Source organism: Mustela nivalis, assembly GCF_964662115.1.
Source record: "Mustela nivalis genome assembly, chromosome: 12".
Classification (NCBI taxonomy): domain Eukaryota; kingdom Metazoa; phylum Chordata; class Mammalia; order Carnivora; family Mustelidae; genus Mustela; species Mustela nivalis.
Genome location: NC_139031.1, coordinates 33,275,088 through 33,563,445, shown reverse-complemented (window position 1 = coordinate 33,563,445; position 288,358 = coordinate 33,275,088). Strand labels below are relative to the sequence as shown.

The 288,358-nt window shown below is 37.5% G+C and overlaps 1 protein-coding gene and 1 pseudogene across 2 annotated transcripts; one reads left to right on the top strand and one right to left on the bottom strand.

Moving 5' to 3' along the window:
* Positions 1-175,864: 175,864 nt before the first annotated feature.
* On the bottom strand, positions 175,865-283,311 carry LOC309844977 (hsc70-interacting protein pseudogene; annotated as a pseudogene). The gene is made up of 2 exons (XR_014316542.1): positions 283,306-283,311; positions 175,865-176,913 (listed from the first exon to the last, which is right to left on the bottom strand). The product of XR_014316542.1 is annotated as a hsc70-interacting protein pseudogene (transcript).
* LOC309844857 (uncharacterized protein) lies at positions 234,499-283,549 on the top strand. Its single transcript, XM_082692193.1, has 5 exons — positions 234,499-234,661; positions 248,969-249,080; positions 252,553-252,685; positions 254,705-254,772; positions 283,413-283,549. The coding sequence occupies exons 1-5, from the start codon at positions 234,625-234,627 to the stop codon at positions 283,468-283,470; spliced, it is 408 nt and encodes a 135-aa protein (XP_082548319.1). The 5' UTR covers positions 234,499-234,624; the 3' UTR covers positions 283,471-283,549.
* Positions 283,550-288,358: the final 4,809 nt, after the last annotated feature.

Genomic DNA, 288,358 nt, shown 5'->3' with positions numbered 1-288,358 from the left:
TTCTGAGCCAAGTGAGTCTGGAACCATGATTTGCTTGCCATCTGGAAGAATCCCACAAGTCAAGGAGCAAGCAGATTGAGGCTGAAAGTGGAGATGCTTCTCAGAGTCTAAGGAAATGCCTAGGCAGTGAACATTTTTACTTTTTATCCAAAGTGGTCCAATTTCATTTTAAGTACTAACTTTTTTTGATGCCATTGTTAAGATTTGATTTCTCCAACGCTCAATTTTTTTTTTCCTCTGGTTAATTTCTCTGCCCTTGTAAATGGCTACCCTATCTCTTCAGTTACAGTAATAGCAGGACAATAAGGCAACCAGCATTTAGAGAAGACTTGTCACCTGCCTGGCACTAGCCTAAGACCTTAACCCTGTGGTCACTGCTCTGGCTCTCTCTAATCTCAAGGCTCAGCTGAATGAGGACTTTAAAAGGGCTCTTTATATAACCAATTGCTCTGGCAGAGAAATAGTTTCCAGAGAGAGCAGGTGCATTCTTCAATGCATTCGATATTTGGAAGACTAACACCTTCCTGCTCTCAGGGTTTAGCCTGAAGAATTTCATGTCTCTGATTATGCAGCATGTCTTATGGGGGTTACACAGTCTCAGCGTTGTCAAACATTATGGGCAGGAAAACAGCAAGCTTAGGCTGATTAGTTCTGCTACCCTGAAGCCAGATAGCAGGGTCAGGGCCTGGATGTGGCAGCTGAGTTCTGGGCTGGCATCTGAGAAGTCAGGAGAGCACAGCACTTCATAGTACTTGTGCTGAGAGCCCTACAGACCATGTGTGGCCTTCCCAGGAACCGAGGTCTACCTACTCTATGTGATGGGTCCCTCATGGGTTCTTGCACACTCATTCCTCCTTCCTGTTGTTTCTTAGGGGTCACTCCTCCAGCAGGAAAAGTCTTAGAAGACCTCATTCACGGGGGCATCAGGCACCAAGTCTCTGATCCCCTCATGTTGCCACTTTCCTCCACAGACTGAGAAACAGCCAAGTCACAGAAACCCTAACACCTGTTTACTTGTTGGAGTCACCATGCGACTAGTCTTTTAAGTTCACAGGTGTTGTTGCTTGAACTATCTGGACAGTCTTTGTTGTAACTGTATAGGGGCCCAAAACACGAGACGAAAGGTAGAGGACATGGGGGCAGCCCCAGGAAAAAATGAATGCAAAATACTAGCGCTCTCCTCTAGAGTAGTCACGGTTTTGAGAGTTTTCAATATAACAACTCATTCCACCTTTTTAGTAAACTTATGAAGTAGGTTTCTATTATAAATCTAATTTTATGAATGTGGAAACTGAGGCCTCAACTACCTAAGGTCACAGAGCCACTTGGGGCAGAAGCAGGACTTGAACCTAGGAAATTTGGCTCTTCCAGCTCTGTTCCTAAGTGTTCCTAACACTCTACAGAAAGTCCTATTTAAATATAAGTTATGAATTTCACTTTGTGTTTATGCAGAGTATTTCTCGAGGTGAAGGAGGCGAGGTCTTTCACACAGCCTGCCACTTAGACACAAGATTAATGTGTTGAGGCATCATCAGGGTCAACTACCACGCTGTTTTGTAAATTAACCTTGGTTGTGCTGGAGTCAGACTGCACTGAGAAGTGAAAGGCTTTTCATCTTGGATCTTCCTCATTTACTTACAGGCAATGCCATCTGGGCCCCGCGGTGGCTGGCTTCTTGACTATAATCTAACAAACACTGCTCTAAGACATTTTATTCAGAAGATTGAAATGTGATGGTATAGACTGTGGGATACAAAAATACAACAGGATTTGGTGATGTTTGACAGCATCAATTTAAAGAAAATGCTCGAAAAATATTCAGTGAGACATGAGTCAGGGATATCTAGCAAGCATCTGTAAGGCCTTTGTGCGGTTATTTCCATGAAAATACACGTCGTCTTGGACACAAAGGGATTGTTACTGTTGGTTAAATGCCTGAATACAAGAATCAGGAGCTGCTTCACTTCATTATGTCTCATCCAAGCCAAGGGTGGTTACTTTTAATATTAAAACATTCATTATTTTCTAAGGAGGATCAAGGAAGTCGTTAGCTCATGTACATTAAAGAAGTGCCAATGTAAACACGAGGGCAGATGTAGTGGTATGGAATCCTAGTTTATAAAATGGATGTGAAACAGCTTCATGTACACTTCTGCAAGTAATTCCCATTAGACTCATTGTGGTCTGTCCTTATTGGCATGAAGAAATTTTATATATGTTCATTATACCCATTAGCCTCACTTTGTAACCTATCTCTTTTTGTGGCCAAAGGGTTTTCAATTCATGACTACATCGTATCACCTTTAGAGTGGTTCCAAATGGACTCTTAGGTCCGGTGACTTTTTTTTTTTTTTTTAAACTCATCTTTCACGGGAAACACATCCTTTTACTTGATTATGATGAAATCGTTCTCCATTGGTATCGTTGTGTCCCATGACAACTGGAAATTGTTCGGCAAGGAGAAGCTGAGTTGAAGTAAATAAGATGCTCACACTTCTGCACTATCAAATCTATTATGTCAAGCTACTGGATCTTCATGCTTTTGCCCAACTGGTTTTACCTTAAGTAAATAAGAAATTCATAGCATACATGTCAAGAAAATAGAAAGACACCAACCAATGAAAACAAAAGAACACAGATGGGAAGGATTTTTAGGGTACGGATAGAGATTCATGGTTTAGAAAATAGTTTTTTCCAAGTTAATCCAAGCACTTACTCTTTAAAAAACAGTAATGCAGAGAAACCATCAATCCAGTTTTATCAAAAAATAAGACACACACACAGGGACAATGTTGTAACAATTATGTATAATTTGTCTCAACACTTCCTTTTGGCATTAGCCCTCATTTTCACTTAATGAGCCCCTTCCCCCATATCAGTTCATGAGCTACTAACTACTGGATCCTAGAGACGTCAGTTAAGTTGGACCCAGTCAGCACTGTTTATGGTAACTGGATACCGTAGGACCGCATGGCCGATGCTGGGCCCAGCAGAAGGACTCCAGATGTTTGCTGGTGCAAGTGCTTGTTCTTTTAGCCTTACTTGAAACTGGAAATATCTGTTCTTGGGAGATACTGGTGACCATTTTGTGACACAAGGAAGAGTCAATCTGAGACTGATCAAAACAGAGGCAGTGGCTAAGAAAGGGGGAATTTTTTTTTTTTTTGGTAAAATATTTTAAGCCCCTGTATTAAGCCTCTGTATATTTATATTCATTAAATATAAAAATATTTAAGCCTCTGACATGAGATCTAACTGAATATTTAGCAAAGCAAATCAATGAATTGCCACTTGTGCTTAAGACAAACTCGAGTTCAGTTTTCTGTCCCTCAAAACAAAAACATTCTAAATGAGATGTACATTAAATTAGTCACATATATAGCCATGTACTGGTAAGATGGAGGTGGGGAATAAAATCACAAATTTGGAAGTCTTCTTATACAAAGATGGTATATGTTTGCTGCCATGTAAAAAGGACACTCTCTAATGCTGGGTTGAGTGTGTAGATAGAAGCCCTCTCATTCCAAGTGTGGAGCATATATCCATCCATACAACTTTTCTGAAGGACAATTAAGAACACTGGATTAAGCCCAGAAAAAACATTTTTTGAAATTTCCCCTCCCAAAATATTCAGAGTTGCACAGAAGTCTTCCAGAGAGAAGGATGTATAGCAAGGTGAAATGTTTTTTAAAATTTAGGTCATTAAAATCTAGAGAAACATGCACCAAAACGTAAATGAAAGGACCACAGAATTAACATTTAATTTTCTGTGTTTTCCTCTTTTTTCTACTACTTTTTCTATGGAGTAGGCTTTAAAAAAAAATGCATGTTCAAATGTAAATTTTGGACTTTTGGCTTGCTTTCTTATTTTCTAGCATTTAAAGATAACAGCTATAACTGGAGCATCTCTTTGTAAAATGAACTTACAGAAAAAAATAGACATCTAATAGACAAGTATTCCAAACTGTGGGCACCAAGGCTCTCTCAGGCTGCAGAGGGAGAGCTCTGTGACTGCCATGGTTGAATATTAGCTCCACAGCACAAATCTATCCCTAAAGGAATTTCAATGTCTAGCACATGGATGGAGAGCTCTAAAAGTAAATACAGGCTCTATTTAGACATTTACTGCTTCAGGTAAACTGGTATTTATTCCATTTTTTGCTTCATTTCTTTTTCTTATTTCTTTGCAAGACCCAAAAATGAGAACAACAACAACAACAACAAATCAGCTCCATTTTATAAGATTCCTTTTTTTTTTTAAGATTTTATTTATTTGACAGACAGAGATCACAAGTAGGCAGAGAGGCAGAGAGAGAGAGAGAGAGAGAGAGAGAGGAGGAAGCAGGCTCCCTGCTGAGCAGAGAGCCCGATGTAGGGCTCAATCCTGAAACCCTGGGATCATGTCCTGAGCTAAAGACAGAGGCTTTAACCCACTGAGCCACCCAGGTGCCCCAACATTTCTCTTTCTGAGTGAATAAAGATACTGGCTTTTCATTAGTGGTCTTAACCAAGAACTCAACATGTATTTCTTAGAGTTTAGAAGACTTTCCTCATTCTGTGACTCACCTTCTACCTGCCTATAACTGCTAAGCTTTCCGCTGATGCTCATTTTGTTATTGTTGTTGTTGTTCTTATTGAGGGATATAAAGGTCATTCATTTAGCCAAGGTGTGTTTTTGTACTTTATTTCTCTACATGGATCTTCTTGGGCCTATTATCACACCCCACCACCCCCCTACCCCGCCACCCAAATATGGACTCATTCACCTTTTCCCTTATCCACTCTTTCCTTGCCTCATTCTTAAGGCACTGCTCTTTGGGTTGGACATTTTCATAAGCCATCTGCTGACAAATCTTTTGCTTTGACCTTTAATGTTCAATTAGGATATTATTAGCTGATACGATTTCCTACCCTGAGCCTGAAGCAGATGGATCATTTTATCCTCTTCGCAGAAGAAAAATCTACACAGAACAATGAGGCATTACAATGCCCCAGAAATTGTATTATTCTTTTGATTTTGATAGTTTAGTTTAGTAATTATAAATACTTATTATGCTCTGAGTACTAACATGCAAATTCTCTTAGGGGCAAAGACTTCACCTTTATCACCACTGACATTCACCAAAATCCTACCAACATGAGTGGAAGCTCCATTCGTTATGCACATATGCCTGACTGGATGTCCTGGGCCCTGCATGTCCTTACTGGGCTTACATACTACTGTTACTAACCTGTTCTATGCCTACACCTAATCCATGTGTACAACACCCACCTCCCAATCTTAGTCTTCATGGAAGAAACACAAATATTTTCAATGCATTATTGTATTAGTTTCCAGAAATAAATAGGGTACCCTAGGAGCTCAGAAAAGGGGCACTTAAATTAGTCTGGTAATTCTGATAAAGCTCCTGGGGGAAAATACTTGAGCTGTACCCTGAAAATGGTAGAAGAGTTCAGGAGTAGAAGAAGACAATGGCTGATACCAGAGTGCAAACCCCATCACCACAAGAGACTGGCAGGTCACGGATCTGAATGAGGACTACATCCAGCTACCTAATTTGCAAGGCCCAGGGGAAGTGTATATGCTGCATTCCCATGCCCATGAAGCCGGTCCTGGCAAAGTAGGGATTCAACCAGATTCACACATGTCGACAAACATGTGTGCATGCACACACACAGAGCTTGGGAGATGGGAGTTGTGACAACCTGGAGAAGTCAGCTGCATGTGAAGGGACAGCACAGTCCAGCCTCAGTGGGAAAGCAGGACCTATGCTGCTGGAACTTCTGCTTCTCCAAGAGAAACAGAAACTTAATGACTGAACTTGAAGTATAGTTTTAAAATGTTTCATTCAGTGGCACCTGGGTGGCTCAGGTGGTTGAACATCAGACTCTTGATTTTGGCTCAGGTCATGAGCTACTTGGGGTGCCACACAGCAGGGAATCTGCTTCTCTCCCCCTCTGCTCTGCTCTTCCTCCTCTCTCACGCTTTCTGAAATGCATCTTAAAATCTTTGGTTCGATTAAAAACAAAACCACACAAACCACAACGGCAAGACCACAGGCCCCAGATGGTACCAGGACCATCTGTTTGTCCCTCTGACCCAGAGCATTCTTCCAGCTATGAATTATTGACAAACACTGCTGAATAGAGAATACTGTCCAGGAGAATCATTTTCAAGCTGATTTTGAAGAACTGTTGGATTTGAGAAATAAAGTTTCAGTACGGTATTTAGAAGGATCTCGCATGTTCCCATGACAGAATTCTCAGCAGTGTTCACAGTACTGTAAAAGATGCTTCCTGGGATGCCTGGTTGGCTCAGTCAGGTAAGCATCTGCCTTTGGCTAAGGTCATGATCCCAGGGTCCTGGGATCAAGCCCCACGTCAGGCTCCCGCTCAGCGGGGAGCCTGCTTCTCCTTCTGCCTGCTCTGCCTACTGTTCCCCCTGCTTGTGATCTCTGACAAATAAATAAATAAAATCCTAAAAAAAAAAAAAAAAGCTTCCTATCTACAACGTTAGTCCAAAGGATCTCCAACAGTGACAATGCCACAAAAATCACCTATGAAACAAATACGGGTCTAAGAGAACCACCCTGAGCCTATAGAATGAGAACTTCCAGGGATGTGGACTTGAAATTTGCGCTTAGAAAACATCCATGCGCACCAGCTAAAAATCACTGTAAGATTTGGGGACATTTTCATTGCCTTTTGCTACTAAAATTAGAGATAAATGTAAATATTTCTGTTAAGTTTCTAAAGTAATATAGTGACATTATCTCCATTTTGTAGTTAATAAAACTTTCACATTTACAGAAGACACACCGAAACTAAGGATTTTAAGACTAGAATACTACTTGCAAAAACAGAATGAACTTATTGACAAATACTGACCCACAATTTGACATATATTATACATGAAAATCATGTATTTATCAAGCAGTCCATAAAAAATAAAAATCATCTAAAATATGGATATCACCCTCCACTCAAAACCCGATTAATAGGTCTAAGTGTGGCTGATAAATCATTTATAGACTCCTGCCTAACTAAGTGACTCATACATTTTGTCAATATAAAAGTTTCTAGATATGCATAAATTACTGGAAAATAGATTTAAAAATACTAGATACAGTGAAACCCTAGGAAGATTTGTCTTAAAGTAATCAGTTGGCTTGTTAATTTTTTAAAAGGCTCTGAGGAAGTAATTCTTCTAAAAATTCTTTAGAACATTCTGGGGACAATTGTAATCAAGTAACAATGAGTGCATTTCAAACAGACGGCATTGTTCATGCATGATTACCAAGCTACAGCAACTTTTGAAGAACCAACCTTCTCTTTCATGTTTTGCAACTTTGGTTGCCATAACAACGTAATATTTGTCCTTTACTCCTTAAGAGAAAAAACTGATTTTTCTTTTCCCTGAAGAAACTTCAAGCATGATAGGTGAAATGGTACATTTACTAATACCAAATTTGGTACAATGTAGAGAGATAGTTGGGGCAAAAACAGAGTCTCATTCATCATGTTAATCCCTATTCCCCCTCTGTAGGTACTTCAACATGTTTTGCCAGTATTGCATCATATTTGAAGTTGCAAGATTATTTTGCTTACCCCTATATTTTTAACATTATGATCTTAAGTTCAAGTAACTGTCATGGTAAATTCTACTTAGGAAAGATGTGAATGTGGAAACTGAACTAGAAAAGCTCTAATTAAATAAGGACCAAAGGAATATTAAAATAGATACTATGATCCACACCCAATCCCTTTTTTGGGAAGTCCTCTTTCAGTCCGACTTGAAAAGGTGAATCCTAGTGACCAGGTTGGCATCATGGAATCCTGACCCATGGGATTGGATTTGTATACTGCCACCATCTGTATTCAAATTCTCATTAATATAATCTGTTTCCTCAATGCCTGTACTACAAAGAGAACTTGTCATGTATGTTTTTATGGAATAATGACCACTGCTGAATGGTCAACTAGAGGAGGGTACTGTGACCTCTCTGGGTATTCCCGTCACAGACCAGTATGCCGTTGAGAGCTCCCTGGAAACAAACTTCGCTCTCAAATCACCATCCAGTGACTCAAAACAACACTACCACTACCACATACTAAGTTATTTTCGACTCTTCCATTTTCCCAGTCGAACATGTCATCCATCAACAAGTCTTACAAAACCTATCTCAAATTGCTCTATTTCCTCTGTTCATACCATCAGACTCCTTGTTCAAGCCACATCATCTCCCTAACTTCTGCACTGACCTTCCTGCATTTATGCTGGTTCCTCTCCAAACCATTATTCACACAGCCAACAGAATCATTTTCTTAAATGAGATCATGTCATTCCTTGGCTTTAAGCTTTCAATGATTTCACATTACTTTTAAAATAAAATACAATAGCTTCGAGGTTAACATCATTAAGAGAGAAGGCAAGGATACACCCGATTCTTCCCAGTACCCAGGGAGATAGGCCAAGCCGAGAAGCAATGCTGAGTAGGTAGTTTTGGTTTGTTTTACAATGGAGACATCCTCTTCCCTCAGTTCTCTCTCTTTCAGTAAGTCAGGCATTAGAGCAAAGTTACTCATGGAGCATATCATCCTGCCTGCGTGCCAAAGACTCTAGATATGAGGGGTCAGTTCTTACAGGAATTGAAATTGTCCATGGACTTCCTCTGACAGCATATGGAGATTTTGGGACCCTGGGGAAAGACAGGTTTCTCAAGCTGAGCTCCGAGGCAGACCCTTTATTGGGAGAGGGGTGGGGGTAGGCCTGGTCCCAGCTATCTTGTCCAAATCTAGGCAATTCAGATTGAACATTCAGGCCACTTCCAGAGGATCCTGCTCTTTGTGTAGTATCCAGATATTCTCCTTCTCTTATAATTTCATTTTCTTTAGAACATTTATCAAAATCAATTGTATTTTGTTTCTTTCAAAAATAATTAAAAAGTGCAATTGCTTATGCCTACTATGTGTTATTATTCTAGTACTTACTTACTATTATCAGTATTTTTCACAAAAGGTCAACTCCATGGGCAGGGAGCTTTTCTGTCTCATTGAATACGTTATCCTCAAACAGGCACTACACAAACAATAGTTAAATGAGCTAATGAACGAACTGCTAGTTGCTAACTGGTGTTTAAGCCAAAAACATTTCATTTCAACTTATGAACTAACACTCATTTTTTTTTAAGAATTTATTAATTTATTTGACAGAGATCACAAGTAGGCAGAGAGGCAGGCAGAGAGAGAGAGGAGGAAGTAGGCTCCTTGCTGAGCAGAGAGCCCGATGCGGGGCTCGATCTCAGGACTCTGGGATCATGACCTGAGCCGAAGGCAGAGGCTTAACCCACTGAGCCACCCAGGCACCCCAGCTAACATTCATTTTAAAAAGGTTTGAGCTCTAACCTTAACCACATTCTTCCAATGACAGTTTTGCCCTCTTGGTTTTAGTATATTCTTAACTTTTATCATCTACACTGGCTTACTTGTGAGAGTGAGAGGCTATTAAAAGTATGCCAAGCTCTGAAGAACTGAACAGACATTTTTTCCAAATAAGACATCCAAATGGCCAACAGGTACATGAAAAGATGCTCAACATCGCTAATCAACAAGGGAAAGGCAAATCAAAATGGCAATGAGATCATTATCTCATACTTGTTAGAACGGCTATCATCAAGAAAACAAGAGCGAGCTAACAAGTACTGAAGGGATGAGGAGAAAAGGGCACCCTCCTACACCGTTGGCAGGAATGCTAACTGGTGCAGTCGCTCTGGAGAACAGTATGGAGTTCCTCAAGAAACTGAAAATAGAACTTCTGTGTTATCCCATCATCACCCTCCTGAGTACACATCTAAAGAAAAGGAAAACTGTACTGAAATACATCCACACTCCCTGTTCATTGCAGCATTATTCACAATTGCTAAGGTACTGAAACATGAAGTGTCTGTCAAGGGGTGAATGGATGCAGAAGAGGTGGTCAGTAGATGTACAAGGAATATTCTTTAGCCATAAGAAAGATGAAAATCCTGCCATTTGTGACAATATGGATGGACCCTGAGGGCATTACGCTAAGTGAGATAAATCAGAGAAAGACAAATACTGTCCATCACTTTCGGGTGGAATCTAAAAAAGTGGAACTCATAGAAAAAGTGAGTAGAATGGAGGTGACCAACAGGTGGCAAATGAGGCAATTGGAGAGATGTTTAGGGGGATAAACTTGTAGCTAGTAGATTAGTAAGTTCAGAAGATTTAACACACAGCATAGTGATTATAGTCAACAATACTGTATTATCAACTTCAAAGTACTGAGAAACTAGATCTTAATTACTCTTACCACAAAAAAGACATGACATGACAGAGGTGTTCATTAACACTAGGATGATGATTAAATTGCAATATATAAAAGTATCAGATCAACACAGGTTACACCTTAAACTTACACAATGCTATGTATCAGTTATATCTTAAAAAAAAAAAAAAAAAAAAAAAAGGCAGGCCAGGACAACAAGCATTAACTGAGATTGCCCTAGGTAATCCAAACTGTATGGCCAGCCTACTAAATTATTCTACAGTAACAAAATCTGTTTCAGCTCTCTAAAACAGTTCTCCAACTAACACATGGTATTTCTAATAATCCAATTTGTCATGTAGGCTCTTAGATTTTAAAAGGAAGAATAAGTTATACTTGGATATTTGTTGTCCTGATAAAGATAAAATCTAACACATGGTGCTTACTATGTACCAGGATATACCCAAATGTTTGATTTACTAATCCTCACAACAACCTTATAAAGGTATGCACTGTTACTATTCTCATTAGAGATGAGAAGACCAAGGCACAGAAAAGTTAAATAATTAGCTTAAGGTCACACAGCTGATGAATATTGGAGCTAGGTTTCAGGTGCAACCAGTTTGCCTCCGCAGTCCACAATCGTGTCTGCTGCGGTTTGTGCGTCATGCACAGATTGGCAACATACATTCAGTATCTAGTTGTTCTTCACATGGTAACTGGTATGGGATAGACTGTGCAATAGTTTGAGGAAGGCTTAAGAACTTGACACAGGCAAAGCAATTCACAGGGAATTTCAGACATACTGCTAAGTATGGTTAAACTATCAAGAACATCCATCCTCATTCTGGGTAAGTCTTGGTTAAAAAAGGAAGAAAGAAAAAAGATAACCTGTTTTTCTGTTAGAAACCTATCATTTGTTAATCTTTCAACTAGTAAGCTGAAAATAGGAAATTTCAGGCCAATAAAAAGTAATGTGAGATTAGAATAGTCTTGAATAAATTAATGGAATAAGAATTTGCTTTCAGGCAAATGAAATTAATGTCTCAAACACTTTTAAATATGATACCTCTGACTCAAATATAAAATATTATACCTCATTACAATTTTAAAATCCTAGATGGAAGTTGCAACATGTAGGAAACCAAAAATGTCTCAATGTAGATATTTTATAAAGAAATGCAAGTTTAACCATTTGTAAGGAGAATTCTTTTATAGATCAAAAAATTATTTTACACTGTGGTAACAATTATAATGCTGTCCACTTGTATTTTAATCCTCAATAGTTTTTACTTTTTTTTTTGTTTTGAAATTACTTTAAAAATAACATTGATTTTCATTTCTGCACTCTTAAGAGCTTAGAAATTGCCACTTATTTTAACAAGTAAAAAGCTGAAAAAACTGAAAAGCCAACAACTCTTCTCAGGTTAAGGCAAGGGAGGACTCAAGGCAAATGGCTGCCCCTAAGACGGGAAAGCAACGGGCAAATTCAGGGAGTCACAACTTAACCGGAGCAGAGACTCAAGAGCAGAGCAGATACCTCCGTAGGAATGAGTACGGTGGGAAACCTGAAACATAATGGAGAAATTACTGACGACTCAGCGTGGACAGGTTGAGGACTTAAAAACTCCAGGGAGACCCAGTCATAGAGGGGAAACCCCCACAACATTATGAGATTTACCTCCAGAAGCTTGACTAGGTTCCCATAGTAAATATGGAGAAAAATTGTCTCCTGCTTCCAGCAAGGGGGAGGAGGAAAGCTACCATTTTGAAACACACCAGAGCAGGGCTTTTCTTCTTTATGGAGCTTGCCCTCAGGGGAAACTAACTAACATGGGCCTAACTTGCCCCTGTATTATCAGAGCCTATCTGACCTGAGGGAAGGGAAATACCTAATTCAAGCCAGCTTTATTTAGCCTTCCACCAGGGAGGGGGGAAGTACCCAACTCTAGCCAACAGGAGCCCTCTGATCCCATCCAAAGGGAGGAAAAGAAAAAAACAAAAACTGAGGAACACTTAGAAGTTCCGTCCAGAGGCCTAGGCTCACCGAAAGTCTGAGTCCTAATCCCAGGACTGAGGAACACTTTTTCCCCCTGCCCTGACACCTCACCAACATATTACTAAAAGCCTATTTACAATTGTTCCTTTTATGGGGCACATCATGTTTGGCTATCAAGAAAAAAACTACAAGTCATGCCAAAAGGCAAAAAATGATCTGAAAAGAAAGAGCAAGCATCAGAACCAAACATGTCAGAGATGTTGGAATTACCATACTGGGAATTTAAAACAACTCTATTTAATATGCCAAGGGCGCGAATGGATAAATTAGACTGCATGTAAGAACCAATGGGGAATGTAAGCAGAAATATGGAATCCTAAGAAGAAATCAAAAAGAAACGTTTGAGATAAAAAATACTGCAACAGAAACGAAGAATAACTATAATGGGTCCATTAGTAGATTGGATAGTGATGCCGAGCAAAGAGTCTCTGGGCTTGAGGACCTATCAGTAGAGTCCTGGAAAATCAAAAGCAAAGAGAATAAAATCTTAACAAACAAAACCACACCAGAATATCCAAGAACTGTGGAGCAATTACAAAAGGTGTAAAATATGCTTAATAGGTGAAAGGGTCGGTAGACAAAAAAACGAGACTGATACAAAGTGAAGGTCAAGCAAAGCTTTATTTCACGCCAAGCATCGAGAATCAAACTGACTGGCCAGGGCCGTCTCTTGCAAAGAGGCGACCCCTCCCAGTCTCACAGATTAACTTTCATAGAGTAAAGGCCATGTGGTTGAGCCTGGCCACACACAGGTGGCCAATTGAATTACATTTTACCCCATGATAGTCATCTAATTCAGCCTATGACCTTGGCTAGAATTTGTCTGGAGCCCAAAAAGCAGGGCTCACACTCCTTGGTGGTTAATATGTGTGCTTTCCCTTGATTGGACGTTTCTACCTGGCCAGACACGGCCTTGTATGTGGGCTCCGTTATCAGGGGCTGGTCAGTCATATTTCACCAGTTCTGTTTCTAAGCGCTTTTCTCTTAGGGGGAAGGGGCAGGTTCAATCTAAGTTTACTGCATAAACAACAAAATGGCTCGCTCTGGCTAAGTAGGCCCTTACAACAGGAATAATAGAAGGTAAAGAAAGAGAAAAGAATGGAAGAAATATTTGAAACAAAATGATGGTGAATTTCCCCAATTAATGTCAGACGCCAAATCACATATCCAGGAATTTCAGAGAACATCTAGGAGAAATGTAAACAAAACAAAACAAAACAAACAAAAAACCCAACAACAAAAAAACCAAAACCACCCCAAACAATCAAACAAAAAACACCTAAGCATACGATTTTCAAACTACAGAAAACTAAAGATACAGAACAATTCCTGAAAGCAGCCAGGGGAGAAGAAACACTTTATCTACAGAGGAGCAAAGACAAGAAGTACCTCCAGCTTCTCCGAAACCGCGCAAGGAAGGAAACAGTGGAGTGAAATATTTAAAGTGCTGAGAGAAAGAGACCACCTACACAGAACTCTGCACCCTGCAAAATGATCCTTCAGAAGTGAAAGTCGAAGGTCTCTCAAGCTCGGAAGAGACATTGATGAAAGTTAAATGTATTTACTAAGTGAAAGAAACCAATCTGAAAAGGCTACATACGGTCTGATTCTAATTATATGACATTCTGGAAAAGGCAAAATTATCCAAACAGTAAAAAAAAGATTGGTGGTGGCCAGGGGTTGGGTAGGGGAAGGAATCAATAGGCAGAACATGGAGGCTTTTTCAGACAGTGAAAATACTCTGTGTGATATCCTGCTGATGGGATACGTGTCATTATACATTTGTCCCAACACATACAATGAACACCACCAAGACTGAATTGTAATGTAAACGGTGGCCATTTGGTGATGATGATGTGTCCAAGGCTCATCAGTTGTAACAGATACACCACCTGCTCAGGGATGATAATGGAAGATGTGCACGTGTGTGGACGGAGGATAGACGGAAAATATCGAACCCTCCCCTCAATTTTGCTGTGAACAGGAAACTGCTCTAAAAGATCCTATTAAAATGACACATTTTAATGGTAAACTACTTATTAAAAATAGAAATTAAAAATCCCCACTCAACCCAAATCTAACCATCTGAAGTACTCATTAATAAAACTAAATATAGGAACGCCTGGGTGGCTCAGTTGGTTAAGCAGCTGCCTTCGGCTCAGGTCATGATCCCAGCGTCCTGGGATCGAGTCCCACATCGGGCTCCTTGCTCAGCAGGGAGCCTGCTTCTCCCTCTGCCTCTGCCTGCCTCTCTGTCTGCCTGTGCTCATTCTCTCCCCCTCTCTCTCTCTGATAAATAAATAAAATCTTAAAAAACAAAAAAAAAACCCTAAATATTATTCAATGTGGTGCATATTTGTATGTAAAGGGAGGAGTAGATAGACGATCTTATAACAACACTATGTTATTTTAAAAATAAAAATATCAATTTCAACTTTGAAGACATTTAACAGAATTTAAAAACTGAAACAGAATTGATGGAATTCCTAAACTCTAGATAAAAATTTACCATCACCAGGGATATAATTTTCCGCATGATCTGAGACTGACCAAAAACCGTTGAGTATGAAATAAAATTTTAAACTATGTTTCAATTTCTTTCTCTGTGAGTGTTTTCTGCTGAATGATGGGAAGAAAAAAAAAAAACAAAAAACCCCAAACACTCAAACATGCTCCCATGGTTTCCTCTCCTAATCCAAATTGCTAAAGAACTAGGAGCTACCTATCTCAATAATGCAGCCTCGATGACCTCTAGATAGCAAAGCCTTTTAGAGGACTGGTAAGTGAAAAGTCCTATAACATAAAGTAATTTTCAGGTTAGCTAAAGAGCTATTTTCCAGAGCATCAGTTCCTCCCACACTGTACAACCCACACTGTTATATATACATCATCCAAGTTAATCATGTCAATTTTCGCTGATTTCTACATTTATACCTCTTTGTTTTATATTTTGGTGGATTCAGAACTCACCATTAGTTCTTTTATGTCAATTTCATTGTTTCTCAGTTCCAAACTTGTTAAAAAATACATCTTTTGGGCCAGGATTTCATTAAATAGCTTTTTTGTTTATTTCTTTTGCTTGACCTTGTTTTTGTTTTTCTCCATAAGGCTCATAACCTGCTGCCTTTCCTCACAAATCTGATTCTCTGTTTCCTTTATAGTTGGATGATAACTGGGTTGAGTATACATTTTTGACTCATGCTTTATCTCTCCCCTTTGTTATTATTGCTTTACTATCTTTGGCCACTGACAGATGCTTTTCTTCTTTTATCCCAGCACCTCCAATTAAGCATCTTCAGTTGGTTAGTTTTTTTTTTTTTTTCCTGTGTTGAAAATCTTTTATTTAGTTATTAAGGTATAGCTGACATTCAATATTATATTTGTTTCAGATATACAACATAGTGATTTGACATTTGTATACATTACAAAATGGTCAATATGCTAAATCTAGTTACCATCTGTTATCTTAAAGAATTAATATAATAGACATTTTTTGCACCTGAAAATTTGTATTTTTAAAGTTTCTTTTTTAATTCCAGTTAGTTAACATACAAGGTAATATTAGGTTCAGGTGTATAATGTAGTGATCAACACTTCCATATAACATGTGGTGCTCATCACAATAAATGCACACCTTAATCCCCATCACCTATTTATTTAACCCATCTCCCGCACTTCCCTTATGGATAGTATCAGTTTGTTCTCCATAATCAAGAGTCTGTTTCTTGGTTTGCCTTTCTGTCTCTTATTTTTTTACCCTTGCTTTTTTGTTTTGTTTCTTAAGTTCCACATGAGTAAAATCGTACAGCATTTGTCTTTAACTGACTTACTTCACTTAGCATTATACTCTCTAGCACCATCCATGTTGTTGTAAAGGGCAAGATTTCATCCTTTATGATGGCTGAATAATATTCCATATATGGGGGTGTGTATATATCTCTATCTCTATCTCTATCTATATCTCACATCTTCTTTATTCATCAGCTGATGGACACTTGGGCTGTTTTTATAGTTTGGCTATTATAGATAATGTTGCTATAAACATAGGGGTGCTTGTTTCCCTTTGAATTAGTATTTTTTTTATCCTTTGGGTAAGTACCTAGTAGTGCAACTGCTGGCTCATAGGGTAGTACTATTTTTAACTTCTTGAGGAAACTCCATACTGTTTTCCAGAGGGGCTTCATCAGTTTGCATACCCACCAACAGGGTAAGAAAGTTCCCCTTTCTCCATCCACATCCTCACCAAATAGTTTTTTAGATTTTTAACATCAAGTAATTTCTTTCCTTTTTTTTAGGAGTGGCTCATGAGTAGTATCTTCCCTGAATGCTTTTTGGTTTTTGGTATTTTTTAATTTATAAAATGTTCTTCTATTGCCCAATCATGTTTGTATGCAATCATCATTAGTTACACTCTTTCCCCATGAATGTTGCTAACCTTTTTCCCTTATAGTCTAGTAGCTTCTGGCACTGGACTGGGTTCAGTGGCAGTCTGGGAGCAGTCTGACATGCCACCTCTTATTATTTATACAAACTTATACACAGGCATACACACACACACACACACACACACCCTTTCTTTTTTTTTTTTTTAATAAAAAGTTCCTTACCTCCAAAGTTTGAAACTTCATCAGGATTTTTCTTAGTGAAGACTGCTGTAGAAAATTTCCCTAGTCTATAATGCATCCTTTGGAACTGCAACTCAACTCTTCTTTATTTTGTTTGATTATATTTTGAAGTTTCTCTTTGCTGCCCTTTTGATATCCCTACTTTAAGGACACTCATTAAGGGAAACTGCGGTAAGTCTGCCTAGTCACTCTCCGTTCAAATTTCTCCAGATTGGGATCGGATGTATAATATGAGGGAATAACGTGAGGTATCTGAAAGTTACCTTTTTTCCCCTCAATATTGATTTGCTTATTTCAATGTTCTCTTTTCCAGCATAACTGTATATTTATTTGTCCCATTCTCACTATATTAATTTATGGATGGCATATGATCTTATTTGTTATATAAAATGGTACATGACCAGAGGATGCAATATTACCAGAAATACAAAAATAGATGAACAGAGCAGAAATCTACATATGTGACATCATTTGATACTTCTTAATTTGCGGTGAAGTATACCAAATTAGCTCCAGAATAAGGAGCTAAGTTGGGGCTTTCCCAGAAAAATTCTTTTACCCATATCACTAGAAGTCTAAGAATGCTTTCCAGTTCTTGCTCGTGCTATGCACTGTGATGCGTACTACAGAATAGTAACTTCATGCAGAAAAAATGAACTTTGGAATCCCTTGGCATCTTCAATGATTTTGGTGAACGTTGTGAGGTAGAAAGAAATAAATCTTTGTAAGCAGAAGTACTAATATACTCACACACCTCACTTGGTTCTCATTTGAATGTTTCAAATTACTAAATCTGTGTTATTCAAAACTGCCTTAATTGATTTTCAGATTTCAAGTGTTATCACTGGGATATATTTTTATTTTACTTCTCTGTCTCTGCTTTATTGTTTTGCTCAAAGCTAGCCCATTGAGATCTCCTGATACACGGCATTTTCTTCTTAGCCATATTTTATTGAAATGTCAACTAGTAGTAGAGTTTTCCCTTCCCTGGATTTTTGAAACTCAGAGTGATTTTGGCTTTTACATGATACTTTAATAATGTTGCCAATCCCCTAAGTTGTTCACATCAGCTATTTAGCCCCAATACCTAAAGCTTGGGAATCACAATGATTCTCTTCACGTTTTGCTTCTGCATTCCAAGAGTTATGAATATTAAGTTGTACTTGCCCCAAAGCAAAAGTGTATTCACCAAGATATTTGCTGAGATCAGGAGTCTCTGGGCCTCATTTAAAAACAACAGCATTAATAAGAAAGCCCCACAAAATGTATGACATTTGAAAAGTAAGAGAAACAAGAATTCAGGATTTTTTAATAAAGTTAAAATACATCCATTGGTTGAAAGTTACCCCAAGTAATGCAACAGAATGTCTCACGTGAGGCTGGCATTGAATTCTAATTTTTCAGAACAGTTCGTGGGAGCAAAAGGACTCTTGGATTTTCAACTATAATTACTACCCTTGGATTGCACTTATTTGGACTTCCACAAATTTTCAACCTTGAGACAGTAAACATTTCAGAAACTGCTTCTATATGGTAAGAGACACTTATATTTCATTTCAGTCATACAATAACACTATTTTCAGAGTAAACACTAAACACCAACCTAACCATGAAAGTTACTTAACTCCTGTTGAAACACCTAGCTAATATAATTATAGCATTATACTAAAAATATTATACAATTTTTTTTTTAACAGAGAAAATTCCATTTCAATTCCAGCTAGAGTTTCTTGATCATGGGCTCATTTCCTCGGAGAACATAATGAGATCGCTCATCCAGTAGGCTGAAGGACTCCTGCACTGTAACAGGGCCAGCTTTGACTTTTGCTTGGCTTCTTGGAGCTATTGTGGATTTTTACCTTATTCAACTTCGAAAAGAAAAACTGGACTGTTTTGTAATATTTTTGTCTAGCCTTTGAAATAAAAAAGCAGACTGTTGATTTGGAAGATTCCCCAGACATAGCTGCAGAGAATAAAAGATCTCTAAATTTAAATTCCAAAGCACGCACACCATGCTGGACAGTGCAAGAGCAGTTATAGTAAACGGTGATCAAAACTCCCAAGGCAAGTCCAGAGCATCTGCTCTCAAGAACTCTCGACTCCGTAAACCTCCCCAGTAGCAGAGCTAGAATCCTAGCCTATTCAACAGGAGGCTCTCCCTGGGCACTCAGGCACTAACGTTGTGTTTCATTTTTTCACACTCAGTACAGAGAGATCATTACAGGTACTGTGCTCTTAAACTATTCTAAAGTCTCAGATAAAATCTCTAAGAAGTTCAAAGGACATATAAATTAAGGAAAACAGAAAGAGAAGGCAAAATAAAAGCGGCGGTGGGGGGTGGAGAGAAAGAATACCCAAAATTCAGCCAACTAGACCCACAATTTGGCTCTAGTTCAGTAACAGCAACAAGAAAGGCAAAGGCAAAGCTCCTATCTTACTGAAGACATAAGCAAGAGGGACTTTAAAGGAAGGCAATTAAAACACTCTAAGTCCAATAATTGCATTCCACAGTTGTAGAAGTTTAGTGGTTATGCACTGCCTAGTGAATTGAATCCAACCCCTGATTGGATAGACGTTCAAGGACCGCCAAGATTCGGCAACAATCTGCTTTTCCAGCCTCGTGACACCAGAATGCTTTCTAAAATGTGCAGAATTAATTCCATATCCCCCAGAATGTGCCATCTTCACTGCAGCTCAGCTGATTTTCTAATGCACTGTCTTAGGTACCTGAGGATAGTGACATTCCGGGAAGAGAAGCTGAGAAGTGGAAAGAGCAAAAGTCTTAAGTTCTAGTCCCGGTCTGCCATGAGCGAGTTACACGCCGCCAGCCTGGCTCCTTGTAACTCTCTTGGCCCCAGCTCCCCGGGGGGTAAAATGAAGCCAGACTTGACTACTGTTTTTGTTTTGTTTTTCTGTTTTGTTTGTGGCACTTGTCCATATAGCGGATAAATGGGGAGCTCTTCTGGTAGAAGAGGCCAAGGTGGTCCTCCAGGCAGCTCTGGGTCATAAGGTTGAAAGTCCAGGCTGGATGCTCCGAGTGACCCCAGCCCTTCCTTCTGAGTATACTTTTACAGTATTCATTAGCTTTGCTTTTTTTTTTTACTCTTCTTGAAATATTTGCATTCTCCCTGAAAGCATGACGGTTTCATCATATGTTCATGTTTTCCTACCACCTGGCTTTGGGCTGTATTTGTTTGCACAGAGTGCTCCTTTTTTTTTTTTTTTTTTTTTAAGATTTTATTTATTTGAGATAGAGTGAGAGTGAGCGAGAGAAAGAGAGAAAATACACGCATGACTGGGAGAGAGGGGCAGAGGGAGAAGCAGGCTCCCACTGAGCAGAGAGACCAACGTTGGGCTCTATCCCAGGATACTGGGTTCTTGACCTGAGTGGAAGGCAGATGCTTAACCAACTGAGCCACCCAGAGAGTGCTCTCTTACTTGTTGTTACAAGTGTATCTACTTCTCAATGGCCTGCTTTTTATAGTCTTGTGGAAGACTTCTGTTTCCTCTGCCGGAGGAAATCCCTCTCCCTCAACTTAAAAAAGACTTTGTGCTTCTTCCATTTCACTGTCTTAATTTTCTGATCTGCTAGACTGCAAACTCCTTTATGGACAGAACCACATTTTATTAATCTACAGCAGGAAATTTGAAGTTGCTTTTCCACATCCCTCAGATTGTTGGATCTACCAGAACCTGATGCTGAACATCCCAGAAGACAAAATGACTGTGATTTACAGTCGTCGTAATTGTTTTAATGTAGGTTGGGGTCTGGAATGAGTCATACCCGCCATAGGAAACCAAGTTTCACCTTGGTGAGGTTGGTTTTAGAGTTACCTCTGGGCTAGAGAGTAGAGCCTTTGAACAAATAAAAAAAGAACCCCAGTTGGTGGACCCAGCCCTGTTACAGGGCACCCACTGGAGGAGTCAAGAGAAGCCTGGAACCTTTTCCTGCTCTTTCAGCTGGATGTTTGCACAGAGCACAGCCTGTACACCCTGCACAATTTTGTGTATTGACCCTGTATGTTTCTTAGGTAACTAGTGAGAAATTTCACTTGTAGAGGGAGGGAACTTAAACGGGTACTTGCTCACCTCTGCTACCATCAATTCTTTATCCCAAGAGAACCTTTTAAAGCTCCCAGATAAATCTTTAGTTCCTCCATTTGCAAACTACAATTAGGGTCAGGTGTGATACTGTCATCAATTGTAGGGAAGGGTAAGGAGTGGGGTACTGGATTGTGGGGTATGTCGGGTTAAAAGAGGAGACTAAGTAAGGGAATGGAGGCAAGCAGCCATGAGTGAAGGAGCAAAAGAGTTTGACAGTCTTTTCTAGAAGGTCCTAGTCTTTAGCCTGCAAGACCAAAAATGGCTCCCATATTTGAACTGCTATATTTTACTCTATATTTTACTCTGCCCTAAATAAACAAACTTGTATTCTTCTACTAAATCAGTATCTGATCCTGGAATCTTGGTGAAACAGGCAAGTTAGACATGTCCTCACTCCCTTGACTGCAAGACTCTGTCACCATCGGTTATCTGCATGGATGTGAAGACCCAAAGGCCAAAAATAGCAGAGATGACTCCATTTGACAAAAAAGGCCAGGTATTACCTTGACCATCTTTTGATGAAGGTAAGTATAGACACCCCTCACACTGCCTGATTCAATCAGCTTTTCTTCAATGAATTAATGAGTGTAGGTAAATTAGCTACCCTATGCATTCTTAGTGTTTATAAATTACAGCATAACAGAAGTCTGACTTCTTCCAGGATCGAGTAGACAACTTTAAACTTAAAATTTAAAAACTTAACTTTAAACTTAAACTTAAAACTCAATTACAATATTTTAGAATTAAAAGTTTTCTCAGGATATATTCCTGTTCTAGGTTAGCAGCCCCACCCACTAGGGTATCGGGGCTCCCTAACCAGAAATTTGGTCATAGATACTTACCCTTCTTTTCTCTCCTACTTTAATCCTTGCTTTAAATTCTTCATAGTCTCCTCATTACCCAGCCCAAGGAATCTCAGCCTCAGATTTACAATCACCTCTATCAGAATTACATGGTCACTGTTTTAAAAATAAAGCAATTAAACCCATGGTCCTGCTACTTGGGCACCCCAACTGAGTCTGAGTCTGGGGATTTGGATTAGGACTCTGAGAGCCACTGCTTGCTCTTCCGTCCTTTCAGCCGCCATCTTTCTTTCCTCCCCGGCCTCTATCCCTTTCACATCCTGGCTCCAGTCTTCACTGCCTTAATTTCCTGTTTAGAATTTCTATACATCTCCTCTGTGTCATGTTTTTTGGCATACCCCTACTCATGTTTGAAACTCAGTAAAAATGGTAAAAATGCTTCTACTGCAGGGAAGTCATTAAGTTGACCTCCTCTGACTTCCTACCCATGGGTGTGTTACTTAGCAAGCAGTTCACATACACTCATTGGATGAATAAATGAATGGTGTGAGCCAGTTCCAATGCTTCAGAGCAGCTTATGAAAAACACTCTTAGACGCAGCCTTTCTGATTTTCCAACCTATTTTTTTCTCAAAGTCACAAACAATGCGATTACACTAACCTGATAGAATTAAATGAAGGGATTCTCTTCTAATGCCTTTGTCCCCTTTCCTCTTAGCATGGACCCAGTGAGTCGTCTCTTCTATAATCGAAGGACCTTAGCAATCTGGTAAACTGCTTTCTTCTTTTAATAGGTATGTTGGGTTTGCTAATTTCTTTAAATGTTATAGTTATATTAGTAACTTTCTTATTGCTCCAAATAAATCACCCACTTGTATCACAAGCCAATTACTTTCACTAAGAGCTTGGGACTGACAAATATAAACAAACAATAATAATAATAAAAAACACGAAAAAACTTCAGGACACCAAAAGCAAAAAAAATTATTCGGTAATAATATATGTATATAATTTCTTTAGACAATAGAGGATTTTAAGCAAAACTATTATGCACCTCTGCTATATTCTCTTTTCTAAATGATAAATATTCAACAACATTTTAAGGCTATGACTCCACTGTGACCATGCTTATGAACTTTCTGTTAAATCTTAGATTATCAAAATCTAAATTTGAAGTTGAGCTGTAAACCATGACACCACTTCAACATTTCCTCTGACCTAATCCAGATACCATTCCGATGTCATGAATCACTTTGGCAGTGTTTTGACTGTTGCCTTTTCTCAATTGCATTTGCAGCCGAAAAGTGCTTTTGTTTGACCAATCCGATCTTTTCAACTTTCACTCGCTAACAATAGCTGATTGCTTCTGTCAAAAACTCATGTCACAATAACTATGCACTAAATTCCTAACCAATTGATAGTTGCCTATGAGGAGCTATTGGAATTGAAACAATCCTGCTGTGGAATATAAGTACTTTGAAAATTAGCTTAAAATAGCTGACAACATCTCCTTATTAGCTCTCCTTTCTTTCTCAGAAAGCAGTTTCCTGTTATATTTCTTGGGAGCGGATTAGCAGCAAGGTAATCTGCACTTCCACCAACACTTAACTACCAGTAAACAGCTTCTGACTTCACAAATAAGGTTTTCTGTAAACTAAAGAAGCCCAATAATTGTTTATGTACCTTTGAAGAACATGGAAGACAATCTGTATTCTTAGCAGCAATATTAATTTTTATAAATATAGGCATTACATTTTAGTACCTGCTTCTCTGGGCACCATCCTGGACTCATAACTCCTCTCAATTTACAGACAAGAAAATTCTGTAAAGAAAAAAAATTCTGATTTTCATGCAGTCAACAAATAGACTAAAGATGAAATACTGTGTTTTAACTACTGCTCTTTTCATGACTAGTTTCCATGGTTTTTTGGTTTTCATTTTTTTTTTTCTAAACAGTTCTGGCATTAGAAGTGAAACAGCTCTCTGTTCTCTGACGCAGTAAACATTTTTGCCTAAGGAACAATGACCTATTCTATGACCAAAAGAGTATTTTAAGAAAAATGTTTTCGTTAATTTTGGATTTAATGAGTCTAGCATTAAATACTCTCTCCTACTGCTAGATATTCTCAAGGTACCTCCAATTGTTAGTTTGGAAAATGCAGCTTCGTAATAATGGCCCTGGCATACTCAGAGAATATGTGGAACAGAAGTAAACCCATCTCTACCAGAGATACTTTAGCAGATATTTTGGGATGTGTTTCATGTTGGGTATTTGTAGATCCATAAATTACACTTTGTAGATGTCTATCAACTCTGCTACTTGGTAATCTTGGCCCCAAAGCTATACTTTTTCTGAAAAAATTGAAGAGCTTCTGGAGAGTAGAGAGAGCAGAATTTTGGTTCTTGAAAAGGGAGGGAACCCGAGGAAGAACTCTGTTTACAGGACTATTGCCTAAGTCAGGTAAGAGTGTTTCAAAGCTTTTTGAGGTTCCATGCTTTACTGATATTGTAGTGGTAATTATACTGCAGTGTATAAATGTAACAAATGAACACACTGGACATCTTAAACATATGATGTCAGTTATATCTCAATAAAAATAAAATGAATGAATTAATTTTCAAAGCAAGGATTTATAGGCGTGGGGAAAAGACAGGAATCTGTTTACTGAAGCCAGAGCCCCAAATCACAATAGAATAACCCTGGGCTGAGCTTCTGAGTTATAGTTCAGACCTTAAATACTTGGTCATTTGTGACAAGATTGGTTTCAAGGTCTTTGGTTGAATAGTAATTTTGGAGTTAAGTAATCTTGGTTTAAAACAGAATGGAAAGGCCACTGAGTGACTTGAGTAGGAAAGCCCCCGAACAGTAGCCTGAAGGTGTGCATCTTCTCTGTGTTACTATGGGAAACCTGCCTTCATAGGTTTAGAATCACTTTCTTTGTCCCTTCTCCAAGCTTCTCAGCTCTGTACATATTTCTGAGGTTACTGTTTTAGGAGCAGATCAGATTTAGCTCTTGTCAAGCCCCTTTCCCCCCATCTTTGGATTGTAAGGAAAAGAACAAATGAAAGTTCCGAAGTTTGCATTTGTGTGTGTGTGTGTGTGTGTGTGTGTGTGTGTGTTTGTACACCAGTATGTCAAGCAGAAATAGAATGGATTTGTTCTATTTCCTAAATTTGGCTTTTTTTTAAAGCTCCTTTTTATTTTCACAAATTAAAATTATAAGGTGGATGTTCTGAAATTTTTCCTCATCATAGGCATCGTCATGTTATCATACGTAACAGTGGTTCTCAATCTTAGCTGTGCACTAGAACCACTTAGGGAGGCTTTAATACCCCAGTGCCCAGGATATGACCCAGATCAATTATAAAACTGAGGTTGAACCTTGATATTTTAAAACTTTCCTATGAGTCTGGGGCGTCTGAGTGGCTCATTTGAGTGTCCGACTCTTGATTTCCGCTCAGGTCATGATTTCAGGGTCGTGAGATGGAGCCCTGCATCGGGTTAGAGCTAAGCATGGAGACTGCTTAAGGTTCTCTCTCTCCTGGGATGCCTGAGTGGCTCAGTTGGTTAAATGTCTGCCTGAGCTTAGGTCATGACCCCGGGGTCCTGGGATCGAGTCCCACATTGGGCTCCTTGCTTAGCAGGGAGCCTGCTTTCCCTTTTACCTGCTGCTCCCCCTGCTTGTGCTTTCTCTCTCTAATAAATACATAAAATCTTAAAAAAAAAGATTATCTCTCTCCCTCCCAATGCCCTGCTCATGCATGTGTGCTCTCTCTCTCTCAAAAATAAAAGTAAACTTTCATATGCGTCTGAAGTAAAGCAAAGCCTGAGAAAAATGCTTTATAATAATAATTTTCCATCATCATTAGCACAGTATTTTTATTTGACATTTAATTAGGCAAGGCATCAAGATAGATGCCATCCAAGAAAAAGTCTGTAGCTCCCTGTAATCTAGAATTTTAGCATTCATTTCTTCCTGTATCAAGAATAAATATTCAATAAATATTGACCAAAAGCTAGAAGGTATGCTAGATGCTAACAATACAGTGATAAACATAGTAGAAATAGCTTCTGACCACAGAGAACTTTGGTCTAGCAGAACAGGGAAAAAAAAAAAAAAAAAAACACACACACAACAGAGAGAAGACCAAAGAATATTGCTAGTTAATTTTCAAGACCTGTGAACCAAGACATCTGTTTAAAACCTCCTAGCTATATTTCTGATGTTGGCTGAAACCAACCAGCACAACCACCAACAAAACTCTAATGGCTAATACATTAAATAAATTTGTACCTCCTGGTGAAAATCTGGGGAAGGGAAAGCATGATATAGCCTTATTTGATGCAGTAATAATCATGGGGGAAAGATTAATAAAAACCTGAATCTTTTGTTAGTTGCATGGTTATATAGCCTCCAAAGTATTATACATGGTCATTTAGAGATGTTAAAATAAATATTTCAGATGGAAAATACATTAGATTGATCTATTAGAGATGCACAGAACATAATTAAATTAGCAAAAAAATGTTGAAAGAACTTACAGTGAACATAGATCTTTTCTTTTTTATTATAATGAAATAGTTCTAATTGATTTTTTAAAAAGTTTTGATTATGTTTCCTGGTCAAATATCATTAGCATATAATAAAGGTATCATGTGGCACACATCTGTGTCAAAATTACTGTGGGCTTTGGGGTTCTCTCACTGGGACTAATACATAGTTGAGCTAATTAGTCTTCTATTGTTCTTTTAACAGCAAGGCCAATGAGATATTCTTATTTAGAATGGCAACATAAGAATTCTTTTTTCTCCAGTGGTCATATTTTAGAGGAGGATAGTTTTTGAACATGATATTTTAAAATCAGGTATCTTTTAATATAGTTAATTTGTAGGTAATTATAGGACTGCATATGTACATGGTAAATTATGAATGCTAGAACATTAATGAACAAATTATAACAAGTTTCTCATCCCTTTATTCAGCATGATAGTGCTAAAAAAAATCTGTAACAATTTTGATGGTTATGGCTGATGCCCTTTTGACTGCTGCAATTTTAAAGATAACTTTAGTCAGCTGGAAAGCATATGTTAAAAGGGAATAGCTCAAGTGAAACAAATTCTTCTTGCTTTTGTCTCCAAGTGAACTGCACTGTGAAAGGACACAAAATGCGTATGCTTTGCCTGAGAGAATTGCCGTATGAGATAAGGTGTATCTGTCGTAACTGAAAACCTCTTTCTACTACCAGAAATATTAAAAATTGGAAAAGCTTGTTAGTTTTTTTTGTTTTTGTTTTTGTTTTTTTCCTTAACAAGTGAAACAAGACATTTGGTTTTTGGTGGTGGTTTTTCTGTTTTTGGTTTTTTTTTCCAATAAAAAGTTTCTTTGTAGGAATATACATTTTTCATGTGAGTTGTCCTGGTAGATTTCCTAAAAGCTGATGCTAGAAGGCAAATACTGCTACATGAAGAAATTTATGACTGCTCAGGTGTGTGAAATGAAGTGCAGCTAAAGCACTTTTTTTTTTTTTCTTTTAGAGAGTGTGCACTTCCACCAGCGGAGTTGGGCTGAGGGTAGGGCAGTGACAGAAGAAGATGGAGAATCATAACCAGGCTCCATTCCCCATGCAGAGCTGGATCTCACGACCCTCAGATCATGAGGGTCCTGAGCCAAAGGATCCTGAGCCAAAATCAAAAGTCAGAAACTCAACCGACTGAGCCACCCAGGCGCCCCATGTGCCACATGATACCTTTATTATATGCTAATGATATTTGACCAGGAAACATAATCAAAACTTTTTAAAAAATCAATGTAATCTCTATACTCAACATGGGCCTCAGACTCATAGCCCTGAGAGAAAGAGTTGCACGCTCTACTGACTGAGCCACCCAGGTGCCCTAAAGCACATTTTTAAAGCAAAAACCCATATTTAAGAAATGAATTTTTCATTGTTTTTATCTTATCTACTGAAAGTCTTCATCACAGAATGAGAACGGCTTGTGGCTTCACTCCTGCACTGCTCGTCAGTAGAGCTCCTCTAACAGTATTTGGTGACCCTTTCCCCACCTTTTCCCCTTAGCTTGAAAGATTCTTACTCTCTCTTTATATATTTGAGAGTAGAGACAGGTCACTGCTTTCAATTTGTTAAGGAATGTTTTCATGCAATTGAGATATCAAAATATCTGTACATAATGCCAGCTTTCAGTAAAGGTCACATTTTACAGTCAGATCCTGAGAGGAAATGTACAGAATAACTTCTCCACACATTCACAGTTTTCACAAGGTAGAAAAGGATATTTTATCACTTAGGTAGAGAAACATCTTTGGTTAAAAAAAAAAAAATTGCTTCTGTTTATAATGAAAAATATAGCAGTCCAGGAACTGAGGATCTATCTGTTAATTAGTTTGATGAGCATTAACATATGAACTACTGACTAGTAGGGGGGAAAAATACCTGTTGAATAGTTTGCATATTTAAATTCAAAACCATGCAGTGAAGTGCTCCTCTATGTTTGTGGCAGGTAATGATGCTCTGATTCTGTGCTTTACATTTTTTATACTGATTTCCAACCCTGACAGCTAAATTTCGTGTACCTTTCTCCACTACCTTTCCTTTCGCTATTCATTTACCTCTTCCCCTTGGCCATGAGTTCTCTCTTCTCTTTTTTCCATCCTTTACATTCTTTTCTTTCCTTCCCCCCAACCCCAACTACATAAAGAAAAGCAAGGTTAAAATTGGTTAGGGGAAAGCTTATATCATATTTTTCTACACGACACATACACTTTTCTAAGCAACTAAAATACCCGCGTTGCCTTGAATCCAGAGGTAAACTGGGCCCCTTAAATATTTGGAGTAGAGTACATGATCTCGGTTTATTTTGCTCGACTGGAATACTGAACTAAGAATACCTGAATTTTTTTTAGATAACAAATACATGCCTCAAATGATTGTGGGTGTGGTCATAGTGTCAAACTGAATTTGCAAAATTCACTTTCTATCAGTACTAACAATATTACTCAGAACCATTTTCCTGTTTTGGTGGATCAGTATCACTGCTTTTCTTGTGCAAGATGACGTACAATCATTAAGAAGAGGATACATAGTTATGGTTTTTACCAGTATTTTTCAAATGGCAATCACGTATTATCATTATCTATTAAAATATTTTTAATAGAGGACATGTTTTAGTTTGGTTTTCTAGTTCTTTAAATTCTAAATCATGATTTGTACGATAACATGTTAACATAAAAATTTCTAATTCATTTTTTTCAAGAAAGCAGCCAGAACCACAAAGTAATTTTATAGTTTATAATGATACCTCTTATTAGCTTTCTGTATTTTATCAAAATCAGCCAACTCCTTCAAAAGAAAATATAAGCAGAAAATGTGACATGTCAAATACTAGACATTCAAGCAGAGAACGAATCCTTTTTTAACTTTGAACAAGGAATTACACAATGTCAACTCATAAATTGGAGTTCACCTTTTATTAAAAATAAATCAGCTAGACTCATTTTACAAACTGACATATTTATAATTATAAGGTATGTGTTAAGGTAGGTAGAGATATAAAACTTCACTTTTCTTTGAAGCATTCATGCCCATCTCAAATTTACTCTCATATCTGGTCATCAGCTATTGATATCAACTTCCCATTGCACTCTCACTAAAAAAACACCTGAGCATGTTGCCAAAAAAACAATAAAAATAGTGAGAGTAAGGTCTGATGGGTACCTTAATACCTAAATTTACAAAAGCTTGTGATTAACTATAAGCCACATTGAATCATATCAATCACACCTGTCACCCCAGTTGTCTTGGCCCTCCTGATTGGACCACATTGACTCCATCTGAGGCAGCCAACAAATCACTGCCTTTGGGGGTGCCATACCGTCCCTCTTGGCCTGTTGGATGCAACAAGGCTGACCAGTCTTGCATGCCCAGACTTTTTGGTTAACCCTGCCATTCCTGGACTTGAGGGGAATACACACTTTAGACCATCACATCTGGCATCCTGAACAGTTGCCAGAAGATCCAGATAATGTATCCAGATAATGTATGAGTTACCTCCCTCACGACTAAACTCTGCCCAAGGGGAAGTAAGAGACTGTAAAGAGCATGCAAATAAGTCCCACCTTCCTCCTCTTGCACAGGGACTGCTCTGAGGTTGTTTGTCCATGTAGCTGTCCTGAGACATGCAACATGACCAACAGGGCACCTACTGAAGGATTATTGCTGGTCAGTGAGGTGATGCACGATTTTGCACTGCTTTGCATCTTTTGTTACCTCACTTTCTTTATAACTCCTTTTTGCTGTCCTGGGTTCATGCCCCTCAAATTATCCTTGGGCCCTGATTTCAGGAAAATCAGGAATGAAACACACATGAAGCTAGATAAAAACACATTCAGACATTCCTAATTTGGTACTCCAGCCTTTACTTCATGAAGCTTTCTTTTTTAATAAAAGGTATGTCTGTGTTCAGACTCAAATATTCAGGGAATGTATTAATTAGATGGCTGGGCAATTGTCTTGCTTACATGTAAGCCAACCAGAACTGGTATCTACTCCAACTGCCCATCTTACTGAGGAAGAGAGAGAGAGCAGATCCCTGAAAATATGGTAGGCGTAGGGTAGGCGGGTCAGAAGTACTGACAGTAGCACCTTGGATTAAAAGGGAAATAATCACCACACGTAAAGCTATGAAGATGGAAGGTGAAACATGAATATCTGGAAAACAACATGCTGGCTGGAAACTCTTAAGTTTTCACATACACTTTAAGTTCTGGACGACAGACACCAGGACGGAGGCATGCTAAAAGATTTCACCTTAGAAGACAACTAGTAGAAATCTTTTTGAAAACTGAGAAATAGACTAGAAGCTGAACAATTAAATTTGCCTTTGAGATGTAGCTTAGAGAAGGTTATTTGTCACTGACAAAAAAAGAAGACACAAAACTATCCATATACTGTATCAGATCAGAGATATGGAATTTGAACATAACGTACTATTTTGGAAGCTATCTTAAAAGAAAAAAAAAATTCACTATCAGGGGATTGAACTGAGGGACACAGCAATGAGAATGGTATTTATAAGACTTGGAAGCAAAATCATCATCATCATCATCATCATCTCTGAAGATTTTCTAATAAATGGTCCAGATGGAAATTTCAGTAAAAGGCATGGCATCTACAGCACACATGCTATAAGGAAGCACAACATTGATGAAGCAGGAGTTGAAATTCAAAGAGAAAACTGAGTAATAGTAAAAGGCAGCAGGATGAGGGGGAAAGACAACAAGACTTAAGAAGAAAGGATTGTAAGAAAATTAAAATACAATCACAGTCCTGGGCAGAAGAGAGACTGCAATTTGTGATATAAAAGACACAGTTACAGGTCTTCTGGTCATCAAATAGAAAGAAAAAACACACAAAAAATAATAAGAAACAAAATGATAGATATGTAAAAGAAACACTGGAAAGCCAACATATAGATAATTGCTCTGTCTGAAGAAATATTAGAACAAACGAGAATGAGGCAGTAATTGATGATAAAATATGAGAACAAACCTCTAAGTCCAAGAGAAATTTTAATACAGATCAAAAGAGGGTGACTGCATTCCAGACCAAGCCAACCCAGAGATACTGACACATGTTCTAGTTCGTGCTTTGATCATTAAGAATAAAATAATCACAGTTCCAGAGGAAAATAGATTACCTACAAAGAAACAAAACAATTTAGCATTCAACTCCGTTCCTGAATTTTTAGTAGAAATTTTAGTAGAAAAACAATCACAACCCAAGATTTTTGTAAACAATAAAATTGTCATTTTATTAACAAAGGCAAGACAGTAATATTCTCAAATGCCAAATGCACAAAACGTATAATGTTGAAATTAAATGAAGATTCATTCCAATTGATCAAGAGATGAATCAAAATTAAGAGCTTAAGAACTGTGAGGACTTTGGGTGCCAATTACTAAGCTTGTCTCTCAGCTCCAAACCCAGCTTTCTATAATCCGCTTTGTGATCCTGTGCTGGGATTCTGCAAACTTCTTTTCTTTTTTGTCAGGTGTTTTCTGAGCTGATAATACCAATAGGGGCGCTAGAGGGAGACGGGGAGGTGTGAGCAGAGAGAAGGGACCTGTTCTTCAGTTTTGCTTACCGTTCCCTTCAGAAATATCCCTTCACCTCAGAAAGGGCATCGGGCTCCAGCTGCCAGCTTCTTTTCACACCACACCAGTCACAGTGTGCTACAGACTCTCTTCCGAGGCCTGAACCTGGCTGTGGTGGGATCCCTCCCCTGAGCAAACCGAGATGTGGCAGTGCTCAGGAATGCCATGTCCCCAGAGGTCACGCGCTCACTTTACAGCTTCACATATTTCCAGTATCTTTCTTTTGTCCTCCCAGCTTAGGGTTGGTTGCCATTTCCTGCTGTCACTAACTCGCATTGTCTCAGTGTTTTTATTTTTATTTTTTTTCAGTCTTCCATTTCCGTTGTAACTACTTTCCCTATATTCGTTCTCTCAGTAAAAATAACTCACATGATTTCTAGGATCCTGACGGGACTCGTGCTGATACAGTACTTGGTATAACGTTAGAATGGGATTGGTGTGTTGTGTCCTTGATCTTGAATTCAGTGCTGAGCTCCCTGCCAATTTGACATGATACACGTTTACAGTGTTATCCCAGTTAATCACTTCATCACTTCATCACTTCATCGCCTACTACCAACACTTGCTGAAAAACGTATTTTGGGGGAAGCAAATGGCTCCTGAACTTGATTGTTATGGAAATAATGATGGCTGTTAGATGAAGATGCTCAAGAGCTCATTTTTTTATACTGGATAATCTAGAGAAGGAAATGGCAATCCAGAGCTTTGGATTTTCAATTTTAGCCAAGGTCAGACAACCAGAAGACTGTGGTGGCCCTAAGAAAAGCTTTATTTCTTAGAGTTACAAGATCAACCTTATTGAAAATCAGACTCAAGATCTAACTGGGTATGCTGCGTAATTATAATATAAGAGGAATTCTGACTTGTGAAGCTTTTTCTGTAGAAGTTTGGGCAATGATTGGCAATGAATAAAAACCCTGATATTTGGAATGGGGATATCTGATGGTCTCAGAGGAAGTTGAGGCTGTTGAACTCACTGGGGTCTCTGGTTTTCCCTTATCAGTAGAAGCTATCCGTCTTTCTGAACCTAAGGATACTAGCCTTTTGTTGCTTGAAGACCTAGTAATAAGTTCCTGTGGGGCAGCTGCTTTGCAAGGGAAATCCTAATTTTCTCAAGATCCATTCTATCTTGCTTTGTTGTTTCTAGATATATAACTAGAATCAGATCTTGGTATACTCCAGGGGGATAAATGCAAAGCCTAACCTGGGAGAAAATAGCTTATACTTCAAAAGGATTGAAAGATTTTGCTTATATGTATGTATGTCTCAGTGGAAACATTGGGAATATATATGGGAATGGATTTTAAGGATCTTGGACCAAATGGAGGAAGTAATATATGCTGGATTGAATTGAATTTATTAATATGGGTGCATTTACTGGTGATTTTGAATTTAATGGGTTAGCTTAAGCTGCTGAAAATAGCTTAATAGTTTACTTGTTTAGATGACAAGTCTTGGATTCAGTACTGGTCTAATTAAATGGTCTAATTAAATGAAATTGAGATGAACTTCCCTGGCATAATGTAAAGGGAAGAATCTAAATGCTTAGGGATAAAGGATGTTGGAATAAATTTATCATGTATGACTTGACTACACATCTCTGCCACAGCCACCAAGAGGGCATAGAAGGTACTCCCTTCACTAAGGAATTGAGGAAGATATTGGTATTGGGGGGAGATGGGACTTAGTATCCTTGAAAGTGTGATTTCAAGGGTGATGATGGGCTCTAATAGTAGAGGTCAGGTGGCAGCTAAACTATTAGAAAGAAGGGGGAGTAGGCATGAAGTAGTAATGAGAATATATTAGCTCACATGGATCTTTGGTAGCAGCTAATTGGTTACAGTATCTCTGAGAATGAAATAGATGGAATGAAATAGAATGAAATAGAATGAAATAGAATGAAATAGACACTTTTAAAAAATATTACTTGATCTGAATCTGTAGAAGAAAAAACCCCAGACCTGATAGTTAAAAATCAGATTTAATTTACCACAGGAAGAGTCATAGCTTTTCACCTGGGTTCCAGTGCAAATTATGTTCACAGCACCAGAATCCTGAGACTGGAGAGTGGGCAGGATCTCCAGCAACAGTGCTACAAGCATATGTCACCAGTCTTCCTTTAAGTTGCGCCAGGAGATGGTCAGATGACACATGGCCTAGACAGGGGGAATTGTCTCACTGGCAAGGAATTTTGAACTATAGTTCCTGCCATTTTATTTATTTACTTATTTTTTAAGATTATATATATATACTTTTTATTTGAGACAGAGAGAGCATGAGCAGAGGGAGGGGCAGAGGGAGAGAGAGAGAGTGAAAAGCAGAATCTCCACTGAGCAGGGAGCCTGACATGGGCTCCATCCTAGGACCATCATAACTGGAGCTGAAGGCAGATGCTTAATGAGCTGAACCACCCAGGGGCCCCAAGTTCCTGCCATTTTATGTACCTTGGGAGCTAGGGAAAGGGAAGAAAAGGAAAAGGAATTGAATCGCGAAGGGCAGGAAAGTACTGCATCAGGGTGGAGAAAAGTGCTTTCACTAAGATGCTCTCCCTCCCCCATTTGAAGACTAAATGGTGGCCCCTAGGCTAGGAATGCAAATATACATATAAGCATGGCTGGCCCTGGAGGGCCTGAGGGACCAGCATCTCCTTCCAGAAAACTGTCATTTACTGACTATGCACCAAGTCTGCTGTGTGTAAGTCACCTGTCCCCATGTGATCGGCCGGAAAGAACCTTTGCAATTATCTATGGTTGGGCCTAAAAGATCACACACAGTTTGGGGAGACTGGGCAGCGCAGTTGGTTAAGTGTCCAACTCTTGATATTGGCTCAGGTCTTGATCTTATGAGTCTGAGTTCAAGCCCACGTTGGGCTCTGCACTGAACATGGAGTCTACTTTAAAAAAAAAAAAAATCACACACAGATGTAGGTGTGGAGCTGAACTTCTCAGAGACTAATATTGATCCTCCCACAGAGGTAAGTCAGACACTTACTGTGGGTTGATTACATGGTGCCCCTGCCATCTTGGCTGGGGCAGAGATCTGTCATCATTAGAATACATACTTATTTTGGATGTGGCTTTTTTTCCCTTTGTCCACAAAGCTTCTACAAGCACTATTATCCATGAATTTATGAATGCCTTATTCATTACCATGGCTCAGGCAACATTACTTCTGGCCAAGGAACTCATTTCATAGAAAAATAAATGTGGCAGAGACTGATGTATATGGAATTCACTAGCATTACCATGAGCCCCATAATCCAGAAGTATTTGGCTGGTAAGTATAATGGAATAGTTCCCAAAAATCAAGTTATGGCATTAGTGAGATGATAATAGCCTGATATTTGGGAAGATGGATCTTATAGAATGTAGGATATGCTTAGAAAAAAAGACCAATATCATTGTTTCTCTCAAAGCCATTGACATAGTATGTGAATCTAGGAATCCAGGGTTAGAAGTATAAGTTATTATAACTAATAACACACTTGTAAAATTTTTGCTTCCTTTACTCCAATTTTGAGTTCTGCTGATTAGAGATCTTACTTTGAAATGGAGAAATATTTTTCACCAAGGGACACAGCAATGGTGCTACTGGAGGTTGACAATGGTAATAAGTATTCACAGCAATTAAGTGTTAAAATGATTCGATTATAGAAATCTGGGTTTAAAACTAAATGTAATATGGTAATTATTCTTAAGTGAAAAATCCATATGATTTGAAAATATGTAATACCTATAATCATCAGAAACCAGTAATATCATCAAAGCTCCAGTGGTATAAATATGTGGGGAGTTATTGGGAAGGGAGTAAAATTTTCCTAATTCAAGAAGACTTAGCATATTTTTGATGACATTAATGAAATAAACAAGTTTTAAAATGCTTTGGAGAACTTTGATATCTTCTGGGAGGATTAAAATTGGGACACATTTTCTAAAGCTTTGGGGAAAATTAAAAGAAAAAGAACCCTCAGAAAATGAGAGAAATAATAAGAATTGAGTAGCTTTACAAATTAAAAATATAAACAACAAACCTAAATCAAAGTTTATCCCTCTAAATTATAAATAAAATTGGACTTGACTTACCTAATCTAAGATTCAATTTTAAAAATTAAATTCAACTACATATTGTCTTTGAGACATTCTAAGACACATACACAAAAATCTGAAGTAGTATATTAGTCAAATTATGTAAGGCAAATGTAATCAAAAACAGAACATTTGCTGATACTACATTGAAAGTGTAATATTAAATAGAATAGAGTCACCATATCATCAAAAGAGTATAATTCAAAATTAAGAAAGGACTATTATGAACCATTGTATGTCAAAGAAAATCAATATATATAACATTAATATATATTCATAAAATGGCATATATCATATGTTCATTTACATAATACAAGTATTATAATAGCAACATAATATAAATGTGTTATAATGCAAATATTATGATAGCAACATAATATAAATGTGTTATAATATATTTCATATTTGTTCTGGTCACTTTAGCTGTCTCAAACTCAAATCTCAGCCTCCTCCTCTCAGGAGGATGGCTGCGCCCTGCTTGACCTCCAACTCCCTATGTTGGGAAATTTAGAAATTACCCCTAGGCAGAGAACTGTAACAAACATGTGAGTGGCCTTGTGAATTTCTCTTCTGTCAGAGATTGTGCTACCTACTGTCCAATGCTTAAGAGGTGCTTCATGTATTTTGTCCAATTTCTTTCTTTCTTTCTTTCTTTCTTTTTTTTTGGTATTTTGTTTTTTGTTTTTTCCTGGTGACAGAACAAGTTCAGTAGCAATTCCTCTGTTCTAGCTGGAGCTGATAATTACCATGAATAATTTTTCTTCTCTTTTTTTCTCTTATTGACATTTTATTTTTGAACATTTATAGTATTTGTAACTATATGTTTTAAATTACTTTGAAAGCCATTATCTAAATCAAAAGAAGCAAAGGAACATCCTATTAAATATCACAGAAATTAAAGAACACATTTTCTTAGATAACATCATAGCCTCATTAGGGTATGTTTTCAGCTTTGAATTTTGCTGAACCTGAATAGAAACTTGAAAGATGATTAAAAGGAAAAAATCTTGGGGATACCTGGGTGGCTCAGTCAGTTAAGCATCTGTCTTCTCCTCAAGTCATGATCCTGGGTCAAGTTCTGCTCAGCAGGAATCTGCTTCTACTCTCTCTCTTTGTCCTTCCCTGCCACTTGTGCTCTCTCTCACTATCTCTCTCATTCTTTCTCTCTCTCAAATAAATAAATAAAATCTTAAAAAATTAAAAACAAAAGAAACAAATTGAAAACAAGTAAGGAATATTTCAAATCCCCAGAACAAAACAGACCAAATGTTTAACCAGTAGCTAATCTCTACTACTTATTTTTCTAATACTCTGACTTCTAGGATTATAAATATGAAGAATTTGTACATAATGTTATGTAAACTCTAAAATACTAATAGGGCTAATGATGTTTGAGTTGACCGCCATCATTTGTTGAGTATTTGCCATGTGTCAGGAACCGTGCTGTGTATACTACATGTGTAGTATTTTATTTAATCTTCCTTACAACTATGAAATGTAGGTAAAATTATGCCCATTTTATTCCCATGAGGATTCGAGCTCAGACCAGTTAATAAAGCTATTAAAAATTCTTTCCTTGGGGCGCCTGGGTGGCTCAGTGAGTTAAAGCCTCTGCCTTCGGCTCAGGTCATGATCTCAGGGTTCTGGGATCGAGCCCCACATCGGTCTCTCTGCTCCACGGGTAGTCTGCTTCCTCCTCTCTCTCTCTGCCTGCCTCTCTGCCTACTTGTGATCTCTGTCTGTCAGAAAGATAAATAAAATCTTAAAAAAAAATTCTTTCCTTTGGTCAAGTAACTTTGTCCTCCTGGACAAATACTGGAATTGATATCTTTACGTGCACCTGCGCCTGAAGAGGGGAAGGGGAAAGTTACTTACAATAAGATCTCCAACTCACTCTGAAGGTGGCCCTGTTATTCAATGGATTTCAATCTTCCAAATAATACTGATGGAAGCTTCCCTATTTTTACCCTTGGCGTAAGTACAAAAAGGCTAAAATTGCTTCTAAGACTTGGGCATTAAGGCAGTGATACACCCATTCTTCTATCACTGTATCCTCAGGACACATGACAGGTGGCTTTGATTATTTTATTTGTTACAAGCTATGCAGTATGTGACTCTGCCTTGAGATGAAGAATATGCTTCAGATTCTAAAACTACATTAGAAACAGAACAGAAGTACCAGTCTTCTAAAGTCAATCTGTTGTCCAGACTATCTGGATAAATAGCTCCACATGTGCAAAAGTCCACAAGTATTTGGACCAGGGAAAGATGAAAGAGTTCCAGAGGCAACTGCATAGAGAAGCATGAATGAACAAAACCATCTCAGCCAGTGGGAAACCTTAAATGTCCACTTCCCAGATGAGGAATTATTAAAATTCTTTCTGACTTTGGATGACAGAATGAAAAATAGGGGTCAGAGAAAATAATTTTAAGTATTGTTAGAGCCTATGTTAATTGCACACATTCTCATAACTCTGTGACATACTGTAATAGCCAGTCCCATTTTATTGATGATGAGCCTGAGAATTAGAGGCTATATGATGACGTATTTAGGGTCACACACCCTGCAGGAGATGGAGCTAAAAGCTGGGTCCAGGTAGACTGATTTTCAAGCTTGTACTCTTAACCTCTGTACTGCACTGCCTTGAAGTTCATTATATATAGAAATTTGTTACATTAAAAAAAATCTATTTCTTTTTAGTCACTTATTTATATATCAACTAAGACAAATTCTAACATTGTTGGGTGGCCACTCTGGTTAGAAGGTTTTGAACTTTTGGTAAATGTTTTCTTAGGCAATTATTTGCTAAGCCTTTTTCCCCATTGGTACCTTGCCCTTATTTCTAGCCTCATTTCTTGCTACACTGTCCTACTTTGAGCCCTCTGAGAGCTTCCTGGAACCTGTTCTCCAAAAAGCATAGAGAGGGATTTTATTTAGTCTTGATTTGTTCCTGTTTTAAAACTGTTTTAGGTTTGAAAACTTTCAATTATGTCATGAATGGGGAAACCTCTCTTAGGAGTTGAAGAGAAAAAATACAGTGATTTTAATTTTTTTACCCTTTAAAGCAAGAAAGAAAGAATAAAATTATTTTTCAATTAAAGGCTCTATCTTGGCCTAAGGATTTAAGACGTTCAATCTCTAAAGAATTTGGCTTCCCAGGAGTGGGAATGTCAAATTTAAGCTATAGAATTCACTTGAATTAAAGTAAATTAGTAAAATGTATGATTTTACTGGGCTTACATAATTTTGTTTCAGTAGAAGCTTATTTATAGGTAATTGTGTGTTTTCTTTACACCAGAGCCACACAATCATTTTCATTAAATTAACTGGACAAGCAACTTGTTTTGAATCATGATAGAAGTTATTTCAATTAAATTGATCCAACCAAATCACTGATTCATGTGGGATACAACAGGGTTGCTTCCCAAAGAGAAAACAAAAAGTGGGGGGAACATTACATAATTAACAAAGGCATCAGTATTAGTGTTGTTGTTGTTGTTGTTGTTTTTAAAGAAAGCTGTGTTTGGATATCAGAGTGCATTTGTTTCTCTGTCTGGGTAGGCGGTCTTTGTTCTTTCTTCCTTTTTGCCTCATTCGGCTATAATCTATGCACCTCTGCTGCTTTCTCTTTCTGCTTTCAATCATAGTTTCTAAGCTAATAGTACTGGCAGAGTCAGGGAAAAATAAGCTCATTAGTAATTGGCTTTCTTAGTCTCCAAATCCTGAGACTAGCAGGGTGATCATACCATATATCATGCCACTTGGATATTTTGTCTAGAATAAATGATAACTGGAATGGGAGTTGGATAATGGGCAAAACCAAGAGTATCTCAATTTCAATGACTCAATACTGATGTTGCTTCCAAGACTTGATTTTTTCCAGCTCCACCATATTGGCTTAATCCGTTAACACCTAGTGTTTGCCTTGACCTTTACTCTCAAATTTGATCATTACCCTTTATGTTCATGCCAGAAAACTGTCACGAATTCAGCCTAAAACATTTTGCCTTAAACTCAACAGTCTTTGACTCTTGCGCTAGAACTTTGCATTTAAACACCAATCCAGAAGTTGAGGCCTCTGCCCTCTCACCAGTCATGTGCCTGAGCAACACTAGGCACCCATCCCAGTTTCTGTTGTTAGAGTACTCTATAAGCCAGCTAGAAATCTGCTGTCTCATATAAAATCCATTATGCTGACCGCTTTCTTAAAGTTGGCACATGTTCCCATGCTTCTGATCTTGGCAACTTTTATAGCTTATATTTGTGGAGTAAGACACTGTTGAGATAGTTATTTCCTTGATTCTAACCCATTATTTTTGAGTAAGTTGATGTCTGATATTATATTTTCTCTCATCTCACATATGACCTAGGTAGGCTTGAGAAGATCATCATTCTGTTCAAAAGAGTGACAAATTTTACCGAGGACAGCCTCTATTCACAAAAGTGTGGTAGATGTCATTTGGAGTAAAGAGATAAATTTGGATTTGCTCATGATAAGAGGAATTACAAGAGACTGGATACAGGATTCATAACAATCATATTGCTCCAGTCAAGAGAACCAAAATGATGATAGTGAAAAAAGTTGGGAACTGATTTTACAGAGACATTGTACCAGTTAAATTTCACTGATGGTAAGAAATACAAATTAACCCTGACACTTTCAGTGAAAACCTAATTCATTGGAAGGATATTAGAGTAGTATATATAAAAGAAGGAAGAGCTGTATACTTGTAATCTCCTCGCCTCTGGCTTTTCAGGGCTCTGTCCCTCATTCTTTAGCTCCTGAGTGTTGGAAGCTGACAGTTCTCAACTGACTCCCTCTCTGGGAACTGAACTTGGCAGAAGATACTTAACCTTCCTAGGAGCAAGACTTGAGATTAAGGCTACTCTCCTTAGACAGCTTCAGTTCTCATTTCATGACATCCTGATGGGAGAATATATCTTTGCCTCCTTGCCTCAGTTTGGGACACCTCTGTGTCCAGAGCCATTGTAACTCCAGAGTTCCCTGTACGATTGACTGAAAACTATTGCCATAGCCTTCAATAGCATTGTAGCCCACACCCTCTTCCTTCTTAATCACTTTATTTCACTTCCTTAAAGGTAGTGCTGACCCCAAGAACAATCCTGTGGAGGATATAGTTGATGTACACCCTTATTTAAAAAACCTTATTTTTACCTTGAGTGATACTGAAATGTCTGACTTTGACTCTTGGCCGAGATAAGGGCAGTGGGATTTACCATGCACTGTTAAAAGTTTGAAACTTTCCTGGCAATACTCAGTGTCAGTTTCTTTGCCAAATGGTTTAACTGGTAAAACAGCCTGATTTGATTGCATGACCAGGGGGTGCACCTGGGTGGCTCATTGGGCTAAGCCTCTGCCTTTGGCTCAAGTCATGGTCTCAGGTCCTGGGATTGAGCTCCACATTGGGGGCTCTGCTCAACAGGGAGCCTGCTTCTCGCCACCCCTGCTCTGTCTACTTGTAATCTGTCAAATAAATAAATAAAATCTTAAAAAAAAAAAAAACTTACTGGGAACCTGTGCTTTGAGCACTCCCAAAGACAAGATTTCTCATGTAAGTCTTGATTCAATCTAGATGCAAAGAACAGTCTTTACGTGTATAAGGGTACTTGAGAGGTAGCAACTGGATTTCTTTTTTACCCCAGTACTTCGCTATAGTCTCTCTCATGAGTATCTTTGTCTTTAAATAAAGCCTTATATGAGTATGCTCTGTGGAGTCTGTGAATCCCTTAAATATTCATACATGGACAATCTTTGCAATTCCTCAATAACCTTCCCAGATGCAGATCTTAGGCTCAGAGTCTCTTTCCTGGAAAACCTTCTTGTATGAAAACAACAAACTTTGGGAAGTGTAGTAATCAGATCAACTCTGACATTTTCAATAGGAGGAAAGCAGAGGTTGGCTATTTAAGGTTCTCTAACCTCCTTTGATTTTCAATATCTTTGTTATAGGTTGAATTGTGTTTCCCTGGAATTCATATATTGAAGCCCTAACCCCTGGACCTCAGAATGGAACTTTATTTGAATTAGACTCATTGCAGATGTAATTAGTTAAGATGAGGTCATACTGGAGTAGGGTGGACCCCTAATCCAATATGACTGGTATTCTTAGATAAATGGGAAATTTGGAAACTCTCTCTCTCTGTCTCCCTTCTACTGACATATATACAGAATGTCACGGAAAGATGAAAGCAGAGATCAGGATGATGTAGCAGATGCCAAGGAATACCAAAGATTGACAACAAGTCATCAGAAGCTATGAGTGAGCCAGGGAAGAGATTCTCCCCAATAGTCTTCAGAAGTAGCTAACCCTGCTGTCACCTTGATCTTAGACTTTTAGCTTTCATAACTCTGAGACAACAGATGTCTGCCGTTTAAGTTCCCCAGTCGATGGTATTTTGTCAGAGCAAACCTAGCAAACTCAAGTAATCTTTGCTTAAGATTCAAATTCCCAGGAAGGTAATTCTGATCATCCATGGATCAAACGAAAAGTTAGCTAAACCAGAAAAATGGTAGCAAAAGTGTCAGAAATGACTTTGAGGTTTCAGGCCTAAAATTAGGAGGATAATGATTCTCTTTACTGGAAAATAGGACATTAGAGTCAAAACAATTTTTAGAGATAACACAGTGTTTGATATATTTGAGTATGCAGCAGTGATGAAACATCCATGTGAAGATGCTCATTAGGGGATGAGAAATTTAGGTTTAGAGATTCAGAGAGGGTCTAAAGTTAGAGATGTACATATGAGTATAATTTTTATAGAGGTAACTTATGAAGAAACTGGATTTTTAATCATTAATTGTGGGCTGGACCAGGAGTGAGTTTAACTATAACTTAGAGGTTGCCTCATAGCAGGGTTGTGATGGTTTCTGTAAGCCATGCTTGAGGAGCTGGGAGGAAGCAGCCACTGCTGTCCAGTAGCTAAAGTTTTCAGGCCAGTCAGGGAAGAGAGAAATTCACCCAGAAAGCGTTAAGTGTCAAATTTCATAGCAACAAATAATGTGCCAAAAGCACAATATGATGAAAAAACATTAGGAAAGTCAAAATTATCTGGTGCCCATATTCCATGCTAATGAATTGGAAAATTTAATATTGTTAAAATGCCCACAGTACCTAGAGTAATCTATAGATTTAATGTAATCCCTATCAGAATTCCAATAGTATTTTTCATAGAACTAGAACAAAATATCCTAAAATTTGTAGAGAACCACACAATACCCCCACATAGACAAACCAATCTTGAGAAAGAAGAATAAAACTGAAATTATCACAATCCTGGATTTCAAACTATACTACAAAGCTAAGAAATCAAAACAGTGTGGTACTGGCACAAAAACAGACATATAGATCAATATAGAAGAGTTGAAATCCCAGAAATAATCTCATATATATGGTCAGTTAATCTACAACAACGGAGGCAAGAATATATAATGGGGAAACGGTATTGTGAGAAGTAGACCACTATGTGCAAAAGAATGAAACTGGACCACTTTCTTATACTGTACACAAAAATAAACTCAAATGGATTACATAACTAAATGGGAGATCTGAAACTTACTCCTTAAAGAAAATATAGGCAGCAATCTCTCTGAATATCTACTTTAGCAAAAAAAAAATTTTTGGATCTGTCTCCTCTGGCAAGGGAAACAAAAGCAAAAATAAACAATTGGGACTACTTCAAAATAAAAAGTTTTTTCACAGTGAAGGAAACCATTAACAAAACAAAAAAGGCAACCTACTGAATGGAAGAAGATATTTGCAAATGATGTGTCTGAAAGGATTGCTATCCTAAATATACAAAGAGCTCATACAACTTACCTTCAGAAAAAACCCAGATACTCTGAGTAAAAAATGGGTAGAGGATTTGAATTAGACATTTTTTTAAAGGATTTTATTTACTTATTTGTTAGCAAGAGCGCACAAACAGGCAGAGGGAGAAACAGGTTCCCCACTGAGCGAGGGGCCTGATGTGGCCTCAATCCCAGGACCCTGGGATCATGACCTGAGCCAAAGGCAGACACTTAACTGACTGAGCCACCCAGGCATCTGTGAGTAGACATTTTTCTAAGGAGGATATATAGATAGCCAACAATATACCAAAATATGTTCAACTTCACTCATCATCGGGAAATGCAAACTAAAACCACAGTGAGATATCACTTCATACCAGTCAGAATGGTTAGTATAAAAAAAAATAAGAAATACCAAGTGTTGGCAAGGATGTGGAGAAAAAGAACCTTTATGCACTGTTGGTAGGAATGTAAATTGGTGCAGCCGCTATGTAAAACAGTGTGGAAATTTCTCCAAAAATTAAAAATAGAAGTCCCGCCTGATCCAGTAATTCTACTTCTGGGTATTTATCCCCCCAAAATGAAAACAGTAATTCAAAAGTATATAAGCGCCCCTGATAAGAGGAACATTATTTATGATAGGCAAGATATGGAAGGAATCTAAGTGTCCATCAACAGATGAGCGGATAAAGAAGACATGCCTTTATATATACAATAGAATATTACTCGGCGATAAAAAAGAACGATACCTGGCCATTCATGACAACATGGATGGACCTAGAGGGCATTATATTAAGTGAAATAAGTCACTCAGAGAAAGATAAATGTTATATAATTTCACTTATATATAGAATCTAAGAAATAAAAGAAACAAGTAACAACAACAAGGAGAGAAACAGACTCACAGAGAATGAACTGGTGGTTGCCAAAAAGGAGTGGGTGAGGAGATTGGCAAAACAGATGAAGGGAATTGGGAGGCACAGACTTCCAGTTATAAAATAAATGTTATAAGAATGAAAAATATGGCATAAGGAATATAATCAATAATATTGTAATAACTTTGTATGGTGACAGATGGTAATCTACTTATCATGGTGAGCATCTTGTTTATAATTGTCAAGTTACTATTTTGTACACCTGAAACTAATATAATATTACATGTCAACTATACTTTAATTAAAAATGAATTAGGGACACTTCATTTTAGGGTGGCTCAGTCAGTTAAGTGACTGACTTCAGCTCAGGTCATGACCTCAGCTCAGGTCATGACCTCAGGGTCCTAAGACTGGGTCCCAAGTCAAGCCCCCTGCTCACCAGAATGTCTGCTTGTTCCTCTCCCTCCGCCCCTCTCCCCTGCTCGTGCTCCTTCTCTTTCTCTCAAATAAATAAATAAAATCTAAATAAATAAATAATAAATTAGTTGGTACCAAGATAATTTATTGAGGGAAAGAGTAGTCTTTTCAACAAATGGTTCTGGGACAACTGAATATCTACATCTGAAAGAATACATTTGGACCCATATATCACACAATATATAAACATTAACTCAAATGGATCAAAGACTTAACTATACGGGCTGAAACTATTAACTCTAAGAAGAAAACAAAGACACACATCCTTATAACCTGGATTAAGCAATTAAAAAAAAAACTATGAGAGTAAAAGCATAAGCAAAAACAACAAAAATAGCAAATAGATCAAAATTAAAGACTTTTAATGGTGTAAAAGGTGCCATCAAAAAATGAAAAGACAACCCACAGAATGAGGAAAAAGAAAACCTTTTCAAATAATATATCTGATAAGGAACTTGTATCTAGAACATATAGAAAATGATTACAATTCAATAATGATGAGACAAATAGCTCAATTAAAATATATGCAAAGGCTCTGAATGGACACTGCTACAACAAGGAGATACACATGTACAATAGGCACCTGACAAAAAGATTCATATAAGTAGCCATTAGGGAAATGGAAATCAAAATCATCAGATGCCACTCACATGAACTAGGACTAGGATAAAAAAGACAAATAATAAGCAATTGGTAAGAATGTGGAGAAACTAGAACTCTTAACAGTGAGAGAAGGAAAGTTAAAAACGGTACAGTCACTTTGGAAAAGAGCCTGGCAGGTCCTCAAAAGGTGAAAGACTGAGTGACCACGTGGCCCACAATTCCACTCCCAGGTATAGCGCCAAGAGAAGTGAAAACCCACGTCTGCACAACTTGCACATAAACATTCCTAACAGCATTATTCAGAAAGGCACAAATGTCAATGTTCTGATTAATGAATAAAAAAACCGTGGCATATCCTTACAGTACAGTATCATTTGACAATAAAAAGGAATGAAGTACTGATTCTTGCTACAACATGGATGAACCTTTAAATGTTATAGTAAATGAAAAAGTCAGAAAGATTCACGTACTGTACGATTTCATTTATATAAAATGTTTATAATGGGAAAATCAATAGAGACAGAAAGTACACTGGTGGTTGCTTAGAGCTGGGGGTGGTGATGTGGATTGGTAATTATGAATAAAGAGTATGGCATTTCTCTTTGGGATGATAAAAAATGTTATAAACTCGATTTTGCTGATGGTTGCTCAGCTCTGTGTTATGCTAAGAATCCCTGAATAATATGCGTTGGGTGAATTGTATGATGTGTGAATTATATCCCAGTAAAGCTGCCAAAAAATTCTAGTTCATGGTGGCATTGTAATGGGTGTAGATGCGGAGAACAGGTTTCAGGAATGGGGTCCAGTTATATCTGTGTGAAGCATCAGGATCAAGCAGACACCAAAGGCAGAGTATCATGTTGCTAATTGAGAAGAAAAATGTAAGAAAATACCTCTTCACTAGCAAAGAGACACTGCTTGTCTTAGTCTATGCAGGCTGCTCTAACAAAAGCACTGGAGACTGGATGACTAATAAACAATGTAAATTTATTGCTTACAGCTCCAGAGGCCGGGAAGTCTAAGATTAAGGTGTGGGCTGATTCAAAGTCTGGTGAAGCTTGCTTCCTGGTTGATAGATTCTTACCATCTTCACATGACAGAAGGGGGAGGGAACTCTCTAGAATCTTTTATAAAGGTACTAATTGCATCATGAGGGCCTCTCCTCACGACCTGTTCACCTCTTGAAGCCCTCATCTCCTAATCCCATCACTTTGAGGGATAATCCTCCAAGGATTTCAACACATGAATTTTAGTGGAATACATTCAGTCCGTAGCACTACTTTAAAGAAGACACTCAATAAACATGAAAAAAAATTATCTTTTAAAATAAATGTCAGCTTTTCTATATTGAGTTCCCTCTCTCCTTTCTCTCTTTAACAGCATCGTAGCCAGATTCCATAACTCTTCTGCAATTTTTGGCTATTAGCACAGTCCCAGTTCTGGTGTTCAAGAGTTGGTCCTTTAAGGGGCTCCTGGGTGACTCAGCCAGCGAAGTGTCTGCCTTCTACTCTAGTCATGATCTCAGGGTGCTGGGATCAAGCCCAGAGCCCCAGTCGGGCTCCCAGCTCAGTGGGGAGACTACTTCTCCCTCTCCCTCTGCCTTTTTCCCTGCTGTGCTCTCTCTCTCAAATAAATAAAATCTTAAAAAAAAAAAAAAAGAAGAAGAAGAGGAAGAATTTGTCCTTTAAGTCTAAAACTTAAATCTCGGGATGCTTGGGTGGCTCAGTTGGTTAAGCTGCTGCTTTCGGCTCAGGTCATGATCCCAGGGTCCTGGGATCGAGTCTCACATTGGGCTTTTTGCTCAGTGGGGAGCCTGCTTCTCTCTCTGCCTCTGCCTGCCGCTCTGCCTGCTTGTATTCTCCCACTCTCTCTCTTTCTCTGACAAATAAATAAAATAAAATAAATAAAATCTTAAAAAAAAAAAAAAACAAACAAACCTTAAATCTCACATCCATTGCCAAGCCCTTATCCTCTCTTTGTCCCAGAAGAGGTTAGAGATGTGCAGGAAGGGGCTGTTGCTTTGTTCTCAGACATTTTCTCTGCTTCCTCCCCTTTGACTATGGATGCACGAGTTATCCAATACGCTTGCCCTGAGCACTCTGATCAGGACCTGACCTACAGAAACTTTATGTCATTCCCAGGCCAATGACTGGATTTTGTTTACCTTTTCTCTAGTATCCTCATAAGCCCTGGCACTGGCTTCTTTGCCCAAAGGATCACAGCTCCCCTCTCCTGCTCTCAATGAGTCTTGACCATTATTCTTTATGTTATTTTATTCAAGTCTTTGGGAAAATTTTTTAATGTAAGCAATCTCTGTTCTCCCAATCCTCTGAGGTACAAGTGAACTGGTAGGTGTTACGGGTTGTTAACCCTAGCGATTTATTGTTGGGGTCATTTCAAACAATGTCCTGTACCAGAGGGGTTGACTTTTCCTTTTTCTCATTTATCTTAATTTGGGGGGTGTGGAAACTAAATTGTCAAAGATGTCAGCAAAAATTGTCACCCCATCTCCCATCCTATTCTTTGCTTTTCCTCTGTTTTCTTAATCTGTAGTTTTTCTCCTGTTCTTCCTTGCTTTCTTTAAAATACTACATTCCTTCTGAAATTGTATATAAATCCACTGAACTCACTGGCAGCTGGAACTGTGTGTTTGTGTGTATCTGTGGGTGCCTATGTGTGTTTTATACTTAGCTGCTTCTTTCTATAGAGTTAAACCACTTGATCTGGGTGGAGGCATGTTGAACAGAAAGGCACACTAAGTACTAAATAATCTACTTCTAGCCCTTCCAAACACTGCCATATTCTCTGGTGACTTGGGCAGCAGTGGTGATTATATTTGTAGACTTGTATCCTTTGTCAAAACTGGCAGTGGCTTTTTGACACCACTGAAAGTGACAGTGACAGTACAGAGTCCTTGGGGTGGCCCACATGTGTTTTTTAATTTTTTAAAGAAAATAAATGTCACGGTACTGTGGAGACAATCATATTACTGGCACTTAAAATCATAGCTCACCATGCCATGGTAAAAATAACTTGGGATGACAGATCTGACTTTGATTAAGAATACTGTGAGAAACAGACAAGATCAAAACCATACATTTTTAAGTACTTCTCCCGAGTTCTCTCCTGCTAACTCCATAGGGGACAGCTACTCAGTCTATGAGCTGGACAGGTATAAAATATTCCTGCTTCACTTTATGCCCCCTGTGATTAGGCAGTTTTGGATCTACAATTGGTAACTTCTTCACATTCCAGGCAACACAGATTTTTGGACGACTCTGAGAGCTAAAGTGGGAACCTACTAGTGGGAAGGGACAATTCAATACCATTTGACTTGCGATTTTGAAGTATAACTCTCACTTAACTACCAGCCAAGGAGGGCCATATGTCGGAAGAAGCACACAAATGAGAAGTGAAAAGACATTCACTTACTTGTAGTCCGTATACCTGTGGGCATGAACACTTCATTTCACAATTTTTGAGCTTACTTGACCGTCATATTTATCACGGGAAGGAGCTAGTGAATTTTGTTTCTGTAACCGAGCACTATTTTTATCAATGTAAAACAAGGGGAACGCCAAAGCAGAGGGAGAGATTACACCATGGTACAAAATGTACTGAGCCCTCGAAATGGGGTCCCACTATAAACTAGTAACCATGTTTGCCAACTAACTGCCTCTGCAATTGCATGAGAAGAGCGTGCTTACATGCACTCCGGGGAGGGAGGTTGAGGGTGTGGGCATGGTGACAATAAACCTTTCTAGTTTTTTAGACTGAAGTCATATGTTTTTCTCTTCCTTTGGGATAGAAGAAAGTCTACTATCCTTTACCCCCAACCCTGGCTCATCATGGCTACATTTTCCAATATATTTCTATCTCACCTATCTTCTTCCATTTTCTCCTCTCTCAATCTCCTTTTCCCATTCTATGTATTAATATCAAATAGACTAACTTTCCTAAGTTCCACTTACCTTAACACTCTCACTCTTGAGAATCAAAGAGGACTCAGTGTTGTCCATCAGATCAAGTCCAGCCACTTTAGCTTGGCCCTTTATCTTTCCATGGTTTCCCTATTCACCAGCACCTGTCTTCATTAGCATATCTTCCTCTTATTCTACAAATTTTAAGGTGTTTCCCACTTCTTCGCCATCTTATCTCTTCACCACCTGGAGGACATCCTCATCCATTTTGCTCCCTTCCACAGTATTTCTCAACTGTGTTGCTTCCAGAGATTCTGATATACCCCTCATTCCTTTACCCCATTAAAAATCGTGGTTTCTATCTTATTAGCTAGGGATTTATAAACTTGTACTTCCCTGGATTAATATTATGAAAGCAAATATCATTGATCTTATCAAAAATATAAAATTGTTGTCATATTGAGTATGTATTTTTCAAATAATGTGCTTTCTCCCCATTTCAAAGAAGTTATATTCTCCTTCCTTTGGAAATCCCAAGTAACTATAGTTAAGTTCTATGCTCCTTTCATGTCCGCATAATCTCAACCTTCCTTAAATGTCATCTTTTATTGTTTTTCTTCTTTGAACTCCTATTGATGTACGAAACATGCTGGAATTCAGAGTTGATGGATGAGAAAGAATTCTTGAGATGCCTTTGGTGCAAAAAGGTGGTTTTATTGAAGCACTGGGACAGGATCCATGGGCAGAAAGAGTTGCACTGGGGTTTTGAGAAGTGGCTGATTATATACTCTCAAGTTGGGATCAGGTTAGGGATAGCATTAGTCTCTAAGGAATTTTGGAAGCGAGGCTTCCAGGACTTTGAGGGGCTAGCTGTTCTTAGGAAAATGTCATTTATTACTGCCCAATAAAACTTTAGTCATGAGACCCTGCTGATGTATATCAGTGGATCATATGTTTGGGGTATGATTGCCAACGTATCTTGGGTGTAGAGATAAAAGAAGTTTCCAAAGGAATTTTTATATATTAAAGAAGACTTACAGGATCCTGGGGGTGGGGGGCGCTCTAAAAGACTAAAATTGCCTTTTGCCCTTAGCGAAGTATTAACATCGAGGCAGCTGAGTTCCTAGAGGTCGCTTGGCCTGTTTCAAGGACGTGTCAATGGGCTGTAAGTAGTAAGGAAATTTAATTTTTCTTTTGCCTTTGTTTCCTACATCACTATGGCACTTATAAGTGACACAAATTTACTTATTACTTGTTTCTTGTGTGTTATTTTTAATTCTTCAACATAATGGGTAAGCTTCTTGAAAACATGCCTTGATATTTCTCAATATTTCTCTCTAGCCTAATGCCAGGCATATATAAGTATTTAAGTTTTTATTATCAGTTCATCCTGCTCAATAATTAAAATTTTCTACCATAAAAATGTATCTTTCTGAATTATGTCTGCCTGCTAGTATTTGTAAAAATCAAATACACTGATAATCCATGTATTTAAATCAGGAAAATTATAGTCTCCAGGCTTTGGGCAAATTTTGTACACATGCAAAAATACTCAGAAAAATCATATTAGGGATAATGAACTATATGTTTCTGAGTTGAATGAGATTTGCAAGGTAATCACTACCATATATTTAGTGGCAAGCCCTCTCAGTGCCTAACAGTTTCTGGGAATCTGTGGATGGCTTACTCATTAAAATGTTGCTTACAATCTAGCCCAATTTGTTTTCCTACACTAAGTTATCCTTTCACAAATTATCCCTTGTTCAGGAAAAAATATGTGTATGAGAAATACTTTCCACTCATCTTGCCAAACCTGTTAAGAAATATTCCATTTGTTCTTCCAAAGCTAATGTTTACCTTTTCTAACAGACATGACTTTCATCTGAAGTCTCATATTTTAGAATTTTTCATTTACCACTTGAAGGGGAGAACATGCTACCCTAGAATGTGCCACTTTAAAATGCAAATTATTTTGAACTGAAGACAACTGAGGCCGGACAGACTCAGGAAGAGGTTTTTCATCATCCCCTTACATGAGCTAAAGACTGCCTAAAAGAATTTAGATAAAGGGCCTGGTCCAGGAAGAGAGCTAACACCAGAGCCAACAAAGAGTATAGGCGAGGGATGGTAAGCTGGGGGGAGCTTGGCCTGTTTGCTCAAAATCTTCTCTGTGTCCCATTGTGTCTGCATAGCATAGCAGATGATTGTTTACCAAACGTATGCTCTTTCCATCTTCCTGTGAATGGTCTTCCTTCTCTTTGAAGCCTCAGACCTCTACCCACTCCTCATTAGCTCAGGATGATTCATAAGCCTTCATTGCCTAACTGTCTATGAGCCTCTCAACTCTTTGTTGGGCTCCCAAACATAAGACATTTGTTTTTCTCCTGTAAATCTGTCTTCTGTCAGCTTAATTAATAGACCAATCGAAAGAACCTAGAAAGATAGAGTAAAAAAGTTTCTTCCCCTACACACCTTAGAAGCAATATCTTGCCCATGTTACATAGGTATTCACCACCACTATTTTCACTGATTTCTATAACAAATATGATTATGAATCAAATCAATGGAATATACTAATAAGAAAGAAATTATTTTCAAACTACTGTAGCATGCATCTAAAGTACCAAGCATTATTATAATATGTGGAAAAATCTATACTATTTGAAGAATGCTATTTTTTTTTTTTAAAGAAAACAAGTTTCACCTTCTAAATGCAGCTCAGTAATGTATTTGGAAATGATATTCTCCTAATCTTGGTTTTAAATCATCAAGGAAAAACAAACACCTTCTGGAATTTTATTTACTCATATGAGTTTTGAAATATATTACTTAACAGTAGCTTTTTTTCTTTTAAAGGGAACAAATGTGTTATTTCATTTCTTGATCATTCAAGCAATTATTATACATATACTTGCTCTTTCATAGAACACCAGGCTGACCTCATATATGTGTACTAAATGGTCTTCAAAGATAATGCTTTTAAGCATGTTCTTGATTTATGTTATTGGCTTACCAACTATTTCCAGGAAAAATGAGGTGGAATTCTTCCAAATATACCCTTCTCACCTTCCTCCTCACACCTTCCTGGTCTGCCAAAATCTTGTTTTCACAGTTGTATTTTGTTACTAACGCTCACTCTGTGTGGTCCCTTTCTAATAAGGAAATAAAGAAATACCTTCATTGATTTTCTCTCTTATTGTAATCTCAGACTCTTGGGAAATTGGAGGGCCAGCTATTTGCTCTTTCTTCCCTTACTTCTTTCTTCCGCAGATCTGAGCCCATTGGGTAGAAATGATACTGGTGCCTCATTATGGGATTAGAACAGATGTGCATCTCATGCTTTTCTCTAGGTGTGTCTATACCTGCAGTCCAACCATCATGACTGAACTGTCAGATTAGTCGGTGAAACAGTCTGTTCTTTTTAATGAATTAATTGGATGGTTAGTCAGAGTGGCAAGCTACAGTCCTGAAATGACAGGATGAAATGGTGATTCTTACAAGGATAACCTTAAGTTATTTACAGAAAAATTTAGAGCAGTGTCATGGTCTGTATACATTCTGGAAAATTCAAACCTAAAGTCATCTGACTCTGTCATTTGCACAGATAGGATGTTAATTGGACATTCCTGCTTTTAATTTAGCACTTGGATGTACTATGTGAATAAAGATTTAAATGGAATATTTCTAAAGTATTACTGTGTTGAACTATATTCAAATTTGGAGGAAAATCAATTATTTTAAGAGTAGGGCGATTGAAAATTTAAAACAAGACACTAGAAATCATGAGTTTAGCTTGAAACTCTGTCATTAACACATCCCTTTGGAATAAAACAGAGAACAATGCATTCTCACACCGTTACTGTGCCCTTTGTTCTGCAATCCTAGAGCACTTAACAATGAATACAGTTAAAATTAGCATCAAAGCAATAGATTTCCTAAAGGAATTATTGTAGATAAATGGAAACAAAACAAATCAGTTTAAAGTTTGGATTGAAGAAATTAACCATAGGGACTCTTTATTTCACAATGTCTTCCAAGTCAGAGGCCAGGTGACTATAGATTTAAAACTGAGTTAGAATTTGGCTGGTTTTAACAGCAAACACAACATAACTGATCTCTGTATAATATATTATGTGTAGGTACTAAGTGCATAGATAGATACATTAATTTCTTCTATCCTCACAATAATCCTATAAGGTAGTATATTAGTTTCCTTGCACTGCTGTACCAAACTGCCAAAAAACTGTAGGTTTAAAACAACAGAAATTCATTCTCTCACAAATCTGGAGGCTAGAAGCCCAAAATTCAGCAAAGATGCATTACCTCTGGGGCCTTGTGTGAAGAATCCATTCTCTGGCTCTTTCTGCTTAAGGTGGCTTTCAGCATTCCTTAACTTATAGCTGCATCACTCCGATCTCTGTCTGCATGGTTACATGGCCTCCTCCTCTCCTGCCTTCTGTGTGTTTTCTGTGTGTCTCTTTTAAGGATACTTGTCACTGGGGCGCCTGGGTGGCTCTGTGGGTTAAAGCCTCTGCCTTCGGCTCAGGTCATGATCCCAGGGTCCTGGGATGGAGCCCCACATCAGGCTCTCTGCTCTGCAGGGAGCCTGCTTCCTCCTCTCTCTCTGCCTGCCTCTCTGCCTACTTGTGGTCTCTATCTGTCAAATAAATAAAATAAAATAAAAATCTTAAAAAAAAAAAAAAAAAGGATTCTCGTCACTGATTTAGGGCTTGCCTGAATATTCCAGGAAAATCTCCTCATCTCAAAATCTTTACCTTAATTACATTTACAAAGACCCTTTTCCACATTAAAGTAACATTCACAGGTTCCAGGAATTAAGACATGGACATATCTTCTGGGCCACGATTCAACACACTACTGGTAGATAGTATTATTACATCGATTTTACAAATGAAGAAAATGAAGGACACCAGCTAATGTTTGTTGGACTGTGTCCAACAATCTAAGTCTTTTGTATATACTATACTATCTATTCAATGTTCATAAACATTACATGATGTAGGAATTATTATTGGCATTTTACAAATAATGAAACCGGGGCTCTCTGAGAATTTGCTCAGTATTACAGAGCTAATAAATGGTGAAGCCAGGATTCAAACACAGGACTACATAATTCCAGAGCCTGCAGACTGAAACACTGAGCTGCCCTATTCCTCCAACTTCCATCACCTACATTGGGAGGATCAAAGGTGATGAGAACCTCACAAGATGTTGAGGTAAATTATTAGATATAAAATTACTACTCTGCTACATATTTGCTAGTACCATGACCTTTTGAAGTTAGTTTCCTTATGCATAAAATAGAAATGTTAATTATAATAATTTATCTATTTCAAAAGTTGCCCTTCCCACCCCACAGGTGCTAAATTTTTGTCATGAATGTTACTGAGGAATACTTCAAGTACAAAAGACTTCACCTGCTTAAATTGAACACATTGTTCAAATCAATGTGTTTTGAAAGTTGTATGTACCTATAAAACCACTACCACAATCAAAACACAAAAGATTTTGTTCACTTCAAAAAGATGGTTCCTAGGGTGCCTGGGTGGCTCAGTGGGTTAAAGCTTCTGCCTTTGGCTCAGGTCATGATCCCAGAGTCCTGGGATGGAGCCCCACATTAGACTCTCTGCTCTGTGGGGGAGCCGCTTCCTCCTCTCTCTCTGCCTGCCTCCTTGCCTTGTGATCTCTGTCTGTCCAATTAAATAAATAAATTCTAAAAAAAAAAAAAAAAAGATGGTTCCTGTCCACTTGAAATCTATCTCTTTCTCCAACCCTGGCTCCAACCAGTCACTGTTCTGCTTTGGCATTTTATAAAAATTCAGTCATGCAATATACTCTTCTATATCTGGCTCCTTTCACTAAGCATGTTATCAAGACTCATCCACATTGTTACATGCATCAAAAAGCCATTCCCTTTTTAATTGCCAAGTAGTAGTCCATTGTATGACTATAACACAGTTTGTCCACTCATGTGTTGATGGGCATTTGGGGTTAAAGAAGCTAGCTATAAACATTTATTTATAAGTTTTTGTGAAAACATGTTTTCATTTCTCTTGTATAATTATTTTCACTTCTCTTGTGTTGATTTTTAGGAGTGAAATGTCTGGGTCTTATGAAAGGTATATGTTAAATGTTTAACTAATTGCTAAATACTTTTTCAAATAAGTTATACCAATATACACTCTGACCTAACTTGGTAAACTTGGTTCTGGGGAACAAGAATGGATGAGAAGATATTGAAGTAGTTCAGGTAGAAGGCAGAAAGGACTAAACTAATGGGGTAGTTTTAAGGATGGAGGACTTGTCTTTAAGAACAATCTTCCTTGAAGGAAAATATGCTTAAGACCTGGTAATTTACTGTTTATTAAATGTATGCAGCGAGGAATGAATCAAGAATGACTTCTAGTTTGCTATTAAAGCTGGTGGTCTCAATCTGAGCTTCAACTGTACCTATATTTGGTTTCAAGACAAGCTCATGATTGTCTCACAGACTATAATTCACCAGAAGTCTATCTGTGGGGAAAGCACAGGCACCGCTTGAAAGTTAGAGAGTCATAAAGGAAGTGTATAGTAGTCAGACTCTCTGATTTGATTCACTAACAAAGACTTATTTGTTAGAGGGAGGAATAAAGCTTGTTTTCTATCTCAGACTTATCTTTGGCCCCTTTTACTTTGGACTATTCTGCAAGTTCCAGGGGAAAATATCATTTGAGTAAAAGTTCTACAAAATCTGTTAAGCACTAAAAACCATTACTGTTTGGTACCCTTTACTTTGTGTAGCTGATATTTGTTCCTCTGTTCCTCCTTTCCTACCTTCTCTTGAGTCGATAGACTCTTTTCATATTCAATTTTAATTCCTCTTCTGTCTTTCAGCTATATCTCTATGCATTTTTAAATGGTTGCTCTAGGGATTACATTATGCATCATTAACTTATCACAGTCTATTTAGAATTAATATTCTACTACTTCTCATAAATTATAGGAACTTGGAAAGCATAGTTCCACATACCTTCTGCCCTTTGTGTCAACATATGTGTAAACTTCATAACACAAGTTATGTTCCCTTTAAATAGTTGTATGATGTTTAAATTGAGAGAATAAAAAATACATATAATCTTTTATACTTTCCCACATATATGCCAATTTTGGAGTTCTTTACTTCCTGAAGATTAGAACTTCTCTCCAGTGTCTTCACCCTTCTGCCTGAAGAACTTTACATTTTTCACAGCACAGATCTGCTGGTGTCAGATTCTCTCCATTGTCTTAGATATGATCTTAAAATTATCTCCAAATTTCTTCATTTACTATTTATTTTTTGAGGGATATTTTCACTGGGAATAAAATTCTAAGTTCACATATTTTTACTTTATTTTCATTATTTTAAAGATGTAATTCAATTGCCTTCTGGCCTCTGTTTTGTAGTCATTTGTTTTCTGGGTAAAAGACAGGTATCATCTATAACATTGGTTTCATGTGTGTAATGTGTTTACTTTTCTCTGCATGTTTTCAAAAATTTCTTCTTTAGATTTCAACAGTTTGACTACATGTACTCAGTGTGATTTTCTTGGTGTCTATTCTTCATGAGTCTGTTGAGATTCTTGAATCTAAAAATTGATGTTTCTGATCCAATTGAGGATATTTTTGTCATTATTTCTGTAAACAGTTTTTTCTGCTCTCTCTTCTCCTTCTGGGACTCCAATAACGTATATATTAAACTACTTGATTTTATCCCCCAATTCATTAATATTCTATCAATTTTTCTTCAATTTTTTCCTTTATGTTCTTCATAGTAAATAATTTCTATCTTTAAGTTAACTGACTCTTTCACCTGCCATCATCAAACTGCTGTTGAGTCAAAAAAACTCAAAAAAGTATATATTTTTATCAGTTACTGTACCTTTTCAGTTCTAACTTGGGTTTTTCTTTATAGTTGAATTTTTTTTCTGCTGGGATTTCCCATCACTGCATTTACTATATGTTATAATGTGCTATAATGCTATTTAAGTCCTGGACATAGTTATCCTAATTGCTTGGCTGCTAATTCCAAATATGGGTCATTTTGGGGTCAGTTTCTACTCTCTTCTCTTTTTCCTGAATACAAATCACTTCTTCCTATTTTTTAGATGTTTACTAGTTTTGGGTTGTGTGCTGGACATTTATATTTTATAAAAATACTCGATCTTCTTGTATTTCTCTGAAGTCTGTTCGCTTTGTTTTAGTTGGCAGCTAATTTGGCTGGAGTCAAATTCTGGGCTCCATCTATGCTTCAGTAGGTAATAGCTGAACTATTGTTCAGTTCTTCCAGCTCAAGCTGGTGCCTTCCATCATGCATCTGGGAGTCTCTTTACAAATGTATAGTTCAGAGGTCAAGCATATATCCACAATTTTGTGGATTACTTTCTCTGGGGTTCTTCTTCAGGATTTCCTCTTTCAACTTTCCAGTTGCTCTATCAATCCCAGCCTCTGTATTCTAGAACCTCAGACAGGTAAGACTGAGGCTTACTGAAACTTTTTGCTGCCCCTGGTAATGCATGCTAGTGAGTGCCCTTAGGCAAAAAGTCATGAACTTATAAATCTCAGCAGTTAAGTTAAATCTTACCGTCTCTCACGGATGGACTACCCCTAGCTTTTACCTGATTTTTGGTTATTTTCCAGTGTCTTCAAATGGAATTTCCTTTTTAATATTTTGTCTAAATTTTAAGTTGTTATCTGCAGAAGGAGTAGTTCAACTAAACTACTATACCATTACCTAAAGCTGGTTCATGCATCTGGCACCATTATAACAGTTTATAATTCCCCACGTGCCATAGCAGCCCATGAAATTTTAGTGCATCAGCAACCTTATTTATGCTGGTGCATCGGCAATACCAGCAATGTCATCTCTACAAAATATCTATTAGCATCTCACAGAATATACTTTAGAAGAAAGACGTGCTATATTTTAAGTTGAATATTAAGTTGGTATTTTGGGTTTTGATGTCATCTAATTCTCCATTATATGGTAAGCTTTTCTTTTTCACCTTTTGGCAATGATTAAAGCACCTGACATATAATAAAATAATAAATGATAAATAATAATATAAAATGGTACATAATAAAACAGTAAGAACCTTTTGAGGGAAGAATTAGTGTGCTATAACAGAGACATGATTGAAGAACTAGGAGCCAGGTGATGTAACTCCTTTTGGAGAAGTGGGGAATTTTTCTGAGATGACACTGTGTCTTAAGGAAGAATAGAAGTTAGACAGACAACCTAGGAGGCTTTACCCCATAGATAATGGTGAACCAACAACATCTAGTGACAAGAATAGCTTTGGATTTAGGAAGTTAGGTCTGGCAACTCTGTATAAGACAGAGAGGAGCTAAAGGAAGGAACATGAGAAGTAGATTACTTCAATAGTTGAAGGAATGATTAAGGCAGTGATCACAGGAAGAAAGAATAATGGTGATATCTCAGAATCATTTTTCAGCTATTTTCTATTAGGATTTGATGACTGGTCATATATGGATTTTGAAGGAGAAGAGTCAGGACTGAATTGAGAATTCTAGCTTGGAAGATGAAGGAAATGACTCACTCATTCATTCAACAAACAGTGAGTGAATACTGTATTCTAGACACATCGTCCTTAGTCCTGGGAGTGTAGCAGTGAATAAAATAGACAAAAAACTGGGGTGGCTGGGTAACTCAGTGGGTTAGAGTGTCTGCCTTCGGCTCAGGTCATAATCTCAGGGTCCTGGGATCGAGCCCCGCATTGGGCTCTCTGCTCGGCGGGGAGCCTGCTTCCCCCACCCCCTGCCCCGCCTGCCTCTCTGCCTACTTGTGATCTCTCTCTGTGTCAAAAAATAAATAAATAAAATAGACAAAAATACTTCCTCCCTAGAGAGGAGTTATGTGATAAAAATAAATGATAAGGAAAAATATATATTATACCATGTCAGGTAGTATTAGGAATATTGGGGGAAAAAAAGGAGGGAGGAGGGATGCTCGTAGTGGATTACATTTTTAAATAGGTGGCTAGGAAGGGTCTCACTTAGAAGAGCTCAAAAAAGGAAGAATGAGAGAATAAGCCATGTAGATATCTAGTGGGAGAGCACTCCAGGCAGTAAAACCAGCAAGTATAATGTGTTCAGTTACTGCAATACAGAAAAGAGTCTTAATAGCTGATGTTTGTATGTATATGTATGTGTGTACAATAAGGAGAAATATTGGCTTCTCTTTTAGACAAGCTAGGTGTGAGGTACCCAAATGAATACTCAAATGTAAATAGATTAACATATAAAAGTCTAGATCAGGAGCAAGATCAGTGCAGGACAAACAAACTGGAAGTCATAATCAAATCCAGTACTCCAAATCCAGTACTCATTTCTCCATACCAGGAAGAAGCAATTTAAATAAACAGCACTTTTGCATGAAAAGTGCCTATTTGTGCCTTCTTGACAATTGCATTAAAAAAAAAAAGATTTGAAAAAATAATAAAAAATTTTAAAAAAGAAAGATTTGAAAAAAATTTTTAAAAAAGAAAGATTTGGTTTTTATAAGTATCCCTCATGTTGGTACCTTCAATAAGCTTCACAAAGTGAAAACACATGATCATATAACTATAATGTAAGCTTAAAAAGGCCTTACCCTTACATGCTAAATTCATGGACTCAGAGGTAGATTATACTTATCATGAAAATGTCATTTATTTTTCATCATTAGTGTAGTGGCTGTGAGCCTGCCCTTCAACTATGGTACAGAAACCAGGCCTAAAGCCTGAGGACATCTGGTTCAGCAGTCCATTGGAACTCCAGAAAGTAGACTATGGTTCTGCACAGCTAATACTCTCCTAGAACTGGAAGTGGAGTTTTTTTTTTTTTTTTTTTTTTTCCACTACCATTTTGACATCCAGTAAGACAGGAATTTCCTAAGAGCAGAAACAAGAAAATCTTCTCAATTTATCAGGTTCATCCTTGACAGTTATAATTGTCAGATTATGTCTAATAAACATCCAGGGTAAACAAAACCAAATAGCTGATGAGTATGGGACAGTTTATGCATTCTTTCTGGCCATTCACTGGATGGAGACATTCTTACAGAGAAAATTGTTTCAAGAATAACTGTACTTGAGGCAGTCCAATCATCCCTTCAAAATCCCCTTAAATTTTATTTTTTTATTTATTTTGTAAATATTTATTTGTTTATTTTAGAGAGTGAGAGAGCACATGAGTGGAAGGGACAGAGGGAGAGAGAACCTGAAGCAGACTCCACAACCAGCATGGAGCCTAAAGCAGGGCTCTACCTCAGGTTCGATCCCATGACCCTGAGATCAGGACCTGAACTGAAACCAAGAGCCAGATGCTTAACCAACTGTGTCACTCAGGTGCCCCCAAAATTTCCTTAAATTTTAATACACATGTATTTGAATTTTCTTGCTGCAGGAGGAGGGTGGGGATAGAGTGAAGAGGGGTTAGACTGTTTTGCAATGTCAGCCAAAGGAGTGGGAGAATGGTGTTCAGGGCTGAGTGAAGACAAAAGTCTACCTGAGCAAATCAGCCCTGGGTAGTGGGAAAAGCCAAAATCTAAGCAGGGAAATTGAGACTCAAGCTAACCAACCATTAGGGAATCAGAAAAACTAAAGATGGGACAAGAGCAGATACAAAACTGGGGTACTGAGTCCAGAGTTTGGGTCCTGAAGAGAAGACTGAGTACCAACAGGCTAGGAATCTTGAGGTTGGGCCCCAACAATGATGTAGATATCAGCTGTCACTTGTGATTTGCTCTTGGTGCTTATACTAGACGTGAGGATTGGTTAGTAAATCTGAGCTACTAGTTTGTAAGACACTTTGGGTAGTTATGATCTTTCATATACATTATCCTTCTTTCAGGTTTTGTTTGTTTTGTTTACATTTTAGAACACTTTGCTTTAGGTTTTTCCTTTATCTAGAATGTTCTTAGTACCTAGTTATCCCATAAATGACTGACATTCTTACTTGCCATTCAAATCTCACTTAACATGTCACTTCTAAAAAGAACTTACCCTGACTACATAATCTAAATTCCCTGACTACATAATCCATAATCCGTGGGCCATCTAGGCCCACAGACACATGAAAAGATGCTCAACATCATTCATCATCAGGGAATGCAAATCAAAACCACAATGAGATATCACCTCATACCTGTGAGAATGCCTAAAATCAAAACCAAAGAAACAACTGTTGACAAGGATATGAGGAAGGAACCTCCTTGTACTGTTGGTAGGAATGCAAACTGGTACAGCCACTATGGAAGATATTATGGAGGTTCCTCAAAAGATTAGAAATACAACATCCTTATGATCCAGCCATCACACTACTGGGTATTTATCCCAAGAATAAAAAAACACTAATTCAAAGGGATACATGCACCCCTATATTTATTATAGCATTATTTGTGAAAGCCAAACTATGGAGCAGCCCAACTGCCGATTGACTGGTGAACGCATAAAGATAATGTTATATACAATGGATTATTACTCAACTATACAAAAGAATGAAACCATGCCATTTCAGTGACCTGGATGGATCTAGAGAATATAATACTAAATGACATAAGTCAGTCAGAGAATGAAATATATCATATGATTTTACTCTCAGGTGGAATTTAAGAAACATAGCAAATGAACAATGCAAAAAGAGGGACAAACCAAAAAACAGACTCTTAACTATAGAGAACAAATGTTACCAGAGCGGAGGTGGGCAGCAGAGGGTGAAACAGGTGAAGAGGATTAGGTGTGCACTCGTCTCGATGAGCACTGAGTAATGTATGGAATTGTTGGGTCACTATATTGTATACCCAGAACCAATATAGCACTGTTAATTATAGTGTAATTAAAAAATAAATGAAAAAAAAATAAAGAAGCCATATAAGATCTTCTCTATAATTTTTTATTTTAACTTTTAGCATGGGACCCATCACTGCTGACATCTCTTACCTCCCTCCATGCCTCCTTCATTTCCTTCCCTTAATTCACCTCCCTATACTAGACTGGGAGGTCCATGACAGCATGAACCCTTGGCTGACTCATTCATCATGATAGCTTCAGCACAAAGAAAACTATGTGATTCTAAATATTCCTTAATAATAGTTTAATTAAAGCTTAAATGAATGGATTATTACTGAACTAACTAGTGTTTCTTAATTTTGCTTGTTTGAAGGTTTTCTTTTTTGGTTTTTGCTTTTTTGAACTCATACAAAGGAGCCACCAAAGGAGTCTGCTGCCCCATCCTAGAAGAAGAACGGACCAATATTTATATAATGACCACTATATATTCAGTTATCTCTTAAAGGTATTTATATTATATGCCATTGCAAATATATTGTATTAGTCATTTATTTCTTAGCAGTAAAAGGCTCTATGAAAAACAACTAATGCTTCTCACTGATGACAACCCCCAGCAATGCCTCTAAGATTCTTCTAAGGAAGGCGAAAGCAGACACTAAATAGATGTTCATTCATATAACAGCATTTTCTTCATCCCGAATCTGATATATAAATGGTTGTTAGGAAGAAAAGAAATGTTAGTATTCTTTTTTTTTTTTTTAAAGATTTTATTTATTTATTTGACAGAGAGAGATCAAAAGTAGACGGAGAGAGAGGCAAGCAGAGAGAGAGAGAAAGGGAAGCAGGCTCCCTGCTGAGCAGAGAGCCCGATGCAGGACTCGATCCCAGGACCCTGAGATCATGACCTGAGCCAAAGGCAGCGGCTCAACCCACTGAACCACCCAGGCGCCCGAAATGTTAGTATTCTTATACACAGAAGAGTTTTAACTTTATTTCTAAGTGAAAAAGTTCAAAATCTTGAAAAAAAAAAGTATTATATGTCCCTGACCATTTAAAGAATATAAACTTAAACTCAAAATCAGCCGTCTTTCATAGCTTCTGTTTTACCTAGCTCACAGATCCTGCCCCCTAACCCTAAGATTCTCCTCTAGAATTACCCAGGGGCACGGTGACATGTCACAGATGGTGGCCTACTCAGAGCGTGTACAGATCTCAATGGGGCCAAGGCACTGAAGAGCCCGAAATTGTCATTACTGCTCTTTTTTAGGGTTGGTAATTTAAGTATCATTTTTAACAGGGACAGATGGAAAATGATTAAAATATCCTTTATATGTTTTCACAGCAGAGGTAATGAGACAGAAAAATACTGACAACATAGCGTAGTATGAAAAGCTCAGGTTTACATGAGAGAACAACAAACAAATGGTCGTTCTTCAAGCAGATGTATGAAAGTTTCCATAGCGTGTTTTCAATTTTTCACTCAAAAATAAAGTCAGCCGAATTTGGCATCTCTGTGACTCCTAATGGGTTTTCCTTTGCGGAGTGTGTGTGAATATGAGAGAAAGAGGGGTTTTTAGCAGCAGTGCAACTATCTCGGACTCCAACAAGGATGAATCTGGATGCTACACGTGGAGGCGGCTTACGTTGCCTGCACTCCTAGAGGTGCAGAGCTCTCCGACCTGCTGACTGAGGAGGAAGCGGACAAAGGGAATATGTCACCACAACGTTAGACTCAGGGGCACAAGTCTTTAAATTCCAAAACCCAAAAAGCTGCTAAAAACGCAACAGTTGATAAACTCAGAACACCTTGGGCAGTTTGATCAAAGGAAGAACAAGGTGTGGTTAAATCTGTCAAATAAAACTGCTGGGATTCCCCCTCCCCCCATGTTTAAGAAGGCTGGGGGAGAGAAACGCCCTTCAGGGCTTTTGTCACCATTTCTTGGGCTTCCTGACTCCTCAGGACAAACGGAGCTCTGCTGTGAGCGCTGTGGTGTGTCATTATCTGTGCTTTCAGACTGAACTCAGAGGAAAAAAAAAAATACCACACCTAAAGACTTAGTGATGAATTGCTCTGACTGACCACATTTTAAAGGTGAAGTGGTTTAGGCCCAGGGAAATCCTGTGATCAGATATAGGCTGAGGGCCGGTCCAGTTGAGCCTCCTGGTCGCCAACCGCATTCCCACCTCAAACATGTGTCAGATCAACTGTCTCCTAATTCAATCAAGTCCGAGCAGGGCCAAGTCAAAACACTGAGCAGGGAGGAGCCTGTGAACACAGGACAAACACTATCCTCCAAGTTCTAGAGATTGGGAGTGAGGGGTTCCTTTGTGCCATGCTTTGCTACCTCAAGGATGAGCAAAACATAGACCCAAGACCTGGTTTAGCGTAGCCTACTATGTGCTAAGATTTTTAGGAACCCAGAAAGAAGTTAATCGAAAACACAGAGCCTATGAGGTTCAATTGTAATTGATCTCCAGTAGTATTTACTAAGGACTCAGGATTTTACTATCCCAGTCCTGTCATAATTGATGTAAAGCAAGTATATACAAGAACAGTCAGAGGATACCTGGGTGGCTCAGTCAGTTAAGTGTCTGCTTTCAGCTCAGGTCATGATCCATGGTCCTGGCATCGAGCCCTGCTTTGAGCTCTCCGGTTGGCATGGAGTCTGTTTCTGCCTCTCCCTCTGCCCCTGCGTGCGTTCTCTCTCTCTCTCTCTCTCGCTCACATGTACACAATCTCTCTCATAAATAAATAAAATATTTAAGAAAAAAAAAAGACAGAGTCAGGAGGGTAACGGTTTAAACCTTTCATTAAAAAATAAAGGACATTTATTTATTTAATTTTTTTTTATTTATTTGACAGACAGTGATCACAAGTAGGCAGAGAGGCAGGCAGAGAGAGAGAGGAGAAAGCAGGCTCCCCGCTGAGCAGAGAGCCCGATGTGGGGCTCCATCCCAGGACCCTGGGATCATGACCTGAGCTGAAGGCAGAGGCTTTAACCCACTGAGCCACCCAGGTGCCCCAAAATAAAGGACATTTAAAATAGAGCAAGTCCTCAATACTGGATGGGGGTGGGGTGGTATATGTTGAGAGAGTTTAAACCTCAGAAAGAACTGGAATATATATGAAATAACACAACATCTGCCTTTTCCTTGGAGGAATACATTCAGTAATAAACAGGGTATTTTTATTCTATTCTACTCCTATTCTATTTTATTCTACTCTGTTCTATTAATTTGGTCAAAGTTAACAAAGGCTGAAACTGCAGTTGCAAATTCACCTTTCCAAGAAGTAAGGAAGTGACCCATTAATTGTAACTTTCTAAATTATAGTTAAAAGAAAAAGAAAAGGTGACTGAAACCTTAATGCCATATGAAAATGAGAGTAGAGAGAGAAACTTATTTCCAATTTTGAACAGGTAAAAAAAAAATGGTAGGAGGGAAAATAACCTTATGCTGTAGGTGACAGATTATTTTGAATTCGTCATATGCTAAGGGTATACTAAGGGGTAAAATTGTATGAGGCTTAGAGTTTACTGATTTTCAGATACTCAACTGGTTGAGGGCAAACAGGTTAGTAGAAACTGACTGGAAAAAAAGATGTCATTTCCTCCCATCAAACTGAAGAGGGCTCTAAAGGCAAACTTGGTTTTTTTTGTGTGTTTTATTGTTTGTTTGTTTGTTTGTTGAATGTCTGTGTCATAACGGGTAGTCTATCTCACCAACCACCAGGCTGGACCACCTCGGATAGAACTTGCTGGTAAACATCATGCTGCATTATGTATTTAAAGAGATATTACCTCTTATTTATTTGGATGGAAGATGGTAATCAACAGACAAGTGCTCTCCTGATACTCGCAGGAGGGAGCAAAATAGGAGATCAAATGCTGCTTAGCTTCTGCAGATAACTGTCTGCAGATGCTCAGGTCTGTCAGGATTCCAGAAGACAGCAAACGCTCCACAGCTGGGGAGGCACTGCTCTTTCGACTCTGATGGCTGCATCTTATCACCAGGTGCAAATTATTTAGCAACTGCCACATTATTTATAGGTATGAATTGCACAAATTAATCTCATAAATAATTCATTTGTGGGTCTATGAATTAAAATATACCACAGAAAAATAAAAATCTATTTCTGCAAAGCTCATATTGATTGTTGTTAGAGTCCATTTCTTTCTCGAACAATACTTTTAGAACATGGGATGTGGCTTTTTAAGATTAGGACCCAAGAGTGTGCGGAGTACAGTGAAGACAACAAGTACCCAGATAATCTACTAGAATGCTCTAGAATGCAAAGAGAATTGAGGTAAAGACGCAAGGATTTCTGGTGAGAGCTGTCCAGATAGTTACACGGCCCTTCCGGTACACTTTGGGTATAGAGATAGATACCCATGTAATGTAAAATCTCCTAATGTGGACAAATTTTTAAAAAATGTCCTTATTCTTCATGATAGCTCTGAAATGTACAGACTCCTAAGTAGAAGTATTTTGAAAGGGAAGCTAGCAGGTCTTGTTCGAACCGAGTGGCAGCACGTCAAACACTGTTACCAATCAAATTGCAAGAATATAACTCAGATACCCCAAAATTCATTTTAGAAACTTGAGACAGAAGCAAAAATCTCACTTCCGCACAGTAAGACATAAGAATGTCACTGTGGACCTAAGAGAAAGACAGTGGCAAGTTTGTTTGCTAGTCGACTCCTAGGGAGCTGAACACAAAAATCCAATAAATAATTAGCTCTCCTGTGACAGGCTTCTGAATTACTGTGATACATTAATTGGACAAAATTAGCATGAATTAAGGCAAATAAGTATAACATGTAATTTATTACTTACTAAGCATGGTGCTGCAGTGGAAGCTTCGGATTTCCCTTAAGATTGCTTTAACAGCTATAATGCATTCCTTAATTTACTCTGTGGAAAATCAATTTTTTCAGAGTTCATTAAGCACCAATATGTTACAATGCAACTCTCTAGAGCATAGAGCCTCAATACATTATGCAAATCCATGCCAGTGTGGTACCAATATGTAAATAGCAGTAATATTATTGTCAGCTTCCTATTGATAAGCTTGACCAGGGTAAGAACACCTAGAACTTCTCGGATCTGTTGCTGGTGAGTGTTAGGGTTGTTGCAGGCTGTCCTTTGCTAACTCTAGTGCCAGTATTTCTTGCAGGATGTATCAAAGCTTTTGTCAATGGCTGGCAGCGGTGTCATTTCTCTCTAATCCCACATCTTGACTATGCTAAACAACAAATCAACAAGTTTTTAGTAAGTATATAGCCTGGGCCCAGTGAAGTTGTTTTAAATTTTTAATTGATTCTATGCCTCATATACCTCATTTGAGCCAGAGAAGTGATTTAGGCTACCAAAGTCACAATTTCCTGGAAATATATCTCAAATCCTCATTTCACTTGGCATCAGCCTATACAGGTGATAATATTATCACCACCACCAACAAAAAAATGCACCATAGGATCTGGCTGAAAATAATTTTATAAAAATCAATGTGGGGGCACCTGGATGGCTCAGGGGATTAAGTCTCTACCTTCGGCTCAGGTCATGATCTCAGGGTCCTGGGAACAAGCCCCGAATCAGACTCTCTGCTCAGCAGGGAGCCTGCTTCCCTCCTCTCTCTCTCTGTCAGCCTCTCTGCCTACTTGTGATCTCTCTGTCAAATAAATAAATAAAATCTTAAGGAAGAAAAAAAGCAGTGTGTTAAAGAAAAATATAATCAAAAGCAATTTGGTTGGCTCTAAACCGTATATGAAGAACAGTCTTATAAAAAATGAATGTCCACAATATCTGGTTCTTCAAGGGTTGGTGATTTTCATGCCCTGATAGACAGCAGTTCTAGAACCTTCTATGATCCCCCCCCCTCATTTCTTTTCCTGTTTTAATTTCTAATTAATTTCCCACCATTTATTTCTTTGGGTTATTCATAGCATTAAAAATCAGCTAAATCTCGGGGCACCAATGTGGCTCAATCAGTTAAGCACATGAGATCTGATTGTTGATTTCAGCTCAAGTCATGATCTCAGGGTTGTGAGATGAAGTCCCACAGCGGGCTCCTTGCCTGCTTAAGATCCTCTTTCTCAGGCTCCTGGGTGGCTCAGTGGGTTAAAGCCTCTGCCTTCAGCTCAGGTCATGATCCCAGGGTCCTGGGATCAAGCCCCACATCGGGCTCTCTGCTCAGCAGGGAGCCTGCTTCCTCCTCTTTCTCTGCCTGCCTCCTGCTTACTTGTGATCTCTGTCTGTCAAATAAATAAATAAAATCTTAAAAAAAAAAAAAAAGATTCTCTTTCTCCTTCTCCCTTGTTCCCCTCCTCCTCTCTCCCGCTTTAAAAAAAAAAAAAAATCATTTAAATCTCAGTGTTCAATAACAGAATGCTATGGACTAAATTATGTCCCCTTAACTTCATATACTGCTGTCCTTACCCCCAATATGATAAAGGAAGGTAATTAGGTTTGGATGACATCATCGGTGGCGCTCTCATGATACAATTAGTGCCCTCTATAAGAGATAACAAAGAGTTTTCGTGCTCTCTCTGTCTCTATCAGTTGAGGACACAGCAAGAAGGTAGCCAGCTGCAGTTCAGAAGGAGGGCTCTCACCAGCCAGAATCATTCACGCTGGAACCCTGGTTTCAGACTTCTAGCCTCCAAATCTATGAGAAAGTAATATCTGTTGTTGATGCCACCCAGACTATTACAGTCTTTAGTACGGCAGCCCAAGCTAACATAGGCTAACAGTTGGACTAATCTAAATGTACCCAGTTTGGTGGATTACATAAATAAATTATGTTAATTTTTAAATATTGGTAAGGACTGGAAGGAAATAAGCTAATACAGCTTGAAAAAAATTGAAAAAAGGTGAAAACTGTTAGGTTTAGTAAAAGAATAAAAGAAAAACTTGCAAAGTACAAGTTAAAAACTACTGAAGTAAAAAAAGAAAAAATCACTGCTAAATTCCATACAACGTAATTGCATGAAGAAATCACTAACACTGTCTCAATGAATAGTAGACATCACCTTTTTGTCAGTGAATTCTTAGTACCTACGGCAGAAGGAAGGAAGGCTGAGTTAGGAAGCTGGCTGGAGAACTAAATCTTCAAGTATTTAAACATTATTTGGACACCAGAATATCTCTGGAAACATAACAAGATGGTTTAACTGGTATTTCCATATTTTCTCTAAGGCAGAATAATCTGTGAGGCGGAAAGAAGTATTTAGTAGGAACTGGAGGGTGAAATAAAACAGTGCACTCTCTCGGGCAGTGGGTGTGGTTCTCTTGGGCCTTTGGTTTTGCTGAATAAAGTATACATCTGTGGGACCAAACTGACTCACCTGGACTAAGAGGATGTACTGAGATCATCTTGGTCTACCAATTCAGAGTGATAGTCCCTGTCCTCTTTCCCTTATGAAACTCTCAGACTCTACATACATGGTGAAAAATACTTCAAGGATATCACTTGTAGAGGACACCCTCGTGATCATGACTTGCTCTACATCCTACTGTTTCCACAGTCCTTTCGTCCCTGCAACACATACACATTGTTAAGCTGATATTTTCTGGAATTTTTCAGATCAGTTGGGAAGGAATCAGGTATTAAGAAGGCTGAGGGAAATTACATTTGCTTGTGAACAGTTTGATTCCTTGACTTGATGACTTTATATGGACATAGATTATGTGGGGATATCTTGACACTTCTAGAAAGTTCTGACCACATTTAAATTCTGGCAGTAAGAGCTCATAAATATTTATTTTACGATGTAGGTTTTATGAATGTGTTTGATAAACAAATACGATGGTAAGGTCAACAAAGCATGACTCAAATCATATTCAGACTGTTATATTGTATTAGACCTCTGATTTATAAGGAGTAGCTAGAAATGAATTTACATGATAAAAAATAAGCATTTGCTGCCTATAGAGTGTATAAAATACCAAATCAATTTGGACTGCAGAAGTTTATGTGACTTTTATTACAGGTACTTTGGTTGTTTCTATCTACTTGATAGTTATTTTTTAGGGTCCTTATAATACTCATTTTAAAAATTAATACTCTCAGATCAGATTAAAATCTAAGTATCTGGTAAATAACATATATCTTGAATGAGTAAATTGTGAATGAGAATGTTTTTATGAGTGTAATGGCTATGAAATCTTATGAGTCGTCATCTAAGTAGTATGATTAGAATGAAAGCCTTTAAAGATACCTAACTTCTCACTTTCCTAGCAATTTTTTCCTTTTTATATGTTTTCTGAAAGTGCCTTGAATAATAAATTTTTTGGTCTGAGATTAATAACCACATCTGCTATTTGTTTACTTCTGTGCTTAATAATAATATTTTCGTATTTGTATAGCACTTCTAATGTTGTGCTGTCGCATCTTCTGTGACATGCTGCGCTTACAACAACCGTCGTACAAACAAATCACTTCCTAGAAGGATCATTTCATATGGGATTTTTTTTAAAATGTAAACACTGAGTCACATGTCTGGATTTGCATCTTGTCTTTGTTTTCCACCTATACAAAAGACATCTGTGAATACCTAACAAGTACTGAGCACGTCCAACTGCCAGCCATTATGCTTTACATGGTTTATTCAATTTAATCCTCACAATGACCTATGGCATGGGCACCTTTACCATTCTTTTCTTTATAAACTAGGAAATTGAGGCTTAAGGAGATTAAGTAATTGGCCCAAGGTTGCAGAGCTTGTAAATGACAGAGCTAGTAATGGAACCCTGGCCTGCTTGAACTCAAAGCCTAATTTTAATCGCACACTAGACTGCATCTCTTTAAACCATGGTGACAGGGACCTGGTTCTCACAGAGTAACACTTTATTGTCATGATCTTTCCTACCTGAGATCTAAACTATGAGCTTTATGGGAGTCGCATTGGAGATTAATTGTTCTTTCTTATAAACATTGTTCCCTTTGTGAGAAGATTTGCCAGATGTTTTTTCACCATCTCCATTCTAATGCTACCCAATCATACAGAAAAGAAAATTTCAAATTTCTCGGTCTTAACATTCCCGATTCTTCTCCCTCAGGGATTATATTTGGTTCTAAATGAGAGAGGTTGGATTCAGAAGCAAACACCCAAAGTGTGATGAGAGGGAAGAGTTCCAGAGCGAACTAAATAGGGCAGCCCAAGGAAGCCCAGCATGAGGAAGGCAGTCAAAGGTGATGGGAACGGGGCCATGAAGACAGAGCTGTCAGGTCTGAATGGGAAATAAGAAAAGTATCAAGACTGGGGGAAAGCTGTGTGAGAAGCGCTTAGGTGAGCAATTTAGATCTGCAGAGGCAGTAGTGCACTTGGTGCGGAATGAAGGTGAGCAAAGATTAATTAACTTTCCTGCCATGTGCTAGGAACTTTATATGTGTGCTTTGTGTGACTCACCCAATAACCTTGTTAGTTAGGAATAAGAATTCCTATTTCAAAAAGAAGGAATGGACTCAGAGAAGCAAACTAATTAGGACTAGGAAGGAGTGTTATATTTAAGCCAATGGCTGACAGACTCTACAACCTATTCCTTTCCCACTGCCCTGAACATAACAAGAACAGAGTTTTCCCTTTATGTTGGGCCTGTAATGAACAAGTTAGAATGTGACTCCTAAAGAAACCATGCAGGTTTGAACTTTAATATAGACTTTAATTTAGGGTTTTTTTTTTTTTTTTAATTTGTTCATTTGACAGACAGATCACAAGTAGGCAGAGAGACAGGCAGAGAGAGGGGAGGAAGGGAAGCAGACTCCCTGCTGTGCAGAGAGCCTGATGCAGGGCTCGATACCAGGACCCTGGGACCACAATCCGAGCCAAAGGCAGAGGCTTTAACCCACTGAGCCACCCAGTTGCCCTAATTTAGTTTTTTTTTAACTGAGTTTTTTTTAGACTTTAATACAGTTAAATCAATGGTCCAAAGTGTCCATGCCTTTAGCATCTCAGGAAACTATTTTGAGCAAATCTTCTTATCAATAATCATTTCTGTGAGAGGCTAAACTTTTATTTTTCTTCGACTGTCATGAATTGTTAATCAAATTTGTCTGTACCTCTAGACAGACCCATAACTGAAAAGTCTACAGGTCTACTAGAATCCTTCCTTTCTTCAGCCCTCATATTTAGTTGGAAGCCAAGTTACATGAGCCTGCTTCTAAAATGGCTCTTAAAATGTTATGCTCCTTTTCCTTCCCCTAATACCCTGGGAAATGTCATTGCCATCTCTTACCTAGATGTCAGATGCCTGATAACAGCATTTCTGAGCACATCTTCTTTTACCAAATCTCTCCTTCTAACTGCCACTCCACTTATTAATAGTCATCCATGACTCTCTCTTACTTACAGAATTATTCCAAATCCCATAGCATGGCAAATAAGGCCTTTGCCATCAAGCCCTGACCTATTTTACCAGCCTCATGTCTTGCTACTTTGTTTCTGAACAGTAATCCTTCAGTCCATCTGGATTTACATACAGTCAAGAGACTTGAAATTCTGAGATTTCCCCCTATTTGTAAGGAAGCAAGTTGACTTGCAATAGTTTCATGAATTTTTGTCAAAACACAAGACATTCTTGGGTCAGAGACACTGGACTTTATTACTCACAGCAATAGCAGTAGCTAAAATACCAGTATTTTTTTGCCTTGATTCCCAAAGCCCTAATTCCTACACAGTGACTCACAGGGGTCGGGTGATACCTGCACATGCAGTGGGCTGAATTACAGGAGAAACCCCCTGAGCTTAGGGTAATTAGTACTTTATAATGGGCAGTAGGCATGGCAGCTTATGCTCTGGAGGGAAATATTAATCTTCATTTTACTGTATAATAAGTATGCCTGTCTTTTGATCTAGAGAGAGACAGTATCTCTATCTCATTTCCCTGTAAGGCTAAGGGGAATGGTGATCAAATCATGGTAGTAGCAGTCTTGTGAGGAATGGTAGACTCAGCAGTCAGTTAAACATAAGACTCGCAACATTTTGGGAGAACTGTACCAGGGCGTTTTTGTTCATGAGGAAGCCCCCAGCATGGCTGAAAAACCACGGATCTTAATGTCTCAGTCTCTCCACTAAGATTCTCATTCATTTTCCTTCTTCTCAGTCTCACTCAAATGTCAGGGTTGTTTCTCCTCCTCCACCTCAGTGAAATCAGTCTGTCCCATACCTATAGCTATAGCGCCATATTTTTTCCCAATTATCTCCTATTTACATCCTAATCTTTCATCTGGAAACATCAAATAGAGGAAAGACAAATGCATTTTTATAAAATTTACAGGGACACATTATGCAACTTGCTTTGGCCCATGGGGGCTGTACTCCTGGGGACTTGGTAAGCAGCATACTTACACGAGTATTCATTTTCTTATAATCTAAGATCATGATAATCTAGTAAGAGAATCTAGGTGAGTGAGCCACAATTACATTTGAATCCTCTCTTAATCAGGCAGATTCCAAAAGGTTAGAGCAACCAGCATATGTGGGGTTACAGTTAGGGAAAAGATGTATCATGTTCAGAAATGGTCAGGGAAGAATGCCAAATTTTCAAAATAGATCCACATAATGCCCCAGCTTTTTTGACCTGCTCATTGCTCATGAAGCAGGTGAAAAGAAATCATTCCCTTTTGAGGCAACCAACTTCGGTGACTAAATTGACTTGCTAACACTGTGGACCAAGAGGAGGTAAGGGAGGTAGAGTCAGAAATATTTTTGACTTGACATTTAAGGAAGCCTTTGCCCTACTCGATAATATCAGACCTGTGTATCCATGGAAGATCTGTTGAATATTTGCCATATAAACCCACTGTTGAATGGTTTTTTAAATAAAAGCTAAAGCATTATCAGAATGGAAATTGTTCAAGAAGCCAAAATACAACACAGATCATTTCAAGGACCATAATGGTAGAGCCAGAATCAACTGATCTGACTAGCACAACACCTTACCAAAAAAGTGTCCACAATGGTGAGGCCACTGCCAATAGCTCTGGGGGGTGGGGGGGGGGCGGCGATCAAAGTTCTTACAAAACTGCTAGGAGTGAGAGGAAGCAATGTCCCTTGTAAGGTGTCTTCTTCCCCTGTGTGACAAATGGATCAAATTTGGCAGAAACTACAGTCTGGCATGCAATAGAAGCATCTGTGTCTGAACACAGTCTTTAATTTTGCGCTTGGTCTATGACTGTGGATACCTCCGTTTTCATTAAGATGAAGGATCCATTGTAATCACGGCAATCTAGGTGGCTTCGGGTCTAACAACAGGTTGATTCCACTTGGTCTCATTAAAGAATTGTAGATACTGCAGGCATCTACATGAGTGACCCAGACAGGGTGATCAAAAGTCACAATTTATTTCCACAGTTTACAACCTCAAAAAGGAGTGTCTTTAATCTGATAATCTATAGTTTTCCAAGTGGCAGACCAAACACTGTCAACAGCCTAAGAGTTAGTAAAAATATAAGAAGATTCATCAAGGGGAGTAGCAAATGAGAACAGCTCTGGATTACTCCCACTGAGCAGAACTACCATGTCTATTTTGGTCCTGCACTAGCTACTGTTGAGTTGAACAGCCATAGCAGTTTAATGGACAACAAGAGTCAGTTCAGCCGAACTGTCGGTGAACCAGGCCCAGACATTTAGAGTGATTTCTGTCAAACAAGAGCTCTACTGAATCAGCAGCTTTTATTCAGGTGACAGAGTGAGGAAGAAGTTTCTCCCAAAGGGAAAGCTTCCACTGTTTCATATAAAGCTGAGATGCTAGGGCCAGATTACCCTAATCTTGGCTATGCCATTTCCATTTGACAAGGAAGGCCTGTTGGATCTTTCCCATCTTGTTAGTCATTGAAGCTAAACTGACCTACCCTAAAATGGTAGTATCAGAACAGAGTTACAAGACATCCTTGGTCAGATGTTCAGTTTCAATAGGACCCTAGCAGTAAGTAATACCTGATTTTGAATAAGATGGACCTGCTAGTCATGTCAGGAAGCTTGCCAGCCCTTGCCAGAGGCTCCCATTGGCCAAATCAACAGTCACAAGAATTTAAAGCTCAAAGAGTTCATGAGATCTGTGGGGCTCCGAAGACAACAGCACTTTTCTACATGCAGCTTTTCCTAATCAGAAGAATCCCACTGCCACTTCTGGGTGGAGAGGCACAAGCATATAATATCTCAATTCCTAATCTACATTCAGATATAGAAACAACAAAAGCATTGAGTTGGCCCAAATGGCCATGCCCACATGTCATGCTTCCCTTCAATTCTGTGAAACCTGCCTAAATCCTATTAGCTTATGGGACATATGATGAAAAACTTTTGTCTACCATCTACTATTACTATTTTCCAAAAACACAACCTGCCTTATGCTCTGTGCTCATGTTCATGTGATTCCCTCTCCTGATATTCCTTCTCATCTCTCTCCATCTGGCAAGTTTTGTCTCTTTGAGAGCCCATCTCAGGTGCAGCATTCTCTGTGAAGGCTTTGCTAACTACATCCATTGGGCTGTGCATACTGCTATCTCTTCAGGGTTCCCATGGCCCATTTCTGTTATGGTAAGGATCACACTGTGCTATAATTATTTGTTTACACACAGCTAGCCTGTAAGATTTTCAGGGCAGGGGCCGTGTCTTGCTCATTTTTCTATCCTTGCTGTCTGGTGTCTGTTTGTGTACTAAGCACCCTTCTGAGTGGTAGGCTGAGTATCACAAAGTCAGCTCCTACTGGAGTAGCACCAGATCTAGTCATCACTTTTTGATATCAAACAAAAATAGGTCTTAATTCTGTCCTGTTATCAGAATGAAATATATTTTCATATCAAAGCAGAGTACAATAAAATAATAATGTTAGGAAAACAAATTTATGGTTCATAGATTAGATTGCTGATATGATACTAAATGTAATAGGATTCAAGTCAGTTTGTCTAATATCAAACTTGCTGCAAACCTCCTTTGGCTACAATCAGTTTTCTTTTTTTTTATTATTCTTTTTTATTTTTGCTATTCGGCTCAGTTGCTGTCCATTACTCTGATTATTGATAAGATTTAGAAAAATTAAAAATAACAATACTAGAGTTTTGGGGAAGATGGCAGAGTAGTAGGATCCTGAGCTCACTTCATCCCATGGACACACAAAGATTACAGCTACATCTATGCAACTAACTCTGAAAATAGCCTGATGATGCAGAACAGATTTTCCACAGCTAATTATAGGGGAAAGCTACATTGAAAAGAGTAGGAGAACAGAGAGGTAGTTAGGAACCAAACCCCGATGAAACTAACACAAGCAGGAGGGACATCAGAAGCAAAGAGAAGTAAGAGGATCTAAGGATAGGCACTCTTGTCACTGGGGGCCCAAAATGAGAAGATGAGTCCCCTTATTTTCTGCTTTGAAAACTACAGGGGTTTAATTCTGGGAGATTTAAAAAACAGTGGGGTTTAACTCTAAGTGAGCTGGAGGTTGATAGGAGTCTCCGCCCTTAAACCAGCCCCTAAATAACTCAGCTCAAGACATAGAAGTAGCAGTTTGAAAAGCACCTGGACCATATGTGAAGGAGATTTATAGACTCATCTTAGAACATATACTGGAGGCCAATCTACAGAAAACTTCTCCAGGAACAAAAGTGCTAGTAGGCACCATTTCTCTTCCCCTCCCGCAGCCTAAACACTGAAAGCTTGTAGAAGTCAGCCCTAACACTCCCCATCCACTTTGCGAATACCAGTGGCCTTGCCCCCATGTTCCCCTGTAGACCCACTCCATCAAACTTACCCACTTTGGCAGGTATGCCTCCAAAGCAGCTCCTGCCCTGCTATACTTGCTATACTGAGCAGGCTAGGACTCACACCACCCCAAAGTGACTCCTACCCCTGAGAAGAAGGGGGATAATTTCATATACTAGCACACCCACAATTCTTGCAGCCAGGCCTCTTAGCTGACTATGCAGGGAGCAAGCCCTGCCTTTGGGGCACCTGCAACTACAGTAAAGAGGCTAACTGCAGGTAGCTATGCTGACTTCCAGTTCTGCCCACCAGTGAGTCAGCAGGGGCTGTAACAGGTCTCTCAATGGCACAGCGAACAAACCTTATCTAGTACATTCACAGCAGGCAAAGCAGGTCATTGCAGCTATCTAGGCTGAAGGCAATCATGATTTAGTCACAGCAGGAGAGCACATGCAGTTTACAAAAGGGATAGCTCTGGAGCACCTGGTTCTGGTGATCAGGGAGATTGTACTACAGGCACCACAGAATATCTTCTACACAAGGCCACCACTTCAAGACAAGGAGATACAATTGACCTACCTAATACATAGACAAACATGAGAGTAAGACAGAATGAGAAGACAGAGGAATACGTCCCAAATGAAAGAACAAGAGAAAATCACAGTAAAAGAGCAACATAAAGTGGAGAAAAGCAGTATACCTGATAATAAATTCAGAGTAATCGTCATCAAGATACTTACTGGACTCAAGAAAGGAGTGAATAAACTCAGTGAGAACTTTAACAAAGAAAAAATATATAAAGAGAATGAGTCAGAGCTGAAGAATTCAATAACTGAAATAAATAGTTCACTACATGGAATCAACAGCAGACTAGAGGATGCAAAAGAAAAGGACAGTGATCTGGAAAACAGGGTAATGGACAGCAACTAAGCTGAACAGCAAAAATAAAAAAGAATAATTTTAAAAAATGAGAATACATTAAAAGAATTCTGTGACATCATCAAACTTAATAACATTTGCATTATAGGGATCCCAGAAGGAGAAGAGAGAGAAAGAAGGGGGTAGAAAACTTATTTGAAGAAATAATAGTTGGATCTTCAACATAGATCACCTATTAGTCCATAAAACAATATATTTAAGATGACTGAAATATCAAACATCTGTGTTGACCACCATGGTTTCATTGAAACTAGAAAGCAATTATAAGGAAAACTAGAAAAACCCAAACACATGGAGTCTAAACGACATGCTACTAAATAACAAATGGGTCAACAAAGAAATAAAAAAGGAAGTTAAAAAAATACATGGAGACAAATGAAAATGAAAACACACTGGTCAAACATCTTTAGGGCATGGAAAAAGCAGTTTTAAAGGAAAAGTTTAAAGCAGTTCAGGCCTATCTCAAAGCACAGTGGAAATCTCAAACAAACAATCTAATCTTACATCCAGAGAAGCTAGAAAAAGAATAACAAAGTCCAAAGCTAATGGAATGAAGAAAATAAAGATGAAATAATGAAATAGAAACTAAAAAAAAAGATTGACAAAAACAAAAACTAGTTCTTTGAAAAAATAAATAAATTGATAAAGCTTTAGCCAGACTCATCAAGAAAAAGAGGGGACACGAATAAATAAAATCAGAATGAAGGAGGAGAAATAACAACCAACACTATTGAAATAAAAAGAATTATGAGAATATTATAAAAAATTATATACCAATAAATTATACAACCTGGAAGAAATGGTAAATCACTAGAAATATACAATCTTCTAGGACTGAGTCAGGAAGAAGTAGAAAATTTGAACAGATTGATTAATAATAATGTAATTAAAACAGTAATCCAAAGACTCTCAACAAATAAGAGTCCAAGACCAGATGGCTTCACAGGTGAATTCTACCTAACTTTTAAAGAAGAGTTAACTTTTATTTTTCTCACACTTTTTCAAAAAATAGAAGAGGAAAGAAAATTTCCAAATTCATCCTACAAGGTCAGCATTACCCTGGTACCAAAATCAGACAAAGACATAAAGAAGAAGGAGAAAAAGAAAAGAAAACTACAGGCCAATATCTCTGATTTATAAAAGTCCTCAAAAGGGGCACCTGGGTGGCTCAGTGGGTTGAGGCCTCTGCCTTTGGCTTGGGTCGTAGTCCCAGGGTCCTGGGATTGAGCCCCACATCAGGCTCTCTGCTCAACAGGGACCCTGCTTCCTCCTCTCTCTCTCTCTTACTGCCTCTCTGCCTACTTGTGATCTCTCTCTCTCTGTCAAATCAATAAATAAAATCTTAAAAAAAAAAAAAAGAACAGTACACTCATGATAAGAATTATCAACAAAGTGGGTTTATAGGAGACATACCTTAACATAATAAAGTCATATATGAAAAAACCATAGCTAACATCATACTAAATAGTGAAAAATTGAAAAAAAATTTTTTTTAAGATCAGGAATAGAACAAGGATATCCGTCCATTCTCTCTACTTGTATTAACACAATACTGGAAGTCCTAGTCTCAGCAGTCATGCAAGAAAAAGAGATAAAAATATCTAGATTGGTAAGGAAGAAGTAAAAGTATCACTATTTTCAGATAATATGATACTATATACAGAAAACCCTAAAGACACTGTCAAAAAACTATTAGAACTGATAAATGGATTCAATAAAATTGCAGGACACAAAATTCACATACAGAAATCTGTTGCATTTCTATACACTAATAATAAAGAAGCAGAAAGAGAAATTAGGAAAACTGTCCCATGTACAATTGTACCCAAAAGAATAAAATACCTAGGAATTAATTTAATCAAGAAGGTGATAGCCCTATACTCTGAAAACTACAAGACATTGAAGGAAAAAAACTGAAGACAATGCAAACAAAAGATAAACCATGTTCATGGTTAGAAGAACTGAAATCATTAAAATGTCCATACTACCCAGAAAGATCTAAGGGGTCAATACGATCCGCATCAACATACCTATAATATTTTTCACAGAACAGGAACGAATAATCCTAAAATTTGTATGGCACCACAAAAGACCGCAAATAGTCAACAGTGTCTTTAGAATGAACAAAAGTGAAGATATCACAATCCCAGATCTCAAAATATAGCCCTGATGGATATAATAAACAAAACAGTATGGTACTGGCGCAAAAAATGGACACATAGATCAGTGAAAACAGTATAGAGGGCCCAGAAATAAACCAACACCTATATAGTCAAATAGTCTATGACAGAGGGGACAAGAATACACAATGGGGAAAGACCATCTTTTCAACAAATGGTATTGGGGAAAACTGGACAGCTACATGCAAAAAGAATGAAATGGACCACTCTCTTACATCATACATGAAAATAAACTCAAAATGGATTAAACATTTAAATGTAAGACATGAAACCATAAAACTCCTAAAAGAAAACACAGGAAATAATCTCTTGGACATCAGCCTTTGCAACATATTTATGGATATGTCTTCACAGGCAAAGGGAAGAAAAGGCAAAAATAAACTCTTGAGGTTAAAACAAAATAAAAAGTTTTTGTACAACAAAGGTAACCATCAGCAAAACAAAAAGACAAAGGCAGCATACTGAATGGGAGAAGGTTTTTGCAATATATCCAATAAGAGGTTAATATACAAACTACATAAATAAATTAATACAACTCGACACCAAAAGAAAAATCTGATTTTTAAAAATAGGTATAGGACCTGAATAGACATTGTCCCAAAAAAGACATACAGAGGGCCAACAGACATATGAAAAGACACTCAGACACTCAGTATCACTAAACATCAGGGAAATGAAAATCAAAACCACGGTGAGATAGCACCTCACACCAGAGGCATGAGTGGCTAGTATCAAAAAGACAAAAAATAATGAGTGTTGGCAAGGACATAGAGAAAAGGAAACCCTTGTGCCCTGTTGGTAGGAATGTAAATTGATGCAGCCACACTGGAAAACAGTTCCTCAAAACTTAAAAAAATAGGAATATTGTATTATTTAGTAATTCTACTACTGGGTATTTACCCAAAGAAAACAAAAACACTAATTCAAAAAGATACATTCATCTTTATGTTTAATGCAGTATTATTTACAATAGTCAAGATATGGAAGAAACCGCAGTATCCATCTATAGATGAATCAATAACAAAGACGTGGTGTATACACGTGATAGAATATTACTCAACCAGAAAAAGAATGAGTTCTCCCTATTTGTAACAATATTAATGGACCCAGGGGGTATTATGCTAAGTGAAATAAGTCAGGCAGAAGAAGACAAATACCATGTGATTTCACTTACATGTGGAATCTAAGAAATAAAACAGACAAACAAATAAAAAACAGACTCTTAAAGATAGAGAACCATCAGTGGTTACCAGAAGGAAGGCAGGTTAGGGGAAGGGCAAAATAAAGGGGATTAAGAGGTACAAGTTTCCAGTTATAAAACAAATATGTCACTGAGATGAAAAGTACAGCTTAAGGAATATGGTTAATATTATTTTAAAATAATTTTGTACAGTGACAGATGATGACTATATTGTGGTGAGCACTGAATAACTTACAGAATTGTCAAACCAATATGTTGTGCATCTGAAACTAATATAATGTATGTCAATTACACTTCAATAATAAAAAGTTTCTTTAAGAATATTATATAAGCACGCAATGAGCATTTATAAGGTTATAAGCAAAATACAAGTGATTAACTGAGATAAATGTAGGGCAGACTGAGTCTGTTTCCTGATTCTATTAACTAGGAGCTGGATCAAATTATCTCACTTTGCTCTTTGTTTTTTTCCTCTGATTAGGATAAATATAGTAATAGCATCTATCTCAGAAGATAGTCATTAAGAAATAGATAAGCACATGTAAGGAGCATAGAATAATGCCTGGTAACAATATGTCCCCCATAAACTACACTGCGAGTGACTGAGTCATAATGGGGATCCAAGAAAAATGGGCATGAAATATGTAAAATTTGCATTAATGAGTATTAATCCCCCTTTGTGTTTTTAATATCTATTATTTTATTTAATTCTTAAACATAACTGTGAGATAAGTAGTCTAGCTAGCATTCCTTTATCTTATTCGATGGTCAGAAGACAAAATCTCAAAAATGGTGACCTGATAATAATAAGCCATTGTCACATGGCTTATTATTAACAAGTCCAGATTATTAGCTAGATCTCTTCATGCCATTGTCCATACCCACTGCATGTGACCACACTGTCTCAGAATAATGCTCAATGACTCTATTCAGTATGGGCATATCATCTTCTAACAATTTCTGAGACTTATTTTTTCCTGAGATTGTAAATAGAAATGAATTATCAACCACCATTTCAATAGGTATGAGTATTTTCACCAATTTTCAGCTCAATTTAAAATCTACAACTAATTCAATCTAAAATCTACAACAAATTATTGCAGTTAAATATAAAAGATGCATTAAATTTTAGTGGTACCAGATTAGAGACTTGTAAATAGTAACTGTAAAAATAAATTATTTTACCAGTATCTTCTTACTGGGGGCTTCACAATGTTTTCCTGGCTTTGCTCAATGCGTGGCTCAACCTAAAGTATTCTTTTGTCTGTATTTTGACATTTTCTTCTAAAGTGCCCTATGCTGTCTTTGTTGATCTGTCTTTGCTCCTACTTCTCCTGGGAATAGTTTAGTCTCTGTTGCTTTGCATGTTTCAGGGGTTTACAGGCTTCCTTTAGCAGTAACTGAGTATTTGCTTGTTGTCCCCATTACTACTAGGGTACATGGACCTTATTGCAAAAGGCTATACATTCATGTTTCACCGCTGTCTAATGTCTTTTTTTTTTCATTAAAACTTTTTCTGTTTATTTCAAACAAGATCCCATAGTAGATACTTCACACATTTAGCTAACTTGATTTTCTCATTGCCAAATACACATTTGGTATTTATATAGGCTTCAATGGCGGACATAACCTTCTTTTATTGATTGTCCTGCCCGCCCTTGCATCAGGAAATCCACCAACTGCAGCTGGAAAGAACTGCTGTGGAGCAGAACCACCAGAAAGTCGGGTACCCTCAAGAACCAGCAATACTGTGCATGCTGGACACTTCTCATTCCTTCATTTTATAAGTACACTTTGGCTAAAATTAAAAAAGGCTACACATCTAAAATTTGTAGCAAAATGTCTAATTTCCTCTCTGTTCAACTCTATCATGTATTAATTGTGGTTTAAAACTATATACACATTCAAATAAATTCAATTAAAAAAAATTTCTCCTAGAGGCTAGACAGTCGGACAAAGTGAGAAACGTCATAAATAAAACACTTCTATTTGTTATTGTCATAAATATGCAATTCGTTTTCATTCAATACTAGACATGTATTTATGAAATACAGTGAGGGTCACTCTAGTGTTAAGTTAGGTAGAGAATAAAGGTAACTTGAATGACCTCTTCCAGCTGTCTCCATTTTATTAAGGGAAGGGGAAAGGGAAAATGTGTAACTGGAGAAGAGAGTCTGGAATATTTGCAATTTCTCAAAGATTACTGTAATTGAGATTAAACAGATTTATTTTATTTGGCCAGCATGCATTCCTCCCCCCTCCCCCCATTTAGGCTTATCTTCAAAGGACTGTTTTAATAGTTGTAAAAGTTCAAACTCTCATACATTAAACAAAACATTGGAATTACTGGTTGGTACACAATGGCTTTATGGAAAACTAATCTAACCAAATATTGGCACTGAATGCAGAAATTTCTATCATCTTGAACAACACACAAGAGGGTCTAGGAGAGGTAGGGCAGGAAAGGGTGGAACTCGGACACAAACAGCTACAGAAAAATATCTCTGATTGCCACAAAGGGTGGCAAACATCTGTTTTACTAGTTTCTTTGGACATGCTCCTGGGGCCTCTCTATGTGAGGGCCAAGAATTCCACTAACCCCCTTTGTCATTACTAAGTCCTAAATACACTATAGAATTAACTTTTCTTTTCTTTTTCTTCCTTTTTTTCTTCCTTCTTCTCTTCTCTTTCTCTTTCTCTTTTTTCAATAGACATCAAATAAGCATTTAATACTTTCCACACTCATTTGCCATCAAACTTATCAAACTATGGATAGGGAGAAATTTCTTTAATCTCTTAAGGAGAACAACAACAAAAAAAGCCTACAAAAACCCTATAGCAAACATAATTCTTAATTGTAAATCAGTACAAGCATTAACTTGAAAACTAGGAAATAAGCCAAAGATGCTACTTTTACTGCAACTATACAAGCGCATACAGGAGATTGCAGATGGAGCAACAAGGAGCGAAAGACATGCAAAGAGTATAAGGTTTGCAAAGGAAAAAAAAATGCTCTCAGGGCGCCTGGGTGGCTCAGTTGGTTGAGCGACTGCCTTCGGCTCAGGTCATGATCCCGGACTTCCAGGATCGAGTCCTGCATCGGGCTCCCAGCTCCTTGGGGAGTCTGCTTCTCCCTCTGACCTTCTCCTCTCTCATGCTCTCTCTCATTCATTCTCTCTCAAATAAATGAATAAAATCTTTTAAAAAAATGCTCTCATCATTTTTGGCAGTAATATAACAAGAGAATTTAGCAAGGTTGGTATATAATAACAATAAAAATTTGCATTCTTTCTTCTGGCTTTAAATCATATCCTTATCCCTTCAAAGGTCAGGGCCATTTCCTATTAGAATGAAGGGATAGTTGGGTCAATGATGCCACATTCCACTATATCCTTTTGCACAGTATCTCTTTGCATGATATTTCCAAATGATATAAGCTTCACAAGAAAACCCAGTTAAAAACCTACCTCTTTGGGGGTCAGATGGGATGCCAACTAGTGTCACCTGTCCCATCTTCTTGTCCAGAAGTAAACCATAAACCTAGGTGAAAAGGTTTTCCAGTTATCATACTATTCCCAGAGCCACTGATAAAGATATTGGGAAATATTCTCTAGGAGTTCACTGGCTGTGTAATTTATCAGCGAAATGGTATTTCCTATGACTCCCTTTTTGCCACCATACCTGATGGCTTGCACACTGAAAACACCCAGGTCAAGCACAGCTAACCTCCTTGCCCCTGAGAGCTCAGAGGGCTTTAAACATTTTTTCTTATTAAGTCCAATTAGCCAACATACATCATTAATACATCATTAGTTTTTTTTTTTAAGATTTTATTTATTTGACAGAGATCACAAGTAGGCAGAGAGGCAGGCAAAGAGAGAGAGGGGGAAGCAGGCTCCCCGCTGAGCAGAGAGCCTGGTGCAGGGCTCGATCCCAGGACCCTGAGATCATGACCTGAACCAAAGGCAGAGGCTTAACCCATTGAGCCACCCAGGTACCCCATTAGTTTTGATGTAATGTTCAGTGTTTAAACATTCTGAATGTTTACTTACATTTAATTAATTTTTTTAAGATTTTATTTATTTATTTGAGAGGGAGAGAATGAGAGAGTGAGAGAGCACAAGAGGGGGAAAGTCAGAGGGAGAAGCAGACTCCCTGCCGAGCAGGGAGCCCAAAGTGGGACTCGATCCCGGGACTCCAGGATCATGACCTGAGCCGAAGGCAGTTGCTTAACCAACTGAGCCACCCAGGCACCCCCAAAATAGTGATTTTCTAAATGCAAAGGCTAAATTTGTATACTTTCCTCAAAGTCTGGGACCCTGGGCCCTATGAATCCCATGACCCCTGCAAAAGATGGAGCTGGACGATATTTGTCTTTTTGTGGGACATTCCCTTATTCATTTAGAGAAAGCCAGCTCATCCTGAATGTGTACTTAGATGTCTGGACTAGCCTCCATGGGCATTTGAGTTTGACACAATTGAAGGTCATTATCTCATGCCAATAACCATGTTTTTAGTGAAAACATGGTTAGTGAAAAAGACATAGACATAAATCATATACTTATCTGTGTATATGTCACTGAATTTTTACAAACTAACCATACCCATGTAATCAGCATCAAGATTAAGAAGCAATGTGATGAGCTCTGAGAGACTCATGAGTGCCCCTTCCAGGGACCACTCATCACCCAATAATACTAACTGACCATCTAACCAGTCCTGATTTTGACCACACTTCTAGAATGTTTGCTAAAGTGTTTGAATATATTTTGTCTCATATGATCCTTACAACACTGGAGGTAGGGTAGTTGGGGCTGGGTATTTAATCAAAGAATACAACTTCAGGGGCGCCTGGGTGGCTCAGTGGGTTAAGCCTCTGCCTTCAGCTCAGGTCATGATCTCAGGGTTCTGGGATCGAGCCGCGCATCAGACTGTCTGATCCAGCAGGGAGCCTGCTTCCTCCTCTCTCTCTGCCTGTCTCTCTGCCTACTTGTGATCTCTCTGTCAAATAAATAAATAAAATCTTAAAAAAAAAAAAAAGAATACAACTTTATTTATTCAACACCATCTTTCATTGCCTTCATCATGGTATTCCATAATTTGGGCCGTACATTCTGTGAATAACCTGGATAAATTCCACCTGAAAATCCTCCCATCCTACTGAAATAACTAAACTTGAGACGTTATGTAAGAGATAACAGAACCCGACCTGCCGAGAGAGTCCGTTATTTCAAGCAGTGGGAGACGCCAGAGCAGTAGAACTTCTCTTTCCCCTTCAGCCTTTATTCATGTTGCTTGTTTTGAGGGCTCCTGGGTGCTGCTCTGATTAGAAGTGAGGAAGACAGTTGTTAGAACATTTGCTGCAGCTGTATGCTCTGCTTTCAAAGTTGCTATATTACTGGGATATTGCAATGGCTCTGAAAATACATAAAGCATTATTGTTATGCTTAGCATGAGCCCTGTAATACTTCCATTTGGAGAATTTATTTTGATGGAAATAGCTCATTAGACCAGAAAATGCCTGTTTTGTTTTCATTTCATTAAAAAAAAAAAAAATCCGTACGTGTTTGCATAGCAGGTAGAGTTAAAAACCCAGTGTAGCAAGACTTTAGCTATTTTTCTTCCCTTTCAAAAACAATAACAGAAAAGAGACTTAAATATAATATGGCCCAATTTACTTGAAAATAATGAATGCATACAATTTTGCATCCTCAAGTATTAATTATGGAGGAATTTATAGTAATTTATAATGCATTAGAAGATTATTTTTTAAGAGAACTTGGCCAAACTCAATGGTAACTTTAGCTCTCATTTATAATAATGGAATAACTGCATTGAAACTTGACTTTTTATTCTAATCATATAATTGAAAAATAACATTTAACATACCCCCAAACATGATGAACTCATTAAAAAGCTTTTTATTTGTTATTTTACAATAGTTAAAATAATTAACTTGTTTTAAACAAAATTTTAGCCATTATTTTCCTTAGGTCTTTACAGACTAACAAATAGTAGTGGAGTTGTTTCTTCAATTGTCACCATATATCTCCAAATAAACTGCAAATATATTGAATTATAGTGCCCTGATGGTTCTGTTTAAGAGACTTTCTATAACTGCCAATTTGCATGGTATTGTGTCTATGGAATTCATTGGCATTTTTTTCTTTTATGTAAAAGTAAATCAAGAATTTCTAAGGTTGGTATAAGAAGGCTGAATCAGCTGTAGAATAAGGGGCAGATGGATTTGCATGGTCTTTTTTGGGGGGGATTTTACCATATTTTCCCCTACTGTACCTGTAACTCTAACCCTGATCCCAATTTTGTTCTGAGAAGTGCATTTAGTGTTTTTCTGGTTATTCCATTTTGACCCAACTATGAATGTATAGCCTTCACCTTTATAATCTGCAGGGCAGCTTAAGTAAGGCACTCAGACAGGACTCCAGCTCTTTGAAATGGAAATAAATGAGGAAAGTAGATAAACTAGACTATTTGACTTATGAGGCAGAACTTAAGTTCAGCTGGAATTTACTATTAGGACAGGATAGCTCTTTTCTGGGTCCCCAGAGGCCTATTCTTAACAGAAGCCATATCCGACCACTGCCCTTTGGAAGCACCTTCAAAAACATCTAGAAGTCTTAAAGTTAATAGGAAGATGGAGAGGCAGAAATAGAGTTGGCTTGTTTTTCCTTCCACATTTCTTATCTAAAGATGAGACATCACTCTTTTGTGAGTGATTGGTCCACGGACCTTAGGAGAGACCTCATCTGCCCACAGAAGCAGGTCTTGGCTTGAAGCCTCCACAAGAGAGTCTGTAACTTTAACAGTACAATAACATCACTCCTCCCCACAGGAGTCCCACAAAAGGTGCACTTATGCAGAAAAGGGGGCTTGTTTTATGTTTTTAACCTATGAGAGAAAGCCCTTCATTTCTATCCCACAGTGACGTACTCAAATTCCTTGCTATCTTCTGGCAGAGAAGGGACATTTCAGCCTTAGGAGGAAAAATCCTTTTTGGGGGGGCGGTGAGCCTCCACAAAAGGCTGATCAGCTAAAAATCTTGACGAAATATTTGCATAGTTAAGCAACATAGTTAACTCTGGTCCCTTCCAGATCATGGTGGTTGATACTTCCTACCAACTTTCTCCTCTGAGGCCTTCCCAACTGTTGAGCCTGCTTCTTCCCGTCTCTGCCCCATGGTAGATAGGGGTTTGCTGTGATCAGTTTTCTACCAGCTTTGGTGGGGGGGTTGCTGCAGGGGGAGAGGTGAATTCTGTTTCCTGAGATAAAGGAATATCAATTATCATATCAATTAGGTCTCTTTTTATTGCAATTTATAGACATCAAATGTGACCAGATTAAGAGAGAGGAGATTGATTGGTTTGTGTAGCTGGGAAGAATACTGGGGTAGTTAGCTCTTTCAAAGAATATTCAATAGGGGCTGGAACCAGAGATCTAACGCTATCTGCTCTAACTTTATTTCTGTTAGTCTCTCAATTCTGCTGATCTCTGATTTGCTGCATTCTGTACATAGTCTCTTCCAGCTCTGGTGAAGAAAAAGTTTATTCCCGTCAGCATCCATTCACATATTCAAAGACAGGACTGGTGGTTTTGCTTCTGTCATGGGCTTCTGTTTTGTAGCAATCCCTTTTGGAGCTCAGCCCCAAGGACACAGAGTAGCGTCTGGGACCAGAAAAAGAGGTGCAGGTGGAAAAATTCTGCTGGCTAACAGAAGCAAGTTAAAAATAAACAAAAACAGTATCTCCGGCAGTTCTCTCTGAGGAGTGGGCATGCATCCTATGCCAACTCTCTGTGTCATTGAGGGCTGAAGCCTATTTCCTCCTGAGTCTACCCAAGTGCAAACACAATTACCATGAATATATTCTCCCATGGAGATTGTATATCCCTGCTAACCCCATGGCACTGTTGCTTTGGAACTATTCCTTTTGAAATGGTATCTCTGGTATCGCTTACTCAAAGTCCATTTGTCTTATTGCTGGACGTATCCATTTCGAAGGGCCCCCCTTTAGCTAAAGATGCTTCTGTGTGTGCAACGATGAATGGAGGCATCTTTTATCAGTATTTTCTTTCTGAACCTCAAGTTTCTCTCCCAATGATGGTGGTGTATGTATATTTCAGTTTTCCTTGTTACAGTTACCAATGGACTACTGGAAATGTGTGAGGTTTTTTTGAGTAAATGGAGAAAATTTGGTTTCAAGATATGTCTTTCAGAAAAATTCACAGAGAATGACATGAAGTCTCTTCAGAGAGTAAAACAAAAATTCACTAGAGTGATAACTAAATATTGTTTTTCAACTAAATATTTTTAAAAAGATTTTATTTATTTATTTGAGAGAGAGAAATCACAATTAGGCAGAGAGGCAGGCAGAGAAAGAGGAGGGAAGCAGACTCCCTGCTGAGCAGAGACCCTCCCTCCCCACCCCGCCCCCATGCGGGACTTCATCCCAGGACCCTGAGACCATGACTTGAGCTGAAGGCAGAGGCTTAACCCACTGAACCACCCAGACGCCCCTCAACTAAATATTAACCTGAATATTAATCTTCCCCTCAATTCTCCCCTTAGTACTTCAACCTCAGAAATTAATTGCTTAAGATAGTTTGGCAACATAACAGAAGCAAAGCATGAGCACTGAACGGACAATAGACTGGTCAAAATAATTTATTTTGACCTGTTAGTACCTGCTAGAGATAGTAATAACTCATTTGATGGTAGACTTTAGTACCGAATAAGAAAGTGGCCCAAATGCAGAGAGTAACCGTGCTATGACCCAGCTTGCCCATACAACACAGTTTATGCTACTTTGTCAGTTAACCTGGGGAAAAGGGATCTGTAGGTGGGCTACTTTCCCAGGAAGATCAAGTATCCAGGCACAAGGGAGGGAACTTTCTTCCTCAAACTTGTTGCTGATAACCAAAGGAAACAGATGCACTTCTTGCTTCTTTTGTGACAGGGAGCTATCACTATTGACGTGTATTATTTTTATTAAATCTCATTCTTCTTGAGGCCATTGATTAATCCTTTTGTGAGAAGAAATGTCCGCTAATTTCATACATTCCTGGAGAAAGGAAACAGACAATTTACATAAAATAAATCACAGAAAGCCAATGAACTGAGAACTCCTTTGCTGAAAGCCAATGTGCCAAATGACCAGTTTGCCTAAAGCTAATTTGCTAAAAATCAATTTATGGAATGACCTCGTCTCCAAATTATTGAGGATAAAAACAAATTTTGGTTCTATCACTGCTCCTGCTTCTGCTTCTGCTCTTTGTCATTACCTCTGCCCCTGGCTGGGTCTTTGCCTTAGGTGGCAAAACAGCTACCAAAACTATGCAAGTGGGGGCACCTGGGTGGGTTAAGCCCCTGACTTAGGCTTGGGTCATGATCCCAGAGTCTTGGGATCCCATGCTTGGGATTGAGACCAGCATGGTGGGGGCGGGGGGTGGAAGGTCTGCTCAGCCGGGAGCCTGCTTCCCCCCTCTCTGTGCCTGCCTCTCTGCCTACTTGTGATCTCTGTTCATCAAATAAATAAATAAAATCTTTAAAAAAACAAACTATGCAAGTGTCCTTAGACGCTATGTCTTCCACTTCAGAGAAAAGGAAATCAAGGTTTACAAAAGTTAATTAATTTGCTTATTTATGTCAGTTAAATTTCCATATGCGTTAAGTACATAGATTTCCCTGGGTCCAAGGCATTAACTCGCTCTTAACCACCATTAACCATCATATTGTTATTCACTCATTTTTAGAGCATTTCATCCTGTGACCACACCTAAGAAGAACTAGGGCAAAACAAGTTCTTAGTGAGCAGAAGCTATTAGGAAAAGAAAGAAGATACCAGTATATTAACTAATGCTCTGTGAGGGAGTGGCATATTTGGACTGATTAAATATTCTGTTTAAAAGAATTATGTGTACTACACCTTGGAGATAAGTATAATATAGAAATATACAATTCTACATCTATATGGAAAGAATATAACTTTATTGTTTATTCGAGTTTGGAATCATTGTTCTGATCAAGAGGAATCCAGAGTGAAAGTTCATACTTCGAACCAAGATCCAACAAATATTTAAAATACCGAGAGGACAAAGTTATAAATTCATTTGATAAATGGTATCAGCTGTCAAAAAATGTGACTGATTAGTAGTAACAGCTTACTTGTTGTTACTTACTAGTGTTATTAGGAACTTTTGAGAACAATCCTGGCATCTGGGATGAGGAGGGCAAACTTGGTTTGGAAGAGTAGCTCACTGACAGAATCATATCTTCTAACAGGTGAAGGTTGCTGTCCCTGCCCACACAGTAAGAGCCTAAGGGTACGATTCAATAACCTGGGGTCCACAGTGAAACTGAAGCTGAGATGTTCCAGAGGGGATGTACGGAGACTTTCATGAGCCTGGAAAAATTCACATCATTTTTCCCTGGGGGAGCTATGGTACAAAAGAAACAATGTGTTCATATCACCAGTTTTAATGCCTGCTCTTTTGCAAGGGAGGTTATTTTTCTGGCTAAGTGCACATTGGCTCTTTAGAAAAAAAAAAAAAAAAAAAAAGAGGATTTTAAAAATCTCTCCTGGAATTGAGGTGAGAAACAGGATTGCTGTGTCAAATATGGCACTCTGGGGTACCTATGAATGAATTAGAAAATGTCTCCATCAAGAATAGGGGACATAGGGACACCTGGGTGGCCCAGTGGATTAATCCTCTCTGCCTTCGGCTCAGGTCATGATCCCAGGATCCTGGGATCGAGCCCCGCATCAGGCTCTCTGCTTGGCAGGGAGCCTGCTTTCCCCCCTTTCTCTACCTGCCTCTCTGCCTGCTTGTGATCTCTTTCTGTGACAAATAAATAATTTAAAAATCTTAAAAAAAAAAAAAAAAGAATAGGGGACATACTCAGATCAGCTGGGGAAATCTGGGCTGGATCCAGCTCCTCCACTGCCTTTGCTGAGAGTCTTTGTGTGGGCTACAACCTGGGTAACCATCTTTTCCTTCCTCCTTAAAAACTGTGACCACCACCACTAACAACAAAAACATACTATTTATAAGCTAGTTTCCAAAAGTCTGCTCCTCTCGTCAATTCCATATACTCATCAAATATTTTATAATTAAGTTTTAATGATTTTCTAATTGCCTACTTGTTTTGTTTCTTATTGATTTTAAAGTAAGTATATTTTAAAGTAAGTTTTTTGATATTAAATAGTCCAGGCTCATCATTGTATCTCTAGATGTATATATGTATATGTATCTCTATACATAAAGTAACACACCATACCTATAGAATAACAGTACAGAAGTAAAAAAAGAACAAAGAAAAAAGGAAAATCTTTCTCCACTCCCAGTCTCATATTTTGGGGATTAGGCATGAAGGGGAGGGTAAACTTGCCCAGCTACCCACCAGTAAGCCAGGTTTTGACTCCAGGCCCTTTGACTCAGACTTACTCTCTAAAACTCTATACTCCATTGCCTCTTAACACTTTCAAAGTCTTCATTTTTTTCTTTTTTCCTTTGTATTTTTCTCAGTTCTTGCCATAGAAAAACTTCATTTCTCTTAATTTTACCCCATCTTCCTTTTGATAGATGGGAATCCCACATGGTCTCGGTCAAGTCAAGCTAGTACAAGAATAGAGCTAATGAAATATCTTCATTAAATAAAATCAAAGTTTTATCTTTTGTAGTGAGATTAGACAGTATCAGGAAGCAATGGCACCAACCTTAAAATATCTTGAATCCTCTTCAGGATCTATAATGACATCTTCTACTTCTCTTTCTCTTATAATTAAAATTTTAATTTAATTTACCTTAAGCACTAATGTTCAAGGGAAATTTCTTATTAAATTTTATTGTACCTCTTATTTTCCAAATTTATAACAACTTCTACCTCACTTTGTATGAATGAACTTCAATACTGTTTCAGACTTCTTTCTTAAACTCAAGTATCCCTTTGGAATGCATAAAGTACATAAAGTATGGAATAGAATCATAAAAAGGGTTCTATTTCTATGTAGTTGATTGATTTATAGGAGTTTCATTGCATTGTAGTCAACATAATATGCACTACCAGATTATATTACACTTATTTAAATTTTTTCTACTATGTGATCTCTCATCCTTTTAAGCAATTTTTCTTATTGCATTTTGAAATTCTCAAGAGCAGAAACTCTTTCTAGTTCATGGCATTTCTGTTTACAACACAGACAATGTTGGCTTATTTTTACACAGGTTTAATAAATTTTATTAAATTTCGTTATATAATTAGCCATCAAGTGTGAAAAGCTTTTCTACTACAGGGATTATTTTATAACATGATAAGCTCTTACACTAGAGACTTTATTTATGATGGGTATGTAGTAAGTTTTACTAATTTTTTTTTATGATTTTATTTATTTATTTGACAGACAGAGATGACAAGTAGCAGAGAGGCAGGTAGAGAAAGAAAGAAAGGAGGAAGCAGGCTCTCCACTGAGCAGAGAGCCCGATGCGGGATTTGATCCCAGTACCCTGGGATCATGACCTGAGCCGAAGGCAGAGGCTTTAACCCACTAAGCCACCCAGGCGTCCCAAGTTTTACTAATTTTATCCAAACGTTTTAGGTTGATAAAGTTTGAGAGGAAGCTGGGGTAAAAGCTTCAGTCCAACTCCTAGCGTTTTGTCTCTGATTCAGATCACCTCTGATCTGAGGTGTTTTCTTGCAGCATTAATTGAGAAGAGTCAGATTCTAGGAATCCTGGTCTGCAGAGCTGCGGTTCCTCTTTGGAGAATGGACTCTATGAAATGATAGTTTCCTTTTTCATAGGTAGCTAAAGAGTAGGGAATTTTTTTTTTTTAAGATTAAATATGGACCCAGCTCTAATTATAACTTACAATATTTAAGTTCTGAATTTCTAAAAGTCACGTGCTTGTCCCCATCAATTTTCTATTATATATTATGTTTTATGTATTTCTGCATTTTTAACTTGCAAAAGCAGCATGATATTTAAGATCTTGCATTGTTTCTTTTTTCTTTTTCTTAAGACTTTTCAAAAGATCTACCCATGTTTGCTATTTGCATTTTGGTTCATTGCTTCTAAGTTTATTGCTTCTAAGCATTGTATAGTATGCACGCACCATGCTTTACCAATCTATTCTGTTAGTGATTATTTGATTCAAACTCTGCCACCACCGCTAAAGTGACATGTTCTAAATGTCCCCTTAAGCAACTGTGTGAGAGATTCTCCAGGGATATGCCCTGGAGAGGGATTGCTGGGTCATTGGTTATACCACTCCAATTTTCACTAAGTAATGCCAGATTGTTCTTCAGAATGACTACTAGTTTTATTTCCACATTTTGGCTAACTGCTGGTATTGCTCAACTTTTAGATTTTTACGAATCTACTAAATGGGAAGTGGTACTTTAATTTGAAAATTTTCTCCTAGTAATTAGTCAGACTAAGCATCTTTATAAATACTTGTTAGTTATTTATGTTCCCATTGAATTTCTCTTCCTGTATTTTGCTCAAAAACAAATTTTTTTTAAACTATCAGGTTCTATGAGGTTTCCTTCCATTTTCTTGTTTATTTTTCCCCTTGTTTTTTTAATTAATTAATGTATTTATTTATTTAAATTTTGGTAGAAGTTTAAGAATGTACATACTAACCCCTAGTTGATTTTTGTTTTTTGAAGGGCCTTCAGTTTTCCTGGTTCTGTCAATCATTAGTCCATGGCAACTGATAAAACAGAAATCTCCAGTTTGGTTTAGTCTTCATCTTGCTGATCTTTTTGAATCTTAAGAAGTCCTTTCTCATTCCAAACAAAGTCATAAAGATTTTGACCTGTGACTTCTTAAACTGGTCTTACATTTTCTCCACTAATTTTCACATAACATAATTTTACTGAACTTCATGGCTGCTACAGCCTTCCCTCTAGTGAGAGATCTGAACTTCTTCATGATGTGGCAAACCAAATTCAGCATTTGGGCAAAAGCATATTCTGAAGGAGGGGGGTTTACTTCAGAATATGCTTTTGCCCAAATGCTGAATTTGGTTTGCCACATCATGGAGGAGTTCAGATATATGGTTGCCCATATATATTTAATTTGAATTTAGATTAAAGAACCTGAAATGTGAGAAAGATTTTTAATGAAGCCTGTGCTTTCTTCAAACAGGAAGGAAAAAATTGTTGAGAAACAGTCACCATTCTTGGTCTGATTCTGTGACAATAGCCAGGACGGAGACGATGCTTTCAGACTGATGGCCTCCGAGCCAAGTTCCTAAGGTAAGTGTCTGCATTTGTTTAGATGATAGCAGTTTTATTAAGGTGCAGGAGTTTAAGCACATGCCCTGTTGTGCGAATAGCATTATTGTTTTCAAACATTTTCCATTTCTTCATAGCCCCCTTTCATTTTGTGCCTTTCAAATGGTAAATCAACTCACAAGTCAAGCTCTTAGAGTGTCAAAGTTGAGGTTTCACAGAAACCCCCAGCTTTTTTTTTTTTTTTTTTTTGCTCTACATTTTGATTTTTCGTGCATTTGTTGTCTCTTTTGGTTCTTAAATTAACCTAATTTATAAATTGAGCCCTATCCATTTCCATTTATTTTTTAATTCCTGATATTTGTGTCAAAAAACTCAGAGGATACGGCCCCAGAGGAAACAACCTATTTCCCAATTTTAGATGCTAATTCACTACTAAATTTCTTGGTTTCTTATATATTTATTTATTTTTGATCCTACATCTCACCTTGGACATACGATCCAGCAGAGCATTTATGGGGAGGACTAGCCTATGCCCTGAGGAGAGGTACAGAGGACGTATGGACAACTTTCACAGCTCACATGACCTCGGTCTCCCAGGGAGTTTCTCTCATGTACTTGCCATTCCTGAGAGAGCCAGAGACCAGGAAACAGAGCCCAGGAGAGGAATAGGGGGCTGATATGGTGACTTCCCAAGTCAGCTGTGCAATTGCCTCCTTATCTTCCAGAGAATGAGGCCCTGCAGAGCTGCTCAGCGGAGAGACCTCATGACCACACTGGGGCCTCTTTACTTGTCTGTTCTTTGATTCCCCCCCTTTTTGTAAGCACAGATGTGTGCTCAGATGTGAGACAGCTGTTCAAAGGACATTTCAGGATAAAAAGCATCTTTTATTCAGTCATTAGTATCAATTCTTCAGAAGTCATTAGTCAACTAAATATACATGGCATGACTCGAGCAAATACTCCTCTACTAAGGAGTATTTTCTCAATGAGGTTACTGTTCAGAAAACTTAAAATAATATCCCATAACTATTTTTATGCTTAAATATGTATTTTTAAAAATCCCACTCCTGCCAGGGCTGGTCCTATACCTACCTTGTGTAATTTAAGGGGTGTAGAAAAGCTACTCTGTTCATAAATGTTTCACCAGCTTGTTAGGAAGCTTGTAATTTCTCCCAGAGAGGCCTCCTTTAGCTCAGGTGTCCCAACTGAACTCACATGCAAAGATTGTCTCACAACACGGTCATCTCACTGCAGCCCTGTAATGGGAAAGCATCTTGGTGCGAACTGAGGATGCAGATGGGTACGGGTCAAGCAAGTAAGGTTCCTGTCCTCTGGGTGCCTACAGTCCGGAGAGGCAGGGCACACACACGGATGGTAAATTAACAAGACAAAGGAGCGACTGTGTGGACTGTTACATCCATGTGTGTAAATCATCACTTCTGTAGAAATCATCACATTTTGGGTGTTCAGAAACATCTCCAAGGGCTGGTCCTCAGAAAAAGGGTTTTTGGATGACTAGGTGCTGAAGGTTGACCCAGATGGAAGGTAGGGTTTGGGTAAAAGAGAGAAAACAAGGAATATTCTAGACCAGGAACAAAAGTTAATAACGTGGCAACAAGCCAGGCCAGGGTGACTGGAATGGGTGAGTTCATAGAAGAGGTTCCCGACGGCGAGTATGCTGCTGAAGACAAAAGCTTGCATAACAAGGTCAAATAAGTGGACATTTCTTGTTTTCTATTTTAGATCTAACCTATGAAAAGCCTGATTTTTAAAACACACATAAAGCAAAGAGAGTCATTGTGTTTATTATTTAAGCCACAGAAAGACTTAACAAAGCTGTGTATAAATGACAGCCAGGGCCCCTCTTAAGCAAAACTGCAAGAACATGTCAAATCTGCCCTTGATTCCCTGACATCCTCTTTTTCTAGGAACCTGATTGATTTCTCCGTTTGTTGTCCTTTCTCCTGGAGATGATCCATCTAAATGCCTTTGGGATTAGCCCATTTTCTGCCCGCCCATGGGGTTCTTATCAGAACAATTGGGAGAGAAAGAAACCCACTATGTCTTGTCTCCCTGCTGTGGGTACATTCTCTTAAATTGAAACCCTCTTCTCTGGCTCTGGAATCTCCATCCCAGACCGCACCCTGTCCCCCTCGCCTGACTCCTCTTCCACCGCAGTATCCTTCTGAGCTTTTCAGGGTGCCGCCCGAATCCTCAGTTACTCCGGGCATCCTCAAACCCTTCCTGTAATGTTTCCTTCCTTCCTGGTCTTACCAGAGACTTACAGGCATCTTACAGGGACAGTTTCCAAGGCTGCTCATCACACTGAGGTTTCTCATTCTCTCATACACCACATACCTCAGGATGGGGTAACACCTTCCTTCCTTCCTGGTTCCTCCTTTGGATCCCTTTTTTTTTTTTTAAATCCATATAAAAACACTTAGTTCTTTGAAGCCCTTTATTTCCTTCTACCAACCTTAACACTACTAGCCAGTCAGGTGTTTCATCTTGATTTACTATTTTCCCTTCTAATCCAGCTCCTTCCATCATCCTCAATGATTTTGCTGTTCATGCTGATGTTTAACCCAAAATTTTAGCTGATTTTCCGTTTGTCTTCCTTCCAGCAGCCAGTTTCTTTCAGGTCCCCAATCCTATGACCACATTCTGGACATTGGAATCATTTGCAATGGTTCCTTTTCCGGAACAACGCGTTGAAACATTCTCCCCATGACTATAATCTAACCATCCTTCTAACTCTTCATCCAATTACTAAAGCTCTTCTCAACCTTTACTTGCTTAGGGATATCCAGTCTTTACACTGTTCTAGTTTTCCAGGTATCAGCCCACCTGTCCCTTCACTCTCTTCTCTACGCTGATGGGCTGCTATAGTTTGTTATTTATCTATTTATTTATTTTTAACTACACTGTTGTCTGTATCTCCCCATTGTCTTTCTGTCTCATGCACCTGATAAAATTCCAACCCTGGGCCAGTGCAGCCATGTGCTTTCTTCTTAATGGCTCATTCATTGGTGAACTACTGGAAACACACACACAGACACATACCACCTCATGGACTGCTGTCACCAAAATCCATGTTTTCCATCTTCACTTGGTCTCTCGTGCTGCCAACATTTCTCCTGGTGTCCCGTTTAGCTCCCCTCTATTTCCCACGGCACCTCCTTCAAATATGCTCATTAGCTTCTGACTTCTGTTGCCTCAAGTTGTACCTCCATGGTCTTGCTTTCAGCAAATGAGCTTGCCTCTATCCTCACAGGAAAAAAGAAAGAAAGAAAAAAAATAAATAAAAGGAACTCTCTTTTTTCTCCCAAACCAATAAACCTAGCCACATGAGCAGCTATTATTTCCTATTTATCTCCTGTAGAATCAGAGAAGATATACCTTCTATTTGAGAATTGGCCTATTCATGCTGCTTTGAGTCCTGTCCTTTTACTAGTCTCTCCAACCGGCTCACCTAGTTATCGTTACTTCTTCTCTCTGCCTCAACCCCACATGCCTCCCTGACCGTGGCTCTGTCACTCCTGCCTCGCCAGCTGAGTTCTCCCGCGAGTTGCCTCTCCCTGCTCTGGGCCCTGCCCACTTCTGCATCCACACCCTTGCATTTTCTCCCTTTCACTCTCCTGCCACCTGCTGAATCTCTTCTTCCACAAAGATGAAGTTGTTCATTCCTCCCTTCCTTGTCTTCTCTGCAGCCCTGACAATTCTGCCATCTCCCACTTTTCTGACAAAGTGCCCTCTTACATTGTAGTTTGCTTCGAAACGGACGTGGGAATTTCATCGGCTTGCCGACAAACTCCTCACCTGTATGTACATCCACAGTCAAGTTCCCTTCCCACCTCCTGGTGTCAGAGAAGACAGAACCTCTTCCAGAGGTTCAGCCTGTCGCCCACTGGTCTAAACCACTCAGCCAGAAACCCAGACAGCTTGACTCCTCCTCTCTTACCCTTCTTGATATGATCAGGTGTCATGTCTTACCAATTCTGCTCCATTTCCTATCTCTTGACTCTCTCCGGTATCCTCATCCCTGCCGTAAGCATTCTGGATTAGTGAACCATTGTGAGGTCCACTCTATTACAGCCTCCAGAGAGGCCAACATATTGCCAAGCTAATGCTGCTTCAGTATTAAGGTTCTATACTCCCACAGGCTTTGCAAACACCCTGGTCTTAGAATATTGTGTTCTTTATCTCGAATAGAACTTTCAGTTGCCTCAGCTTTAGCACCTACCACCCTTGGGCCTGCCCCCAGTCCCACACAGTGTGTTGTCTCTGGTATTGTGCTCAACCAACCTAAGCTCCGCATGGCCATTAGTGTGACTGTTTGCAAGTGAAATGATGCTGTAACACTTTCTTGCTTAAAAATCTTCCATTGGTTTCCTATGGCTTTTAGGTTTTAGGGAAAAATTCCTAAATACAGCTGTTAGGTCCACTCTGACCTGACCTCTGCTTTTCTCTCTGGTATCCCCTTCCATTACACATTTTACATGTTTTCAGGACATTCTCTCATCTACAGTGTGGTAAGCAAGGCCCCTTCTATCTTTCTTTGAATATGAGGAAAATAAAGCTCAGAGAGGATATATTATCTTCCCAGGCCTATGGAACAAATGACTTATGTGCCTGAGATATGGGCTGAGTTCTTCGGATTCATTTGCAACTTATTTTTCCATTATAACATGTGGTTTCTAGGTACAAATGTGCTCATTCCGTGACTGTGCTGAAAACAGAAAAGTTTTTGTAATTTCTGGGTCACTTTTAGTTGGTAAAGTTTTCACAATTTGATTTGCAAGTCAACAAAATCAACTGGTTTTTTTTTGTTGTTGTTGTTTTTTACTTTTTAAAAGTAAACTCTATTACCGACGTGGGGTTTGAACTCATAATCCTGAGATCAAGAATCACATGCTGTACCAACTGAGCTGGGTATGAGCCCCTTAATTCTATTTTTTTTATTAATCTTCTCATTATTATATTTTAGTTCTTACAGTCATCTATATTTTCCTATTAACCTTTTGTAGGCTGGATGTTTTAGGGCATGTGTCTCCCAGATACATTTTTTTTTTTTAAGATTTTATTTATTTTATTTGACAGAGAGAGAGAGATCACAAGTAGGCAGAGAGACAGGCAGAGAGAGAGAGGGGGAAGCAGGCTCCCTGCTGAGCAGAGAGCCCGATGCGGGGCTCGATCCCAGGACACTGAGATCATGACCTGAGCCGAAGGCAGCAGCCCAATCCACTGAGCCACCCAGGCACCCCCCCCTCCCCAGATACATTTTTAAAGGCAATGGTTTAAGCTGGGATGCTTTCAGTTCTGTGGGAGGTCATCCTAATTTCAGAATAGTATATGGACTGAGATGGTCTGGAACTTGCCTGAACTTTGGCCAGGTTTCTTCATGACCTCTTTTTCTTAGAGCATTTGCTTAAAAAAACTTGCAATTGTAAATTCTTTCTCTGCCCTTTGAGATGTAAATCTTCTCCCAGAAATATAATAACGCAATATCTTGAATAAAGTCTTCCTTCCTATTTTTCTCAAGTGTCCTGTATAATTTCTCTTTTGTAGTGTCCACCATTGAGAACCATTTATAAAAATGTGGAAAAATATATCTGTAGGCACAACACTGATACTGATCTTGGTCCTTTCATTACATTTCACTTGCCAAAAAGATTTTATCCTATGTATTTGCTACCTCTACACACAAAAATAATTGATATATATTTCTCAGAGCTCACATACACTATTTCAGAGTTCATTGATTTTTTTAGATCTTCCCTTTAAATGGATTCTGACATAGGGTGTCACTTTTGCTTACATGCCTTTTTTTCCTTCTAGGTAGTATGTTTTTATTGGCAATGTTTTTCTTAATGTAAGAGCAGACAGCATTGTTTTCCTTGCTGATAGTGCCTTGAGTTATTTTATGACATAGTTTCATTCGTCTCCATAAAAGCAGGAGAATATTGAGAAGGCTGGAATATAAGTAGAGGCCGTTCAGCCCACCAGGCTCTTTTCCCTTTAATGCACCCTGGAGAACATTTAATTGCTTCTTGAATGACCCCCAAGGTCTTCCTAGAATGAGCTTGTTGTCTTCTTTGTGGAGGAGACCATCCCCATTTCATTCGAACTCATTGTGACTTAATTATAGGATACATATAATAAATTGGAGGCAATCAGTAATCCTTAATCAAACAGGGTAAATTTGTTTCACATGCAAGACACAATGGGCCCTTGTGAAATAGATGGCACACTTTCATTTACTGAACGATACCCAGATTAATTAACTCACCTGATAGCTGTGGTTCCAATTTCCCAACTGCAACTCAAGTCTATCTTGTGCTTGCCCTTCTTTCTTCTCTTTCTTATCATTCTGTAAAACTGCTCCTTAACAGACTTTCAGATTCAAAGATGATCATTTCTGTCCACATACATTATTTTGTCATTGTAGAAAACAAAGCATGTATTTATGAATAGCGCCTAGTATATGTGTATATATAGAACACATACATACATACATCTACACACATACGGGCATATGTGCATGCACAGACACACATACCCACATGCAGTCGGTGGGGGAAATGCTAACATTTCTTTTGATGTGGCACTTCTTTAATTACAACTCCATTACAAATCTGAGTTCAATGGGTTTATATCCAGAATTTTACAGTAATTTCCTCAAGCCTCCAGCAGTGCCTAATCACTTTCTAGAGCAGAGATTTTAGCTATTTGGTGTCTGCTGGCTGTTTTCCCTGAAAATTACTGTAAGAGATTTAATTGATTTATATTTCATTTATCTTATAAAAAGTTGAGGTTTTTATTAAATTTAAGTGCCTGTTTAGTGCCTCTCATTGTGTATCCTGATTACTTTTGGTGACTCAGTGTAACATTTAATAACTATTAGTTTTCTTTTGGAGAGTTCTTAACCAGGAAACAAGAGTTCTTACAGCTACATAGATAATTAACTTGAAGCTTGTCTGTCTCCTGAGAGACATCAAATATGTAAATGAGGAACTTAAGCCTTAACAAGACATGGTAAGGAAAGCACTAAAACTTTTATCACATGAAAGCTAAAATCCGCAGTTAAAAAATATACCAGTATGCTTTGAAGAACTAATATATGCTTCTTGCTTAGGATTTGTGAAATTTATGGGCTTTAAATTCCTTTTCAAAGCTGTGGGAGCTAGTCAGATCTGTTAAGAAAAAACCAAAGAAGATAATAGGAAAACAAGGACAGGAACCATATTTAAATGTTCCACAATGCCTACCATATTATTGGGGCTCAATATAAACGTACATCAAGGTTTTCGCTTTTATTTTGCAAAATCCTCATTTGTAGTATCTAACATTGTTCCCATCTTTTAATCATAATGTCTTTCAGAGCAAACCAATCTATGATACCTTTGGACTGATTTTATTGCTAAAGACTTAAAACAGAAGGAAGAACCATTTATATTTGATTTTTTAAACCGATTTACCAGTTCTCTTCATTGTTCTGTATATGCCTCTATTATAAAATACATCTAAAGAAAAATATGGAGGAAAGACCCTTTAAATTTCTGAACTTGTTTTAATACAGAAACATTTTATCATTATAAAAACTTTTAGTTACCTGGATAACGTATTTTTTTTTGTTGTAATTGATGGATTCTGTTTTCTTGAGACATGTGGAACCAGCGAATGGAATGGGCAAAACTGAGAAACTATTTGTAAATTCACAAGAGAATTTTCTTGAAAAGTCGATAGGTTTTCTGATTTTTTTGAAAAGGCAAATCATTTGAAGCTTTTAAAGACTATTTACCTGGCTCTCAGTGGGTTATGTACTTTTAGTGGAATGCACTTCTAATTCTTTCCTCGAGTCTTCCGTTGGGTGTGCGGATTATATATTTGCTCTTCTATCCCTATAGCGGGGGATGACGCAGAGGCAGAGCCCTGCCCCGGATTCGGACGTGGCTGAATGCTCCTGTGTTGGCGCTGTGTCGTGCGTCCAGTGGGGACAGGCGTCCACGTAAGTGCTCGCGCGGAGCCACGGCCGCTGAGCCTTTTCCCTCTGCGAGTCCCGGCCACATCGCCAGGCCTAACCTGGGCTCGCCCCAGGATTAGGATGGAATGTGCATGATTTCCTTAAGGAAATTGTCTGCCTCTTGAGTAAACACATTAAATAGCACCTGGTCAGGAATAAAGGGCATTTGTGCGCTTGATCAGTTCTCCTCTGGAACTCAGTGAGGGCCTCCCCATCAACTGTGGCGAATCTGATCAAAGGCAAATGAGTAAGTAAGAAAGGGCAGCATGGAGAAAAGGGCCATCGCCATGCTTTCTTCAGGATATTAACGCCGCTTTCACTTCCTTTCTGCCCAATGAGCTACTTTGTTACGATGTGGGCAGGTGTTTCCCTACGTCCTAGTATCTGTTTCCCAAGGGATAAGATATTACTGGGATTCTAGTCATAACATCAATACAATTTTTAATGACAATTAGGTGTGTGTGTGTGTGTGTGTGTGTGGTTTTTTTTTTCCTTTAAGCTTGTTTCAAGGGTCTCCTAAGCATGATGTTCTGAAGAGCTTTGAGTGGCCCCAGGCCGTGGGTTGGTTATCACCGCAGTGCACGCTCTTAAACACTGCGGGAGGCGGAAGATGTTTCGGGGCTGGCAAGAAGTTTACAGCCTCACGGGGGAGATAAAGTTCAAATTATGCATATTCACTATCTTATGTGGCCTGGATTTGGTTCCCTCGTGACTTCCAACCTCTCCCTAAACATCTTTTAGATCTCTAAAATTTATAATAAAAACATCTTTCATTGGTTTTTACTTGCCTATGCATAAAGCTCTGTCATAGTCAAAAGCCCATGATCCTTGTAGCGATGCGATTTCACTGCCTGCTTACTCTTCTGCCTCCTTAGCTGAGGTCAGTTTCTAAATCCATTAAACACATCCAGAAGTAAGATGAACCATGTCATCCTAAAAACAACAACAAAAAACACAAAGCATTTGTAGATAAGAGAGAACCAGCTCTGTTTAGGACAGCTGTTATGTAAGAATTGTATTTGCACCACAGAAGCTAATCTAAAAAAATCTTTGATCATCCATTTATTAGTTAATTTGTTGATATCTGGACCAGTTATCCTCTAATTCTTACTTTTGTGGCTTTTCCTCTTCAGAGCCATTCTAGAAAATGCATTATAGGGTGGCTTACTCCATAGCATGGAAAAAATCAAATAAAAAAGACTTGCCTGGCTTCCTGTTTAATTCATTACCTTAAAATGTTCCTTTCAATCATATTAATGATTTTAAATTTTGTTACAAATATTTCCAATTAAAACTAAACAAGAGATCCTTTTCAGGATAGAAAAAGGGAGTTTATGATTCAACATTTGGCCTTTTAAAAAGGTAATTTAATTTTGTTTCCCTTCAAAGTGAAGGGAAGATTTCAAAGCTTTAAATTATTAGAATACTTGGCTTTTGGGAATATAGTAAGAGGATTATTTTTGGTTAAATTACTGGGACCATCCTTAATAATTCATAATAGCTACATCATTCATGACTTAAGATTGCCTTAATTAGAGAGGATTTTTATCTCAACTTACTTTTTACTATAAGCACTTACTACTGTTTCAGTTTTCTCTTTGACACTTACTGGCATCAGAGTCATCTTCCCATGTGCCAGATACATTATTATTTATATTTGGATTTATGATGTTTAGAAAAACACACAGTGCAGGTATATGAAACCTAAAGGAAGAAGGTAACTTTCCTTAAAATTCACAGAAATGCATCAGTTCTAATATTTGGGAGGTCTTGGTGATTCTAGTTTTGTCTATCTGACTATTTTCTTTGGTTAAAGAGACTATTAGAGAGAAACATGGATTTGGGAAGAAAATTTAGACAATTTTGATTGAAGTTTTTAATTTGTTGGTTCTCTACTGGATTGCTGATACTTGTTAGACAAAAGAATCGTTATGGAGTAAGTACTAACTCCATTTTTTTTAAAAAAAGTTACAGTTGTCATTGGCTATGCTCAGTCTCTTTCCATGTATTACCTGTTTTCTTTTTTTTTAAATAAATATCCTCTTTTTAAGTAATCTCTATGCCCAATGTAGGACGTAAATTCACAACCCTAAGATCAAGAGTCATCTGCTCTAAGGTTGAGCCAGCCAGGCACCCCATCTTTCCTTGTATTTCTTGCTGAGGATAATCATTTGCAAAGGTATCTCTATTTTGATAAATGGACAAGTAAAATATATTTTCAAATTACTTCCAATATGATGGAGTCCCACTGTGAAACAGGTGAGTGCCACCAGTTGTGTGGCTGTAAGTTATTTTAAGACTGAGAAGAGTAAAGTGCTACAGATTTCAAATTTTGAAATCAATTGCAAAACACTTAAAATGTGACAAAACTTATTTTGGCAAACATTATTCATTGATATAGTAACCAAATTACCTAGCAGAGAACACCTTTGTTTCAGGATTCTAAAAATGGAATGGGGTAAACAGGAACTTAGTAAGAAAGTGACCCATAGTTTTTATGCTAGGAACTCATAGTTTTTATGCTATAAAAGCCAAGATAACACTATACAATAGACACAATCCTGTTTCTTCAGGTTGGGTTCTCATGGATGTTTTCTATATACGCTCACCATTGTGCTTCAGTCCAGTGCTATTTTTTTAATGCACTATGATTATAACCAGAGGTTTGTTCAATAAGTTTGGTTTTAGAGCTTGTTTTGTGTGCAAACATACTATCTTTGATTTAATTTTTTCTGACACCATGCCCACTGCACAGTAGAGAAAAAAAAAAGTGTAATTGTAGTTTTGTCCTTTATAGCACAGGACAAATAAATGTCAAAATCAAATGGTGGTGTCCCCCAAGGGAAAACACACTTCAGTGATGAAATATTCTTCCTCACTTCCCATTGCTATTCCTCTGAACACCCAGGTAAAGCTGCCTCAGGACCTAATCAAATGCTACTAATTTGCATATAATAAAAACCTTGTCATGAGATTTTAGAACGTTACAAGGGAAAGTGCATCACATCTTTAAAATGGTAAATTATGAAGATATGCATACATCTGCTGTGAACCTACAGTTTATAAACACTCAGAAGAGTTTAACCAGACCGGATCGGATATGAGCACCTGTTTGTGTTGTTGATGTCATTGTCAGGGAAATTCTCTGCTTAATCAAGATCTTTGGAAGTGGCATACTGCTATTTCCTATGTTCCCTGAAAATGCTGTGATATTGATAAAATGTCAGACTCCTTCTTGGGAATGACAATAACAATCAACGTTGCAAAGAAATCACTAAGGTAGCTTTAAAAAAGAGTTGTATGAACAAATAGTTTTCCTGGGAATTATTTGTACCTACAATAATACTTCTGTTTTTCAAAAATAACAATTCACCTGTGAGGTTTTCTTGCCAGAATCATCCCCACCCCAAATTATTTGAAAGAATGTATTGTTAAATCGTATGAATTATTTTTGGAGTAAATTCTTTGGACTTTAGGACTGTGGTTATTTTGATAATTTCTGCAAATTTATCAGGTGGTTTAAAAAAATAAAACAAATTCATTTTGCAATATTCTTTTTGGATCTATAGGATAAGACTGAACATTTTTTTTTTTATTACAGTTAACATCAAATTCACAAATACAAGGTATTAAATTTCTGTTCCATAATCCTAACATTATACACAGAATTTTGAAAAATGTCTTCTGGAAATTATGGAAGCTACCTAAGCATTTGAAATGCTTGCTTCTACTTTTTTTTTTCATTATGGAAAGTCTAAATCCCCTTGCTCTGAAATTGAAATACTCAACTGGTAAAGGAATACACTTGAATTCTGAGATAATCTCATGTTACTCAGTACTATAAAGAGATATTCGTTACCATTTCAGCGCATTTGGCATGGGACACAATAAACATTCCCTTTATGGAGCCACAATAAATATTGTTTTCAAGGACATGGTAAATTATGGAGAATGATTTGCTGTTCGAAGGCCATATGGTCAGAAGGAAGAAGGCTTAACTGAAACATGAGGAGATGAGGGTAGCCTGAAATTTCCTGTCTAGGTTAGAATTAGAGATGGTACTCAGGGTCATTTTGGAATTTCTTTTATTGAACTTTTTGAAAGCACAATTGGTTCTCATTTGCCAGTGATACCCTATCTGGAAGGGAGAAGAATGGAGTAATATTTAGCAATGTGTCAGTGTCCTTTCATGTAACAGAGTTCCTGTGACAAGAACTTAGTGTTCTGTAGTTCAAAAAATCATGTCTTCTGTAAAGCAACAATTATGTAGAATAGGAGGCCGACTGAAAGCAAAAATAACAAGACCAGAAGAAAGATGTTTCTGCTCCCGATAGCAAGCTTCTAAGGACGGTTGGATTCCTTTTATTTATTTTTATTTAATTATTTTACTTTAATTCCAGTGTAGTTAACATACAGTGTTGTCTTAGTCTCAGGTCGGATTACTTTTATTTAAAACAATCATTAGATCAGTCTTCTTCAGGCACAAGCAACAGGATTTATGTATCTGGGGAAACCCAGTGGACGAGGATTATGTCCACTTCCTCTTTTTGTTCCCGGAATCCGCACAGGGCCTGTGGTATAAGAGGCTCTCCGTCAATGTATGTGGATGAATGAATGAAGTAAATAACAATTGATTAGGCTTCTTGATTTTTCTGAAGCTGAGTGTCCTTTTTCAAGGACGGAAGCCGTAGTTTTATTACTTCAACTACAGAAAGTCCTTAGGGAACACATGGATTTGAGATTTTCTTATGATGATCCTACAACGATCCTGTCTCCTGGATGGAACCTTCTCTCTGGGGTGGTCAGCGGCCAGATGGCTTTTCTGTGGACATCTCCTTGTATCCTTTACATGTCAGCAGGCATTGCACTGTGGATGGAACATTGAGGGAGCACTCAGAAAGGGCTGATCCCTTCTTTCTGCTTTGTCTAAGTGAAAGGAAGAAGTGTCGCTGCTGACACACTACTTGTTTTGCATCAGGCTATGCTCATAGAGGGTCTTCAGTGACACCCCCCCCCCGCCATTAGGCCATTTCTTGTTCTCCGACATGAAGAAAAAGTTTGGATTCATGAAACTGCTAGTACACAGAGACCCCAAATTAGGCAGAGTCATTTATTTTAGGTCCTTTGATACAGATTTGAATTTGAATTTATGCTTTTCCCCCTGCTTCATTATCACTTTGAATTTCTTCTGTCGTTCTCCTTTTCTACTGCTCTCCAAGTTGAAGTGATTTCTTCATATGAGGAATCTGCTTTGAAAAAATATTTTGGATTTATCATTGTTGACTAATACAATTCTGTGGAAAACCTAGTGAGATGTACTTAACTTATGCTGCCTGAAGGTTGTCTTTATATACTATAAACATCTTCAGAGTGCCTTCTTTTGAAATCGGGTCTCACTTACTGGGAAAGCCTAAATTTTAAAGCCAGTACAAGGCTTTTGTTTTTGTTTTTGTTTTGTTTTGTTTTGTTTCACAATGCAGGCATAGTTTCCATCACAGTCTGGGCTTTTGTTTTTTTATTCTAGGGGTTTATTGACTGTTTTCATCTAACTTCTGGATGGAATTGTCTCAAAATTCATGAAGGAAATTTTCTTGGATATTATCAAGGGTTGTAGTTTTGTTCTATTCATGAAATGTCCTACCCTTTATAGAACAACTTAAAATTCTTGACAACTTTAAAATCCAAGGTTTTACAATCATTTGTGAGTGCATTTTTCCTTGACACTTTTCTCCTCATGCAAAAAATGTAGGGCAGGAATAAATGATGAGAAGCTTAATGGAAAACGTGCAAGGTTTTATTTTTGGTGTCCAAAGCTTATAATATTTTCTAAATTAATGTTTTTGACCAATACATATTTTGATTATTTCATCAGTTGATGAATCATTTATTAGTTCTTTAAAATGCCTATGTCCTTTTCCTGGATCTACTCCTTTAAATGTCATATTCTTTCCCCAGAGATAAAATGTCCATATCTCATGATATTTATGCTGGATTAACCAGAACTCCGTTAGCAATGCTCAGGAGGTTTTGTGCGTTTTTTTTTTTTTTTCAATAAAAGGTTCCTTTACTACACTGCCATTTATTTGTCGTTATCTAAAATCTTGAGACAATTTTACATATGATAAAGACTAAACAATGGGCTTTTTAATGTGTCCATGTATGATTATCAACCATTTTCAGGACAAAGGCTTCTTTCAAAGGGGAAAAAAAAAATCAAGGGTTTACATTATATAGCTGTTGTATCTTCCATTTGCACTGTTTCATAAAAAGGTACCTGGTGACAAAAAGTGACTTTAAATTCAGTAATACCTCTTTGTTATCACAACAGCATTTACAGATACCTGAAAAATATAAGTATGTAACAAGACAAGAATACGCCCACAGTTATTTTATTATGCTTTCAATGGGTCATGCTGGGGAGACCTTTGCCCAAGTGGATCCCCTGCAATCATTTCACTGCTGCCCCCACTCCAAGAGGACTGTGACCCACAGGATGGCCCTGCAGGTTCAGGAAAGACCATAATAGTCAACGCAGCTCATCCTCCTATGGTCAAAAAAGTAGGCCCTGGGCATTTGTTTTGGTGTCCACTTGATGGGACAAATCCTATAGCAAAAAAGAGAAAGATTAAAAGCAAAGGCTGTCAAAAATCTGGCTGTTGAAGAGGGTAAAAGCCAGAAATCCTAGACATTATGGAAGACGGTGTTCACAATCTTCAGAAGCTTGCTTTTCTCCACAGGGAGAAATGTCATTATGTCCTTTTCCTTAGATGAGCCCAATTCTGGTATTCAGAATACATAAGATTTTAGAGAACTTTATATTTTGGTTTAATACTTATTCAAGGGTTGGACATGAGATTTCTCTATTGGTGAGGATCATGGTAACAGCCCCTTATGGACTTTAGACAACTACCTTCTCTTCGGTTACTACTCAGGGGCTAGGATTGATGCCACTTAGCCTCTGCCTGGAGGAAGAACTAGGAAATTGAAAGCGTCAGTAGATTTTTGGCATATGTATTGACAATACAAGAATAGATCCTTTTAATTCTTTCACTACAAACTTGTTGAGCACCTGCTAGTGCCAAGCATTGCATTGGATCATGGAAATTTATGGTTTTGTTAAAAAAAAAAAAAAAAGGGGCATGCCACGTGCCCTGAGAAACACAAGTCTAGTGGAAATACAGATGTGGTAACAAGCAATTACAATCACATGGAGGCTTTTAATATAAGGAAATTTAATAGAATATAAAAGAAAGAAATAAAAATTCGATGGGAAAATAAAAGGAGTCTTATGACCTATCCCAATACTGACCAACTTAAAAATTAAAGATGAAGAAATAATTATCTGCCATTTCAACTCTCTTTCTAGGATATATACATGACAGAAAGTGCCTGTTGGCTCAGTTATAAAGTCCTCTGAGTGGAAAGTTGAGTTTTGTATCCTGCCAAGGACTCAAACTCAAAAGAATTTCCAAGTCACATAAGTGGCTCTTCTGGACCAAGGCTGACTTCATGACCACAAACCGAGACAAGATTAACAAGCCACACCACCGATAAAAATACTTGTATCCAAAATATGTAAAAAACCCTTCAAACTCAGAATTAAGGAAATGATTCCATAAAAAATGGGCAAAAGATTGGAATAGATGTATCATCAAAGAAGATATATGGATAACAAATAAGCAGATAAAAAAAGCGTTCAACATAGTCATTGGGGAAATGCACATGAAAACCACACTGGGATACCCCTATGCATCTATTAGAATACCTACAAATAAAAAAGATGACCACACTAAGTATTGGTGAGGAAGTAGAGGAACTAAGCCTCACACACTTCTAGTGGGAACACAAAATGTTTTAACAACTCGGGAAAACATTTTGGCAGTTCCTTGTAAAGTTAAGCACACACCTACTATATGTGATTCAGCTACTCCATGTTCAGGCAATTCCACAAAGAAAATGAAAACGTACGTCTATACCAACACTTAGACATGAATGCACAGAGAAGCTTTGTTTAGCAAACCCAAACTGGAAACAACCCAACTGTCCAACAACAGGTGAGCAGATAAACTGTGGTTCATCCACAAGATAGAATACTACACAGCACTAAAAAGAATAAACTGGTGATATGTGCTATAACATGAATAAATCTTGAAATTATGCAAAGTAAAAGAAGCCAGGCCCCCCCAAAAAAGAGTATATACTGTACGAGTATTCCATTTACATAAAATTCTAAAAAAAATGCAGAATAACATAGAGCAAGAGAAAGTGAGTATTTGTGCCACACATTTTGTTTATGCCATCTGCAGGGCACCCTTGGGAAACATTCTGACCCTCAGACAGCTGACAACATACTGAGGCTTCAGGAAGGGACAGCAGAGAGAAATTCTAAAGGGGCACCAGGAAGCTTTTGGGGATGATGCGCGTTTATCACCCTGATTGTGACAATGATGTCACCAAAGTACACATAGGTCAAAATTTACCAAATTGTGCCTGTTAAGTATATATGTTTACTCCATGTCAATTAAAATTCGCTGAACCTTTTTTTTTAAAAAGCAGCTGGAACGCTCCTGTTACATTGATCGCTAACGTTGGAAAATCAGAAGTAAGCAAAAAGGATTCTGGAAGAAAAAATAGACGCAATTCTCTTTTCTGCCCTCTGTTTTCCATCTAATTTGTGGATGGCATCACCTCACTGGTAACACTGGTCAGTCCCTAATTTATTAAAATTTTTGTTGAAACACACCAGGGTAAGCTGTAGATTAATATATTTCTTAAGGGGAACCTCTACAGTCTTTGGCTGCCTGGGAAATCCGTTTTAATGGAAGCTTTCATTGCACTCAATACATCAGAGATTAGAAGCCTTAGCTACCTTTTATTTAAAACATGTTTGCTTAAATTACAACAAGTTATTTTACAGCTAGACATATGAATGCCACGTGCTAAGTAAATTGTACATTATGTAGAAAGTGTTTAAAAATACCCTGAAGTTGTAGAAATATGAGATGCATATAGAGAATGATAATTTAAGCAGATTCAGTCATCTCACTGATGTGAAACCGAGCTTTCTGTAGTTCCTGCAGCAGAAGAGACATATGTCTTGAATGTATTTTAAATATACGCCAAAGCTAGCCCTTTTAAGGGCATCATTGAATTGATAATTTCAAACAGTTTGTCAAACTTAGATATGTTCCAGAGAGGGAAGAGGAATCTTGAATGCATCATTTAGTATATTTTATAATGTCATTTTTGAGGATTCATGTTTACTTTGACTGCCTGTCCCACTGTACCCAAAATATGAATAAATAAAGAAGAACACTTGGTTTCCATGTCCTTTCACTACACAGCATTGAATGAGTGTTAAAGCTAATATAGCTGGATACAAGTCATATCCTCCAGTCATCACTGTTAATTTGATAATTGCTAAATACTGATCTTAATGAAGTTAACATGCCTGTTATCTGTAACCATAAAACGTCCCTGATATAAAACAGTTCCACTGTAAATCAAAGAAAAATGATATGGTCACACATATTAACATGTAAGGTGGTGAACACATTTCGTTGAATTACATGACACTGTCAGCTCTGTACAGAAAATTCTAATTTTGTATAAAAGGTCTTGATTTCTAAGCTCTTTACTTGAACATGAAGATTTAATTTATCTGTTATTTTATGAAGCATTTTTATGTGTAGAAAAAGTGCTACTTGTTTGCACATGCTGGTTATGTGGCATTCTTACATGATTTCATGCTTTGCTGATGGAAAATTAGACCCTTGTGTATTATAAAAGAATAGAAGATGGCTATAGAATCAGGATGCAATTGCCTCAGGACATTCTGTTGACAGCTAGAAATATATACAGACAAAGCAATGTCACTGGATGCTAATGTGAACTATACCGCTGATGAGTACTGTAAATCCCTCTAAAAGGGGAAGCCACAACCCTTTTATTGAACTGGGGGTGGGCTGGGGGGAGTTACCTTAAACTTTGACTATGGCGGTAATTTCTCCACTCTTGTACAAGGAAACCATAATGAGTATTTTATAATTACATTATGCCCAGGAATTCATGCCTATGATCCCCGGGGCCGATGTATCCGGAGAAAAGCCACGCATGGGAACAAAGTCCTTCATTGCTGTATTTATGCATTAGACTACTCATATGGTGTCTTTCATGCATACTGATGATGAATCATTCATTTTTTGGATTAGCTTGTACCTTGCGATTTCTCACACAATAATTTCCTTGTCAGAAGTTTTCAGTTTCCTCCAGTGTGGACGTGAATGAGAGATATACTATAATTTAACTAACAATATGTACAAGTAATAATATTTCCACTACCACCTTATAGGAAATCTAGTGAGAGATGTCAAAACAGCGCTGGCAGCGACAGTGTCTCTGTTGGTCTTTTTAACTTTCCAAGTCAACGTTAATAAGCATCACAAATACTCCAAAGAGGAAACCTCCCCGCAAAGGTGTGAGTGAGCCAAATTTGGGAAGAATCGCCCTGCTTTATCCCCATGTGAAACTATTTACCTTACGCTTCAGAAAGCATCATGTTGCCTATCAACACAGAGTGGGGCTAAATTGATCTTGACTGCTTCAGCTCTATTTCCAGAGGCCTGCTACACTTTATAACTTGTGGCTGAAATATTGGAAGTAAGTAAAAATGTACAGTAGTCAAGTGCAAAGGTCTTCTTTGGTGATGTTAACATTCTTGGTGGGTTTGGCACCCGGAGCAATTTTCCATTACAATGCAACCGTAATATGAGTGGAAACATTTTCTTTAACCAAACAACCCTGTAGGCAGGCTGTGTGTAGTGTTCCTTGAAATGAGTCTGGAAAAACAAAACAAAGCCCTTCCTTGTTTCTTCTAATTGTCACACTCTGAAATGAACTGTAAGTGAAACCTGGTAAGTAGAGATGTCAGAACTATTTGGTTTTCCTACAGCAACTGCTTCTTGGTAGTCCGTATCAAAGAGCAGCATGTTGCCAGGTTCAAGAATCGACTGAAAAGAATACAGAACAGTCCTTGAAAATCATGGCAATTATTCACAGCAAAAAGACTCTGGCCTAGAAATCCTAATGCCAGTAGATGGTTTTGGAATTTTTGTTTGGGGTGTGAGTAAAACAGAAGAGCTATAGGAGCAGCTCTTTATAAGAAAAGTCTTTTGTTGCTATCCTTAGGCTGACCCTACTTTTAAGACTGCCATAGACAACTGCGGGGGCATAAATTGAGCAAAATGAACAATGAGCCTCAAAACCTCCTGGGACAGAAGATCAGGGACCCCAGTGAGCATTATTTCCCATTTTAAGTCAAATGATGTACTAAAATAGAATAGGGACTACCTGTACAAAACATTCTCAATATGACACAGTGGAGTGCTTAGAAGCAATTAAAGTTCACATGATCTGTTTCTATTTCAAATACATCACCTTTTCCAGATCCATCTGACAACCACGCTCTCCAGCTCTAAAATGGAAAAACAATTTGACCAACATGAAAACGACTTTGTGTACAACGAAACCAGAAGAGGCAGGTTTATTAACTGTCAGGTAGAATGATTTTACCTATTAAAAATATCTCAAGAGAAAAAGGAGTATCTTTGCAAACACAAATGAAAGAAAGATAACATGAAGAGCTGGCAAATTATCTCTCAAATTCATCAGCACTATTGTTCTTAACTGATGAGACTATTAAGCAGGCCCAACTGAAGAAGACTAAACCGTTCAAGTTTTCTCTAAAGTGAGCCTCCTTTCTGTGAGGATTGACACCGCCGCCTTCGGGGTCTTCGTACCTCACGCAGTTTTATCACAATTATTATTGCCAACTGGGACTGTGCTTCTACTTGAGCTCCCAGCCTTTTAGCCCAATTTGTTGTATTGTTCCCTTTTAATTTTTTAAGAATAGTATATTATTATTTCAACCTTGTTAAAGCATCCCTGTTACCCTCAGGAGAAAGTAAAATCACCAGGTCTAGAACTTGAAAGCCCTCCATGATCAAGAATAAAGTTCCCATTACAAAATCCTTTATCCTCCATATCTGGCTTGATCATAGGAGTTCAAAACATTATTTTCACTCTCCAACTTTTGATTTGGCCATAGTCTCTTCAAATTGCCTTCTGTCTTTCTGCCTAGACAAAGAGCACTCATTCATCTCATTCAACAAAAAATGACACACCCACTGTGTGTCAGGCCCAGTGCTAGACAGAGGATACCATAGTGAATAAGACCAACACAGTTCCTGCTCTCAAAGAATCATGTTCTAGTGAGTAATTCTGGGGACAGCAGACATATCGCTACTCTTCTTCTTCTTTTTTTTTTTTTTTTAAATTTTATTTATTTATTTGAAAGAGAGAGAGTGCAAGCAAGAGAACACAAGCAGGAGGAGCATAGATAGAGGGAGAAGCGGGCTCCCTGCTGAGCACGGAGCCCAATGCAGGACTTAAACCCAGGGCTGTGGGATTATGACCTGAGCCGAAGGCAGATGCTTAATCGACTGAGCCACCCAGACACCCCTGCTACTATTTTTTAAAAAGATTTATTAATTTTAGGTAGACAGAGAGAGAGAGAGAATATGAATGGGGGGAGGGGCAGAGGCAGAGAGGAAATACACAGACTCCCCACTTAGCACAGAACCTGCTGTGGGGCTCGATCCCAGAACCCTGAGATCATGACCCAAGCTGAAACAGACTGACTGAGCCACCAGTTGCCCCATGCTGCTACTATTAAAAAGAGATAGTAAAAGTGCTGTAAAAGAAATAAAATAGGTTTACGTATCATGACCGGTAGGGTCACTTAGATTTTGTCATCAGGGAGAATCTCACTAAAGAAGTGCCATTTGAATTAGCTAAATGTGAGAAAAGCAGCCATGCAGAAACTGGGAGCAGAGTTTTTCAGGGAATGAATGACAAATGCAAATGCCCTAAGTAGAGAAAAACCTGGCATATTCATAGAAAGAAGAGAAGGCAGTGAAACCAAAGAGGAAGGAGCTGAACTTCAGAGAACTCTTAATTTTCTGTGTCAAGTACCTGGAACTTACTTACCCTGCCCTCTTGAAATATTCTGGCATGTTACTAATAAACTCTTGTCTCATTTTCTATCTTTTTATTTGGTGTGTCATTGCCCCAATCAGACTTTGAGTTCACCTTATGCTGAAAACAAAGTCACAATAGAAATGACTATACAGGCTTATAGGATCTTCCAGAGCATTTTCCACAGAGTAGATTTTTAAGCACAGTAAAGATGTCAAATCTCCCCCAAATCATATATAAGTTTAACATTATTCCTATCAAAATCCAAGCAAGACTTATTATAGATACAGAGAAGATCATCCTTTTCTGTATGGAAAAAACAAAAGAACTAGAATAAAAGAAGAAGAAAAGACTGAAAGGAGTCAATCTACTCAATTTTAAGATTTATCTGTCTGCAGTAATCAATGCTATGTGGTACCAGAGGAGGGATGGACACAGAGCAATGAGACAAAAAAAATCCCCAAAATAGACCCGTACAAGTTCAGCCAACTGATTTTTGACAAAAGGACAAGAGCAACTCGATGTGGGAAGTACTGTACTTTCAACAAATGGTGCTGGAGCAATTGGACATCCTAGGGAGAAAAAAAAGAACCTTAACCTAGACCTCACATCTTTTATAAAAATTAATTCAAAATATATCATAGGCCTAACTATAAAATGTAAAATTATAAAACTTTAATAGAAAAAAACAGAAAATCTTTAATATCTAGGACTAGACAAAGAGATACCAGACTTGACACCAAAAGCACAATCTATAAAACAGAAAATTGGTAAGTTAGCCATCATTAACATTTAAAGCCTTTGCTCTGTGAAAGACCCTTTTAAGAGAATTAAAAAAAAATAACAAGCTACAGACTGAGAGAAAAATATTTGCAAACCACTTATCTAATTAAGGACTAATATCTAGAATATATAAAGAACACTCTAAACTCAACAGTAAAAAACAACCACCCAATTAGAATGGGCAAAGGCATTAACAGACATTTCACTGAAGCAGGTATACAGATAGCAAATAAGCACATGAAAAGACACTCAACATCATTAGTCATTAAGGAAATTCAAGTTAAAACCACAGTGAGATATCATTAAATACCCATCAGAATGTCTAAAATACAAAATATAATAACGCAAATTACTGACAAGGATGTAAAGAAGCTTAATTATTCATACATTCTTAGCTGGAATGTTAAATGCTATGGACAGGGTCACCTGAGTGGCTCAGTGGGTTAAAGCCTCTGCTTTCGGCTCAGGTCATGATCCCAGGGTCCTGGGATCAAGCCCTACATTGGGCTCTCTGCTTGGCAGGGCGCCTGCTTCCTCCTCTCTCTCTCTGCCTGTTTCTTCCTACTTGTGATCTCTCTCTGTCAAATAAAATCTTAATCTCTGTCAAATAAAATCTTAAAATAAATAAATAAATGGTACAGACATTTTTAAACAGTTTGGCAGCTTCTTTTTTTTTTTTTTTTTAAAGATTTTATTTATTTATTTGACAGAGAGAAATCACAAGTAGATGGAGAGGCAGGGAGAGAGAGAGAGGGAAGCAGGCTCCCTGCTGAGCAGAGAGCCCGATGCGGGACTCCATCCCAGGACTCTGAGATCATGACCTGAGCTGAAGGCAGCGGCTTAACCCACTGAGCCACCCAGGCACCCAGTTTGGCAGCTTCTTAAGACACTAAGAATCCTGCTACCATATAAACTAGGATCATAAAATGTGATGTTAGGCATTAATTCCAGAAAAATAAAAATTTGTGTTCATATAAAAACCTATGTTTATAGAAGCCTTATTTCTAATTGCCCAAAACAGGAATTGGCCCAGATATCCTTCAAAGGTGAATTGTTAAAACAACAACAACTCTAGTACATCCATACCATGAAATATTATCAAACAATAAAAAGGAACAAATTATTTATACATATAATAACTTGGATAAATCTTGAGAGAATTTTCTGAGTGATAAAAATAGTAACAATATCTTTTAATCCTAAAAGGTATATATTTATAATAAACATTATATATGCTGTATTATTCCATTATGTAACCTTCTTAAAATTATACATTTTTAAAGATAGAGAATAAATGGTTACCATTAACTAAGGAGGAGTGGGGGTGAAAAAGAAGTGTTTGTAGTGACAATAGGAGGTATCCTTGTGATGAAATTGTTCTTTACTTGACTGTATCAATGTCAGTATCTTGGTCATGAAATTGATATATTTCGGTCTGTCTCCATTTTTCCTTCTAGTCCATTTGACTTTTCCCCATCCAGGTGTGAATGTATCTTCTCACTGCTCTTTGGATTTTTTCTCAGCTTATTTCTCATTTTATGGTACATTCTCTATCTGAACAAGTACATTCATGACCTCAAGTATTACTGGTGGGGCTTTAGTGAGAAATAATAAGCATACTCAAAAGACTTTAACAAGACAGAGTGAAGTGAGGAAACTTGTTAAAAGGCTTTGTGAAGGTTAAAGGAACCAGGAAAGGATGGTAAACACTGAAGAGGAGGCAGCAATCAGAAGCCATTACCATCCCTGGGCCTGAAGGTACAAAGCGGAAGTAATCACACTAGGTCTAGACAGCTGAAGTCATGAACTGAGTTTGTAGATGCACTGCGATCAAGGAGTATCTTCACGTAAAACATTTAGGACAAATTGCCATCCTCTAACTGAAAGAAGTCCAATTCAACCTATCACTGGGGGTGGGGGCAAAGTGTCCTGCCCTCCTGACCCCCAACAATGCTGTCAGTCTGTTCTATCAGGGACTTAACTGGCATTGGCCTTTGTTGCTGGTGGGTTCCAGGAGTGCCAGATTAGCCACTGTGAGCAGCTCATATTGCTGGTACCATACCTATCTTCCATCTCTGCTGCAATGGACAGCATAAAGAGCCTCCTCCACTGTGAATACACTCTGCTGAATATTTATGTCAGACCAAATTCTTCACTCTGCTCTTTGTGCTTGTTTTATTCACATGAACATCCCTGAGATAAATCTGCCAGTCTTCCAATATTGTCAGGTCATGGTAGACATTTATTTCTAACTTTAAACTTCAGGTAACTACATTTTTCTGGGTACACTTAACCTTAATCTTTTCTTTAGTTTTTAGCCTATCATTTTTCTCCCTTTCAAAGTACTATTTTTTTTAAGATTTTATTTATTTATTCATGATGACAGAGAGAGAGGCAGAAGGAGTAGCAGGCTCCCCACTGAGCAGAGAGCCCAGTGCAAAACTCAATTCCATGATCCCAGGATCATGAACTAAGATGAAGGCAGATGCTTAACCATCAGAGCCACTCAGGCACCCTCAAAGTACTAGGTTTTTATGGGTAATTTTTATGACCATGGAAAATATTAAAGGAAGAAAACTGCTTTAGTACAAGGAGGGGAGTTTGAGCATTTACCAAAAAAGATTTGGCTTGACTAATTTTATGTATAACTCTTATTGATGTGATGTTTCTATGCTTTATATGTTTCATTCAACATAGAGAATGGCCAAGGATATTTCTGGAGTCCCAGAGTAACGAGTGGCTTGTGTTTTTCATTAAAATATGTGAATGACACAAAATACCAAATATATAAAGTGCCATACTTTTTTAGGACTAAGGTATAAGATGAAGATGGAAAATATGTCAAATTATGTACTAATTGGTATATTCATAATGTTTGTTTTAATCAATTTATACTGATGAAATCATGCCCGGCTTGCAGTTTGACTTCCACATTGTGCTCATTAACATCTGTCTTTGACTTATACTGCATGTACTAAAGTGCTAGTGTGGACTCTTGCTATTCTATTCTCTTCCAGGATTATCTTCCACAGTACTGAGAAACCAAATTTTGGACGGCAAACTGTTTAGCGAGAAGCCCAATTTTTATCTGTAAGCATGGAGATAAAGTGTTGCTCAACCACACTGGCAGGATATTGCTGAATTCTGTGTTAGACCTAAAAACCTTTCCATATTACATCATTAATCTTCCAGGCAGTACTTATAGCATCTTAATAATGGTGATTATTTCATAATCCTTTACTACTGGCTTATTATTCTATGTCCAATTCTTTTCTTTTAAACTTATACTATATCTTACATGATTAAAACAAACATCTTTGATCTAGAAAACTCATAATCTATCATATCCTATGATTTTTTGATATATATATGATATATGGAATATATATATATGGAATAGATGCATTTATAAGGCTATTAAAATTCATAAGATAAAATAGAGGCATTTCCCTTATATTAAATTTATCAGATAGCAAAATGGGTAATACTGATAAACAAAAAATGATGGCAATCTTGTCACCCATAAACCTACAGAAAATGAAATGCTAGGGAGTATTCTTTAGGTAGAAGAGCCTCAGAGGAAAGCTGAGAGAAAGAGGAAAGAATGGCAAAAAATAACATAACTACTTAAATAAATATAAATGAATTTTAATGACATAAAACAATAATCATAATGTCTTTAAGGATTTTAGACATATAAAGAATTAAAACTCATGACAAAAATATATACATCTGGAGTAAGCAGAGCAGTATTTTAAGGAGCTTATTTCATGTGGGAAGAAATAAAAGAATTTATTTACTTTAGTCTTTGAATAGTAAAGAATGTGCACTACAAGCTCCAGGGTATATTAAACAATAAAAATACTACATCAAATTATCAACTCAAAAGAACAAAAGGAGAGAAAGAGAGAGGACAGGTGGAAGAAATAAAAAGAAAATAGTATGACTATAGATTTAACCCAAATGTAAGAATAATTATATTAAATATAGCACAGCTAAATGATCTAATAAAATATTTATAAATTAGATTAAAATTCGAAACAAAAGAAACACAATTACAGACCATAAGAAGCACATCTAAAGTATAATGCATAAATGTTGAAAATTAAATTGTGAAGAAAATATATCATGTGAACACCAAATAACAGAAAGTTGGTGAAACTATACCATTATCAGGTAAACAGACTCATAAGAACCACCTAAGATTAATAGAGACAATCCATCAGAAAAATTTAATATATCAAGAAGATTAATGATTCTAAATTTTATGTACCAATAGCTTAGCCTAAATTCTTTTTATAAAACAAAAGTTCAGAGAAGTAAAAGAAATATTGACAAATTCACAATCATGTGAGATTTTGGCATACCTCTGCCAATAACAGAGTATGTTGACCAAAACATTATAGCTAAGGATTTAACAATTTGATTTTTAAAAATATAACCTAACTGACATAGATTATTACACCCAACAACTGAAGAATATACATTACTTCTAAATACACAAGGGATATTTATCAAAATTGATTATATGCTATGCTATAAAGCCAGTTTCAATAAATTTTAAAGGGTTAATATTCTAGAACTACAAAGGAATTAAGATAGTAATCAATAACAAAAGATAACTAGAAAATCCTCACATAAATACAAATCACAAAATGTACTTCTAAGCAACCAAAGGTTCAAGGACAAATCAAACAGAAATTAGACAGGTTTTAACTGAATGAGAATGGAAGTACTACTTATCAAAATTTGTGAGGTAGCCTTAGAAAGATGGTGATATAGGAAGTTCTGGCTCCTCCTTCACCGTAAGAACACATCAATTCAATAATCTGTGGGCAAATTTCCTTTGTAAGAAACACAGGAAGAGGCTCTTACACCCTGAGTAAGTGCAAATCTGCCCATATCAGAGCCAGTAGAAAAATTCAATACACCCTCTTGCTATCATCTCTATCCCAAGCACAGCACCATATGATCAGATGGAAATCCCTTAGCTCCCAGCTTCATGCTGGGGAGAGAAAAAGGGAGACTGCATGTCCAATGTTCCAACTTTTCTGGGAGATACTGAGAGAGCTGGCTTCTGTCTAACCAATCTTGGAGTATTAATGAGACCTGGCACAATCTAGCTGCCTTGGGCTAGGGAGTAAAAAGATGCAGTTGGGCTGGGATCCTCTCTGGCTCACTAGACTGTGAGCAAACAAAAAGACCTCAGCCCCCAGATATTCCTTTGAGAGGGAAAGAGTTGGACCATGTGTCTAATGACCCAACTTTTCCAGGAGATACCCAGAATATTGTCCTTTTTTCTAGCTGGTCTTGGAGAGATGTCAGAACCCAACATAATCTATAGCCTCCTGGCAGCCACTAAGATCACAGCACTCTGATCAATCATGAAACTACTTACCACAGCTCTTCCCTCCAGGTTATTGCAGAACAAACAGGTAAAAAACAAAACAAAACATCCCAGTTTCTCCCTGGGGTAAGGGAAAGAGTTGGATCAAGCATTTAATGATCCAGTTTTTCTGGGTGTTGCTTGAAGAATTAGTTTCAATCTCACTCATCGTGAAGAGTTAATGGGATCTAGGATACTTTAAATACTTGGGGCATCTAAAAACAAAGAAAACAATTTTGGATAAGCATGACAAATGAAGAGATAGCCAGAATCTCTGGGACAGGCTAACTGGTGAAGTTTTTTCTCCTGTAGGAGTCCAGTCTGTGAAGACTGGAAAAGTGACTTTAATGTCTAATGCACAGATACTAATATAGAGTCAATTAAAATAAAGAACCAGGGAAATATCTTCCAAACAAAGGAATAAGATATATCTCCAGAAACTGATCCTCATGAAAGACAATTATGTGATTATCCTGACAGAGAATTCAAAATAACGCCATAAAGGGGCTCACCAAAATCAAGAAAATAATGCATGAACAAAGTAAAATTTTTGATAAAGAGACAGTAATATTTTTAAAAGTAATAAACAGAAATCATGAAGCTGAAGAACATAATTGTACTAAAAAAGTCACTAGAGGGGGGCGCCTGGGTGGCTCAATGGGTTAAGCCGCTGCCTTCGGCTCAGGTCATGATCTCAGAGTCCTGGGATTGAGTCCCGCATCGGGCTCTCTGCTCAGCAGAGAGCCTGCTTCCCTCTCTCTCTCTCTGCCTGCCTCTCCATCTACTTGTGATTTCTCTCTGTCAAATAAATAAATAAAATCTTAAAAAAAAAAAAGTCACTAGAGGGGTTCAAAACAGACTAGATCAAGCAGAAGAAAACATGAGTGAACTTGAACACAGATAATAAGAAAATATTCAGCCAGAGGAACAAAAAGAAAAAAGAAGAAAAAGAAGAAAGTAAAAGGGATTTCTAGAACACCATCAATCTAACCAATATAACATTGCAGCAGTTCAAAAAAAAAAAAAAAAAGGACCAGAAAGTATATTCAAAGAAATAAGGGCTGAAAGTTTCTCAGATCTGGGGAAGGAAAAGGACATTCATTCAGATTCATGAAGCCCAATGAATATCAGGAATCTGAAGAAATTGACATGGAAATGCATTATAATCAAAACTTTGGAAATCAAAAACAAAAACCAAATTTTTAAAGCAGAATGAGAAAAGCAACTTTTCACATCCAAGCAAACCCCTGAACATAATAGTGGAATTTCAGTAGAATCCTTATAGGCCAGAAGTAAGTGTAATGATATATTCCAACTGTTGAAAGAAAACCTGTCAGCCAAGAATATTATATCTAGCAAAACTGCCCTTTAAAAATGAAGGAAAGTTAAAGACTTTTCCAATCAAAAACCGATGGTGTTCATTATCCCTGGAACTACTGTATGAGAAATATTAAAGAGTTTTTCAAGTTGAAATCAAAGCATAAACAACATAATCTAAATAGCGTAATAGAGTATAAAGCTCATTGGTATAGGTAAATATATAGACAAATGCAGAATAGTGTATTATCATAATGGTCACGGGTAAATCACTTTCAATTCTTGTATGAAAGTCAAAAGACAAAAGTGTTAAAATAAATATAACTAGGGTGCCTGGGTGGCTCAGTGGGTTAAGTCTGTGCCTTCAGCTCAGGTCATGATCTTGGGGTCCTGGGATCAAGTTCTGCATCGGCTCTCTGCTCGGCAGGGAGCCTGCTTCCTCCTCCTCTCTCTCTCTGCCTGCCTCTCTGCCTACTTGTGATCTCTGTCTGGCAAATAAATAAATAAAATATTTTAAAAAATAAGTAAAATAAAATAAATATAACTAAAAATATCAGTGGATGTGCAATGTAAATGGATATACATTTTGATATCAATAACATAAAGTATGTGTGTAGGAGAGAGTAGTAAAAATGTAGATTATATGCAACTGAAGTTAAGAAGTTAGCTTAAAATTGATTGTTCAGAGGGAGGGCTCCAAGATGGCAGAGGAGTGGGAGACCTAAACTTTGTCTGGTCCCAGAAATTCAGCTAGATAGTTATCAAGCCATTCTGAACACTTGAAAAATCAACAGAATATCAAAGAAAAGTATAGGAGCAACTCTATGAACAGAAAAACAAACACTTTCTGCAAGGTAGGATGTGCAGAGAAGTGAATTTGAGGTGATATATGGGAAGATAGACAACGGGATATGGGGGGAGCTTCTGAAAGCCAGTTCCTAGTGCAGAATAGAGCAGCAGAGCACAAAATCAGAACTTGTAGAAGTCTGCTCCACTGAGGGACATCGCTCCAGTGGCTAAGCGGGGGTGGGGGGGTGGAACCTTTGTTGGGCCGGTGTGGTCTCAGGACCCTCAGGGTCACACAAGGACCAGGGGTGCCCAAGTATGGCAGAGCTCCCAAGTATCAGAGCAGGGAAACTGGCTACAAAGATGGAACAGAGGAGTGGGTTCTCAGTTCAGGGTTGTCATTGACAATTGCGATCTGCAGCACAGTCGGGACACTACTCTTTGAGCAGGGACCCAACAAGTGGCACATCAGGGAGACTCCTCTTCTTCCCTTGGGAGGAGTGGCACAGGAACCCGCCACAGCAATCTGCTGGGGTTGGAGATGCCAAATGGGGTCATGTGCCAGAGAGAGAAACATTCAGTCACAGGCAGGGTGAGCAAGGAGTGTGGCTGGAGACCAGGGAAACAGGAGTGACTGATTGCTTTTCTCTGAAGATGCACTGGGGAGTGGGGCTCCAAGTTCTTGGTTTCTCCAGGGCCAGAGACTGGGAGGCTTCCATTTTCATTCTCATCCTCCAAGCTACACAGAAAGTGTTCAGGGAACAAAAGCTACGGAGAGAAAACCTAAGTGGATTACTTAGCATGGCTCCTGGCAAGGGTGGTGCAATTCCACCTGGGGCCAAGACACTTGAAAATCACTGCAATAGGCAGAAGATCAGCAAGAACATCTAGCCAAGACCAGTTTACCAATCAATGAGAACATCAGAACTCTGGCACTAGGGGAATATAGCACATAGAATTCGTCGCTTTTCCCTCAAGATTCTTTAGTCTTTCAAAGTTAATTTTTAAAATTTTCTTTATTTTTTTTGTTCTGTTTCTTGTTTTTAAAATTTTCTTCTTTCCATTTGTAATCAACTTCTTATCTATTACTTTTTCAAAATCTTTTTTAATTTTTATTTTTAGTCATATTCTATCCCTCACTGTATTCAACCTTACTTTTTGTACATATACAAATTTTTCTTTCTGCAAAATTTTGGGATACAGAATCTTCTAACAGACCTAAATCTAGTGTATGGCTTTGTTCTATTCACCCAATTGATCATTCTCCTTTTTTAAATTTAATTTTTCTTCTTTCTTTTCTCAACCAACTTCTTATCAACTCATTTTTTAAAAATCTTCTTTAGTTTTTTAAAAATATTTTATTTATTTTATTTGACAGAGAGAGAGAGAAATCACAAGTAAGCAGAGCAGCAGGCAGAAGGAGAGGGGGAAGCAGGCTATCCGCTGAGCAGAGAGCCAGATGCGGGGCTCGATCCCAGGACCCTGGGATCATGACCTGAGCTGATGGCAGAGGCCTAACCCACTGAGCCACCCAGGAGCCCCATCATTTTGTAAAATCTTCTTTAATTTTTATTTTTACAGTCATATTCCATCCCTTCATTGTATTTAATCTATAAGTTTTTCTTTCTTTAAAATTTTGGAAGGCAGTTTTTCATCTAACCAACTAAAATACACCCAAAAACTAGTGTGTGGTTCTGTTCTATTCATCAGGATGATTGTATTCTTCTTCTTCTTTCTTTTTTTCCTCCTCCCCCCGCCCCAGTTTTAGGTCTCTTCTGATTTGTTCAGTGTATATTTTCTCAGGTCATTGTTACCCTTTTAGCATTTTGTTCTCTCATTTATCTATTCTTCTCTGGTCAAAATGACAAAACTGAAAAATTCACCTAAAAAAAAATAATAATATGAGGCAGTATTGACCTCCAGGGAGCTAATCAACATGGACATTACTTAGATGTCAGAGCTAGAGTTCAGAATAATGATTATAAATATACTAGCTGGGCTTGAAAAAAGCATAGAATATACTAGAAAATCCCTTTCTGGAGAAATAAATTCTAACCAAGTTGAAATAAAAAAGACGATTAATGAGGTGTAATAAAAAATGGAGGCTCTATCTTCTAGGATAAATGAGGTAAAAGAGAGAATTAGTGATATAGAAGACCAAATGATGGAGAATGAAGAAGCTGAGAAATAGAGAGATAAACAACCATTTAATAACGAGAAGAGAATTTGAGAGATAAGTGATACCATAAAGTGAAACAATATTAGAATAATTGGGATCCCAAAAGAGAAGAAGAAGAGAGAGAGAGAGAGAGACAGAAGGTATATTGAAACAAATTATAGCACACAACTTTTCTAATTTGGGGGAAAGAAACAGGCATCAAAATCCAGAAGGCAGAGAACCACCCTCAAAATCAATAAAAATAGGTCAACACCCCGAAATCTAATAGTAAAACTTACAAATCTCAGAGGCAAAGAGAAAAGCCTGAAAGCAGTTCAGGACAAGGGGCTTGTAACTAACAATGGTAGAATCATTAGATTGGCAGCAGGCCTATCCACAGAGTCCTGGCAGGCCAGGAAGGACTGGTATGATAGATTAAGAGCATGAAATGAGAAAAATATGCAGCCAAGAATACTATATACAGCTAGGCTGTCATTGAAAATAGAAGGAGAGATAAAGAAAACTTCCAGAAAAAACAGAAACTTAAAGAATTTGTGATCACCAAACCAGCTGTACAAGAAATATTGAAAGGGGTCCTCTAAGCAAAGAGAGAGCCTAAAAGTAACATAGAACAGAAAGGAACAGAGACAATATACAATAATACTCACCTTACAGGCAATACTATGGCACTAAATTCATATCTTTCTATAGTTATCCTGTAAATGGGCTAAATGCTCCAAACAAAAGATTGGATTTAAAAAATTGATATGCTGTCTCCAAGAGACTCATTTTAAATATTTTTTATAATATTTTATTTATTTATTGGACAGAGATCACAAGTAGGCAGGCAGAGAGAGAGGAAGAAGCAGGTTTCCCGCTGAGCAGAGAGCCCGATGTGGGGCTCGGTCCCAGGACCCTGGGATCATGACCTGAGCTGAAGGCAGAGGCTTTAACCCACTTAGCCACCCAGGTGCCCCAAGACTCATTTTAGATACAAAGACACCTCCAAATTTAGTGAGGCAGTGGAAAGCAATTTACCATGCTAATGGACATCAAAAGAAAGCTACAGTGGCAATTCTTATATCAGACAAATCAGATTTGAAACCAAAGACTATAGTAAGAGATGATCTTTTTGGATAAACCCTTTAAGTATGATGTAGTGAGGAAGGACACTACATCATACTTAAAGGGTTTATCCAAAAAGATCATCTAACAATTGTAAATATTCATGCCTCTAACATGGGAGCAGCCAATGATATAAGCCAATTAATAACAAAATCAAAGAAACACATTGACAAAATTACAATAATAGTAGGGGACTTTAACACCTCCCCTCACTGAAATGGACAGATCATCTAAGCAAAAGATCTATGAAGAAAAAAGGGCTCTGAATGACACTTTGGACAGGATGGACTTCACAGATATATTCAGAACATTCCATCCTTAAGCAACAGAATACACATTCTTCTCTAATGCACATAGAACATTCTCCAGAATAGATCACATCCTGGGTCACAAATCAGGTCTCAAATGGAACCAACAGATTGGGATCTTTTCCTGCATATTTTTGGACCACAATGCTTTGAAACTCAAACTCAATCATAAAAGGAAAGTTAGAAAGAACTCAAATATATGGAGGCTAAAGAGCACCCTACACAATGAATGGATCAACCAGAATATTAAAGAAGAATTGAAAAAATGCATGGAAAAAAATGAAAATGAAAACACAATTGTTCAAAGCTTTTGAGATACAGCAAAGGCGGTCCTAAGAGGAGAGTAAATACCACCACAAGCCTTTCTCAAGAAACAAGAAGGGTCTCAAATATACAACCTAATCCTAACCTAAAGGAGCTGGAGAAAGAATAGCAAAGAAAGCCTAAGTCCAGCAAGAGAGGAGAAATAATAAAGACCAGAGCAGAAATCAATGAAATAGAAACCAAAAGAACAGCAGAACAGAACAATGATACTAGGAGATGGTTCTTTGAAAGAATTAATAAGATTGATAAACCCCTGGCCAGACTATTCAAAAAGAAAAGAGAAAAGACACAAATAAATAAAATCATGAATGAAAGAGGAAAGATCACAACCAACACCAAAGAAATACAAACAATTATAAGAACATATTATGAACAACTATACACCAACATACTAGACAATCTGAAAGAAATGGATGCTTTCCTAGAGAGATATAAACTACCAAAACTGAACCAGGAAGAAGCAGAAAACCTGAACAGACCCATAACCAGCAAAGACATTTAAACAGTAACAAAAATTCTTCCAAGAAACAAGAGCCCATATGATGGCTTCCCAAGGGAATCTACCAAACATTTTAGGAAGAATTAATACCTATTCTTATGAAACTGTTCCCAGAAAAAAAAAAAAAAAAAAAAAAAGAAAAAGAAAAGAAAGAAAAGAAAAGAAAAGAAAAAAAGAAAGAAAGAAATGGAAGGAAAACATCCAAATTCATTTTATGAGGCCAACATCACCTTGACCCCGACAGACAAAGACCCCATCAAAAAGAAAAACTACAAGACCAATATTCCTGATGAACATAGAAACAAAAATTCTCACCAAAAGACCAGCTAACAGGATCCAACAGTACACTAAGAGGATTGTTCACCATGTCCAAGTGGGATTTACTCCTGGGCTGCAAGGTTGGTTTAACATCTGCAAATCAATGTGATACAATCCATTAATAAAAGAAAGGACAAGAATCATATGATACTCTCAATAGATGCAGAAAAAGCATTTGACAAAGTACAGCATCATTTTTTATTAAAACTCTTCACAGTGTAGGGATAGAGAATACATACCTCAATATCATCAAAGCCACCTATTAAAAATCCACAGCGAATATCATTCTCAATGGGGAGAACTGAGAGCTTTTCCCCTAAGGTTAGGAACACAGCAGGGATGTCCACTATCACCACTGCTTTTCAACATAGTACTGGGAGTCTTAGCCTCAGCAATAAGACAACAAAAAGAAATAAAAGACATCCAAATTGGCAAAGAAGAAGTCAAACTCTTACTCTTTGCAGATAATATGTTACTTTATAACATGGTAGAAAATGGTAGATTTTTCTTTATAAAATGGTAGAAAACCCAAAAGATTCCACCTGAAAACTGCTAGAACAGGAATTCAGTAAAGTGGCAGCATATAGAATCAATGCAAAGAAATCAATTGCATTTCTATAGATCAACAAGAGAGAAGGAAAAGAAATTAAGGAATCAATCCCATTTACAATTGCACCCAAACCACAAGATACCTAGGAATAAATCTAACCCAAGAGGCAAAGAATCTGTACTCATAAAACTAAAGAATACTCATGAAGGAAATTGAGGAAGAAATAAAGAAATGGAAAAACATTCCATGCTCATGGATTGGAAAAACAAATATTCTGAAAAAGTCTATGCTGTCTAGAGCAATCTACACATTTAATGAAGTCCCATTTAATGCAATCAAAATACCATCAACTTTTTTCACAAAGTTGGAACAAACAATCCTAAAATTTGTATGGAGCCAGAAAAGACTCTGAATAGCCAGAGAAATTTTGAAAAAGAAAAGCAAAGCTGGATGCATCACAATTCCCAACTTTAAGCTCTATTACAAAGCTGTCATCATCAAGACAGTATGGTACTGGCATAAAAACAGACACATAGGTCAATGGAACAGAATAGAGATGCCAGAAATAGATCCTCAATTCTACGGTCAACAAAGCAGGAAAGAATGTTGAATGAAAAAAGACAGTCTCTTCAACAAATGGTGTTGGGAAAATTGGACAGCCACATGCAGAAGAATGAAACTGGACCGTTTCCTTACACACACAAAAATAGACTCCAAATGGATGAAAGACCTCCATGTGAGATAGGAATCCATCAAAATCCTTGAGGAGAACAAGGCAGCAACTTCTTCGACCTCAGCTGCAGCAACTTCTTCCTAGAAACATCTCCAAAGGCAAGGGAAACAAGGGCAAATACGAACTACTGGGACTTCATCAAGATCAAAAGCTTTTGTACAGCAAAGGAAACAGTCAACAAAACCAAAAGACAACTGACAGAATGGGAAAAGGTATTTGCAAATGACATATCAGATAAAGGGCTAGTATCCAAAATCTATAAAGAACTTAATCAAACTCAACACCCAAAGAAAAAGAATCCAGTCAAGAAATGGACAGAAGACATGAACAGACATTTCTGCAAAGAAGACATTCAAATGTCCAACAGACACAGGAAAATACGCTCAACACCACTCAGCATCAGGGACATACAAATCAAAAGCAAAATGAGGTACCACCTCACACCAGTCAGAATGGCTATAGTTAGTAAGTGTGGAAATGACAGATATTGGTGAGAATGCAGAGAAGGAGAATCCTCCTACACTGTTGGTGGGAATGCAAGCTGGTGCAGTTACTCTGGAAAACAATCTGGAGGTTCCTCAAGGAGCTGAAAATAGAGCTACTCTATGACCCAGAAATTGCACTACTGGGTATTTACCCCAAAGATACAAATGTAGTGATCTGAAGGAACACAAGTGCCCCAATGTCTATGGCAGCCATGTCCACAATAGTCAAACTATGGGAAGAGCTTAGATGTCCATCAACAGATGAATGGATCAAGAAGATGTGAGTGTGATAGATAGATCTATCGATAGATCTATCTCAATAGATATAGTGAGATAGTTCTATCGGTAGATCTATCTATCTCACTCACATCTTCTTGATCCATTCATCTGTCAATGGATACACATACGCACACATACACACAATGGAATATTATGCAGCCATAAAAAATGAAACCTTGCCATTTGTAATGACATGGAGGGAACTAGAGGGTATTATGCTAAGCAAAATAAGTCAATCAGAGAAAGACAATTATCATATGATCTTGCTGATATTTGAGAAACAAGGCAGAGGATCATGAGGGAAGAGAGGAAAAAATGAAATGGAATGAAGTCAGAGAGGGAGACAAACCATAAGAGACTCTTAATCTCAGGAAAACAAACTGAGGATTGCTAGAATGGAAGCTGGGGAGGGGAGGCTGCGTAATGGACACTGGGGAAGATATGTGCTATGGTGAGTGCTGTGAATTGTGCAAAAGTGATGAATCATAGACCAGTATCCCTGAAACAAATAATACATTCTGTGTTAATAAAAAATAAATAAAAAATAAAAAATTGATTACTCAAACTATTAAGATATAAGAATGTAGGATAAAAATCACACGATCATCTCAATAGATGCTGCTGAAAAAGCATTTGACAAAATTCAACATCTTTTCATGGCAAAACTAAGAATAGAAGGAAATTTCCTCTTCATATAGAATGCCAATGTGTAAAAACCCACAACTAATATCATACTCAATGGCAAAGATCAAGAGAAAGGCAAGGATGCCCATTCTTATTACTTTTTTTCTTAAAGATTTTATTTATTTATTTGACAGGGAGAGATCACAAATAGGCAGAGAGCTAGGCAGAGAGAGAGAGGGGAAGCAGACTCCCCGCTGAGCAAAGAGCCCAATGCGGGGCTCAATCCCAGGACCCTGAGATCATGACCTGAGCCGAAGGCAGAGGCTTAACCCATTTTGCCACCCAGGTGCCTCATCCACTCTTATTACTTTTTTTCTACATAATACTGGAAATTCTAGCCTAAACAATTGGGCAAGAAAAAAAGGTAGCACTCTGTCCAAATTGGAAAGGAAGAAATAAAACTATTCCATTTTCAGATTACATGAATAGAAAACTAAAGAGTTTATAAAAACTGTTAAAACTATTTGGAAAAGAAATCAGGAAAACAACCAAATTTACAACAACACCAAAAGTAATAAAATATTTATATATAAATTAAGGTGGTAAATGACTTATATACTGTAAACTACAGAGGGAGAGGGAGAAATAAACTCCCTACTGAGGAGGGAGCCAGATGTGGGACTCAATCCCAGGATCATGACTGTGGCCTAAGGCAAACACTTAACTGACTAAGCCACCCAGTTGCCCCCCACTTTCATATTCTTAAAACTCTCTTCCTTCATATTTTTGTGACTCTCTGTTTCACTATTTCTTGCTGCCTTATCTTCCTAAATTCCAGTCTCAGTCTTTTTCATTCAGAGGAATCACTGGACTTTGATTGCTTTTCCCTCCTCTGCAATGGAATTTGAAAATTTCCTCCATAGAGAAATCTAGGGTGATCAGAGAGCTCATTTGATTTATATGCTTTTCCAGAAATCTTAGTTATAGGCACAGATAGCATTCTGGGCTTTTTATATTCTCTATAAAAATATTAATGGAGGGCTATTTTATGATCCAAGAAAGGGGAGATGATCCAAAAGAGAATACATGCACAGCGGTGGCTCAGGGGTGAAGTAACTACCCCTTGAGAAGTATTACTAATGCCTTGAAGTCAGGTAGAAAGGAGCAATGCCCAGAAATGTACAGGGTCTATGACAAAATACCCATAGGGGACAGAACATTTGTATAGTAAAAAGATCAAAATGATGATAAACTGACCAGTTATCTTCATCATTTTAAGCAAAAGCAAAAAAGACTAATAATAGAGGTAACTAGTTCCCTCCTCCAAATGGACAGAAAATAGTATTTTCCCTTCTAAGGAGTAGTGAAGAGTGATCCTGACATGATCCTTTCTTTCAAATACAACAAGAAACACATCCAAGTTTTCTTTGTGGAAACAGAAAGAGCTGACCAAGTGATGTTGAATATATCAACATCAAAACTCATGTTTTGGCATGAGTCCTTTTCAAAACCAATATGGAGTTATTATAATTTGATATCTAACAGTAGATTGCACCTTCCATGTTACTCGAAGTGTAGAGTTGTATTCGAGCTCTCCTACAAATCATCCTGGAATTCATCTGATGTTTCACTATGGGACTGAAGTTATTTTAGACATCTATCCCAAACCAGATCATTTTTTCAAATAGATCATCTTTTCTAATCATATGGTAAAAATGAAACCAGTTACCACTTCATCTATCAAATCAAATAAATCAACAATAATGAATAGAGTGGTAACAGATGTCAGAGACAGATTGCTCTCATTTTCCAGGGATTTTATGCTCTCACCTACTTCCTTTTCTTATTAGCAACATGCTTGTTGTTCTTCAAACTACTTAATATTGGAGATGCAGTCTGTGAAGATGGAGCCCACTGCTTGAACTTAACTATCCCATAACAATTATACAGGGAAACCTGCCATCAAAATGGCAGGTTTGAGATACACTCTGTAGACCATCTACTTTAACACTCTTATTTCAGAGGAGGGAAATGAATCTAAAGAAGGTTAAGAGATTTGCCCATGGCAATTTTCTGTAAATACTTTTTTTCCCCTTAAATGTATTTATCCTTGGAATTAGGATACCAGCTTTGGGGTTAACTGAAGTAGCCACAAAACTCAGCTTTTCTATACCTTCTTTTACCCTCTTATATAATGGGAATAATAATACCTATGTGTTCTCTTTCACATAGGAACTTTATGAAAATAAATGTTCCACATGTATGCAAACAATATAATGATAAAAGACAACTATTGTTTGGGTTATAAGTGAATTCTATTTGTTGAGGTTAGGTTTGCCTTTACATAGCAGAATATCAGATAGAGCAAAATGTTCTAATGTTAAGTAATGGAAGACATATAAGGTAAGAATGGTACATTTGTGAGATCACAATAGGGGCCTTAGGCTATAATTTGAATGACAGCAATGGGGTTTGGTATCTAATCTAGCACCCTAAATTAAGTTGTAACCTGCATCTGGGTGGGAGACGAAATGAAGAAAATTAAAATTATGAATACCTTACTGCCTGTCCACTACTTTACATGCATTTTGGTTAATCGTGTTTATAAACTTCTAAGTCCGCCATCTTGGAAAAAAACAACTTTAGAAACAAATTGTTTCTTTCAATAGTTGTTCCTAGATATTAGACTTTTTGTGAAAATGGCACACTTTTTCCAAAATTGAATCATTGAAACACATGACCACCAAACAGGTTTTGTCTGAAAGTACTGAATTTTTATTGGCCTTGGCAGTGGTACATTTTAAAGGGACAGATTAACACATATAACCTGCCTGGCTTAGCTGAAACCACTGTTAACATTGTAAACTGACAATTTTGTCTTCTTGAAGGAAAAAAAAAAAAACAACCCCCACCCCCAATCAACCAAAACACACTTTTTCTTCCCAACAAAGGCTTTTCATAAAAGCAATAGGGTAATGGCATGAAGTGTGCTTATCATGCTGTAATCACACCCCAGGGGGAATGGGAGGTACACCACTGCACCTCTTGCTTGGTAATGACCCAGGGGTGTGATTATCTTATGATAACCACACTCCCTGTCATGCCTTATTGCTTATATATTCCACATGTCATAATGAATCCTGAAGCACTTTCTAGGTCTCATAGCAAAGGCAATGACTTTGAAGTACAGGAAGTAGCCAGCTTTTCTAGATACACACAGATTAATATTGTATACATTAGGGGGAATTATGAATGACTACTTTTAAGTGTCAACCAAGCCACAAATATTGGGGGACCTTGGGCTTTATGCCTTAAAAAAAATCTTCCTTTAGCTACCTTTTTAAAAAGTTTTATCCCTCTGCTCTAATTTTGATGACTATTAAATTATTCTGTTTCTACAAGGAACATTATCCTTTTCCAAAACCACCAGGGAAATAACATCTATGACATAATTATCTTGTAGTTACTTAGTATGATGTTTTACTATGAAAACTGGAAAATGATGAGCTTTCCAACCCAAAAATTAGTTTCATGTGATTTTAAGTGTCCATTATTCAAGAACTACAACCATTCTAACTATAGATTTCTAAGTCTTCAGGTGTAATATGTGAGGGAGGGACCTTGAGGGAGCATTTTAGTTTATTCTACATGATTAAGCATCTTTATTTTTTCAAGTGTAGAGTTGCTACATTAGCTCTAATCATAGTGTCAATTTTATCTTATTGGGAGATAACAGATAAGCTTTGAGATTTTTCACTGCAACTGTTAATATATTCAAATTAAAATGGGTAGGGTTAATAGTAGACCTATAGGGAAGAAGAGAGATCAAGAGTAAGAGATTTCCGAATTTAGCATGAGGCTTTAATATAATAAGACAACAAGGTAATAAACTAAGCAATTATTTTTGATGCAACTTGCATGATTACCATACCACAGACTGAATCTGCACCTCAGGGAAAGGTTTCCAAGTAATTTTGTAACCTTCAAATGTACAGAGCAGTCAACACCTAAGTTCTACTGTCTCTAGCAGAGAAAAATCTGCAACAGTCTTTTTATCCTGTCATTGTAACCTAGGTGATGAAGATGGTGGCCTTTCACTGTGACCGCTGATGAGTTGATTCAATGTCTGTGTCAGCTTCAGGATCAACCATGTTAACCTTAGGTCACTTCAAGGAAAACTGTGTCGAAAGTGACGATTATTTAGCCGCCTACTGCATAAGCAGAGATTCTTCTGATTACCATAAAGGTCAAATATGCACATTTTGACTGGTGGTAATGAGTAGTTTTAAAGATGTTTTAGCCTTTTCTTAATCTTGCAGTGTCACTAGGCTTCTATTGTTATGCACCAATGAATGTGCCTCTAATTGTACCATTTGCCCTATTGTAGCTTGTACATAGAGCCAGTAGTGTGATGTTACTTGTGATAACCGCCTACCACATGTCCTAATAATTATTAGCCTTCAATAAATTGTATAATAAGGTAACTCAAAGTCTGGAGAAACCAAAGGTTCTTAAAAAGTTGAAAGCAATATTTAAGAGGCTCACGTATCAAATTCTAATAATAGTGGAGAATAAAATAGGATATAAAAATACTTTTCAAAGTGTGAAAACCTTTTAAGAATTAGGAAGTATCCTAAGGACTTCAAATATTAGAATTATGTGCATATGTATGTGTGTGTGTGTGCCTGCACATATGTATATACACTCACACATGTATAATATGTACATTTATGTATATGTTCCTGCATATTTGTTTTTAGATTATTTAAAAGTTCACTTTAATATGAGAGGCTTTTTGTCAATCGGTTTATCCCAAAGTTAGTATTTGTCACAAATTACCTTAGAAACAAATTACATCAATTGAAGTGGCATGTAAAAATTAGTTTTGTAGAGGAGAAATGATAGTGTCACTTAAAATTTATAAGAATTGTGAAGTATGTTTCCACATTGAACGGATCCATGCAATTAATTCTTCAGGTATTTTCAAAGAAACTAGCATTAAAACCAACAAGTTCAAGTACTTTAAAATACCACTGTACATACACAAAATGGAATAGATATGTAAAATACTACTTAGAATATCAATCTCAACCAAAATCTGATTCTGCTCAATAAATTGAGCAGGAATGAAACAATTTCAATTTTTTTTTCTTTGTATTTCCATGACTTCTTGGATTTAATAAGGACACTAACTAACCTTTTTCATATTCTCTATTTTAATAGCTGTCAAACTTTCAAAATCCAGTATAGGTGAGTAAATACAATACAAAAACTAGAAGTAGCTGGGGAAAACAGAAATTGGAGTGTATGACAAATTAGACTGAAAACATTAAAATGGAGATTAATGATTCAAGTTTCCATCTTTTGTAGATATGTTTAAGTTCCTAAAGATGATGAAAATGTGTGTATATAAGTAGATTCCATATAAGTATAAGGTTAAAAAGTAGATTTACTTTTGGCTGCCTTCGAACTTTCAGTCTTATTTCCCTAAAATATGATAAGATGCCAAGCTGAAGCTAGTGGTAGAGTGACTCCAAGGCAAAAGAGTAAAATTTGAATTTTAGTAACATGTGAAAAAAAAATCAGCGTTTTTATATTATAACTTCTTACTGAGCTCTTTTCAAAATAAACAGAAATATTTATTATGAAAGTACACAAATATTTTCAATAAATTCATGATCATAAAGACAACTTATGAACACTTAGAATATAATAGGCATTGTTAATTCTCACATCATTCCTGCTGTGTCTATTGTATGAATTTACATGGATTTGTCTGAATTTGTATCTTTTTATTGGACTCCATATTCTACCAAAAATCTAGTTTAAAGGTAAACATATTTGTTCTGCAAATCACTGAAACACCCATGACCAAATTAGTATTTATATATACAATAGGTTTATAAATCACATTTGGATTTATAGGAATTTCAGTCGTATTGGAAATCTATTTTCCCTGGTTATAAGAAATAGAAAATGAGAAAAGGAATCAAGTTACTTTAAAAAATATTGTTTGTTAAATCATTTTTTTAAGTGCTCTAAAAATCTGGAGCCAAGAAAATACCCAAATTTGAAAGTATAATGGATTTCTAGTTATTAATTGGGTAGTTTTTTCCCCCTTCTCATAGTATTTTGTTTAGAAATGATGAAATGATATAAGTAGGCTTCCTAGATTTAAGAATGTGACTTTCCTTAAATTTCTTATTGTACATTTCAAATTAGTAGTTGAGACAGTGTAATACTTAATATTGGTACCCTATTTAGAGTATTGGGAAATGTTGATTCTTTTTTTTTTTTTCTTTTATGGTATCTTAAATCTACAAGTATCTACTCAGAATCCTTTTCCTAAACCTTACATGTATAATTCTTTTGTATCATTATGTCTGTGTATGTGATTTGAAAAAAAAAAAAACAAATAATATAAATTAATAAGGCTAACAGACATATTCACTAATAGCATTTTCAAATATAAAGTGGAATAAACTTTAACTAGTTTTCATACACTCAAAATAGGTAGATTGCTTCTTTTGAACTTTTCTCTTTTTTTTAGATTGATTATTTATGTATTTATGTATTTGACAGAGAGAACACAAGTAGGCAGAGCAGCAGGCAGAGGGAGAGGGAGAAGCAGACTCCTGGCTGAGCAGAGAGCCCACCTTGAGGCTTGATCCTAGGATTCTGGGATCATGACCTAAGCTGAAGGCAGACACGTAACTAACTGACTGAGTCACCCATGTGTCCCTCTTGAACCTTCTTTGCACTCTGTTTTCTACTGAAGTCTGTGTTTTGGTCTATGCATGATTAATTTTAAGGATGCGCAAGCAGGGTGAGGGGCAGAGGGAGATAGAGAGAGAATCTCAGACAGACTCCATGCTGAGCACAGAGCCAAGAAGGTGCTTGATCTCATGACCTTGAGATCATGACCTGAACAGAAAACCAAAAGTCTGATGCTCAGCTGACTGAGCCACCCAGGTGCCCCACATGACTAAACTGTTATGTACTGAGAGTGTCACTATTCCAGTGTTATAGTGGAGTCTACTTGTTCTGGGCCCTAAGAGCTGATAGTTAAAGGGAATTTTGCAAGCCAGTTGTTAAATACATCCATTACAAATTTAAATTATATAAATGCATAATTAAATAAATTTAAAACAAAGTAGAAAATACTCAGAAGTCATTGTTTCCTCATTATTTTACTACCTTTAACTATTATATCTGCTTCTAAGGTTATTTCTACCTCTTTTATCTATTGGGTGAATATACTTTATAGTGGCATGTTACAACACGGCTCTTTCTGATCTGTGTTCAATGACTTTACGTTCTCACTTGAAATTGGCCATGGTGGGAATATTTAGATCTTGGAACTTGGTAAATGCTACAAATCAGAGATTTTAATATTGTTTTGTGCATTTTCTGCATTTAAAGAAGTACTAGAGAAAATGTTAATGATGCAGATTAAATTTAAGAGGTGTTATATCTGTAACCTATGTTGTGAATAGCACAAAAAGGTGAGGAAAATTTTTAAAAAATATTTATTTATTTGACAGAGAGAGCGAGAGGGAGAACAAGCACAGGGGCAGGAGAGGGAGAAGCAGGCTCTCTGCTGCACAGGGAGCCTGATGAGGGGCTCCATCCCAGAACCCTGGGATCATAACCTGAGCTGGAGGTAGATCTTTAATGGACTGAGCCACCCAGGTGCCACTGAGGAATTCTTATTCTAGTATTCAAAAACTACCATCCCAGGGGTGCCTGGGTAGCTCAGTGGGTTAAAGCCTCTGCCTTCGGCTCCAGTCATGATCTCAGGGTCCAGGGATCGAGCTCCATGTTAGGCTCTCTGCTCAGCGGGGAGCCTGCTTCCCCCCACTCCCCCTGCCTGCCTCTCTACCTACTTATGATCTCTGTCTGTCAAATAAATAAATAAATCTTAAAAAAAAAAAAAACCTACCATCCTATTTGGCAAAGTATTCATGTACATCATTGTTGAATGAGTGAAGTTCTGAATTAATAAATTTATCTCCATGAATACTTGGTTGTTGTTTCACTTTTTTCTTATTTATTAGTGTAGGTGAAATTATCAATCAACATTCAGGTTGGAACTAGACCCATTCAACCACTGCAACCATGGGTTTCCTATGGATACAAACATTTGGCAAAAATTTTAAAAGAATTGTGTGAAAACAATTGGCTACATAGAATTTACCAAGAGAGATCTGTTTTGCTATCTGTAAATTATATTCTATGTATATCTTTATTGATAAAATGAATAAACTTATATAGTATGCACATGCGTGTGCACGCACACACACACACATTCCCCCCACCCCGAGAGTCACTGTGTAAGAGAGATGCAGGGGAATTCTAACTTAGCAATAGCTCTTTCTGATTTTTAGGATGTCCAGTTATTAGGGACTTTCTTGTGTTTAGAAAATTCTGCTTGATTCAACTACACCAGTTAGTCTTTGGGAGTTACATTAAATACATAATTTTTAAATGGTGGCACTTTAAATCCTGCCCTGATGTTCCCATGTCTCTTTTACCTCTGGGAGAAACAGCCTTCATTCCTCCACCATATACTCCTGAATTGATTTCTAATCTATGACAGTCTAAGTAAGACCTTCTTTACGCATTTCTATCAGTCAACAGTATGCTTAAAATTTAAGGTAAAGAACTAAACATATTTTTGAGGGTCAAAGTGAAGAACTTTGTCTCTCTTAGAGCACTTATTTCTATTCATCTGATATTAATTCATCTGATTAAACTGGCAAGCATTTGACCCTGTTATACCTAGAATCAACTCAAATTTCCAAGCTTCTTCTTCATTTTTTTTTAACGTTTTATTTATTTGAGAGAGCCAAAGAAAGTGCAAGTGAGGTGCAGAGGGGAGCAGAGGGAAAGGGACAAGCAGACTCTGCGCTGAGCATGGAGCCTGACGTGGGGCTTGATCCCATGACCCTGAGATCAGGACCTGAGCTGAAACCAAGAGTCAGAAGATTAACTGACTGAGCCACCCAGGCACCTCTGCCCCAAGCTTTCTAACAAGCAAACTGTTGCAAGGTTAGGCAGTATCTATACTGATTTTAGTATTTTTATTATCTTGGTAAGTTGAAGATGATGCTTGGAACCTGGTGAAAGAATTTACATTTATCCTCTCATTTCCAGTAGTTCTTCTGTGCTATCAGAATTTAGGTGTAATATTTCAAAAGTGCTTTGAGAATATTACTATTTGGGATCCAAGAATAGTCAAATTTCACCCTTCCAAACATTTATATGTCTGCCCAGATCTCCTGTAGGAAATGACATACAGAGAGAAATGGGCACCTATGTTACACTTTAACAGTCATGTGGTCATTTGTTGCAGAGGCTGGAGACCACAGTAAGGCCATCTGTCCTCCTTACTTTGGCAAATTCAACTTGGGATCTGCACTTTTGTTTGCTCCCTAGATTGAGAAAAAAGAGTGATGACTGTGTCTGCAGAGCTGACTGTGGTCTGACTTCCTAAACAGCTGAGCTCTTGGAGGAGGTAAGAAAGGAGCTGAGTTTTGGCTTAGCTATAGCCCTCATAAACGCACACCTGGTAAATATGTGGGACTCTCTTTGATCAGACTGGCAAATTTCTGTCCTTAAAGTGGAGACAGGCATCAGGAAAAGGAAAGGAGTTTGTAGAAAGTGAACCTAAGAGTCATCTTCCCTACTTTGCCTTTCTCTTTAACCCATTAGACTTAAAAGCCAAACTATGATCCACTAGAAATGTGTAGTGTCCCTTATGATCGAATCCCAAAAGCTTACCCAGGGTGTCTGCTACTTTGCTGGAATCTTTATAAGGCTTCCCGACCTCCTCTCTCCCCTCCCCCGCCACTGGCATTATGACATGAAGCTTCCTGTCAACAAAATTACCATCTCTGTCCTTGCTCCAATATTTAAAATGGGTCTGCACAGAAAAATAAAGTCTTAACTCCAAAGTTACAATAGATATCATGAGTACCATACACCCCATCTCCACTTTTCTATCTCAGGCATGTCTAGCCACTTGTCTAAGCTAGCTTAACCCAATGGGTTATTCAATGAGTCCAAATGATACAGTTAAGAATAAAACATGTTTGAAAAAATAAAATCCCTAAATTCACACTAAACTATTTATTTGCATTATATATATATATATATATATATATATATATATATATATATATATTTTAACGTTAAATGTCAACCAACCATGACTCTTTCCTCTTGGAGCACACCTGACCTTGGGGAAGATTTGTTCTTCAACTCTGCTTCTGTGGGCCCTACATCTCAGCAGACAGGCCTTTGCCTCCCTGCCAGATGCACAAGCTGGGGAATATGCCCAAATATAAGAAACACTTTCTGACTCTGCAGAGAATATATATGCGTATTATTTATAAAATCAAATAATAATCACAAGTACATAAAGGAAAGCAAAGTCACTTGAAATCCTACCACAATCGGATGCCAACCATCAACGTTCTGCTGATGATACTTTTCAAGCATCATTTTCCTAAATACAGTCATTAACATTTCATAAAAATAATAAAGCATTTGGTTTATTCTTGAATCTTATACAAAAAGGTACAGTGTTCTTTCTCTGTAGATTCTTTTTTTTTTTTTTTTTAAGATTTTATTTATTTATTTGACAGAGAGAAATCACAAGTAGTCGGAGAGGCAGGCAGAGAGAGAGAGAGGGAAGCAGGCTCCCTGCTGAGCAGAGTGCCCGATGCGGGACTCGATCCCAGGACCCTGAGACCATGACCCGAGCCGAAGGCAGCGGCTTAACCCACTGAGCCACCCAGGCGCCCCCTTTCTCTGTAGATTATCCTGTCTCTCCATTGCTTCGTACTCCTGTCTTTCCCCCACCACTGCTACAGCATCTAGTAACGACTTGGTGTGCATTCTTAACCCAGTAGGAGGCCCTGCTCAGTTGGGGCTCACCTTGGATGTCTCCAGGGGAAGGTGAAGGCCTGACCCCAGGAAGATTTGGGGAATGTAAGAGCAGAGTTGGGAAACTACCACTCCCTGTGGGCAGGACTGCTCTACAAGAAGAGTGGTGGTGGTGGTGGTGGGGTGGGGGGGTAACAATAACCTTGTGCAGGGGCAGTAGCTGCCCATGGAGTTGGCAGAGCACAACAACTTTTCCCTGAGAGCCCTCAAACCCCAAATAAACACAATGTGGACAGGGATCAAACGTATCCTGCTTATTTTTCCCAAGTTGACCTACTGATGTCACTTCACCCGACCAGGAATTATAGTTTAAGATTCTTACTAACCTGAGAGGAATGTCAGGAACAGCAAACGAGAGCTTCTCCCAACACATCAGTTGTGGATTTCTTTTTCATATCATTCAAATGGAATCATTTTTGTATATACCTCTTTGAGTCTTACTTTTGCACTCACCAATACATCACAGAAATCTCAAAATTTACAGGTATGGACCTAAATCTCTGAAATGAAGTACAGGAGAATAGCAAGGAGGTACCACAATTTATTTAACTAATTACTCATACTATTGTTTGTAACTGCTTTGCCTTATACAATTTTGATTTTTATGTAGTTAATATGTTGATCTTTTATGTATTCTGAGTATCCCATTTTAATCAAAAAAGGTCCACCTAAATATATATGTATGTTCTTCTATAATTTTTGAGAATTTACTCTTATGTTTAAGGCTTTACAGAAAATGGGGAGACCTATAAACAATAAACCACATTATTTCTATAAAAATAATTATCAAACACCTTTAAACATAGGTCTTTAATGTGCTGGTCTTGTTACATCTATGAGACAGATTTCCTGGAGTGAGCCGATTGAGTTGAAGGACATATGCAATTTTAATAGATATTACTAGGCTTTCACACGGACTGAAATGGTTCGCATTTCCACCCGCAATGTATAACAGGATGTATTTGCTTGAATACCCACTAGCACTAAATATTCCCACTTACTTTTCATATTTGCCAATCTAACAAGTATAATGTGATAGCTTCCATTTATGTGCTGCCTTGTGCACTGAGGCCTCTGATAAAAATTCACTTCATTGGAGAGGACTTTCCAGGCTAATATATCTGTAATAGCCAACCTCCCCAATCATCAGACTCTACACATTTCTCCTGATTTTTAACTTTTGTACTACTTATCTTCGGGTTACGTTTTTTATTTGTGTATCATGTCCTCCACATTCACCTCAAATACAAGCTTTGTGAGAGTCACTTTGTACTTTTTGCTTGATGTTGAATTCCTAGCACTTGAATTCAATAAGCAATCAATTTGCATTTACCTATATATAAATTAAGCAGTTTTTCACTTTCCAATGACTGTTGGAATTTGTTTTTTGAGTTATTCATATTATTAACCATATTTGTAGCCATTTTCTCAATTTCCAAGTGTTTCGGTATATTACAGATAGTATTATCTTACATATACACTGCAAATTGAATGTTCCCCTCATTTTTAATTTATGATCAACTGTCTTTAATTTTTATATAGTAAATACATCTTTCCTTTCAGTTACATACACTGGATAGCCTATCTTAATTAAGACTCATCATCTATATAAGAGAGAGGGAGGGAAGGAGAAATAGGTTTTATTTATTTTTACATTTCAGGCTTTACTTTATCTAGAATGGAGATGAGCCCAGATTTATTTTCTTCCAAGTTGATATCTACTTATAAAAGCAATGTTCTCAAGTTAATCATTATTCTCCACTCAGTGGAATTACCATCTTTGTCATGTATTAAATGCCTTACCCACTTGAATCTCTCTCCTAGCTTTCTATACACTCTAATTAATCTATTTGCCTATTTCTACTTTGATTATAATACCTTTATAGGTTATATTAATAACTGAAAAAGCATGCCTACTTTTATTTTTTACATATATTTTGGTCATTCTCATGAACTTGATGTTTTGTAGGAATTTTTATCTCATTAAAAAAACAAAACACAACATGTTTGGGTGTTTCTGTGAATTGTGTTTAGGTTATTGATTTAAGTGCTGATGTATATTTTGTATGAGAGTAAGTCTTTCAATCCAACAACACGTGTATTGCTGCCTAACAAATTATCCTAAAAAGTGGCTTAAAATAAAAATTATGAGTCATTATCTCTCAAACTTCTATGGCTCAGGAATTTGGGAGTGACTTGATTAGAAGGTTCTGGGTTGGGGCTTCTCATGAAGCTGTAGTCAGATGACAGCTGGGGCCAGAATTACTTCACTCACATGTCTGATGCCTGGGTTGGGAAGAAGGGCCAATACCACAGTGTAAGGTGGGCTGTAGTTGCAACCATCACTGGGTATTTCCACCTCCCACAACATGGTGTTTCTATTTATTCATCCTGTCTTTGTCTCATGGGCTTTAGTAGGATTTTTGGTTTTATGGGTTACTCACATTTCATGTTAAATTCATTCCCAAATATTTTATAATTATTTCATAGCAAAGGAAGTATTTTCCTTTTTTATTTTTATCTTCTTTTACTTTACTTTTTTTCTAGGATAAAGAAAAGCAACTGGGATATTTAAATATTTATTTTAATCCAGTTACCACATTTCCTCATAAGTTCAAGTAGGTTTTTAATAGAATCTCTTGGGTTTTCTTAGATATTCAGTAACATTTATTAGTAGAATGAGACGATTTTCCAAAATGATAACTGACCAATTTTTCTTCTATATTCTAGACATGGGCATCTCTGAAGAAATGTAGGCTAGTTGTGGATGGCCAGGATTCTGTTCTTGGTCCTTATTTTAAAATAAATAGCTTTATCAGGTACACTGATGCTTGTTACTTCTTTTGGTAAGTAATCTTTATTGTATGTAATTAATGTCTAATTCTATTGTACTTGAATTGCCTCAAAACATGGGCATTATTTATATTTTACAGGTTAGATGGAACTATGAAGCATCTGGTCTGGGTGCCTTTTTAAACCATCAGTATTTTTATCACTATTTTGATCTCTTCTATGGCACTTTTTCTTATTTTGTACTTCTAATTGTATTCACTTTTATTATTTATATTTTGTTATGAAACTGTTGATTTGTTCCAAATTTTCTATTTATTTCTAGATTTATATTTCTCACTTATTTATCCACCCAATTGTTTACTTTTCTAGATCTAAGGTTGAGAGGGTTAGGTTAATCATATATTTTTTGTTTCTTGGGCTCTATAGCTCATGGTTTTTTTTACATTCTTTCTACTATTAGCAATGGCTTAATTCATAGTGATTTTTGTGATGCAGGTAACCTCAGTGCCCTATCATCCCATCTCTTCTTATAAGGGCACTAATCTCATGCATGAGGACTCCACCCTCATGATCTAAACTACCCCTCTAAGGCCACGCATCCAAATGCCATCACATAGGAAATTAGATTTTCAAAATATATATTTGGGGGGTACAAAAACATTCACCCCATAACACTAGAGAAAATGAGAGTGAAAATAAGTATAAGCTAAGAAGAGAGAGTTCTCACAGGCCAGGCAGATAGCCTGGTTTACCAGGGCATCCCTAACAGCAGGCTCACAGAATGGGATTATCAGGTCCCTCTTCTCCCTCAGGAGAACCAGTAAGAGAATGGGCAGATAGGAAAAAATATGGGGAGGGGAGTCAGAAGAGACCACTCTTTTTAAAGCATTATCACTTTCTATAATCCATTGCAATTATTTATATAAATCTTAATTCTCCTAACAAATTATAAATATTTTTAGGATAAATGCTTCAGTCTTTTTTGAAATTATATTATTTTTCTTTATAGTACCTGTGTGTATCTTAGTAACAGACTGAATTCATCACTGGTTAATGTATCTTACTAGTTTCTGCTTGTTTTTTCAATCTTTCAAATTAGTTTTTAATTTTTTTATGAGTCATCCAAGAGCTAGTTATTTGATGAAATAAATTTTGAAGTGTGTTACACGGTGTCTGATCCTCAGGAAGAGCTAAATAAATGGTAGCTATTGTTAGTGGTAATAGTGTTTGTGTATACACTGATCTGATGAATGTATAAGAGTAGGGATTTATGTAAGAACAATAAGTTCTCTCCGAATTTACAACATAATTACTCCTTTCTGGATAGTTTAACTGAATGTTCAAACACCCAGTCCCATGCTCTGTCTTTTTTAAAAGTGGAAATATTTTGGGAGACATGATGATATATTACAGAAATCAAAATACATTATGCTTATTTCCCTAATTTATTTTGAAGCATATATAAAACATATATTTCTATAACATATAGTAAACCTTTATGAAGAATTGAAGTCATGGTTACTAGTCTGTGTCATGTATATTTTCAAAATATACTTATTAGCAAGCTAGTTTTCCTTCCATACCCTATGCACTAAGCTATGATACTAGAGTCAGGAAGAAAGGGTATATGACTGAAGTAAAGTCCTTGCTAGAGAGAAGGGGAAAGAAAATCCTGTCTCTTATAGTACAGGTGAGGGGCAGATATACTTCAAATATTGAAGGAAGGATAAAAGAGAAGCAAGTGGTAAGATGCTTGTGTTCTGACCTCCTTTTTCCAGCATGAAATCTTAAAGAGGTAGAGGAGGCCGTGTAGGTGAAGATGAGAGCAAAGGGTCTTTTACTTTACTTCCTGTTGGTAGTTGGTGAGGGTCTACCTTACAGGCGGATGGGCCAACTGGGAGGAGGTGGCCCAGCATCACTGAACCGTGAAAGAGAACCTGACTAAGTACTTCCTAGCTGCTCTTCGCCTCCTGTGGCATAGAAAGGATCCAGAAACTCCTGTGTACTCTATGAGAAAGCTGAGTCTAGTGGGCCAAGGAGAGTGCCAAGCCAGGAGAGGTGGAAGCAAATAGGTGTAAAAGTGACCCTTTAGCCGAGGACAATGGGACAGTCTTCCCAGGCAAAGGGTCAGCCCCATATTGAGAATTTATGGTCAGGGCATAGCTAAGGTAGGCTGAGTCAGCAGTGAGAACTACCATTTCTGATGACGCAAAGAGAAGACAGACAACCAGATCACGAACCCTCCAGTCTCCTGGAACCTGGAAGGACTGAGTCGTCCCTTAAACCTCTATATCACATCTCCCTAATAACACAGAACAGCAAGCTCCAGAGCCAGATGTTATGGTCCAGAGGGGTATGTTTTCTATATTATGAAGGAACCATAAATGGTAATAGCTAGTCTGAGCCCTTATCATGATAAATGGTAGCTGATAGAATTTAGTAAATCTCTTCAAATAATAGCATGGCTGGCTGATATGGTACCTTGCTGAAAAATCTCATTTTGAATGTCAAGAGTGAAATACTATTTTCATACAAAATCTAATATCCCACTAAGGAAATGGATGCCTTGGACCAAAAAGGGCAAGCATCTACTTGGAAAGGGCAAAAAGACTCATTAACAAGCTTCAAAATATCATCTCTGTTATATTTATTTTTGAAACTAGTTAGAATATCACTAAAATACTATAGCTGTGCATAGTATTTATCCTACATAAAAGCAAAGATGGTTAGATTTGAAAGAGATATTATAAATTATCTAGTCCAAGTTCACACAAAGAATCCAAAGAGGTTTAGGTAACATGCCTTGGACCACACAAGTCTAGAACAACGCCAGAAAAGCACCCTTTCTTGATTCTCATTCTAGGGTCTCCTCTCCTGCCCCTCATCTCTACAAAGTTGATGACTCTTTATCCTTGAATATTTAGCCATCCATCTGTAACTGTTTCAAGACACAATGCTTCACTGATTCTTTCTTTTGCAGATTCAATTTCCTGCTTAAATTCTGGCTCTAAAAGGGGCTTGCTCAAGGAACAACTGCTGGGCAAATTATATGATGATCTTAGTAATTTAGAAACATCATGCCAATATTAGACTTCTTAATTCTATTTTTTTTAATTGCGGTTATCTAGAGAATTCTCCATTCTGGTCAAGAAATTTTCATGGTAATGGTTTTGATTTTTAAAGACACTTAAATGTTTCTTTTAAAAGAAAGACCTAGAAAATTCTTCCACTATTATTAATTCTCAGAAAATAATTTAATTGAGCCTTACTGAAGCTAATTAAAAGGATAATTTCTCATTTTGCTTTGTGGTCCCATGGACTTAATTCAACCAAAGAAGTATTTTATTTTTTTATTTTTTTGGAGGTAACCGTGTGCTCAGAGCTGCATCAGGGGAATGAGAGGAGAAATGCCCTCATATTTCTATTCTTCTTATCTCATGACAAAAACATCTTATACTAGTTGACTTTTTCTGAGTAATTTCACTCTTACTCGTGCATGTTTTAATCATTTCATTTTGGATGCTACTGAGTATCTTTACTCTTAATTTTAAGAAATATTGCTTTGTATATTAATAATAATCCAATGTATTTCAGCAAACATTTATTTACTTCTATTTAACATGTAGCCCTCATGCAACAGGCATTACTGTAAATGCTTCATTAAGATTAACTCAGGTAGGTACTATTATATTACAGAGCTTCCTGTTTTATAAATGAAACTGAGGTACAGAGAGTATAAGGTAACAGTAAACAGGTACTGACTATATAGCTTTAACTCTTAAACGCTGATTCCAGGAGCCAGGCCTTAGGTTGGTATGAAGGATATCAAGATGAATGAAGTATTATCAGTGCCCTCAAGAAGCTTGGCTTACAAAAAACTCTTGGTAGAGACAGATGTATAAAAACAGTACTGTTTACTAGTATGGAGACATGTAAAAAGTGGTATGGGAAAATAGAAAAAGAATTTCAGAGGAAGTAACACCAAAGTTGTGCCATGAGAATGAGAAATAGAATGTTATTTAAGCAAAGGTTAAAAAAAAAAAAAGAGGGAGAGCAAATCCCAGCCAGTGGAAAAGTGCAAGACATATTCCTAGAAACATATTCATCTAGTGTGGCTGGGAGTTGAAAAGAAGTGATGAAAAAACAGTGTGAAGTGTTAGAGTAGGGCCAGGTTAAAAATGACATTCAAAGTGAGAGTCAAGATTCCAAATTTATCCTGGGGGTAGGAGTGGTTATCTAAGTTTTTTTCACATGTGAGAATGATGTGATCACTTTTGAGTTTTAGAACTTGAATCTAGCAGTAATGTGGAGAATCGATCTGGGGAAAGAAAGACTGATTGGCTACCAATTAAGGGGATACTGCACTAGTCCAGGCACAAGACAACCAGGGCCTAAACAAGGTTGGTGGTGATGAAAATAAAATGGAGGAAAATGGTAAGAAGTATGGGTAGACAGGTTTGCAGGACAAGAGAATCAGTTCACTTCTGGAAACAGCGAGTTTAAGGAAAATATGCCTCAAATGTAGTTGTATACACTGATGAAAAATAGATCAGGGTATGTGATGTGGATTTGGGAATCATCAGGATTTCTACCAATGGGAGATGTGGGACTGGAGAAATGGATGTGGTATGATTATAGAGTTAACAAAGATAATAGAATCTAGCAGAAGAAAAGATAGTAAAGGAGGCTTATCATGGGAAAAGAGAATCTAACAAAAGTCAGAGAAAATTTCTCCAGCAGCGGAAGTGGTTATCCACCTTAAATACAACAGAGAATGTTAGGAGGAGGAGGACCCTGATGTCTGGCAGTTAGGAGGTCAATTAGAGTAAAATCCCCTTTGGGCTTCAATTCTTTATTCTACATGTGGTTTGCTGAATCGTGGCCCCCAAAGATGTCCATGTCCTAATCTCTGGCACCTGTGAATGTTACCTGATATGGCAAAAAAGGATTTTGCAGATGTAACCAAGTTAATAACCTTGAGATGAGGGGATTATTCTGCATTATCCAGGTGGTCCCAATGATGTAGTCACAAGTGTCCTTCTAGGAAAAGACAGAGGGACACACACTACAGAAGTAGAAGGCAATGCGAGGACCGAAGCAAGGTGCCATGCTGCTGATCCTGAGGTTAAAAAAAAAAAAGAAAAGCAAAGAAAGCAGCCTTAGAAGCTGGACAAGGCAAGGATAGGATTCTCCTCTCAGAGACTCCAGATGGAGCAATGACCCTGCCCCTCTCTCCCTCTCTGTCTCTCTCTCCCTCCTACCTCCCTCTCCCTCCACTTCTCTTTCCCTCTCTTTCATACACACGTACACACACATCACTTCTCCACAGCAGCCTAAATCAGAGCAAAGTTGAGGGGAAGGAAGAGAGCTTGATATTAAACTAGACTGGACTTTCCAGTATCTGGGATATGAAATTATTTGCTGATACCCAAAAATTCCCAGTATGCCTGAGATTTCATGAAGAAGGAATAGCAGAGGAAATGGATGGCAGTGAGAAAGAACAATAGTGTGCTCATCTTAAAACTCTAGACTCCAGTTCATCCAACCCTGCCTATACTGGAAATGGTGTAACTGAGGCCCACCAAGAGTGGTCAACCTACAGGTTCAAAGTTTAAAGGAAAAACAAATATAGATGGATGGTGGTGGGAGATGAGTAAGGAAATGGAAATGAAACATTTCAAGATCAGTAGTTCAGCAGAATGTCTTAAAAGCAATGTTTATAATTTCTGGAACTTTTCCTTGGGTTCTTGATTTATTTTGTTCCTCTGGCTTTGTGTGGCATGTCTTACCCAACAGAGGGTTCCAAATAGAAAGAGGATGTGGAGTAAAATGATAAATATAGATAGTGGAGTTTGTTTCCATATCATGCTGTGAGTAAAAGATTGTATGGGCTCTGAGAAACAAACTGAGGGTTTTGGAAGGGAAGGGGGGTGGGGAGTTGGGTGAGCCTGGTGGTGGGTATCAAGGAGGGTACGTATTGCATGGAGCACTGGGTGTGGTGCATAAACAATGAATCTTGGAACACTGAAAAAATAAAATAAAATAAAGTTAAGATGTTTAAAAAAAAAGATTGTATGGGCAATACTCTTGAAAATTTCGTGGGTTTTTTGGAGGGGAGATGTAAGGACTTCTTAAATGCACTTCAATTAAATAGACACAGAACCATTTGAATCTAATCTTCTAATGTATATGACTACAGTATGGTTTGTAGTTCTCACTTCACACAGCTGGTGGTCAAAATAAACATTAATGATTTTCATTTGGAGAAATATTGTGGTTTATCAAGGTTTATCACACTGGCAAATTTCCTAAAATATTTATAAGAGCAACATCATAACACGTAGCACATTTTACCTCAATTGTCCTTTTAATGCTTTCTTTTTTTTTCCTGGTCTTTTTGACATTAAACAAAACGTTCTAAGATTTCTAACAACAAAATAGTGGTGGAAGTCAAGGCAGATGGTCAAAAAAATAACGCATGTGTTGCTTATGTCTCAGAAGCAAGTTCTGTGTCAAACAGAAGAAAAACCTTTTGTTCCCTAGTTAATTACCTCATTATGTTGTAGGTACATAATTCTTTCTGAAGAAACCAACCCATTTGAAGAGAAATCACAAAATATTATGGATTAGATACCCAAACCATGCAGAAATATTAAAGATGTTGCCTTTGCATATAAAAGGATTTTGTTCATGTGAAAAAATTTAAGCTCAGGCAACCAGGGCTTCAGTAATGTTTTAATTACTGTCCACATAAAAACCCTCTTTTGTTTGTAAATAAAAAGGGGAAATATTTCATTGTGGCATGTCCATCTGTTACCTGAATAGTTAGTGAGGTGGTGCAGTTAATCACCACATCTTATAATGGGATTTGAAGTTAAAGCTATACTCAGCTTTCTCATTTGGAGGCATAAAACATTTGCTCACCAAAACTAACTCATTCTCTCAGCTTTGTGTTTGGCTTCCAGTATGAGACAGTTCAACACTTAAAGATACAGATCTCCTAGGAAGCTGTATTTCCATAAAGACCAGTCTTCCAAATGGGTGTACAACTTCTCATGGTAAAACCAAGGATGGAGGAAAGGATTCTAAAGCAAAATCTGTTTGAGGCCAAAATATTCAGACATACAATCTCCCATTTATTTAATTTGACCGCACTTTCATATATGAAATAGTGGGAGGGAAAAATTCTTGCAACCAGCTCACTAGCTGAGACTACCCCAGCTTTCTCCTCTGCGGTGCCTTCAGTTGTCTCTTCTGACAAGTGTGATTCAAAGCCATGCTATGAGCCTCATGCTCCTTAGCAGAACCTCCCGTGTAAGGCCAGCTATTTCAGAGCTGGGTGACTTGCTGAAAGAGGACTAAAAAAATACTAGGATTCTCCTGAGATGATAGTTTCAGAAGTGCCCCTATGTAGCAAGGAAATAAAGGGTCACACATTTAGGAGACAAAATATTTTTTGAAAACTGGCCACTTCACTCTTTGGAAGAGGTTACATCTTCCATCTACTCTTGGTGTGGCCAATGGTGTAGGGAATGCTCTAAAACTAGGTCTTTGTTATGAAATTCCTGAAAGAGCCAATTTTTTTTTTTTAAACAAAACAAAAAACAACTCCCACAAAAAAAAATTTCCTGGATATCAGGAACACTTCTTTTATATTTCTTAGAGCAGAAAACAAAGAGTTAAAGAAAAACTTCCCTAAATCAAATGTACCTGGAACTTTTAATTAGGATCTGACTTCCAATAAGAAGGAAAATGAGAAAGGATGTCAAACATCACATACACATATAGGTGTGTGTCATTACGTATTTATCATCTTCTACCTAAAAGAAGATGATAATCTTAAGAAGATTATCTTCGGGACACAACGGAAAATGCACACAACTGTAAGGCCATGGGACTTAAATGATCACTAGAAACAAAGTCGGAAAGATTTTAACTTTTTGCTGATAATATTCACTTCTAATCCAACCCTAAAAAGGAAGCACCCTCTGCTGGATTATGTAAGATATAACTGTGACCCAAAAAGTGAAAGTGAGTGAGTCTAGCTACAATTAGAGAGATGAATTATTACTGTGTATCCATATCCATCATAATATTTACCACCTGACCTGGATCTGAGACTAACTTTTGGAGACTGAAAAGACAGCATTTATTTTCTGCATTTTAATATGAGGGTTTAATGTTAGTGAATAGGATGTGTATGAAGGCACAAAAGGTTTAGGGAAGCTAATCTTTGCAGGTTAAGACAACATATGTTTTTTTCTTTTTTCTTTTTTTTTTTTTTTTTTTTTAAAGATTTTATTTATTTATCAGAGAGAGAGAAGGGGAGAGAGCGAGCACAGGCAGACAGAATGGCAGGCAGAGGCAGAGGGAGAAGCAGGCTCCCTGCTGAGCAAGGAGCCCGATGTGGGACTCGATCCCAGGACGCTGGGATCATGACCTGAGCCGAAGGCAGCTGCTTAACCAACTGAGCCACCCAGGCGTCCCAAGACAACATATGAACTACATATCCTAATGTATGTTTCAGTGGTTACAATATTTCAAACTCAAATTATATACAATGGTTGAAGATGCAAAGACTTTCAAATTGTCTTGCAAATTCTTCTATATGTGGTGGTAAAATGCTAAGTATTTCCCTGATGATAAAACCATAAGAATATTAGACAAAACCCCAACTGTATTAGAAAATAATATTTATTCATTAACTAAATGATTCTTAAGCTATTTCTACAAATGTGTTCCTATATCATAACTAAGATTTTTCATCTGATCTTTTTCCTGTTTACTTCTTTGTGAATTAGGATTTAACACTGGTAGATAGTTTCTGGAAGTAAGAGGCCTTATTTTCTTTATTGAATAAATAACTCAAAGACACATAAAGATAAGCACATATGTTTAAAGCGTATATTAATGTTAAAGCATTAATAAAAAGCAGGTCATTCTATGTCTTTACAGCTTCAAAGTTAGGCAGAATCTGATGCTTTTGGGTCCAACCAGATTACTGTCTGTAAATATCCCCAGAGTATCTACTCTCTATCAATACAACAAAGGGTTTTGATACAAAACTATTCAAAATTTCACTGTAGTTAAAATTATAAGGATTTCTGCGACGCCTGGGTGGCTCAGTTGGTTAAGCAGCTGCTTTCGGCTCAGGTCATGATCCCAGCATCCTGGAATCGAGTCCCACATGGGGCTCCTTGCTCGGCAGGGAGCCTGTTTCTCCCTCTGCCTCTGCCTGCCATTCTGTCTGCCTGTGCTCGCTCTCTCTCCCTCTCTCTCTCTGATAAATAAATAAAATCTTTAAAAAAAATTATAAGGATTTCTGAGAAAAAATTTCTAGCTTGATGTCTCCTGGCATTTTTGAAGAATATTAATTGGTGTTTTTGCAATATTGCTTTTAAGTCTGCATAAAGATATAATAATCATGCATCTTCATAATATAGATTTTAATTCTTAATGCATTTATGAAAAAAAGAGGCCCAATAATATTTACCTAAGTCATTTCTAGACTGCTACTGAGTGGATAGCAGAATAAAATTAGGATACAGGTTTCCCTCCTTATTTCTTTGGGATTCTATTGTAAAGGACTGAAAGTTATTTGCAAACAGCGGCCATGTCTTAGTTTTTGAGTCCCTAGCTCCTAACAAAGTAGTTGGAACATCATAAGTACCCAATAAACATTTACTTCTCTAAACTTAGAGTTAGAATCTGAATATAATTTCGCTATTTGAAGGATAATAACTTATTCACATGTTGAGATTCTTCTGGAACCTTTCTCCCTTGATTATTCTCTGCCTCTTCTATTTCTCATACCTCTCCACCTCCTCCTTCTTTGGTTCTCCAGTCCGTGTCTGGCTCTACATAAATCTCTGTCCCGAAGCACCAACTCCTGGCACAGTGCCAACCACAAAAGAGATACTCAATAAAAAACTGTTAATGAAATAATGAGGTTCATGCTTCCCAATTAGGAGCCATTAAGTTTATGTAATTAGGGAAGAATGAAGTCCAGCTTTTAAATAACAGCATAACCCATCAGAAAGGTAAAATTGACAAGTATGTAGATAATCCATACTCACTAATCTAGTCTCATCGCTCCTTAAGTTAAAATTTTTTAACAGCTCTCCACTGCCACATGGTTAATTTAACACACCGGCTTGGCTTGTAAGACCCACCCCCCCCCCCAGCCCAAGCAGGGGACTGGATCACAGAACTCGTGTAGATATGAAAACGCATGGACTAGAAGTACAGTTCCATCTCTGCTTCTTGTTGGCCCAATTACGCCACTGAGCTTCCATTTCTTCATCTGTGAAACCGGATTAATATTATACACTCCTTAAGGTCATTGTGAGGATTCGAAATAATGCACACACACAGAGTGCTGAGAAACTAGGAAATGGGAAACTGCAAATGAATATTCTTTATTTGGCATCATTTCTTCTATTATCTGGCAGTTACTCTAAGCTCTGACCATTCCATTCCCCTGGTACAGGCCAATAAACATATTTTCTTTGCATATCCTACTGCTCTTGATAAATCTGGAGAACGCCTAGTGATCCCTTAATACCCCTATTGAAGAATATACTTTATAATGCCTTTTTTTTTTTTGGCTCTCCCAAGCAGGGTTATTGATACTTTATGTCAATACTACTCCTCAAACATAATTTCATTGTAGTTTTTGCTGTGCTGAACTGCAATTATTTTATCTGATGCCTATCATGCAATACGTAGTAACAATGTTGCATTGACTAAGTAAATAAAAGAGACAGAGCTTTGGTTAATCAATACTGATTATGCATTATTAAATATCATGTATTATTAATGCTATAAACAATGCAAAGAAAAGAAAATATCTTAAAGGGAAATGAAAAACAGGAAAAAAAGAAATGAGCTATTCAAAGGATTATGATACATGATAAACTTCAGGGTGTAAAGACAGTAAGAAGTACGTAAGACAGAGAGAGTACAAAGACAGTGTTTCATTAGCAAGACATTGTTGAGATGGAACTGTGAAGACATGTTACGTTTTAGATGTGAGAGGGTTTCACAATGACAGCATGATTTCTAGGCTTGGTAACTGGAATGATAGAAAAATACTTAATACAGACAACATTAATGAGAAAATCTAACAAATCCTGTTCTAAACAGCTTACAGAAAATAAAGCCTTTGATCTCTACAACAAGCCAATGGGGTGGACTCTAACAACATGATTTTATATACACAGAAGTGAATGTCCCAAAAGATTATAGGAGCTGCAAGGAAAGTAGGTCTTAAATGTTCTCACTACAAAAAAAAAAAGAAAAAAGAAAAAAGAAGTAATTATGTGATGTGATGGAGGTGTTAGCTAACATTATAATGGTAATCAGATTGTAACATACATGCATTTCAAATCAACAGGTGTGCACCTTAAAATTATACAATGTTATATATCACCTGTATCTCAAAAAAGTCCTAAAAAATAAAAAGATTACAGGAATTTCTTCCAAAGATACTCAACCTGTAAGTGACAGATTCAGGATTTAAGGCAAGGCAGTGCCCCTTTAGAGGCCAAACTCATCTGTGCTCTATTGCTTCATATGTAAGTCTACCCTGAGTCTGAGGGGTGTGTGTAGGGGATGGAATGATGCTGGTGTGAGGAGTCATCCCTCAAGGGTGATGAATTTGGCTGCTGACTCTGTCTTCATGTTCGCCTGACCCTTTGCTGTTGACATCAATAAAGTGCCTCATTGAAGCAACTTTTGATAGAGAAATGGTTAACGTAGGCCTGGCAGGTTGGTGTTGATAAGCCTTTCTGCAAACTCATAAAAATGGGAACCCACCACTCCCTACAAGGCAAGTTGGATGGCATACAGCTCAGGCTGCAATGAAGACAGTGTCTCCTTTCTAGGTTGCTTCTCATGTTCATCGATAAGCTGTCATCTTTGTAGAAATACATGCAGGGCTTTGATGACTGATTTGCAGAGTGTCACCTGACCTGTGCCCTCAATCACCCTGAGGCAGTTACAAGCCTCGCCCTACCCTACTAGGTTTGTATTCAAAGGGCTGAGATAGTAAAGTGATATCCAAACGCTAAGTCATTTGTTCAAAGGAAAGGAAACGGCGATTGTATGTAGATTAACCTGGTATTGGTTTAAGTATAGAATTTTTAGGGAGAATACATACTATTTTGCTACTTAATTAATAGAGTTCATATGTAACCATCCATGCTGTGTTGCAGAGATAGAAGTGACCTTTTATAGACATAGGGAAACATTCTCAGGATTTAAAAATTGTTCTTTTTTCAATTTAGGAACTTAACGTGTTATAGTGCAAAGGACACGAGAGGGATAACCAGAAAATTCTAGCTTCTGGAGTGTAGTCTTGGTTGTGCCACTAATTAGCTGGGTAACTTTTGACAAGTTACCAGCTCAGAAATATGAAATATTGCAGCTAGGAGGTATAGAGACTATGTCCTGGGCACTCTTCTTACTCAACCAAAAAACTGGGGCTCAGAAAGTTTAAATAATTTGACAAAGAGGTTATGTTTTTGGCCTGTGAAGTCCCCAGCAGACAATTTTTTGAATAACTGAATAATCAATAACCTGTAAGACACTTAGAGTTTCAAAATTCTATGACCCTATGAGGTTTTAAGTTTAAAAAATAATTTCCCCATCTATATTAGAAATATAAAAATGTGGATTTTTATGAAAACCCACATTTTCATATGAGTGTGTAGATGTACTTAATAATTTCTAAAAATTGACAGTCTGCCTTAAGTGATTAGGCAGATAGTCTCTAATTCATCTTGCCTGGGGTAATTCCCACTGACTTCAAGCCTTAAATGAGGTATGGAGGAAAATGAGAAATGAGCCCATAGAGTTATAGTATTAAAGAATCACAGAGATTGTAACCATAGAGGATTTTGACTAACTCACATTAATTATCCAATTTGTGAAAGAAATAAAAGAATTATGGAGAGCTAAATTTCTGAAAAATGAGTATTTCCAGGACTCTTCCATGAAGTCATATTTCTATTTACAACATTTCCTCACCATTTGTATCATTTCTGAGGTTTTTGTTTTATTTTTTGTTTTTGTGATTGTTGATCTGTGTTCCACAGTATCACCTCTCTCATAAAGTCTGCTTATTCCTTGGAGAAGAAACTTATCACCAGTGGAAACTGTCCGGCATTAATATGGAAGTTGGATTTTTAGGGTAAAACAAAACAAACGAAATCAAGAAATGGAAGAAAGTATCTCCACATACCGTACTACTGAGGAATGCCTGCTTCCAACACGCATATACAGGCACACGCCCACCCCACCCTCCACCCCGACCAGCAGGAACTACAAATAAAGGAGGGATGGGGACAAGATTTACTGTTTTGTCTAATATGCTCCAGGCACTGTGAAAACCCCTGTATAAACCTCCTCGAGGTCTTACAAGTTGACAAGTTTGAATTGTGGTCAAGCCTATCTACCCCAAGGGATGGTGACTCTTCTCTTTCGGACACCTATTTACTATTTGTGCTGGCTCTTTCAGAAATTTAGTTAGAAATCCAGGCTAACTGTTATCACGGTTTCAAAGACTTCAAGTATTTCAATTTCATTTTAGCTAAAAGATGTTGGAAACTATCCTCCCTTTCTAATTTAAAAACATTATTAATCAAAGCGTTCACTTGGATCATTGCTTTCCTGATATTCCATACTTTTTGCTTTTCTAAGCCAATCTTTCTAATTCCTGTAGTGCTAGAGGACTATTCACTTTTCTTACCATTTTCATCTAAGACTAACTAACATGTTATTATAAAACTTACGACCTTATTTACTTAGCTGAGGCAAAAAAAAAATGTGGAGGAGTTTGGGTTGTTTAGAATGCTAATCTTAATTCATCTGCTTTCAAATTCTTGTCCATTTGATAATGGGTCATTTTAGAAACTGTAATATCTGAGTTCTTTAAAAAGTTCTGTGCAAGTTCATAAAAGCCAAAAAATAAAATACTAAGCAATTAAAAATATATCCTAAAACAATTTAAAATATATTAAAATAATTGGCCTATCTCACACACACATACACACACACACCATCAAGATGAATTATGCTCTGGTAATAAGGGCTAAAAAGAGAGGAAGCCAGAACACCTGCTGCAGGTAGAAAACTTGCAGGTAGTAGAATACACGTACTGTAAGACTTGAGTAGGTGAGACCACTTTCTGCCCTTCCTATGTTACAAGTCCACTTGGTATATGGCAGAGTTATATGTAGCATGGGCTGATCTCAATATTTATGGTGGCTGATGTGTGGTAGGTTATTCTACCTACAAAAAAAAGAATTCTGAAGGTTGTTAATTTTTAATGTCCAGATGAAAATGTGGATTCTGAATCAGAGCATCGTGGGTGATCACAGGAGGTCTCAGAAAGGAGATGCAAGCTCCACGGATATGATGCCAAGAACCACAGGAATTGCCCTGCACAAAGGAAGACGTCACAAAGACCTGGAGACCCAGGAAGAAGACACTGTTAGAGAAACAAGTCATTCCTGTTGGTGATACATTAGATGAACTGCAGTCTAATCATTTTATAGCCACTTCAGAGGAGTGTTGGGGACTAGGCGAAGAGGCAGCAACATTATTTCCAGATCCTTCTGTGGCTAAGACTCCTAAAGTGGATCGAACTTGGTTTCTGATAGTTCAAGGACTAGCTCAGAAAACAGAAAGAGGCCAAATTCATTACCATTGCTAATGCCAATTAGACGTAGGATAGGTATAGGCAAGGGCTGACCATGGCATTAACATTTCCAATTTTCCACAGAGAAATAACAGGACATGAAGTAATCTGTCCAGTGTTTCCTGAATCTCACAAATTGGACAGGTACTGTGTCCATTATAGCCAGTACTGGTATCTTAGATTGAAAGTCTAAGAAATACATGGTAGAAGAACAAAGCAGTTGTCCTACCTTTGACAATTCTCAGTGTGTTATTTTTTCCAAACTTTTAAAACTCTAGTTTTGAAACTGTAAGAATTAAACTCCAGTTTAAACAACTCTAGTTTTGAACTGTAAGAATTAAAAGGCTTTAAGTGGCAGTAGCAGCTTCAAATCTTTGTTTAATAGTAATTCTTTAGTACTATGATGCATTTTCATTACCACAGAGAGAGCAAAATATTATCAAAAAAGTATTAGCTCTGTGGTCAGAGAGATCTGAATTCAGTTTCATCTTCTGATTTTTTTGTTCGGTGAGCCTCAGTTACTTCATCAATCAAATGGGAGAGAACTAAACTTCCTTTACTGGGCTGTTGTGAAAATAAACACAAAAGGAGATAAAGTATCTGGCTAGTTGTAGGTACTGAACAAAAAGAAGCCATCATTAACTAAATCCTGTGTCAACAGAAGTAGTAGTATTTAGTTTAATGTTCAGTTTTGACTTGGGCAAGAATTATAATTATCAGCTATCAAGATTGTCTATTAGTTGTATCTACATATCTCCCAAAGAGGAGAGAAATCTGTTGCTCTTAGAATGTACTCTGTTTGAGACAAGTTTCCTGTAGGAACAGCAGAAGAACTTTTGAGAGTCATGTTGGATCACGGCATTCAGTGACTGTTTGGGTCATTCCTTCACTGGGTTATAGTGCTTTCTCTGTGTGATCCAGCGAGGTTGGAATAAGCCACCCAAAACTTCCTTGAAGTCTGCTTATCTTTGCAGGGAGAAATTTCTTTTCTTTTTCTTTCTTTCTTTCTTTCTTTTTTTTTTTTTTAAAGATTTTATTTATTTATTTGACAGACAGAGATCACAAGTAGGCAGAGAAGCAGGCAGAAGAAGAGGGAGGAGGAAGTGGGCTCCCTGCAGAGAAGAAAGCCCGGTGCAGGGCTTGATCCCAGGACCCTGAGATCATGACTAGAGCTGAAGGCAGAGGCTTGAACCCACTGAGCCACCCAGGCGTTCCTGCAGGGAGAAATTTCTATGGTAATCCTTTGCAAGCTTCCTTCTCTGACACACATTTCCACGTGAAAACAGAGGGCAGACCTTCCCAAGAGTGGTATCTGCTTACAGCTAACCAGGTAAAGCATTACACAAGGATTTTTGCAATAACACTGGCCTGTTTTAATTGGGTTTTGAAGACTAATCCAAGGATAGCTGGTGGCCCTTTTCCTAGGTTACTAGGAGACACTGCAGATGCTCTTCTCACCTCTCAGGGATTCAAAATATGAAATAAAATACCAAATTGCTGTTGTCCACAGACAATAAGAAGTATAAAATATCAGGAATTGCACTGATACATAACTACCACGTCCCCAATCCTGAAGACCTATTCTGTGAAAGGTAATTTGGGGAGATAAAATGAAAAATAGGCTGTAATCTTTGCCATGAAGGAATTTTCCATTTAGTGAAAGAGAAAGCGATGCAGACAATAGTTAAAATGCTAAGCAGAATGTAGTGCATGTCTTAGAGGATAGAAACAATGTTGTGCTGAGTGAAATGAATTAAAATCCAAGAAATGGGGGAACTGATCAGAGAACGAGATCGTATTTAATTTGAACCAGGAATAAAATGAAGAAATTGAACAGGGAGCTGTAAGAGCTCAACATGGAAGCAATGTCTTGGGCATGAAGGGCGAGAACACAGAGCACCACTGCATGGGGCTGGCGGCTCCAGTCGGGGCGAGAGCCGAAGGACCGGGGAAGCTCCACCAGTGAAACCTGAACACAGTGTCAGGTTGAGACCGGGGCAGAAGGTGAGAGGCAGGTGTGAGGGCAGAGGTGAGGGCGATGGAATTGTGTTATGAACACGTTCAGCTGGAGATCTGAGCATAACCTTAGGTTCTCTGTGTCTGAGAGATAGAACTTTGAGTCTGGAGCTCAGTGTCTACAGTCCTGAGCTCTAAGGTTGTAGCTGCAACAGTGGAAGTGACGAAACAGGAAGTGATGGGAGGAGACCAGGGGAAGTGGAGGAGAGATCCTTGATGTATTGTGACCTTCAGGACGTAAACAGAAAGATAAGGAAAAGGAACATTTCGAGAAATAAGACGACCTGAAAAATGCATGGTCCTAGAGTCCAAGCGGAGAGAAAGCTTCGAAGCGGAGCCGGCTGTTACACAGGTGGTGGATTCTGTAAAAGTCTGAGTGAGGAGGACAGCAACACCAGCGTGTCTGCAGGGACGGGGCCGCTGAGGGTCAAGGGTGCCCTTTACAAAGGTGCCAGCAGAGCCAACTGGGGGAAAGAAGACCGCTTGAAAAAAGAAGGTGGAGGCAGCAGATGTGGGGGTGGTGGAGGGGAAGGCTGCTGATGGTTTTCCAGGGATGTTAGCTCCAAGCGTCTTCTAATGAGAGACACATAGTGCTAAGGGTGCTGACTTTCAAATATTGTTTGGTACAAGCCCTGGGATATTTGTGTTTAGTTCCTGGGAGAAGATACAAGCTGAAAGAGTGTGTGATCTTGGGAGAATAGTTAAGAAGGCTATCATGGTCATTTCCACCTCCCTGGCACAAGGGAGCTAATACTATCGAGGAAAAGATTGCCAGGACAGGAGCAGAAATCGGCATTTAAAACCAACAAGTGGTAAAGCAGAAACAAATACAGGCCAAGGGACTCACTGTGTTTCTTCAAACCATTGTAAGTCTAAGCCTCCACCAGGGAAACTGTGGGTTCGGGGAACCCAGGAATTCAAACACATGAAAAGCTGGAGATTTTAAGATTCAGAAATAAGATTTTAAGGCTGGTTCCCAGACCGTTGATTTTCTTCCCTCAAGATCTGTATGGCTTTTGACTGAGATGGCCTTCATGTTCTCAGCTTTACTAAACCTGAAGTACAATTCCTTGTGACTATAAGCCCCTGACCTCCCTTTTCGGAGTATTTGCTTGAAAGAACTTGGAACCGCAAATACTTTTCTCTGTCCCTTAGAGAAGTAAAGCTTCTCCCAGGCTCTAGCTAGTTTAAAAAACCCAGGGATGCCTTTCTCAAGGACTTGGGAGCCATCCCTTTGAAGTGTAATTATCAAGAAAGATAGGGCCCCTAATCTCTCAGTATCTGTGGGAGGGTAGGGACCTAATGTCCTAAGTGCCAATTAGCAACCGTGGATGGCTTAATCATGTTGACCAACCTCTCCCCAATGTCCTCCGGTCCTTTTCCACTAAGTCACCTCAGTGCTTAAAAATCTTCCTGCCTTCTGTTCCAATAAAATTGAGCACAACCTCTCTCCCCTGCTGCCATCATCTTGACTCTTACAGCAATAACCTTGAATAAAGTCTTCCTTTGCCTAATTCTATTTGCTGCATTTTAAAAAATACTTTTGAGAGGCATATTTGGTTATCATTGAGGCTTTGATTCTTATTCTTTTCTTCTTCCATATGTGCTTACTGTCCTCCTCGGTTGCCTAAATCTGGAGAGTCAAGGATAATGTACTTTTCTGCTTGGTGGATGAACTAGTTCAGTAATTCGGAAACATGGCTTAATAGAATGGAAACTAAGAGGTATACCCCAGCCAGCAAAACAGAAGTATTTTGGCCCTTTCCCTGGAATTTAGTACATATATACACAGTAACTTAAAGGGTAGTTGTAAAATACAGAATCGACTAGTAATAATTCCTGATATTAAGGGGCTTGTCATGCATATCTCTGCATTCAAGAAACTTCAGAGAAGGGGAATCTGGTCCTGAATAATGGAATCTGAGCTCCAGCATATCCACTTGGTTTAGATTCAGCTGCCTCCCATATGCACTAAAGGATAAGACCATGCTTTAAAAAGATTTATGAAATATTTATTGAAAAAAAAAATACAGCACATGTGAAGAAGCTGCTTTTCCAAACAAAATAACTTGGTCATTTTATTTTTATCCTCAAAATGCCTACAGGCACCAGTCAACATCATGGGCTAATGGTTGAAAACGAAGCTGTACTTGAGTCATAGGAGGCCAGAAATAAAAATAAAATAAGATAAATAAGCAAAAATGCACTTTCTTGTGTGGGTGAAATGCTATCATTTAAAAATAGCCAAAAAGAGTTTTCTGCAAAATTTATTTTCAACAAATGTAGTTCCTGGGCTGTGTGCTAACTTTTAGATAACTTCAATTTTGACTAGATATTAAAACATCCTAGAAGGGGAAAAAGACTTATAATGGAAATGCTAACAATGTCAAGGTACTGGTTTTTTTTTTTGTTTGTTTGTTTTGTTTTTGGTTTTTTTGTATGTCATATGATTCTGATATGGCATCTAATATTTTGGAAATAAGTAAACACACACAAGCAGCAAAATGCTCCCTCCAATCTAAATACGTTTGGTTGCTGACTTGAAAAAACACCATCCCTATTTGCCATTTGAACCTCACCATGTAGTAGTATTATTTTATAAGATCCCTGATGTTCTAGCGACAAATTTCTGCGGGCTACATTTCCCTGGGTGCTACTGTACTACAATCAAACTAACCCCTGCTTTTATTTGTATTTTTATTGAAGAGTACGGTGTCAGTATAACACAAGCTCAGATGATACAGAGGGGAGAACTGAATAAGAAGTAAGAATGAAACCCACACAGCATTTTCCTCCTGGCTTCTATCATTAAGGCATCAAGGGCATCAGTTGAATGTGTTCCCTATATATACTCCTGAAGTATTATGAGAGAACGACAGAACTCTCACAAAAATTTATAAAGCAAATTTCACACTGAATTCTTTTATTATCTGAAGGGGAAGGTGTAACTTCAACATTAAAAAAAAAAATCTACAGAGGCTGGGTTTGGGTTAAGAAAATAAAAAGATACGTATCCTTGACAATCTGCTCACATCACGTAACTCAGCTCACTTTTCTATTAAACGTACCCATGTGGCTATGTGACCGGTCACCCAAAAAGCTACTCCGTGTTTCAGCCCCTGCAGTGGGGACACACGAGGTGAGTACCAATGACCAGAGAAGTCAAAGAAATAAACTTGGAAGCCCGTGCTTATGTAAGTTTAAAAACTCAAACCCTACTGCTTACTGGGACATAAAATTTGGAAAACCATCTGTAGAAGAGGTCTCAGTGAGGGCCTCTTAAAAGGATATAAAAGGAGAATGATGCTTTGCAAAATCCCCCAAGACTCCCTAAGCTCTTTCATGGTAATGAATGAAGTAAGTACCAGTGGAACAGCGTGCATAGGATGTGGCTTGTGGTGCCTGGGCATGGGAGGGAGAATACAGAATTCCAGCATACGGAATCTTTACCTCTGAAATGTTTGGAAATCACTTGTGTACTCCCAGCTCCAATCACAAACTCTTCTGCTATTAAAAATGATCTGCAGGGCGCCTGGGTGGCTCAGTGATTAAGCCGCTGCCTTCGGCTCAGGTCATGATCTCAGGGTCCTGGGATCGAGTCCCGCATCGGGCTCTCTGCTCAGCAGGGAGCCTGCTTCCTCCTCTCTCTCTCTCTGCCTGCCTCTCTGCCTACTTGTGATTTCTCTCTGTCAAATAAATAAATAAAATCTTAAAAAAAAAATGATCTGCAAACAGGTCAGTCTGCTGTAAAAATCGAGTTGAGAACAGCAATTTTAAGTTGTTGATGGCTTGAAGTTTGCAGCATTTCCCTCTGCTGTGATGTGGTGTGAACAGGGGGATGTTTATCGTTTTCTGATGTAACAGCCTGATGAAAAAATGGAGCTCTTCTTCCCTCCTATTTGTCTTCTGCATTAACCTCTTCTTGGGGTCAGATGGGAAATGCTATAGGTACTGATCGCTGCATGTTATCAACATTATTGCTCAATGTGCCATCAACCGCAAGGGTAAGTGGGCTCATAAGCACTGCCACGGTCCTCCCAGGAATCATTTATTGTGGTCGAACTCTGAAAAAATCATTTAAAATTAGGACATTTAAAAAAAATAAAGATTAAAAATTCTGAAAGGAACAGAAGTCACCTACACTGGACCCTGTTGGTATATAAATCAAAGTTTGTTAGAGTTGCAAATTGGGATAACCTAACCGAGACATCTGGCCTTTTACTGGGACTACTCAATTCCCATGCACCAAGGCTACCTCCCCCACATACAAAGCCACCTTTATTTTTGAACACTGTTGTTGGAATCTTGAGCATGGTTTTGGCAAACACACAAAAGCAGGGTGAAAGGGAGAAAATCTGGGTGGCGCAAAGCATCTTTTCAATGGGAATCCCAAGCTCAGTCCAAATATGAAATCAACATTTGTTTCTGGCTCTGGGAGGACTCCCTTGTTTCCTCTGGTCACCAAGGCCTAAAGGCTGTCTGTGTCACCTCACTTTGCTTCCGGAAGAGAGGTCCACACTGTGCTCTTACTGGATGCAGAGGGTCCCCCTCTGGAGGTCATTTGGAAAGTGCGCTGGGAGACTGGCTGCTTTATGCACCCACCCCTCCAATTCTACGCAGAGCTTTTTATTCTAAGGGAATATTAAAACTTAGAAACATAGACTATCTGCATTGCGTTTGGGAAATTTTGAAAGCGACAGAATTACGAGGAAGATGGATATTCAAGCACGATGTGTACATAAGACATTCCTTTTTCTAAGTAGATTTGGCCCCCCAAATTAGTTATCCTATCAGTATTAGGAGCTTTGTTACGAATTCCAAATAACCCACAATGCGGATTATACGCAAGATGTTTGCAAGCCCTACCTAATGTGTCATCCAGCCATAAGAGGCTTTGTGAATTCAGTAATTAATGACTTAAGAGGCTTGATAAACCACTATTCTTTTCTCAGAGAAATAGTGCAGAAAGAATAATAGTGGCTGTTTATATTTCTATCTTACTCAAAAAGAGAATAAAATTATTTCTCAAATATTTGTAAAGGAATTTCTCTTTCTAAATGCACTGTAATGGCTGGAGATAAATACTTCTGTTGTAGGAAGGCTTCAGTGTTGCAAGAGAAATTCAAGTAAAGGGCTCATGTGGAAAGAACTTTACAGCATGCTGCAACTTGACTGTTCACACTTCAAAGCAATCCTAAGAAAAACTGTAAATAAGGATGAGGCATAAAACTCTGGCGGCACCTGGGAATACTCAGCCCACTGCCCAACAGAACAGAGTCTGAATTCTGGCACACGGCCAAGCTCTGAGGATAAATCTGGAAAGGCTTAATGTACGCTGAAGAACCAATACACTCAGAAACTATGTGAGTGTACTTAGCTTCGTGCCACTTAGAGAACTCATTTGACTTCCCTGAATATAAAATAGATCTGGCCATCATGTGTTACACCAGACTCGCGTACCCCTGGCACGCCCATAATAAAATCCAGAGTTTATAGGAAGGGCGCACCTTTCTCAAGAGACACTTCTCCCTCTCTCTCTCCTTGTAAAGGCGCATTTGGACTTATTAGAATCTCTGCAGCAGTTCTCAAACATTTTAACAAAACGAAGATATACTCGGGAAGGTAATTGGGTGAGGATTACCAGGTCTGAGTCATGTAATAACAAAGGCTTCAAGTGAGTCATGCAACCAAGTTCCCACAGCTCCCCGCAACACAACGCTGCCTTTCTCTCTGCAAGTGGACAGACTGCCGTGACGCTGAACGGCAAGCAGCTCAAGTGTTTTTGCATGGCTCATCTTAAAATATTTCCAGTTGTTTAAGTTTCTGTCATCTACTCTCCAGATTAAGACTCTTTGGAACAGAAACCATTGCAATAAAGACAGGCATCAGATCATTTGTGTATTTTCAAACAGGAAATGCATAGATATCGCACAGATTTTTTTTTTTCCCATGATAGCCTGGTAATAAAAATTTTTAATACAAAAACCTTTCATCTTTAAAGGAATCTGAAAAAAAAAAGTAATTATTGAATGCAACAGCAAATGTTAGATTTCTATTAAGTTAGCTCAATTCTCCAGTTTCTCTTTTCCTTCCTTCAGCACACATTTCCCTATTACTGGCTTCACCAGGAAAAAAAAAACAGCTTCAAATTTATCCCTAAGCTAAAACCCATCAAATAATTGACAAAATCTTAGCGAACTTGAAAAGTGACTTACATAAAACCCCGTTTGCTATTTGGGGGCATATTCTGCTCTCGGTAAATGAATGTACCTTTTTTTCCCATTTATCAGCAGCAGGAAGAGAATATTCTTCAAACGTGAGACTTTCTTACAAAGCTAAATATCTTTTGTGCTACTGTGAGTCATACCTGAGCAAGTCTTTTATTCCTTTGTGATTTTATCAAAGTTCAGATATTTTGAGAAGATTGTGGAATTTTCCAAATAGGGTTCATGCACTATATTCTTCAGCTATGCATTCCCCCCCACCACCAAAAGCTATTAGGACTAATCCAGAGCCTGACATACTCTCTTCTTGTGCTTCATATCCAGTCAGTCAACTTAAGATGGCAATGACTTCAACATTGCAAATGAACATGTTTCAATGTGCTTAAGGCCATAAAGATACAGGCAGTGAAACAAAAAGGAACTGTCTGAATAGGGCTTCTGCTGGCATTTGTTGCTAGATTCTTATTAGAATCTCTGCTGGTAGGTTAATTTTGGGTGCAGAGATTATAGAGCTGAAAGTTCATTTTGTGTCATCACTATGATTCTATTGTTAAAATACTGAAAAATTACTATACAGATTGGTAGGTAGCTGCTGCCTCGGACTCTTTAAAGGGTCTCTCTATCCTTCCTTGTGGCTCTGGTCCCATCCTGGGGCCACCAGGATCTTCCACCCCAGCCATGTGAATGCCTGTATACAGTGGGCCTCTGTGCCAGAGCTAAGTTTAGCACCTATTCTGGTTGATGGTTGCTTCCCACAAATTCCTTTTAAAAGTCACCCCAGCTTAGGAGCATCCGGGTGGCTCAGTGAATTACGCATCTGACTTTAACTCAGGGTACTGGGATCAAGTCCTGCTTCGAGCTCCAAGCAGGGAGTCTGCTTCTCCTTTCCCTCTCCTCCTGCCCCTCCCCACCTCTCCCGCTCCTCCTCTCTCTTTCTCAAATAAATGAATAAAATCTTAAAAAAAAAAAAAATTCAGGATGCCCGGCTGGCTCAGTCAGTTAAGCATCTGCCTTCGGCTCAGGTCATGATCCCAGCATCCTGGGATCGAGTCCTGGGTCAGGCTCCCTGCTTAGTGGGGAGCCTGCTTCTCCCTCTGCCTGCTGCTCCCCCTGCTTATACTCTGTCAAATAAATAAATAAAATCTTTAAAAAAATAAGTCAAGCAGAGAGAGTCAACTATCATATGGTTTCACTTACTTGTGGAGCATAAGGAATAACATGGAAGACAGTAGGAGAAGGAAAGGAAAAGTGGATTGGGGGAAATTGGAGGGGGAGATGAAGCATGAGAGACTGTGGACTCTGAGAAACAAACTGAGGGTTTTGGAGGGGGGGGTGGGGGGTTGGGTGAGCCTGGTGGTGGGTATTATGGAGGGCACAGACTGCATGGAGCCCTGGGTGTGGCGCATAAACAACGAATCTTGTAAATAAAAAAACTGAAAAAATAAAAACAACCTAAACAACTGAAAAAAAAAAAAAACCTAAAAAGAAAAAGAAAACTCACCCCAGTTTATATGTATGGGAAACAATGGGCTCAGGCTGTCAAGGTTGAATCTGTGTCCCTATAACCTACTTCATAAAATGGAGATGATAATAAAACTTAGCTCACAGGGGTTTTATGCACATTAAACAAGATAATATACGTGAAGAGCTTAGAATAGCACCTTTCAGTATGTGTTCAGTATTGTCTTTTTTGCCTCCTGAAGAAGGAATGGATCCCAAATTTCTTGAAAATGAGCTTGGAATTTTTCCATGAGATAAGACCTCTCCAGCTCAAATATTGCTAGTAATACAATAAGGTGCTATTCAAGAGCAACCATTTGAGTGAGAAATGAAACCATTTCCAATTTTCATTGAGTTCAAAAGACGATTCATTTTGGAGTTTTGCATGCTGACTTCCATTATTTACAACAATATGATGTAAATAGACTAGAGTTAGAGCTTGCAGCCTCTGGAGCCAAGTAAAATCTGATCAGACTCAAGGGGAAAGTCAGGGAGAACCTCACTGCCATCTAGCACTGACCTTCCAGAAGGATGATCTGAACACTTACACTTTGGAAAAGCGCTGCATTAGCTCACCCTAGAGCTGCTCCACTGTCCAGGTGAAAGCAGGGGTAGCAATGGAAGACGGGACCGCACAAGGGGAGGTGGTCAAGGGAACCGCACCGTCTTCGCTTTAGCCTCTCAACGCTTCATCCCTGATGATGGCAGACGTGAAGCGGCATGGATCCTGGTCCTCTTAAGTCAGTCCAATTGGTTCATTTAAAAATTAGCTCCTGTTTTCAGCATAATAGCCAAACTCTGTAACTTTTTTTTTTTTTAAAGATTTTATTTATTTATTTGACAGACAGAGATCGCAAGTAGGCAGAGAGGCAGGCAGAGATAGAGAGAGAGAGAGAGGGAAGCAGGCTTCCTGCGGAGCAGGGAGCCCGATGCGGGGCTCGATCCAAGGACCCTGAGATCATGACCCGAGCCGAAGGCAGCAGCCCAAACCACTGAGCCACCCAGGCCCCCAAACTCTGTAACTTTTGATATGTGTGTGGTGCGAGGAGAGGGGGCTGTTAAGAGGTGGGGAATAAGAGGAGAGGGATAAAAGGGAGATGCCAGCTAATCCAATTAAATGGCCTGTCTTCTTGCTGTGAATTAAGTATCACCTTCCTTCTGCCCCCACTTTCTGTGAGAGGGCATGACAAGCATTAGCCTTAGGAGTAATTGATTATTGTATCGACACCTACTACACTGCCAGATGTCCCAGGCTGCGATGCACTCCTTCATTACTGGACTCCGCATCATAAAAATAATTTAAATTGGATGGTAAAAAAATAAACTGGATGTGTAAGCCTGGCTCAATATGTCACAGAAGCAGCCACACACGTGTGCTTCATAAAAGAAGAAAGGACAGCATGGGCAAATTGGTGTTGGTCGTATTTTGGAACATGGTTGGCATGGAAAGTTACTTTTCTTAGACCCTAGGGATAGCCAAATTCAAACTCAATTTCTAGGTTATCTGGCTACATTATTTATTTATGTATATTTATGAACAGGTTCTCCTCTCAAAAATGACTCTTTGATGGAAGTGTAATTGTTTTGACAGAGAAAACGGGATTCAATAGTGACATGACCCCAATTGCCTGTAACGTAAAAGTGAATTTTTAATTAAAGAGGAGAGAGAAAAGTGAATGACGTGTGGACAATCAATGATTAGATTTCTCAGCTAAGCATTTTCTTTTCTATGATTCATGAAGACACATGCACAGCCATGGGTGTGACGAGTCTGAAATGAGCAAATGTGTGAGGGAGTCTATTTCTGCTCCTCAGGGGCCAGATAACATCTTCAGAGCCAGAGTCAGGTCTAGATTAAAACCTTGAGAAGCCAAAGCAGTAAAAACCATTATGAAAACTTCTGTTCCCACCTTCCCACACTTAATTAAAAAAAAGAAAAAAGAAAAAAGAAAAAAAAGAAAAGAAAGTTCTACTCTTAAACGCTTTTAAGAAAGGTGGACAAAGTTCTGATTTCCCCCACATTGGCTTGTACCACTTTTTCTTGAAATAGCAAAAATGAAGCATCCTGTTTGTCTAAATTGTTGAGCCTCTGTTTTACCAGAGCCCTGAAAACATGCTTCATCTGTCTATTGGGTAGTTAAGGGTTTTCATGTGAGAAAACAGGAAATCATCTTTTAATGAATTTTTTTTTTTTTTTACTGCCCCTCTATCACACAACTTCTGATTCACACACAACACTTGTCTGAAGAAGGTTCATTTAGAGTTGGTCACTCCTAACTTGTTTCTGTACATTATGTCGTGCCACTTTCCAAACCGTCCACTACTCAGTAGCCAGTGACTGTTTGAAAACTCTCCTTCTTAAAATTCCTAAATGGGTTCCCATTGTATGATAATGATGATGAAGAGGACAGCAAATACTGGAAGAGAATTTTGCTATTTGCCAGGTTCTATTATTAGCGCTTTTCTTATATTAACTTATTTCATCCAGAGAAAAAGTCTACAATGTAGGTACTATTATTATACTCCATTCATAGATGGGAAAATTGAGCATAAACCACAATCACACAGATGCCAAAATGGCAGAGCCAGGATTTAAACATGGGTTGTAGTTTGAAATCAAAGGCATCATAAAAACTCAATTTCTTGTTTTTAAATAGAAGAGAATAAGAATAAAGGCTTCTCAACAGCAGTTTTAGAAGCTGGAAAGTTATTGAACAATACCTTCAAAATTTCATATGAAAATTATTCTCAGTCTATACTTGTATACCTGGAAAAACTATCAATTAAATATGATAGCTGGGGAAAAAAAAAGATACTTCAAACATGCAAATCTCAAAACAAAATGCACTACTTATGGCCTTTGCCTCAGGAACCTACTACAGGATGTGTTGCACAAAAGGAATGACTAATCCAAATTAAAGATAGATACAGAATTCTAGAAACAGGATAACCAACATGGGAGAGAAGTTAAAGGAGTTCCCAAGAGGACAGTAAAAGTAGTCTAAGGGTGACAGATGAGCAGCAGTTCTAGAGAGCACTCTGTATATGGCTAGAAGGTTGGAGTTTCAGAAAAAAAATTGGAACTGATATATAAATTACATGAAAAATTTGACCCACTAGAACATTATATTGAGAGACATTTTATAGAGCAGTTTGAATTTTGAGATTCAAGAACTACCAAATTTTTAAAATCTTGAAAAAGCATTTAGTCTAGGAAAAAAAAATGTAGCCTCAAAATGGAAATGTAATCAAAATACTTGATTCATTAGTGAAGAATATGTTCATGCTTATAAAAGGGAAATCACTGAATATGGATTTAACAAATAGTTGTGATTTAACAAAACTTGGAAAGTGAAAATCTTCTTTGATTATAATAGAAAGTCAATGGACAGTGTCTAATTGAATAATCAGAAGGTAGTATTATAATATACGCATACACACAGACATGCACACACTTTAAAAATAGGTAAGCACTGGAAGAAACGACAGTGTTGAGAATGGCTGATTTTGGCATAACAGGTAGGAGAGAGACTGCTGTTTTTAGTTTGGGTCTCATAGGCCCAGCAGACTTCTCAAACAATGCGCATGCATTACTGACAAAAAATAGTAAATGTACTTTTTAAACTTCCAGAATTAATCATGTTAGATATTAAGTCTTTTTTTAAATTGAAACCCAACATGATGTTCGTAACTGACAAAATAATAGCTACTATAAATGGGTGCTTACACTGTGCCAAGCACTATGACAAGGGCTTTTACACATTATCTCATTTAAAAGTGTGACCCAATTCTGTGGTAGGTGACATTTTTGTTCCCATTTTATGAGCAAGTAAACTAAGAACCAGAGAGATGGAAGGACTTGCCCATGGTAACTACCTAGGACCAGGACTCTTGGATCCTATACTAAGACTATACTTAGCTTTGCAGGAAACTTCCAATCTTTTAAAGCATCTGTCCCATTTTGTATTTCTACTAGCAATAAATGAGAGTTTGTATTACCCTACATCCTCATCAGCAATTGGTTTTGTCCATTTTTTAATCTTAGTTGTTCTAATAGGTGTATAATGGAATCTCATTAATTTGGAATTCCATAATGACAATGTTGAGAATTTTTCATAGGATAATTTGCCATCTATATACTATATATGATTTCATCGGTAAGGTGTCTGTTCAGATCTTTATACATTTTTAATTCAACTATTTGTTTTCTTTTTTTTTTTTTTTTTTGCGTATCTTAGACACAAGTCCTTTATCATACATGTGTCATGCAAATATTTTCTCCCAGTATACGTATGGCTTATATTTTCATGCTCTTAGTAGAGTCTTTCACAGAGCAGAAGTTTTTCATTTTAATAAATCCCAACCTATCATTTTTTTTCTTTTAGAAATTGTGCTATTGTATTTAAAATTTATCACTAAACTTGAGGTCATATATATTTTCTTAGGTAGTTTCATATTTTTTCAAGAAGTATTATAGTTTTGAATTTTACATTTAAGCCTATGAACCATTCTGAGTTAATTTTTGTGAAAGGTGTAAAATCTGTGTCCAGGTTTATTTATTTATTTATTTATGGATATGGATGTCCACTTGTTTTTTTTTTCCTCAAACTTCATCTACTTTAATGCATTATTTGCCTCCCACTAATAAACCTTTATTTCACTCGTTATAACGGAGCAATGAACCTTCCACACTGAAATATATTCCTTGCCCAATTAATCCAAAGGAAAAAAACTGAAATGATTAGAAAAATGTAAAGACTAACACACCCTTTTAATATGTTTTTAAATATTTTTAAGGTTTAAAAAGTGTTTAAAGTTTGTAGTTCCTAGTAGGAAAACATTATCTGAATGAGTACCCCAATGGCAAACCATTGTAGAATGTTTCAGTTGCATGGGGAGCAGAGGGGTAGGGATTCTCTTCACAGCACCCCAGCTTTCTTCATGAGAAGGTCAGAGGTACACTGGTTTGTATTATTGCAACATCCATTAAGTGATCGAAGTTGCTTTTCCTTCAGCAAGGGCTTTATTGGTCAGAAGGGCATAATGCTTGACCTCCAAATTTGGCTGACAATTTACTGATGAGATTCATAACCTTTGGGTTGCTCTGATATTTTGACATATTCGCTGGGTTCTGGGCCACATCCTGGAAGACCGCCATAACTTCTGGATCCTGCATGGCTGCAAGAACTTCCGGATCATGAAGAATTTCATTGAGCCCAGGCATTCCTGCCATTCCAGGCATTCCTGCCATTCCAGGCATCCCCCCTGCCATTCCAGGCATTCCTCCAGGAAAATTACCAGGCATTCCCCCAGGAAAGCCACCTGGGAAAGAGCCATACTGAGCTCCTGATTGTCCTCTGGCTTCTTCCTCCCTCTGGGCTCTCTCATGTTCTTCCCGAGCCTTTTTAACCCTTTCTATTCTTTCTTTGATCTCTCGCTCTTCACGTTTTCGCTCACATTTTCTCCGATGTTCAGCAATTTTCTGGGCCCTTGGTTGAACTTCTTTCAGCATTGCACTAGAATCTTCATCATAATCCAGTTTATAAGCAAGGGCAAGATCATGTGCTGCTTCTTCCCAATGGCCCAGAAGTCTCTGTGCTTTCCCGCGCCACTTATAAGGATGAACTGAATCAGGATTTATTTCAATAGCTCTGTCACAGTCTCTAATGGCAGCATTTGGCTTCTGTAATTTGATGAAGACACTGGCTCTCTTGGCATACAGAATGGCCAAACGAGGATTTAGTTTGATGGCATCTGTGGACAAGTCAATGGCTTTCTGTAGTTCACCATCATTTAGGGCATCAATGGCAGCCACTTTTTTATCATTTGCTTGATCCATCATTTCCTCAGTATCTCTACATTTTCATCTTCCATTTCTTGAGGGGCATCGGTATCTGGTTCAATCACACCTTCATTGTCAATTTCTAGATCACTCTCCTCACTTGATGGTTCACCTGTCTTTATGTTTTTCTCCGCCTTCTTACTATCTGGTTTTTCTTCCTTGATACTGTCTTCTGATTTAGTTTTATGAGTGGCAGGTGGTATTTTACCCCCCATGCTCTCCACCCACTCCTGCAGGAAACGCGTTTCCTCGGTGTGCAGAACGCTTGGATCCTGCTTACATATTTTCATGAAAGCCTGAAGCTCGCTTACTCTGCGGGGGTCCATGGTCTAGAGGCAGTGGCAGACGGCAGGAGTGGCTGAGGTTGCGACCCAATTCCAGTTATGGGTACTAGCTCTGGGTGTCCACTTGTTCTGGTGCCATCCGCTGAAGAGACTGTTCTCTGTTCGTTATTTTGCTTCTTTGTCAATGATCAGTTGACTCTAGTTGTGTAGTTCTATTTTTAGATTTTCTATTCTGTTCACCTAAACTTTGTGTCTATTGTTAATACCATTCTGTCTTGATTATGTACTTTTACAGTAAGTCTTAAAATTACAAGTGTTCTCCAACTTAGTTCTTCAGTATCTTGTTAGTTATTCTAAATCTTTGTCTTTTTACATAAACTTTAAAATCTGTTTTTCAATATCCACAAAATACCTACTGAGATTTTGATTGAGATTGTACTGAATCTATAGATCAAATTGGGAAGAGGTGACATCTTAACACTACTGAGTGCTCTTACACGTAAATTTGGAATATCCATACATGCACATACCTTTGATTTTTTTCATCAGTACTTTGTAGTTTTCTGCATATATGTTTGTGCATACTTTATTAGATTTTTACCCAAGCATTTCATTTTGGGGGTACTATTGTAGAGGGTAATTTTTTTTTAGTTCTAAATTTTGATTGTTCTTCACAGGTATTTTCACATATGAACTTTGTATCCTGAGACCTAGTTATACTCAGTTATTAGTTCTAGGAATTTTTGTTGTTGATTTTGAGGTTTCCACCATAGACAATCCTACCATCTGTGAATATAGTCTGATTTCTTCTTTTTTTCAATTTGTAAACTTTTATCCCCTTTTCTTGTCTTATTGCACTGACTAGGACTTCCACTATAATTTTGGATAGTGCTAGTGAGTAAGAACATAACTGCCTTGCTCCTGAGCTTAAAGGAAACTTTTCTGGCTTCTCACTATAGACATGTTGTTTGCTGTAGGTTATTTATAGATGTTCTTTATCAAAGTGAGGATGTTCCTTTGTATTCCTTGTTGGCTGAAAGTTTTTGTCTTGAATGATATTGTGTTTTGTCAAGTGTTTCTTCTGTGCCAACTGATGTGATCATATGGGTTTTCTACTTTACAACTCTGGTGAATATATGATTCATTTTCTAATGTTGTATACCCAGAAAAAAAAATACCACTTGATCATGATATAAAATTCTTTTTTTTTTTTTTTAAAGATTTTATTTATTTATTTGACAGACAGATCACAAGTAGGCAGAGAGGCAGGCAGAGAGAGAGGAGGAAGCAGGCTCCCTACTGAGAGAGAGCCTGATGCGGGGCTCGATCCCAGGACCCTGAGATCATGACCTAAGCTGAAGGCAGAGGCTTTAACCCACTGAGCCACCCAGGTGCCCTATAAAATTCTTTTGATTGTATTTTGTTTCTGAAGCATTGTGCTTAAGATAATTTTTTAAAATATAAATTAGTTGTTGAATGTAAGACAGAGGCCTATGTCAGTGGGTCTCTGCTAAGCTGGGAGAGGTGACACTTATGAAGCAATGGTGTTTGCCACAGCTCTCAAAGAGCTAACAGAGTGCCACAACATTCTATGAAAACCTCACTGCTTTCTTTGGAAACGGGGACCTCAGGTGACTATCAAATTAAACGACCTGATGTTTCAGAGAAATTTAAAAATACTTTACCTCATTGTTATATATGGCAATACCTTCTCAAAATTGTTTCCAGGATAAGGGGGAGAATGTTCCAGAAAAACATCCCCCAAATTTTAAGGATCCATATATAGCCTTCCCACAAAAATGATATAGAGAAAATAAAGCCAGTGGTGGTTATAATAGAGAATGTCTAGTACTCTTATACTTTTCATAGGTAGTAGGAATAATCAAGAAATAAAGTTAGATGCGCTGCCTCCTGAGTCAGGCAGTGACCCAGCTTTTTGGTTAAGCAGATATAGACATTCCCTCTTGTACTTTTCTATGACCAGAAATGCCTGCTAGGCAGGGAAGAATTTGAATTGATATCCACTGTCCTGTCTATGCACAAAAGTCTGCAGAAAAATGGAAGATTCCCCAACCAATCTCCCTGACAGAAAAATTTTAGCCCTAGGCTATAAAAACCTTGTAATTTATAAAACTGCACCAGTTATTCTTGTGATTTTTATGTATCTATATCCAGATAGACGATAGCTGTGGGTAGATTCACCACCCACTATGTGATGATTTTAGGTGAATAAACATACCACCTAGGCTATGCTTAAATATGTAGAGAGGGGCCATATCTATAGGAACAGCACTTTTACTGCTTATTGGTGGTTACAACAGAAGACATATTGTATTATCTGTATACCACTTTGTATAAGAAGGCTGACATATAGGAAAATAGTGATAATGCGTTCAATTGTAAAGCTCACATTAAAACTTTGCCAGGTTCACTCACACTAAAAGCCAAGTTTTTACACAAAATATGAAAAAGACATCACTCATATAAGATGCCTCTATTTTGATATTATGCCCTCAGCCTCAGACATGTCAGAATCTCAGTAACTTTATAACTCAGGCATTATTTTATAGTTATTGACTTCACAACCAAAGTTCTTAAAATATACTGAGTGCATTATATGTACATTAATTATTTTTAACACAAAGATAGATGCAAATTAAGATATTTAATATTCAGGAGTTGAAAAATATTCAAATTCACAATCACTGATTTACTTTTGGTATTGCTATAAAATAACATTTCTTGCCTGAGTTCTTATGTAATTTGGTTTTAAAGAAGCTTCTTGGGGCGCCTGAGTGGCTCAGTGGGTTGAGCCACTGCCTTCCGCTCAGGTCATGATCTCAGGGTCCTGGGATCGAGTCCCGCGTCGGGCTCTCTGCTCAGTGGGGAGTCTGCTTCCCTCTCTCTCTCTCTGCCTGCATCTCCGTCTACTTGTGATTTCTCTCTGTCAAATAAATAAATAAAATCTTTTTAAAAAAATAAAGAAGCTTCTTATATCCATATTTCATTGGTAATGTATACAGTTAAAGCATTTAGATTGAAATGTAGAAAAATAGATTATAAGGACTGCCATTTAGACATCCAAGTTTTAGTTAAGTTAGTATACCATATAAGAAATACGTGTGTAAGTATGTGAAAGTAGAATGTTTTAAAATATTTTCCTTCCATTTTCTAAACTCACAGATTTTGTACATATACAGTTCCCTGACAGTTTTCTGCCTCAATGTGACCCAGCAGTGGGACTGAAGCATTCTGAGAAGATTCTCTGAATTGGTCAGGTTATGGATTACTAGAAATAAGTGGATGAATACGATATTTTTTAATGTTGACAGTAAATAAAAACCAGTGAATTCAAATATCTCTTAAAATAAGGAACTCTAGAGGATTTGTTATTTATAAATATTCAAATATTGTCCTTATTACCACAGGTAAGAAATATTCCAAATGATACAATATTATGCTTATAATAAAGACAGAAATCTGTTGTTCTACCATTCAGTTCCAAATTTGGTTTCTTTATGCACAGAAGAAATTAAATTTTTTAATTTCTATTTCAGTGTTCCAAACAACCATCTGAATGAAATACACTTGTAAGATTAAGGTAATGTATAATGCTTATTCACAACATAGCTTTTTTTGGAAAGAATGAATAAAAACATGAGGTTCAGTTCAGTATCCTTACTAATCCTGTCCTTATTGTTTATCTTGGATTTTTAAATTAAAATGTGGTTTCTTAAAATATTGCATTAAAATATTTACCTTGATAATGATAAATAACCACCTCCTATATTTTTGCACCCAAGGCAAGGGTCTCACTTGCCTCACCCTGACCCTTGTCCAAGCACTTCTTGAACATTGAGTCTATCTACCAGGTAGTGCATTAGGCTCTTTATAGATTAAAAGTGCCTCTAAATATAAGGCAGTAAAGAAGGAAGGTAGAAGGATTTTTGTTTTTTTTTAAATTTGTTTTATTTGGTATTTAGGTGCAAATTAAGTATATTTTGAAGAATTAGAAGGATTTTAATTCCTTAAAGCACGTATTAGAGTCCTACAAATGACTAAATAGCAAAGGAGAGTGCAACAGTATAGTCTTCAGATTTTAGTGATATTTATATAAACAATAAAAAATAGAGAATATAGAAAATACAACTAACATCTAGTTTAAAAACTCTCAACAAAGTGGTTATAAAGGGAAAGTACCTCAACATAATAAAAGCCATATATGATAAACCCACAGCTAGCATAATACTCAACATTTAAAAACTGAAAGCTTTTCTGCTAAGATTGGGAACAAGACAAGAGTATCCATTCTCAACACTCTTATTCAACATAGTATTGGAAGTCCAAGCCAGACCAATTAGGCAAGAAAAAGAAATAAAATATATCCATATAAGAAAGAATGAAGTAAAATTATCACTATTTGCAAAAACACGATATTAGATATAGAAAAACCTGAAGACTCCATCAAAAAACTGTTTGAGCTAATCAGTAAATTCAGAAAAGTAGCAGGATACAAAAATCAATATGCAAAAATCTGCTCCATCTCTACACACTAACAATGAACTATCAGAGCAATGAAGTAAACAATCCCACTTGCAAATTGCATTGAAGAAAACAAAATATTTGGGAATAAATTTAACCAAGAAGGTGAAAGAAAGACATATACTCTGAAAGCAAGACATTGAAGAAAAAATTAGAGAAGACACAAATCAAAGGAAAAATATTCCATGCTCATGGATTAGAAGAATGAGTATTATTAAAATGACCTATTACCCAAAGCAATCTATAGATTCAGTGCAATCCCTATAAAAATTCCAATGGCATTTTTCACAGAAATAGAACAAATAATACTAAAATTTATATGGGATCACAAAGACCCCAGTCAAAGCAATCTTGAGAAAGAAGAACAAAGCTGGAGGTATTACACTTCTTGATTTCAAAGTATATTACAAAGCTGCAGTAATCAAAACAGGATGGTATTGGCATAAAAAGAGATACAGCAATCAATGAACTGAATAGAGAGCCTGATATTAAACCTTCACATAGATGGTCAACTAATTTACCCAAAAAAAAGAGGCAAGAAGAACAGCCTCCTCAATAAATAGTACTGGGAAACCTGAACAGCCACATGCAAAATAATAAAATTGAACTGACATTTTACAGTATACACAAAAATTAACTCAAATGGATGAAAAACTTGAACGTAAGACCGAAAACCATAAAATTCCTAGAAAAAAACACAGATGGCATCCTGGACATCAATCTTGTTGATGATGTTTTGGATTTGACACCAAAATCAAAGGCATCAAAAGAAAAATAAACCAGTAGAACTAAATCAAACTAAAAAGCTCTGTACAGCAAAGGAAACCAACAAAATAAAAAATAAAAAAGGCAACCTACCAAGTGGGAGAGAATATTTGTAAGTCATATATCTGAGAAGGGATTAGTATCTAAAAATGTATGAAAAACTCATATAACTCAAGAGCAAAAAATAAACAATCTGATTAAAAAATGGTCAGAGGAACTGAATATTTCCTTCTTTCCAAAGAAGACACACAGATGGCCAATAGGTCAATTCTAAGATGCTCACTTATCAGGGAAATGTAAATCAAAATCACAATGGGATATCACCTTAGAGCTGGTAAAATGGCTACTATCAAAAAAGACAAGAAATACATGCTGGCTAGGATGTGGAGCAAGGGGAACCTTTTTGCACTGTGGGTGGGAATGTACACTGAAACAAGCCACTATGGAAAACAGTATGGTGGTTGCTCAAAAAATTAAAAATAGAACTACCATATGGCCCAGAAGTTCCATTTCTGGATATTTATACAAACAAAATTAAAACACTAACTTGAAAAGATATCTGGGCTCCTAGAGTATTACTTGTGATAGTTAAGATATGGAAACAACCTAGGTGTCCATTAGTGGATAAATAGGTAAAATAAAAAATATCTCATACACACACACACACACACACACACACACACACACACACACACACACAATTATTAAGCCATAAAAAAGAAGGAAATTTTGCTATTTGCAACATGTATGAATCTTGGGGGCATTATGCTTAGTGAAGTAAGTCAGACAGAAAAACACAAATACCTATGGGTAAAATGGATGAAGGTGATTAAAAGATACAAACTTCCAGTTTTGAAATAAGTAAATCCTGGAGATATAATGTACATCACAGTGACTGTAGTTAATAATACAGTACTGTATATTTGAAAGTTGCTAAGACAGTAGATTTAAAAGTTCTTATCACAAGAAAACACTTTTATAATTATGTGAAGTGACAGATGTTAACCAGACTTATTTTGGTGACCATTTACATCAAATGATTATGTTGTACATCTGAAAATAATAGAGTGATCTATGTCAACCATAGATGAGTAAACAAAGAGTAATTCTATTGGGACTGCTGGAAAGTCAGGGGTGAATTGCATTTGTGATCATATGAATAGATCACATTTCAAATGCAATATCCAAGTCAGGGAATCTTTTTTGCTTTTTAAATACTTCTGCATTCTTAGAAGAACTGGATATTTAATAATCACATTTTTTATCTGATAACAGTAGTAGTATTGGTGACTAAAAATCAGAACAAGAAAAGTAAACTTTTTACTTGACTCTGAGATCCCTAGTGAACAATCCCAAAGAAAGAGTGTAGTATTTATTTCTCTTGCTTAAGCCACTAGAATCCTATGTCATATCTAGATTAATCTCTGTCCTTGTAGGTAATATTATTCAGTGTTGGAAAAATATTTCAACATTAAATCATCAGTCATATAAATATATATTAATTAACTTATCTTTTATTAAACCAAATATAAAATGAACTAAAGAAAACATTTCAATGACCCTATTAAGGCTTCAATTATGTATTTCTTCACTCCAGATATTCAGAGTTTGGTGGACCTTTGGGATTGTCTAGTCCAGTTCTCTCGTTTACCAAGGAAGAAGCTAAGAGAAGCAAGTGACTTAGCTGAGATCACAGAGCTAATTAACTGTGGAACCTAAATTAAAACCCAGGTCCTCTGGGCACAAGTCAGTAAAATCTAGGGCTGAGGTGAACGGAAGGCAGTGTTAAGAATACCTCCAATCCGAAATCACTGAGTGGTTTTTCTTTTTACTTTTTCAATTAAAATTTCAGGTACAATTTACTGACAATAAATGGGACAATCCAATTCAGTGAGTTTAGACAAATGTATATTCCTGGATTCAGAACTGTTCCTTCACTAAAACTAAACAAAACAAAATAAAACAAAATGTCTTATGCCCTCTAAAGTCAATTCTGGTCTACTACTCCTAAGTGCAGGCAATTAGTGATCATTTTTTTTTTTTTTTTTTTGCCATTATAGATTAAATCAGTTCAGTATAAAATTTCACATAACTAGGTTTACCCAGTATAGATCTTTTGTGTCTAGATTCATTAGTTCAGCATATTTTTCGTCAGGTAGAATTCCATTGGATGAATATCCCATCATATGTTTATCCATTTATCTCAGAACTTGAGATATTTCTATCTTTGGGCTTTAAATAAAGCTTCTATGAACCTAGGCATACAAGTTTTGGGTGGAAATAAGTTTTCATTCCTCTGGTGAAAAGAAACTGTGTGGAACTGCTGAGTCATACGAATTTCTGTTTGACTTTATTGAGAAACTACCAAACAGTTCCCTAAGGTACCATTTTACATTCTTGCCAATGATGCAGGAGAGTTCCCATTGCTCCATATCACTGCCAGCTCCTGGCATTGGCCAGACATTTTAATTTTAGTCTTTCTAATGGGTGTGGATATTTGTTTTTTTTTTTTAATCTTTAAAATTGGATTACCAATATACACAAATCATCTCTTGGTATTTTTGCTGAGATCACAGGGAATATGTAGATGATTTGGGGAATAATTAATTTGCACATATTTTAAAAATTTATTCTTAGGGAATAATTAATTTGCACATATTTTAAAAATTTATTCTTAGGGACAAATCTTGGTTTTCATGCTCGTATTTTCATTTTCTAATGGTTCGTGCTGCATACGTAGAAATAGAATTAATTTATATATACGTTCTTGTCGTACATCCTTACTAAACTCCCTATTTTCAGTAGCTTCTATGAAGACTTTTTTACATATGTGATCATGTCTTCTGAGAATGAAGAATGTTTAATTCGTCCTTTACAATCTACTTTTCTCTCATCTTCCTTTTATAAAGGGTTTTTAAAAAAGCCCCGATGCAGGACTTAATCCCAGGACCCCAGGACCATGACCTGAGCCGAAGGCAGACACTTAACTGACTGAGCCACCCAGGGGTCCCTCATTTTCCTTTCTTATGTCACTAAGACCTTCAGTACATTACTGAATGCAAATGCTGGATAGAAATAATCATCCTTCTCTTGTTTAAATACTTGAGAAAAGGTATTTAGTTTATCACAATTAATTCTAATGTTAGCTGTAGTTTTTTTTTTTTAAAGCTGTCCTTCAATATTTGAATATTTGACTATGTTTCTTTTTATTCCTAGTTTGTTGAGAATTTTGTTATAAATGGGTGTTGCATTTTGTTATTTTTTCTCTGAATTGTAGGCAATGATCACATGGATTCCTTTTTTTTTTTTTAATATATGCATTATTATTTATAAGGATTGGAGAGATGATTTGCTTGAAACTTTTGTTGAACTTACGTGTCTATGTTCATGATTATTAATCTGTCACTGTCTTTTCCTATAAGTTCTTTTATCATTTTGGTATCAGAATAATAGAAAATAATAGGACAATTTCCTCTATCTCTATGGCCTGAAACAGTTATGAAAGATTTATATTAGTTATTCTTTAAATTTTTTTTTATAGAATTCACCAGTGAACCTATGTTGGTCTAGAAGTTATATTTTGGAAGGTTTTAATTACAACTTATCATCTTTAATGGATATAAGGCAATTCAGATTTTTTGAAGTAGTGTAATTTCATTTCAGTTTTGATAATTTTTGTCTTTCAAGGGATTTGTTCATTTCTTATAAATTGTTGGCAATATCCCCTATTCATCCTTTAAATATCTGGTATTCAAGTTATTTCGTGATATTGGTAATTGGTGTGTGTTCATTTCCTTTCATATTAACCATTCTAGCTAGATATTTATCAACAGTACTGATTTTTTCTTGTTATTGAAGTATAATTACATACAATATGGTATACATTAGTGATTTGATATTGGTATACATTCTGAAATGATCTTCACAATAAGTCTGCTATGACTTTAAGAAACAAGCTTTAGATTGCATTCTTTTCTGGTTTTTTATTTTTTTCTTTCATTACCTCTGCTCTTTATTGTTTCCTTTCTTTTACTCATTTGGGATATAATTTACTTTTCCTCCCTAGTTGTGATTTTTAGATAAAGACTTAAAACTGATAAAATATATTTTTAATTTGTTTAAACGTTTGTGCTCTTCACAATAAGTCTGCTATGACTTTAAGAAACAAGCTTTAGATTGCATTCTTTTCTGGTTTTTTATTTTTTTCTTTCATTACCTCTGCTCTTTATTGTTTCCTTTCTTTTACTCATTTGGGATATAATTTACTTTTCCTCCCTAGTTGTGATTTTTAGATAAAGACTTAAAACTGATAAAATATATTTTTAATTTGTTTAAACGTTTGTGCTCTTCACAATAAGTCTGCTATGACTTTAAGAAACAAGCTTTAGATTGCATTCTTTTTTGGTTTTTGATTTTTAAAATGTTTGGGTTCTTCCAATAATATACGTTTGAATTTCCATTTGGTACAATTTTCTGTCAGCCTGAAGAAATTCCTCTTAATATGTTTTAGAGCACAACTTTGTTAGGGGTATATTCATTTTGTTTGTATAAAAATGTCTTCATTTTATTAGCATTTTAATGGCTATTTTCATTGTATATAGAACTTTAGTTTCACAAGTTTCTTTTAACACTTTAAAGATGTTACTTACATCATACTTTGCTTTGCATTGCTTCTGATGAGAAGATAGCTCTTAGTTTTTCTTTAGCTGCAAATACTATGTCATTTTCTTTTTTTAAATACTTTTATCTGTATCATTAACTTTCGGCAACTTGGTTTTCTTAATGTTCATCTATATTGGGAATCAGTGGAGTTTTAGGGTCTCTGAAGTTCTAATTTTCATCAAATTTGGAAATTGTTCAACCATTCTTTTGGTTTTCCAAGAGGTTTTTTGTTTTTTTTTTTTTAACAGACTATCTTTTTGAGCAGTTTTATGTGCACAGCAAAAGAGATTTCCCTTATACAACCTGTATCCACTCATGAATAGCTTTTCCAATTACCAACATCTCCCAACAGAGCAGTACATTTGTTACAACTGACGAACCTATACTAATAAACCATTGCTCCCCAATGTCCATAGTTTGTATTAGGGTTTATTCTGAGCATCATACATTCCTTGGGTATGGGCAAATGTATAATGTGTATCCATCATAAGAGTATCATATAAAGTAGGTTCACAGCTTTAAAAATCTACTTCACTCAACCTATTCATCCTTCCTCCCTAAGCCCTGGCAATCACTCATATTTTTATGTCTTCATAGTTTCTGCTATTTCCAGAATGTCATATAGGTAGAATCATATAGCTGATTACTTTCTCAGATTGACTTTTTGGAATTAACAGTATGCACTTAAGGATCCTTCATGGTTTTTCATGGCTTAGTAGCTTATTTCTTCTTAGCACTAAATAATATTCCATGATCTCAGTGTACTACAGTTTATCCATCACCTACCAAGGGACATCCTGATTGCTTCTAAGTTGTGGCGATTAAGAATAAAGCTGCTATTAACACCTGTGTGCAGGTTTTTGTGTGAACATAATTTTCAAGCCCTTTAGGCAACTATCAAGGAGCACAATAGAAGGATCATAAGAATGTGTTTTATAAAAAATTTCCAGATGTCTGCCAAAGTAGCTATATTATTTGCATTCCCACCAGAAATGAATCAGAGTTCCTGTTGTTCCACACCTTTGTCAGCACTTGTGTTGTTACTGTTTCAGATTTTGGCCATTCTAATGGGTGTGTAGTAGAATTTCAATTCATTTATTTACTTTTAAGATTTATTTATTTATTTAGAAAGCAAGCAGGGAGGGGGTTGTTGGGAGGGGCAGAGGGAGAGGGAAAAGGAATCTTAAGCAGGCTCCACACCTAGCATGGAGCCCAACGTGGGACTCAATCTCCCAATTCTGAGATCATGACCTGAGCTGAAATCAAGAGTCAGATGCTTAACCTACTGAGCCACCCAGGTACCACAATATTTTTTTATAATTTGCAATTTTCTGAGGACATATGACATGAAACAGTATTTGTGGGGTCTTTCTCTCATTTTTAAATCAAGTTGTTTTCTTATTCTTGAGTTTTAAGAGTTCTTTGTATATTTTAGGTAACAGTCCTCTATCAGATGTGTCTTTTGAATATATATTCTCCCTCTCTGTGGCTTGTCTTAGTCTTTTGACATTGCCATTCATGGAGTGGAAGTTTTTTTTCATTTTAATGAAGTCCAGCTTATCAATTATGTCTTTCATAGGACATGACTTTGGTGTTGTATCTAAAAGGCATTACCAAACCCAAGGTTTTCTCTCATGTTATCTACTAGAAGTTTTATAGTTTTTATTTTATATTTAGGTGTGTAATTCATTTTGAGTAATTCTTGTGGAGGATATAAGGTCTCTCTCTGGATTCTTTTTTTTTTTTTTTTTTTGCTTGTGGATGTCCAGGTGTTCCAGCATCATCTGTTAAAGGCAATCTTTGCACAGCATTTTTCTCCTTGTTCTTTTATCAAGTAGTTTTGAATTAAATACTATACATTGTGGATGCCATGCTGTTGAATACCTGCATTTTGCTGAATATTGTTTTGGCAAGCATTTAAGTTACTTGCATATCAGCTTGGTCATTTCAGTGTTTAAGCTTTATAAAATGGGTCTCAAGAGAACTTTACTCTAGGGTTTACCACTAAACCATCTTTTTATGGGCACTTCATTAAATGCTATGAGTGTTGGAGAACATCTTCATATTGCCTGATAAGAACATGAATAGTTCCAGTCTGTATTCTGGAAATTACGTGGCTTTAGCACACCCAGTTCTTCTCTCCCCCTGCCTGGTCGTGCGTACGCTTTGCACATGTGAATACTTTAGTATTTGGATGAAGACTCAAACAGACCCCTCCAGAGATGTGTGGAGCTTCTTTTCTGTTCTTCAGTAATCCCATTCCACAAATCCTAATCACTTCAGACTTTCCAAATTCAAATCTCTGTCCCCTCCACATAGGATGATTGCTTCGTTTGGAAATTTCCTTTTCTACATCCTGATCTAGAAAATGACCCTAAGGAGAAAGAGTATTCAGAGAAAAGACCTCATTTATTTCCCTTCTTTCATAGTTAGTAACAGCCCTGCATAGCCCAATTTCTGATAATAGAGTTTAAAATTTATTTTTTCATTATTTATGGCAGGAGAACATCTGACTCCAGATACATCAAAGCTAGAAAAGATATTTTAAGACAACAATTTTTGCAGTTTTATTTCAAAAATTTGTTTTTTTTTAAGAATTTCCAATTCTTATAATTAAAGTGAGAATAAGGCTGTCTTTAGATTAGCAAAAAGAATAGCCAATGCTACTGTAATATTGTTGTATGATGACAGATGGTAGCTATACTTGTAGTAAGCACAGCATAACATATAGAGATGTGGAAATCACTACATGTACACCTTAAATTAACATAATACTGTGTGTCAATTATTCAATTAAAAAAATTAAAAGAAAAGCAAAATGGATTCACAGAAAGCTGGCTTAGGTTTCTTATTCAAAAGACGAGTTTCAAAGGAGCTAAGATTTATTTAGTGAACTTTCATTATCTAATGTGAAAAACAAAGTCTGTAATTCTCATAAAATTTTTAAAAACTTGTTCAAATAAGTCAATGATTTAAAGGAAAATAAGCAAACACACACACACACAAATTTTTTCTTTTAAAATTGTCAGATTGTTCTTCTTTTCCAAGCCCCAGCTATTTGTTAGGTAAAACTGAATGCCAACACCTTTTAAAACATGATATTTTAAGCTGAAAAGTTAAGCTGTGGGAGTTTGGGAAAACTTACTTTAGAAATATAATTGCTTTCAAAAACATTTTCTAGGACTTGAATGTCACAAAAGGAATTAAAGATGAGGGAAAAAAGACTACAATCCTGAAAACATTTGGGGAAGAATTTTTTTTCTAGTTTCATGATATTACATATCTTTTCATCTATTTTTTAGGTCTTGGCATGATTTTTCTTTTGTTTTTGAACTATCATTAGCTAACTAAGAACCAGGGTGTGGTTGTGTGTGGTGTGTGTGTGTGTGTGTGTGTGTGTGCATGCGTGCACGCACGTTTTGGCTATTGGTATTAAAAACAAAAGAAAAAACTTGAACTGTTCAGTGACTGTTTCATTGATTCTATGCCTGTCCTTTAGCACACGCTGGAATGGCAGGTAAGTCCAGCCTGTTAAATGCTGATATGGTGTCAGGGGATTCTTGATCCGATTTTTCACTAGAACACAGTCTCTCATCTTAGCCTGACATTCTACTCCACTCGCCACTGTCAATGTCAGAGGAAGTGTCATTATTTGAACAATAGCATCTTCCAGAAGAAAAGACACAGTGTTTACTTTTAAGAATGTCAGTCGTACATTTAGAAGCATTTTCTGGGGTGTGTAGAAATGTATCTCACTGGACTAAAAGCAAAACTCCTTGTCCATGCTGAGAATCACTGACTCAAGACTGGAAGGGACTTTAAGAAACCAACTAGTACAGCCTCCTGCCTTCAGCTAAAAGAGAAGAGACTTTTCTGCTAGATTTTTAAAGATCTCCATGAAACACATTCTATGATTACTTTATTGCTTGGGGATTCAACAAACTTCTGGTTTGCTTTCTTGCAATCGGGTTTACATCAGAAGAATATTTGTTGGCAACTATATATCTCAACTGCTTTTATCTCTAAGCAGCAAAATTATATGCATAAATCATATTCTTACATCAGGTAAGTAAGAATGCACCTTGTGCCCAGAATATTCCTGCTACAGAGTAATAAGGAGCCCTCACAGCCAGTGATGGACATATCTCCTTGAGAATATCTTCCACTGATCCAGACTTGATATGTACTTCTCTCTTCTGATGACACATGTGTGCCATAGAACATATGGTCAACCTCACCTCTCTATGTTCCCAGAGGAAAAGTAATGAGGTCCTTTGCAGACAGGACAAGATGCATACACGCAGACCATCTCCAGGTTTAGGGATTGCATAATGAGGTTCACTAGTCACAGAGGACTGACACTCACTACCAACGGTCACTAAACTTACCTTGCTTTGTCTCTTCTCTAGCAGAGTAAATGTTGCTCCATTCAGTTTTGTGTGAGTTGCCTTTCTTGGCAACACCAACACCTGAAAACCATGGAATGAGTTCACATTCTGGGACTATAGCTCCTGCTAGCAGACACCTCAAAGGTATCTGCTGTCTTCCAAGCAGTGAGACTCCTCCCCAGAGGTGGTAACAGATGTCATATAACATTTTTTCTTTTCCCTTTTTTAACTGTTGTTTGAGAGATACAATGTTTTTTATAAAAATACATTTTTTAACTGTGGGATCAGTTTAAGCAACTGATTTTGGCGAAATCAGTCTTACAGCAAGGCTAAGAATTGTCACGAATATTCTAGGCCAATTTGAGTGGCATTGAGGTGTCTTTTTTCTCCTTGAGAATCCTTGGTTATTGGGTCAATATTCAAAAAATAAATTGTGTGTTGGTTTTGACATAGTTCTGGAATACTGTACTATGTCCCAGTATAATATTTTATTATTGGTGAGTCTTTCTATTAAAACAAATGTATGTAAAATTAAATGAAAATAAATATACATAAGTACTTTAAATTGTTAAATAACATGATAAATGACATTTGCAACTAATGACATTTATTCAAAAATAATTTTTTTTTAGAAAGCAAACTTTCTTTTATTCTGCTCTAGTACAAGTTTAGCTATCAAGTCCTTAAATTTCTGCTATTATGAGATTATGTAAGCCAAGAAAATTTTTGGATAAGAATATTAGTGAAAACTTTCACATATATAAGTAATGGTTTGGCAGGAAAATGTATACAATTGTTTAGATTTAGATATTTTTCCATCTGTTTTTTTCTGAGAAGTGGTGAAGTTTGATTTTAAAATAAAAACCATATAATTTAGATTTTGTGACTTGGGGAATTTTCATTAATATTTGGATTCTTTCGGTTCATGTGTTTATCTTGAAGTAGATTTTCTATCTAAATCAACTTTTAAATTGAGGAACTATCTCAAAAAAATGAAATAGTAATGATATTTGCTATGCTGAGAAATAAAGGAAATATTTTATAAATATGTTTGCAAATGCAGCTAGTGTAATTAAAAAAGATAATCATTTATGCAATTTTTTATTTCATTTCAAATTCTGATGGAAATCTCATTAAGTCCTTCTTCATATCATGACAGGAAGAAGTGAGCATAATTCTGACAATATCTGTATTTTTATCTGCACAATGAAAAATAACCACCTGGATCTTTTTTTCCCTTCTTTTGCATGAAACAATGGTATTCAGTTCTTTCTGGATCATGACAAATATTCTTTGTTGACTGAGGACTAACTTCACTAAGTTTGACTCCTTATAACAACTGTGGGAAAACATAAATTAATCACATAGTTACAACTTTTGTGGGCATGGTGAAACACAAGAGCCACATCCTAAGAAACTAAGACTATGTTGGCATCACAGACTTCAGCAGGACGGTTACCATCCTTAAAAAACTGGGTAAGAATGAGGTAAAAACAGAGACAGAAATCAAGTTCCTATATTAGCTTTAGTGTCTTCCCCCAGATTTTTAAAAAGTATATTCTTCATTTACAAAGAGTCCATTCATGGCATATCAACCCCAAGCATAAATTAATATCAGTCTGAATGAAGGTCATGTTCATGTCCATAAATGTTTCAGTAGTTTGACTGAAAAACAGTCAAATCAGTCCAAACACAATGCCAATCAAAAATACTCAGTCAAAATAAACGTTGTCAACTATATTTTTTAATGTAAAACTACTACTTGACTATTTTTATTTTTGACTGATAACTTCTTGTGGGTTTTTAAAAAATTCTTTTAAAATCAGTTTTTAGAGGAGTACTTTACATACAATGATATTTATTCACCAATTCTAAGTGTATATAATTCATTCTGTGCCTAGTGATTAAACTTTACTAAATTCTTTACAAAAAAACTATTTCCATGATCCTTCCATTCCCCTTCCATTCATTCTTTTGCAATCAGTCCTCTATCCGGTGCCCATCCCTGGCCATCACTGATCTGTTTTCTTTACTCTGTTTGCATCTTCTTGTATTTAATACAAATGGAATCATGCAGTATGTAGTCTCTTATTTCTGGCTCCTTCATGTAGCTCAATTCTTTTCAGACTCATCCATATGGTTTAAACAAATGTTATAAAACCCACAATGCATTGATATTTTTTTGCTTTAAATAATCATCTTTGAACAAAATTATAAATGATAAAATGGTTTATTTGGTCATTATTTACCATTTCTGGTACTCTTCATCTTTGCAGAAATTGAAATTTCCCTCTAGGACCACATTCTTCCTCTCTGAAGAATTGCCAGAACTTTCTTATAACACACATCTGTATGTGCTTAATTCTTTCCTGGCCTGAAAAAGTTCTTATTTTTGCCTTCATTTTTGAATGATATTTTTCTGGCTTAAGAATTCTTAATTGACAGCTTGTTTTTTTTTCCCATTGAATCTTTAAAATGTCTGTTCATTGTCTCCTGTATTACATAGTTCCAGGCAAAAAGTCAGCTGTAATTTTAAATTTTTTTTCCTCTCAACACAGGCCATCTTTTTTCTCTGGTTGTTTTTAAGATTTTTCACCAACCATTGGTTTTAGCAATTTGATTTTAATGCATTTTATCATGGTTTCATTCATGCTTATTCTGCTTGGTATTTGTTGTGTTTTTTGATCTGTTAATTTAGTTTTCGTCAATTTAGAAAATATTTACCCTTTATTTTTTTCAGATATCTTTCTACCTACACTGCTTTCTCCTTGTGGAACTCTAACTACAATATGATGCTTGATGTTGTTCTGCAGAACACTGGTGCTCTGTTCATTTTTTCCAGAAATTCTATCTCTCATTTGGAATGATTTATATTATAATGTCGGCAAATTCATTCATTTTCTCTTCTTCAGCATTTCATATACTGCTAGTGCCATCCAGTGTGTTTTTCATTTCAAATATTGCACTTAAAAAAAAAAAAACCTCAAGATGTTCGTTTGTCTTCTTCATAGATTTCATTTTTCTCATCGTGCAGATTTTCCTCTAGTGAGCTGAACAGAGTATGTTCATTGTAGCTCCTTCAACATCTTTTTTGGGTTTTTTTTTGCACTTTCCACTCTCCCTCTTATAATCTATACTAGTTTTCATTGATTGATCTTTTTCACCTGGTTATGATCATATTTTCCTGCCTCTTTGCATACCCAGTAATTTGTGGAGTTTTGTTTTTATTAGACAGAGTGAATTTTATCCTGTTACATGCCCTTAAATAGAACTGGATTTTGTTCTGGCATGGAATTAAATTCTTTGGAAGCAGGTGGATGCTTTAAGTTTGGCATTTAAGTTTTATTAGGATAGGTCCAGCACTGTCTGTAGTCTTGGGCTAATTCATCTGTATACTAAGGAGATATCCTTCTGAGGATTTTAGCTGATAATCTGTATCACACAATGCCTTTCCAGTCAGGTTGGTAGGAATCTGAACTACTCCCAACACGGTGGGAGTTCTTTTCCAAGTTCCTTTCTATTGGTTCTCTCTGCAACCTCAAATAGTTTCTCTGACATATTTGTAGTGCAGCATGAAGACAAAATCTATAGATATGTGTCAAATCCAGAGTCCTCTTTCTGGGTATCCTCTTCCTCTATAGTAGTCACCTCTGGAAATTTTAGCTGTTTTGTCTTCCCAGATCTTCAAACTCTGATTTCTCAATACCGTGACACATCTGGAAACTCTTTAGGGTTCTTCTTGCTGAGAGGCTGCCTGGAAACTGTCTCAGTGAATGGAGGGCTCACCTTATTTTTTTCCTTCATTCAAGGATCACATTCATGAATTGCCTATTGTTCAAAGTTCGAAAAACATTCTTGGGACGCCTGGGTGGCTCAGTTGGTTAAGCCACTGCCTTCGGCTCAGGTCATGATCCCAGGGTCCTGGGATCAAGTCCCACATCGGGCTCCTTGCTCAGTGGGGAGCCTGCTTCTCTCTCTGCCTCTGCCTGCCTCTCTGCCTGCTTGTGTTTTCCCACTCTCTCTCTCTCTCTAACAAATAAATAAATAAAATCTTAAAAAAAAAAAACATTCTTACTCATTTTGTCTAATCCTCAGGTTGCATAATGCAGGAAGATAAATTTGGTCAGTGGAAATGCTGATATGTATATATGTATGTATGTATGTATGTATTATTTTTTACCAATAATGTATTAGGAATCCCAGCATTGACCTGCAGGTACTATCATCCTTCAGACATTTATCTGGAATCTGACCCTCTCCTCACCAACCTCACAACTACTTTCTTAATTCAGGCCACTGTCTTATTTGTATCTTTCCAAGCTTCCTAAATGTTCTCATCACTTCCCTTCTTCATGCTCCACAGTCATGTCTTTCACATTGCTATCAGCTGCATCTTACTAAAATGTAAATCAGATTGTATCACGCTCTGCATTTTCAACTCTCCAATTTATTTCCCATACACTCTGAACAAAATGAAATGTTCTTATCTTGGCTTACTGGACCACATATGCTTTTATCTTCATGGCTAGATCTTCAGCCAAAATCCCTATCATGATGTTTTTTGCTTATTCTGTATGCTGTAACTGTACAAATCTCCCTGCTGTTCACTGAACAAAGCAAGGTCACTTCCATCTCAGGGCCTTTGCACTTGCTATTCCCTCAGGTTTGACTGTTCTTTTTTAAGATAATCACATAGAATGTCCCCACACTTCATCAAATGTCTGCTCAAGTGTCACTTACTCAGAGAGGTTATTTCTGAGAACTCTGTCTGAAGTAGGACTACCTCCATTATCTGCATCCACTTACCCTGCTTTATTTTCTTCTTTGTAGCACTGCTCACTGTTTGACATTACATTATGGATCTATTTTTCTAATTTTTACATTTTTCCACTAGAATATAAGTTTAATATGAATGAAGATTTTATTTTCTCATCCATAAAATTGTTTTGATGAAGGACCAATAATTATATAATGAGTCTGAAAGAAAATTATTCCTGAATGTTTAAAAATTAAATAGTGTTATAGAAAAATCAAATACAATATCACAGAAAATTTTCTTCAGGCCCTATAGAGAATGGCTTCCCCAGACAGGAAGGTGAGTGGAAGCTTCTACCGGTTTCCAGATTCCCAATGAGCTTCTGTCAGTTTTGGAAGAATTACTTGTTTGGAGTACACATTATAAACCACTAGTGCCTTCAGCTTATTTTTTTCTATGGATCTGTGAGAATTTAAATGATATAACATGGTGAAATAGTGTTTTGCATTTTTGAAACTGTAGTTCCTTAATTTTATTTTACAACAAATACCCCTTTTTAAAGACATATCATTTTGTAGAAGCTTATTCAGCTCAAGTGTGCTTGCTTGCCTTTTCTCTCCACGCTTCTCTCGTCTCTCTTCACAATAGCCTTTTTTGAAATCTTGAGATATAAGGAGATAATGGGCTTGAAAAAAAATTAATGTTTTTATTCATAATCTAGATCACTATTCAGAGGTTTTCCTGTGGGGCACAGTGGCCTATGCCAACCACCTCTCCAGCCCCAAGTTAATGAAGGGAAATGTTCTCTCAATGTTCACTCTACTTTCATTTAAGAGCTTTAAATATTTCTCCCAAACATATAAACACATTTTTATAGTATATTTCTGAAATCTATTCTCTGAAATATTCATTAACAGACTTCCTGAAATATTCTCAAGTAATCCTGAGGTCTTCTAAAACCAATCACTAAAATGTCTAGCCTCTTAGCAATAATAGCAGTAGCAGCAAACACTGGCTTAAATATAGAATTCAACAGTATGTTGAATCTCTGACAGAAATAGAGAAAGGAATACCAAGCAAAAATGTTTCTCATTTTCACTGTTGCCTCAATAATCATTAAGTGTGATTATAAATAACCACAGTGTTGGCTGCATTCTCCAAGCTCTGGAGATCTGGAAATACTGTCCCTACTTCCACTCTTAGAGCTACACAGTTCATGTCCTTCCAAAGAGTTTCTTGGAATGACCCAGATCTTACTTCCCATGCCCTTTTCTGGCCACGGCTCTCTGCACGCAAGGGTGCTGGCTAGATTTTACCTCAGAGGAAACAAAGAAATTGCTCCTCAGCCTCTTCTTCATTTCCTATGAGAAATCCAATGACAGACAGTATTTCATGGTTCTAGTAGCTTTACTGAAGTGCTAAGAAGTTATTAGAGTCGCTGTATTAAAAACGTTGCCTTCCAGACCCCACACTCCTGTATGTGAGCCCTCAGACAGAGCAACTGGTGAGTGAGAAGTCCACCCTTCTCCTTCCTATTCTCAGAGAAAGCACCCTCTCTAGGCTCTACTGACCACTCGAGCACAACCTAAAATTCCAAAATTGTTTCTCCTTATTGTTGCGCATAACTGGAGACTTCCATTACTTGCGTACTTGATAATTTTCCCAGTAGAATAAGAGATACAAAATAATGCTAAGTTTTTGCTCACTACTGAAAATATACACCACAAACATCCTTTCCTCATCACCATCATCCTACAACTTTCTAATGCTACTTGCACATGACCAGCAAGTTTTTCTTGGCTGTGTCTATTTTCTATTTATTGGCCAGTTCAGTCCAAAGCAGTCATGCATTCCCCTCTCTATGTGGTAATTTTCTGTGGGAGGTCAGGTAGTTTATTCATTGGAAAGAAAAAGTACTCTGAGAATACCATTCGTGTGCTCAGTTCTCTCTTGCTTACTGTTAGTAATTTAGAAAATTAGTAGCTGAAGACTGGGAGCCATAGCATGCAGACATAGTTTCACTCCTTCTGGAGTGTTCTTTCCTTCTCTCATGTGCCTGGAAAGATGGTATATACTCTTTACTATTCCGTTAATGGGTAAATATTTCTATAAATGGCTTTATGATACTTAGAAGTACAACTGGCTTCTTTATGTTCTTTTGGTTTAACATCTCTCTCCTCATCCAAGAGACAGCTCCTTGAGAACCAGGATTGTATCTTTAATTATACAGACTCAGAATCTCATACGATAGTCTCAGTCAATATTCAGGCAGTGGCTGAAGGAGTAACAACAGTATTCAACACATCATACAGACTAATTGAGGGCTACATATGAAAATGAAGGTGAATGCTGCATGTACTTGAAGAAAGTTTCATTAGAAAAGACTCTAGAATTGAGCATTAAAGACTACATTAAGATGGAGGAAACTTCCAGGGCATTCTGGGAAAATAAATATACATGGATGCATAGGTAGAAATTGGAGTATCATGTGGGATATTAAGGAGATGGAATCAATTTGGTCAAAGACCTATTTTGGATAGTTTCAACAGATTCAGACATTTAGATGAGATAAATTATCCAGATCCCTAAGTCGGTAGCAAAAATATTTGGACTTAATGTTGTAGGCAATAAAGAACTGGTAATATTATGATTCAATTCTTGCATCCCTGTCCTTTTCTCAGCCAGGAGTAGGACTATCTAGAAAAACCTAACTTTATTCTTTATTTTGACTTTAACTAGTAGCAGAAATGGCTACAATCACCAGATGATAAAGAATTGGGAACATTGCTCATTCAAGTCTGCTCACTAGTGCTTTTCTTGCAGTTAGAATCTGAATGCCTGGTCTCTGGACCTGTCTGCCTGACCTGATTCCATCCATCCCCTGCCTCTTCTGCTCTTGTCTACATAGACTCCTAGCCCAGAAGAATAGGGGCTTGAAGTCCAATGGGAAAGCCATAAAAGTACTCCAAATGAGATAGAGAAAGCTTAGATTATATTCCTGTTACTGGGAGGAAATAATAGCTGGCTAAGAGAACAGACAAGACTTAATGATATCACTTAGGACATTTGTGAAAAGAAAACTGATGGTGTAACTGGTAGAGACAGTAGAGTGAGGACCAGTTTGAAGTGGGTAGGAGAGAATGACGAGTTAGAGTTTGCAGATGTTCAGTTAATGGTGACTCCAAGAGGAGCTCAGTATAACACAATCAATTGAAATAGAAATTTCTCAAGAGAGAAAACAAGTGCAGAAGAGAGACTTAAAGTCCAGGAGGGAGGACATATACTTCTATAGAGATGATGACAAGGTTATGAGAAAAGATGAGCATTCTGTGAGAGAATGTAGTCGCAGGAAAACAGGGAACCCATTTTGGTATTTTTAAAAAACACTTTATTTACTTATTTGCGAGAGAGAGAGGGAGTATGGGAGAGAGTGAGACCAGGAGAGAGTGAGACCAGGAGAGAGAGAGAGAGACCGGGAGAGAGAGAGAGGGCGAGAGAGAGAGCAAGAGAGACAGGGGGCGAGAGAGAGAGAGACAGACAGAGGGCAAGAGAGAGAGAAAGAGAGAGAGGGCGAGGGAGAGACAAAGAGAGCGAGAGAGAGAGAGAGAGAGGGATAGAGAGACAGAGGGTGAGAGAGAGAGCAAGAGAGAGAGAGACAGAGGGTGAGAGAGACAGAGAGACAGAGGGTGAGAGAGACAGAGAGAGAGAGGGTGAGAGAGACAGAGAGACAAAGGGCGAGAGAGAGAGAGACAGAGGGTGAGAGAGAGAGAGAGAGACAGAAGGTGAGAGAGAGAGAGACAGAGGGCAAGAGAGAGAGACAGAAGGCGCGCGCGCGCGCGAGAGAGAGAGAGAGAGAGAGAAAGAGAGAGAGACAGGGCAAGAGACAGAGACAGAGGGTGAGAGACAGAGACGAGAGAGACTGACACCAAGTGGGGTGAGAGGCAGAGGGAGAAGCAGACAGCGAGCCCTATGTGGAGGCTCAAATCCTGTATTCCAGGATCATGACCTGACGCTTAACCAACTGAGCCACCCAGGTGCCCCCATTTTGGTTTTTTATTATCTAATACATCATTGATTCTAAACAGAAGTCAATCAACTCCATATTGATTCTCTTAATGGGAAACTATTCTGTGAAAGGTAATTACAGGAAAAACACTGAGGCAGAGACTAGGTAGGCCTAGGCACTATGAAAAAGAAGAAAATCAGTCCCTATTGGTAGAGATCTTAATACAGAAATAGTAAGTACCAATCACTTTTGCATCCCCGTGACACTGAAAATAAGCTATGTTCTATACACAGACATCTGCCCCCAACCTGAATGCATCTGGGGATAAGTGAAAGACAATAAGAGGAAGAATACATTTCTGGAAATAAATTTCCACAAAAACATTCCTTCTTATTGCCATGGGACTAAGGTTTTGCATACCAGTGGGGAAAGAACAGACAGCCAGGAGACAATCTGTACGATTTTCTAAGACCAAGAAATCTGCAGGCTTGAGCCGCAAAGAGTTTGCTGTCTCAATATCCCGTGAGTAAGGTCTCTTTGCTAAGGCTGGTGGCAACACACTTTGCAAGCTTTTCTTGAGAGTGTAGTAAAAATGGTAGGGATACTGATATTGCTGGAGGCAAAGGGCCGAGACTGCCACACTGCGCCTGCGCTTCAAGGAACGCTCTCATGTGGTCGACGTAAGCCACCTCGTTCATGGAATGGAATGTATGCCAATCCACATAACCCAAACTATTTGTAAGTGAATGACGCTTGTGGGCTATATACTCACAGGGAGATGGAAAAGAAATTTGATAGAATGTCTTCTAATAAAGAATCCAAAGCTCTAGGAATAGTTCATTGTTGGAAACGTCACCTAGTGGAATAAATGTAGTATTTATTTCATTTCATAAGCATGAAATTCTCCACGATGAACACCAAGTTCTGCTTCTGGAAACTGCATTGTAGACACATACAAATTCCAATCGAAATCACAGATTTTTTTTTTTTAATAAGGAGAGATAAACTGGACTCTTCCCAGTCACAACTGGTAGGAAGCAACAGATCAGACTACCCCAAGAATGAACCTTTCATAACATGAACGGAACGACCAGGAATGAATAACTACTCTTCATTATGGCCACAGTCTTTGGGGGTTTGACTGTAAAAAGGCATGATGAAGGAAAGGAAATTGTTCTGAAAGTATTTAATTTGTGTATGCTTTTAATTATCAGTCATCACCATATGATTGATTTTCAAATGCAAAGACAATTTCCATTTCCTAACTTCTATAGAATTGTGAAAGACAGAGGAATTATAAGTAGCTGACTCCTAGTCTCATGCTTTTTAACCACCGAGAAACTGAATCAAAGTAGTAAGAAAAAAAAGTGGTACATGGAACCTAAATACACAGAAAGGCCCATTTCTTTCATTTCTAAGGCAAACCAGGTAAAATGTTGCTGAAAGGTTGAAGATTAATGCAATGGGAAAATGTTGATTTCTGATCTGTCTCACACTGATGACTTCCATTTTTCTCAAAGATTCTCCTAATAAAGACACCAACTACTGCTAATAAAATATCATTACAAAATATGTAATACACACCTAAGAGTTCATAAAACATGTAAACATAATCTATGAAATAATAACTCAGTGAGTTCTTGTGTACCTATCGAGTGGCTTAAAAAATTGACGATGAGCTTCCAGTTTCCTTTCCTTATGTAAAGGGATTGGAAGTTTTACTTTATCCTCACAAGTTAAAAACAAACAGAAAAATCAACAACTCTCCTCTTAGATCTAGAAGAGAAACGAAATCACAGGGCAAACCACTGCCTTCAGAATTTGAGTGCCATAGAAGTTGGCACAGAGAATTAAAACTTACCAGAGTAGAGACTCACAAGCTGAAACCTCTTGGGAAACCAGCAGAAACCAGGGTCTGGGTGAGAAAGTCAGAGATGCATCAGCTGAAATTATTGGACGTTCACAGTGGATTAACTCTTAGAGCTAAAAACTCCAGAGGAAACCCGTCATAGAAGGATCCTCTCACTTTTGCGAGTTTCACAGCTGTGAACTTGACCAGGTTTTACAGTAAACACTGGAGGAAAATTCCTCCGGGCTTTCAAAAGGACAGAGGGAAAGGAGCCATCTTGAAACACTGCAGAGCACGCTGTTCTTACCTCTATTTCTAGGGTCTGCCCTCAGGAGAAATCACTTCGCCAAAGCCTAACCAGCTGGGGCTTTATCAGAGTCTAAGTGACCCGGGGGAAGAAGCAGATCCAACTCCAGCCAGCGGTAACCTTTCAAGTGGGAGAAGGGAAACACCCAACTCCAGCTAGTCTAACCTTCTTGTCCTGCTTCAGGGGGAGAAAAAAAAAAATTGACAAACACTTATTTAGTTTACAGAAGCACAGGCTTCCTCAAAGACCCAGAACAGCCAAAACAGTATCGCAGGAGAAGAATAAATGCGAAGGGCTGATACTACTAGAGTTCAAGACTTTCTACAAAGCTGTCGTGATCAAGACATATATTCTTAGAATGAGTTGAGGATGGGTCCCAGTCCCCACCCCTCCCGCCCGAAGAGTTATTAGGTGACTGACATGATCTCTTCTTTGCAAGTCTGGTATGCCTTTTTAAATTGTTGGTGGGAGTGCAAAATGGAACAACTCTACTGGAAGGCGCATTGAAGTAGCTAAAAATCTATACCACGTGCATATTTATGCTTTGCTTCAGCAATCCCCTGCTAGAAATTTATTCCTGAAATATACTTCTAGGGGCTCTTGGGTGACTCCATTTGTTAAATGTCTGCGTTTGGCTCAGGTCATGATCCTGGGGTCCTGGGATTAAGCCCTGAGTCAGGCTACCCGCTCAGCGGGGAGTCTGCTTCTCCCTCTATCTTTGCCCCTTCCCCTGCTCATGTGTTTTCTCTCTCTCTCAAATAAAATCTCAACACACACACACACACACACACACACGCGCGCACACATACTTCTATAAATCACAATGGCATATGTACAAGATTATTTGTACAGCAAAATATTGGAAACAATATAAATCCCCACCCACAGGTGACTAATTGGATAAATTATGCTATATCCACACGTCTGTGTTGCTATGTGAACATAGTCCATTGTTTCTAATTACTGCATGATTCTCACCAACCTATCTATTCCTGCTTTAAAGGATAGATGCCCAGATAGCAGCCAATTTCTCATCACAACTAATAATGCTGGAAGCAGGCCTGGTGTTGAAATATTTACAGCTGGCACATCCCAGTGCTTGTCCAGTCACTGCAGTCACTAGTCTTAGCACTGGGGCAGGTTCCCAGAAACCTGGTTTGGTTCACCAAGCAATATGGGGATATCTCAACATTTTAAAACCAAGTGTGGGGGTGCCTGGGTGGCTCAGTCAGTTAAGAGACGACTCTTAATTTTGGCTCAGGAATGATCTCAGGGTCATGGCACTGAGCGGTGTGGGCGGCTCTATGCAGGGCGTGGAGTCTGCTAAGGATTCTCTCTCTCCCTTTTCCTTCTCCTCTGCCCTCACCCCATTGCTCTCTCTCTTTCTAAAACAAAACAAAACAAAACAAAACAAAACAAAACAAAACAAAACAAAACACACACACAACAATAACAAACCAAACAAAAACAAAAAAACAAGTGTGCCATTGTGGTACGTGATGGCCGATTAGTAGTTTTAACTCTGAGGAAGATCCTTGTGCACATCCCTGCTGGGGAGACTTTTTGGAGATCTAAAATCTGGAGTGGGCTTGGGACTTAGGGTGTGCTCTCTGGAGTGTCTGGACCAGTCGACACACCCCCTGGTGGTGGCTTGTGTTCTATCCCCACATTCTTTTCAGTACCTGGGAGTTTAGAAGGTGTCAAGTCTATCCTCTGGTTCCCATTTACATGTCTCTACTTTTTTTTTTTTTTTAAGATTTTATTTATCTATTTGACAGAGAGAGAGAGAGATATCACAAATAGGCAGAGCAGCAGCCAGAGACAGAGGGGAAGCAGGCTCCCTGCTGAGCAGAGAGCCTGATGCGGGGCTCGATCCCAGGACCCTGAGCTGAAGGCAGAGGCTTTAGCCCACTGAGCCACCCAGGTGCCCCTACATGTCTCTACTTTTTAATAATCTTGAGCATCCTCTGGGTTTCATTTTCTGCAAATTGCTCCTTCCCTTTGCTCCTTTTCCTATTAAAATTTTTGTGTTCTTTGTTGATTGTCAGAAATTTCTTATAATCTGGGTATTGCTACTCCATTGTTTTTAATATGACAAATATTTTCTCCTCTGTCACCTTTCCAACTTACTATGTTGTTCACTGAAGATAAATCTTGAATTTTTCTGGATTTAAATAACATATTCTTTTTTGAACCCTCTTATTTATAGTTTTGTAATTTCTGTCTCTCCACATACACTCAAGACACAGAGTAGCTGCTTAGATTTTTCTCCCAGGTTTTGAGGCATGTGATGTAAGAATGTTTGATTCTTCTTTTACAAAATATCTACTTTGGAACAAAGTGATAACCCACAAAATGTCTCAAAAATTCTTGGCTTAGTTAATGGTCATAATCTGTTTCCAACATTTTATTATGAAAATTTTCAAATATATGGAAAAAGTGAAGTAATTATTACAATGAATATCCACAAGCCCATGGCTGTGTCCAAGAAATGTAAACATTTTTGCAGTACTTGTTTTGGTTCTATCCACATTTTCACTACTGAGTATATGTGAAGATTTCTTAGAATCCTTTTTTCTCTGTTGAGTATCTCCCACTAAGGATATAGATTCAGAGCATTGTTTAGATGCCACTTTGAAGAATCTTTTTTCTTTGCCTCGTTGTGGTCATCTTGCCAGTTTGACATACAATGAGGATTTTATTTGTCTCAATTTGTTTTCAGTTTTTAGGTTTGTGTATGGTTTAAGAGTCAAAGCAATGTAACACAATTTATGAGTGACGTCTGCTGTCATCCCTGTCCTCTCCACCCTGTCACCTCCCTTCCCTATAAGTGTCCACTTTTTATTACATTCTGTATATATATATATATTTTTTTTCAATTTTTAACCCAAAAGTGTCATAATCTGCTCATTGTTCTGTACTTTCTTTCCCTCTATAATAATAATAGATATCACCCCAATATCAGTAAATAGAAATCTTTTCCGTTCTTTCTAATTTAATGCTCACATAATACTACACTGTGTCCTTGGAGCATAGTTTGTTTTTTTTTTTTTTAAACAGGACAACTATTAATGGACATTTGTATTATCTCAAATTTTGTTTAATATGTGTAGAGGTAGACAGAGCCAATTTCTTTGGGATGGCATTTCCTGGTCTACTGATACATATAATTATTCAAGATATTGCCAGTTATACAGAAGTTGTAACTATGTGCACTCTGACCAGCAATGTATAACAGTTACTGATTCTCCATAGCCTCACTGTCAAACTTTTGGAGTTTTGCCAATCTGATGGGTGAGAAATTATATCTCATTGTAGTTTTAATTGGTGTTTCTCTTATTACAAATGAGGATGATTATCTTTTCATATATTTAACAGTTCATAACTTTTGGGAACCACCTTTCATATGCTGAGCCTCTATGGTAGAGGAGGGCCTCATTAGGTTAAGTGAATCTGCATATCCTATTCTTTTTGCTACAATGATCGGCTCAGAGATGGTCACTTGGCACGTCTGGAACCAATAAAGTCAAGACTAGAACAGCATTGTGCTTTTTCTTGCAGATGGCAGAATTGATTCCTATTTCATTTATATTCTTTGTCACATGGGAGCAAAATTATTACTTCATCTTATATTGTCAAAAACATTTATGTAATAAGTAAGTTATTGTATTTAAGTATATATGTAATTGTTGCATTCCTTAATGAGTTTAAACTACATGGGAATCAAGCAAGTATATGAAATGTAAAGACTGACCAGAGCAAGGAAATAAATTACTTTGTGTGCGTGGTTTTGTTTAGGTTTTTATTCTAGATGATGGTCTCTGTTAGAGTGATTTAGAATATTATACTTTTTATCACAGGGGGTTTATTTTGGGGGAAAAAATGACTTCTGCTGAATCTCTCCTGTGAAATCTAAGATTAAACATCCAGACATGGTTTAATTCACCCTTCAGTGATAATCAGTTTAAAGAATATTGAATATTTACTTAAAAGAAATAAAAATGTATCCTTCTTGAAAATAGAAAATCTGGGGCACCTGGGTGGCTCAGTGGATTATGCCTCTGCCTTCGGCTTGCATCATGATCTCAAGGTCCTGGGATCGAGCCCCACATCGGGCTCTCTGCTCTGCGGGGAGCCTGCTTCTCCCTCTTTCTCTGCCTGCCTCTCTGCCTACTTGTGATCTCTCTCTCTCTGTTAAATAAATAAATAAAATCTTAAAAAAAAAAAAACAGAAAATTTTACAAAATCCTTAATATATTTGGCATGGATATCCACTCTTGTTGATCATTGTCCTTCATATCAGTTTCTGTCATATATAAATGAAATGATGCATGCAAAATGTAGGCATTTTGATATAAAGTGAATTAGGCATTCTGGAAAAACCTTAAATCCAGCAAAATTGTACTTACAGAAAAGGGAGGAGAGGAGTCAGCCACTCAAAATTCAGGCATCTCTGTTGCCAGATCGCTGACAAAGCACAGTAAAAAGTGATAAGACATTAATATAACTTAACGGATATATCCGTGTCCAATACACTGAAGAAATAACAGCCATGGGGACTTTTATGCGGGCAGTATCCTTCAGCTTATTTTGTATTTAGCTGTGCTACCTGTAGTGTAAAATAGTCACGTGCCCCCCCAAAGTCACATATGAACTAACTTATGTTAATATCATTTTCCTATTTACTGACCCACCTTTGAACTAATCTGCGTCTCAGAAGCCCATTTTACATGGCAACAATTTACTTAAACCCTTTGTCTGAAACAAAATAATCACTCAACTGTTAAAGCTTCTATTTTTCTCATCATCCCTATCATCATTACAAATATGTACCATTTTGATCATTTATTGTTTACTAAATGTTAAATTGCATATATCTAAGAGGTTTCCAGAACACGGTGCCATAAGGCCAGCTGAAGTTAGTGCACTAAAATATTATTACAATCCCTATTATTGTCATTATTACCATCATTAACTTACATTTAGGACTCTGGGAAGAGCTTGGCTTCCTGAAGAAAACTTAAACATGAAGACGAATACAGGTCCTTTCGTTCAGTTTCACCAAACTTTCAAAAGCTTACCAAAGGCTCGGTGTCGTCACATTTCTAAACACAGAGTATCTATCTTGACGCCAACATTTCCAATGCAAATCTTATGAGAGAAAAACTTCAGTATATTTAGTAAGTTTAACCTTCTGAGACACGCTTCAAGGATGTATCTAGTTCTGTCAACTCAAGCTAAATTATAAGTGGTCTTACACCTAGAAAAACATACATGTAATAAATGTCTTCACTCCCCCTCTCTGTTTTTTAAAGACTGTAAACATTTCTTTTTTTCTGAACATAAAGAAATGAAAGACTCGTACTTTTCCTCTGGGAGCTTATAGACTGGAAGGGGAGATATGATTTCTATACCATGTGGGGAATGTTGTGATAGAAATACTACGCGGTGCCCTGAGATGAGAGGTGGGAGGGTATAAGCCTACTAGAGCAGGACGCAGCAGAAGCACTCACTAGGAAAGTGGGTGACAGAAGGAAAAGGTAGAGAAGGACAGGAGTCTAGGAGGCTACCCCAGGCAGAAGGAGAGGCGTGCATGATGTAGCTGGATGCTAGTTCCACGCAGATCTAACATGAAATAAAAAGGAGAGAGGACCAGTAAGTGATGAAATATAAGACGTAAAATGAGATCATGAAAGACCTTTTGTGCTAAACAGTTTTGAATTTATCCTAACAGATTTTAGGCAGAGGGATGATATGCTGATAAGATCCCTCTGGCAAGTGTGTGGAAAATGGATTTTAGGTGAGACACAGACTCTGAGAATTTGTAGCATTTTATTTCTATTGCCATTATGTAGCTGTTAGTGACTGATAATCTGTGTAAACTAATAGCATTTATATTGCTTTTATTAGGCATATTGGTTATGGAAGTAGCCATCTCTTTCTAGACCCATCTCCCTGAGGGAGGCTGTCTTACTCATCTTTAGAGGAATAATGACAACCATTCAATAATCACATTCTATTCTCTAGATAATGTGTTAAAGGACTTTAAAAATTTCATCTCAAAGAATCCTTGCAATGATATCAGTAGGTATGATTTGCCCATTTTTTTTTTCTTTCCAATGAGGAAACTGAGTTTCAGAAAAATTAAGAAAATAAATAAAAGTGTTTTGTATCAGTCAGGTTCCCGGCAGGAAACAGACCACACACAAAGCAGGTAACTGAGGAGAGTTGAATAAAGAGACTATTTACAAAGGAGAGAGCAGGGTTAAAGGAATCAAGGGACAGACGCTGAGCGCCCCGAGGTTAGCCATGGTCCAAGCTGCTGGTCCCCCAGTCCTGAAGTAGCAAAGGCCTGTGTATTTACAGGAACCCGCAGTGAGGCTCTCTAGTTGGAAGAGACAACCACCTGACAGGAGGTGAGGCTTTCAGGAGAGAAATGAAGGCAACCATGAAGAATAAATTCTCTGAACGCATTCTTCTTTCTCCCATTAGCCTCCAGCCAATGTCACCCAGAGGGCAAGTGAGTCCACTAACCTCCAAGGCAAGGGAGTCTCTAAACGGAGTTCCCAGCACCCAATCATTATACTCCGCCAGCACAGAGCAGAGCAAAGAAGACGGAGAATGTGTCCATAGGAACAATGGGGAAATGTGCAACCCAAGATCAAGAACAGGACTCTTGCCCAAAGCCCATGCACTTTCAAGGTTTCCCAAGGTCTTGACAAGTGTTCAGAACAAGTGCTTGTCACTAAACAACGACTAGGTGTCTGCATTCATGCCTAGCTCCTTCATCTCTTCCGGCTCCTTATTCAAATGTCCCTTTGTCTGTAAACTCTACTCCCGGCCACTGCAATAAGCACGGCAACCTCACCCATATTCAAGAACTCCCCATTTCCTTTCCATGTTCATATGTTTCCAGAAATCTTCTTATTCTCTTACTAGTATATTTCACTAATTGATGGTTTTCTTATGTATCACCCACTCTTTCCACAACTAAAACGTAACCCCTCTGAAAGCAGAGAGCTTTCTCTGTTTTGTTCACTCCAGGAGCTAGAGTAGTGCCTGCTACCTAGTAAACACTGAGCGATTGAATAAATGAATAAATGAATTGATGGATGAATCACATGAATCGAACACCACCAAATACTTCAGAAAACATCAACAGTTTTGGTGGACAGGATTTTAAATCTGGTTCATTGTCTATTCCCTGAAAACTGGATTTATTCTCTTATATGGCATTCTATTCCCACCAAGCCCAATGGGTCAGCTCATTCATATGGACATTAACTAATGCCTCAGCGAAAGACAGAGCACAGTATACTCTTCCACCTCATGGTTACTATTTTTGATTGAAATGTTGCTCATCACTGCTAGTATTTCAAGTCATTGGAAAGCTCCATGCCTGGACTTTCACAAAAAAAAATCATAGAATTATGATTGAATATTTCAAACTGTGTCTCTAAGTTGTTACTCATAAAATATCATGTTTTCTTGGGGCGCCTGGGTGGCTCAGTGGGTTAAAGCCTCTGCTTTCGGCTCAGGTCATGATCCCAGGGTCCTGGGATCAAGCCCCGCATCGGGCTCTCTGCTCAGCAAGGAGCCTGCTTCCTCCTCCCTCTCTGCCTGCCTCTCTGCCTACTTGTGATCTCTGTCTGCCAAATAAATAAATAAAATATTAAAAAAAAATCATGTTTTCTCACTGTTTTTCTCTTCTTCTACAATTTCTCCTGTTTTCTTAATTTTTTTATCGTTAAATTTTCAAGTTGCAAGAAACCGAGCGGGGTTCCAGTTGCCGCAGGCATGGGGAATTGTGCTCAGCTTACCTCTCTTAGAAGCACCGGATGCCGCGCAGGAGGCACAGAACCCCACGGAGGTCCATCCCATCTTTCAGCTTGCAGCAGCTTGCAACAGGGCATCTTGCTTTCCTTTCAAAATCTAACTTCATTTGCTTCCTCTAGGTGGTACCTCCATTTATTCTTCTTAAGGAAAACTTTCTTTCTGTTGATGTATAACATACATACAGTTAAGCGAGCAGCTCAAGGAAATTTACAAGAAAACATGCCCAGATGACCACCATCCTTATAACAATAAGGAATAGGATTAGGACTCCAGAAGCATTATTTTGTCCATCCCAGTAAACATCCTTTCAAAGGTGAGCAACCTTCTGGTCTATGAATACAGATTAATTTCTTTATAGTCAAATGGGTTGAGATATAAGCTACATACCAAAAATTCATCCTTTTCAGGTATAACCAGAAATCAGCTTTGTCTGTTTTTGAACTTTATATAATTCAAATCATATCCTATGCAGCCTTTAGTGTCTGGCCTTTTTCAGTTAATGTTAGGTTTGTGAAATTCATCCATGTCATTTTGTGTAGCCATAGTCACTGGGTTTTTATTGCCGTATAATGTTCCATTTCACAAACATATGATGATTTATCTATCTATCCTATTGGTAATGGAATTGGTAGTTTCCAGATATGGGCTATTATGAGTAATACTTCTATAACCATTTTTATACATGTTTTTTGAAACATTGTATACATTTCAGCTAATAAATGTCAAGGACTGGAATTTCTGAACATAAACTAGGCATACATTCAGCTTTAGTAGATACAACCAATGAATGTTCTAAAGAGGTGTTAGCAATGTATATTCTCATTGGTTGCCCCACTTTTCTACCAACACTTACATTATGATTATTGGAGCACCGGGTGATGCATGGAAGTGTTGAATCACTATATTGGACACTTGAAACTGATATAACACTGTATGTTAGCTAATTGGAATTAAAATAAAAACCTGAATAAAAGAAAGAAATCAACATATGTAGAAGCATTAAAAAAATATTAGCCATTCAGGTGGCACCTCATTCTGGTTTTAATTTGCATTTCACTGGTAAGTACTAAAATTAGTCTTATTTGCCATTTGGGTAACTTTTCTTAAGTGCTTGCCCTTGTCTTTTGTATATTTAAAAAACTGAATTGATTGCCTTATTATTGATTTATAGCAGTTCTTTATTAATCCTTAATATAGAGCTTTTGTGTACACAAATTCATATATATATACACACAATATAGTGTGTATATGTACATATGTGTGCGTGCCTATATATGCACATATGAGTATGTATACATATGCATATACACACATACATATTCTCAGTATGTAAGAATTTTTACAAACTAACTCCATTTGTAGCAGCAAGTCTACCACAGACAGAAGCAGAATTGCTTTTCCATTTTTCTGTCGTAGCTATTCTGCATAATTTCTTCTCTGTTGCCTAAATATTATCCTACATTTAATGTATGTATATCCTCCATTCAATGACCTCGTGACAGATTGTATTTTCCAAAGATAGCTGTTAAAATATCTCCCATTCCACATAATCTTCTTTTTTTTTCTTTTTAGAATATTTTATTCATTATTTAAGAGAAAAAGCATGCACACAAGATGGAGGGGCAGAGGGGCAAGCAGATGCTGAGCAGAGAGCCCGATGCAGGGCTCGATCCCAGGACCCTGAGATCATGACCCCAGCCAAAGGCAGCTGTTTAACTGACTGAGCCACCCAGGTGCCACTCCACATAATCTTCTTCTAATATGACTTTGCCACTCCACCCACTGAGAAACAGAATCTTTGTTTCCTCCCTTTAAACCTGTCCAGATTCCAGACTGCTATGTCATGTCCAAGGCTAAGTTAGGAAAGTGTTCACCTATTTCTCTTTGAATGTTCGCTCTTGAACTCCAGCCACTGTTCTGCAAGGAAGCCTAAACAAGCCCATGCTGAGAGGCTACCTGCAGTCCACATGATGGTGTTCTGGCTGACAACCCAGCTGAGTTCCCAGATGACAGCAAGCATGACCACCGGCCATGAGAATGAAGATGCTTCTAGATGCTTCTAACCTCTTGCAGCTCTGTTGCTCTCAGCTTTCTTATCTTTCTATCTGGAATGGTAGGCACTGTGGAACAGAGAAAACCTACTCCTTCTGTGACTATTCAAATTCCAGACCTCATAATTCATAAGCATAATAAAATGGTTGTTTTATGACACTAAGTATTGGGATGATTTATTACATAGCAATAGCAACTGAAAAAAAAAACCTTCTCTAATGCTTTGCACTTAAAAGTAGTCAAGGAGAATCTATATAGTATGACTAATATTTAGATACAAGTTAATTTTCTTTCTGTATTTCCACTTACTCTTCTCTCTCATTCCTCCGCATGACGGGTTTCTTAGAGCAGAAGCTTAACAACAATGTCTGTTCTCCATCCAGTCAGTTATGGTCAGTGGAGTATTATCTCAGAGACCGTTGTTCTCAGAAGAGAGCTGTGGGAATGCCTTGTGACAATTAAACCTTCATGGACTGTCTATCACAAAACACGCACCTGTATTTATTAAAACATAAAAGTTTGTTAGATAATTTGAAAATAAAATTCAAAATTGGAGGTTAGAGGTAGTCTAACTCTTGGCACTAGTAGACCCCGACATGTAGGTCAATGGCAGACTACCAGTTATAACAAATAGAGCCCAAATGTATACCAGTACAAACACAATGGACATTTACTGCAGGCTCATGTAACTATTTTGGTGAGTAAATAGGTCAAAGCATGGTTCCCTTCCATGCAGTCATTCAGGGGCCTAGACTGTTAGAGGCCCAAAAGTTTTCAACACGTCTTTCAAACTGGAAGTCAAGACTATGGGGAATGACGTGAAGGGAGGATTTTATGGGCCAGATATGGGTCTGAAAGTGGCACACATTACTTCTGGTTGCATTCTGCTGGTTAGAACTCAATATTATGAACTTACTTAACTGCAAGGGAAACTGTAGCATAGTTATATACCCAGGAAAAAGCAAAGAACCTGGACTTTGGTGAGCAGCCAAAAATCTCTGTCTCAAACACAAATAATGCATTAAAATTAAATTTGGTATATTTATTAATAGTGATGATTTAGGAAACAAGAATAGAATCAAGTGCTACACAGCAACTATTCTGTTGTTTTCCTTCTTATATTTGCTCTATGACAACATTGGCAAAAGTCTGGACTGATTCCACTCCTAACTACACCCTTTCCAGGATGTGAAACTGAGAACATTTCTTTAATCAGAGTCTCTCATAGCATAGGAAGATAATTCAAAATGTGATCACAATAAAGAAAGGCATAGGTACTCAACTTGAATGGTCATTCTCTGGTTGACTAGTTAGCTAAGGGATTATACCGACATGACATTTTATCTCTTTCTCCACTGCATTTTTTTTTTTTTTTTTTGTGGATTGGGAGGGAAAATCCCTCTATATATTTCTCTTCTGTCCTTGTGCTATATTCAAACCCTTCATCACTGAGATGATTTGAGTTGAATGATATGTATGACCACAAATCAGCACAAGGCATATCTGTATTGGCTGGAAAAAAAAGTGCAGAAATTTCTAAATACTGATTCATGGCAAAGTAAAACAATCTGGTGACTTATTTTTAAAGTTAGACGTTTTCTGTTTTTTTTATGAAAATGCTTATAGAAATATAATAATATATAAATATACATATTATATATATATAGATATTTATATATAGGTAATGGCAAACCATATGCATTTAAACCATATAAATGTGCATTTAAAAGCATAACCTAAATACACAAACAAGAATTTACAGATGTATGATATACTCCCAAAGTTTTAAAATAATTTCCTATAAAAACCAAAATTTGTAAACTAGTGGCATCTAAAAAGCAAATTACCAAAAGGGCTCACCCTGGGCATGTTCAAGCCTTTGCCTCATTTTTAATATCATGTACTTAACCTTCCATGGAATTTAATTACTCAGTAATTTGGAATCTAAATTTTATTGTTTTACTTATTTTTATTTTTACGTTTTTTAAAGATTTTATATATTTGAGAGAGAGAGAGAGACGGAGAGTCAGAGAGTGCACACGCAGGGGGAGGGCAGAGGAAAAAGGAAAGAGAATCTCAAGCAGACTCAACACTGAGCACGGAGCCTGACATGGGGCTCTATCCAAGACCCTAAGATCGAGAGTCGGATGCTTGACTGACTGAGCCACCCAGGTGCCCTTGGAATTCAATTTTTAAAACTTTTATCCAGAACATCACTGACAGGAAAAATACCACGTTCACATCTCTTTAGTAACATCGTTTTCATTCTGTTGTAAGAAATACTGATGTTTAACAAAAGTAATGCCAAGTTACGTTGCTGATTCAATTTTATTCAAATTTATTGTGGTTATTGGGTTTTGGGGGTAAAGAAAAAGGAAAGATATACACTGTATTACTTGCTGCAACTCTGAAATTTAAGTAGAATTTTTAAAAATAAAAATCTCTAGTTTTCAAATACTCTGTATATAGTATTTATCTTGAATGGAATTATCTCTTTAATTGATGTCAAGGACAACTATTAAAGTTAGAAATATTAGAAGATTCTCTTGGTTTGAGAATGTTTAAAGCGCCTTTTTACCTTTGAGCAAAGTAACTGCGTGTTGAATAAAAATCACATTTTGAATGTCTGAATGATGCTGAATTCTTTGCAGCTGAGTTCAAATCTGAAACCACCACACAAATTACCTTTGGTTTTAAAGTTAGCTAAATTCAGAGCTCCTGATGCATATTTTAATAATACAATGTTGTGACCTTAACGAGGACTGCATTTGTCTTTAAGTCCACACGATAGTGAAAGCTTAATATTAAAAAAAAAAAAAAAACAAAAAACTTTTGTCTAGCAAAAGTGATTTGAAGATGTTTTGCTCCATGCATGTGAACTCAGCAGGTGATTCTTGCCTATCTTTGATGTCAAACAGCACAAAACTTCAGTGAGTAGTGGCTTCAGAAATGCAACAGACATAGCTGAGTCTTCATATGAAGCTCATGCTTGAACTACATCAGAAGAACTGACATCTATTATGGTGAGCAAAGACAAGTGTTTGAAAAGAGATTCAAACGGAAGTGTCAGAATTTACAGTGCATAGTTTTATATAAGTTGATTTTAACCAAGCATAGCTCTATGAACTCTGCAGGATAGAAAAGAAATTTCAAAAGGCAGAGAAATTGTTGTCATCTAAGGGCATGGAATGTTTTAATAGCTTAAGGAAGAACATTTCTGTAAGGTTATGTGGTGATCCATTTACTTTGACTGAGTAATAAGGCTTGTCATTGTGATAGTGCAGTTTTTAACCCTTAGAACAATGGAAATGTACGTGAGCCCGGAGCAGGAAGGGCCACTTAAAAACTCAGAAGAAACTTGTGGTCCATTTTAAAGTTTCAGTGTCTAGTCAGAGAGACTTACTAAAAATTTTCTTAATATCATCAAGCCATGAAAGAGAATACAAACAAGAAGCAACAAACAAAAACCCCTTTTAGACCTAGTGGGTTACATATTGGCCTTAAAAGAAAGAAGGCAGAGGTAATTCCGTGGTGTTTCTACATTAGTACTTTTCAAAAGAAAACAAACATTAGACGTTTGTTCTGTTTCTTCATGGGTGCTTACTTGTATTCCCGACAACACACTGGCTTTGCATACATTATTATTATTATTTTGTTAAGTCTATGTTTGTGTTTGTGAGTGTTAAGTGTGCCTTGTAAGTTGCTGGGAGGGAGTGGGATAAATGTTTGAGATCACAACTGGAGAAAAGCTTGTCTGAAATTGTGTCCTAAGGGCTTAATCACAGCAGTCCTCTGAAACTCTCCCTAAGGGGTCTAGTGTCACAAACTAACTTAATTGTTTTCTGAGCAGTGCTTCCCCACCCCGCACCCAAACAGACTCAAACAAGAGCAAAACTCCTTCGCAAAAGCACCAAACCACAATTCCTGTGCAGCAATTCCCAGCTTGTAATCAACATTTAGCAGTGTGAGATCTACCTCTTCTTAACCTACAATTAGCACAATTAATGCACCACATGTCAAACCACTTGTTTAGTTATTATATTCTAATGTTTGCTTTTAACAACAAATTTCCCTCCCTAGATTGGCTGCTAATGCTTCCTCCAAGGACAAACAATCTGGCTAGTCAAATTCAAATTTGTCACTCCCTTGAGCACCACATCTCAGTTCTCTTAGATTTAATTACTGAATTTATTACATTGCATTTAAGCAAATACTTTCTCCCTTCTAAAATAGTCTAGACCTTTGGAAGGGAAAGAGTAGCAGATGCCACATGTTGTGCTGGGCCAGGCAGACTATGGACATACCACGGAGCCCATAGCCTTTTCTTTCATATTATTATAAGATTTAGTTAATGCAAATTAAGCAACTAGAAAGTATGTTTAACAAAAGTTCATTACACATATGCTTTCTCCAAAGCATGGCGTTAGTGCTGTGGGGAACAACAACAACAACAAAAAATGGTATACTAATAACAAAATAACCACCATTCATTGAACCGTAACTGAATTAACTGCTAGCCTGTTAATATTTGTGTATTTCCTCCATAGCACTTATGAAATACAGAGCAATTATGTTTGTTTCTTTACTTATTTAATGTCTCCCTTCTCTCATTTATGAACTCCCAGGAAGCGTGGGACCTTATAAGGTCCTTAATGCTCTACCTCTAATACCTAGCAGAATGCCTGTTCCATAATGGCTGGGTGGTCCAAACATTTTGTAGAATAAATTAACAAATGTGCTAAGTGCTTTCTATGCATTATTTCATTTAAATTTCACATTTATTATTATTGCGGTTTTATAGATGTGGAAGTGGAGACTTAGATGAGTCAAGTAGGATTGTTGGAAGTATAAACCAAACACAGGTCTGCTAACTCCAGTGCCCAAGATGGCAACCATTTCCCAGTGTTGCCGATCCCGCAAATACTCGGTTTCTGTTGCTGGAAGATGATATGTAATGAATGAGCCAGGAATTATAATCAGAGAGTAAGAGATGTACATAAATAAATCACAGAAGAGAGACCACAAATGGCAATAATAGGAGGACAAATACCAATCTGTGAGTGAAGTGAAGGTTAATTTTAACTAAAAGATGAGAATCTAGGTAAGTTTCCTGGAAAGGCATAATTGATTTCAAATATTTTGTTTTGTAGTTTAAAATCATCCATTTGGTTCTTTTAAAATAATTCTTTATAATTTAATTCATTGGCAGGCATATTTTTCTTCATGTTCTCAAATAGCATTACAATAGCTGACTTAAAAATCTGGCCTGCCAATTTCAACATGTAAATGGTCTCAAGCTCAGTCTTTGTGGATTTCTTTTCTTTTGAGAAGGGGCCCTATTTTCCTGTTCTTCCTATCTGAGCAATTCTGTATTATATCCTGGACACTGTGAAGGTTGTTTTGAAGACTAAATTTGATGATACTCCCCTGAAAAGTACTGACATATTTTTGTCTGTTTTTGCACACAATTAACCTGGTTGGAGTCAAACAGCAGACTCAGACTCTTGGCAGCTGCTCACGGTTCCTTTCCTCAGACTCAGCTTCTTCATCCCGCCCAGTAAATGAGTTGTTTGTGGCTTAGTCAAAGACTAGAGCAGAGTCAACACAGAGAATTTGGAGTTCCTATTCTCTGGCTCTCTTCTTTCTGGGTTCCTTCTTTCTTTTGAGTGACCATGGTTTCCCTGAATTCTCTATCCTGGTTCTTCAAACCATACAGACTGTAGGTCTTCTCTCAGAATTTTGACACCTACCAATTTTGGTTCAGACTGCAGCCTCTTCTTTGGCTGGAACCTATAAAAATAAAAACTCACCAGGTGCTATTTCCTTTCACCAAGTGTCAATCTCAGAGTCTTCCTGCTTTTGGTTTTTGGTGTACATATTTGTTGACAGTGAAGAGCTCGTATCTACAGGAGGGTTGGTTTGAAAGCTCACTTGGCCTTCAGTGGCAGCAGAGCCTCTTGGAATAGTAAGATTTAAATGACCTTGATGACCCTGACAAAAATCGGGCTGCGGACGGGGTGCCTCAGAGGACTTCTCTACCAAAGGCATTCTTTGTACAATGTTGGTGAGAACAGTCAAGACATGTTGAGTTTGCAGCACTGGAAACAGCCATTGTGGGAACTTGGTTCTTTAAGTGGCTGTGAAAGAGAATGTGAGGATACCTGACAGGTAAGTCAGTTCGATGGGAATGGGAGGATGAGAAATTACTTTGCGGATGCCAGGTAAACTTTTGGTAATGGGGAGCTCTTAAAGGTTCTAGAGAGACAATCCCATGTATCTGGGAGACCCAATGCAGGGGATGGCTACCGTGGAGCAGATGAACATGGCGGTGTTGGCTCTGTAGTCAAGGAAAGCCGCCAGGAAGTTACTGCAGGAACCTAGAGAAAAGGCCCAAGTTGAGGCAGTTGCAGCATATATCCATCTGAACTGAGCAAATATAATTAATTTTGGAGTATCTTTCCATACATATGCTCTCAAATAGTGAAAGAGACATCTAAAATGAAATCTTTTCAACATGGGAATCTACTGGTAAGAATATTTTGATTGATATTAAAGTGGTTATAAAACATTTATGAATCATGATTTCAACTTGTAACTGAAAAACACTAAACTCCTATGCAAATTTAAACATTAAATGTACTTAATTGTCAATTAATGGAGTGAGAGTGTGAAGAAACTGACATTTATAAATTGCTTACTACTTGCCAGGCACATTATCAACTTCAGTATCTACTGGATCACTTGAGAAATAGTTATTTCTTCTTCCATTTTACAGATGTGGAAATTGAGAAGCATAATAATTAAAAGTAACTCTTCCAGGGTCACACAGTGAGTAAGTAGACGATATTATGTTATTTAAGCCCAGGTCTACCTGATTCTAGTGTTTATTCTATTTTTAGCACAATTCAACTTTTTAAAGCGAATGGTGAAAGTAGCAGACAAGCTCTAACTCATGTTTTGGGCAACAACTTCCAGATTTTTTCTTCTTCAGTGTCCTCTGACAAATTACAAAGGTATTATTTCAATAATAGTTATAAATTCCTTAACAGCACAACACAAGGAGATGGTTCTTAGTAACAGTTGTTTAAGCCTTCTTTTTCCCCATGAAAGAAAATTATTAGAATGAGTTCCTAATGGACTAAAATGTGAAGGGACAAACATCTTGATTAACATTAAAAAAAAAAACACATTTAAAAAGTGAACTTTATCCAGATAACTTACTTGTTTTGATTTTTTTTTTTTTCTTTCTTTATGAGTTAACACAGGGACAACAAAGGCTCCCCTGGGGAAAAGATAGCAAATTTTTTAGGATAAGATTTTTGTTTTTGTTTTTGCTTTTTGATAATGACCTTTAAAAAAAAATAGTACAGTTGACACATCATGTTACATTTAGGTGTACTACTTAATGATCTGACAAGTTTACACATTATGCTATGTTCACCACAAGAATAGCTTCCATCTGTCCCATTCCATCACCAGTAGAGTATCACCATTACAGTATCATCTGCTTTTCATTCCCATGACTTACTCATTCCACAACTCATTCCCATGACTTACTCATTCCACAACTGGAGGCCTATATCTCCCTCTCCCCTTCACCCATTCTGCTCAAACTCCTACCCCCTCAATGGCAACCGTCAGTTTGTTCTTTGTATTTACAGTTCTGATTCTGCTTTTTGTTCATTTATTCTTTTTTTTTTACATTTCATTCATGAGTGGAGTCATATTTGTCAATCTCCATCTGATTTATTTCACTTAGCCTAAAGCCCTCTTGTGCCTCCATTTTGTCTCCAATTGGCACGATCTCATCAGACAAGTGTTTCGAGTTCTTGAGGGCAAGTATTTTTAAGGTTATCTTTCCATACGGAGAATAAGAGAAATCACTTAGTTCTTCATAAAGCCTTCAGATACTATATGTCTCTGAATGATCCTTAAAGACATATCCCCAATTTAACCATATGCTCCCTTGTAATGATTTCAATATTTGGTTGCTGACATTTTTTGTACCTGACACTCTCCCAGGCAACTGGATGTATTAAGGTGGGTGGGAGGCAGGAGACATAGACAGCACTATGATTTTTCTACAACAGAAGACACCTGGAGCATGGGGAAGAAATGTCACTATGTCTTAGAAAGTCCTGACTAAAGAAGGTGGCTTTGATTATTATTAACTACTTTCCAAATTTTGGGTTGCTCTATATTATTTTTTAGTGAAACTCTGCTAGAGACTAAAACTGGAAACTCTGGCCATTTTCTTATGGCAATTTATTACAATTATCTGTATTATTTGGGAAAGGAATCACAGGAACTAATTCAGATTTTTAGTTAGTTAATACTAGCAGCACACATAATCCATGAAACAACGAGTCCCAGGAAAATCAGGTCATGGTGGAGCTGAGGAGGTTAGGTGGACGTAAAACAGTGTACTATAAAGAGCTAGCTGAGGAAACACTTGTGAAGGTCACTTTGATGTGGATCCTGGGCACTTGAGAAGATAGAATCATTGATAGAGGAATGGTCAAGAACTGAGCATAACTTCTAGCTCATGGCTGGGATTTCTGTCTTTATCCCCAAATGACCTTACTTACCTGTGAGCAATTCTGTGGGCTATTCTGTTTTACAAATTAAGCTCTACAGATTAACCACAGACGGGGCTCAAATTTAAGAAACACGCTGGAGATTTCACACTTATGATTATAAATATAAATATAAATATGCCATCTTCACAGTTTTAGAAAGATTCCTCTAGGCTCCTGGGAGTAATAGCATGTCAGTGTTCAGTTTCCACAAGAGTTAGGTAAGTAACTTTGTGAAAGTGGCTCTCTGAGTTTATGGAAAATAGTAATATATATTGACTCAAGCACACTAGGTATTTTTTTTTTAACTTGGCTTTTTCTTTTAAGAAAAGCAAGTGAAAATTTACTTAGAGCCATTTTTTTGTTCTCTTTTAAAGAAATAACTATATAATTTGAGCATACTATATTCGTAAAGAAATATTTGGGGCTATTATGATATTAAGCTCATCTTGAAACTTGAGAGTTTTCTCCTTCCAGCTTAAATGGGTGCTTAACACTTGGATCAACAAATGCTCTTCTCTAGTTGTGCTCCTGCGAGACATTGCATTACACGTTGCATTATAATGTGACGCGACAATACCAGCCACCTTCACCAACTTAATGAGGACCTACCTCATGCCTGGCCCATACGAGAGTCATAAGATAGATGAACCAATTTAATGCTCATAAGAAAGCTTTACTCTCTCCTTTCTTTCATTGTTGAGGAAACCTATGTTCGGGGAAGTTAGATGAACTGTCTAAAATCATACAGCAGGAAGGAGACCTATGTATCTGTCTTCCTAATTCTTAGACTCCCTTCCTAAAGTATCAATAACGGAGACCATTCAAACTGACTGGTCACCAGAGTACTCAGGGGTTCCAGACGGGAGTACGGAAAGCATGTGACAACTCACATGATCTCCAGATTGAATCTGTTGAAAGGTATCCCTATTCCATGCAGAGTACATAAGAAGAGGTCATGTGAGCCAGTCTCTGTGGGGCTTCCATAGAAAAAATAAAAATCAGACTTCTTTGTCCAGTGATGCCATTAAAGCTTACTTTCCTGGAAATAGATTTTAGTTTAATACAGTTTTTTTTTTCCAGAAATTGGATTGGATATACTCAATACCTGTGATTTCTTTTTACATATTTATTTATTTATCTATTTATTTATTTATTTATTTGACAGACAGAAATCACAAGGAGGCAGAGAGGCAGGCAGAGAGAGGAGGAAGCAGGCTCCCTGCTGAACAGAGAGCCCAATGCGGGGCTCAATCCTAGGACCCTGGGATCATGACCTGAGCCAAAGGCAGAGGCTTAACCCACTGAGCCACCCAGGTGCCCCTGTGACTTCTTACTCTCTGAAAACACCATATACATTGGAACTTGTCTATTTAAGCAATTCAATAAAACTGGTTAGAGAACTTGCTGCCTTCAAAGGAAAGAAGAAACAAATTATTTGGATGCTAGCAAGCACTACATTTATATAGATCTATAAAACTGATGGTTATATTTACTAAATAGTCCAATATAAAAGCTAAAGACATTTTGACCAAATGCCTGATAACTTTATTATAGGAAACGTATATTCAATACAAGCTAATATACTCCTTCCAAAATTTTATGAAGTGATGACTAAAAAACATTCTCAATTTGTAACTGTTTGAAAGCCCCATTTAGTCATAGAACCCCTCCTTTCCCCCAAAACAGGTAACTGCTATATACAACAGATATCTAATATATAAAACATACACAAATGGAGCCTCTGAAATGTGAAATGGCAAATGTCTTTAGGCCAATCTGAGACACTGATGCAAAACCTTGAGATAGAACAAATGAAAATTTTTTAAAAATTTATTTTTTTCATTATTTTAGAGAGAGAGAGAGAGAGTACACACACACATGCATGGGTGGGGGGCAGAGGGAGAGGGAGACAGAATCTCAAGCAGACTGCCCCCTGAGCCCAGGACTCCATCCCAGAACCCTGAGATCATGACCTGAGCTGATATCAAGAGTCAGATGTTTAACGACCCAGACACCCCATAGGAGGAAGTTTTAAACAAATAAGACTTTTTATTAATAATAGCAAGAAGATGAGTTTTTTTAAAAGACAAAACAAAACAAAATACAACCAAGAAAGGTCATGATAAAAGTAAAATTTACTTGCTAATGGATTAAAACTTATTTTCAATTATAACTTTAAAATTTCCAACAGTGGCTTAACATAATTTTTAAATTTATGCTTGTGCAGTAAGGACAGGCTTAATTTAATTAGGCTGTCTTAGCACTACACTTAGATCTGCCCACAACAGTAGATAATATTCTTATATGTAAAGAGAATCTGTGTGATGCATTTGGTACCCAACCAAGTGGAAAAGGACCTTGATTTAAAAACTTGGAAGTCAAATGTGTTCTCTATCAAAATTAGAAGCTACGGTTCTGATATATTATTGGGTCATTTCACCAGCAGTGGACCACAGACACAAGCTTTATTAAAAAATAGTGGCATGTTTTAAATGTCCATTAATATATGTTTAATTATAATGGAATGTCCATAAAAGTCCATGTGACATCTACGCAAAGATCAAAACAATCAATTTTAATCAGCATTAACTTAATGGATACAGAGTGAATTAGAAATAAAGGGATGTCCCAAAGGAAATAAATAATACATAGGGAAAGCTTGAATATAAGTAATAATAGTGGGTTTATTGTTAAAGGAACTAAGAAAATTCTGATTTCATATAGATATGACTTAATTAATAATTCTTCTCAGTGTATATTCTTAACAGTTGCCAAAAATTCCAATTCACTGAAGTACATGAAAAGAGAATGTACATTCATTCACTTGTTTATTCATTAACCTAGCAAATATTTACTCAACATTTGTTAGGTAGCAGACATAATAGTAAAATACGCCACCTAGCCACAAGTTGCTCATAGACAGATCAGAGAGGAATATAATTGCATAAATATAATTCAGTGTAAATAGGAACTATTATAATAAGAGTTATGTACACAAAGAAGAGAAGAGTCAGAGAAAATCCTTAATGGGTGCCCTCAAGAATGTGTGGTAATTTATAGGTATAAAAAAGATTACTCCAGAAGGGAAGGGGACTGTGTGCAGCGTCTTGGGGTATGGAAGAACAGAGTGTCCTCAGGGAACTCTGCATTGTCCATATTAAATGAAGAGTAAGGTTTGGGTGGACACTGCAGGGGACGAGGTTAGCTGGAGGCAAAAAGCAGAAGTTTTTAAAGCTGAGACGAGAAATTTGGACTTCTAGACCCTGGGAAGAACAGAAGAGTTCAAAGAAGGTAACATTAATATCTTTTACCTTTTTCTAAGACCATGATGTTTACATAGGAAGTAAATATCAGAGAGGTTCAGATACAAAGACAGAGAACCCCTTACAGAAAGCTAAAAAAAAAAACCCAGAGGATGAGATCATTCCACCCCCCCCCCCCCCCCCCCGCCGCCGCCAAGACAGCTGCAGGGGAGCACCAGTCAAGGGTGGAATTGACAGAGTAAACACTGACTTGAGGCTGGGCTGTGGGGAGGGACTTGAAGGGGGTGGACTGTCCAATGACTCCCATGATTTTTACTTGGTAACTTGTTAGATCAAGGTATCTTTGACTCAAATAACAAATACAAGGAAATAAAGGTCCGGGAGGGAATAATGAGTTCAGTGCTGTACCTGTTGAAACTGATGTGCCTCCAAGTTATACATGAAAAGATCTCAGACATCAGTTGCATATACAGAAAGGTAAGGCTCAGAAGAAAAGGGCAGTATCAGAGTTTTTGCATTAATCAAATTATGTCCATGGTTTGAAATGTTTGATCAGTATACATATCTATCTGTTAGGCTGTAGTGTTTCGGATGTGTAAATTATGCCACCATGGACAAAGTTGAAAGGAGCACCTGTGGCAAGTTTCAGAGCAGAGAGCTACAAATGTGGCAATCAGAAGTTTGAGGCAAAATATACCTGAGCTCAGTGGGCATGGACAAATGGTTCTTTAGCTCAGTGTTCTCAGAGAAGCCAACCTAACATGTCTGAAAAAATAAAAAAATATATCAAATCAGAGATTAGCCATTATCATTCACATACCTGTTCCTTTATTCTCATTGTCTGGGTACTATCTCAGATGCTAGGAAAATCGCAACAAACAAGGTGGAGAAAGTCCCAGGCTTCATGGAGCTTAGAGTGGTCAAAACTCACCATGAACACACAGAAATAAATAGCATAATTTAATTCCAGAGAGTAATCCACATAATGAAGAAAAAGAAGGCAGGAGGAAGAAACAGTGTGAAAAGTGACATTTAAAAAGGGGTGGACAGAGACGAATTCTTTGTTGAAGAGAAGGGAACAGGGAGTCATGGAAAACCCTATGAGTGTCATTATATTTAAACAAAATGCATTTTTTTTCTCCAAGGAATCCCAGCAGAGGACACAAAAGATGAGACATAGTCCTGATGTCTATCTCTGATCCTTGTCTTAGCTTCGTCATGTTTCTCTATATGTGAAAAAGATGCAGGGTAGAATCCATGAAGTTTGGGAGGGAGGGAACTAAGGTATTGTATTTTGGGAAACAGCCTGACGAATAATTTTTAAACTAGTCTTCACTTCAGAATGAAGAAACATTTTGTTCGCTTAATGTATTTTTTTGTAAAAAAAAAAAAAAAAATACACACACACACACACACACACACACACACACACACACACACAGAGAGAGAGAGAGAGACATACATTCATTTGAAGGCCAGTGAGCTCCTTGCTGTAGCTCAGACCAGAGGAGTCTTATGGAAATAAGTTTTACACTCAAGAAAATTGGAGTTTACTCAGGAAATACCGCTAGCGTCTTAATGAAAGTGCCATGCGTGCCCCTTCTGAAATTTAACACATGGAATGAACCTTTCCACATCTGTAGCAAATGCAGACTTTGCTGCCTTAAGGGCTTGGCATTTTCAGATAAAAAAGAATCAATGTCATTATACAGTATCTCTCTAGAGCATCGTAATTATTCTGCATGCATACAATATTTATTTAAAACTTAAAATTAAACTTCAAGAGGTGGTCATTTGAAAGCTGGCAGTCAGTGAACGGATCCTGTATTCATGAAAAAGAGAATATTTCTTCTAAAAGTTGAGAAATAGATCAAAACGGTCTTTCCAGTAACTGGCACTTTAGTCATATAGATGCTTTTTATGTGTCAGATTTATTAATCAAGAAGGTCCATGGGAACGAGAGAAGGAAATCTGGAGGATGTGACTGTCGGGTTTTGATATGTCAGGTATAATTTTGTAGCTGTGATTTTTGGATTGCAGTACACACGCAGCATTGTACTGATGTTTGTGTATCTCTTTATCCTCATCATTTGCGATGACTGGAAAAGAAGATAAGGCGGAGATGTTTTGATACAGGATTGAAACTTGAAACTACAGTCCTTCAATTTGAACAGTATTCCTGTTTCATCTTTCTTTTCATGTTACCTTTTTAACTTTTGCCACTGATGTAAAAGGAAAAAAAAAAAAAAAGAAAATTTGAAAAGATGCCAGGTGTTGGTTCTTATCTGGGTGAAGGATCACAGAAGTACAGGATAAAATACAGTTTGTAGTTTGTCCCAGCAGCAGACTTATGAAGATCAAACACTTGTCAACAACAACTGTTTGTCTTCCTCTGGCCGTCACAGAATTATTAAGACGGTGACAGCTCTTCATAGTTGGTACGTTTGGCCAAGATTGTAGTGTCTAATGTTCCAATTAGTTAAACAGGATGCATTCTGTTGTGATGAATACAGTCTTCCTTAATTGCTTTTGGCTGCTTCCTGAAATAAAAGGGGCTCGTTGTGTTACAAATGCGCTGGTCACTGTGAAATTTGGAATGGTATGCTCCCTTTTAAGTCGTCAAAAATAACACGGAACAGGTATCTCCAAAAGCTGAGGTAGAGCAGTTTATTTTTATGATGTTTGAACTGAGAAGGCAACAAAACTGTCCGCAAAGTGAAAGAACCACGCCAAACTTTTCTTTGGTTATTATTTTATTCTGCCTGCCAAATCACCGGTTTGATGTTTTTCTCTATTGGATATCACGAATATGCCAAATGCATGTGTGTTACTTCTGTTTTATACTGTATCATGCAATTCTTGGTGAAAATTCTTATTTGCCATAAAATCTGACTGTTTTTACACAGACTTACTATTTTTTTTTTTTTTTCTTTTTGACTCCTGCGGACATCAGTCCATACCAAATGTCTAACAGTCTTTGTCCGTATTTGACTCAGATTATTTCTGGGAAGTTTATCTTCCTGAAGTCTAGAGCCAACAGTGCCTTTCAGCATTTGTAGGAATGGTGTTTTGCAGCCATTCTTTTTGTTGTTTTTAGGATTATTTATTTATTTATTAGAGAGAGAGAGAAAGAGTACAAGCAAGCAGGGGAAGGAAGATGGGGGATGGAGGGTGGGGGGTGGGGTCAGAGATAAAGGAAGGAGAGCCGCCGACTCTGGCTGAGCAAGGAGCCTGACATGAAACTTGATCCCAGGACCCTGAGATCATGACCTGAGACAAAAGCAGACACTTCACTGACTGAGCTACCACCCAGATATCCCCTTTGCAGCAATTCCTGAAGCCCCTTTCAGGTTAGCCTTAATTGCTCTCAGTGGCTACAGGCGGTCCTAGAGAGCCTGAGGGGCTGGTAGAAATTTTGTTACCATGTGGGGAAAGAGAAACAGTTATCAAAAAGGAGGAAGGAAATTTGAACAAGAAAGCCTTGAGTAGAGATTAGAAGCTCTAAGATATAAAGACAGAAAGTTTTAGATGAAAAATATACTCCTCTAATACCTTCAGGGATTTTATGTGTGGTTTTAATTCTTACAGTGAAATCTGTACCTCCTGTTTGCCAAACAAAATCACTGGAGAAAACCAAGCTGAACAATAAAATTATGTGCATATAAATAAAATGACATCGTATTTATAAAGAGCACTTTAGAAATAGTGGCCTAATCTATGCACCTATTGTAACTGCAAATAAGTCTGAATTTGCCCGGAGGGTTCACTCCCAGATATTAAAAAAACAAAAACAAACAAACAAAAAAACCCAACAAAAAACCCCCACAAAACAACCAGTCCAAAGATCAAGGTCACCACTACACTACTTAACCTGAACAGTTTGACTGATGTGGAGAAAACTCAGCACAATCTTCTCAACCTCCTTCTTCCAATTAGTATTAATGAGTATGTGTTCAACTTTCTGAAATACATGAATATAGGGCTAAAAAGGCTTATGTCACAATCCAACAGTCCTTACTACAGCCCTTAGTTTCTCTGCTCTATAAAGACAACCACTTTCAATGCCATTAACATGTTTCTCCTTGGTATGGTACTTCTACGGTATTCATAGAGATGTGTCATGTATATGTCCATAAGTGTCATTTATATCCTATGTATCCTATATATGACATATATATTCTGGGATTCATAGATATATATCCCCATATATCACATGTATATCCATTTCTTAATTTAACAATTATAGAAATAATATATTGACTTTTTGTTCTGGAAGTATAGAATTTACCTCTCTTATGCTTCCCATCACTTGCTCTCCCCAGTCTCTAGATAGAGTTAAGGTTAAGGTAATAGTGTTTATATAAATATAAACTATTTATTGTCATGTAAATAGTTTTCACTCTGGGATAAGAATTCTTTCCTAATAAAGCTTTTCTCCCCCTGAAATTAATATTCTCTCATTATTTCCTTGTTTGTTTTTCTCTATTTTTTATTTATATTTCCTATGAAGTAGTTTTCAAAATTAACCTATTAAAATAAATACCCCAAAATATGTCAAAGGGCTATTAACACCTTTTTTTTCTTTTGGAGAGAGTAAGAGAGTGAGCAAGAGAGCACAAACGGGGGATTGGCAGGCAGAGGGAACAGCAGGCTCACCGCTGAGCAAGGAGCCCACTGTGGGACTTGATCCCAGGACCCCAGGAGCAGGACCCCTGAGCCGAAGGCAGATGCTCAACTAACTGAGCCACCCAGCCATCCCTAACATTTTTTTTTTTAATGTTGAAACACAGTTTTAAGCAGTTTCCCCATCCCCACACCAGTTCTCGGTCTCTTGCTCTATTCGATATTCTTTCTAGGTGTGTAGAGCCGACATAGTGGTCCTTACCTTTGAAAGTCTCCAGTTCTTGAAACCTGGATTCCTGGATCTTCATTAGTGGTGCTTTTTTTTTTTTTTTTTCTTCTTCTCTTGTATTTTTAAAGCAAATCTTCTAGTATCTTCCTAAAAAAGAGTGCACAGGAAACACATTTAATTTAGATATTGAATATCTGGTGACTCCTTTATTCTACTGTCATACATGACTGATAACTTTAAAATCACTTTATAATGAAATTTTATAGGCACTGAACCACAGTCTTCTGGAACTCAGGGTTGCTCTTAAAAATTCGAATATAATTTCTTGCTCCTACGTATTTCTCCACAATTTGCTTCTGCTCTTTCAGGAATTCTTAGAATCTTTATCCACCCTTTTGTTTCGGAAAGTTCGTAACAATCTGCTTTGGTGAGAATCCTTCTCCATTGTGCTTGGCCTTCAGTAGGCCCTTGTCATGTGGAGACGTATGACTTTCCGTTCTGTGAAATGCTTCTGAACTGATTTTTGATAATTTTGTCGCCTCTGTTTTCTTAGTTCTTTATTTCTGGATTTTGTAGCTTTTCAGTTCTCTACTTCCTCTTCTGTAGTGTTTGTCTTCTCCCCCACCCCCAACCCCCGCTGGGCAACTTCCTTCCTTGATACTATCTTTTATATCTTTTGAGAATTTTCTTTTTATCTGTAATCACATTTTAAATTCTAAGTGTTATTCTTTGCTTTCTGATTAGTCTTTATTATTATTACAACCTGTTTCTTTTAGGTACATTATCTTCTCTCATTGATCAGGATAATAATGGTCACTTACACAATGTTTTAAGTTTTCTTTTGTGCTTTATGTTGCCTCTGTTTTTTTCTATTCTATTTGTGTCACTCTGTATTTTAATATTTCCCTCAAATATTTGGTCTTTCTTGACTGTTCATTCAAATTTGGGAGTGAGACATGTTTATACATTGAAAAAGGAAAACTGGATAACATCTCTTGCTGTGTGGGAAAAATTTTGACATGGATATTTATGTGATGGGAACTTTAAATGTCAGAGTCTATGTTTTTTTCCACCAGGGTTCTTAATTTTCTGCAGAGGAGAGTCCTGTATACCTCCTGGGGGGGTGTGGGTGGGAGGGCTGTGAGGGCGCAGGACTGGTGTGGGCGCCATACAATGGGCGGCCGGGGGAAGGGAACTGGGGTGTCTTGTCATGCATCATGTACATCTCCCTGGCCTCTCCCACATTATCTTTACCCTTTAAAGTGCCTGATGTGCTGGACTTTGTAACATTTCCGGTGCTTTTTTTTTTCCCCCTTAGAGACTCAAGGTCTGGTCTTTGAGGAGAACGTCAAGAAGGAAGAACTAGCCTGGAGGTATGTGGCAGGTGTCACCTTGTTCTCTGAACACTGATGCAAGCCCAGTTTTCATATTTCCTTGCCTGATGTTAGGCTTCAAATCTTTGGTAAGCACTTTATTAGGTAAAAGGTTTCACTTGTCTCCAAAGTTATACTTTTTTCATAAGATAATTTGAATTGCATTTTGAGGTGAAACTTTATTGAAAGCTTTATAGCTGACCAGGTGCATTAAACTAAATACTTTCCCTTCATCTACTAATTTTGTAATTTTGTTAAAGAAAGGAGGACTTTAGTGTTTTGAGTGACTTTTTCTCCCTATAAAATCCCATGCTGCTTATTGTTCTTGTTTCTATTATCCCATATAAGCTGTAGGGGTCTTTTCTTTTTCCACCCCAGGGACCTCACATTAGACTTGCCCAATTGTAATTATCACGGCAAATCTCTTTGTTCTGACAAATAAAACTTACATGTTTTATTTTATCCCATTTTCTGGAGCTACCTAGTTCAGCCTAAATTTTCAAAATTAATCACCAGTCTTTTTGAATCTTGGGAGTGTATTTCTTTAGACCCTGTAACGTACATAGTGTAAGACCATTTAGAGTTATATTAATTTTTTCTTAGAAATAGTATTCAAGTAATCATGCAGAGAAAAAAAAAAGTGAAAATGACCATTTGTATCAACTGAGGACCTCAAGGAAAGTTGTGTTGTTAAAGCATTGAGAAATAGGAGCTACAAAGGAAAATTCGAGGAAAGGAACTTGGATTATTTAGCCAAGAGAAAGGTCTAACAGTATCTACAGTTCACGAACAGTATGGTAAAATAATCACCTGCTATTCTCTACATCTAAAGAAAGCAGAAGAAAAGGAATTAGACCTATAGTAAAATGTGGAAATTGTGAAACTTTGTAAGATGCACCAACTCTGTCTTTCACCAACACTCTCATAAACTTACAAAGGAAGGCCAACTGGGTACTCAGATTTAGAAGGTATGGGTCTGAACAATCCCTTCAACTAACTCATTGTTTAGGACCCTAAGACTCACCCCCATCAAAGGTATAGAGACTTCCACTTATTCAGAAGTATCAAATTTAGAATAAAGGATAAAGGAGACCAATGAATTCAGCTGGCCTGGTAAAAGTATTTAATTAATATTCCTCTCCATTTTATAGTAACACAAGAAAAAAAAAAAACCAAGGAAACAAATAAAGAAGATATGTGTGTGTGCATGTGTGTGTGTGTGTTGGACCCACTATGTGAGGGACCCCTCAGAAGGCAGAACACAGATTATGCAGGTTCAGAGACCCCAGCATTATGTGTGTCTTATCTTCTTGAGAATGCTTATTTAATTCAGTGACTTTTGTAGGAAAATCTCTGGGCATGCTCATGACCCTGGTATGCAGTCTAGCTCCCATGCAGGCCAGAGGGCTCCTTCTGTAACTGCTTTTCCACAAACACAGAGCTGTTTGGTTCCACCAGCATAAAACATACAAAATAACTGTGTGCAGAGCAAAGGATGACTTGACTTTCTAAGTGTCCCTTACACGTGTTTATCCCTCAAATACAATACTATGGCTATATGGTTTTTTTACTTAGCTTTTCCCCCTTGACCTTCCTTCTTTTTTTTCCTTTATTCAATCCAATTTTTTGTTTTGAATTTTGGCTACCTTATAGAACCAGGAAACACTGGATATAGCCTGGATTTTTTTTTTAAATTTTATTCATTTATTTGACACAGAGAGAGATCAAGATCACAAGTAGGCAGAGAGGTAAGCAGAAAGAGAGGGGGAAGCAGGCTCCCCGCTGAGCAGGGAGCCCAATGTGGGGCTCCATCCAGGACTCTGAGATCATGACCTGAGCTGAAGGCAGAGGCTTAACCCACTGAGCCACCCAGGTGCCCTTAGCCTGGATTTTTAAAATAGTAAGAACTTACTAATATATATTAGTGTACTAATATATATACTAACATATATTAATATTTAAAATATTACTATTTTAAAATAGTAAGAACTTACTAATATATATTATTATATATAATAATATATATACTAATTAGTATATATACACACACACACACACACATATATAGGGATGAGATACATGTATACATACACAAAAAGATGGATGATAGATCTGTGTCTTGAGCTGTCCATTTATATATTAGAAGCTGTCTCATGGGGATATGCATTTGTATTGTCACACTTGGTGATCAGTTCTAACCACTACTTATTCTAATAATAAATAGATTTGTCCCTGAGGGAGATTGTCTTGAGGTTGGTTCAGGGCAAATGTGTCATTTTTAGCTTACTGATCTTTAAGGAGAAATGTAGGACCTAGTGCTGAAGGCTGGATATGACATGGAAACTGGACCTCCAGCGTGGCCTGGGAATTGAGACCTGAAGGGAAGAGTACACACATTCCTTAAAAAGAGCCTGGGGGTGGAAGGTAGCAGAACATACATACACACACACACACACACACACACACACACGTGTGTATGTTCTTCCAACTCCAAAATCCTATAATTTCACAATTATAATTCTCTATCAATGTTCCAATATTCTGTGACAATTTGACACACTGTTTTTAATTCTATGTTTAAACCTGATACAGAAGATCCTTCTCAATCACTAAATACTTCCCTCAATAAACAAGCCACATGGGATCTCCCTAGAAATATATATTACATATCTGTTGACTAGTCAAGGGGATGGACTTGTAAATGCTGCAGTGGAAAGCCCAAAGCTATTAACCATCTCCTTGTCCCCTTTCCTCTTGCAGAGTACACCCTGGAAAGCTTCCTTTGAGGTTTCTCACCATCTTGGGCAGTCAGGAGAGGCCACATGGCAGATTTCTGCACCAGAAAAGATAAATGGAAACTTGGGTCCAGTCCTTCCCTTCTTCATGCTCAGAGGGCAGAGCTAGGGAAGGAAGTACTTGTACCACAAAGTCAAATGACAAAGGAAGGCCTGTGGGATGAGGACAATGGAGCGTGCCAGTCAATACGAGTCTCACGATGGCCCTTGCTGAGTTGCTGGGCCAGGCCTGGACGCCCTCCCCTTGGGCTTCTTGGATATGGTGTGTGAAACTTTTAAATAAGCCAGGAAAGCAGGGGTTCAGAGTGCTCTATTATTTTGGCTGAGCACCCATATCTGCTGCAAGATGTTACGCGATACAGTGAGTCAGAGTTAAATAATTTCAGGAAGACCCTGGGTAAGCAAAGTTATATGGCTTTTTGTTTGTTTGCTCTTCCAGCACTGATAACTCTTCCTAGGGTGGATAAAGTAGGGAAGGTTTCTCAATGTGTTTGGCCATATACTTCCTACTTCTACTTTTTTTTTTTTTTAGCAGCTTGATTGAGATACAACTCAATGCTACATGAATTCACCCATTAAAGTGTACAGATCAATGGTTTTGTTAAGTTCAGAGAGGTGTACAACCGTCACCATGATCTACTTTTAGAACATTCTACTGTCCCTAAAAGAAACCCAAGAACTCCTCTGTTTTCTCAGCATCCTAAAGAAGACATTTACAGAATGTACTTTAATTTCGTGGCAAATAATTCTATTTTTACAGAGGTATGCACTTTAAAAAATGTGCACTGTCTTTTAAGTTTGGCAATGTGAACTTGGCAAGAAATATAATTAAGCCAATATCTAAATTTATACCTTTGGTATCCTCACATCTATCACAAAGTAGGACCAAAATGAATTCCACTGCCACAGATTAGATAGAGTCGTTATATGAAAGATGAGACTCTGATTTCTAAGCATTTGCCTATTGGGATGTAATTAGATTAGTATTAAATGGAGTCAAAGCACATTCAAAAAGAGATTCAGATAAGAGGATGGATGACCTGTTCTCATTCTCTCTCTCTCTCTCTCTCTCCCTGTATGTGTGTGTGTGTGTGTGTATGGTTTCTTTTATGAGTAGTTCCCCAAGCAGATTTGTGAAGAGAAAGTTCCTTTTGGCTCTCCTCTTTCACACTCCACTAGGATACAGCTGCTATAACAAACACATCCAGAACCCAGCGGCTGAGGAAGAACAGCCCTGAGAGGGGCAGGCAGGCAGGTTTCACACCTCCTGCTGTCAAGAGTCAGCCAGACCCACTGGTTTCTTCCACTGTTGTGCTCTGCTGTGGCCTGGGGTGGTGTCCTTAAAACCGGCTGTTATGAATAGAACTGTGTCCCTCCCAAAATTTCTATGTTGAAGCTCTAATCCCAAATGTGACTGTATTTGGAGGTAGGGCCTAGAAAGAGGTCATAAAGATTCAGTGAGGTCATAAGAGTGGGGCCTTAATCCCACAGGATTGGGGGCCTTACACAAGGAGGAAGAGATAGCAGAGGTCCCTCTCCACGTGTGCACCAAGGGAAGGCCACGTGAAGACACAACACAGTGAGACGGCACCATCTATAAGCCATGAGAGGCCTCACCAGAAACCAAGCCTCATGGCCCCTAGATCTCAGATTTCTACTTGCAGAGCTGGTAAGAAAATCTATATCTGTGATGTAAGCTACCCATACTGTGGTATTTTGTTATGGTGGCCTTAGCTGACTAACACCCTAGATAGCTAGCACCATTCTCAATCTTGTACACAGGAAGGAGAAAAGAGACATACTGGAAAATAAGCAACTTCCTTTTAAGGATATGATATAGAAATTGCAAATATTATCTCTTCTAACTTCTCCTTGTCCAGAATTTAGACACATGGACACGCCTAGCCATAAGGAAGGTTAGAAAATATCTAATGGTTTACCTTGCTTCTTGCTAAAACTCTGTGTGTGTGTATGTGTGTGTGTGTGTGTGTGTGTGTGTTAGTTTATTTAAAAGGCAGGAGGGGGGAATGTACACTGGGGGCCTAGGCCTAGTAGTCTCTGCAACAAACAATCTTCCTCCCAATTTTAGCATCTCTTTCATAGGTGTCTCTTAGTGACTCATAAGCTTCCCAACTTTGTAGAACTCTCCTGTAGACAGTTCCTTATATTCTGAACTTTGATATTTGATCCAGCTCTTCAAAGTTTTTTGCCATCCTGTTTCTCTCTTTTTTTTTTTTAAGATTTTATTTATTTGACAGAGATCACAAGTAGGCAGAGAATCAGGCAGAGAGAGAGAGTAGGAAGCAGGCTCCCCGCTGAGCAGAGAGCCCGATGCGGGGCTCGATCTCAGGACCCTGAGATCATGACCTGAGCGGAAGGCAGAGGCTTAAGCCACTGAGCCACCCAGGTGCCCCATTGCCATCCTGTTGCATTCCTCAGCTCTATATTCTTAGTGCTGAACTTACTGGTTTATACTAAAATATTAATAGATGATAAATTAGTGGCTACTGGGTAATAATTCTCCCAAATAACTTATTTTATTTTTAATATAAACCTTTAGGAATTGCTAAATCTTGACCTAAATTGGTAAAAATCTACATGAATCATGGAGATAGGTAAGGAAGAAATGTGGGGCCATTGTTTTCAGTCTCACTGAGATACTGCAGAAGTTGTTGCCTAGACTTAGGATTTACTCCTTCAAGATAACACAATGACTAACATCTTCAAGTCTTACTATTTTTTAACCAATTGTCCCCTTCCCCCTCCCATTTATTCTGTTGAGAGGAGGCTTCCTCTTGCACACTTGCATCTATCCCACATTCAGAAAGACTCCATGACATCAACAGATGGTCTAGAGACAGAAAGAACTGCATGCTCTAAGGAGAGATCTAAGAGAAAGCCCGCTTACGACCCGGCCAGGACATCTTCCTTTAGTAAGAAAGATGTGTTGGCTACGTACTATGCCAAGGTGCAGGGGGTACCTAGAGCCATGAGCGAGACAGATCTGGATCCATTTTCACGGTGCTTAGAGGTTTGCAAAGACTATAATAATGGGATAATTTGTGTCTCTGCATCCAGAAGAAATGAACTCCTGTCTCTAGCAAGTTGTGCTGTTGAGAGTAAAAGGGGGAGAACCCAGAACACTAGAATGGATACATGTGCTTTCTCTATCTCTGTGCCCAGGTTGCTCCTCTTCAAAGGCTGCTTTCTGTGTCCTATCAGTGACCATACCCACGTCCAGGGGAACACTAACAACACTGCCCTGATGTCAGATACCCTCAGCCTGTGTTGGCTTCCTGCCTGCTTGTCGTGCTTTGTGATTCTTTGTAGTCCACTCTAGTGGACAAGTGAAAACATTTAGCATGTAGCACATGCGAATGAGGAGAGGATCTTCAGAACCGATAATCCTTAATTAAAAGCATAACACTCTCTAGATTTACGTCTCAGGACCACATAACACATAAAGTATTTTGATAATGAAATTCAGCTGGTACTCTCTCCCTATAATGGCTCTTCTTGGATAGAAGCCAAATGGATTAAAGTTGTACCAAATTTGATCCTGTACCAGGAGGTATTATCATTAAGCTTTAATATATACAATTCAGCTTATGCATTTCTACCAGGAGAGCCAAAATTAATTTAATTTTATGAAGGTCAAGGGACAACTGCCGTGTGTGCATGTGAGGGGGCTCAGGATGGGGTTTGGCTTCCCCATCATAGAGCATGTCAGCAGTGATGATGTTCAGGTTTCCTAATCCGCTGAGAAGAGGGGCAGGAAGGCGTGAGTGAGGGCACGGGACAATTGGGCTCCGCCAAAGCTCCTCACAGCTGATCCTTCCCACAGCAGCCTTGTCTGGGGGCCAGCACATTTTTGTGTAAATGGCCAAACAATAAATACTTTAGGTTTTGTGCACGTAAGAACCCCATTACAACTACTCAATGGGGCCTCTGTAATGAGAAAAGACTTATGGAGAAAAATATGAAAGAATGAATGACTCTGGATATGTGCCAAGAAAACTGGATTTATGTACACTGGGAACTTGAATTTTAGGTAACATTAGCATGTCATAAAACAATCTTCCTTTGATTTTTGTTTTCAACCATTTATAAATGTAAAAACATCTTTGCTCATAGGGCAAAGCCAAACCCTGGCCTGGTTCTCACTCAAGGAGAAATTACTGAGTGTCCGCATGTGCCACGCAGTGTTCTCAGAGCAAGGATCTCTGCAGCAAACAGAAAACTTCCCTGCCTGCACAGAGCTTACATTCTACATTTGTCCCCTGCCATCGCTTATCATCCGGGAAAAAGTTAACTATAGTGATGATGGGTGTGGGTGCAAGTCCCAGACCCTGTTACAAAACTTCAGGGCCACACCCACACAGGGCCCTGACTTCAATGGCAAACATGTTCTTTGTACAGACCTTTATGATAATCCTTCTCGCATTACATTACATGTCATTTATTCCTCATCCCTAGCACAGTGTCTGGCACAGAAGAGACATTTAGTACTACATTTAAAAGAAACCAATGTGCTAGTAGCATTATTTTATGTACTAAAGAGAAAAACTGTTGCCAATTAACTGTAAGATGGTCATCTTGGAGAGAGGCACCCACGTTTCAGAGATGTTAAAATGTGATACACTCTATGGAACAGGGCAAATGTTTCCTAGCTAAATTGTTCTCTATCCCAATTCATTCTGAACATGTAGAATAGAAATTTATAAGGAGGCGCAGGAAGAGTCAAAATCCTCACCTTGGGTGGCCCTGCGGAAACAGTCACGTGACCGCGGTCCGCCTGCACTCCTGTGACCCTTTGCATCTGTGTGCTGAAGATGCTCCCTCCCTCCCTAAAGGCTTCCTTGCTCTCCCTGCAGGTTCCTGGGCTGCCTCTGGAGTAGCCTTGCCTCCTTCTTGCCAGTCTGGTGGTGAGTGGTGCAGAAATGTTTTAATTAATGGTGAACTTCTCCAAGTTGAAGTGCAAACAATTACAGCTCAATTTTACTTTCGGCCTCATTTTCGGCATTTCCATTCTCTCCTCCCTCCCCATTAGATGATTCCGTTTCACAGTCTGTAAAGCTGGCTAATGGCTCTGCTTGCAGAAGAGAGGGCATTGTTTCTCTCTCCTGCAATTAAAAGCTGCTGAGCGGCAAAGCCAGAACTCTGGGGCTCACTCAACATTGCTAGGGGAGTCCTTCCAAAAGGTGGACACCGCACACTTCTCTAGCTGGGGCATGATTTCTTTTTCCAAGAAGGGATCACGTCTTCTCCAGAACAACTGTTTGCACACAAGACTCCAAGAAAGTTCATAGCACACATCACAAGTACATCTGATACGTAAGTGAAGTGATCTGTAGCACTGCTAATTAGACCTAAATTCTTGATTTACTATTTATAAAACAAAATTGATTATTACTTCATCAACAACATTTAAAGCATCATTAAGAGAGGTCTGCTCCAGCAGCCTCAGGTTAAATTTTTTAACAAGCACTTTAGTTGCTAATCTGTGTTATTGCCAACATATGTAAACTTCCTAATGCTAATTGCATTCAGCTGTGAATCAAACAATGTCTAATTCTCTTCAGGATTAATTATGCACATGTGCTGCCTGCATTCCTAAACATGGTTCTCATAAATAATAAGAGATATATCTAAGCAGATGGGATTTTTCCAACTAAATGATCTGTTTATCATGAATAAAACAAATGACACATTCTAGACTTCAAATGCAGAGTCACCGCAACTTCACATATTTTTAGCATTAATAATTACCCCCACAATTGTTTGTGTGAACACAGTTTTGAACAATTGAGCAGCAAACCATGTTTGCTCACAAGCTATATTTATCTCTTACCACACTGAAAAATTTTTTTGAACTGAGAACTGGGAACAGAGTAGTTATTTCATGTGCTGACTGGGTAAAGATAATTGTACACTGTAAAGATTCAACTTCTGTGATCCCTAGGGAGTTATTTTTAAATGGACTTTGTAATTAAACTGATAAAATGTTATACGGTCTTCTTACTTTAGAGAACAGAACATGTTTGTGGGCATCTTTTCTAGCGTTGTAATTTCTAGAATTATTTCAATAGTTCCATTCAATTCTTTGTTCCTGCAACAAAGATAATTTTGAAAGAAAATGTACTTGTATAAAAAAGAAAAGAAACATAGGAAAATGTATAGAACTGTTGCTAATCTATTCTATTTCTATGGGGTTTTGTTCACTTGTGTAGTGTACCCATAGTATTTTCATAGTAATATGAGCCAAAGTTGAATTGGCATGCATTGGCATTCCAGAAAAAATAAGAGTATTTTCCTTTGAGGAGGGAAATCCGTAATAGCTTTTTCTAAGTGTAGTTGAAAACTTAATACCAAGTCCATGACTGTCTCCCTTCCTCTCTATCCTTTTTATCCCTTAGTGACCAAAATTTATCTGCCTTGTCCATGACCATTTTTCCTGGATTTTGCTAGGTAGCTAAGCTAGTTGATATACTAGTTGATATATTATTTAAACTACAGCTCTAAAGAGTACATAAGTGTATATAAACCTTAGGATACAAAGAGACCTGAGTTTGAATCCTGTTTCTACTACCTAACAGCACTGTGAACTTACAAGTTATTTAGCTTCACTATGAAATTTATTTTCTTCACCTCTGAAAGATGACAGCACCTCCCTTTTGGTTCATGTGAGGATTTATGGAACCTTCACTGTTCCTGTGCATAGCTGGTAGAAGATGCTCAGCTAACAGGAATTCTTTCCCTTTTTCTTGTCTTAATTCTCTCTCAGCAGTCACACCCAGAGCCTTCACAAAAAGGAGACACATGGAACTTTCAGTGGAAGATAGACCTAGCAGGAACAGAATTTTCTGGAACTTCTCAACCTCACCTAAGTCCATCGTTTACTTCCATGGTCTATCAAAAAAAAAATCATTTCTTGTCCTAAATTATATAATTCTTACTTAGCTTAATCACAGTACATGCACTCCTTAAAAGCACAGACTTTGTGATTATACCAGTTCAATAATATAACCCTGCCGTGGTTTTCACAGGAACACTTAAAAACATGACCTATGTGATGTAGTCATAAATTAAAACATTGGAGCAAATATTAATTCAAGCTGGCAAACCTGGTAGCTTAGGTTATTTAACTGGGGCAGTGACTATTTCAAGCTCTTCTGATGGCCCATTTTTGGCTAAGCAATCAGTCAAGGCCCTCCCTTCTAGTTTTGTGAAGAAATCCTAGGATTCTGGTCTCATGTTGCTGGTTAGTAGGTGATGGTGTGAATGTGGTTAACGGCAGCCGTAAAATGTGGAGGGAAGTATTCTCTGGCACAAACTGCTGTTTCTCAAACATTTCAAGGGCAGACATTCTCGCCTCTTCCCTTTACATCCATGGAACAGCCCTGGAACCCACCTCTCACCTCTATCCAAGTGAGGGGTAATCTTGCCCTCATTCAACATTTGACTCACCTCGATTAGGTGGATACCGCTCAGATTCTTCAAGTATCGGAAAAGGTTTTTTCCTTCTTTAATCAAATTTTTAGATTGAGAATTCAATTGGACACTAGAAAATCAGAACTAAAAGCAAAGGCAAAATAAAACAAAACAAATAAAACTCTGGACTTGGTCCTGCCAATAACTTCCTTTGTTTGCGGATAGTCTCAGTACAATTCGTGTTTCTGTTACACGATAACTGAGGTATTTTCGATACCGAGACATAAAAGCACAATTATATCCAACAGCTGCATTTCCCAAGCCAGGAAAGTAGGTATTTGAGATGGTTTCCCATCAAGTTAAAACTGAAATGGTTACTAGGACGCCTGGGTGGCTCAGTTGGTTAAGCCGCTGCCTTTGACTCAGGTCATGATCCCAGGGTCCTGGGATCGAGTCCCATATCCGGCTCCTTGCTCTCTCTGCCTCTGCCTGCAACTCTGCCTGCTTGTGCTCTCTCTCTCTCTCTCTCTCTGACAAATAAATAAATAAATAAAATCTTAAAAAACAAACAGATGGTTATTGAATTTCACCTAGCCTCAGTCTCCTCATCTGTAAAGAGGAAACAAAAATAGTAAATCTCTTTTAAGATCCTTTGAGGATTAAATAAAATAATAAAATGCTTAGAACAATGCCTAGCAGTAAGTGCTTAATACTTGTTTTCATCTATTGTTGTCATTAAGAACTTATAAATTCAACCAACCCAAACTCTCCAACACATTTTTGGCCTTAATATGACTTTCTTATTAATCATGGATTTGAGTAAATAATCTACGAAGTAAATGATGCACGGGGATTTAAAAATGTCTGTCTATCCTTAAAACTGACAAGCATCCAAAAATACAAAAGGAAGAAAAGGAATAAAACACTGGATTAATGCAGGAAATGGTGTGATTGGAAATTCTGGTGGCTGCACAATGTATCTGCCCAGGGCACTGAGCCCGAGGGTGTTTTTATGGTTTTTTTTTCCCCCTTCACTTTTCTCTGGGCTCAGGCCCACATGTAAATGCAAGCATCACTCCATTCTCCTCCCCATTAGTGTCTTTCCAGACTTGATAGGGATATTCATGCTGTTCCCAAGGGTTTAATAATTGCCAAAAGATGCATTAAATGATAACACTGATTGTGGAGTACTTTAAGTCACTAAATTCTCTTTCTAACAATTAATTTCATATCCTTCCAAAAACAATTTTAACTGCTTGGCATGCAGCATATGGTACTTAATATTATACTGACATTTAAACAAGTCTAAATTTGCTAGTTTCATTAACCAGCTTTACGCTAAAATTTATTTGATTTCTAAAACGTACGTTTGGCAACGAATGCGCTATCTCATATAATGTAAAGGGTACTTGGGTAGGAGGCTGCCGTCCAAACATGTTCAACTGCTTGCTAATGGATGTTAAAGAAATTTCCCCTGTTCAGTGTCAAAATTTTAAGTCTGGGGACTTGAAAGTGAAGTGAACTTAGATGAATAAACAAACTCATTTCTATATAGTTTATTTGAAATATAAAAAGGAAGAGCAGAGAAAATTGCCTGTACACCTTCAGCTTTCACTATCAAAAATATTACCCCACTGGTCATAGATATTACTAAATTTTTACACATCAGGTCCCAGCTTAAAAATAACAAGGCTAAAATGAAACATAACAAGGAAAATTATCATCAGTGTAATCTGTCATCAGATAAATACATATTTTCTTTTATCTTCATAATTGGACTTTATCCTCTGATTTCTAGGGCTCCTTCTGGTTTAGAAGTGAACCATTCCTAGTTCTTCTAAGATTTTTGAATTTGCATATACATTTATTCTGGTGAGTTACCAATAATTAGTTACCCTAATTATTCTAAATACTTAATTAGAAAGATGAAAAATATCATCACAAGGCTACATTATGACTTTTGTGGGCCCTAGGAAATTTTGTCTTCCTGGGTGCCTTCCTCCATTAAAAATATTGTATGAAAAATTATATTTTACAGTTGCACTTGTATAAAGCTGAATATATTAAGATCATGTGTTAAAATATTTTCTTCTACTTAAAAGTTTATTTTTAAATTCTTATTTAATTTTCTTTAAATTTTTATTCTTAACCATTTTTGTTAATTTTTATTTTTAACAATTTCTCAGACCCTGTAAATTATCGTGGGTTCTAGCCACTGTCTATTCTAATGAGTAAGTTGGCCCTGATTCATCTACTCGACTTGGTGTATCTGCAGGCTCCCAAAGTCATCTAGGGAGGTGTTTTCTCAAATTTTAATCAGTACAAAAATCAGAGAAATGTTAAAATGCAGGTTCTGATTCAGTAAGTATGTAGTGCGGCATGAGCTTCTACCTCTCTGACAAGTTCCCAGGTTATGCTAAGGCTGCTGTTCTGTGGACCACACTGTGGTTCACACTCTATTACATATATATTATATAGAATTATAATCCCCATACCCAGACCCATACTTGTATCTGAATCTGTATCTGGAAGCAGATATGCCAACATATTAGCAGGAATCATTTATTTATGGTGAAAATCTAGAGGATATCTAGTGTAATCTGTGTAGTTCACTGTTCATCAATCCTCTTCACTGAGCATGTGTCAATTTTCTAAATAAAATATTTTTTATCTTAGATGGTTAGAAATAATATATACTACAAATATATCCATGAAAAAAGGCAACATACACCAGTCAAGGTACAATACACAAAATGTCATTTTGATTGTCGTGTAAGAAGAGATGGGGAAAATAAAACCTGGCTATTAAGGAAGTAAAATGATATTTCAATATGAAAGTATACTTAATAGAACTCAGAGTTTTGCATTTTCTACAGTGAAAGACAATTAAGTTTTAAAAACATATTCTTTTAACAGACTATATTATTCTCCAGATTTTTTATTTATCTTTTCACCTATGTGACCAATACATTCTAAACACTTACTCTGTAATTGCTAAATCTTGCTTTTTAGTGAGTGAATAAATACATAAAAAGTCCATTTACTCTAATATTCTTAGCAATGTCCAACATAATCAATAATGAGCAAATCCAAGAAAATGGCTGAAAATTCAGAGACTATTACACAGGTTGTTATCATAACTTGAAAGACACCTACCACGCTATTCATTCCAATTCTTAAATATCATTGGCACTTAAACATTAAAAAATTTGCCTTTGGGGATCTACAACACTACCCAAAAGTTTACTTTTACAATTTTTTTAGAAGTTAAAACATTGCTCATGAAATATGTTAAGTTTATCTGAATAACATAAAGTAGTATTACTTCACTTTTTCCATGAAATCTTAATGGACATTCTTTTTATCACCTTAATTTATTATAAAGTAGTGACTTTTTTTCTTTCAAAATCTCATATTTTAACTTACAGTATGTGAACATTTTTTTCTAAGTCTTTTTCTAATCATCCATCAGGCTCTGATAGTTATAAATGCTAGCTTAAATCCAAATGATGTGAACAGAAAAGAAAATAAAAATCCATAGTTTGAGATTGGACAAATATATTTTGCTTGGCAGTCAAGATCTCATATAACTGAATAATACAGTATGTCATCGCAACATAACAAATACAGTATATATGTATATATATATAATCTTTGAAGTTTTAATGTTCTCTTTGTGCTATACCTTTTAAAATTTTATTTATAACCAGTATATGACATATAAACAATGGAAAGCTTTCAAAGTTGAATTCATTACAGGTATTAAATGCACCCATAATTATACCTTTCTCCATTCACTTGAGGTGACCTGTTATTTGGCACTTTTTGGATGGAAATATTCTTATTCAATTCATGGAATGTTTTCAACTATATTAGTGCAGTATGTAGTAACTGCCTTATCCAGACATATAATTCTTACAGAAATACTGGAATGGAACTCCATGAAATTAATATTCTGTGTTTCCCCTGCAGACCCTTAGAAAGAGGAATTTTATATGATTTTTGCAGAAACCTGATATAAGCCTGTATAACTTAAGGATCACATTCAGGTTATTTCCCATAATTACTTAGCACCAGGCCAACACCCTGTATACAATGCCATATTTATTTTAGGTGAACTATAGTTTTGAGGTCTTATAATTTCTTTGCGTAATGTGTATATTTAGAAAATATATACATACGGTTGACAGACGTTATAACTATCCCTGCTATACAATAGAGCCATTGAGCCTTTGTCTCTGATTCATATAAACATGATCTTATGAACTGTTTTAAACTTCAGGAAACAGATTACTTTATCCCGTATGCCAAATTTTAAAATTTTTATGGTGATATGTATATATACAATATTTATACATGTTAAAGAGATTCATAATTACCTATGTAAGTCTGTCTAAATTAATTTATTCATGTATTTCCCCTGAAAGGCTTCACAACTGGTCCTTTGGTGGTGAGAAACATGATGTCATGGAGAACCAGTGACCTAACTACTAAGAAGAGTCGCTTCTAGAAAACTAAATCATTTAGGGATGCAGTGATATTTGTAATTATGTAAAATATGAAATATAAAAGGAACATATGAAACATCTATGTGACTTAGGAAGCACAGTAAGAAAAGATCCTCACGATTCTACCACACAATCTAAGAACTAGAGTTACTAAAGGTGTTTCATCTGTTCCTATTTTCCCATTCCTTTTCCTCTAGAGGAATCAGAGGAGGTAATCGCTACACTGAATTTTGTGTTTACCAAATCCTTTTAAAAATAGTTTCATCACAACAAAATGTGTTATTTAGATTTGGCTGCTATTGAGTTTTACAAAAATGATGTACTACGTGATCATTAGTTTTCAATGTTCTAGAGAAGGGACTGGCCACCTACAGCCATGGGCCAAATCTGACCACGAGTCAGATGTATTTTATGCAATGTCCAATTTTTCCACAATGGCAGGAAGACCTGGCAGAGTACCTGGTGTGCCTTACTGTCTGAAACAAAGCCTCCAATAATCACTTCAATTATCAGAGATTAGTAATTGGAAGATTACATCACAAATCTCTGAAGGACTAAAAATTCCTCCTAAATTTTAAAGGACTAAAATCAATTTGTTTCAAACTTATTATCTTAGTCAGCTAGAGCTGCCATAACAAAATTCAAAAGATTGCTTGGCTTAAACAACAGATGGTTATTACCTTCTAGTTTTGGAGGCTAGAAGTCCAAGATCAAGGTGCCAGCATGGTTGGCTTCTGTTAAAAGCTCTCTTCCTGACTTGTAGATGCCTGTTTTCTTGCTGTTCCTCACCTGGTGGCAGATGAGGGAGGAAGGAAAGCAGGGAGGGAAGAAGAATGAGAAAGGGAGAAAGGCAGGCAGGGAGGTAGAGGAAGAAAGTGGGAAGGGGAGGAGGGAGAGAGAGAGGGTGAAGGGTGACCTTTGTTTCTCTTTTCATTAGGGCACTAAGCTCCTCGTGAGGGCCCCAGCCTCAAGACCTCATCTAAACCTAGTTACCTCCCAAAGGCCTTATTTCCAAAACTCATAATATTTGGGGGTAAGAGCTTCAGTATATGAATTTGGGGGAAAATAATTCAGCCCATGGCACTTATGTTTGAATTTTATATTTTAAATTCAATATGTGTGTGTGTGTGTAATATATGAATATACATATATAATTATAATGACAATATAATTACATATTTATAATAATAATTATGATAATGACAATAATGACCATTGACCAAGCAATGGAGTATTTCTGAACTTCCGTGGCTGGTTTTCTCCCTTTGAACATATAGAACTGCAAATCAACACACCCAATTTCATGAAGCATTTCTCAGAATACTGAAGTCATGACTGACTCTGCTATGGTTGAGCAGATGCAATCTTTTAAAATACAGCTGTTGGTGTTGTGTATTTTTGTTTCATGCAAAAGCAGAACCAACTACACTCAGGATCACATAGTTTTGTTATGAGTCACCTAACCTATCCCCCTTCACAGTCTTTTTATCACTCCATTCCTCACCTTCTCTACTAAGTACTTAAGATTTCCTAAAATAACAACTCTTTTTCTGAAACACCCTCTAAATTCATAAATTCTTTCCTCTGTTCATTCAGTTTCCTTTGACCAAGTCATTCGTTTCATAGTATATATTCCAGAAACACTAAAAGGTATATGTTGTATAAACATGTTTTATTTGCCTTTTTCAACTATAAATTTACCTTGTTATCTTTCTCCAACGTGCAATTTAATAGATTAATTGCTGGGCCTCACTCCCAGAATTTCTTATGCAGAAGGTCTGAGGTGGAACCTAAACATTTGTGTTTCTAGTAAGTTCCCAGGTGATGCTAATGTTGCTGGTCTGGGGACCACACTTCAAGAGCTACTAATTAAAATATTTTTAGCCCTTCCAAAATCCAAATGATGTCCTTGGAATAATCCAAGTCATGGAAAACTAAACGAGATTATTTTGACTGGTATGTAGGCTTAAGACAGCAGGCCATACTGAAACATTTTTTAAAAAGTCTGGAAGAACCTGTCTTTAGATTTATTGTAAAGATGCTGGGCACACATGGTTCACATTAATTGGCTTCTTTTTTACCTTGGCACATTGTTAACTGTCCTACACGTGTTCTTTCTGCATGTGAAAACCCTCATTTTTCTGCATGTGAAAAAATTCATTTTTGAATTGTGTGTTGAGTAACTGACCATATTTCTGTCTTTGGGTTGATTCTTAGGAATCCCAGAAGCAAATGCATAGCCAATTTCTAATAAATCATGTGAGGAATTAAATTATTTGTGCATTAATTTTATACTTGGCTCTACCTTCTATTATTTATTCTGATTTTTCCTGCCCCCCCATCAACCTCCTCTTATTTTTATGTTTTTCTTTTTTGTATTCTTATAGGGTTGCTTATTTTGGAAGAGAAGAATGATAAAGGTTATGAAATTAGCAACCAGCTTAGCCATCAAACAGATAAATGCAGGACAACCCAGATGATGTCAAAATTAGTAAGATGAGGTTCAAATAAATTCCACTGAGTATAACATAGAGAATTTGGGGATCTATTACATTTTCCCTGGAGTGTTACCCTTATTACTTGGTTAGAGTCCCACTATTCTTCAACAGTGAGGTTTGCAGTATTTCATTGCTAATTGAGGTTTACCTTGAGTTTCACAGAGTATAAACTGGGATTGCTTTCCAGGAGAGCACAACCCACCAGGTCCAGGATTCTCTCTTTTGCAAGGAAATGGAGGTGGGGAAGTACCTCATAAATCTAAGTGATTGTGCTTCCTGTTATACATCTGGAATGTTGTATTTATTATTGTATAGAAAACTAAAAAAAAAAAACAAAAAAGGTGGAGTAGTATTCATGGTAGATTATTTTTACTTGTTCCACTATACCGTGTTTAATTAGTGGGGGTTGGGGGGAACGCTGCCAAAGCAAATGAGGAGGGGCTTGTTTTCTGCTGTTGTTGTTCAAGGTCTTCTTGCTCACGTGTCAGTGAAATAGTCCCCATATATGGCTGCAATCTTGTTGATTCTTTTAAACAAACATTAAGTCAGACAGAGGGAAATCATTTCCATATTTCATGCAGAAAATACATATGTTTTCTATTAAAATTTTGGGAGATTTTTTTGTTTAATTGAGGAGATTAATTTACTAGCATGTTTCATGTTTCTCTACACTGTAATTTGTTTTTAATTACACATGAATACCATATGTAGTTCATTGACACTCTTTATTAATTCTTGAAAGTAAATTTACTCACCACTCATGTCACTTGTATCATGGGGTGTGTGTTCCTTGTTAAGTGATTCCTTTCTAATTTCTAAATAATTAGCTAATTAAGGGCACGATCCTAGGGTTCTTATGCAAGGATAACACCCACTGGCTTGAAGACAGCGGGATTTGCTTTTATTGTGGATCACAGTGCTGAGTATCCTTATCGTGTTGTTTTTTCTAATTAAAGTCGTATTCATATTTGCAAATGTTCACCTGTGAAAATAAACTTGTTAAACAAGCTTCTGGGTTTCTGTATTGCGAAGGTGGTTAAGTCACTGATGGTAGATGCTGGAGAATCTCAGTGGATTCTAGTTAGCGCCACTGATCAACACTGCACTGTATCTACAACCCTGGCTAGCCACCGTGCAAACATCTGTAGCTGATCATAGGAACAGCAATAAATCAGATTAAACATCCTAACCCAGGGACACTAACCTTACTACTGCAAATAAAAATGATAATGATGATAATAGCTTATAGTTTTCTAGCACTTACTATATGTCAGACACCGTTACATATTTTATGTAAAACTCAGTTAATCATCACCAAAAACTGTTGGAGTTTGTATATGTCCCAATAAGAGTCGTTTAATAAGATCATTATTTTATTTAAAAGACATCACATTTCTGCAAATAACAGAGAAGTATTTAAATGCACAAGAAATACCAACATTGACCCACCAGAGTGTGTTTGACTCTGACCTGTTCTTTGACACAGAATTTGAAAAGGAATGGTGTGATTTCTTCATCTATCACAATTTATTTTATTAATTGGTGAGATTTTCGTGGGAAGAACACCTAATGCTGCATTGGGCCAAGTGAATCAACTGTCCAAGTCTAATGGGAGAACATTTCCCCTAGTTCAGCTGGGCAGATACAGAAGGTGAGATTCTCTGTGTTTATTTCCTGTGTGCTTTTAAAGTGGAAAAGAACCACCGGGCTATTTAACTTTCTATTCCATACTCTATATTACTCCCATCCTTTATTGAATTCAAGCTATCGCTGCTTCTCATTTAAATCAGTATGTTAACGTGGGAGCTGGTTCACTTTGTCTCTGGCCTTCCGCCTTTCCTGTTACTCCTCACCAGGAGTCTTTCCACAGCACTTCTCTGAGCAAGCAGCCTCCTGACAAGAGAACCCCAGGTAAACCCCATAGTTTCCAATAAAAGACGCAAGGCATTGGCGAGACATTATAATGCCTTCGCAGCATGGCATGATTTTGATCTCCCACTCCTTACTTACTTTTTCACACTTGCCCCCCACTTGCGTGGGTGCTGTTCTGACAGCCGTTTACACTGGGCCTTACAGAAGCACTGAGTACGTGCTGGACAGCCATCTCCTTCACTTTGCTTCCGCTCTTACTCTGCCTGGTGTTCCTCCTCTTCCTCCCATTAATATAGAATGAGATGCTACCAACTCCATGTCTAAACCTCATCACCTCCTCCAGGATGTCCTTCCTGACTATCATCATTAGTAAAACTCCTGTTGCTCTAGGCTTCAATTCACGTCTCCCAGGACTTATTCTGATCTGTCACATAATTATTTTTTTACACTGTCAGATTAGGAATTCTTTAAAAACGGTAATTGCCCCCAACTGTGTGTCTCCCCCCACCACCCTCGTATGTATGCACATCTCATGTGCCTGTGCTTGGCCGGGCAGCACTCTGCAGCTACTGGAGGCCACAGGGCCATGTGTGGGTGAGCAGAGTTGTTCTTCCATGTGGACAGTATCTTTATTTTATCTTTGTATATCTTTTATCTTTAATTTGCCTTTACTTGTAACAGTGCTTACATAGTATATTAATAGGAATGCATTATTCTGCTTTTAGATTAATAGCCATCCCTCAATCAAATGTAACTTCTTTAGCATAGAGTTCTTGTCTTTTTCATCACTTATTTGTCCTGGGTACTGCGCATCCAGAGGGGCTACAGAGCACCTCCGGAGCCAGACTATCTGGCTTCGCATCTCCACTCTGCCTGCACCTAATGCTGTAGCCCTGGGCAAGTCAGTTCACCTCTCTGACTTTCAGAGGACGTCTGTAGAATGAGGAAAGTGACCATGTCCAACCTCGCCGGGTTGTTGTGAGGCTTAAATATTATGTGTACAATGGCTAGGGTCATGCCTCGCCCCGAGCAGGCCCTTGAGACCTGTCCGTGGTTCTTGTCGTGCTGGGGGTGCCTTTCCCATCTCTCCTGGACCCCACATGCTCCCACACATTGCCCCTGGCCTTGGGTCCCTCATGGTCCAAAGGTAATAGAGACTCTCCTGAAGGTCTGACGAGAAGCTCCCAGAAGACAATTCCTGATCAGTTCTAGAGGAAATGCCTCTTGCGTTAAATAGATTCCTGCCATTGTTCAAAAGGGCTTCTTCTTCTAATTATTTCTTTAACTACCTCTGTCCCATCTGACTATATTCCTTCTGCGTTGCTCAGGCAAACTCTAAGAAGAGCCTGAGCAAACAGGTAGGCCTTTCAACTTGTACCCTGAATGCACAACTAAATCCAGAGCTAATGAAGTTCATTCAGATTAAAAGCACTTCATATGCCTACGACAGCTCTTTATATAATGCAGTTAGGGGTAGAAAATTCATGGTATTTCATGCCTACTTATATGCTTTTCATGTGAAAAGATACAGTATAATAAAAGTCGAGGATTATTCATGTTAATTTATTATATTTTGCTGATATAGTCACATCAAGGGCTTAAGGAATATACTTCCACAGCAGTACAAATGAAGGAAGGATGGTTTAAGACATGGTGCATAAATGCTCTCCTTCTTGTCGCTTTTAATGACACTTCATTTAGAAATACACCCTCTTTCATATGGCTAACACTATTTTCAAAGTAGACTTCTTTAGGAAAAGACACTATAAAATGCATTGAGCTGATTGTTTAGTAAAAAATTTGAGAAAATTATCCTCATATAAACGTACTGAAATATAACAAAAAATGAAAGGCAGATGCCCCATAATTATCCTCAGTGTTAATTTTTAGAAGAAATCTATTGTATATACCAATTTAGTTTACTTAACACATTTTATATGACATGTAAATAAATAGAACTTTATTTAATCTTAATTGGGTGGGTTTGGTGCCTTTGGAATTATAATTGGAGCAAATTACATTTAAATAAAACAAAAACATTTTGTACTCTCTTTCCACTAAAAAAAAAAAATCTTGGAAATATCTTTGATATGAATCAACAAACAAATAGTGAGCACCTACCTACACAAAACACTAAGTTGGGGTGGGGTGGGAGTTGGAACAGAACCAATTCCCAGGGAATCAGTAATCAAATTAGACATCTTGTAAATTCACATACACATATCAACGTAAGTAACTGTGTAAGTCAGTATGCAATGCAGTCTAAGTTAAGAGCGCAGATAATAAGTGCTAGAAGAATTCATAGGAGGAAAAATACTGCAGTGGGCGTGAAACACTTGGCAGTCTTCAGAGATGAGGTACTATTTCAGTTGACAATAGATTATATTTAATAAGCAGAGAAAAGGGAAAGGATGTATCTGATCAAAAGGTGCAATGGGCAGAGGAAGACTGAGTAGGAAGCAAATGAACTTTAAGGTGCATGGGTCCCTCTCCAAATCTGTACTCTATGTTGTATTCATAATTTCCCCCCTCCCTCCTTCTGATCCTTCTTAAAGATCTCCCAAGTTGCATGAACTTTAGACCTCTGTTTATTTGATAAAGAACCAAAGTTGATGGGGAAAATGATTTCCTGTTAGGACAATAAATGGACTAGTCTTCATTTAGCAGAAGATCCTTGATCAAAGTGGCCCAGGGCAATGACTAGAAGTGTAGTCCTCTAGACTGTTTATTTCCCCTCAAAATTCATCTGTTGAAACCTAATCCCCAATGTGATAGTATTTGGAGGTGAAGGGTTGGAAAGTGATTAAGTAATAAGGGTGGAGCTCTCATGAATGTAATTAGTGCCCTTAAATATAGAAGAGATCATAGGGATCTCCTTTCTCCTTTTTACCACATGTGGACACAGTGAAAGGAGGTCATCCATCAATGAGGAAGCACACTCTCAGTAGACACCAAAACCATCTGTGCCTTCATCTTGCTCATTATACCTTCAGAACCACGAGACATAAATTTGTTATTTATAAATTATCCACTCTGTGGTATTCTCTTGTAACAGCCCAAGATGACTAAAGTCAATAGGTTAGGACCAAACTGCTTAAGTCATTCCTTTTCACACTAAATACTAAAATACTAAGTCACTTGAAAATTTATCCAGTGTGCAAAGGGAAACCACCAAAAGATTTTAAAAGAATGAAAATTAATTGAGCTCTTAAAATATATATCAAAGACTGACCATCATGAATCTCTTATAGGCTGTGTCAAGGTTGTAATGGAAGTAAGTGGTGGTGCTGGGACTCTAGAACACATCCTCTGACTCTATGTAACATCGTCTCCCTATCCATGCAACAGAGGAGTGGGAAGAAGAATCTGGCAGTGACAGCCAAAGTAAGATGAGTGTGAGAAGAAGAAGGAAGAAGGGAAAATGAGGAAGTAGAAGAACAGATCACCAGAGATGGGAATCTAAAGAACTGAATGCTATGAAGTGTCAAAGCCTTTCCTATTGTCTGGGGAGCAATGAAATAGGCAAAAGAAATAACCACTCTGGGTTAAAGACACCAAAATCACAGGGGAAAAAAAAAGTTTAAATCTTAGTTATAAAGAAAATATCTTCTTGATTTATTAATTTTTAACTACAGAAGATGTGGTGGTCTCTTTTTAATAATAGACTACTATATCCAATTCTCATTAGATACTTCTTGTACTTGTAATTACTTTTGAACATGTTTTACTAGATTATAACCTGTGGAAGGCAGGGTCTGTGGCTGCATTAGCAGAACTAAATACCTTGCTATAAGTGTTATTATTTACTTGTTAATGTTAATACTCACTGAAAACATATACACACACTTCTGTGCATGGCCAATCCCATTATAGTCATTTTGATCTCTTAAGAATGGCTTTCTTTTGGGGCACCTGGGTGGCTCAGTGGGTTAAAGCCTCTCTGGCTTCTGCTCCAGTCATGACCCCAGATTCCTGGGACAAAGTCCTGCATCAGGCTCTCTGCTCAGCAGGGAGCGTGCTTCCCCCTCTCCCTCTCTGCTTGCCTCTCTGCCTGCTTGTGATCTCTGTCTGTCAAATAAATAAATAAAATTAAAAAAAAAAAAAAGAAAGGCTTTCTTTTCCAAAATCATTTTTGCAATATAAAGGTATTGAGGAAGAAGACAGTGGCTTTAGAGTCAGTCAACAATCAGGCCAAATGATTTTAGAAAAGAGAAGCATACAGAATATGCTAAAGAGAAGCTACCTGGCAATCACATGACTGAGAGCCGTCAAATGGGACCTTCAGTGCTTTGGAAAGTTTTGTCAAAAAGACTAACTCATGATTTTTAAACAATTTCTTTGGTCTCCAATCTTTCATCTTGCAGGAAGACGATCTTTATCATACTGAATATATCGTCCCCCTTTTGAATATTATGTATTAGTTCTTGGCAACTAAGAATCTTTTTTTTTTTTTTTTAAGATTTATTTATTTGAGGGGAGGAGTGTGTGTGAGAGAGAGAGAGAGAGGGAGGGGCAGAGGGAGAAGGTGAGAGAAAATTTAGCAGACTGTGAGGTCAGCACAGAGCCTGATGTGGGGCTGGATCCCACCACCTGAGATCATGGCCTTAAGATCATGACCTGAGACAAAACCAGGAGTCAGACGCTTAACCAACTGTGCCACCCTGGTGCCCCTCCACAGCTTAGATTCTAAAGAAGCAGTATAGTAATTATAAGTGAAGGTAGAGTCACACAAAACAGCTGAAATCACAGCTCTATCACTAGCTGTCATAGGCAAGGTTTTTTGTTTTTGTTTTTCTTTAAGTAAGTCTCAGTTTCTCTTTGTCTTTACCTCACTTAAATGGCTATAATGAGAAGTTAACCAAATAAGCAATGGATATGGACAGAACACAACCAATACTCACAATGTATTAGTATTTGTATCAGTAAAGAGTTTTCAGAGAAAAAGGCCAATAGGACTGAAGGCGGGAGAGAAGGAGGAAGGAGGAAGCGGGGGAGGGGAAGAAAGGAAGAAAGAGAGGAAAAGAGATTTTAAACAATTGTTTCAAGTCTGAAATTTGCAGGGCGGACCAGCATGCTGGATTATAGGGCAGAAATATAGGCAGCATTATTATGTTATAATCTTGAGGAAGAATTCCAGCATTCTGTCTTCTCTAAGAAACCTATTTTGGTCTTAAGGCCTTCAACAGACTGGATAAGGGCCACCCACATTATGAAAGATAATCACATCCACACACCTTCATAGCAGCATATAGACTAGAGTCTGACCAAACACCTGGGAATTCTAACCTAGCCAAATGACACACAAAATTAACCAAGATGGTATTATTTCACTAAGGAACAAAACTGACTTCCTTATAATTGCTTGAAAATGTGTGCTTTCTCTTGCCTGTGTCTCCTTTACAGACCACCTTCTGCTTTATCTGCCCCTACTCCTCTGCATGGCAAACTTATACTAATCTTCCAGGTCTCAGGTAATTTCTTAAATTCTTTGCTCAACTTTCATTATTATTCCCCCAGAATCTAGTGCATCTCCTGTGTTCAAATAGTGCTTTGTATAATCCTCTTGAAAGCAAACCATATAAAATTGGATTGTCCCTTTCTGTTTTTATATTCTTGGCACACATTTAGTTAGTATAGAGTAAAAATTTGAAGATTCAAATGAATTTTTCAATTATAGAAAGAAAAGAGGGACGGAAGCAAAGGAAGAGTAGAAGGAAAGCAGGAAAGGGTTATTAATTTCTTTCTACAACCTGTTCTTGGACATCATTAGCTGCCTACAATCTTTTTATCCTTCCCATTTGACTCAGAGGATGAAACATGATAAAGTATTTACCTACAAGCTTCTTAAACTTGAGAACAATGTGATATATGATATATATATATATGTATATATACATATATATATATACAACATAAGTACTCCCCAAAAAACTATCACAGAGCTGAAGATTTTGTGGTAGGACCTGAGATTAAGATAAAAACTGACCGAGCCTTTAATTTTTTAAAAACATTTTTTTGTTACTACTTTTCATGAAAAATTAGGTAACTCTAAAATATTTTAGTAGACATCCCATCATGTGTTACACGTCTTTATCATGTTTAATGTGAAAATCAAGCCTGAGCCACCATAACTACCTTTTTGTCAATGCCTTCATGCAGATAATTCCTGGATATCCTACAAGTAAGAGATCATGAAAACCATTTTCTGGGATGCTGTTATTATGTGTCACACGAAAAGACATCACTTATAGGTAGATAATTCATGTTGCTGCCTTCTGAATGGCTGAGTCATCTCAGCCGGTTTATCTCCTGGTCACCTGCTCTGCAATCAGTTTCAAACATGATTTGCTATTGGACCCTATGTATTGGACCCTATGTAGTTGACTGTTGACACCAGGGAAGTCAAAAAAACTCCTGTATTGTTTCTACTTACAAAAGAGGCGGCACATTATGCAAAACGTGGCCTCTGGCAGTGAGAAAGCTCAGAACACCTTTCATTCCCCATCTGCAGACAAAGGACGGACCAAACACTTTTGGGCTCTATATACTGCAGTATCATCCAAGAAGCGCGCTCAGTCTTAGAGAAGAGAGATAAATGAGCCTAATGACTAGTCAATGAACAAGGAGAACTTTTTGTTGTTGCTTTACTTTAAACTTAGAATTAAGCTTTAGCTTCTAGCATTAATTTCATCTCAGTGACCCTATTTCTAAAAATGAAATACTGCTCTCTCTTTAAGTCTTTGTTATTATCTTTGAATTCTGTTGAGGTGAGTTAACAATTATGATACGGGGCTGTTATGACAGGAGGTAAATTCTGAGCAGTCACTGAAGACCTTGGAGAAAACAGGACACTGAGGAGTGGGGGTGGAGAGAGAGAATCGGAGAGGGAGACTGTTTACCTTTCTGGGCCCTTGAAACTAGCATCTTTCACACATTACTTTTATTTTCATTTTTCAGTCATCAGCACTTAACCTTGTTTTTCTGAAATGAAGATGTTGTTTTAATTAATGGTTCTGTTAACTGTGGATGGTGTTGTCCTCCTTTAAAGACAATTTTTTCAATTGTCTTAGATATGAGTTTTTAGGGTCATTATGAGTTGGAGGGCTTTTTGTTTTGTTTTGTTTTGTTGGTTGGCTGGTTTGGTTTGATTTCATTTTGGGTTTTTCTTTCTCTTGGCTTAGTTCTGATCACAGGACAGTTCTTTATCCTTCTGCTTCCCTAAGCCCATAATTTGCATAAAACCATAATTCGGATACTCTGAATTTTAGCTTCTTTCATGAGCTCAGGGCCCTAGGCATCCCCTTGCTTCAAGCAGTAGAGCTGGAACAGAGGAACTGAGCCCCTACCCCCACTACCAGCTTCTGGCTCAGGGGCCCAAAAGTCATTTATATTCAGCCACACTTTCCAATTTTTCTAGTCCAAGGAAATGTTTGGTTTGTTTTTGAACCAGGCTTTGTGTTAGGGTGTTTTCTTTTTATATTTTATCTTTCACTTTTAAGTGATAAGAGTGGAGGAATGCTTCAAAACAGCTACTGACAGAGCCATTGTGACCAGATGTCCCCAGGGTCCGTACATTATCAAGAGTTCTTTGATATTGAGCCATAGACTGAAAATAGGTTAACTATCCTCTGATGATTCAGTGGTTCTCAAATTTTCATATGCCTAAGGGTCACTCAGGTCTTTGTTACAAAGCAGATTCCCAGACTCCATCTCTAGAGATTCTAATTCAATATGGTTGGGTGGGAGGAGGGGAGTGGAGCCTACACTTCTACAGTTTTAATCCACGAAAGTGATTTGGTCTGTTCCAACAGTGGATAATTGATGGATTCTCAGAAACCAATAGCTTGAGTATATTACAATTCCAGCATGAAGAGGGCTGGTTACAGTGGCAGAGAACTCTATTCTTCTGCATTGGACAGCTATCTGTGTGACCCTCCAAGAATCAGGACATCCTGTGAAGAAAGGGAAGAAAGAACACTAATGACTATAGCTCCAATGGGAGCAACAGAGAGGAGCGTAGCCAGCACGTTCAGTCAAATTCTGTGTCGTGTGGTTAACAGAAGGGTATCTTAAATCAGAGATGCAACACAAAGGAAAAATTTTATAGAAGTTTAATGTACTCCTATTTAATATCTTAATATAACTGTAGTAAGAATGTTTGTCTTATATGCTAGAAATGCCCATGAGTATGGAAAAGCAGAAAGAGATTACACTACTCAACGATATTCTATGAAATAATCTTTTATGGGGATTAAAATTGGATGGATTAAGGTGTTATATTTATGCTGAAGAGAACTTGACTAATAAGTGGCTTAATGACAGTGATATGAAACAATGAAGAAACAGTACATAACAGGTAGCTGATGAATTCTTCACTATACTGATGTGAACGTTCCTCACCACCAATAAAATGGCAAAGCCTTTTTATCTATTTGCATGTCAAATTATAAATCGAGTGAGTGACTAGTCTCAGGATCTTCTGGCTTGCAGTGGCTAAATGGCTCCAGGCCCATCTTGTGAAACGTTAGTGCAAAAGAACAGACCTAACCTTGGGAAATGACAATTAGATCATTCTACATGTTTATGTTTGTGTGTATGTGTGTGTGTGTGTGTGTGTGTCCCTCTGCCAAAAGATGTGTCAGAGAGTTCTAAAATTGAACGAGTTATGATAATTCCTTAACAAAACAGACCTTAGTTGCTATAAATGTTCTCTATGCCTTCTGCTCTCCAAATCGTTTTGTATATAAATGGAAGAAAAGGCCCCAAACTTACTTGGTTTTTCTATTTTCTACTACAATCTAAATAGGCTGGGGAGGGGGGCATGGCTGGACATTTAATTATGGAACACAGACCAGTTCTTCCATAGCTTTAGCTCGAGTGTCTCCTGGGGCACAGGCACACTGCAGATGAACATTATCTGTGATCCTGCCATAGAAGTTTAATTCTGAGGAAAGGCTGGCTGACAGGTGTTTTATAAAACTTGGCTATGGTTTTCTGGTCCTCCCAGCTAACAGAGAAGCTGAAGATACCTATCTGCAAAAGGAAGATCTGACTGGAAAAAAAAAAAAAAAAGTGTGTGTTGGGGGGTTATTTAGTGCATCTCCATAGGAAAATTTCAATTCACAGAAATAATAGATTTTGAATACTGCTCTCCAGGAATACACAGTCAAAAAAGTGATATGAGAGATTTCAGACTTTTAGTATAGTCATCAGAGTCCTTAAGACTGGCGAATTTATCTGAAGTATCAAGAAATGTATGCCATCCTTTATGAGCAAAATACTGCACACACTCCAAAATTTCTTTTCTCTTTTCCTTTTTTTTTTTTTTTTACCAGTAATATACTTCTGATAACTGTCATTTATTTTTTATAAATGTGGCAATGTATATGGAAATTTCTGCTGACTAACCAAGGAAGTGAAAAGTAAAATGAGGAAACAGAGCATGTCTTTTGACAGACTGACTTGAAAAGTATTGTGTCCACATATAAACATGCCAGATTAAAACCCTGACCTTCATGGATGTGGTGTCTGAGTGACTTCATGTGGAGGCAACATAGTTAGTTCAGTGGCTCATATATGGGATTTACAGACAGATCTTGGATCCACTGGGTTTAGGCTGTATCTTTGTATTGAATGTATGACCTTGAACTTAATAGGATCCTCTCTTATCTGAATAAAGGAATTATGCAAGATGACTAGCACAGGGCCTGCCCTCTAGCTCCCCTGGAAGTGTGTGCTAGGGGGAAAAGGGAGAAGGAATGGTAGTGGTATAAAGGGGGAAGGGTGAAAAGAGAGAAACAACTGAATTCAGACTGTTCAGAACACAAGTGATCAGTTGTCTGAAAACCCATAGTGGCAGACCAGGACATTCACTGCTTGTATTTGCAAGAAGAGAGTTGCTGCCCAGTTGCCAGGAATGTTGTCTTTACACAGCCTCCCCTTGTCAAGGCCAAGCTTCACCTTTCCTGGGATGGTCCATATCCCACCACTGATGAAGGCAGAAGTATAAAGTCCAGGTTTGCCAGCTTATTGGGACATATATTCTAGCAGTTGACCAAAGCTTCTTGGGCTTTTATTATAGTTCAATTTGGCCCATCATCCAACCCTACTTCCCTCTATTCCCTTCCATAGGTATGGACCTCTAATAAACACCCTCTACTCAAAACAAGTCTCAATCTCAAAGTCTGGAGAACCCACTCTGTGACACAGAGTACAAACTCTGACACAGCTGTAGAGCATTAAAGTTTTAGGAAGCAAGCATACTAGACGTTGTCTTTTAGATCTCCACATTCCATGCCGCTTTGGAGCAGAAAGTTTGTGAGATTCATAAAACAACATGGTTTTACAAAACCTCTGTGAATGCTTATCTGACTACTCATTGTGCAGAATTCTTACAAAGTAATGTCTACATATCCAAGATACACAAATGGTGGCTAAAACTACAAACAAAAGGATGGTTAGGAGACAGAGATAAATGGTTGCTATTGTTGTGGCAATCATTTTGAGAAATCTTTCCCAGTAGCAGTGATAGATTTGCATGGGTTCATTACATCCTCTCTCTCTCTCTCTCTCTCTTTTTTTTTTTTTTTGGTCTTTAACATTGCATTTTTCTTCTTCTTCTTCTTTTTTTTTCTTGTCTTCTGCTTCCAAGTATAGACATTTGCTAGGTGGCATGTTGGGTTGGGGCTATAATCCCTGACCAAGGAATTTAGTGACAATTGATGACCTATTTTGGGATTATTCTTCAGGGTGAGCTAATCATAACTGATGGCACAACTGTGTCAAAAATATCTCCACTGAGACCTTTTATCTAGAGCTTCCCTGCTAGGTCTGTGGCAGAATATAGTAAATGTTGTTATTATTATATAAATTATGGAAAAGCTAATAAAACATTCATCTACCAGCAAATAGTATGAACCAGAAAGACTTGGGCCTCTTCTGCTTGCTTAGTACAGCAGAATTAATTGAAGTCAGAGGGTAATATGGTCAAAGAGTACCAAGGTATCAAGGTTGGGTTGTCAAGGTGGGTTTGGCAAGATATCATTTTCTTATAGAGCAGAAGATAAAATAAAAAGACGTAATTTCAACAACGTAAGAACTAAATCAGGTCACCAAAGTAAATTCAAGGTTGAGAATCCAGAGATATAAATAAAGAGGTACAGGAGAAACCACAGAAAGGTCATATTAGTAGCACAATTATAAAGACGTTTAATGAGCATTTGGTATATGTTGTCCACTGGGCTAAGCAGTGTACCTGGATGAGGCAACTATTATTATTACCTTTATTTCACTAGGCTTGGAGAGGTTAAGTAACTCATTCAGTCACACAAGTAATGAGGGATGGAAGCAGGATTTGGTTAGAACATATTTGGAGTCCATGATATTAAGCATTATGCGTCATTGCCTTTACATGGAATGACCCAAGAAATAGATTTGTAGGACAGAAGGGAAGTGTCTTACAGGACTTCTCATTTTAGTGTATGTGCTGCTGAAACAAGCACAGGACTTCTAACAGTTCATTCTACTTGGTAGTGTTTTTGTTAGGCCTTTAATGCTGAGTTCACTTGGTTAGAAAGAGTATTGATCTAAGTTAATCAACCTGAATAACATTTTAGTCTGCATGTACAGTAAAGTATCACTTTTAGAAAAAGATCATCGTTGATAAGTTTTCATTACACAAAATTGCTATTTGCTTGATCCCACTCTGTCAGTCGAGGGCATTTCTATAATAATATAGGATAATTGTATATAATATTATATATAAGATATACTATATAATATAGAACCTCATAAGCTTCAAGAAGATAATAAAAATATTCATTATAAATGATCTAGCCAAGTATACCAAGAGATAGGCATACATCATCCATTATACAATTACCATAAGCATATAAAACAAATTATTTAGAGTGGGATCTATTATGAGTTTTTTTGTTTTGTTTTGTTTTGTTTTTTTTTTTTAAGATTTATTTATTTGAGAGAGAGACAGTGAGAGAGAGCATGAGCGAGGAGAAGGTCAGAGAGAGAAGCAGATTCCCCGTGGAGCTGGGAGCCCGATGTGGGACTCGATCCCGGGACTCCAGGATCATGACCTGAGCCGAAGGCAGTCGTCCAACCAACTGAGCCACCCAGGCGTCCCCTATTATGAGTTTTTAATACCAAAGTGGATAAAACTTTTCACCAAATATAGAGAATTTCTCTAAAATAAATCTATTCTAGATCTCCTCCTCCCTAGCCTCATCCTTGGATCAACTGTGCTCTGCTCATCTTCTCCCTTATAACCCCTAACGTTTTTTCCTCGAACATCTAACTCTAGCTCTGTTCCTTCACCATAGAAGGAAGTAGTTGTACAGCCCCAAATGAAATGGTCCATCCATAAGCCAGCCAAGCACTCACTCAACACACAAGGACAATCTTACTTCAGATTCAAGTGATAATTCCAACTACACTGAGTCTTTCTGAGCATGCACGTAAATGTGCGTGTGTGTTTCTGAGATGTGTTCACTATTTGATTTCACTCATCCCCTCAACTTTTGTTTGGACTCTGGGGTCCCCCTGGTGACCACCTCTTACAGTGGTAAACAAACCTGTCCTTATCCCGTCTCTTTTTCCCTACCCTCCATGGTCCCTCAGTTTGTCTAAACCTATTGTCTTAGGCCCTGCCCTCCCACGTAACATACACCTTTTCTTCTCTGAGAGCTCTTGATGTTCTACTGCTTCTTAGCCGTGGAAGTTCCAGATCCTAGCTGGCAGTTTTCTGAGTGGACCACCTAAGACCCAAGTAGGTAACACGGCTCCCACACACTACTTATGGGAAAAGAGCCTCTGTTGTTTTATGCTCAGAGATGATACGCAGAGGCAGTTTCCTGTGTCTCTGCCTGAGCTGTGACTATGATGTAGGTGTCTTAATTACTATCTTGAGTCACTATAAATAGAATATTCACTAACCCGAAACTTTTCATAATACTTGCTCAAAAACAAATGAACATTCTTTATGAATAAAAACTCAGGTAGATGACTGTTTAATCATTTTATGTTCACGTGGGTATGTGGGTGGGGAAGGGGTGAGGTCCGTACTTGCCCAGAAATTGCAAACTTTCTGTACAAATTACCTTTAAAAACAAATTTCAAAAGTGAAGTGATGTTTTTAGAACCACATATTCATAGAAGTTTTTTAATTAGGAGAAAACATATTTTAGTCATTTTCTCAGAATTCATTCATCTGCAAATGGGAAGAAAAAGGAAAAGCTGAACTGTGAGGTCATTGATATTCTTTCCAGGGCTAAGATCCTATGATAATAAAATACCTTGTGAGTGTTGCTTAAACAGTAACAAAAAAATCCAGAGAGCCTAATGTATTCGGCTTATTCATTTTTTTCAATCATTTTCTATTCTGAAACTGTTGAAATGAATTACTATGTAATACCTTTTTGTATTATGTAATAGCTGACTTTATTAGAAACCACCTTCTGGTTTCTGGTGAACATTTGCCCATATTGTGAAGTCATCATACAATCTGGCACAGTGGACACCTTATATGTAGAAGAAATTTAGGACTACAGTCATATTGCAGGTCATAACTAATATATTTTGGCAAAGAAATGTTTAAATGTTTATTCTTCTTTTATTAAAAATCATATATTTACAGTAGGCCAGCAAGGTGCTGAGACTATATTTGTTTTGTAACGAAAAGTCATCACACTGCCATATGTTTCCCAAACTAGAGCTCTACATTAGAAGGCTGTATTCAGAAGGACACAAATTAAGTATCTTAGTGCATGATTTCTCATGCAAATGTACATCTAAAAGGATATTTTTTTCCTATCAAGACAATGCTATCTTGTTAGAATCAAATATGGTTAAAAGAAAAATGTCCTAACAACATCCATTGAAAATTGGGTCTTTGTGCTATCAAAAAGTTAATGATAGCATGATGAAAACCCAGCTATAATGGTACAAAAAAGTTCATAATTATGCTGATATAAACATGATAATGTTTATATGTCTAGAGAAAGTGTACCGTTTTATTACTTACTAGCATTAGTGACAGAACACTTAGAGATATGTTTTAAAAGAGGTATATGTGGTTTTAGCTGCATGACTCCCATTAAGGTCAATGAGAATTACATGGTTAAAGCATGGTACACCATTTTGAAAAATTATCCCAGAGGGCTCTAATATGGCTTTTTATGACTTACTCATGCAAATCCTTTTATTTTCCAATAGCTCTTTGGTGTGGCAGAGTAGGTTATAGGCATTATTTCTTTTAAAAAAATAAAAGCTGTCCCTTTAAGAATCTAAGACAGTTGACTTACCGCAGGATTTCCCCCCACCCCATTCCTAAGTAGGAGTGAAGAAGTTTTTAAAATATTTAAATGACAAAATAAAGTTCTTTCAATGGATGAGAGTTGCTAAGGTGTTTTAGAAATGGAAATAGCATCTGTTAATTTTACTTACTTCTGTTTATTCTTTCTGAGCTTTTACCGGATACCATAACATTTCTATGTCTTTGAGTTTAACTATGAGTAAAACAAAGTTCCTGTTCTTTAAGTAGCTTATATTTAGTGGGGGAGAGGGAGATATAATAAACGAATTAAAAAGAAAAATAGATATTGTTTGAATATTCCATTTGTCACAAAATCATAAATTTCCTGCTGAAAAGAGATGTAATAAGTACTTAATAAGATATACTATTTCATAGCCAATTCTTCTTATAATATTTATCCCCAAATATTCTTCTTTTATAGGAGAGGTGCTAAAGCTCAGAGAAGTTACAGTACTTGATCAGAGGCAGAGGTAGAGGGAGAGACAGAGCCAGGGCTTATATTTCCCTAATATCACCTAGTTTGAGGCCAGTGTTTTAGAAATAATTTTGAAACAATAATATAATATAAAAGTACAAGTAAAAATGTATAAAATAAGATGCTATGAATGATATGACTAAGAACAAGAGTGAAGTAAATATTAATAAAATTCAAACAGGAATCCATGAAAGAGAAGATGAGGAATTAAACTATGATAATGAAGTAAACGAAACACATGACATGTTGAAGAATGAAGGATTCGATTTAAGTGAAAGGTTTTGATTCATAATTCTTCTTCTGTTCACTGGTCCAGAAATTATTTGGGGTGGTGGAACTTTCCATTTCACTGCTGTGTTTGTTTACCTGCTTTGGATATTCACATTTTAAGAGGGCTTTAGAAAGGAGTCCCTGATTGAGATTGCTTTACACTACGAAAAAATGGGAAGGATCAGCGCTGGTGACAAAACGGGAGTCCAAAGTGACAGGAAGGTGATATTCACACAAATTTGATGAATCTAAGTAGGTGGATGGAGGTGAACATTTATTAAGAAGAAAAGCAGAGAGATTTTTGTAATGAATAGGAACTATGGTTATACAATTAACAATCATTGTCTCTGGTTGCTGAATGTATCAAATCATGAGCCCAGGATTAATAAAACCCTTTTTTGTTTTTAGTTTTTATTATTCTTCACAATTGAGTGCAAATTTTTGTAGATATAAGCTGTACACTACACATCTATCTATCACTTTTTTTTTTCTTTTTTGAGAGCATTGCTCATTTTTAAATGACTGATAAAAATTGTTAAATAAGGCAAATACTGTACCTGCTGCAGTGTAATGAGGTCTATCAGGCAGGGGGGATACTGCTCCTCACGATATTAAAATTAAATGTAGCATTTTTAAAATCTTTGACATAAATAAAGAAGTTCTTTCTCTGGACCACTGCTTTTTCCATAAACTCAATGTTCTGTATAAGTCATTGTCTTAGGATATATTTTATTTTGAGGCAACCCAGTCATTTTCCCCCCATAAATAAGTATCAAATAAAGTATCATTTATCTAAAAATTATGTCTTGTAAGGTCTATAATATGCCAAAGATACTAGTTAGGGGAGGTTGACTGTGCTTATTTTTACCCATCTTTTAAGATGATTCTTACTTTCCTTCAAATATATAAATGAGGCCTTCTGTTTAAAGGTCAGTTGAGATGGTACAGATTTACATCTATTCTTAGCAACAATTAAAATGTTATCGTTTGGAACTCAAGATTCTGGCTAGGATTATCTAAAATATTTCTTTGGAAACATATGGGAATTATAAATAAGATTTCAGAGTCAAGAAGCCAATGAATAACGATAAGATAGGGGAAAACACTGTTCTTGGTCGTAATCATATGCAATATTTTAAGGGAGCATTCTCTTATGGATGATGATTTGACATTATGTCTCACACTTCATTTGAAAACAAAAAGTTCTGCAGGCAAATAAACACTATTAATGAAACAGGTAAGACTACATGGCAGTGTCTTTTGAATCTTTTCTCTTGATTCTATCATATCCACAAAGTAAGGAAGATAGAAATGTTTTAATTACATAGGTAAGACTGAACCATACAATCTTAGTGAGCTAATCTAAGGAAATGCTTTTATTTATTTATTTTGGAGGGTGGGGATTTTATTTATTTATTTATTTATTTATTTATTTATTTGACAGACAGAGATCACAGGTAGGCAGAGAGGCAGGCAGAGAGAGGAAAGCAGGCTCCCGGCTGAGCAGAGAGCCCGATGCGGGGCTCGATCCCAGGACCCTGGGATCATGACTGGAGCCGAAGGCAGAGGCTTAACCCACTGAGCCACCCAGGTGCCCCTAAGGAAAAGCTTTTAATAAGTGATGAGGGCAGACATCAAACTCAATTCATCTAGTTCCCAGCCTAGTGTTTTTTCAATTGCACTCTCGCTAAGGACCTGTGTTAAGAAGAGTATTTTATCATGCTATAAGTTGAGAACCACCAAATATTAAAGATAATACTTTAAAGAGCTCACTTAAAAATTACCATCACTATCATCAGTTTCTGAATGTATCCAGTAAATAGAGAACTTGCCGAATCGCAACTAAGAAAAACTCCAGTTGCAGATAATTTTGCTTACCTGCCTTCACAAAACAATTAAAATTATACTTGTTCAGTTTGTTTTGTCTACAAAAATGTTACAAATTTATTATTATTTCAGAGCAATTCAAAAGTATGAAAAGAAATATAAAAATCAATTATCTCATCTCTGTGAATTATTTCTTAATATATATTGGATGGGCATTGTAGTTCTTTTCCTTTTTTCCATGTATCCACATATATACATACTTTTAATATTAGGAAATTTATACTGCCTGTATTTTAAAAATTACAGGTAAAATAGAGCCAATTTAGAAACTATTATTAATATGGTCAATTTTATCAATCTTTTATTTTATCTTCCTCTTTTCTTTAGAAACTCCATTCACAAACTGAATTAAAAAAAAATTAAATATCCCTTCCATCATCACCCAACTCTTACTTGACATCATCCTTTCTAAACTGCAACCAGCAGAATCATCTCACTATTCTTTGCCCCAGTTTTTTCAATTTCAGACTATTTTTATACTACCGGAATGCTCATGGGTAAGTGCAGAGCAGGTGTTCTCAAATGGGAGGGGGACTTTGTCCCACAGGTACATTTATCAGTGTCTGGAGACAGTCTTGGTTATCACAATTCAGGGGAAGGGGTATGTGCTCCTGGAATTTGGTGGATGAAGGCCAGGGATGTTGCTAAATATCCTATGATACACAAGATAGCTGCCTACAGCCAAGAACGGTTTCTCCCAGAATAGAAATAGTGCCAAGGTTGAGAAACCCTGGTTTAGATTAAAGATGTACCAAATAACTCCTAGTTTAGGTATGTTTTTCTAAGAACAGAAGGAGATAATAGGTTAATAGGTGAGAAAAGACCCATGTAGAGAATTAGTTTCTAGTTTTAATGGTACAGGAGCCAGCTAGTGAGACCCATTTAACAAGTACATATGGACCACAGGGGTGACTGTGATAATGATGCACTGTCTAGGATCCTCTTATGAAGCCTACTTGTCATGGATTTTATTTTACTCCTTTTTTCTGTTACACAATTTTTTTAAACCTAAGCAGGATTGACTTTGAAATAAAACCCAACATGTTTTCCAGTTGATCTTGATTTAAAGGAAACCTTTGGTAGAGTGCCTCAGGGTATGCTGGATATGGCTATTTATCTTTATCCTAGTAGTTTATATATTTTAAGAAAATGATGAATGGAAGCTTTAAAAAAACTCATTATGGTAATTGATTATTATAGAGAAACCTTGGGAACTTTACAAAAGAGAACTGTATTCTCTTGGTATCTTAGCTTTAAACCAGACGTGTAATTAGAAGAATCCATAAACATTTGTCACAGTAAGAAAAGCCTGATCGCTAAGTTTAGAAGGAAACTCTAGAGTCACTTTATTGTCCTGAACTGAGATGACACACAGTAGTGGTTGTCACATATAACAGGAGATTAATATGTCCTGTGAAATAAAAGACCACCCACGTGGAACCAGTGTAAAAAGTAGTGATAGCAAAGCTTGGTTCATTTCTTTAGAAATGTTGAATTGTGGTGCTTTTCTTAGACTGTCTCAGCATTTGTGAATTGAGAACAGTTTTAGTTAAAATGCCTTTTATAGAATTACTTTTAATTTTTATCTTGTTCTTCACTTTCTCTAAAATTTTAAAGGAACAACAAAAATATGGACTGAGAGTACCATGTAAATATACCTATGTCCACATACTTTGCTCTTCATACACACACACCCACATAATCACTCACCCATTAAGAAAACGTGAATCCCTATGCCAACTGACCGTATAGAGAGTGCGAATGATTTTTTTTTTTTTCTTAAAAATACGGTACAACAGTGATCCTCTAAAGGATTAAGAAATGACTACGGAAAAGGGCAAACTATTCCAGCAGTAGGTAAAAAAAAAAGTGAAGTTTGCAATGGTTATGTTAACGACACATGGTAATACAGTATTGTGCAATATTTATTCTTTAAGATATATGCTCTGTAAGGTGGGTTGAAGATCACTGCTTCCACTTCCAAGCCATCTTGAACTAATGTGACTCTTCCTAATGTGGGCAACTAAGGCCCCACTTAATCCTCACCTCAGCCATTGGAGGAAAATTCTTTCAACACCTCATTAGGGCTTCCTAGTCATAAGACTCAAAGCCTTAGGACCTGTCCTCACTACATACTGTTATAACTCCAGCAGGTAAGAGGCATATGGAATCCTGCAAATCTTATCTCTGACCATCTGTGTAGAACTCTATCCAATGTGCATTTACTCCCAGATCTAAGAAGCACTTCAAATTTCAGCACTTAGAACATTAGGCCTCCTAGCAAACTGAACACTTGGTTAGATTTGGTGTAGAGAATTCTGGAATCCAAATAATGGCCCAAGTTCAAAGGTGAGCAAATATAAAAGACTCATATTTTGCCCTCTAAGACCTATGGCAAAAAGCATGGATTGGCAGAACTATCTTCAAAAGATGCCAAGAGAACTCAAGAACATGTCCGTTTGAGTGCTGAGCAATTAACCCAGGGATTGACATCATCAGGAGGCATATACAATTCAGCTTCTTCAATCCACTAGTTTCAAGGAAAATCATCATAACCATGGTCCTTAAATCTTATCATTTTGAGCTATTTCTCCAGATGTAAAACCCACTGGCTAGCTATCATGTCATGGACTGATAAACCTCTCCTACAGCTACTTAGTGCCCTAATTTTCTTCCTTTCACTACTGACCTCTTTCCAGTGACTATTTCCACTGACCTTTCTGAAGTCATCAGTTCATTAAAAACAAGTGCCCCTATCTCCCATACCTCTTCCTTTCATCCATCCAGGTCTTCTTTTTCTAAGTTGAAAACCGGCTCTAAATCAAGACAGTGTGTTCTTTGAAGTCTTACTAAGCACAGCCTGATTATTACCCCCAAAACTACATTTTATGGGTTTTGAAGGTGGTAAGGGCTATCTCCTACATTGATGATACTCACCTGGCCTGTTGCTACTAATGAACTCCCCCAAACCTTCACAGGTTTGTGGATCTTGATTGATGTATGTAATTTACATTTTCTGTTGTTGAATTTTTTTGGTTTGCTTGTTTTGAAGAACAATTTCTGTGAGGCTTTTCAGAGTGGCCAGACATTTGGGATTAGAGCACATTACAACTTTCAATCCTTTGTACTTTGTACGACTAATGTTTAGTAAGTGCCTAGTAGATGCTGGGCTAGGTCGAGCATGTAGTGGAAACAAAGCAGAAAAAATTCCCTGAACTCACGTAGCTTATATTCTGATGCACTTGCTGGGAAGGGACCGACATCTGGGCCACCTTCCTCCTGCCTCATTCATGGAGACTTGGAAATGTGCAGGTCCATAAAGAGTTCTGCTTATGTTGCGCACAGTGCTGAAGGGCAATCAAAGGAAAGTTCCATGATTTTGGAAGCTTTTGTTAGCACTGTGTGACATAGCTCTGCCACAGGATGATGGTGTTGCTTTGATCTCTGACTCCTGTCAAGTTTCCTGCCAGAGATTTTAGGATTCAAGAATGGGCCAACATTATACCCAAAGTTGAGAACCACTGTGCTAGCTTTCTCTCTCTTTAAACTTCTTTATTGTGACATTTTTAGGAAAATCTCCTCTTTTTTTAAGGTTCATGTCATAAATCTGTATCTCAATTTGGATGAGTCATCCTAAGAGGCAAGAGAAAGTATTGCTTGAAAATACAGACTCTGAAGTCAAACAGCTGTGTGACCTTTAGTCAGGGGTCACTCCAGGGTTGTAGTGAAGGTTAAATGAATTAATACATATCCAAGTGCTAATAGAAAGTACTGGCCGATAGAAAGTACTCAGGGAAAGGCAAAAAAAAGTCTTGATTTTCAATTCACTTTCCATTTTCAGTCCTTTACTACAACTCACTGTCTGCCTTCAAACTGTGATCCTTGTCTGGTACCTCTCTCACTGACACCACCCCACTGTCACTGGTATGTTCCTAAGAAATACTATGCCCTTACAATCCATACAACATGCACAGCAATATTTTTAAAGTATAAATTAAGTTGCATCACTCTCTTCTTCAAAACTCTACAGTGGTTTCCAGTTATACTCAAAATAAAACTCTAACTCCTTATCATGGTTTTCCTTCTTCCAGAATTTTATCCTTCTACTTCTTCAAGCAAAGATCTATTAGTGGTACACTCTTACTCTGCAAATACTCTCTCTTTGTAGTGGGTATTCTGTAGTTTCACTATGATGTGTATTTCTTTTCATTTACCTTCAATGGGATTTCTGTTTCTCAAATCTGAGGAATCACATTTTCAACTGGGGAAAACATTTCTCTCCTTATTTCTGTATAGGTTTATTGTCGGTATCTCTTCTCCATTCTATTTTCTCATTCAGGAAGTACATTTGTGCACAGAGTGGACTTCTTGTTTTGCATTCATGTCTCTTAATTTCTCCTTGACATCTTCTATCTCTTTTGCTCTCCATGCTGCATTCTAAGTAATTTACTCAAAAATAGTTTTTAGTTTACTCTTTTCACTGTGTTCAATTTATTGTTAAGGTATATGTTGAATTTTTCAATTCCTATGATGGTATTTGTTCCTTCTAGAAATTCTAGTTGGTTATTTAAAATATCTGTTCTTTACCAAGAGTATCTTAGTCTTAGAATTTTGAATTTTTTAAAATATTTTAAAGATTTTATTTACTTTAAACTCTGTTTTTGTAGCACCTTCCCAATAGTTTTATCAAGTTTTTGGGAATCTAATTCTGCCATGGGATATGCCTGCTATTTTATCCTTAGATATTCTCTAATTTCAGATTGTAAGTATATATTCAATTGGAGTATCCATAATATAAAGCCAGATTCCTCCAAAAAGTATTTTGGTGGTTTCCACTAGGTGCCACAGGGTTCAGTAGGGCCCTCATGTACTTTTAATATAAAATTTATATAAAGGAGTTTGGACACGATACAGGTAATATAAAACTTCACCCCAAAGCCATGAGGGGTACTGTTCCAAGGTTATATATTCTTATAGCAATTTATCATCCCACTCTGAGCCCAGGTTGAAAGAGAGAATTCCTATTGTCTCCCTGTGCTAATGATTTTTCCCTCTAATTTTCCATTTTCTAAAGGATTGTAGAGCTTTAAATTTTGGATCTCAGTGCGAAGGGCCTTTGTCATAATACTCACTTTTGCAGGCCCAGGGTCCTATTGTCTGTCCTTTTTTTTTGGACATTAAACTCAAGCCTCTGGGCTATCATATACAGGATATACTCCAAAGACGGGCACAATGTCAGCTCTAATTTGCTTGCTCCCTCTCATTTTTGGTTTTGGAGATTTTTCTTTCTTTCCTTCCCAGTCACAATTTTTTATTTTTTTTATTTTTAAGTTTGTAATAGGCTATCCAGCATATATAGCTTTTCATGATAGAGGTTTTTGCATGGTACACAGAGCATTTCCAAAGTTTGAATTCACTTGTTTATAGATATTTTTCCTTCCATTTTCCACATCTTTCACTCACTGTAAGTTACCATTTCATTTGCTTTACATACCTCATCTGATCTCAGAAGTTGAGTTTGTGTCTACCATTATACATTCTTGGTCTTCACCTTTCTACATATTAAAGAAATCTTTATCTGGCATTCCTTCACTTTTTTCCCTTTCTTGGTCATATTATTTATAAAAATGTAAGTAAAAGATGATTTGTACCATATTCAAATGAGGTGAATGCTTTTAATTTCACTTCCTGTGTTCATGAGTTTTCTCTCATTAAGTGAATTATTAATCTATACTTTGTAATTTCAGTACAGTGTATGAACTGGAGTATTTTTTAGCTATTCTTATTTGTCTTAGATCATGAAGTAAAGAGTTACTAAGTCTGGAATCTGAACTATTTCCTATGTTATAGCTCATAAATCTTTATTCTATAAGACTCTTTTGTTCTTTAGATTGAAGTTTCTTGAGGACAAGAATATAGTTTTTATTAGAGCAATTAATGAGATCATTACAACATACCAGCACTCAAAAAGAATTTACATTTAAAGTAGCCTTTTTGTATAGAAATATTATGGAGAAAGAGAAATCAAATCCTCATCTTACTGAGCTGTGGGCTTACTGCAGGCTCCAGATATTCAGGCCCTCTCTCCCCTGACAGTTACTGGCTCGATTTGCTGCCATCTCTTACTTCATCTTCCCTGTACTCATTACATTGTATTATGTTATTTTTTTGAGTCTACATACTTGGGAGATTTTTTTTTCTGCCTTCGCTCAGAAGCTGAAAACTATAGTTGAGAACAATGAATTAAAAATTATATACTGAAAACTCTATATTGAAAACTGAGCTTGAATATGTATTCAGCCCTTACTATAACAACGAGATATACCTGCAACACATTCATTCACATGCAAATTCTGTCTACTCACAAGTGCATGCTCTCATTTGCTTTTGACAATCAGAAGTTGTGGGGTGAAGTGGATAGCATAGGAATTCTCCCATTTCCCTGAATGAGAATACTGATCCTCGTAGGGCTTGGGTAAGCATGGGAAATCTCCCAACATTCTTCAACGGCAGAGCTAATGAATACTTACACCCAGATGTCTGACTCTAGCTTCAGTGGTCCTCTCACTTTTTATTTTTTAATGCTGTCTCCTTATGTGGAAGCCATAGAGATGAATGCACTGTGAGCAAGACAAAAACAATGCTGACTCCTTTTGTTAAAAGGGTTTGAATATCTCATTGTGAGACACTGGCTGGCCTGATTAAGATTTAAATAACAAAATATGTCAAACAATACAGGACAGTATCTCAAATCTGCAATACAACAATGAGTGCTTGTTTATGCCAATAAGTAAAAATAGAATAATCAGAAAATGTCTCATAGAAGTGGGATTAAGACTGGGCATCAAAGGAAAATTGAGTTTTGAGTACACAAGTAGGATGGAGGGTAGCATAATAGGAAGGAGGATAAGAAAGGCAAAGGTAGAAAATATGGGACAGGAATAGTTCGGGAAAATGAACCTGTGCAATTGCAGTGAAAGGTGTGCTGGCAAGTAATAGCTAATTGCATGCCCTCGGTTCTGCCCCTGGTTTGCCCACACAATTCTGTGCTCTAAATGCTATTACCTGGATGGTCATCATGCTCACTGGACAGCTTATCCTGCACAGTCAAACTAATCACTGAACCCAGGAAATCTGAAATAACAGGAATAAATTCAGAACTACCATCACATACAAAAAAAGCTCCTTGTTTGGTTAGAGAAAGGACAGGAAAGGTTACATTTTCATACTATATATTATCTGTGGGATTGTTGATTTCTTTATGCACGGAGAAAACCAGTGGCATTTGATACTCACTAAGAATAGGGGTCTTTCGCAATTTCAAATCGGCAGACCAGATTATCATTCTAGACAGCTCTCAGGGACCCTGTGCACAATTAGCAGGTGATCACTGCCATTTTCGGGGCACCAAAGTCATAAGAAATACACTCTTGCAAATACATCTGGAGTCATAATTAAACCCCTGTTGCCACAATAGGCTGTGCCTATTTCACATTACGTACATGCGATTAATACAAAGAAATGGAAAATGTCAACATAAGAGTCAAAACTCACACTTACGGCTTTTTGCTATTCTGAGATGACATCTGAAAACGAGCAGGTTGGTGGGAGAATTTTCCATTAACATTGCTGATCAGCATGTGCTATCAATTCTGTATTGACTTCAACTATTAGCAGTTGCTTTGAATTTTCCATTAGCTTGAATGACTGGCATTGGCTATGAAATTGTAATGCTTTCTATGACCAGTATTTGCTACAAACTTTCCTCCTAATTCTCTGGTCACTCTTTGCTATGATTTTGTTTTGGGTTCTATTTGCTGTTATTTTACCTTTATTTTTAATGGTTAGCTAAAGATCTAAATTCTTGCCAAAGGACAGTATTCAGCATTTGCTGTGAAGTCTCTACTTTTTTGTTGTTTAACCCAAATGAATTAGAACCTATAAAACAAAGGAATTCTAAATGCATGATGTATGTGTCATGGAAGACATTAAAAAACCCACAAGGTTAGAATCTTACAGCATTTTTGATGACCAAAATTTCAGATCCCGACTAATGTTAAATGCTCCTCTGTTAGACTTCAGCTATCAAGCAGTGATTTATGATCAACAAGTTGTAAGAAAGACCTCTTTTTTTTTTTTTAAAGATTTTATTTATTTATTTGACAGAGAGAGAGATCACAAATAGGCAGAGAGACAGAGAGAGAGATGAGGAGAAGCAGGTTCCCTGCTGAGCAGAGAGCCCAATTCGGGACTCGATCCCAGGCCCCTGGGATCATGACCCGAGCCGAAAGCAGAGGCTTAACCCACTGAGCCACCCAGGTGCCCCGTAAGAAAGACTTCTAAGTTATTTTACTGTTTATTCTCCAGGGCAAAAGATAGACTAGGGGTGTGATGATAAAGAGGAATGATCGTTTCTCAGACTGGTCAGGCTTTTATACTTCTACACAATAATGAACTAAATGCCCCAAATGATTTCCTCAATGGGTAACTTTCATAGATTTTTCTTTTTTGAGCAAAACAATAAGACTTAAAAAAAATTCCATTTCCCTGTATTCTAGTACAAGAGAGCATTCTAAACATAAGAGTGCTATTTTAAAAGAACTCTCAGGACAAATAACTTAAGGGTGTAATCACCGTTCTTGACACCCATCAGCCCAGCCTCAAATAGTCTTCTCTGTTATTTCTCTATTTCTGCTTGATCCATAGCATGCCCATCCCAGCTACCTTGCAGACTCCTCTCTAGAAAGACCAGCTCTGCTGAACTGGCTGTGCTTTCTTCTCTAGGCTGCAGCAACTTTTTTTTTTTTTTTCCTTTGATAATGGCATATATCTGGTTAATTGCAGAGGGTATCACATGGCTCATTTTTCTGGGAGGTTCAATAGGGAGAGTTTTTTTGTTTTGTGGTCCCTGACAGGTATTTATAGCACATAACTCTGATAACCAATAGTCAGTTAGTTTAATGGTGCATGTTTGTGGGTGAAATAATTTTTCTTCTACCCCATTTGACTGACCCTTAAGGTGTAGGGTGTGAGAACTGAGTGGCTTGGAGATTTGTCATTAAATGCTTTGTGAATCTTGGTTACAATATCATAAACTGCTGAAGTCTGAACTGGGGTCAGGTGAAGCTCAGGATTAGGGTTAATTCTGATTTTGTGATTACCTTCAATAATAAGCATTATGTGCAAAATATTGCAATACACAAAGTATTTCAGTTATATTATTTTGATTTACAAAGAGATTAGTTTCCTTTAAAAGTTAAGCTGTCTTATTCTGATGCCTTTTAACAGCCTTGGTTTTTTTTGTTTATTGTTTTCATTTTGAATCCCATCAACTTTTCTTTTCCTAATTGGGAATTTCAGTTTTAATGTCTATATTGAGCTTAGAATCACCTTGCAAATGCCATTTCCCTAAGTTGCAGCTAAATTTAAGAGATTTGTATAAAATCATAAGTCCATGTTGTATGTGGTTTTATCACTTAAGAATGCACTCCATTATAAAAACATTCCAAGTGAAACTTTGGAAACTTTGAACTTGATCTTGCAATCTGTCTTACTCTACTTTTTAATAGTATGCTTCCCAATCAGTCATCTTCCTCATAAACCAGCTCTTTCTGAGACAATCCAGAAAGACACTCACAATCATGATATAATGGCACTTTTGTCAGGGAACTTGGGCTCCCACCTCTTTAATGCACATTTCATAAGCATTTGGGGGGCACTAAGTTGTTAGTTTTATGTTTTCTGCTTTAAAAGAACCAGAAGGTGAAGAAGATTACCTTTGGCAGTTCTGCTTCATGCCATCACTTTGTTGTCATTCTTGGAATGTCTCAGAAGGTTTTATTAGGTAAAGGCCTCTATAAATTCCAGGTGTTGGCCATATGTTCATCATGTGTCCACAAACAGAAAACTGGTTTTATTTTCAAATCTGACTTCCTTGTATAAGTACAGCAAATCCTGCAGACTTGTTAGTACATAACTGTGAAAATCTTTACATAGTGTGAACTCTCTTTGTGAGCTAAGTTTCAAGCCAAAGGAAAAGAGAACAACTATTCACATTTTCTCATTGTGGTACTGTGTTAGAGAAAAGTTTTTGTGAAATTTAGGAGGGAATGTTCTTTATCCCCTTAGTTCATTTGAGGGCAATGAAGTTGGAGAAGGGGGGTGGAATTCCTGTGCCTAATTAGCGTTATCATCATCTGAGAGTGGTTTTTGGTTCGCCTTTGGCGACTATCAAAAACTAATTCAGTTCCAGCAGCTGTGGTTTATAGTTCCATCATACTTGGTAATTGGTCAACAACCTAAAGTGTGTGATGCCAAATCCAGTGACCAAGGCGGGTTAGACAGTCAACTAATCCCGGATGTCCTGATCTAGTCCCAACTATGGCTTCCGTTCACCTTCCTCTTAGGACATTTGGGGAAAAGAAGACGGAAAGAAGGCCAAGAAAGAGAGGGGGAGGGACTGTCCAAAAGGGGACACATGCACTGAAACATGAGCCACAAAACTCCTCTAGTAGTGTTTAGCTATGGTTTATAGCTTCTGGGCATTTCTGCTCAGGTTTGGTACTCAAAGAAATAAACTCCAAATAGTTTAATAATCTTTAAGTTAATGCCAGGTTGCTTCCAGAGCACAAAATAATTTTATTTTTGTATTCATCAGTGTCAATTTAACTAGAATTATTTAGGTAATTGATTAAAATTGTAGATGGGAACACTGGCACGGTAGAGATGAATGAACAGATAACAGATAACCAAAACATCCCATTACTTTGGATAGTTTTTTTTTCCCCCTCAACTCTGGAAATGTCTTGTTTGGAGTAAAGCTTTTAGTTTTCATTATGAAGCAATAAAATCTATCAGTATGTCAAATATATCTTAGACTTCATATATGTTATATTTTGGTAGTAACAAGTTATACGCTTATATTGGAGACACCAGGTTTTATTTAAGCTGAAACCAACTGTCCTTCAAAGTGAAATTACGAACTAAATTCTGACATCTGTGTTATTAATGGTTCTTGATGCATATATTAGTTTATTATGGTCCTTTACCTATTAACATATGTACAGTCAAATCTTGAGCATATGAACTGATGGAAGAAATTTGTGAATAATGGGACAAATTATTCGAAGTGAAGGATGGGGTGCCTGGCTGGTTCAGTTGGTTAAGGGTTTGACTCTTGGTTTCAGCCAGGTCATGATCTCAGGGTTGTGTAATTGAGCCCCACCCTCAACTCCATACTCAGTGCAGAGTCTGCTTGAGATTCTCTCTCCCTTATCCCTCTGCCCCTCCCCACTGATCAAGCACATGTGCATAGCCTCACACTCTTCTCTCTCTCTCAAAGTAAAAAATAAAAGTGAAGGATAATTGTTAAATGACTCATATTTGACTTAGGTTTCGTAAAACACACCAGCAAACACAGAATTTATCTCTTTGATCTGGAAAATCTATAGTACTACTGATGAAATAGCAAGACTATTCTGTGATCATATAAATGCCTTCACTATGTTTGCCCCTCATACTTGTCCTTGTGTCCCCATCTAGATACAGGAAGAAAAAGCATCACCCCTCAAGTTAACACAATATGAAACTCTTATGTCCCATAAAAAGCTCATTCATATCTTTTCTTAAGCTGTTTGTTTTACTGTTCTTCTCCTTTAATATCTAACTAATTAGAGCCATATAACATGAGGTTTATGTCAACTGAATAATTCATTAAAAAGAATGGGTGATATGGGCGATCCTTAATAGATAAATATGCATTAACTTTTTAAAAGTGAATTTGTATAGTACTGCTATATGATTTTCCTTTCATTTCATATTTTCTACTGATGAATCCTATAGTTTTATTTCTAAATAATTAAAAATATTTCTAAGGCAAGTCAAAGAATTCAAGGCAAATTCCATTTACCTTTGTTGATAAACTTAGGTTAGATGTTTTTTGTTTTTTTTTATTTAATAGAGAGAGATCACAAGTAGGGGAGAGGTAGGCAGAGAAAGAGGAGGAAGCAGGCTCCCTGCTGAGCAGACAGCCTGATGTGGGGCTCGATCCCAGGACCCTGGGATCATAACCTGAGCTGAAGGCAGGAGCTTTAACTCACTGAGCCACCCAGGTGCCCTAGGTTAGATGTTTTTAAAGTTCACTACTCCTAGTCAGCTACATGTATTTTGAACCCTGTAATTGACTTGGATTTCCTTGTGAGATTAGAACATTAAACTCAAAGCAGGTAATAATAAATCGAAGTCCCTGAGACCTTCTTTTCTACTCCAGGCAATGTTCTGTTCTTTCTTCGCTTTCTCTAGAACATACGGCCGAGAGCCTGGAGGTTGCATTTACAATTTCGGGTGTGCAATGTATACCTGTCTTGTTTCTATATTCGCTTAAGCCTACTGAAGGCAAATGGCAAGGAACACGCCTCTTTACATACCTAAATGCACTCAGCACAGTGGATAAGTACATTGATTAATCGGGTTTAAAAGAAAAAAACCTCACTTCACCGTTCCTTTGTTTTTTTCTAGAAAATCGAATTCTCTTTTGCAAAAAATGCTGTTTTGTTAAAATGATAACTTATTTCACAACTCGTTCTCTCCCCTTTCCTGCTGCTATTGCTGTTTTTAAAAATACAGCATTCTGTTTCCACTATGATTTTGGTCGAGTCTTAAATTTGTTCTAATTAAGGCAGATTTCCTTCAACTCACTTTCAATAATCACAACTTCAGTCCTGTTAATGACATGCACTCTAAGTAACTCAAGCTGAACAGAGTCCACTGTCATAAGGAAGGAAGTGATTTCCACTGGTATTCCTTGCACCCAGAGCTAGAACTGACATTTCGTTATGCGTGGTGACACGGCCCCTCTTCGGGAGGCGAAGTAAAAAGTATTTCCTACAAATATGCAACAGGCACCTGACCTGTTGGATCAGGTTACATCAGGTTATGTTGTGTTACATGATGTGACATGCCCTGAAGTGACCTGAGGCAATGTCATTCTGTGTTACCCCGGTGGAGTGGCGCTGCTCTTCATTAAACAGCCATGGGAAGGCTCATCAGCAGTGGTCACAAACCACTCTCATGCCGCCTTTGCAAAGAAGTAGAGAATCAGCCATGGTCTGAACTCTTCCTCCCGGGAGTCATTTAAGGAAATCAAAGAACACAAGAATCACAAAAGTTTCCATTGTTTTAAAAGAGGAATGAAAATTCTAAGGTATACAAGAAAGATGTGTTTCTGTGACAAGGATCATACATGGCCGAGGAACAACCTGGGCTCTGAAATAAAAAATGTTCCATTATGAACATTTCTAGTATTCTTAAAGTAATCACAAGATGCAGATCAGTTTACCTACTTTTTCCTTTTTTAACATAAAGCCTGTTCATAATGACCCTTTCCAATGATTAAAAGTGATCTTTTAAAATTATACATTGTGTAAACTGGAAGCCCCTATTAAAAGGTGGGATGAAAGTACGTCTTTAGTCTTACCCTTGGAATGATTTTTATCAAGACAGTGGCTCTCAGGAAGAAACTATCTTAAATTATTACATTATGTGATATTATGTAAAAGGAATCCATTGTGCTTGGTCATTTCTTCTAATGATTTTAATAGTATTTTCCTATTGATATATCTTGCATATAAATTCAGTTTTAATGATCTGCATAAAGAACTGAACAATATTACATAGGTACATCTATCTAGTGATTTTAGAGTAATTACTGGTGCATGGAACAGAATATAACCTTTTGGTTATATTCTGCAGTAAAAGGAATAGGTTAGAGAGGTTTTTATGCAAATTAGAAATGCTCTGTGTTGGAAGCCTAATTGTACTTTTTATTGTTAGACAAGTCAATACTGCTTTAATACACATTTTATAAGCTTCTTGCTGAAATTGTATATGAAAGGGATTGGTTTCCATAGATGAAAGGCATAATCTTAACAATGAGGCCACATAAGCAGAGTGGTTGAAGTACTGATAAAGGATTTGTTAGCTCCAACATAGAATAAGTCTTATTAGCCTTATTAGTCACCACTGTTTGACCCACTACTATTAACTGTGCGAGTCACATGCATTGCAAACTAGGTTGGAACAGCACCGTGTTTGGCCATTTAGAATAAATGTAATCTAATACGAACAGCATTCAACTGCGAAGAAGTAAGGGCCATATCTTGTCCTTTAGTGTCCTCCTCATTCCCAGGGAGTTACTTGATTATTGGAAATCTTAATTTTCAAAAACATTTGATATTTAGGTAATCAAAGTTCAAAAATATCAAATGTGATGTTCAACTTCTCTTTGAAATCAACACAACTCATATGAGAGGAAATACAAAAATAAAAGGTCATTGATTATAACATCAGAGAAATTTAAGATGATTAAAACATCAAATAGAAGTTCTATTAAATCCAAATCATGTGCATTTATCCTTTGTGTCATTTTCATTTACAATTCATCATGTTTCCCCCTTAATTTAATGATGTGATAGATTAAGAATGGTTGTCATATAAAACTAATATTGCTAGAAAGAAAATTCTATAAATAATAAAGTTTAAAAATCCAAAATCATAAAAGAAAAGCCTATGTCGAAGCACTTATCTTTATATAATAGGGTTGTAGCAGAGTCAGAGTGGATAATGTAGCTGCTCTGCTCCTACCTACATTCAGGACCTGCTTTTCTAAACCTCTAGCCAATTTTTTCTGCCACAGGTATTTACAATAAATTTATTACTACTTAAGTCAATAATTTCTGTTGCTTTTAGTTAAGAATTCTGACTGAACCATGTATTCCTTAATTTGCACTGAGAAGAAATATTTGTTTATCAAAGATGTATATAGACTAATAAATTAGAATTACACTATTATTAGACTAATAAACTATTATTATTAGACTAATAAATCTGAATTACAGATAAAACATAATCAAACAAAGAGAAAACCATAAACTAGCATAGAAGATAGTTATTCATGTGATCATGTTATTGGGAGGACTACATCCATTCACTAGGTCATTCATGGAATACTTAATAACATTTACAATGTTAGAAGAACTCTCATGGGCAACTAGATGTATGGAAGCAAGGTGGGAAGAAGTGTTGAGTTCTAGATATATTTTGAAAACAGAACAAACAGAACTTACTGAAAGACATGATGAGATATAAGAATATGTAAGGTATCAATCATTTGTTTTGGCAATTAACATTTCTTGACTATTTGACTATTTGCTGAGATATGAAAGGCTAAAGGGAGAACAGGTTTATGGAGTATGACGATGAAGAGCTTGGTTTTGAATTTGGTTTGAGATGCCCATCAGAAATCTAAGTGGAAATACTGAGGAAAGAATTGAATGTTTAAGAGTCTGCATTTACATCCAAGAGCCTGTGATAGGCAGAAGAATGGCCCCCAAAGCTGTCCGTGTCCTACTCCCCAGAACCTGTGAATAGCAAAGGCAGATTTAGATTGCTAACCAGGTGACCATAAAATAAGGAGATTATCCTGGATAATCAGGGTTGGCCCCCCAAAATCCCAAAGGTCTGTAAATGCAGAAGTGGGAGGGAGAAGAGTCATTGTCAGAGTGACGTGATGTGACAAAGACTTCAGAGGCCATCGCTGGCTCTCAAGATGGAGGGAGGGGCTACAAGCCAAGGAATGCAGAGGCCTTTTGAAAAGGTGAGGAAAAAGGTTTGTCCCTAGAGCCTCCCGAAAGGAATGGAGGCTGCAGGCCTCTTGATTTTAGCTCAGGAGACCCATTGTAGACTTCCGTCCTCCAGAGCACTAGATAATTCTGTGTTGTTTTAAGGCACTAAATTTGTGGTAAGTCAGACATCATGACAGCCTTGGATATCTCCACATTAACAGTGGATGAAAGGAATAACAACAGCAATAGCAGCAATGCCTCCTTCCTGAGGCTACAGATTGGAGTCAAAGGACCAAGTCCCCAGGAGGCGATTTCAAGGAAAATAAAAAGGAACATATACATTGCTGTATAAATGGCAAGTTAAAACTTATCAATTAGGGGCACCTGGGTGGCTCAGTGGGTTAAGCCGCTGCCTTCGGCTCAGGTCATGATCTCAGGGTCCTGGGATCGAGTCCCGCATCGGGCTCTCTGCTCAGCAGGGGCCTGCTTCCTTCCCTTCCCCTCTCTCTGCCTGCCTCTCTGCCTGCTGTGATCTCTCTCTGTCAAATAAATAAATAAAATCTTAAAAAAAAAAAAAAACTTATCAATTAACCTATCAATTACCTTAAATGTTTGAGTGGGTTGAGAGATTTACAGTTTTGGGGGAAAGCTAGAGCTGTCAAATTAGTGACAAATACACAGAAAACTAAACAACACTGAAACTAAGAAACAGCAGGAAAATAGGCAGTCATATTTTCAAATTAAGAAAAAGTTATATAAAAAAGAAAATATGGTCATAATATACTTTATAGCTTAAACCTTAGCAATATTTACCTATTGGTAACACTGAAAACACAAATTCTGTAGTTAACAAGAATTGTGGGATATTAGAATAAAGATGGGCAAAGTATGTTAGCAGTGGAGGAGTGTTGTAAAACATCTAAAATAGACCAAAAAGTCTAAAATAATCTAAAATAGTCTCAAATAAACAGAAAGTCAAAAATCAGCAAATTAAATATGTTATTTAAAAGCATGAAGGCAATGGCACAAAGAAAGAACTAAACAAAATTGAAAGTTATTGTCACTGGAGAACAGGAGTGCTATATTTCATACAAATTTTAGAACTTTATGATTTTTAAAAACTCTCCATCTATTACATTGATAAAAATGAAAATTAAATTTTAAAAAGAAGAAGTGTAAATAGATGCTGGGGGTAGGATAAATATTTCCTGGAGATTAGTAGAGATTCAGGGAAAAAGTGGTCTCCATAGGTATGGGCTGGGTCAGCTCTAATCAAAATTACCAGTAGGCAAATTATCTAAAGTATCTCGTGTAACAACATAAAGAAGGTTAAAATCTTTCTTAAAGCTAAGTTATGACACTCAAATGACATGAATAGGATGGAAGAAAATCCTTTTATAATAATACTGTGTTCTTTCTTACAGACATAAAACTAAATTATCTTATAATATATTTTAGGATAGTTATTTGCTTTTTGCCTAAAAGTGATTGTTCCTTTGTGAAGAACAAGGTCATTTGATCACCTAATTTTAGGGTAGATGCTGATTCAACGGAAAGAAAGGCCTTCTCTGGGCATGAGCACTACCTGTAAGATAAAGAAATCAGCCAGCCCCAGAGACAGTCTATAAGAGGAAAGAGAAAGTATGAACAAAGGAAGAAAACTGGAGAATCAGAGGGAAGTTGATGAAAATTAACTCACTGATTCATGAACCTGTCTTAGGAAGCACTGGACTAAATGTAATCCATAAAGTCCTTCCATGTCTAAAATTAAAATAACATTTTAATTTTAGACATGGAAGACAGAGGTTAACACCTACCCTGTGTATGATGTTAATATGGATTACTTGCTGCTACAGGGCAAGATCGAGGTTTAACTTAAATGTGTAGAGGGCCAAGAACAGCATGACAGATAGGTAGGATCCCCATGGGATTAACTGTCCAAATTGGGGCATTTTGAGACAGAAAAAGGAGGCGCTACTAATAACTACTGGCTTACATCATTACTGGTCGGGAGCAAATTGGAACGTATGGTCACTCGACACAGAGATGACTTCTTATGCTGAGCTAACACTATCTCAGCCACTGGATAGTCAGCATGAAATAAGCAGCTGTGTTGGTTTTTAAAGCGTACCTAATTGATGAACATCTGGTGGCAGGTAGCCAGCCCATTAAAAATCAATTATACTCAACGACTTGCATCTGAGCCATACTGCACCAATCTCCTCACACTCATCAGATCCACATGTTCCTGAATAAACACACACACCACTCAAGCCAGTGCCTTTGAACTTTGTGTGGTTGAAAGTGAATTTCACCAGTGGCTTTCCTCTGACCCACCATGAAGAGAAGAATTCCTGTTGGTCCACTCCTGATTGTTGACAGGTCAAGAGACCTGGCAGCAGTTTGAATAAAGCTCTAAATTCAAGGGTATCCAGACCAGTCACTGCTCTTTGTAACTTTTTAGGTAGAATATATAACAGAAATACCAGAAGCTATGTAACATAATAGTAAGGAAGAGACAGTGACCAGAAACTAGATTTAGGGTATGATCAGGGAATTAAAAATTAGTAGTGAAAGCAGGAGTATAGCTTCAGAAGAGGGTGTGGAAAAGCCTGCCACACAAATCTCAGCTCAGAAGTTGGTTTTTATGTTGGGAGTTTCTATCTGTAGCATACACCAGAGAATAATTAATGAACCATCCAGCTTTTTCTTATGAGAGGCATAATCCAAAGAGTTATTGCAGCAGGGATTGGTGGGTTGGAAAAGAGGATGGACCCAGTGCCTTGAATAACACCCTGGAGCAAAACCAAACTTTCCTCATTAAAGCCACCCTTGGATCATAACTTGAAGAGCATCAGGGATGTCTGGAATGAATCCTGGATCTTCAGCAGGACATGAGAGCTATCATATAGAGTCCATTTCTACATAAGATAAGATCATTTTAAAAAATAACTTTACATTAATGATCATCCAAGAACTACTTCTGAATACATAGGACTATGGTTGTAACTGGGTCTGGCCATTATCTTTTATCTGCCCCATAGCTAAAAGGCCAGTAACAATGAAGTGTTTTACATTTTTTGTACGTAAGATTTAGGATGAACATGAACACAATTTTATGTAATGTCATGCAAATGACAGACATAAAAAATAAGATCTCTTAATAGATCAACATATAGCTTTAAACATAAATTACATAAGATAAGTGGGTTAATTATCTTGACTTTATACATAAAACACCTTTTCTTTCTGCTATTTTATACTATATGATTGTCTCTTTGTAATTACAATTTAATTTTTAAATTTGGAAAGGACCTTAGAGGTCATTTAGTTCATGCTTCTTCTTCATAGTTAAAGTAACCAAGGCCTTGAAGGGGAACCCAGGTCAGATTTACCTGAGGTTATGCACATTCTACAAGGATATTGGAGACTCGAAGCCAGATCTCCTGGCTCCTGGTCCACTGCTATATTTCTTCAACTGTTCTTTTTTTTTTTTTTAATGTAAAGCTTCTATTTCATATGGACATAGTTATGAAGAGCTAAGCCTGATTATGGCATAATATAACTCAAACCCATACTGAATCTTTGGAACTGAAATATAAGCAAACTACACTTGTTAAGCTGTTAACTCTTCCTTCCACTGGCCTTAATAATCCATCATTTGACCTTTGCAATTTCTTTTGATGGTCACGTATACAAATATAACACACACACACACACACAGACTTATGGGCTATGTACATACTGAATATTCATGAGTGTACATACATTTTAAATGTACACTGTAGGGGCACCTGGGTGGCTCAGTTGGGTAAGCAGCCAATTCCCAATTTCAGCTCAGGTCTTGATCTCAGGGTCAGTCACGAGATAGAGCCCTGCGTCAGGCTCCTGGAGCCTGTTAAAGATTCTCTCTCCCTCTCCCTCTGCCCTTGCTTCCCATCTCTCTCTCTCTCTCTCGCACTCTAAAAAATTACACTGTGAAATATAATTTTACATTAGAGTTTAATCTAGAAAAATTAGGTCAGAACTTTCAGTTGTATTCAATACATATTTGAAAACTGTAAAAGCTACCATTCATCAAATTTATAATTTAAACTTTTGCTAAACAGCTCAATGTTTCTGTACAGCTTTCAGTTAGTTGCGTTTTTAGCTGTTCTTAAAACTACCTGCCCCCAGCCTAAGAAATAATCATTCAAGCACTTTATTGTGTGATGTGACTTTTTCTGAAAACATCTGTTGCTCTGAAACAGAAAAGTACCCAGAGTGACAAAGAGAGTGTTTTCTACGATTTTACCCATGCTGAAAAAGATGGGCCAGAGAGCTGTACGACCCATAACAATGTGAAAATCTTTATATGAAGTTGTTCACCAGAGACTCGTCAATAGGCTGAGCCATATTGGATCTGGCAGTCTTTCTACTGGGACAGTCTTTGCCTTGAAGTACTATCTTTTCTCTTTTTCAATGTCAGCCTGAAGGCTCTTAGACAACATATGTTCATTTCATGTCTTAGAGATATTGCTTCTGGTATTGCAAATGCATTACCACATTGAGCTTTTTTGTAAAACAGATGGTACATATTAAGGTCTCTGTTTCTTGTACGATTTCTGTAACAATGGCCCCGCATTCTTCACGTTGACAAAAGTATCATCAACATCATGCAGGGCGGCCCTAGATTATGTCAGGATGGTAAATGAACACTTCAAACGGAAAGATCAATGACGAAGGTGAAACAGACCCTTAGAGAACTCCGAACTGAAACTGGTCATTTCTTGAAATTGTTCCCTTAGTTAGGAATTATCCTGTTCTACTCTTTCAAGGCCCTCTGTCAAATCGTGTTTCAAGTAGTACAAAAGCATGTATACAGAGTAGTCAACTTTCAGAAATGAGGTTATGAAGTAGACTTCCCTGACCTCCTGGTTAAGTGAAATCTTAAATTAAACTGCTGTTACAGGATTTTTTAGGGAAGTCATTTAGGACTAACTGGAATCAATCTAAAAAGCCGGGCTATCATCAGGTTTGAAAATCAGGTTTGGGTTTCCCTAAATAAGCTTATGGCATTAGCTACTATTCATAATTTATTTGGAATATTCTATTTAGTTCACTAAAGGAAAGAACTGAATTGAAGAACTGAAAGCAGTTTTTGGATTCAGCAAATCTGTGAATTTGGAGATTTATATTCCTATCTCCCCCATGCCTTTGTCTACAAAACAGGCTGCTAATCTATGTCTCTTAGATGGATACCAATGTTCAGAATGCTTTTGGTTTTCTCTATGGAGAGAAAGACCTTAAAATAAGTACATTTACTTGTATAAGCTCTCATTTTGTGTTAATTTTGTTTTGTGTATTGGTTTTGATAAGAGTTTTTAACTGAAATCACACACAATTGAACACAACTGAACCACACACAATTAAACAACCAGGACCTACTTATCAAATCCCTATTATATGGCAGGCAGTTTTCTAAATACTAGAATAAAATAGAGAGAGAGAGAGAAAATTCCTGTCCTTCTGGAGCTTACATTCTAGGAAGTTAGTAGATAAACTTTTATATTTATTATGTTCTTAGAAATTAGTGCAAGCTACAAAGAGGAAGAACTATTTTTCTTTCACAAGAGAAGATAAAAATAACTTGTCTGCTTTTTCAATACAAACATTTGACACACAATTCCGCAAGTGATAGGAAGAGTCTAAGACCACATGAATGTCTGCTGATCTTACACTGTTCCTGGACCTTGCTACTTGGTAAGAGAGGTTTTGACTTCTTTCAGCCAATTCTAACCTTTTTACAAAAATAAAACATTTTGATAAAGGGGATTTTTATTGGAGGGCTTGGGGCTTCAGTGCCCTTGCAAACCACATGCAATTTTAGGGCTCTGTGATTATGGTTGTCATCAACAAACAATCTTTAAGTGCAAAATATTCAAACAATCTTTAAGTGTAAAATATTCTGTTAGACCAAAAGAAAACAGTGAGATAAAATTTTATTTAAAAAGGTCAATAAATAAATAATAAGGTCAAATCATGGGATGCCTGGGTGGCTCAGTCAATTGAGCATCTGTCTTTGGGCTCAGGTGGTGATCCCAGGGTCCTGGGATTGAGTCCCACATCGGGGTCCTTGCCCAGTGGGGAGCCTGCTTCTCCCTTCACCTGCCATTCTCCCTGCCTGTGTGCTCTCTCTCTCTGACAAATCTTAAGAAAATAATAAAAAAAATAATAAAAAGCTCAAATCTAATAATAAAGCAGGATGTACACATGGAAGTTGAATGATAGAACAAGATAGTAAGTGCTAAAATAAATTAGATGATATAAAAATGTAAGCACTACAAATTGAGAAGTAATAATTACCAAAGAGTTGTCCTCAAGAAGACTTCTTCAAAGAAATGAGAATGAAGCTGGACCTTGAACTTATGACTGGCATGGCCAGCAGTCTCTTGTCTTCCCCTTTCATGTGAGTGTCTTGTTTGAAGGCAAGTTACATG

Bases quoted from the DNA above. Each gene is read 5' to 3' on its own strand.
- LOC309844857 (XM_082692193.1), top strand. From the start codon at position 234,625: ATGGCCCCTAGATCTCAGATTTCTACTTGCAGAGCTG. The intron at 234,662-248,968 runs GTAAGAAAATCT...TTATTTTATTAA, and splicing joins GATTTCTACTTGCAGAGCTG to TTGGTGAGATTTTCGTGGGA. The intron at 252,686-254,704 runs GTAAGATGAGTG...TCTCCTTTACAG, and splicing joins ATCTGGCAGTGACAGCCAAA to ACCACCTTCTGCTTTATCTG.